The sequence below is a fragment of the Balearica regulorum genome, chromosome 10, assembly GCF_011004875.1.
Source record: "Balearica regulorum gibbericeps isolate bBalReg1 chromosome 10, bBalReg1.pri, whole genome shotgun sequence".
Taxonomy (NCBI): domain Eukaryota; kingdom Metazoa; phylum Chordata; class Aves; order Gruiformes; family Gruidae; genus Balearica; species Balearica regulorum.
In genome coordinates this window covers 23,803,487-24,070,313 of record NC_046193.1, presented here as the reverse complement: position 1 = coordinate 24,070,313, position 266,827 = coordinate 23,803,487, and the positions used below count along the sequence as shown (strand labels likewise).

The 266,827-nt window shown below is 49.6% G+C and overlaps 2 protein-coding genes and 1 long non-coding RNA gene across 6 annotated transcripts; all 3 read left to right on the top strand.

Annotated features, from left to right (window-relative positions):
- Window positions 1-24,744: 24,744 nt before the first annotated feature.
- SRGAP3 (SLIT-ROBO Rho GTPase activating protein 3) lies at window positions 24,745-148,300 on the top strand. 3 transcript variants are annotated; one of them, XM_075762506.1, is made up of 22 exons: window positions 24,745-25,061; window positions 84,908-85,100; window positions 89,809-89,971; window positions 99,189-99,251; window positions 104,899-105,084; window positions 106,554-106,682; window positions 118,287-118,508; window positions 119,029-119,130; window positions 119,384-119,581; window positions 120,967-121,051; window positions 123,576-123,603; window positions 129,312-129,342; window positions 130,009-130,069; window positions 130,474-130,551; window positions 131,295-131,429; window positions 134,979-135,084; window positions 135,361-135,588; window positions 137,037-137,116; window positions 140,083-140,263; window positions 140,855-141,004; window positions 141,372-141,699; window positions 144,118-148,300. In XM_075762506.1, the coding sequence occupies exons 1-22, from the start codon at window positions 24,995-24,997 to the stop codon at window positions 144,532-144,534; spliced, it is 3,231 nt and encodes a 1,076-aa protein (XP_075618621.1). In that variant the 5' UTR covers window positions 24,745-24,994; the 3' UTR covers window positions 144,535-148,300. The 3 variants fall into 3 exon arrangements, with proteins under 3 accessions (XP_075618621.1, XP_075618620.1, XP_075618622.1); XM_075762505.1 differs by lacking the exon at window positions 129,312-129,342 and adding an exon at window positions 127,191-127,293; XM_075762507.1 differs by lacking the exons at window positions 129,312-129,342; window positions 141,372-141,699 and adding an exon at window positions 127,191-127,293.
- Window positions 148,301-179,923: 31,623 nt separating this feature from the next.
- Window positions 179,924-237,800, top strand: RAD18 (RAD18 E3 ubiquitin protein ligase). Of its 2 annotated transcripts, none has more exons than XM_075762514.1 (13): window positions 179,924-180,115; window positions 180,657-180,738; window positions 184,810-184,871; window positions 186,346-186,416; window positions 194,886-195,241; window positions 197,362-197,461; window positions 200,179-200,363; window positions 204,113-204,189; window positions 204,882-204,942; window positions 211,918-212,052; window positions 215,544-215,697; window positions 225,859-225,921; window positions 237,142-237,800. In XM_075762514.1, exons 1-13 carry the CDS (start codon window positions 180,056-180,058, stop codon window positions 237,239-237,241), a joined length of 1,506 nt encoding a protein of 501 aa, XP_075618629.1. In that variant the 5' UTR covers window positions 179,924-180,055; the 3' UTR covers window positions 237,242-237,800. The 2 variants fall into 2 exon arrangements, with proteins under 2 accessions (XP_075618629.1, XP_075618628.1); XM_075762513.1 differs by having other exon boundaries at window positions 237,139-237,800.
- Window positions 237,801-251,627: 13,827 nt separating this feature from the next.
- Window positions 251,628-254,395, top strand: LOC142603194 (uncharacterized). Its single transcript, XR_012837080.1, has 3 exons — window positions 251,628-251,699; window positions 252,560-252,682; window positions 253,488-254,395. It is a non-coding gene; the product is annotated as an uncharacterized LOC142603194 (long non-coding RNA).
- Window positions 254,396-266,827: the final 12,432 nt, after the last annotated feature.

Genomic DNA, 266,827 nt, shown 5'->3' with positions numbered 1-266,827 from the left:
GTCTGGTCCTACGTGAAATTTCTGAATCTCTAAGCCACTGTAAACTGCTTCAGTGACCAGAATGGGGTGATTCTGGAGTAGGCCAGGAAACCTCACCGTTGTAACTAATTAGGTTGATTTCAGCCACGAAGCATGAAATTTAGTCTCTTTTTTAGCATCTACTTTTATTTTTTCTTCTGCTCTTTTTATTCTAACCAATTATCTTGCGTTTTGCTGAGTTTTTTCTCCTCTGATGTTCTTTGACATCAGTCTGATTACATATTAAGGGGATAGGGAGTGCATTTCCTAATGGCTGTTGAAATTTGCCACTATATTTATTTATTTATTTTTCTATTTATTTATTGTGGTTTTCATTGCTGCCAACATCATGAACTTCCATTTTGCCCATCTTTGTCTCTGGAGTGTTTTTTTAAAATATATTTTTATAATACACCTTCTTCATTTGCTGCTGAGGATAAACAGTTCCATTTTTGTCAGTTCTTCTAATCTCTCCTTGCCTTTTTCTGAGTCCCCCTGCTATTACAAGACTCCTCAAGAGACACGCTGCCCAGAGCACGCGTGTTGTACTAGGTTTGTGTTCCTGTGCCCCTCAGGCGCAATCTGAACTCCAGAACATGTTCTTTTGGCCTGAAGTCTGCTTGTGGCTCTCCCATCCCCAGGGCTTCTGCTGCTCAGTCACCCCAGAGTGGGCGTCCTGCGCCACGTGGTAAGATGTGTGAGTGCTGATCGTGCAACAGAGTGGGCTTTGTGCGTTGGTGTGGCTGTGCAACCTAATCCTGCGATGAGGGCACCGTCCCTGCCTGTCCCACGGTGTGGGCGTGTGGAAGTGGTGTGGCAGGGGATGGGTCGTGTTGCACGGGCACCCACTGCAGAGGCTACGTGACCCAGCATGGGTGCAGGGTGGGGATGCCTACACGAGGCTACTCATCCATTTGTGTAATGACCCAGCGTAGTCCGCGTCACCCTCTGTCCACGCTGCGAGGCAGCCCACAGCGACACCTGTTCAGTATTTTCATTAATGGTTTGGATGACAGACTGGAGAAAGGGCGTTATGAGGTTTGCAGATAACGCTGAGCTTGAAGGGACTCCAGGAGCATTGGAGGAGAGGATTAGGATTTGAAAGGAACCGAAAACCAGAATGCTGGTCAGCAGTGATGTGCGTGGGGCAGGCTTTTCTTGAGCAAGGAAATGCAGCTGCAGCAGGGCAGGCTGTAGTGGCAAGCTAGCACTGCACGGGAAGGAACCTGGGACTACAGCAGATCACAAGCTGGGTGTGAGCCAACAGTGCCGTGCTGTGAAAAAAGGCAATCCTCACGTTGGGACGATGAACAGGGGGGGCACAACCTGCGAGGGGACGATGCAGTCTGCCTGCTCGTACCGGCTCTAACGGGCCTCGGATGTTTCTGGTTTTGAGCATTGCACTTCCAAACAATGGAGAGTATTCAAAAGTTGACAGCAGCATAGTGTAAAAAGCATGACTTGTAAGAGAATTTGATCAATCTGGATCTGTCTATTCTTAAAAAAAAATGGGAGAAGGAAATAGTGTGTGCGTGGGTGGTGTATGTGCAAGGATAACACAATTTAAAAATACTATAAAGCTAAAAGCAAAGGAACAATCTTTTGCCTTTGTCCATGTTGGCACAAAGGTCAAAACATTACTTCCTTTAACCTGCATCTATAAATACTGAGATTAAATGCCAGAAGTTTGTTCCCCACTCTTCAGCGTAAGACTACCGGAGCAGGGATGGAGGAGACTTTCCGGACAGGTAGGTACCTAAACTCCTCTTGCTGATACAGGACCTGTGAAGCAGGAGGCTCCCTGCTAGTCCCATTCCTCATTCTTCATTCAGAATTCTTAATTCTTAGTCTTAATTCAGAATTTGGGAGGGGGGATAATCTCATTGTGCCCCCACAACGTGCATTGTTGTGTTTTCTGTTACACTTGACGTGTCTGATTCTGTTACACTTGACGTCTCCTAACTGAGAGCAAAAGAATACTCATGCTGCAAGAATACACAACTTCTGTGTGATGCCACGATACTGATGAACATCTTCATAGCTTGCATTTGTATTTTACTAATACCTTTCATGTGAAGCTTTGTTTTCCTAACAGCTAATTTATTAGCAATTATATCGAGGCTTGCATATTAAAAAACCTGCCAAATACCACTTAGGGCCCAGAATAGAATTATAAATAGAATTATAAAGTGTCTCTCTTTTTTTTTTTTTCCAGAAAAGTTATCTTATAAAATCTTTTTAATTCTTTTCTAGGAAAGAATCTTACAAGACCTTTAATGTATTGCAATATCAAAAGAGTTCTATTACTTTACCTGCCATTAAACTCTCTGTGACCCTGCTATGGGGATGCAAGGATTCATAAGACTCCTAGCTATTGTTCTAACGTCTGTCATGTTAAACCATACATTCAGAAGCTGTATTAGATGCTCAGCAGTCCTGCTCCCTCTGATATTTTGAGCTGAGAAAAATAGGTTTCAGCCTCTATTCTATAGAACCAGGCTGTTGTATTCAATGTGGTGGCACATATGTGCTTTGACCTCTTTCTTTCTCTGAAGTCATCGTAATAAGCACCTGTCAGTAAAACTGTCCGTACATAAAAGCTGTTGTTTCAGACCTTTGTTCATGGCTAGTCAATTGTTTCCAACTCATCGTTAGTCATTTCTATGGTAGAAAAAGCAAGCTTATTTTAGTGCATTTTGAATAGACTACACTGTGAGGTGTTGGATGTATTGGGAATTAATAAGTACAGTGCACTCCGTATGGCATGTGCATGGCACAGTGAGGCTCCGTTGACTTTACTGGGAAATTACGACTTCTTAAACAGCAGAAGCTGGCGAAAATTTGAGTGTCCTTTGTGACAATGACTCTGCTGAGAATTATCTTAGCCTGCATATAACCTGCGTGGGCATTGCAGCTGAATATGACTGCGAACAGTTTAGCTTAATTATAATCTGATTTCTTCAAATATGTCCTACATAGAAGAGTTAAATTATGTTACTAAATGGAAATCCTTCTGTTAGGAATATTTGATAGAAGACTGGCACACACTAACATACTTAAAAGACCTTTTGAGGATCCTGGGGTTTTGGGGTTTATTTTTAAAAATCTATTAAACTGATCTACTAGTAAAAATTCATTTCTCTTTTAAACATAACCACTTTTAAGTGGGAAGCCTGAACTGTCTTTTAACATGGAAGCAAACTGTTTGATCACCTGCTTGGATTCTGTTTTGCACAAAAACGTACCTTTGGAATCATATCCCTTGTGATTTTGCAGAGCAGAAGAGCTGCTCAGAAGAGCCTGTGACGGGAGTTTGTGTTGATGGAAGCTGGTCCTACTGTGAGTCACTCGGAAAGGGGTTTCCATGGATGAAGTGACTGAATCTTACTCTCTGTGAGTCTGTATAACTCACACAAAGAAACCAGACAGAACATTTGCAGTGCAAGGTCTATCCAAATTCATCTGTGCCTTTTAATGGGGTATGGCAAGTACTTCATTGGGTCTAGGAACTATGCTCGTTTACTAACAGAGTTCTTTTCAGCTCTAGGAGCGCTAGCATGTGCAAATCAGAAATCTCATTTAGAAAGGTGCATCTCAGGAGGAAATACCATCTGGACAGTGAGAGGTCTGAATGCTGCAGATGTATAAAACAGAGAACGTAACCAAGGTGAGAACCAGCGTGCGATGAAAAGGCTTGCCTGAGTGTCACATCGCATCTGCATTAACCTGGACCACAAAGTTCCTTTGTGCTTTGAGATTGCTGGATGAAAAAATGCATGTCTTTACAAGTAATTTTTCAGATTATTTGTACATGAAGAGTAGTGAAAGCTGTATCACGATTCAGGTGATGCTTCTATCTGTGTTTCACTCTTTCTTAAAAATAAATTATTATGTGGAGAGAATACTTGACTCCTGACATGGAAAGACCACTGGAAGAAAGTACGAAGTGGAAAACCATCTGTGTGCTTCCCCCTTCCTAGGGAACATGAGATGGAAGCAGAAAGGCATGTGGTGTTCTGAGGGTTCAAAATAGTGATGCTACAAGAAATCTCTGTTCTACATCTAGGCACAATAAAAAGAGGAGCCGATAAGAGATGTAGCTGACTGCTGCCAGACTTCTGAACAATTCTGAAAACATTCTTTAACAAAATCTTCAGTACCATCACCCCCACTTTAAAGATAAAAAGAACAGGGGAAATGGCCATTTTAAATTAAAAAAAAAAGTGTGATATCTTTCTTGCTTTTTTTAAAAAGAACACCACCCACACATGTGACTGGTTTTGGAGCCTGCCTGCGTTCGTTCTGAGTTTGAATATGTCTGTTACAGTGGGATTCCTGTTCCCGACATTGCTTCTACAGCGACACAGGGAGTTTGCAACGTGCTCTCTGCTTGCGTTTTATGTGAACAGCTTTGAGTTGCTGCTGTGTAAATGCTGGCTTAAACCAAGTAAAAAACCCAAACAAAGTGTGCAGACCTCGGTTATCTCCTCTTGAGCACTTGACAGTAAGCGGAACAGACAGCACGTCCGAGTGCAGGGCACCCAGGACGGTTGCTGTTTAACCTCCTTGGGGCGGCCAGGGAGGAGGGAGGACGCAGCCCCCGCTGCAGCGCGGGCTCAGGATCTGCCCGCCAGATGGGAGCTGCCTGCGAGGCCCAGCTGGAAAGCTTTTGGAGCGGTTGAGGAAAATCTGTGACTTTTTTCCCCCTCCCATTCCCTCTCCGCTGTGTTTATTCTATGTGCTGGCAGTTGCTGCTCGAATCTGTGGCTTGAGTCGTTGCACGTGCCTTGCCACTGGACTCTCCTCTCCCTCCCCTGCAGGCGGAGTGACCGTTTTATCAATCTCGCCTGTGTTTAATATTGCTCTCGGGAAGGTGCCTGCTCACAATGCGGTCCCCTTCTCTTTTAGAAGTGCGGTGCAGGGAGCATCGTGATGAGAAATAGCAATGTGTAAACTCTGCGTGTTCTACTATTTGTTCTTCTGCCAAGCACAGCAGCTCCTTCGGTCCTCAGTACTTGCAGAGTTCACGTGGTGACTTGCAGGGAGTTATACATGCTTCATGTTTCTGTGGGTGGACAGACCTTCCTTCTCTAGGGAAAGAAGTAATCCTGAATGACACATACACTTACTACTACACCTTCATCCTAAATAATTTTAAAAAGATGATGTAAATAAGAAAGATGAAAACTCAGATTTGGTAAGTTTCCATCCCAAACCTATGGTCACTGTCAGGGTCTCATGAAGCACCACTGATCTGTATGAATTCTTCACACATTTATGTGCTCTTTTGGGCGAGAAACAAACCCCTTGCATGTTCTGGTTTACATAGGAACTTTTCAGTATTACTGTGCTGGGGTGAATGTTCTTTCTAAGCAAATATCTGACTGATTACTTAGCAGATTCTACAGCACTGCATTTTTAAGAGTCTAAGGGGAGATGCCTTCTGAGTTAGATGTTGTTGAACTCAGTCTGTGAAATCAACTGCGGGCAATCCAGACTTCGCTTGAGCCCCAGCTATTTGGCATTAAATTCTGAACGTATTTTAAAGTGAAACTGGGAAAGTTGTGCAACTCCACGAGGAGCAGAGTCTAGAACAAACTCCAGGTTTAAATTTTCTCACCATTTTTGTGCAATTTAATGATTTGTTTGTTCTATATCCATGACTACATAGCTGTTAGAAGCAGACTTTTTTCATCAAATGTGGCTCATGCGAAATGCTTGCAGTCGTCACAGTAATTCCTATTTCGTTAGTCTCCTGGGCTGTGGATCCCAATCCAAGGCTGTCTCGCTTTCTAATGGTGCCCCACCAGTGTGCCTCGCCCCGTGCTTGAAGGAATCTCTTCAGCCCAAGACAGTGATTTGTCTTAGCTGCAAAACAATGAAGCCAGAGAATCGAGACATGTTATTTTGGAATTCTGGCACATGACGGATCATCAAATTTGTTTCATAGGGCCAGAGGACGACCCTTTTGGAGTAATGAATCCGATTTACTGCTGGTACGGGTCATTCACCCAAATTCCTCTCTGTAAGGTTTTGGTCTGGAGGGCGTTAAAATCCCTCTGAAAAGGGATTTTCATTCCTTTGCAGTTTGCATTGGTAGAAGCTATACTTGTGATGTGTTACGTGTGTTTAATGTAATGTATGTGCGATACTGTTTCCAGGGGACCAAATTCCCTGCATTTTGGTGAAGACTGCAGTGAAAAACGACCTGCGTTCTTACACTCCTTCATGTCAGATGTGGTGCCCGAGTGGGAATGAAAGGTGTTGTTCGATTAGTTGTGTGTCATTGTGTGCGGTAAATCAGCACGGGGAAGTGAACGTTAGGAAGGCGCCAGTCTTCCCGAATTTGTGGCTTTGCTTGCCCGGCGATTCCCTAGTGCTTTCACGTCGTAGGAGACTATGGAGGTGTCAGTCACTATGTCTGCTGACCAGGTTCTTCTTTTTTAACCTGGATACTCTGTGAACTGGAGCTGGTTTGGATGAGAAGTGACGGCTGAGGGAGCAGGGAGCAACAACCCTTCCCCGTGCTCAGACCTGAGCCGCACTTACACAGCAAGCCATTTGTGGATTAGCGGTATTTAATTTTGTGCAGAATATGTTAGAGCAAAACTCTTGCAGTGTTGATGCAGAGCTTTTGTAGCATTTTTAAAACATTTGCAGCTGAAGGGCTGCAGCATTTTGCATGCTGTTCTTCTATGGCCTGGCTCAAGTTTGCTGGTTATGAAACGAGTGACATTGCTGGGTGATTTTCTCAGGAAATAGCGCTCCCTCTGCTCTGGCCTGGGTCTGTGCGCATACAGCATATTCTCTATTAGGCTGCAGCAGGCTCTGGTGCTGGTGTCAGCTCAATTTCCTCCTCTTAAGTGCATGCCAAGGGCTAGATGCCAAAAGCTGGCAATGAAGGAGCTCTGGGAAGAACCTAGACCAGGAGCGAAAGGGGATGCGGGAAGGATGCCAAGGCTTGCAGAAACAAGAGACAGCAGCTGCCAGGATGGTGACTGAGAGAGGACCGCATCTCCCAGCACAGTTTTCCTTAGTCCAATAGAAGGGAAAGGAGCTGGTAATGCTAGAGACAACTTTTAGTCTTTTTCTGTAAATATTTCTGGGCTATCTGCGTATCTGCCTGGGGAAAAAAACTAACCAAAATCCCAGGCAAAACCTCCGTGAAAACACCCTGTTCCACACCTACTTTGGGGTGAAGAGAGAATGAGAAGATGAGCAAATACGAGATGGGAGGGTTGGTAGTGTGTCCAGTGACTATAGGAGGGGCTGCCGTGAGACCCCGCAGCGCTCGGGTCGTGCTGCCTGGGCACGGGAGGCTGGAAACTTGTTCATAAAGAAAGAAGGGGGTTGAACATGTCCTTCAGCCTGTGACATGAGAAGAGCTATATAAATAGCTCTGAGTTGTTTAAGAGAGAGAGAGAAAGTAGTGAGTGTGAGAGAGGATGGAAAAATAATATCCTGAGTGCAGGTAAATCAGCATCTTGTGACAAGAATAAAGTGTGGGCTTACACGTACGACTTGGTTGACATTTGATGTCTCATACAGAAAGTCAGACTGCAAGCATGAGAAAATCATGAGTTAGTCCTTGAAAACCATGGTGCTTCCTTTAGAATAACGAAATTACAACACCAGCAGCTCAGGATATTGCTTGTCTTTGACATTTGAGCCTTCACTATGCTCTTGGATTATATTTTTCAGGATTTTTCTCTGCAGCTTTGAGGCAGGAGAACTTAATTAAAAACTGAAATGAAAGATTAATTTTTTTATCACTGACCGCCAAGCTCCGCCTCAGCCTTGGTCCCGGGGCCGCCCGGCTCGAGCCCGGTGTGCCGCCCGATGTCTGCTCTGCGCAGCCAGCAGCACCGCGCTTTCTGCTGGCCGGTTGCTGGGTCTCGCTCCGTTTGCTGGGCGGTGCGAGGTACGACCCACTCCCTGGCCGGCCCGGTGCACCAAGAGGCTTGGCGTTAGCCGCCGGTGAGGCCACGGCGGGAGGCAGACTGGCCTGGCATTGTAGCTAGGTGCAGATAAATCAGCATATATCCCTTGGTCGATGCTGTGCAGTGACTCGGTTGGCAAGCGCACGCCAAGTGCTGCTTGCCCCGGGCAGCCTGAAGCGAGCGATGCGAGCTGAGGAGCAGGGGGTCTGGGACCGGTTTTGGGCTCTGCTGGCGATGCACGGTGTGATTTCTAGTGAGTTTTGTGCCTTTGTTTCTTCTCACCTCATCCTGTCTGTTCTGATTTTCATTTTGTCAGGACAGGATTATCAGGATTATCTCTTTCTCAAGAGCTAAATGCCTCTTTGAAGTATTCTAAATTAAAAAAGGAAAGAGCTCTTCTCTCTTCACCCCAGCCTTTATTTTAAATTAAAATCTCCCCCCAAAATGGTGCCTCTCATAGAAATGATAATACTGGCCTTGAATCCCTGTGAGCAAGCTGTGTTGTCGCTTGTATTGCTGTTGAGGGTGCCAGTTAGATCTGACAGCACCATCACACCGATTCTGGGCGTGTGGACAGCTGGCAGAGCGCTGGCGAATTCCTGCTTTACACGTGTGTTTTACTCCACTCCTCAAATTTTGGAGCTGTTGCATCCAGTGTACATCCCTGAGACGCCAGCGCTTTGGAACAGTTGCCCCACAACGCGGGGTTGTGTCCTCACCAAAGAGATGTGTTTTTATGGGCAGGGCTAATGGTATCAGGCCTCAGCGCTGCGGAATTCCGGTGCGACAGAACAGAGATCCTTCTCACACCTGGTGCAGGTAGGCAAGGTTGCTGCCGTGTTTTCTAGGGGCAAAATGAAACAAAAAGCCTGTCTGGCTGTTTGAGGAGTTGAAACCCACAGTATACAGGCTGCGTCTCCACTTCGCCTGTGGAGATCGCTAACTCTTGATTTTCAGAGAGGTCAGCGCCTTGATTTCTGGGCTGTGTTTTTGGAGAGCCCTCAGTAAACGAAATCTTCCGTTTTGGAGCAGCGTAGTCCTGAGGGGTCTTCTGTGCCTCGGGAACACTGCCGCTGGCTGACAGGCCCAGTCGCTTCCCGTTCCGCTGGCCCACGTACCCCGTCACTTTCCGTTTCAGAGGTTCTTCAACTTGGGTGGATTCAAAAGTCGCAGCGCACTTTTGGTAGGCTCAGTCCTCAGCCCGTGCGGCACGGTGAGCTGGGTCAGTGCGCGGCGGTGGTGCCAGCTGGAGGAAGAGGATGGAGAGGAGGGGTGAGGAGGTAGCGCGCCCCTCGGCAGCGGCGTGGCGGTAGGCTGCTGCAGCCCGGCGTGAAGCCGTGCTGAGGGTCCGCTGGCTCTCGCCGCTCGGCCCCAGCAGGGACTCGCTCGGGCGCGTCTCTCCTTAACAGCAGCACCTTGGTTCTGCCAGGGCAGCAAGGACCGACGGTGTTCTGATCCCGGGGCTCCTGCACCCCGCTGCTTATCCCGGCCGGTCTGGCTCAGCTTTTCATTCCTTTAGGACTGCCTCTCTGAGCATCGTTCTGCTTGCTTTGGGAGGGTGGTCTTTTTCCTTAAGATTGAAAAACACAGATATTGAAAGTCCACAATATTTTAAAAAAATTTTTTTAGCATTGTTTAACCAGTAGCTTTTCTTATACCGTGTACTTTTTATTATCTTGTGACAAAATATCTTTTGTCCTCTTTTCCTCCTCGAGGCATTTGAATCTAAGTACATTTAAGCATCTGTGACTCTGTATACATTTAAATAATAGCTAATGGATATGCCACTGTCACTATAAACATGATTTTTCTTATTGCAGTGATGAGGGGGAGGGTAGGAAAAGGAAACATATCATAATGATTGGCACATGAGAAACGTGCCAAATCAGTGCCAACACAAATTAGTGCAGCTTTTTCTCTGGAAAGCAATCATGGCTATACTTAGAACGTGCCAGGACATTCCTGATCTTGTCTAGAAGGCGGGATTCACACGCACCTCATCAGGTGGCATCACAAGAGGAACTGGCCCAGTCTGGGTTGATGCACAGCTCTGCCGGGGCAGACCCACAGCACGTGCCAGAGCACTGCCGGAACAGACCACCGGCGACAGATGAGCTGTTTCTCTCCTCACCTTCATGTTTCAGAGAGCTGCAAAAGCAGCACAGTCAGCCAACGCATGGCGAGTTTAAAAAAGGGGAAAGGAGAAACCAAACATCAGGGTGTAACTGAACAGCAGCAGGGCTGCTGTTTTTGTCAGCGCTCTCGGAGCCTTCCTGACACAGCCCCACACGGTCGCTGCAGCTCTGGCGAACACAGCGCTTCCTCGGTGCGGCTCCCCAACCAGAAGAACCTGCTCAAATACAAGAGGTTTTACTGCTGTTGTTGAAAATCCCTGCTCTCCTGGGTCTCCCTGTTGTGAAACCTTCCCCAGCTTATCAATAGCATATCTATTATGTGACACCGGGCTTTCCTCCGAAGCTCTGCCAGCCACTGCTAGGTAGTATCTCATCACACAGTAAATCTGCCTTTAACTGCATTGGAACAAAAGCCTAATGTAGTGTAAAATAGAAAGAAGGAGACAAAAGTGATAAAAATCAAATTAGATTCACTATGCGCACAAATTTTCAAACCAAAGCGCAGTGATGCTGGGAAGAGACGGCAGAAAACAGAGCTTTAAAAGCATGGCATAAAAGCAGATTGCTGTCCTTGCTTCACTTCTGGAGTCACTTCGCATTCTGCAGGCACAACCAGGGGAGACCACATAGGCGGATGTGCCCGCAGCTTGTTACTGTGGCCATTCACAATACTGCTCCCTTTCTTCACCAGCCGGCCGTTCCCATCCCCGTGGCAGAAGCAGCGTCCCCGTGGCGGTGAGCAGCGTGGGCTCTGCGAGCCCTTACTCTGGGCTTGGCCCGAGCCGCAGCGTGCGTGAAGGTGCCAGGGCTGACAGTGAGCTGCGAGGAGGATCACAGCTGGGACGGGGCGCAGTGACCCTCGTCTGAGGGTGGTAGCACACGCCTCGGGCACGGTGACACCTTACTGCTGCGGACATCTGTCCAAAGCCGTTCTGCAGACCCAGGAAGGGCACTTGCCCAGTTCCAGGCGTGCTGACATAGCATATATTGGCAAAGTGCTCATGTTGCTTCTGCTGTTCCAGGAAAGCTTGATTTATGCTGCTATGGTCAATAGCCTTTCTTCTCGATGGGAAGGTACGTCTCTATCGCACGAGTCCGTTGGGTTCGGGTTTTCCATCGGCAGGGCTGTGCTTCCAGGATGCAGGGGCAGAGCTAGCTGGCAGTAACAGCGACTCTGCTTAAAGAGGGAGGATCAGCTGCTCTAGTCCCAAAGCAGCAGCTTTATTAGGACAAGGGAAAAGCCCCTGTGCTTTCTCAGGCCCCGGTGCTTGTGGTGCAGCTGGGCTGTAGCACCGTGGCAGCGCCGCTTGCAGCAGAGGCTGCGACTTGCATTAGGGAGGCATGCCAGCAATACCTGCAGGGGTTGTACACGCTGGAAGGGAGCCTCGCTTTTCTTCAGCCAGATCCAATACTTCTGGGCCGCAGGAGTCTTTTCGATTCTCAGATGCCCCCCCCCAAATACATCGGAAACTGACCCAAAACCAACTGGAATCCGTGGGAGATGATCTATTGACTTCAGTGGCTTTCAATCCAGACTCCAATGGTGCCCTGGATGTGCTTGTCTTTGTAGTCCCACCCTGCTGCGGTTCCTGTGGAAGCACGGCGTACGCAGCCTGCTGCTGGTTGCAGGTCCAGGCTCTCCCTGTGCTTTCGTCCACTCATCCTCGAGTATTTTCCAAACCGTTTTTTTCAGCTGCTGACCCAGCAGCGGGGAGCTCGACGGGACACAGCGAAGCTCCCCCAGGACTCATGCAGGTTTGGTTTTGGGATAATCAATCAATGGCTGCTGTTGATCGAGCAATACAATTAATATTGTCCAACCTTTGCTGGTAATCATGTTTCCTTCACTAGTGCTGGGGGGAGTTTCACCCTCCTTGCAGCTTGTTTTTGAAAGCAGCTGCCTTATCTGGGCAGAACAGCAACTTTAATTTTGTTTAAAATTGTGAAGACAACACTGCGGAGGGGAGGGCAGAGGGAACACCACCGAGGACAGCACTGTCCCGGGGGCGCTGGATTGTGCCCAGCCCTGGTGCAGGCTTGCATGGACGCAGTTGTGCCACAGTGGCATTTTCTGGTGGGGCAGAAGCTCTCAGTAGCTGTTACCTGTCCATGCTGTTTATTACGAATGAAGAGAGAGTGCAAAGAAGTTTGCAGCTCAGTGTTGTGCTCAGAAAACATCCCCGGTCTCAATTTCGTGTTCTGCCCTTGCAGATTCGTCAGGCTGGCCGTCGGTCCCAGCTCCCGGCTGCGCCTTCAGGATGTGAAGGTGCCGATGTGTTAATGTGGGTCTGGTTTTGCCCCAGGGACGGAGTTGCAGCCCAGTAGAAGAATTTGCAAAACGTGTTAAATGGGCCCTGTGTGGAGCTCATAGCGAAATGCAAAGTGAAGGCTCTGGTACACCCCTGGTTCACTCCTGTTGCACGTGGGTGTGCTTGTTCGTGAACCTTGTGTGACTAGTTGTGCCAATGCAAGTGTGTTTACCCAACCCGCTACGGTCTTTAGGTGGACAATAACACTGAAATTTCTCATTTTGATCTCTTTCTTCTCTTTGCTGCTCTTCTCGTCCTCATGTTTTCCCCTTTATCAATGCTTTTCACTGTCCTAAGCAGCAAGGAAACTGTAACAAGAACATGGTCTGCTCTGTTTTAAGAGATAAAATTGTAATAATAATTAAAGAGGCGAGCAAGATCATTCTTTCTCAAAAGAAAAAAAAAAGCACTGACGGCTTTCCTTCCCTCCCTGTGCGGGTTTGGAGAGCTGCACGGCTGAGCCATGGAGGAGAGGAAGGGCTTCCTCCTCAGCCGGGTGGTACTGAGAAGGGGTGCTTGGAAAAAAAAACCCCAAACTTTCCACCCTGTTTCAGGAAATGCCACCGTCGTGCTGGAATTTACAATGAAGTCGTGAATGTGGCTGGAGCCCGGGGCTTCTCCAGGAGGAGGCCCCTTGGCCAGCTGTATTCAGCTTTAATGAGAGGGCTAAATTCTCCCTGAAAGGCGTGTTTTCCATTTGGCCCCTTTTCCTTCATCAATCGCTGTCACTTTAGACAGAAGGCCCCGCACGCAGCTTCCCCTCGGCTTGTGTGCTGCTCCGGGGCTGCGCTCCGCAGAGGACAGGCTGCCCTACAAAAATGCATCTCTGCGCCCCCGAACAATAGTGCTTTGTGCGAGCGGCACAGAGCAGGCTCAGTTTCCCAGGCTTTTCCTTCTCTCCCCTCTCCTGCTGGAAGCCCCGGCGATGTGGGAGCGGGCAGAGGCTGCCGCTGGCCACTGAAGGAGGGGGCGAGGGGCTGGGAGCCCCGGGCGGTGAGGTCTGGTGTCCCCCTCCCCAGCGCCCCGGCCCGACTGCAGGTACCGGCCGATTGTTTGCTGAGGTACAACAGACCTGAGTCACTTCAGCACGAAACGCAACACAGGGTGCGAGCAGGGCTCCAGCTGCCGCTCCTACAACCACACGGGCAGGTGGGCGCTGCACCCCTGGGGACAGGGGACGAAGGCAGCCGGGTCTCGCTCCGGCGAGGGCGGTGTGCCGCGGTGTGCTGACGGGCTGTGCCGGGGAGCTGCAGCGTGCCGATGCCCCTCAGCCTGCCAGCTTGTGAGAGGCCTCCATGGCTGCCACAGCTCTCCTGACGCCGGGACTTGCGACTCCGCAGCACTGCTCAGGGCAGGCAGAGGTACTGGAGTGAGCAGCAACAGGGTGAAGTTCAAAAAGAATATAAAACCAGGCTGAATCTCTGCAGCAAGTCGGTGGTGCTCGTTAGTGCAGGCAGGACAGCGGTGACACTGAGCCTGCACACAAGCTTTGCACCCACAGACACGCGAGTACCCCCCAGGAGAAAGCAGGAATGCTAACTCCATTTACAGGCGAGGAAGCAGGGGCATGCCCGAGACCTCGGCGTCCCAGATCAGACCCATTTCTGTCCCAGTGGGCCCCGTGCCCACCCGCACGCTCCTCCTGCCTCGTGCCCCTCGCTGCTGCCAAAGGACAGAGGCTGCTGTCGGAAACGCGCCGGCTGTGAAGGGGGGGGTTATCAACCCTTATTTCTGTGTGTTGTTTGCAAATAAAATGAAGCATCGGGTAAGGTGGATGTGCTGTGATGTGCAGGGACTCTGTTTTGTTGCAGGGATGTTCGGAGACCATCCTGCCCAGGCTGGGAGGGTGCTGGTCCTGCCAGGCTGGTGGGGGTGGCCAGGGGGCTGTTTCGCAGGGGCACACAGGCAAGCTCCCGCGCTGCTGCCCTCTGACCGTGCCTGAAGCAGGTCCAGGTTTCTCGTAAGCCATCCTGCGCTTACGAGTTCTGGATCCCACAGTGCCTAAAAATGCCATTGGTGGGTTCCATATCGCAGGTGGAGAACCAGGGACCATCGAATCGCAGAATCGTTTTGATTGGAAAAGACCGTTAAGATCATCAGGTGACTAAATTAATTGCAAGCGAGGAATGGCAGTGACCCAAATGTCAGAAAGCAAGTCAGTGCCCGACAGCCGCCGCTGTGCCGGAGTGTTTGTTTGGCTTCAGCTGGACCCGATGCCGGCGGCTCTGGGAGGTCGGTCTGCCTCATGGAACCAGCCCCCAGGCTGCTGCGGTGCTGCCCCTGCGCCCGTCACGGGGGCTGCATCGTCCGGAAAGAAAGTGGTGGGAAAAGCTGTTTCTTATTTCTAGGATGTACAGTCACAAGCAGTCCTAATCTGCGAGGTGTGGAGCCGCTGGTGATGTAAATGGATGGAGGAGTAGCTGCATCGTGCATGTGACAAAAATGGGCTCAGTCCTACAAAAGAAAATTGCCATCGTGTAACCTAGAGAGAGGAGCTGAAAACACAGTTCTTTGTGTGATAGACTTAATATCTGCAGGATCTGGCCTTGTATCTGTAGTCATTGATACTGCTGGATGTGACTGACTGTTCATAAACAGTAATTCAGGGATGATAAAAAGACGTTGTTAAAAGAGCAGCAAGCTCCTCCTCCAGTGCAAGTTCTTTTTTTGGTCTGTTGCTACAGCAACTCTCTACTAAGAACAAAGATGACAGCAAGATATTAAATTTTGCAGCAACTCAATTGACTCTTGATTTGCCTTCTTTTTTGCCTTCAGTAACTGAATCCTACTCCACTAATTGTGTTAGATTTCAGATAGAAATCATGCCTTCCTGTGACAAGAATTCCTGCGTTGCTTTTTCCTCCTTCCCCTTAGAAACCAATTAAATCAAATTAACTTATTTAAATCCAGTGGGTGATTATAAACACTAGATTTCTTGGCTTTATTTCTTCTGCATGTGGACATCGTGTATTTTAAGCCACAACTCATATTCTGAACCAAAATCCCCAAAGCCTTAATATTCTTTAAAAAGAAACACACAGTTCTTGGCAAGTTCGGTTTTGGCAAAGTTCAATTTACGCCAATGGCGTAGATCAGAAATGTACAGTTAAACTACTGTAACGGAGGTCGCCTGAATTTATGAATGTTAAAATTGTTTTTAAAGCAGTACTGCATTCCAGTTCCTTTTCCCGCGCCCCACAGCCTTTATTTCTTTATTTCTATAGGGCAGACCCTGAGAAGACCACTGCACCTGAACCTGGGGGTTCATTCTGCACGTGCAAAATCACCCCGTTACGGTAGAACACGGTTTGACAACGACCCACATCGTCTTTGGCGGGACCATCTCCCTCAGAGCCCCAACCCTCGGCTGCTGGAGGTGAACACCTTCTGCACGGAGACGGCTGCAGCTGAACCCTCGGAGCGAACGCGCTGTCGCTCTGCGTTCGGCTGTCGTCTGCGTGCGCCGCTGCTGCGGACGGGGTTACGAGGTCGTCACTGCGAAAGCGGCTGCAAGGGCGAGAACGGCCAGTGAGGTTTGTCTCAGCGGACACAAAGCGCGGGCTGCTGCTAAAACTGCGATGGACTCCTGGGAGCAGGTAACGGGGGGAGAACAGCACCATCCCACGGGAGCAAAGCACAGGTGAAATCACAGCCAAGCTACAGCCGCGGCACATGGCAGAGGTCGGTCCCGAAGCCGGGAAGCCGAGGGGAAGCCGGGCCGGCGGGTGGCACAGCACGGGGTGGGCTGGGGGACCCTCGTCCCTGGGGAGGGAGAGGATGGGGAAACGGAGACGGAGAGGAACGGTGGCGTACGGGGAAAGGGGCTCGGCTGTCACACAGGAAACATTACACGTTTAGCTTTACTCCTAATTAGTGGGAGTATAAATACCAGTGTCGCTCTGGCAGCTTCAGGTTCAGCCCGGTGTGTGCAGGAGGCACCAGCCCAAGCAGAAGTCTGGGCCACCGTGGCTTTAGTACAAGATTAAATCTAAGGAAGTAGAGCAACGGAGTGAACCAGAAACAAGGTTCCTGCTGCTTTTCCCGGAAAGCTGTTGTGAAAATGCACATTTTTGTGGGCTTAAGTAGTACCGGGCAAAGGACTCCACCCTGTCCTATGGGGAGGACTCAAACCGCCGCTTGGATTTCGAATGCACACCTTGGGTGCTAACGTGCAAATGAGAGCGTTGTGCAGGGGATGTCCTTCCCAAAGAGCCTGGGACAACAGACCTCCCTCCTTTCCTTTCACAGGGCCAGCTGCGAATACGCCTCTCAGGGGCAGGCTGTGGGTGGGTTTGGGGGGTCCTGTGCCGAGGAAGGGTGTCTTCAGCCACCTTCCACCACCGCCTGTCTCCCTGCGCTGTGCCATCGGAGCGGGCGCTGGGTGCCCCTTCCCCGAAGCACCAGCAGGATCTGCAGGTCGCAGCAGAGAAACGAAAGCGCAGCTTTGACCACGCGGTCTGGGTAATCTCCCCGAGGAAATCAGAGGTGACAGATCTTTAGCAGGAAGCTGTTGGCAAGAGACCTTTCACAACTGCTTAAGCAACGTGCGGTGCAACTTTGGCCTTGCATAGCCACACCGAATTCTGAGTAGATTGTGTCTGAAATGCCTTTTACAGGAGAGTTATGGAAGAATTGCTGTTGCCAAGTTGTTTATCATAATACCTTGCTCTTTTAGTCACAAGTAAATATTCCCATTGCTTGCAGTGACTTGAATTATTGACCAGCATAATGCTAAATTCTACCGCTACTACAAAGGCTTAAAAAGGGTAACAGTGAAAAAGACAGGTATCCAGCTGGCCTCATATTTTTAGAGTGCTCTTTTACTTCTCTGAATATGAATGTCTTCAAAGATACTACACTCGTATTTTTTAAGAAGACATCCTTGTACTTACTGAGCTGTTGGAAGCCCAAATAAAATAAAAAAAAAAACTTCTGGGCTGCTCTACCTGAAAAGGAACATGTTGGCTCCCAAATTACATGCTCCTACGTGAACTGTTTGGGAGGCAAAGCAGCCCTCTCTGCTCAGAGTTCCCAGGAAAAGCAGGCTTGTTACCAGTGGGCATTAGTGCAGGTAAACTGCAAGTAACCTGCGGAATAGATGGTGGAAGCTCCTTGCAGTAAATTTGCTGCACCGAGTCTTGTTTGGTACTGATCACTTTTCCAAAATATTCCCGAGGCTGCGGTGTTGGCCTGAGGCTGTCGTCACAGGACACACGGAGAAGTCCAGCACAGACGTGCCCCTGACGCTGCCACCAGCTCTTCCACCATGGCCCGTGCTGAGCACCGCTCCCAGGGCTGCTAAAGGAGGGAGTCCGGGTCGGTCACGGTACCTTACACGTCTGCGTTGGAAAACCTGCCCGATGTGAGAAGGGCTACGGATGGAAGCCAGTACAATTGCTTCTGGTTCCCTTTTTGCCCCACTGACAACCGCAGCTTCTCTTCGTTCATCACCCCACGGAGACAGCTCTCTCCTGTGCCGTTTGACGGGTGCCCTGCCTCGCAAGGACCGTAATGACGCAGTTACCATCACCCAGACAGGTTTTGGGTATTTTGCTGCTTACTGTGGGGCTGCTGGGAAGGGCTGTTTCCAGTCCAGGTGGGACTGGGCAAAGGAAGGAATCTGCAGGTTGTGGCTGGGAGTCAGAGCTTTAGTCAGCGACGCAGGTCCTGAGGGCAGTAGGCAGGCTATCGAGATCCTGCTGTGCTTGCAAGATGAAACTTGGGCAGGAAGGGGCTGCTTTCTCCTAGATCTGCTCCCTAGTTTGTTCTTCCAGCTCTGTGTCTGGTGAAGAAACCACACCAGTACTGTCTTAGAGAACAGCAACGCATTTTTCATCTGGGCATCTCAAATGGCTCAAGAATGTCTTAAGCCTTGCAGTCTCCCATGGAGACTGTCCCAGAGTTCTCACACGGAAAACCTAAGGCATCACGAACTCCGGACTCATCTTTGGATGCAGTTACTTTGGGTGCAAAGGCAGGATACGTCGATACAGCTATGGCAGTGCCAAGTTACAGTGGCACTTCAGTACACAGATGAAAAGGGCGCAGAAGGAGAACTACTTCTCTTACTTGTTAGTATGACAAGATAACAGCACTTGGCTGGCAGGAAAGAGTACGTAACATTCAAAAAACCAAAGGTGATGTAGTGCAGCGCAAACAGCTCCCATATTACATGTCTCCAACCAGTTTATTCTTACATTGGGAAACATGTATGTGGAAGTCTTTTTTCCAGCAGTTCAGTTACACTAGTGCCCTGAATACCCGCAGAGCAGACAAGCCATCAGGGCTGGGATTCTGGTTCCCCAGTTCGTATTTCACAGATTTTATCCCACAGATAAAACTATCCCCACTGAAGTTGAGCGCTCTCCTGCGTGAGCAATCTCTCCGAGTCTGGCTGCTCTCAGCAGTTTGCTGCAGGCACGAGCCCGAGGAAGAGCTCACATCTCCTGGTGACTCCTCAGCATAAACTGGAATAGTCTGTCACCAAATGGGTCTACGGCAACTTCCCAGGTAGGTTGCAAAGCGTCCTGAAGATCATCCCCTTCCCCAACTCCATCAAACCAAGGTATGGCACAGGGCGTTCCACCTCTCAAAGGTCTCAGGAAGGCAGAGAGACCAAGGAGGATTTGGGGTCAGGTAGCCTGAGCTGCCTTACCCTGGGCTGGGTAACCGGCACCGATGCTGCAGCTCTTAACGCTTGCATAAAGCTGTGCACGGTTCCAACAAAAGCCCAGTGTCCGTATGCGCTGGGGCTGCGTGCCCATCCAGCCTGCCTCCAGCCTACCTTTCCAAAGGCTCCCCAAGGTGAGAGCTGGGGTGACCCGAGCGATGGTAGGTGAGGACCTCTGGTATTTGCCTGCCCTGCTCAGGCAGCTGCGTGTGGTAAGCGCGTCATGAAACACTTACAGTCTGGAGCTGGAAACAAAGAGTGCAAGACAGCTTCTGCCTAGAGAATATTCCTTAATTTAGGAATTGCTTTAAGCAAACATTACCTCTGCTTCCTGAGCACACACAAGGCTACTGCCCTGGAAATAATCTGCATTAGCCTTACTGGAGTGACCACGTTGCCATAGTTACTGTTGGTTTCTCTATACCTCAAGCTTGAAGTATTTATTGCGATTAAATCCCATCCCATCCCATTCTTTCTGTAAAAACTCTGTGCTGAAAGTGTCACAAAGTGAATTATAATGTAATCCTTCCTTTTTAAAAGCTGTTTTAAGTAAAAATTCTGCAAATGATCTTAGACATTGATAGTTATTAAAGATCATTATTTTGTGATTGGATTATTTTTCTTCAGACATTGCTGCTTCTTTATTCTTAGTGATATCTGAATAGCAGAAAATGCTGATGTTATTATATAATTTCACGATTGTTTGGGGCTTTTTGGTATTGCAGACCATTCTGATAGAAGATGTTTAACATCCTCAGATACTCAACTTTGACCTCAGAGGCAGTCACACACGTTTGAACCAATCGAGCAAGAAAATCAAAATCTGTCTGTGACACAGCTTGTTATTAGAAAATTTTGGTACGTGCTCTCCTGTGAATGTTACAAGGAAAAGTAACTGCCGCTGGGATTAATCGATTATAAAACGGCCTGTGCTTCTCTTCTTCTGTTTGATTTCTTTTCTTTTTTTTTTTTTTTTTGGCAGAGAGCGAGCTCTGGACGATAAGGTCCCAACCGTACTGGTCTTTGCTGCAGAGGAACACAACATTGTTATCCCCGTTACGTAAGTTTGCCTTCCTTGCTTTGGGAAATTATATGCCGCAGTTGTGTAGGATAGATCCCTTCCCGCCCGTTCTGCCCGCCCGTGGGGAGCGGCAGCAGCAGCCCTCCACCCCGCACGGGTCTGGGGTGCCAGCAGCATCGCCGTTGGGTCCCACCAAGCCCGACAGCTCCAGGGCTGTCGCTTGGCGTGCAGAATGCTTGTTATTCTTTCCCACTTGAGTAGTTCTGCCAAAAACTGTGCTTTTATGCAGAGCAAGATTTACTACCAAACTCGTGCTTTTGGAGCAGCAGATAAACATTTAGTGTGAATGGTGCAGAGGAGCAGCGCGTTAATGGAGAGGATTGTGTGGATTCTCTGTAGCAGACTGAGGTTTATCTCCTGAACCTTTTGTTTGATAGGTGATTTATTACGGCCAGTAAAAAGCCTGAGACACTCCCATTTTCTCCTTTCTTCAGTTACAATGTCCTACTATTTTCTTGTTTTCGTGCCTGCACCCGAACACCCTGGAGTCGGCTCCAAGCCCTGCTCAGCCTGCTCCTCTCCTCAGGTCTGTGCACATCTGATTTGCTGGACGGAATCCCTCTCAAGTGAAAATCTTGCCATGTTCCCGTTTTGTACGAATTTGTGTTATTTTCCTGTTTTCCTGTATCACAGCTGCTAGGAGCTTACTAGATCTCAGATCTCTCTTCAGTTCGCCATGTCAGCTGTCAGATTGCCCACCACCAAAAACTCCTCACCCAACCTAAGCAAAATTTTGGAGATAAGTTGATCTCCCAGCCACCGCCCTGCACACGGCATTTTACTCGTTCTTGTCTGCCTTCTGCATCGTCCATCCTGCTAAACGATAACGTGCCGTACTGCCAGCCGGCTCATTTGTCCCATCCCGCCATTCTCAGCGCTGTGAAACTGCTCAGCCCAAGTGAAATTGTGTTTCAAAGATAGGTTGGCACAAAACGTTAAGGGCATGGGTGAGTGATGCAAAGCCGGAGAGGCAAGGCCAGCGTGCTCCGGGCACGGCTGAGGGGTACAGCTGGCGGATGGACACCTCTTTGGGCACAACTTCTGGCTTCCCATCCCAAATTAATAGCTTTCCCCCTCTCGTCCCTTTTCTTTATCTCAGCTCAGCAACTGCTATTTTTTCTTGCAGGCTTCCTAGCTGTCCTTGACTGAGGTGTCGACACCCCTTTGCTGATGTTTCCCTAATCCCGCCCTGCCGTCCTCACACCCGGGTCCCTCGTGCATCCTTTCAGCCCACGCCAGGGCTACTCACAGCATCTTTCTTTCCCCACTTGTTCCTCCTGCCTCTCTCGTGCTGGCTGCACCCAACCCGCCCCCATCAGCTCCTTCATTTTTACCCTTTCTCCCCTCTTGGCTTCCTCCATCCATCTGTGCCTGGCTCCGCTGGATTGGGGGTTCACAGACCGCACCGCTGCTTTACCGGGCTGTGCCTGGGGCTGCCCTGCGCCTTGCACCTCCCGCCTTGCCCCTCTACTTCTGCAGCCGCCGATTTGGGGACCCTGGTTGCTCTGTGGGTCTGCACGCTGGCACAAAGCGAATCCCACAGAGCAGCCCCACCGAATCGCTTGCTGCTGTCCCTGTCACTTCACGCCTGCCATCCCTGCCTGCTCACCTCCAGAGAGGTTTGCTCCTCCAAGCCCTGGGCCGTTGGAGCCGTGCGTTGCCCTGCTTCATCCATGCAGCACAACTAGTCCTGGAGACCGTCACTGGCTCTCCGGCTGCTTCTGCCCCTGCCACAAAGAGCTGACCCACGCTCACAGCCGCGGCTGCAGTGCCCTTTCCTTCCCCCCGGTCCCTGTGCCCGGCGGGTGTCCAAAGCAGCTTGCTGTCCTCCCTCTGCAAAAGGCTCTGAGCTGCTCAGCCCTCAGGGAGTCGGGGAGCGATGGCTGCTCAGCCCTGCAGCCCTGAGCCTCGCGCTCTGCAGAGCCGGCAGCTTCCCCCAGCAGCGCTTGCTTTGTCTCCCTCCTCTCTGGGTCTTTTTATGGCTGCTGGAAATGCAGAATGCTCTTCTGTGTTGCCTGCTAGGGCTAGGTAAATTATTTGTTTAATAGGCTTGGTTTATTTTTTGTAAGCTGGCAGAATAACTGTGAATCATCAAATCTCCCCGAATTCCCTCTGCACAAGATACCAACAAAAGGATTCATTGTGCAGAGCAGTAATCGGAGCGTAGCTGGGGCTGGACAGAGGAACCATACAGTGGGTCTGGCTTCCCAAGCGCCTGGATACGCAGGCATTGCCAGCGCAAGGACTAGTACGTGCTGCTTTGAAAACTCAATGCTGACAAAGGCGTGTGGGTTTTTTCATGACGCTGGGTCCCAACTACTCTTTCTTACTCAGCCAGAAAACCCCTGGAAAAAAGCTTTAAATAGTATTGCTGCTTCTGCTAGAATGAACAGTTTTCCCTCCCTTTCCTAATTGTTAACAAAAAATGGCAAATCTGTTCAAGTGCAGTCCCTCTCTCAAAACAGCTTCCGGATGAAATCGGGGAACTCATTGGGATCAGGCCCTTAGTTTGCAAGGGGGGTTTCTCTCCCGTCTGCCTGTTCCCTGGTCGCCCGTCCATCACACCCTGACCTGGCAAGGGGCTCTGCAGTGAGCGTTTGCGTTGCCATCACGTGCGAGGCGCTGTTTCTGCAGAAGTGGTGCCCACACAGAAGAGATTTTCCAATTTTATGCCCCTAATTTAGTTGTCGTGGAGGTGAGCTGTTGGCTCCCAGCCCAGCGGGAGGGGAGGCTGCTCCAGCCGGTGCCTGCCTGGAGCGAGCATCGCTGCCGGCTCCCGCAGCATCGCCTCTGCTCACCCAGCCGAGGGCAGCGAGGGACGGGGCTGCACGGGCACCCCCTCGAGCTGCAGCGTGTCTTCGCTTGGAAATCTCTGCCTTCAGACAGCGGTTTGGTTGGATCCCACTTTGGTGTGCTTTGCCCCCTGGACCCCCACACTTCCAAACTCGGGGGGAACGCAGTGCCAGAAAACAAGGTGTCCAGGGCAGGGTTTGAGCAAAGCCGAAGCGGTGCAGCGGTGCTTGGGGGGGCTGGGCCGCACAGGGGCATTCACAGACCCCAGCCGTGTGCGTCATATGTTTCAAAACATGGTTTTCCTAAAATACATGTATTTTGGTGACTGAGCAAGGAGCCAGGGTCAATGTAACGATGGATTAACAGAGGGGAGAACGAACCGCTACCTCCGCAAGGTAACCTACAGACACACCACGTGGTGATGCTCTGTAAGGATTACCCAAAGCAGGAGTTTCTCTCCTCAGAATGGCCTTTTATGTGTGTGCTGGGCCTGGGGCTGGAAAAGCAAAAGCAAACTTTTGTGTGCTGCTCTGAACAATGGGGTTTGCCGTGTTTTGGGACCTGGAGCTTTCCCGATGCAGTTTTAAAAGACTGTCCTGGTCAGAAGTAATTCTGGCTGGAGCTGAACAGCCTTTGGGTTAAACGTGCACCATAAACCTCTCATGCCGCCGTGCTCACGTTTGTTATTGCTTTTATGTTGGTAAATCCATTGGGGCTGAATTTTGGTGGGTGGGTCTGGCTCGGACGTGCCTTTACGGCGGCGAGGGGGAGCTGCGCGGGGTGGTGAGGAGACGGGTGCCCTGGCCACACTGCGGTCCTGGGGACACGGCGCGGGGAGCTCGGAGCGGCTCATCACCCGGGTACCCCAGCCGCCAGCTCCGTCCCGTGACATTTAACACGTTCCCCCCGAGGAGCAGCCCCGTGCCCCAGACCTCTGCAGTACGGGAAGCGTGCTGGTTGAGCCGGCCGAGGCCTTCAGCCGTGCAGGTGCAGCCCCGGGAGGCTGGAGGACGCGGGAAGAGCCCTGGGGACCGGCCGTGTGGAGGCCCACGGCACCCATCCCCGCGAGTGCCAGGGCTGAGCAGCGCCGGGCGGGGGACACGGCATCTGCGGTGCAGGAACCGCACTTGGGGTGCACCACAGCGTGGCCGGGGCAGCAGGGGCACCGACCAGCCCGGGCTCTGCCGAACGGGGGCTGTGCCCAGCCGGCGGCTCCTTCCCCCCCTCCCCCGGTGGGCCTTCAGCGTCCCCCGCTCCCAGCCGTACCCAGCCGTACCCAGCCGTACCCCCGTACCCCGTACCCCCATACCCAGCCGTACCCCCGTACCCCGTACCCAGCCATACCCGTACCCCCGTACCTAGCCGTACCCCGTACCCAGCCGTACCCCCGTACCCCGTACCCCCGTACCCAGCCGTACCCCCGTACCCCCGTACCCAGCCATACCCCGTACCCCCGTACCCAGCCGTACCCCCGTACCCCCGTACCCCCGTACCCAGCCATACCCCGTACCCCCGTACCCAGCCGTACCCCCGTACCCCGTACCCCCGTACCCAGCCGTACCCCCGTACCCCCGTACCCAGCCATACCCCGTACCCCCATACCCAGCCGTACCCCCGTACCCCCGTACCCAGCCGTACCCAGCCGTACCCCCGTACCCAGCCGTACCCCGTACCCCCGTACCCCGCCGCCCCCGCAGGGCCCGGACCCCCCGTCGGGTGGCGGAGGGGGAGGAGCAGGGGCGCGAGGACGCCCGCCCCGCCCCGCCCCTCACGGCGGCCCCGCCCCGCCCCGCGCGCAACCTGAGCGCGGGAGGGGCGCCAGGGCCCCGCCTCGGCTGGCGGCGCGCGGGCTGGGCGGGGCTCGGCTCCTGAGGCCGGTGCTGCTGCCGCTGCGGCTCCCGCCGAGGTCGGGGCGGTGCGCGGTGTCCCCGGCGCCGCCAATGAAGGCAGCCGCGGGCGGCGGCGGGGCCGCGGCCGGGTGAGGCGGCGGCGGTGCGGTGAGCGGAGCGGCGGGTGTCCCGGCGGAGCCCGCGCCCCCCCCCCGCAAGATGTCATCGCAGGGCAAGTTCAAGAAGGACAAAGAGATCATCGCCGACTACGAGGCGCAGGTCAAAGGTGCGCAGCGGGGCCGCCGCATCGCGGGGCGGGCGGCGGGGCACGGCTGCGGTGCCCGCCTTTGTGTGCGGGGCGGGGCGCGGCGGCCGGGCCGGCCCTGGCTGCGGGAGCCCCCCGCCGCCGTTCCGCGCTCTGCGCCCCCCTCCCCGGCGCCTTCCCCCTCCCCGCGCCTCCTCCGCGGGCGCTGCGGCACCGCCGGGTGCGGGCACCTCCCGCCCCACAGGCCGCGGTCGCGGCGTGCGGCGCCGCGGGGCGGGGAGCGGCCCCGGGGCCGAGGCGGCGGCTCCGCGGAGGTACCGGCCGCGGGAGCCCCGGCCCTGCCCGCCCGGGCGCTGCCGGCCCCGGGGTGGGCACCGGTGCCGCCGCCGAGCGGGAAACTTGGGGTGCGGACTGGCTGCGGGCGTTAATTCCGAGCGACACCCCCCCCTCCCCGAGAGCGCTGGCGATGGGGCCGCCTTTTAACGGGGAGTGCGCGGCCGTGAGCGGCTCCCCGGCCTGGCCCTGCGCCCACCTGGGCAGCGCCGCCGGACGCGCAGCCACGGGCTCCGGAGCAGGCTGCCTGCGGAGGGGGAGCCGCGGGGGTGCGGTTCGCTGCCCGGCGCTGCCCGGGCCAGGAGGCACACCGATCTTGCGGGTCTTATGTAAGGAACTTCGCGGACATCGGGCCCAGCGATTTCAGGGGACGTAACCATTGTTGTGCAAGTCCCGGTGTGGCAGGATGAAGACCTTTGAAGCTGACTGCTCTATTTCTAAATATTAGGGAAGCATATAATTAAAGGTTGCGTCTGTTGAGACCGCTAAGCATCAAATACCAGGCTCCAAATTAATTTTTATTACAGTTAGGCTTATTATGGAAAAGTTGGCACCCTCTGAAACATCACAAATGTCTGCAGCCCGGTGAAAGACCGTGTACGTTAGAGTGTGTGCGGTCAGACAGAAAAAGATTAGTGTCTGTAACCTCCTCTGCATTACAAAATTTGGATTTTTAGTGTCAGTGGCAAACTGTATTAACTGATATTTTTGCATAACTTCCATTTGTAAATCTATTCATTATTGTAACAATTCCTACTTCTGTTAGTTGATGGCAATTCCTTTTCCCACTTTCAGCTTGAGGATGTTTAACTGCTTACTTAACGCCTTCTCGTTAAGTCGCCTCCTTCGAGTCCCCCTGCTATTATGTAAAATTGGCTCCCATCTCCTTTTCGTTGTTTGTTTTATGTAGGTATCTGTTCACCATTTTGTTATGTTTAAGTTTCTGGTTAAGACAGAATTAAATAAAAATACAGCTTTTCTGCAAATTAACCCGCAAATGTACAAACTGAACACCTTTCCTGTTTTCTCTAGAGGTCGCTTAGTGTGTTGGGTCTTGAGCTGAGCTGAGTGATGTCTTATCTGCACGTACAGCGCTTTGAAAAAGTAGCTGCTGAAATGCTGCGGTGCAGTGCCAGATGGAAGGATTTTGGGGAAGGGGCTGTCTGTTGATTTCGTGCCATTGTTTACTTTCTTGCATTTCAGTCTTTTGTAGTTGGCTTTGAAGAGTGATGTAACAGTCACAACACGCTCTGCTCAGTGCCAATTACCTTTCTGCTTGTGTGTAATTTGGGCAAATTGATGTTATTGCACCCTGCAGTTAAGCGGATGAAATATTCTTTTAGCCTGTGGTATTGTTCTGTTTCACGGGAGGGGATTTGCATTTGTTGGTGGAGACTGCCCCATGTTCCCGTGGTGTTCTCGAAGGCGTCCTGGGCCGGGTGGTTCCCGCTTCTTGGGCGCTCGGGGCTGCGGAGGGGTTGATCTGTTCCAGATCTGTTCCAATCTGTTGATATGGGTCTGATCTGTTCCAAAGGCTTCGCTGCAGACATCTCCAGTATTTTTTATTGTTGTTGTTTGTAACTGGAATACTCATTTGCCGTGATCATTCTTGGCCCGACTTCTGTAGCCTCATGGTTTCCATATGTTAGACAGTTAACGCTGGGCTTGTGTTTATTGCACCACAGCGATCACGTTTTCGGCTGCTTTTCTGGGCAGCTGTAACGCAGACCAGCTGATGGGCTGGTAATAACTTCCTTGATACTATTCTGTGCCTAATTATACCTCCAGAAATACCCCTTTTCTAGTTTAGGGTACTCGGTCTGTATTTTCATCTGAATAAAGGTTAATTTGGGTGTGGTCGGGTTTACCTGAAGCTGGGGCGAGGTGGGAACAGTCAGACCCCAGTGCCTGCGCGTGCTTCCCACCCGCTGCTTTCCAGGCGGTGGCAGCTCCATCCCCGAGAGGCCGCAGGTCTGTGGCAGGGCCAAGGTGGTCTCAGGGTGATCTCGGTCCGGTGAAGGGGCTCCAGTGCCTGAGGGTCCTCCTGACAGCCGTCACCTCCCTGCGGGGACCGGGCCGGCTCTGATCTTCCCGTGTTGCTAAACTGTCGGAGGAGGATGAACATCCACCTCGAGAGGAGCTGGCGTGCAGGTCTGTCGTAGCCTGTGTTTGTCACTGAATAGGGGCAGGGGGAGAAGATGTGGCCGGCAGACAGGTTTAGCAAAAGGTCCCTGGTGAGCAGGGACCCGAGGAGGTCAGGCTGCCGAGGATGCTCCGTGGAGGGAATGGGGCTGCTGCTGCCATTAGTCGTGTACCGCGTGTGCAGACGCGACAGGTCTGCATATGGTTGGCGTCGGCAAAACCCAACATGGGGCAGGGTTTGTCGTCATCTAAACCTTCTTCTGAGGCTGTGACAGGGACCATAAACGCCCCCCTCCACCTCTGCTCCCCTTCTGCAAGGCCTGATCTCTTGGCTCAACCTGGGGATTTCATCTGGACCGCCTCATTATCCAGATACCCTGTTTGTTTCCTGTAGGGATTTAGGCGTTATTCTATTCATATCTAAACCCCTGCTACCCTGGCGAACCAGGATACCCAAATCTCCAGAGAAAGACTAAAATGGAAAAGGAACAGTGAGGGAGAAAGAAAGAGAAAGGGGAGTGGCGGTGAGGAGACTAATGGAAACAAAGCGTTGGCACAGAAGAGGTGACGTATGAAGATGATAAAAGATGAAATTTTGAAGAAGTGATGTCTTGTTATGGAGGATGGGGCTGAAACCTGAGCACAGCACTGTGGTGATCCCCATGGTGTGGTCAAGAAAATGGCAGGGAGAGAGGTGAAAGCCGTGCACGTGAGCTCTAGGGAATACGTCGGCATGGGGGGAGGCGGAAGTGGTTTGCAGAGGAGGTGTGTTTAAAATGCGTTTGGAAGATAGATGTTGGAGAGGATTGAAAGGGTGAGGGTGCTGGCCAGCGTGGTCGGCCAGCGCAGCCGGGAAGGTGTAAGGTGTCAGCCAGCGCCTGGGGCTCGGGCACGGCAATGACCGTCCAGAGTGCCTGAAGGGCAGAAAATCCCCAAGTTGCCCAAGTATTACTAGAGGAGCCTGACCGGCAACTGGGAATAACGTGGTGGGGAAAAAAAGGCTATTGATTAGACTGATTTTTAGGAAAGTTTTGCTGAAAGCCCTCTTGCTCAGGCTGTTGGGAAGTAGAGCAAAGGCCTCCAATGGTTCAGTGACAGCCCGTCAATAACTGCAGCGTGGGAGCCGAGCCCTGCCCCGACCTCCTGTGCTCTGGGGTGCTGCGGCCTCGGTTAAAAAAATCGATGAGCCCACACTTTGTGTGGGGAGCTTGATTGGCGTAAGTCGAGTTTGACTGGTGAATAATCTCTGTGCACAGGGGTGATTTATCAGCCATAATGACTCTGTATCTCCTTTCCCTCCCTGGAGAATTGTGTCTGCTTTTCTCATGGTGGGAAGGAGTTGTCTGACAGTGCTGTGAAAAGATAGAGGGTGTGTGTGGGGTGTGTGTCCGTGTGTGCACGCAGGTCTGTGAGTGCTGGCTGCTGCACACATTCCTGCTGGGCATTAGAGAGGGCTGGGGGTGATAGCTGGGGCACGGTTCCGCGGTGTCAGTAGTGATGCAGGGTGCCTGAGGCTTTGGGTGGGTGCTGCTCTGTTTTTGGGAGTGGAGATACCTGATGGTTGCTGTCTGTGGCTGCTGCAGGCTGCCTGTCCTGCAGCCCTCCGCAGCGTTTGCCATCTGCCCATGCACGGGGACCTGTCTGCGTGACCTCTGCTGAACACACGCACCGCTGACAGGCGCCTTCCCGTGCTGCGGTCTCTGCTGTCAGGTATCGCGCTGTGGATCCGTCCTCTTCTGCTGCTGATCTGCCTTCTGCTGCTGATCTGCCTCCTTCAGCTGTCAGGGAGGAGAGAGCTGGCCCTGGCATGGCAGCAGATGCTCGCTTGATGGTACCAGAAAGAAAATATTAAGGGTACATTTTAGGGGGCAGGGTTTCTTATTTGTCTGTCTTAGATTTGCAGACAGGAGTGGTTGCATTAAAAATAAATGCCAGTAAAGATATGGCCATGTATTTACAACCACCACATTAAAACTACTTGCAGAATACAGAACACAGTAGATTCTTAGATGCACAATTTAAAGCGAGTGTTTTCAGAAGTACAATTTTAATTGGTCTATCTGGCCAGAATGATAAATAAATGTCTCTTCCTCATTAGTGTTGAATGCGTGATTTGTTGCTTTAATGCAGCAAAACTAACCAGTTTTAATTATGTAGATGCAACCGTCTATGGCGCAGCATTGTAAATCTTGCAGAAAATTGGGCATCCTGTTGATTGGCTGTTTAATTTCATATTGCTTCCTGAAGCTTTTCTTTAACCCTGGCAAAATTCAGGTCGTTGTATGATCTATTTGGTTATTCTTGGCAGGAAGACTGCTGTGAGTCAATAGCATCATCTTCTGTCATATGGCTGGCAGGTGAAAAGCATCCCTGGTGATCTTAAAGACGGTAGTCTTTAAACGGTGCATCTGGCTGCATACTGGTAAAGGGATGATTTCTTGTGCTTCTAGGACTCTTAGTTGCTGTGTGAAATGATAATAGAACTAGAATTTTGATAGATTTAGCATATAAAAACATTAAAAAGGCTTGCAAACCTGGGGCCAAAGAAAGCCAATGTGTTTTTTCCCATTGTCATAGGAGAACTGCAGCGTAGGTTAATTTATCGTTGCCTGTTAGCTTCATTTTACTTTTTCTATCACGGTAGCTGTATCCTTTCCTTTATGTATTTTCTCATTTCCTTCCTATTGCTCTCTTTCCACTTTACTCAGAAAATTTTGGGAAAATTCCCATACCAAATTATTTTCATAGAACCCCAGCCTGGTTTGGGTCCTCCCAGCCCATCCAGTGCCACCCCTGCCATGGGCAGGGACACCCTCCACCAGCCCAGGTTGCCCAAAGCCCCATCCAACCTGGCCTTGACCACTGCCAGGGAGCCAGGGGCAGCCACAGCTTCTCTGGGCACCCTGGGCCAGGGCCTCAGCACCCTCCCAGGGAAGGATTTCTGCCTCCCATCCCATCTCCATCTCCCCTCCTGCAGCTTCAGGCCATTCCCCTTGGCCTGTCCCTCCCTGCCCTTGGCACCAGCCCCTCTCCAGCTTTCCTGGAGCCCCTGCAGGGACTGGAAGGGGCTCTAAGGTCTCCCCGCAGCCTTCTCTTCTCCAGGCTGGACAACCCCAACTCTCTCAGCTTCTCTCCATAGCAGAGGTGCTCCAGCCCTTGGATCATCTCCGTGGCCTCCTCTGGACTCACTCCAACTGGGATTATGGCTTGCTCAGGAGGAAAGCTTGGTTCCCAGTTGGAGGAGGCATCGAGGCTTGAAACTTGACAGCCCATTTAATAAAATGGTTCTGTGCAAAAGAGAAGAAAGTTCCATCCCTTTGGGTGGGCTGGTAGGAAACTGCTAAATATTAATCACAGAAACAGGTGATAAGATTTGCATTGGCTTAATTGTCTTGCTTAACAAAATGTGGGGAAGTGTGACCTGAGGGCCAGCTGGCATGCCTTGGCGTAGCTCTGTCTGCTGTGGTGGAGTCATCTGCAACAGATAGCAGGTCCCAATGAATCTGATCTAGTTTCTACTGTGAGACGCCAGAATAACTGCTCAGCGTTGCTCCTTATTCGGTTGATTCCCATATAGATTGATTTGTTGTTATCTTCCACTTATCCTTTGTGTCTCCTCAGTGGGGTCTGACAGCGTGGTCCTGGCAGATGGGTTTTACATGAGACCCCCGTGCGTGGGGACTGGGAGGGCCATGTGCAGAGAATAGCAGAGAAGTATATACGTGATTCATAATAAAGATTAATTGGCAGTCTCTAATGGAAACAAATTGAATCTATCGGAGATGTTTTCCTGCTAAGATGAAGTCCTGAGCGCTTTGGCAGAGGCTGGGATTGTTGGACTGAATCAGCAGGCTTCTGCACGCAACTGACCGTCAATGGCTCCGTACGGCTGCTGGTGGATGGACCTTCCCCACATACCTTGGATTTGGGCCGCCTCTGTGGTCAGCAGAGGGAAGGAGCCGCCAGCTCGTGGTAACAGGTCAGAAACGTGCCTATGTGGAGCTTGGGCGCCTTGCTCCATGTCAGACGCAGCTGGTATGGTGTCCAACGCTCTTGCTGCCAGCTCTGCATGCCCGCTGGGCAGGAGCATGGGTACGGCACCGGGAGCTGCCTGCCGGGGCCAGGCGGTCGGCCTCGCAGCGCTGGTGCAGACAATGGAAGTGGAGTCCGCTGAAGCACCATGGCTGCTGTGTGTTGTCCAGCCATCACTAAACCCGGCGACTCTCTAGGGGCACGGCTCAGTTTAAATGGGGAGCTGGGGGTCTGAAAGCCTGTGTGCTGGCCTTCTAGTGGCATGTGGGGTGATACTTAGGAAGAAGACAGGTGACATCATTAAAGTGTTTTTGCCTCCTAACAGGCCGCTCTTTGGCCCCAGCTGAAGCTGTTGAAGCAAACAGCACAGGGTGGAGGTGCCCCTGGCAGGGTCAGCAGGAAAGCACTGCTTGCTTTCTAATGGCCGAGGGACCAACAACAAACCTTTTGCTGGACTCCTTTCTGCCAAGGCCAGATCCCCGGCTTCTGCTCCCAGGCTGGGCTTCGTCACCCAGCACCGCATGGCGCATTCACATGGCTGGGTTGGGGTGTGGGAGGTTGTGCTTCTCCTGCTGCCTGGGGAGGGATGGGGAAGCTGAAGCTCTGGGTTAAAGCTTGTTAGTATGGCTGGACCCCCAGAACAGGGCTGAGGTTGCATTTAGCAGCTGTGCCTGTTAAACCCTTGGGTTCGCATGGGAGCATCTGTATAAAGCGGAAGCTGCTCCTGCAGCCGACGGCCTGGGGCAGAGCCTGTGCTTCCCATGGGGCAGCTGTGGGCACAGCCGTCACACTTCGGTTCAGATTTCTTTCATTAAGGTGACTTTCTTCTAATGTGTTACAAAAATGAAATCCATGTTTGTAAGCACGTGGCGGTGAAGAGGGCTCCTTTGGGCTTTGCTCTGCTTTGGTGGCCTGTTGTGTCCCTGCCCTGGGCTGAGTGTGACCAGGAGGAGCGAGTGTGTGTCGTGCAGGAGGCCGAGGCACACTGCCCTGAGCGGGTCCCTGCACCCTCGGCAGCTCCAGCCTGCAGCGGGGATGGCCGCCCTCCGGCCTCCCCGTGCCCTGTGTGCCATCTCGCTGCGGCCGTGGCCAGGGGCGCCGGGCGATGAGTCCAGCCCAGAGGTCGTGGCTTGTCATCGGGAAGGGGTCTGGTGGTGTGAGGAACTGGGGTCCTGCGGCGCTCCGCGCCTGTGCTGGCAGCTGGTTTCAGCAGAAAAGCAGGGGTTTTGATCCTTGTAAGCCTGGCTATTTTCTTTTCTGATAGCTGGCAGGTACCTGGGTGCAGCAGGTGTTATTTATCAATATATCCTTCTTCCTTGTAACGGTAAAAACCTCTTACAACACTTATTCATGGCCTGTAGCTAGTCCTGGTTCCAGGTGAAGAGTTTTAAGGGCTGTAAGAGTGCAGCACCAAATGCGCTTCAGGTGCTTAACAGATATTTATAAGCCTCTGCAAGGTGTAATATTTTAAGTTCTGTGTGCACAGTTTCAGCATCTGTCAGGAGGAGGATTTACTCTCCCCTTCTGCTGGCCCATCGAAGCTGGGGGGAGGAACCCTCCCCCTTGAGCTCTTAAATTTTCTCTTGCCTGAATTTGGCTTTGTTTCAGTAGCTGTTTGTCAAGCTACCACCCACGGCCGCAGCAGCAATCACCCCCTGAAATGCATTTACCGACTCAGAGGCATTTGTACTCCTGGCTGGTGATGGAGCGGTCCGAGCAGGTAACGCCTGGCCTCGGGGCTGGAGAGGGCGCAGCGGCGTGTGCCCTCATGTCCCTCGTGCTGCTCGCCAGCAAAACTGGCGTGAAGTAATCTCCCCGCTCTGACAGCCTGGGTGACTACATAATCCCGAGTGTTGGTTTAATCCCAGGAGGCTTTTGCTGAGCTGCCAGCAAATCTTCCTCTTTAAAAAACACGAGTATTTCTTACTAATAACCATTGTGTAGTGTGTGCCCCACCTCTGTGTATTGTATTGGTATGTATCATAGCAGCAAGGGAGGACGCAGAAACGAGTGAACAGCGCGAGCCCACGCAGCACTGGTAATAGTGCTTTGTACCTGTCGCTGATGGCCTCCTCGGGGCTCCGGTCCCCAGCCAGTGCTCCCACTCTGTGCCTGTGGTTCTTGGATGCGCTTTAAGCTGTTCATGTCTCCAAGAGCTTGATTCATAAACTTTTCTCTGAAAAACTGGCCCGGGATGACTTATTTTGGTGTCCCTTTCTCACCTCTAGAAGACATCTGCAGGGGTTTGGGAAGAGGCCGCTGCTGAACAGCGTGTTGCGACAGGCAGTGTTGGGAGAGAAAGGGAAGAGGAGGATCGAAATAACGTTGCTGAGGGAGTTTATGTAGTTGTAGAATGATTCCCTGGGCTGGGACCGAGTCGGTGTGATGGGGTGGTGTGTTTCTCGCCACCACAGTGTTGTGGGATCGTTCAAGGGCCGAGAGTGGTCAGCAACCGGTTTTAGAGTTCATGTGAAAAATGGCACCATCAACAGCACGGCAGCCTTCGCGTGCCAGCCTGGGGAATATACAGCCTTGTTGTTTGTCCCGGTGTTGTCGTTACTCATCAATGAGGAGGCAGCTGTTAGGATCCATGGCAGGGAGGGAGAGGTTTTAAATCGTCTTCTTTGTTTTAAATCATTCCCTTTGTATTAAATCATCCTCTTTATTTTAAATCTTCCCCTTTGTTTTAAAAACAAAGATATGTGAAAAGATGTGGTGCTATAACTCCCATGCGGAAATCGGTGCTTCTGTCCTAGCCTCTTCTAGGAGGGGGGTCCCCAGGTTTCGCTCTGTGCCTCGCAAGAGGGGAGCAGCAGCAATGCCCCTGGTGCTCACGTGTGTGTGTCTGTACGGGCGTGAGTTCCCCGGTTCGGGAACCCCTGGCCTGGCAGGGCCTGGGGGGACCAGGGAGCTGGGAACTGGGAGAAAGCTATGGCTGCGAGGTTCTCTTGCTTACACATTTTGTGCTGCTGAGCTGCCCTAGAACAACGTGCCTCCCTGGACGACAGAACTGTTTCCGCTAGCTCCACCGATGTCCTCTCCTGACTGCTGGAGCCAAGCTGATGTTCAGGGGAGGTTCTCCATGAAGACATTGGGTGCTGCAGGCCGTTAGTCTGGGATCTGGAGAGTGTGGGAAAACTGCGCAGCCTCTCTGTGTCCAGCATCTTCAGAAAAGAGTTTGCATTGGTGTCTATCACTTTTCTTTCCTTCGGAGAGAAGAATAGCTTTGCAAAAAACCCAAGGGTTTTACTTTCCTTTTTCACCTAGGCCTTTGGGAGGAACAGTCACACACGTGGCAAGGGATTGCAGTCACTCGAATACATCTGGCTTCTCAAAGTAGCTCTACGAAACACAGCTCCATCTTGTAGCAATGGCGGGTGCGCGGGGAGGGTCAGTAGTTTTCTGTTAGAAAGGCTACAGTTTTAGGGAGGAGGTTGCTCCTTAGGTGAGCATCCTCTGAGCCTCAGCGGCTGGTCTGTAAAACACATGGAGAAGAAGGGACGCAGCTCTTTGGGTGGTGCTAGCCCTGCTGCTCTTGGGAACGTGCGGGGCTGCCGCTCTTGGGGGCGAGCGTTTTATCCATATGGCTCTTGTTTTGGTTATTATCTGGATAGCAAAGCTAACTGTAGCGACTAGTTGAGACTCAGTGTTGGTTTACTGTCTTGCTTGTATTGTAAGAGTAAATGTTTAAAGAGACAACAGGGTACAAACCCATGAAATGACCAGAGATCAGGAGATGGAGGTCTGGCTGTAATGATTCCCATTCAGGGAAGAGGGAGCATGGTTTTCCACCGCCTTTCTAGTCTGTTGGTCCAACTTTGTGGAACAGTGTCACATGTTGGAGGACCACATGAGTCCCTGCCATGGACTTCATGAAACAGTTGCTTCCCCTTTACCATGAAAGAGCCCCAAAGATTAGTTATCTTTCAGATGACGTAGTGTTGATTAGCTTTGTTTGAGGAGTTATTTGTGGTGTTGAGGCTGTTCTTTGGTGTGGTTAGAGCCTGGGGTGATGTTCTGCTACTTGAAATGCTCGTTTAGAGGAGGTGAGCTGAAGAACAGATTTCTTAGCTCAAGATCACCAGTTAGATAATTTTGGCCTTGTGTGCGTGCAACGCTTTTCTCTCTGTCAAATGCACTGATTAATCAAAAATTGTTTCATGGGAATAAAACCCCTTGCTATGGAATGAAGATGCTTCCCCCCCGCCCAAGGTGACTAGAATTCCGCCTTACCATATGGTGAAGCTGACATACCAGATCGACTAAATTCCTTTCAGAAAAGCTTCTGCAGTGTGAGCTTGCAGTCTGCCAGCAGCTGAGATCTGAGGGAACTCATGGCAATGAGTTACTTTTTATATTGATGGTGATGTTTAAAGCTTCTGGCCCAGACAAGGTCCTACTGCAGTAGGTAGGACTTGCTATCCAATGTTAGTGACCTAATGGATTTAAATGGACTGGGTTTTGGGAAGAAATCCGCATTTGAATCTCCTCCTGCCCCCCCCCTTTTTTTTTTTACTTCATGGAAATTTAACTCTGACGCTATAATTTAATCACTGAGATTACAGAAGACCTCATAAAAGAGTAAGAACTAGAGATCAAACTGTTGGTGTGGCAGTCTAAAGCTTTTGTGCTGGCAAAGGCTCTAGAGAGAATTCAAGATTTTGTCTGTGTTAAAAAAAAAGAAAGGTTAATTGATATTTGGGAAGAGCCTAAATGATGTTTTATTCAAGACAGCTTGTTAGTGTTTGAAATTTGAAAGATACCAACTTTGATCTGATCTGGAGACAAAAAAATCCAGCTGCCATTTTACAGTGTTGGCAGTGTCGCAGGATTAAAGCTGCAAGAGAGCGTGGAGTTGCTTTGCTAGACAGTGGTGATGAGGAGGCGAAGCCTGGTGCGGACGAGTCCTGTTCGGGAGCGTAGCCTGGAGTGGGAATGTGGCGGGAACCAGCAGGGTGTAGCTCAGGACGACATGGAAACCACTGCTGACCTGTTTGCGGACGGCTTTGTGTCCTTGATGGGAAGTGGTACATTAACGCTGTGTGAGAGTATCGAAAGAGACTGTTTAGCTGGTCAGTTAGTGAAGGAAGAAGTACTGTCTGCAAGATTATCCTGCCAAGAGCACAGGGTATATTTAGCTTTTGCTTAAACTCCCCGACTTCTGTTCTTGTTTGCCCTTGAAAGCTGATTAGTTACTCCAGATTTATGCTGGTGTTGCAGCACGTGACCTGTAGTCATGGTGGAGTTGTGTCTCCAGTCCTTGTAAGCTGGATGGGGATGTCTGCTCAACGGCGTCTGTGGAAGGATGCTGGGCAGCACTTATCAGCAGTGACCTCCACTGGAAGGAGATAGGCTGTTAGTTGATGAAGACGTATTGGGCCTTCTAGGAAAATGTTATTGTAGGCAGCTGTTTTCGCCTCTGTCTTATTTGGGAGGATGTGCTGACTCCTCCGGAGGGACAGCATGCCCTAAATGAGTGTTAAGGGGTGGGAAAGTCCTGCTCTGGCCAAAAGATTAGAGAGTTTTGTCTGAAAATATGGCTGGGCTGCTGTCGAACGTGGTGCTGTGGGTTGGACGCGAGTCCTCTGGAATGGGTGGGCGATCTCCCAACAACTTTGGCGTGCGGTGCTTCATGTCCCAAAATCCCTGCCTGTATGAGGGGTCAGGCAATGTACGTTGCAAGGTTGGAAAGGTTGCAGTGCATCCTTCGCCTTGCTTTTCGTACCGCGGTGGCAGAAGCCTGTCTGCGTCTACCCCCCCCGCCCCCTCTAATGGGCAGTGGTGGGAAGTCTGGCGAAGGTCGTCTCCTTCATATGTCTCTTCTGTAGGTAAAAGACCTTGTTGGTTGTCATAGTGAGTACTTCAGCAGTAATGTACAGTACAAGAGGGTGCTAATTGTTTCCTGGGAAGTTATTTGTGTGTGGCTGCTCAATGGAGTTAAACTTACCAAGTATAGGCAGGAATATAGTGATGTGTTTTTATTTTGCAGTGTTGCCTCATGACTGTTTGGTTTTGGAGACAGGCATATTTTCAAAAGGACTGAGTACTTTTACACTCAATATTATGTACTGTTAAGCATGCTGAGGTCAGCACAATCAAATATCATGCTTCAGGGTGCAAAGTGATTGCTAGAGATCAGAAAACCATTTCTATCCCTGTGTAGAGCATTACACAATTGGCTGGATACATTATAGTTTCCCCTGCAGCATCAAAGCAATGCTCTGAGAGAGGCTACTGGATTAAATAACACTGGCATTTCTGTAAATACGCATGTAATAGTTTCAAAATGTTTAAGAGTATTAATGATTTTATTTTCCCAGTGCTTCCGAGAGGCAGGCAGGAGCGTTCTGCCTGTTTGGCTGATGGAGATGCAGAGGCACGGAGACTCGGGCAGGAGGGTGGTAGTCAGGAGCAGAAGTCAGGTCCTTGAACTCTGCATCTTGCGCAAGGACCAGAAACTGCCTGTGCACCGGCCGTTTGCTTCCGTCGGACGTGTCTTCTGTGCTGCCGCAGCAGCTGGGTAGTGTGTGTGCTGTGTGATTCTCCTTTAACCATCTCTTTGAAACTTGCTTGTTTTATGAGGTCTAAAAAACCGTCTGATCGGCTGATCTGTGGCGATAAGTCGCGCTGAGGTCCCTGGCCGCCTCTCGCCTGTTTGCTTGACTCAGCTGCCGCTTCCTGTTTTCGAGTGAGGTTGTCAGCTCCTCGGGGCAGGGGCGAAGTGTTCCTCTGCCTGTGGTGCACAAATAGATGGATCTGCACCACCACGGTGCGAGTGATGCTTAACTTCTTGTTTTAGAGATGCACTGCAGCTCCGGGAGACAGCAAGCTGCAGTCTGAGGTTACATCCATCTTGAGTAGGAAAATGTGAGTTGTTTAGGTGCTGTACAGAAACACTGATAACTTGGGACAGCAAGCCTTGCTCTGTGATGGAAACCAGTTCGTTTCACACCTCGGGGGAACAGAACTGTGTTTTGTGGCGAGGGCTCTGTACGTACACCAGCCAGAGAGAGATGGAGAGGAGGACTCATTGCACAGGTCACTCTGCAGCAAACGGCGCCGTGAAGGTCTGTGTACGTTCAGCGTTGCACCTAGAGGAAGCTGGAAGAGTGTTGACATCCCAGGTGGAGCTCTTTGAAATGACTGTAACAGTCATCTACGGAAACTCTGCAAGGTTAACCTGTTATTTTGCCAGATTTTTCTGTAACCGTTCTTTATTTTACTTTCCACTGGATACAGCCAGTGTTTTGTAGGGACTGTTGTATTGCCCTATTCTTTTTTACTGCTAAGGTGAATGAGACTTCTATTGTGGTAATAAATGAAACTGGAAATCAGACTCTCCACTGTAACTGTATCTTTTGGGTAGTTCAAGGACAAACTTGAGGAGGTGTGGCAAAAACTGAACAAAATTAAATAGCAGCATTGAACCAGTTTTAACTTTGGTGTATCGAGTGGATTGGGAAGCAGGCTCTCAGCAGCAGCTTCTTCTGAAGCGTTTTGTGTTTCTCTTAACATCCTTGCTTGATGGTTCTGAGTGATTGACACTTCTAAAAGCAGTTTTTCCTGCGCAGTGCTTCTATGCTCTTGACCTACTCTTGCTAAAATCCCTAAAGAAACAATAAGCAAACATACTGTCAGTGAAAATGGCGTATTATAAACTCCTGAAAGTGAAACCATAACAAAAAGAGTACTCATGTAGTCATTGTTCTTGTGGGATGGCAGTTGGAGATACATTGTTGGAATAACAATAACTGTTTCATGTAAGGGGTCAGCTCAAAACTTAAGGGTGAGTGGGAAGAGGAGGAAAAGAAATGCACATTGTTTGCCTCTCCTCCCAGTCATACGGCATGTTGTCGTACATCTCATGGATTGTGCTGTTGATGTAGCTCCCTACCACTGTACAAACGCTTTTCAAGTGCGGTGAGATGGCATCCGTGTCAGATGGGAGAGGAACGTGTAGCAGATGGCGTACCTCTCCCAAGGCACTGGGCGGAAGGAAATAATTTTGCAGGTCACAAAACCAGAGAATAACTTCTTCAGAATTAAATGTTCATTGGGGATTTTAAAAAAACTTTCAAGAGCCTTTCTTGGAAACTGCTTCACACGGATACGAACATTTGTTTGCCATTTTCCATGTCCAGACCGAAAGGTATTCTGTCGCCACAGAACACATGATGCCAGGGCTCTGACAGCTCGTGGCAAATGTCCTTTTTTACTCTAGATCCGAGGTAACGCGTCCAGCTGGCTGGGCATCTTACTGCACCCAAGCACATCGTACCTCTGGGCGCTGTGGCACTGTGGAAACGGGAGCAGCGGACATGCCTGGGGCATCTCCTTGATGTTGGAGGGTGTGACAGGGACCCAGGTCTGCACCCCTGACTCCTGTGCCAGGCCTGAGAGCAGGCTCGTGCTGTGGCTTTGAGCGGGGAGGCTTCTTCACACCAAAGCTTCTTCACCTGGAGAATGGGATTAATGATGTTTTCTCTTGGAGTGGGTGACACCTGAGAGATTTCATAAGGTGGGATAGTGTTTTGGGGGTTTAAGGCACTGTACTAAAGATGAGGCACGCCAGCAGAACTGGTTCTTTGGTTTGAATGTGGTGAAATGTCATCAGCATGCCAAGAGCTTACGTGGAGGCTGGTCACGTTGTCACTAGTGAGTGTTTGCTGCGGTGTCCTTGTACATGGTGTACCTCACAATGACAAAAAAGATGTTTATGGCCACCAAGCTAACTCCTGAGCCTGCAGAAATTCATGGTGGCAATATGCCTTTGAAAGAAAGAAAAAATCTTCAGTGACCTCTTCCTTAACTTTTTTGGGGTCTCTACCAGAGTGCACGTGTCCAGAGCTCACTGGGAAGAACTCCCTGTCCCCAATAGCACCTTTGTGTGAAGACTCTCAAGTTTCCCAGAAGTTTTGCAGTAGCTTAGCTGTTCCTTCTAAGCGTGCCATCCAGATGACTTGCCAAGATGGAAGGACAGCTGATCTTCGTGGGTTCTGAATTGCTAAAGTGTTCGCTGTGGCTCCAGTTGCAGGGTGAACGGGCACCAGACATCTAGGTGGTGGAAGAGGCTCTGCTTCCTTCTGGGGTCACCCTGAGAGTGCTGCCGGGTTTTCCCGTGCTGCAGGGTGGCATCGTTAGGCCTGTCTCGGGATGAAACAGTCTGTGTGGCGTTGGTATCGCTTCTGTTGCTCCTCTGCTTTTGTCCCTCTCGTAAAACCCGCTCAGTGTTGCACGCAGTGGGAGCTCTGTGCTCTTTAATTGTTGTTTGTCATTGTGGGAATTGCTTGTTCTAAAACCAATTACAACCTGACAAAACTGATCTGCCTTATTTACAAATACATCCATCTGGTTGTGGACTGTCTGATATCACTGCCAGAATAGTATCATGCCTTTATTGCTGCTGCTGAGTTACTGAAGGGTTCTCGTGCTGGCATCGCCCGGAGCTGCGCGATGGCTTGCTGCATGCGTGTTCTTTGTAGGACAGAGGGAATTAATGTTTAAACTAACAAATCCTATATAAACCAAAGAGATAAAACATTAGAGTACTGTCTCTTGGCATCAGCCAGCGTGGAGCCTCGCGGCACGTTTGAGTGTGCAACACGATGGAGGGTGCTGGCGCAGTGGCTGCAGAGCAGCCCCGCTGGGTGCTGACACCCGGTGCATTCGGCACCACGCAAGTGGGTGGGTGAGCTCTCGGCCACGCTCCGGCGGCAGCGAAGTGCAGTTGTAGCTGTTGGTGTTAGGAGGAGCGTGCACACGCATGTGCAAGGGCTGGGAAGCTGAGAAGCCTGAACTGTTTGGAACAGGCGGCGGCAGATAGCACTCAGGTATCCGTTCTGTGCCTCTTGGCTGCCGCAGCAGCTGCGGGAACCAGGATTGCTGGGCACCTGGGAAGAGTCCGACTGATTCCTAATCTTCCCGAAACTCACTTGGTGAGGTAGGACTGGATTCCTCCTTGGCAGCTGCAGTTTTCCCGACAGGTTTCATGTAGAAAACAGGCAAGAGAAGTAGGAGGGCGCCTCGGGTGCAAGACTCCTATTTCTCTGTGTGTTCCTGGAAACCTATTTTGAAAAGGCTCAAAAAAGGAGAAAAATGCATTACTGGTGTCAGGACATTGGAACTTAAAAATCATCACAGCTGGTAGCCAAGACTGTTTCAGACTATCCTCGTTTTTCTGTGAATGTTCAGTTGCAGCTTAAAAAAAAGATCTGAGACGTTATGAATCAGTACTGATTTCACCCTCAGGCCAGCAGACCAAAGCTGAGTAGAGTGGATTTTAGCAGCGTTCACCAAAAGCATCTATTCCTTGTTTACTATGTGTGTTATCCACAAAGGGTAGAAAACAGACATATACGTATGTAAACAAATTTATCGTGAGGGAAACAGGGAAGAGTTACTCCCTAAATTAAGTAATTAAAATTAGCTTGACTAGGTTTGAACATATAAGTGGAGGTGAGTGAATTAGTCATTGTGACTAATATATATGATAAATTCAGGCCTGCTTTTGTTTGTGATTTATCTAGGAATGAACTTTAACTTTTATTTTTATGAGTAATCACTCAGTTTTTGCTGGCTGACTAAATAACTGAGAATTCATAAATCAGTATCAACTGGAAGTACAGAATACTGCAATCTGCATATGAAAACCTGTGTTTACATGAATCTAAGTGGTTTTTTTCTGTTCTCCATCACCATAGTAACTGAACATTTTCTATAATGGTGAACTAGCCTTGCCATGTGAGTGTGAGATAGGACACTTTCATTTTACCTCCAGGGGCTGCAATGGTGGACCAGAACGTCGGGGTGCGGGTCCCTTGGCAGGGGCTGTGAAAACGGGGGGTGTGGAGTCAGAGGGGGGCCTGGGTAGCACCGCAGTGAGTTGAACCCAAATCCTCCTCGGCAAGGGCTGGTGCCTGGCTCTGTCAGTGCAAGGAAGTGATCTCCAACTCTTTGGCCAGTTAAAGGTCTGGTTGCAAAAAGACATTCCTGCCATCAGTTTGCGGCAGAAGCGCAGGGTAACGTGGCCCATGCTGGGCAGGGGCACGTGTAGGGTGGATGGATGGCTGGGCAGCCCCACGGTGCCACTGACTCCTCTCCCGGCACAGCGGTCCTGGTCCGCTCCGCGCTGCCTGACTGGCTTTTAAGTAACGTGGAGTGACTCCGTGGTCCTTGGTGGCTGTGTGACCGAAATGGCGGAGAACAGCCGCGAGCGTCGTGGGACTGCCCAGCAGTAGTCTGCAGCTCGAGGTGACCGTGTCGGCCGTTTTGGTGGCAAATGTTCCCCAAACGGGTCGAAGCCGCTGGTGCAGGACGGGAACGGCTGCTGTGCTGCCCCGTGCCAGCAGTAACGGTGGTCATCTCTGAACCCTCTGGTTTGGCTCAGATTTTTAGTGTCATACGAACGTGGGCTTTTGATGTTGGGCTTTTTAAAATTGGTAACTGCTGTTGTGGCAAAACTAGCGTTCGTGCTATAGCCCATGGCTTCCCCAGCGTTCTCGAGCAGTGCCTGTTTCCTGTGCTGGCTGGGTTGTTAACAGATTTTTAATAAGAAATTTTCTGAAACTCATTAGAGACAAATAACAGCCCTTTGATTTCTTCCCCTCTCCCCTTTTTTCTCCTGTTTAACAGGCTGTAGTTTATTGCTGAAAAATGCAGATACGATGCTTCATGGGGAAAACTGTTTTTTGACAAAATAATTAATGTGAAGACACGTAGCGTACAGTTCAGAGTGACAGTTTGCTGGTAATCTGTCGGCAGGGGTACATTCTGCAGCCCCCCGCCTCTCTTTCGGTCCTTTAAATATCAATCAAATTAGGACATACCACCGAGTGCAGCGGACAGCTAAAAGCAGGAGGAGGAAATGCAGAGAGAAAGCAGAATAGCAATTCAAAAAGAGAACTCGCATGGTCTCTGGTAACACGAGCTTTCAGAATGCATCAGGGCTCGGCTCTTTGGGCCGCTGCAGCCGTGAAATAACACCGTATTTTCTGTTCCTTCTCTCTTACGAGAATCGGTGCCGAAAGCGGCTGTGTCCCGCGGGCAGGGCGGACCAGGCTGCGAGGAGGTTGTGGAGATTTCGGCTGACATCCTGTTTCTCGGTAGCTGATCAGCACGCGGTGGCTTCGGCTGGATCCCCGCTGCCCCGCCAACGAGTGTGTCTGCTCGCACGCTAAAGCAGGGCAGGAATATGGAGATGCTCAGAGGGAGACGGAGCTTGCACGTGGTTATTAGCATGGGGAGTTGATTTTGTTCACTAGCTGTAAATTCGAATAGAAAACCAGCCTCCCATGATGGTGATCTTTTCCTTAAAACATAATTCTGTCTCTGTATAATACAGGTGTTCTCCATCCAGCAGTTAATAAAATATCCTAGCTGGAGGAAACTTATTGGGCATAATTTATTTGTGAAGAGATCTTGTGACATTTTTTTGGTGGGAGAGAAAATAATCCATTAATATTTACAGTAAAATTGTTAGGATAAAACCCATGCATTTGAAAAAGTGCACTTGCTCATAGTTATTAATAACATATATGGCTAAATTTACTTTAGTACTTGCATCTCAGTTTGGGCAATAAAACAGGGCTGGACAACTTCCCTACCTTGTTTTTATTCAGTTTCAGTGTTGGTTTGAGTCAAAAGCTCCTAAGTTAAAGGGAGACTTTTCACTGAATTCAAGAGTTTGGAATTAATCCCTAATAAGATACAGTCACATGACATACAGGCTGACATTATTTCAGGGAAGTGTTACTATGTAACATTCCACCTTTTCACTGAAGTGATAATATTTTTATTCATAATTTGCCTTTTAAAAACTTTCTGGAAAAGTATAAATAGCAATTTTGATCTTAAAATTACTTTACCAGTGTTGTTAGAAAAATAAGATTACTTGTCAGGGTCTCAGATGTTTTCTTTCATGCACTCTGCCTCCCCTGGCTGATCTGTCCCTAGCCCGCTGCTGGCCTCAGCTTCAGCATATTTTACTTAATTAGTTCCCTAAAGGCCATTATGTGTGATTTTTCCCCAAAAGGGAATGAGCACAAGGCCATCAAAATGAGAAAGGCCCCGAGAGCTCTGGCTGCTGCTCGGTATGCTCAGAGCAAGGGCAGCCCCGCTCAGAGGCACCACGTGCAGCTCCGGGGGAACATCCACGGGTGTCTCACTGAAATACCGTTACCCGTACGTACCTGTTTTGCACCAACAGCTGTGCTTTTCAGGTGTGTGCAGCACCCCAGTTAGCTGAGCGTGCGCTGCGGCTGGCGCCAGGGGCCCGGGAGCCCCGGGGAGCCCCGATGTCCTGGGCAGGTCTGGCCAGCCCTGCGCCGGAGGCATGGAGCACGCCTCCGCCGTCCCCGGCCCCGTGGAACGGGGTGCTTAGCCAGGAAGGTTTTTCAACCCTCCCTCCTTCAAACTGGTGTTTTATCCATTGGCTTATTGAACTGTGTATTATTTCCCTGGAAAAAGGTCTCTCTTCTGTATCCTTAGATCTTTCCGGCAGCATAGATATGTCTGACAGATGCTCATCTAATCTGTTGATAAAAACCTGCAGTGATGGGAGATCTGACATCCTCCCTGGTTACTCTGTTAACTGTTTCTGATTAGACTGCATTTTTCCCCAGTATTTAAACTACATTTTGTTTTGTGAAAGGAAGCTGACTTGTGTTTCCCTCGGTGCTTATGAAGACCAGTTGATAACTATCCTTGCACAACTCCTCGTGCAGTGGAAGGCTGCTGGTGCGTCTCCCTCCAGACCTGCCTTTCCCAGGCTGAGCAAAACTTCCCTCTTGAAAGGCAGCCGTGGCACCAGAGCTGTGTTTCCACCATACTTCACTTCTACTGGTTAGGTACACCATGGATCCAAGCTAAACCTGGTTTAATTATCTTGTAAATCAGATTAACATCTGTACTACCGTGTGCTAAACCAAGTAGACATCCTTTGTAAAAGCGAATAGTTACATGGGCTAAAGTGTTATTACTTTGCTTAGCAAAGAATTAGAAGGTGGCGTAAATCTCCTCTTATACCCATTATTGCTCTGTGAATGAGAGGGAAATGTGAATTGCTTTTTCTGGACCTGGTGAGTAGGTTTCAGTGTGATGGATGATGGGTGACGCTTTCACAACTCATCACTCATCATTCATGGAGGTGCACAAATGGAAGAGCAGTGGTGCCGTGGCTCATCAGTGTGTGCGTTCATCATGTTGTTTAAGGCAGGCTTATTAGCTGCATTGACTGGTGTGCTCTGTGTGCTGTGGTGATTTGGCAATGAGCGATGTGTGGCCTGGCCTCAGCAACTGGAAATCACGTTATCAGCTCTTAGACTAAGCCTGAGCCTGAGGAGAAGGGGCAGCACAGGGGAGCACCAAGACTCTAAGGGGAAAATAGCTTCAGACAAACCATAAAACTTTTCTTAGAGTCCAGTTGTATCCTAGGTGAAGAAAGCAATCATTGTCGCAATCTTCCACCTGAAATATTTGACTGACACTTTCAAGGAAGTTGCTGTGCATTCTGAAGTGGGAACAGTTGATAGACCCGATGGTTGTGCTGCCATCAGAGGGACCTCGACAGGCTGGAGAGATGGGCAACGGGAGTCTCGTGAAGTTCAGCAAAGGCAAGTGCCACGTCCTACACGTGGGGAGGAGCAACCCCAGGCTGGGAAACAGCTCTGCAGAGACGGACCTGGGGGTCCTGCTGGACGCGGGCTTGAACCTGAGCCAGCAATGCACCCTTGCGACAGAGCATGCCAACAGCATCCTGGCTGCGTGAAGAAGGCCTTGTCCAGCAGGTCGAGGGATGCGATAGTGATCCTTCCCCTCTGCTCAGCCCTCGGACACGTCTGGAGTGCGGGGGCCAGCGCTGGGCTCCCCAGGGCAAGAGACGTGGACACCCAGGAGCCATGGGGCCATGAAGATGACCAAGGGACTGGAGCATCTGTCACATGAGGAGAGACTGGGAGGGCTGGCACCGTTCAGGCTGGGGAGGAAGAGGCTCGGGGAGGGCCATCTGAGTGTTTCAGCCTCTAGTAAACTTAGTAAGTACTGTCTGATTAAAAAAACCAACAACCAACCTTGAATCTTTTTCTCCATCCTTCTTGCTAATTAGACTGTGCTATGTTCATAATTCTCCTTGGCAAGGAGAGGTGCGTAACCAGTGCAAACGTGAAGGTTTTTTGTGCAGCTTTGAATTTGTCTTTTTTCAAGAGATGGGGAAACAGCCCTTTTAGATTCGTGATACTGTTACATGTTAAATTTCTCAGTGCACTAATAAAATAATGATGGGCTGGGGCCAACTGGATTTAAAATGTTTCACGTAATTCATTAACATCTTTCCTGTCATGATGCCAGAACATCTGTCATGACTTTGAGGAGGTAGCACATGCAATTTGGAGAAAATACTGAACCTCTATTTATTTTAAGTGGGATCCGTGGAATGACATCTTCTTATTTGTGGAGCTCCCTATGATTGCGAAGGCGGCACTTGAATGTTTCTTCTGGTTCTTGTGGGCCGTTTCATCCAATTAGTGTGCTGGAGGTCCCTCTAAATAGTGCGCTGTGGAGCTATTCAGTTTAATGAAGTTTAATGGGAATTACAAATGTTAAATGCTTACTCGGGGCACTGTGCAGGTGGTAATGGAACGGTGTGCTGTTGAGCGCAGCCTGCGGTGTCACGTTTGGTGGCAGTGCCAGAGTCGATGCATGCGGTTCCTGCTCCTGGCCACTTGCCCTGCCGGGCCCTGGGGCTCGCTGGCACCAAGCTCTGCGTGGCCACGTGCGGAGCAGGGCGGTGAGAGTTAATGACAAATGTCTATATGAGTACAGCCTTCCGTCTTCCTGTTCTTGGCCATATCTTCATTTTCTTCATAGTATCTTTGTCTTTCTCTTCTTGGTAATATCTTCTTCCTCTTTTTGGTAGTGTCATGTATCTTTAATAACAGGGATTCCTATAGGCTTTTGCTAAGAGAAAACCCAACGTTCTTTGGCCATGGTAAGATCCCGCTTTAGACAAAAAGCAGGAGCCGTGCTTCGGTCATTTGCTGTACAGAGTAGCTCCTTGCTCCTGCAGTAAGGATGCAGCTATCCTCCCTGGTCCTTTGTCAGCGTTCAGTCGGTGCCCTTTCACTGGGGCCGGCGTCACGAACAAGAGCTGTCAGCTCTGGTAAAACTTAGTGTTTTGTCCTATTTTGCATTTATTAGCATGCACTAATTAGTCATAGGGATAATTACCCTTTACCAATTCACATTAATTTAGATCACTTTTGAAAAGCAATCAAGAGGAGTGGGGAATGATAATGCATCAAAGTGAATTCGGATATGGCACAAAGGAGATGTGGTGCAGTTTTATGTAAGAGACATGTCAAGTCACTGTCAGCTTTTTCCTGCAAACTGCGATTATTTGAACTCGGTTTGATGGTTGGTGCTAAAGGCCATCCGTTAAACGTGCTCCCCACCTCAAAAGTCCATTCATGCTCTTCACCTCACTCGCGTATCTCTTCAGCAAGGGAAAACATCTTTGTATGGGGCAAGGGTATGAAAGTGGACAGAAAGACACGCTACGTTGTTCTGCCATTAAAAGCTGCTTGCCGGTCCCTGAACGGGTAGGTTTAAATTCTCAAGTGCTTTTAATATCAGGGAACATCTGCAGCTTCGAAATACGACACATTCTTGCCCGCCTTTGGCCACGGGGATGTGCACTGAAGCTTGCTCTTCACCCAAACCCGTGTGTTCCTCCTCCTGTAGGGGTGCGGATGGGGATGCTGTGACAGTATGGTCGGATCCGGGTGTGTGTTTGGAGGGTCACACATCTCTGTGTGTTAAGTGTTACTGCCTCTACATCACCATTGGTCTTTCCTGACTTTGAACTAGGCAGTGGAGAAGAAAACCCTTGTGTCACACGAAACACGTGGCCTAAAAATACTTACTGAGTTTTTTTGCTCTGGGTTACAGTGGGTAGCTGCTGCTGCGAAAGCCAAATGTGATGTGATGAAATGAGAGTGCCCTGGCAGGCAAAGATATTGGGTGAGTAATCCTTAGAGAAGGGCAAGAAACAGCGAGATTATGTTTAGGTCAGAGGACAGAGTGAGCAGTGGAGTGTGGATGGAGGCTTCAATGGTTGTGTGCGTATTGGAAGAGAAGAATAATGACCTTATATTGGCTTAGTGCTCGCTATGCTTCAGCAGTTAAAACCTTGTTTTCTCAATTCGGTGAGATAAATCTCTTCTGTTTCTCTAGTGAGGCTGAACCCGCTGCTGTGCGTGATTGCTGCCGGTGTTTGATCAGCTGTGCTCTTTGCAGGAGCAGCCCGACAGCTTTGGGCCATACTGGTCAATAGTGGCTGCTCGTACCCAGCACAAATCATCTTCTGTTGTGAGTGTCTGAGAAAAGGAATGGCTCTTGCACAAAACCCAAATGCAGTGAGTTGTATCAGATGTAGTTCCTGGATTGTTGTGCTGACGTTGACCAACTTGTAGTAACTGAGAAGGGATCTCCGTTCGGGGTGTTGGTTACATGCTCTGCGCTGGGTGTCAGTTGGATTAGTCTCAGGTGACACGCTCTGCCAGTAGATCCGGAGCTGGGATGCTGCTCAGGCTGGTTTCGTGTATTCTGCTGCAAATCATTAATACTCTGTAGCACATTCTGCATTCATTATTGACAGCTAAATCAGCAAGTCCACTAAGTTTATTTGTTCACCACTTCATCTTTGTGCTGTCATATTCAAAGAAGGATGCTTTCTGAGTCTGTGCACTGTGTCTGACTTCTTCCACCAGAGAGGCTTGTGTTCCAGCAGTCCCACAGTTACTGTCTGGTTATAGGCTTTTGTTTATTCCTAGCACTGATGGCAGGATTTAATCATAAAATCAGGAACGCATGTGAGGAACAGTCACAATATGTTGCCACCTTTATTTATTTAAAATTTTATATTTAAAAAAGTCTGTATACGGCATAAGGATATGAGGAAAATACAGCTTTCTATCAAAAGTGCTTAAATATTTAATTTGATTTATAAATTATTTGCTAAGCAAACACGTGCAATAGCAAAGAATGGATTGAAACAAAAAGATTGTGAATGTTTTCCTCTACTTTGGGGTCCAAACACATGAGATCAGCTGTCTGGGGCCTCAGGAATTCCTCCGGCCATGCCACGTTTCCCCCTTTCCAGCAGCAGCAGCAATTCCAGGGGGGATTTCAGTCCATGAAGTGCTATTGAACGTTGATGGTGAGCTGTTCATGCTGGCGGGTTTTGTCTGGCCCTGCCAATGAGGAGCTACAACGCTCTTTGAAATAAATCTCGCATCAGGCAGGGAAGGGCCTGTCATCATTGCTCGGTGGCTTTGGGTTTTGACCACGCTTCTGCAGCAGCAGCCGAAGTAAGCCCAGGACCCCCGCCGGGACGTGCTCCGGCTCAGGCTGCCTGCGGAGCCGCGGCAGGACCCTCCTCGCCCTGCCAGCCTGGAACGCTGTCCTTGGGCACGCTTTTGAGCCCCTTGCACTGCGGAAATCGCAGCGGTACCTTTAATCTCATTCAGAGATGAGATGTGGACAAACCCCAGTCCTGCGAGCTGCCTGCTCTGCCGGGGTTTGATTTACCACGGAAGAGACTTTGGTAGCGACGGGACAGGAGGATGGACGGTACCTTTCGGAGATGGTGTGGGGGGGCGTGTGGCACAGAGCCAGGGCTGTAGGGGCAGGGGCTCAGAACAGTGAAGAGTCATTTTGGGTGCTGTGCTGCTGCTGTTAGGTGCGTGTGTTGGACCCCAAGGTGTCGGTGTCTCTGCGTGATGTGTGATGGAGGCTGACAGCCCGCGGTGCAGCGTGCCGATCTCGGGCTGACAGTGGTGCTCCTGCCTTACTCTGCCTGGTGCAGGGAAGGGACGGGATGGGATTGCTGCCTTGCCGGGGATGCTGTGTGGCTCGTGTTTCTGGCCCTCTTGCCAATTGCCTTGTAGTACACTGCTCAACTGGGAGGAACATTGGATTAACAGAAACAAGTACGATGCGATTGGGTCTAAAAGAGCACGTGGCTGCTGCTGGTTCGGGGAGGAACTCCCAGACTTGGTAATTTTGATGTTCAGTCCTGATCCTGGAGTCTGTGGTGCCTGCTTTTATAGTAAGGCTGTAGTACAGCCACAGAGTAATTTAAAATACAGATTTTTCTTTTCAGTATCCTTGAGATCCCATGACATTTAGGGATAAGAATATGCAGGGCTGAGTTCTAAAAACAGTGCTGATTAGGGATTTATTTTTTTTTAATTGTTGATTTAGCATTACCAGGTCGATGGCTGTTGCAGGGTGAGCTGGGTAAGGTGCTCTGTGGACAGGTCTCGCTGCCCCGAGACTTCAAGGAGCCTGCTCTTCCCTGCTGCTGGTCTGACGGGTACTGCTCAGTGCAGAAGCAGCCCTTGCTGTTCCCATGTGCTCTCTTGTCCATCTTGTCTCGATGATACTGAAAATACTTGGGATCTGTCAGCAGTGACTTGCGTGGGAAGTGCTCTGCCGAGTAGGTGGGGAAGCAGCAAGAGGACTGCTGAACCGCACAAAGCCCTGAAAGCAGAGGACTGGGGGCACTGGGGTTTTGTGATGTTTAAAAGATGGTGCAAAGCACCAGAAGAATAGTGCAGTGGGGAAGGGAGAACGTGCTCCCTGCAACGGGAGCTCCAGGCTTATGCTGGGATGGACAAGAGACAGTTTAGGGGCAGGGTGGAAGCATGTGTGTAAAAATACACACTGTGGATGGGGAGTCTGGTCTGAACCCCAAACCTGCCGGTGCTGTGTGAGGGGCTGCTCTGGGGTCCGAGTCCTGGCCCTGTGCCCAACAAGAGGACAGACCCACATCCACCCTCCCACGCTGCCTTTTGTCCGCCTACCGCGTGGTCCGGCTGTGGTGCTCGAGAGATCAGCAGAGGAGGCAGTTTATACAACAAAGGTATGTTGAGTGGGGAGATGATGAGATTTAGGCTTTAGTTTAGGTCTAGCTGCTAAACAAATTTTAGAGTCACATACATTTGGGCAAGTTGATGTATGGGAGAGAACGAGAATAACATATGGAGCAAAGCAAGGGAAGGACAGCCTTAGGAGGAGCCTGGAGGGTGCTCAGCTCTTAAGAGAGTTAATCCAAGCAAGTGGTGATTGGTATCTCAAGGGCAGAGGTTAAAGGTGCTACCGAGTGAGCTGATCCACTTGCCTTGAGAACTGGGACGACGTCCTTTGTACCGCTGTTCACCAGAATAAATGATGACACAGTGATGCACAAAGGGAAAGAGCGGAGGTGTCAGGAGGAGCCTGACGGTGGGCAGCTGCCGCTGCTCGGGGAGGAGCGCTCCCAAAGAAGCTCTGGTGCTGAATCCTGCTGTTTGAAGATGAGTAAAATTGTGGCTTATGCCTTCAAAACAAAGAGACCGGTTAAAGCAGAAAAGATAACACGTGTTTGGAATGCTGCCAACGTATAACATATTGTGCGTGTATTATATAGGCTTGGGGAATTATGTTTAAAATAGCTGAGCCTACAGGCTACTTGGACAAAGCAAATATTAAGAACATTAAGTTGTCGTCTTGCTAAGCTTGACTTGCTGCTGTTATTAAGGTAATTTAATCGCGTGCTTTGATAACCATGAGGTACTTGTCTAACAACTTTGTTCTTCAAAAAAATTTTTTACTTTAGAAGGAAAACATTTTGCCAGATTTCCGTCAGGCTGTCAGTGGGGGTGTCATACATGATGCAACGATGGATAAACACTTTCCAAAGTCATTTTACTTCTTTTTCACTCTTAGGCCGACAAATCAGAAGCAGCTTTTTCCTGCCATGCAGGTCAGGTAGAGGAGGAGAAGAACTGCAGATGGGCTGCTCTGGAGAGGAGGCGACAGCCTCTGATCAGTCACTGCTGGCAGCGGACAGGGGATGGTCGGTTCCTTGTGTTTTTAGAAGGCTGTTCCAGTGTCAAACCCTGTCCTAAAAAATTACCTGAGGGTATTGACCCCTGGAGACGGTCTTGTGGCCAAGGGAAGTTTATGATACTTGCCCAGAGAAGCTCAGTGTTTCAAAAAGAATTTTCTCTATGGAGCACAGACTCATACAATAATGCATTAAAAGATGATGATGATGCATGTGAGGCTGTGATGCTACCTGAAACCTCTATGTTTTATCTAAGTGTCAATATGCATCTGTTCTAAATTCTGAATTCCTAGCAGTTTCTTAATAGGTGCTGGTCTGTTGGGCAAAGGTCTTTTCCAAGGTTCGGGGTTGTGCTCCAGAAAAGGAGGGTGGGTGTTTCAGTCTGAGCGGGACTTGATTGTTGAAGAAACATCATTTCTGAACAGACCCCTTTTTGTTATCATGAATACATGGCAAATACAGATGAGAAAAAATGCCGTTTGTCAGTCAGTTCTAATTGGCCAACCTGTGGAAAATCCCTCATCTCTCTCTTTGTAACACAATTCCAGTTCTGATTGCTTTCTTTAGTCTCTTTCCAATTAGCCTAAGTTAGTGTTGGCAATATTAGCATCGTGTGAATAAGCATCCTAAGACCAGCTGAAGAGGTACACAGGGGAGAGGTTTGAGAAGAACCTGTCCGTTAGCTCAAAATAGGCAGCGGCAGCTTGGTGCCTTTTGGCATCTCTGCTCGTAAATGCCCCCTGAGTCGAATCAGGCGCGTTCCGAGCTGGCTGCCCTACGTGACTCGGGTCTGTGGCCAAGCCGGTACTGTTTGAATGGAGTTAGCCAGGTTCTGTTCCCTTGAACTTCTGAAGCGGGGAGGAGGAAAGAAAGCGCACCCACGGAAACACGTGATACCCCCAGCCCTCCACACAGAAAGAGGCAAAGGATGTCTCTTCTGAGTTGGTTTTGGAAGGGCAAAGTGTCAAAATTACATGTTTGAGTGATAAATGTGATACTGTCAAAACCAAATATAGTTAAAGCAGCATCTAAATCGGCAAGGGACAATAGTGAATCAGCAGAGGGGGGATATAAATACCGTAGCTGATGCAGCAGCTGCAGCAGGATGGTGGTTGGGAGAAGTGAGCTGGGAGGTTCTGGGATATACCGAGAGATCCGCAGGGTATTTAGAGAAGCTGTCGGATAGAAGAGAACCAGAACTGGTAATTACAAGGTGCTCTCATGATGCATGGTATGGAGTTAAATGGCTGATTTCCTTAGGTTGGATTAATGAAAAACCTGAAACAGTGACTCAGACTTGCACTTCAGCTCCACAGGAAGGGAGCTCGCATGGATTCGCTCTGGACTTCACGTGCACTGGTACAATGGTGCTGACGCTTTTACATCTGTATTTCCACTACTCTGGAGGGATAGTTCACAGCAGAAAATAAGCCCTTAATTTAACAGAGTTTTAAACCAGAATATCTACAGTAACTAGTTAGGTGTGCTGTTTTGAGGAGTGCAAAGCTTTGGGTCTGACCACACTCAGGATGCACTCGGCCGCACCCACGCTCATCCAGACGACTAACACCTAAGGAGCAAGGCAGCAGAGGTCCAGGTGACTGTGGAACTGAAGTGCCTACAGGGCAGTTTCCTACTGGAAGTCTAACCTGAGTAAATAAAATGGAGTGTGGAATCTTTTAATTATTCCAGACAAACATATGAGGATGGGATAGATGTCAGTGAAGACTCTGCTGGGCTCCAACAGATTCTTGGCTCAGCAGGGACTCACGCCGCAGCAGCAGCACTTGCAGCAGAAGAGCTGGACATTGGGAAATCGAGGAGAATGCAGGAGGGAATGCCAAAGGGGTACGGAGAAGAAAAGGAGCAGGGAAGGCTGAACTCCGTTCCCAGTTAGCTGAAAGGGGAGGAACAGATGGGTTAAAGGCTTGACTGCTCAGCGTTGCCGTGCAGAGAGCACCGACAAGGCTGTCCATGCAAATCAAGGTGGCGGGATAGAGAGCGACTGTTCTCCACATCCCTGCTGCGAGGCTCCCGTGTGGAGCTGCGCTTCGGCATGTCACCGGTGCGCTGTAGCTGGGGCAGCAGTGACGGGAAAGCAAGCAGAAACCTTGAAAAAGGTGTACTTAAGTAGGGGAGAGGCTTGGGAGATCTGTGAAGGTGATGTTTCCAGTAAACACAGAGCAAAATGAGGAAGTGTAGGGAACATGAAATAGATGGGAATATTTTTGGGTATTCCTTAAGGCTTGGGATTTGTGTTTGCAGCAAGAAAGAGTGGGGGAGAAAGGAAGGGAGCTGTCTGGTCCCCCCCGAAAAACAAATGGGGGGAGGCTGGAGGCTGGGGCTGAGGCATGGCATGGCTGGGCTGTGTTGTGCAGCTCTCTTCCCGGGGCTGGAGCCCTGCCCTGGGCAACAGCCCCGATTTCTGCTGTAGCAGGCTGGGGAGGCATGTGAATGCTGAAATGCTTTGGGGTTTTTTGTTTGTTTGTTTGGGAGCATTGCATGGTCTTAAAAACAGTAATGCATAGGGTCCAAACAGCAATAGGCTTCCTAATACCTGCCAGGATTGGGGCAGGAGTGGTTTTAATGTCAAGTGTTCTCCCAGGGAGTCTGTGCTGGGGGAGGTCAGTGGTGTGGGGAGCACACCTAACGCAGAGCTAGACAGCATCTTCCTCCCTTGTGTACTGAGTAGTTTTATTTCTAAGAACTGATCTGGAGGAGACACTTGCTTTTCTGTTAAGCCTGCTTTGCTGTAGGGCTTTTCTTTATGGGGAAAGCATCGGGTTTGTTTATTCTTTTATTGTGTGTTCACGAACTCAAATGTTTAAGAATTGACAGTAAAGATGCCTTGTCCTTGCGTGTGGGCAGGCAGAGAGGAAATCCATGCAGTGACAGAGGGCAGGGCGAGCGGTGCTGGCTGTCCGGGTAAGGCGAGCCAGCCCTGCCGTGGCGTTGCCCCGCGGCTGTACGGGTGCCTGAGGTCAGCGTGGTATTTGTCAGCTCTGCCGTGCACCTGAGGTGTGTTTGTCCCCTGTGTGCCCACTTATGCACGCATCATGTGCGTTTGCCGTGGCTGTGCAGCGATGAGGATATTTAAGTGTGGGACTTGATTTATGTGTACAGCTGCTCTGTGCTCACCGAAGGCTTTCTGTATAGATATGACTGTGCATGCTTTTTGTGTGGCAGGTGATTTGGAAATAAAAGGCTTACAGACTTCACGTGTGAGTTTCCCCTACCTTGACATGGCAGCGAGTCTCCGGTCCATGGGAGCGTCACAGAGTTCAATGAGTGTGAAACACTTTGATCCTCCCGCAGAGCGCGAATGGAGGAGTTGGTGGTGGTCCTGTGCTTGAAAGCAGAGTCACAGCAGCGGTGGCTGGCAGAGCGTCTGGAGCAGTGTGCCCTGGTGCTGGGCGGTGGGGTGCGCTGACGTCGTCACCATCACAGCTGACAAGTCTGAAAGATTAAATGGAATATAATGTTTCAGTGTGCTTTTGCTATTGAAGATTATCTGGTGATAGTGATGAAATGTGTTATGTGAGATGTTTATTTGCAGGGAGATTTGTTTACGTAATTGCTTCCTTTTGCTCCTTGGAGTGGACATCTGCAGCCATATTTATTTTTTTTTTTTTAAATGAATGGTAGAAACCAGGGGCTGCCAGGTTTAATTCACCCCCCACTTGCCCCACTACTGCAGGTTGTGCCCACCAACACACTTCCCTGTGCTTTCCCCACGCTTGCTTGAGTGATGGAGCGATGTGGTTTCTCACACTTCCTTTTAGTCTTACTCTTCAGTACTTAGTTTAGGTAAAAATCCATTGCTTTATTTGAATCAGTCCTCACGCATCCCCTGCTCGCCTTGTCTCATGCGAGCGCCCGGAGAGCTGCCGCGGCCGGGGGCCCGGGGCTTGCCCCTGGCCGGGGGTCCGAGCCCTGGCCCAGCAGTCACAGGGAATCGGCTCTGCCACCGCGGCTGCTGCCAGCCAGGCTGGAGGAAATCCACTGGCAGCTGCCTGGGTGCTCTGACACAAACAGGGTGTTCTGCTGATGTGCCGAAATGGGTGAATTTTGGTGTCCGTATGGAGTTCCTGCCTTTGCTGCGTGTGGTGGCGTTGAGTCCTTGAGGTTTCTCTGGATCTCTGAGCTGGGATCGTGTCTGAAGGCCGAGGGGTGCCCAGGCGGGTGGCAGCAGCGTGGTGAGGGCTGCTGGCGCCGGTTTCACGTCTGCCTTCTCCTCTGCGTTTTGCTAAAGTTTGAATTTCAGGGGGGTGGGCAATTCATTAGTCTTTCTGCAACATCTATGCAGATTGCAGTCTAAGCTTATTTTAGAAGAGCAAAAATCGGGAGCAATTAGCAATCTGCTTCAGGAGGAATCTATTAAAAAACCAGCCACCAGCTCTGTCGCATGCAAAGGACTGGGCTCCTCGCTAACTCGCAGCCAGCATATCCCCACGCCTGTGGGGCTGCGTGGACGAACCTCAGTGATGTGAGATGCAAGCATCTCTGCTGACAGCCCGCAGCTGGGATAAATAACGTGGGGCTTCCTGGGCTTGTTTTTTTCTGCTGTATTTCGGAGGGACGGTGCCATGTCAGTCTCGGATAAGGGAAGGGAGACGTGACAGCACTGCTGTACAGCAGCGGCAGACGTGTCCAGGCTGAGGTTCGGACAAGGCCATGCAACCCCACGGAGGGCAGGGGCTGCCGGAGCCTGTCCTGCGGGGCCCGGTGGGAACGCCGGCTCACGGCAGGGGGGTTCGGGCGGTGGCACGCTCCAGTTGACACGGTGTGGGAGTTTTGAACAAAGGTTGGGTCTGCTTCTAGGTAGTTAGCAGTTTGAATAAACAAACACATGAAAATCTTTATTTGCTTCACGCTGCTGGAACAGCTTTACTTTTTTTAAGTGAATGTCATTATCTGATTGGTACATCAACCTGAAAGCCCCATATTTTTGCCTTGTGTGAAGGGATATAAATTCAAAAAATCAGAGAATTCTGCACATCTGAATGTGAGCAGAAAAGAAGGAAGGTATTTTCTTTTTTAAACAGTGCCTTAACAGAAGGAATGCTTGCATCCAGATCTTGTCTTCCTTGCACGTGTGACAAAAGGCAAGCACGGCAGGAGAGTCCTCCAGAGAGAGCACTGCAGAAATGCTGGCTATGTGCATACCACGGGAATAAAGGAGAATATTTGAGGGGTTGTTTCTAGAAGTGACGGACACCTGCAGAGACAGCTGATTTTAGCCAGAGCTGTGGCTGCTGGGGGGCACTTTCTGTTCAGATGGTGCTTCAGGAAGAAGCCACGTACATTGTGCACATCAATTGTGTTTGCCTGCTGACTTGCTTCGTCTCGTGAGCTGCCCAAGTACCTTTGTAGCACTAACGCCCTTTCCTATCTTCTGGGCAGGAAGTTAGCACTCTTGTACTACAACAGGCTACTTTTGTGTTTTCATTTGTATTGTTTATCTATAACCATCTGGTTCTGTGCCCACTAATAAATAAAGCCTGGGATGCTGAGAGGGTGGTGAGAGGAGACAATATGCTTTATGCTGATTTTCCCTCCTTTGGAAGGGAGTAATGTGATCGCTTCATACCAGAGGATGTGATGACTCTCACAGAAATGAAGCAACCGAGGGCGATTATCTCTGCTTTGTGGGTGGCAGCTGCACAATCCAGCGATCCCAACACGATGCATGTTATTAGCCTCAAGTTGAGCTGTCTACAGCCTGAAACATGCTCCAGGTCTGTAGTAGATGATGAATTCATGATGAGGTTGTGAAGCATTTGGCTGGATCCTGTCTGGTACGGAAAGCCCTTTGGAGACTGTCTCCCCACAGCTGTTGGTTTCTCTATCCATGTTCTTTATCTTCTCAATCTCCACACAATCCTTCTGCCGTGCAACAGTAAGATAGAGCAGGTCTGTCTTCACCCTAAAACTGAATTCAGTTAAAAATAGACCAGCGTATGAGAATGGGCACCCAAACCTGGCCCAATTTTGAGAGCAAACGTGTCTCATCAAGTACGAAGCTACTCCAGAGTGCAGTGCTGCGGTGAGTGTTGCCTGCCTGTTCTGGAGGAAATTTTCCCTTCGTTTAAAGTGTCTGCTGAATTGGATCAAGAAAACCCATTGGTTTTCTATTAACTGCATCTCTGTGATAACAATAGTGATCTGCAGGCCTGCAGGCTGTATTTGGCGTGTGAAATGTCCTTTGGCTGCCCGGAGCTGCAGTCAGGGGCACGAGGGGTCTCTGCTCTCGGGTGGCTCGACTCTGCTCCGGCAGGGAGCAGGCACTGCCGTCCTCCCTGCACATGAATGTGTGATGTCCCTACCCCGGGGTGAGGGTTTGAAGAGATTGGGGCCCTGTCAAAACCACATGTCACTCGGTTTTCCAAACCCCAAAGCAGGTCTCTCCCGTGCCAGAGCTGCCTGTGCTCACAGTCTGAGGCTGGGTTTGCGGGTGTCGGGGAGGGCTGTGCTGGTTCTTGCCTCTCAGAGGCACCGAAAGGTGAAATTCCTTCCTATCTTTATGTTATGCTTCCTTTCTGCAGCTTCCAATCTGGCTGGATCTGAGGACAGATAATGTACTTTCATTGGTCCTGCAAGAGTTTTCCCTTGCTATTCCAATATTATGCTTTTTCTGGGAAAGGAGGAGGAGTGAAGAGGAGTGTCAGCCTTGGGCTGACGTTTGGCTGCTTATTCTGAGGCAGAGACTTTGGAGGAAGCAGCACCAGTCGTTCCCTGGCAGCAGATGAGGTTTCCTCGGTTGTGCGCTGATGAAGGCAGCAGGCAGAGCACCCTGCGCTTGCCCTCAACCTGTCTCTTCCGTGCCGGAATTGCAAATGCACAGTGGGGATAATTAACCAAGAGGACGTGGAAGAGCAATGTTTCTAGGTGATGAGGACATGCTTCGAGTGAAGCACAGTCAGCCCCTGGAAATGCACAGGGCATTTTCGACCGGAGGCGTAATATTCTTAAATGTGTCACTTGGTACCATCCCATCCCTGGCTTTCCCTCTGCAAGGGTCTGTGTGCAGCAGTTACACTGCTAGGTGATTTGGTTCAACCCTTCTCCTGAAAGATACGCTCATTACCTTCATGTCTAATGAGTCTGTGTTACAAAGCCACTGATTCAGGTGTTTCGGTGGGAGTTTTCAAATTTTAATTGCGATTCCTGCGTAGCAGAGTCTGGGTGGGACAACCACAGCCACCTCCTTCAGCTGAAGGAGGAGAGCATGGCTTTGTATTCAGAGTTACTGCTCTCACCCCTGCTTTTCCTCCAGCCTCACAGCACAGGCCCATAGCTGGAGACCCTCGGGGCGATCTGGGGAGCTGCTGAGGACGGTCCGGTCCCATCCGTGGCACTGCTCCTGCTGGTCTCTCCTCCCAGGTGCACGCAGCCAGGGTCCCCACACGCCGGCGGGCTCGGGACATGACCTCAGCTGGTCCCACACCTTGTCTTCAGCCCTTCACCAGTCATGGATGGCGAAACGTTAAATGGGGAAACACTTCAGTGCCCTGAGGAAAAGTTGTAACAGTCCTTGGGATCCGGATGAGCTGTGAGCTAATGCGCAAGACATCTGTGCTGGCCGCAGACTGGAAAACAATTGGTCTCTTGTGCAATTTGGTTAGTGTTTAGAGAGTGTGCATGCGGGGTGTTCGTGTGCACCCTCATTCATTCTTCTACTTGTAATGGGAAGCGTTGGGCAGCCTGAAGTATATGGGGTGCTCCACCTGCCAGGAGCAAGGGATTGTATGGAGAGGCAAGTATATAGGATATATAAGTCATCTTCTCAAGGATTTCTCGTAGCAGGAGTCTGGAGTGCTCTGGTGGTGGGTTATGCAGTCTGACAGCTAACCTTCTCCTGGGCAGCCCTTCACAGACTTCTCTACACTTCAAGGTTGCTTGAACCCTCCCTCTGACATGTTGGCGTTCCCTGTGTTTTATCTCCCCCTTTTGTAGCGCTGTACGAGTGGCTCAGCCTCTACAACGTCCACGCAGAGCAGTGGGACCAGAGCGCGGCTTTGTTCCGCTGCTGCGCTCTCTCCTCACACACAGCTTTGAGGCTATTGTCTCTGACTGTTTTTCTTTAAAAGTAATAAGCCTCTGCTGATGCCCTGGCCACCGATCAAACTGTGTGTGGGCTGCTTTCTTGCCCGGGGATGCCTGCGGAGGGACTGGTGTGTGCCTTGCCCGGTGCTCCTGCTGTGCCCGCGGCCGCTGACCCTCCCGGGGGTAAGCTTGCTCTGCAGTTGGAGGAGCTGAGCTGATTTGGGAGCTGAGGGTCCTGTCAGCAGAGACCAGCTTGTTGGCTGTGGTGGGCATTAGCTGTGGCACACTCGCCGTGACCACGTCCACCCGTGGGCCTGAACTCATGAAACCTCCCAAGCCTTTCTTAGCGAGGATTGTCCTCTTCCTGACCGGCTGATCTTGCTTTGGTGGGGGCAGCAGAAGAGGTAAGGTGGGCAGTCACCCCAAGTTGGGAGGGAGGTCTCCCTCCACGGCTGTAGGAAGGGATGTGGATAGGGTGCTGCTGGCATCGAGCTGACCATGTTGGTGCTGCTGGGGAGTGCTGGGCACGTCTCTAGGCAGCCTGATGCCCATGATATTTTTAGGAACATTAAATCAAGCAAATACAAGAAATTGGGCAACTGCTGTTGTCAGACATGCCGATTTCTACATGCTCCTAAATTTGAGTCTACTGTTTTGCAATTGGTTTTTACTTGTCATTCTTTGTGTCCTTCATAGATTGTAAGCAGTTCGGCCTTAGAGCGAAGTTCAAGCTTGTTTCCACTACAAAATGGCACAGTGGGGGACAGAACAGGGGCAGAGAACCACAAGGAGAGGCTTGTTATCTGTATAATTAGTGTAGTAATCCTTCCCTCTTTCTCAGAGATTTTGAGGCTTAGATGATTACAATTTATAGGATGCTTTGAGATGTTAGATGAGAAGTTCTGTAAGGAATTATTATGTATTTTTAATGCATGTAGAGGTGCAAAGTATTAGCCTGGAAGAGAATTGGTTCAGTGGATCCATGAATGCACCGATTTTTCAGGCCAGGAGGTGCTGCTGGATAATCTGATCTGACTTGTGCATAATATTTTATCCTGTTACTGCTGTGTAAGAAGTTGGGTAGCTTGTATCTATGCAGATACCCACGGCTAACTCTAGTAACTGTAAAGCTCCGCTCTCTTAATGATCTGTGAAATCTTTCCATGTCTGGATTAAGGAATGTGAGGTGCTGGAGTGAACCATTTAATGATCTTCTCTTTTATTCCGTTTCAGTGACTCAGAGCGTCATTCACATTCCTGTACAACTCTCTTTCTTTCTCCAAGTTTGAATACATTCTCTTTTGCATCTTAATAGCCCCAAAGCACAGAGCTCTGGTGATGTCATTTAGGGGCATTCAGTGCATAAAAGACTTTCTCCATCTGATCCCACAGAGACAAAGCCCGGTGAACCGCTGTGGTGTTCATGCTGGACCGGGTGGGCAGCCCCAGCCCCTGGAGCCTGCACAGCCTGCGCCAGGAGGGCAGCCAGAGCATCTCTTCTCTGGGGGAAAAACACCATCTGGTTTTGTGAGGCTTCCTTTTGTTCTTCTTAAGCCTTGAACAAACACAACAACAGATCTGTTTGTCTCTTTCTTGTTAATACTTTAACCAGTTCTTACGGATTTCCTGCATCTTCCTTTTATTCCCAGCAAGAAAAATAAGAGGAGGAATGAACCCAGTGAAGCCAGCTGTTTCACTTTCCCTCTTTCTTGGCATGTTCCTGCTTAGGAAGCAGTTGGGGACAGAGTTCACTTGGGCAGTGTTCCTGGCTGTGGTGCATGAGGTGCTGGTGGAGGCTGGGATCCCCCAAAAGACACGGGCAGCCAAGGATTGCTGGGAGTGTCCGGATGCTGGAGGCTTGGAACAGACCTCTTCCCCCAGAGCCAGCGTTGTTGGCCTGGTAGAAGTTTGGCTTGTTTAAAAAAAACCAAACCACACCAGAGTCCTGTGTTGCTAAGTATTTCCTTGGGTTTGTTCCACCTTCAGTCCTATAAATTGTCTCTCCCAGGCTATTGGTGTAATCAATACAGGGCCGCGTAGCCCAGACAACGGGGTGTATCGGGGAGTAAATGAGATTTACTTCCTTGGTGTTGCTGATGGCCAGACAAAAGTGGAGACAGATGCGGCCAATTCAGCCTGTGCGTAACTTCGCCGTAATGCACAGGGGACCCTTGGCTGCTGATACATGAACGCACGCTGTGCACCTGCAGGTTCTAATGCAGAGTATCCCTTGGTGTCAGAGAATGCTTGTTCTCCTTCACGTAGAAAAAACAATTCCTTTTGCGGTGGTCTACGTGGATTTCTCCTTAGAGCTGCGTGCCCAGCCCTCACAAAATCCAGGAAGAGGAGGACTAAAGGAAAGAAAATATGATTAAGTAAAGGAAAGATGTATAGAGGTCAAGCAGGGACATCAAGAAAGGGTGTGATTGGAATGGGTCGTTAAAGATCTTGTAGATGACAGCAGTAGGGGGTGTGCTGACTGTTCTGTCTGCGTTCAAAATTTAATTAATTTGCTGTGGTAGCCCATATTCTTGTCATAGACTTGGTCTTTATTTTATTGCCTGTGCTTACAGGTTGCCTTACGGTGCAGCTCCGCTGCCCTTGCGGGCCATGCGGGGCGGCATGCCCTGTGCCTCTCTGTGCCTGGATGAGGCCAGCGGTTCCTGCGCGGGGCAGCGGGGACCTCTCGCCACCTCGCTGCTCCCCGGAGGGGGCTCGTGGGACAGACAGCATAATGGGCACAGGCACCCACGCGTGCGGGTAGGTTTGCAAAGGCTTCAGCGTGACCCAGGATCAGAGTCTCCTGCTGCGTTGGGGTGAGTGGCCGCTCTTCATCGCAGAGGAAATCCTGTGGTGTGTGGGCTTTGCCTTGGTGCTTCATTTTGAGAGCCGCTGACTCTCACTGAACAATTTCTTCTATGCAATTGCACCATTTTAACCTTATTTTTGCAGTTACTGTCAGTTGCAAAGCCAGTGGTATCTATGTTTTGTGAAGAGTATGACCCCTCTGGGCTGCCGGAGACTGATGCTTCTCCAAAGAGTTTCCTTATTTTGTGTTCAGATATGAATTTTGGGTTGAAAATGGATAAAGTAAGCACAGGAGTTTTCTGTTTATTTCTGTGCTATAGCATTTTAAGTATCTCTTTCTATTTTGGGTGTTGTGGCCAGTGATGCTGTTGGAGCTGGTGAGTCCCTGCGGTGGTGGCATGTCAAGTTGTGGTAGTAGAACTGTGGAAGCCCTTCTCCTCAGGGCTGCTCTCCATCCATTCCTCGCCCAGCCTGTAGCTGTGCTTGGGATTGCCCTGACCCACGTGCAGCACCTTGCACTTGGCCTTGTTGACCTTTATGCAGTTCGTGCGGTCCCATCTCTCCAGCCTGTCCAGGTCCCCCTGGATGGCATCCCTTCCCTCCAACGTGTCAACCCACTACACAGCTTGGTGTTGTCGGCAAACTCGGTAAGGTATAAAAATACGGTACTGAGTGAAGAGACCAGTCAAACTTGGCAGTCTGACAAACATTCCATGTCCCATTTATTTTTCCAAGAGGCTGCAGCCTGTCCGGGGGTGTGCATCCGATTCTGGTCTTTTTCAGAGTGGTCCCAGCCTGGCCAGGATGGGGAGGTGCCGCGCCTGGTGGCCTGGCCTTAGGGGGTTTTCCCGTTGTTTTGTCCTGTAGACCAGAGTAAAACAGACCAGGACGCAGTGGAAGCTTCCACATTTGCTCCTCCTCTGGCATGCCTGGCCCTGCTGGTTTTCCCATTTATCTAGTGTTTTTTCATTTTGTGCTTTCTTAAGAGATCCTATGAAAGACTCCATGAAAAGAAAATGTATTCTTTTTAATGGTAAGGGGAAAACTTAGGCTAGTTAACTGCAACTATAAATAACTTCAAGAAAAAGAGTAATGCTAGAATTTCAGATTAATGATGGCAACTTTTGTCTCAGCTTTAATCAGTGATGCCTACATACTGCTAGCATAGAAGAAACAGCAGTGAAGGTTCTGATGTTTGACAGCAGCGTTTTGTACAACAGGAGTGGCCGAAGGGAAAGTCAGCAGCAAACACAACGCGGTTACATTTTTCTGTGCCTGTTCCCCTCGTTACAGCGCTTCTGGTGATGCCAGTGGTTTTTCTTTGATCTGTTGTCCACAGTCCTGACCCCGGAATTGCTTCTTTAGCTTGTTCACTCATTTATTGCAGCTTTTCACGGCTGCTGTGTTTAGCCGTGCATCCGTGCCGCCTGGCCGCGGGCGGTGCTCCCGCGGGAGGACACATGGAGGGTGCCTGAGGTGTTCCCATGCGGCACCTCAAGCGTGGCCGTGCCTCGGGGGTTCTGCTCCGTCTCCTCTTTTGTATAGAGCCCGGAGATGGAAGAGACCTCTGTGTTTGGCAGGCGTGGGGGTGCAGGTTGCGCGGCTCTAACTCGACCGAGAGCCGTGCTTCTCCTTCTCTGAGCACGTTAGGGTGGTATCGATAAAGGCTGACATTTGTCTGTCTGTCCTGCACGCAGTGTCTGGCTAACCCATCTGCTGACAGGGCAGAACCTCCTGTGACCAGACAGCTTCTGCAGTTTTCTCCTGGAGTCTTGTGGTACTTACCCCCTCTACGGAGAGGGGCAGAAGTCAGTCAGCACATCCTGCATTTTTCGGGTGCCTTTCTGAGAAGAGGAGACTGAACACGTCAGCGCGTGGTGTGTGTTTGTGGGTTTGGGGCAATTTTATTTTCCCCCCCCGCTTCTTCAGATGTGCCAGTTTGTGCTGATTTCCTGCTGAGCATCCTCGCTGAGGGGCCCACGCAGCTCGGGCACTCTGCAAGGTGCGGTTTGACCGCAGGGCACGAGCTTCCTGGTGAGCCTGCGGGGAAAGGCAGGGGAGGACGGGACAGCTCGGCAGAGCTCTCCTGGCCACGTCCCGTGCAGCAGCATTCGTGTCCAGCTCTTCCCTGATGGGGCTGTGAATCACAGCTGGCCACGGCCCTGCTCGCAAGCAAACGGGAGGGTGCCGGGGGCTTGCGGGGGGGAGAGTAGCCGGAGGATGCCCGCTGCCGAGGCACGGCTGGTGGTTTTCCTTCATCGCACGGCCGCTCTTGCTGGGGTCGGTGTTGGTGTCCCCGTGTGTTACGTGGGCTTTACCAGGAGGAAAGCCTCGAGGCTGCGGACCCTGTTCAGCTGGTCGGCAGAGGCGGGACGGGCGAGGACCAGAATGTTGACGTGATCTTTCCTGCAGCTGAAGCAGCAGGAGTTAAGAGAAGCAGTGAGAGGGCTGGGGCGGCCATCGAGCTGCCGGTGCTCCCGGGAGGGGACCACGGAGGAGCAGCGCGTTGCGCCTGTGCTTGCCGTGCTTTCCATTGCCCTGCGCCTCGCAGGCAGGCGTTTTTACTGCAGCCGTGCGAGAGATCTGGGCTGAAGCCCACGGCGAGGCACCGCAGTGGAGCCGTGTCTGGTTATAACCTGCCTTGCTGCTCTCCGAGGAATGCTAATTCTGCTTCTGGCTGGTTTCCTCACAAAGTGGGAGAAAACATGAAAATATGCATTTTTTGCTGCCTAAATTTGGCCCCCGGAGCTTGTCTGGTCCCAGCAGCAACTCGTGGTAAACCACAGCTTGAAAGTGAGGGTCAGCCACATCTCCAACATCTCTCTGACAAGACGTGGGTAAATAAGTACCCGCTGCAGGGACTCTGGCTGCGCCCATGCTTCCCCCCCGGAGAGAGGAAGGGAACAGAAACAGTTTGGGTTCATGTGCTTAGTTTCTGTGGGACAGAGTGAAATAAAACTGACCCTGTGCTGAGGGCCAGGCAGTGCCGGGAGGTACCCCAGGCTGGGTCTGAGAAAGCTAGCTCGGATACTGCTGCTGAACAGCGCAAAGCTCTGCTGAACAACTGCTCTGTGGAAATAGGTTCTCCTCTGTTGCTGCAGAGATATATTTTTTAAATTTATTTATTTTTTTAATTTTTGGCCCGTGCAGGCTCCCCAGACCTGGTCCACTCTGACTGCAAACCGGGGCTGGCCAGGTGCCTCCTGGCCACGCAGCCACCTGAGCTGGGCAGGGCATCGTTTCCAGCAGAGCTGCCATCTGCACAGAGCCCGTGGGTTTGCTCCAGCTTTTGCATCCTGGGGCTGATTTTACTTCTCGCTCAGTTCCTCCTTGCCTTTGCCCGTTTTGGTTTAACCAGTCACATCTCTGCTAACGTATGTTCCATACTGCTCAGAGGCGGCTATAAAAAGTAGGTGTATTTATAGAGACTGATTAAATGTGTTCTTTCTGCAATTCCTTTGGGCTGGATTCTACCTTCACCAGCACTGGAGTAATCCTGGAGTAACTCCTTGTGCTGGTTTTAGGTGGACTATATCGCGTTTTTCCTGACTCTAAATGTTAGAGCCTAGCTAGTTGAAGTGGTGAGCAAGGGACTCGGGGCACTGAATTACTTACAGTGTGATTTTTGCCTTAATTTCTATTTTAATGCTTTCTGTCAAAACTAGTACTGATGGTGGCTGTCAAGTTTATTACCCAGGTCCTGTGCTTTCCTTGCTTCAAATGTGTGTCCCTGGCTTCTTCACCCACTATCATCATGCTGCCCCTTGCTCTGCTGTGAATCTCATCTGTTTGGAAGCATGGCCTCCGGAGGAGCGGGCTCTCGGGCAGCGGTCCCTGCCTGCCCCTGCCTTTGCTGGGGCATCTCGGACGGTGCTCCCATGTGTCCGCAGCGTGCTGCTGGCCATCAGATGTGGCTGTCCCACAGTGTTGCAAGCGGACACCCGTCGCTGACCCACCTGCCAGTGCACCGCCTGTGCTTACGCTGTAAATCCGGTCCGTGTGCTCCGTAGGGGTTGGATGTTCCGGCTCCTTATTCCCACCACTGGAGGAAGGGACACACACACTTGGTCGCACTCACACGTGAACGCGCACCGACTCTCTCTTGCTCCTACTTGCTGCGTTACAGTCTGGTTTCGAGGCGTACTTTTTGTGCCAGAGTTTTGTTGCAAAATCCTGAGTCATCTCTGGTTGACTGACATGGCAATTCTTGTTAAGAAAGAAGGAAAATTATTATTCTCCAAAAAGAATTACTTGCTCTGAAAAGGAGGAAAATTATTCTACTTGGATAATTCAGTGTCCTGACCTGTTTTTCAAGGTATCACGTGGTTGGGTTTTCCATACTGTTCACAAAACCTTTGGCCAAAGCTTGTTAGAGACTGAAATTGGAGACCTTGCGGTGCAGGAAAACTCCTGTGTCCGTACAGATTTCAAGTGCTCAGTTGCTGAAGATTGCTCTTGGAAGACCTGATCTGCAGCTGGACCAGGAAGCAGAGGTTCTGTCCATCAGCCCCAATCTGTAGGTGAGACTAAGCATGGTGGGACCTAAATCCAGAGCTGGGCTCTGTGCTGAAGTCCACGTCTGTCCCCATTTTCACTCCTGGGGCTCTGACAGAGATCTGGTCAGAGCAGACGTGACTGCAGTGGATTTCCCGAGAATCGTGTGCTGAGGAGGGAGCAGTGGGGCCGAGGATGAGAAGCGATGGCGTTCACAGTGAAGGTGTGCGCCATGGCTGAGCTGGGCAGCAATGCTGCGACAACCCGCAGAGCAGAGCGGAGCCCCTCAGGTGGCCAAGGGAGGCTGGAGACCCCGTTTCCATGAAAGGGAATAAAACGTGAAAGCACGCTGGCAGTTTGGCCGTCTCTGCGTACGAAGCTGTATGGCTTGACGGGATGGTGTTACTGGCCGGTGGAAGCTGACGGCGATGGAAGCGGGATGCTGCTGCTGTGGCTGCTCTCCGGGCTGGAAGTTCACCCCTTCCAGCAAGTGACTGGGCAGATTAATGAAAAAATAAGGTATCAAGAGTTACTGAACCAATACAGGTCTGTGCCAAAGACACCCCAAGAGGGAGGAGTCGGGAAGGTGGGATCCATGACCCCTCATTTTGTGTGAGGTCGTTGTCCAGCCTGCACGTGGCCCTCAGCACGGCTGCTAACCTGGGATCGCTTGATCCTGGCATGAAGCTCTGCGAAACGCATCCCTGCTGGGGCAGGACAAAAATGCCTTGGTCTTGAGGGACTAGTGAAAACTGCAGGATCCTGCGTGTGTCTCAGAACAACTCTAACCCCAAACATTCCTGGCGGGAAGTTTGGATTCAAATGCGTGGACTTGGCCATTCTTCCCATCAGTCCTTCCTGTGTCATCATCATCCTGCCTCTGATGAAGTGTCCGTAGTTATCTCGGCGGGACTGGGATGTTTCTTCAGTTATTGGAAGATAGGGTATTAAATGACTGAGTTCTGCTCTGTTTTTCCTCTCTTCTCTAATAATGCTGAATATTTTGCCAAGTCCTTTAGAAAACAGTGTAGTCATCGGCGCATTGAATTCATTAGGGGTTGGCATTTAGACAGTGCGCGAGAACTGCTGACGCCCCATGGAAAAATTTTCAATACATTCACTTGAGGACCCAGTTTTGCTTATGGACTTATCTGGGTGGTTTTTGTCCACACTTGAATTTGTTTTTCTTATTAGGAAAAGATATTTTGACTCTGGAGTTCAGCTTTTTAATTTTTTTATTTTTTTATTTTTTTTTTTTTTAGAACTAATTTCCCTTTGCTAAGTCTTACAGTCAGTAGGCAATATCAGAAAAGCTTTTTGTCTGTGATGAAGTGTAGCATCCAGGTAGCATGAGCTGTGCTGCTCCTGGTACCTCACCTGCTGCTCTCCAGCCTGCTTCCACAGCATGGCAGCCTTCCCTCCTCTAAGCGAGGCTTTCTCCTGGAAGCGGGTTTGCCTTCTCCTTGGTCTCGGGAAGGAAGGACCGACCATGCATCTCTTGACGACACCTTGTTTCCCGCCGAGAGCACCTGGGGGGCAGCCACGCTCTGCTGCGGAGGCTCTTCCCAAGGCGTGGGGAAGCTGCGGCCGACGGCAGAAATGCCTGTCGGTGTCTGGTCCGGGAGCTCCCGTCGGCCGGCTCTTGGACGGCGGGCTTACACTTTCCATCTGGTGCGCGTGTGTGTGGTTTGAAGTTCTGTTTCTGTTTTTAAATTTAGCTTAATTGCAACACACCATTATATTTGTTGTCAGACAGTCTTTATCCATGGAAAGTTTTGGTCTTGAGGCTCGGCTGAAGTTAAGAATAAACACTGTTTGGGTTTTTTTGTTTGGTTGGTTTTTGGTTTTCTTCCCTTTCCTGTCCAAGGAACACAGGCTGTCCTACAGGACAGAGTTGTCTGAGCGTGGCAATGCTGCATGCAAATGGAGGAAATCGGTGCTTTGCTTCACCCAAAACTCTGCTTTTTCCCTCCTGCTGCTGCTTCATGAGCCAGGCTGGCCATTCCCGGATCTGCATCCCGGGGCAGTTTGTACGGGAAATACGCTCTCGGTAACTTCTGTAGGTTTGGATCACAAAGGCTTATGATGAATACCACCACCTTGCCAGCTGAAGCAGCTGCCATCGTGTGCGTGGGTCAGGAGAAGAAATGGGAGTGCGTGAAGACCAACATGCGAGACCTGCTGCCGCAGCAGCTCTCAGTGGGGAGCCGTGGCTCCTTTGTTCTTAAGTGCTTGCCCAGCTTATTTTTAATTATTTCAAGACTTCATTGTCGCCACTTTATCTTTGATCTTTATTCCCAGACATTGAGAAGCTGCCCTCATCTTCCTTTGCTCTCTGCATAAAACGAGGGGCTGCACTGTGTCTGGTGTGAGGAGGATCTCCCCAGGTAACGGGGGGGGGGCTGAGCATCTCCAGCGCGTTTCGGACAGGCCTAAAAAGAAGCATCGCTCTTGCTGCTGCTACTGTTAGAGTGCTGTCCTGTGGGGAGGAGAGGCTGGTGGAAATAATTGTTGGTTTTGAAGACTTCTTTCATCCTACGAGCTGGCATGTGGAAGAGCCTGGGCAGACCACCTCCAGGGACTTGGGGGGGTCTGCTGCAGCATCTGGTGAACACTGAGCAAAGTGGTTCAACCTTGGCCGTGCTGCAGCTCGGTGCCAGTATGCTGCTTTGAGTAAAACCTTGGTTTTTCAGGAGTGTTTCTACTTCCAAAGTGATAATGCTCTGGGTACATGAACTGGGCCAGTTCTGCTGTCAGGTGTTGCTGTGTCTGGTGAGAGGGCTTGCGGCCGGCAGGCATCGCGGTGGGATCGTGGTTGAAGCCGTTGTGTTGCAGCAGGCAGGACATGCTGTGTGGGACCCTCCCTGCTCCGTCGGAGCTGGGATCACCATGTGCTGCTCAGCCTGGTGCCGTGCATGGGGCGAGGAGCTGTGGGACAGGACAGTGCTGCAGGGACCGCTCCCCTGGCCACCTGCCTCGTGCCCGCTTGAAATGTTCCCACGGGATTATCTAAACACCTTTTGGCCATAGGAAGTGGACATTACATAGGTCGTAAGCCAAACTCAGTGCTCTCGTAAGCGTGGTATCTGCTTAAACCAGGACTAACTAACTTGATTTGAGAGGTTTCTTGGGGAAAAGTTGATGCCGTGAAATTTTGAATACAGAAAATACAGGTCAGAGAAGAGTCGTCATTGCATTAGTGTTGTGGGTTTTTTTCGCCCTTTTGTTCACTGCTCTGCTGGCTGCTTTACAAGCCACTGATGATTTTGATTATAGGTCCTGCATCACAGCAAACGTCTGGGTGAGACAGACCTTGTGCACGTACCGTCTCCTGCAGTGGGAGCCTGTGCTGTCTTAGCAATTGCGTTTTGTCTTTAATTATTTTGTGGTAGTAGGCTTGTTTGTCATCTGGGAAGATATCTTATGACCTAGAAAGATACGTGAATTCTTGTGTATCATTTCTAGTGAGATGGAATTCCCCTCTCTGAAGTGCCGGTGAACAGTAAAATGGAAATAGCTATGTTAGCTCTGACCAGAGAGTATTGGAAGATCATCACCTATTTCTGATCGGCCTTACTCTACATCTGCTTTTCTCATGAAGGATGCCATCCTAATTCGTGTTCTTAAAGTGAAAAAACAAAAAATGATTGTTTGGTTTTGAAATTTTATGGCTTTTTTCATTCACGCTTTGAATATCACTGTGAAAAATTAAAAAAAACCTCAGAAATTACCGATGTTTTCTTAAATCTGGCCTAACCTGCTGCGCTTGCTACAGTGGTTTCCTGAGCAGAGTGCTGGGTGCTGTAGGGTGCCTTGTCTATGCTCCATTTAAAAAGAGGAGGTGGTGAGGAGGAAGAGCGTTTCACAGCTGATGCGAGGCTGCAGCATTGCTGTCCGAGCAGAGTTGGGAGCTGCCCCTTTGAAATGAGGCCGTGAATCTCCACATTAGGTGGTTCAAACACATCTCAGTGGAAGGTTTCTTCTCCATTAGGTCCCATTTACGTGCTGTGTTAAGGCCTTGAGTAGCTGCACATCATTGTGTTGTGTTGTGTGGCTTGAATCCTCGCTGCAGGGGGGTTGCACACTGTGCTGGTGGAGGAAAGGAGGTGGGACAACTCTTCTGCTCTGGCGTCCACCTCCCCGTCTCTCCTCTGACCACAGAGTTGCTTTCTACCATGAGCCCCAGCATGGACCCTGTGGCCTGGAGAGGAGTGGGGAGCGAGGTGGCCATGAGCAAAGACTCTGGTGCTTCCTCTGGCTCTTGATGTTTCTCCAGACCACTGTGCTGGTATTTGCTCTGGTCTCTCCAGGTTCTTGGTCTGGTTTCTGCAGACTGTTGGGGAGGGGTGTGGGAAGACGAGGCTGACTTGGCTGGCAGCTCTTTCTCCACTGGTGGTGGTTCATGTTACGGTGCCTCTGCTTGGGAGACCGTGAGCGTCTTTGGTTGCGTCGCTTTGCAGAAAGCTGCTGCTTGTTGTCCCTGTGCAAAGGCATTGGCTTACCTGCCAGGGAAGGCACAAATGCCTGGCTGAACCCTTCCGACCAGTAGCTGCTTACGGTGGTGTAAAGCTTCTTCATATTGCTCCTTTGGAGCAAACCGATTTCACAAGAAGGGTAACACTGGCTGCCTTTGCCTCAGCTTCCGCATGTTGGCCGAGTTCCTGTGGGGTCAGGAGGCCCCAGCCCACAGGGATTGCACCAGGACGCTGTTTCGGGAATGCAGTGCAGTAGACGGGATTTACGCTCCATGGAGATGGCTAGAAAGCCATTATAAACCCATTTTTACCCACACTCCACTTGGGCCTCTCAAAGGTGATGCACGCAGAGATAATTCTTGTAGCCACTGATACGATGGCCTGACCACGGTATTAAAACGTTAATGGAAAAAGCCTAATGAAGGACAGTAAAACACTAGAGAGCGCACCCTGGTTTGCACCCGCCCGCCCTACAGTCCGTGGGTGCCTGTCTTGGCCAGGGCTGCTGCGCCCAGGAAATAGGCCAGCAGAGAAGGGCTGAGTCTGTTATTTACCTGTTTGTTTTTCTGTTGGTGAGTTGGGTTTTCAGGGGAGTCTTGTTAGAAACAAAATGTGTAGGTAACTGGAGAGAGCAGGAGGGAGAAAACTGAGCTGTGAGCTAGCGTGTTCCAGTTGCGTGGCTGCCAAAGTCAGCAGGAGAAGGCAGTAACCTCCTGCCTGGCTGGGGCATTGCCGGGAGGAGAAGCTGTGAGGGTTTCACCTTCCCCTCCCCACGCTGCGGTGGCACGGCTGCTCGCGAAACTTTCGGGGCTATAGGTTTTTTAGGTGTTAAAACATGGGCCTGGAGGGGCGTGCAAGTGTGAGCGCCTGCCCTCTCGTGTAACCTGCCCTGCTCCTGAGGGTACCAGCACCACCGCTTCGTTTCTATCGAGCTGTTTCAGTTGGAGTTAATTTGAAGGGAAGGATTGCTTGTTTAAAACAGTTTATGCAAATAACCCTATAGAAATGGAGTTTTTCTTCCTGGCTTGGCCGCTTTCTTCCGGCAGGCGTGGTCGGGAGCCCGGGTGCGCCGGGATGCTTGGTCTGGGCTTGCAGGAAACCCCAGGACCTGGCCATGCCCTCCCACTCTGGGAGCGAGGGGCAAGCATGCAGTGGCTTGGGCAGGGTCCAGGCACCGGCTTGGCTAGCAGCAAAACGAAGGTGGCATTTTCCTAACCCAGGCTGCCCCAAACTGCTAGTTGGGCTGCCAAACCCGGCGTTTCGTCCTGGGGGGCACTGCCCCCAGCCCCCCCCGGGCTCCCTCCAGGCCAGGGGTTTCCCAGGAGTGAAGAAGTCACTCTGTTCAAGATCTAATGTCTCACACTTTCACTTCCTTTTTCAGTAGTCAGAAATGGAGAGGTTGCCTTACAGCCCAGTGAGTAATGGCGTAAGGGCTCATCACAAAACTGGGGCAGTTTGGTGGAAGTGCCTTTGGTTTGAGGTGAGACGGGCGGGTGAAAAGCACCGTGCTGGAGGCGCAGGGGAGCACGGGCATCCCGCGGGCACCTCGTACCGCATGAGCATCCTGTGGGCACCTGGTACTGTGCGGGCTGTCGGGGCTCTGCCGTCCCCATGCGCACCTAGCTGTCCGTGGAGGCTGAGCCCAGCTCTCCGAGCATCGTGCCGCAGGGAGTTCTGGCCTGGGGCTGGTGGGTTTGGTTGGTGTCACGGCCTGCTTGGCGTTTTAATAATTAATCCAGGCTAGCGGTGCATTAGATGTGTGTGCGAGGGCTCTCCCAAGGGAGATGGTGCGTACCGTTGAAAAACAGGATGACAAAGCACTAGAAAATACACAAGAGGTAATTCTGCGCTGAAGAGGGCTGGGCGTTTAGTGAAGACGGTGAAGAATAGTCTGAAGGGGGAAATAAAAGAAACCGGGACTCAGATGTCCTTCTTAGTGTATGCCATATTTGTAGAAGAATTGGATTTTCCTCTGAGTCCAACTTGCCATGCTATATTTGCAATAAACTATTGGGTCTAATCCCAGTTGTGAGGAAAATAATGGCTTTTGTTGCCAAGCATATTTTCTCACTTGTCACAAATCAGTGGGGTGAAACATATGTTAGAGGAGCGGCTGTCCTAGGCTGCCCGTCTGGAAGATCAGCCAACGACGCAGTTCTGGATGGGTACCTCGGCATCCCCCGAGCAGCCGCTCTGGGCCCACCCGGGGTGGGCTGCGCCCGAAACCGGGGCTGGCAGCAGTGGGGCTTGGTCCTGCTCGCCCAGCTGTGCCTGGCCCGTGGGAGTGTGTGGTACTGCTGGGCGACGAGGAGGAGGAGGTCTCCGAAAGCTTTCAGCTCAGCCCGTTGCTAGAGCAACCCCCGCTTTTGTCTGTCCCTGTCTGAGCAGCCGGAGCCTGGCCTGGGCCCTGTGGCGGGGGGCTGGGGCAGGGGCGGCGTGCCAAAACCCTCGTCTCCCTGAGGAGGGGGGGTCTTGCCCTCCTGGCTGGCCAGGATGCTTGCAGGGGCCTGGCCGTGGGCCGCACGTGGTGGGGCTGGGCTGTGCGGGGCTCCCAGCTGGACGGCTCTGCGGGATGGAGCATCACCATGTCCCCGCGGCCACGGCTTCAGGCTTTCCCGCTCGCTGCTCACGCTCGGCTCCTGTGGCGTTTCGATTCAGGCTATGCGCCTTCGGGAGACTTAGCTATCTAGGTTTTCCCACCGCCTGGTGTTCACCACTTTTTGCACATATAGAACTAGTTTATTTTATAAGCCCATCCGAAGCTTGTCATGCATTGCCCGCACGTGAACTTTGTGACAGGTCCAGGGGCTGGTCTTGGGTCCTGCACACGGTCTCACCTCTTCTGGCAATGGGCTCTGCCTGGACCTATCTGAATTTTTGCTCCTGGAGTAGGTGTGCAAGCTGTAAAGCCACGGTGTTGGGCCGTGTCACATTGAAGGTACAGCAGCAAAAAGTGCCACTGTTTGTCTCGTGCGGTGCTTGGACCTACAACAAGCGAAAGTAAACGTGGCTGTGAACCATTGCACCTTCTGCCACTTAGCTCGTGGTTGCTTCGCTCAAACATTTTGTTTAAGATGTTTTACTGTTTATGAAGCAAGTAACTTCTATGTACACCACTAATCAGCGCTGTACTTCTGCTGGTGTTGGTTTCCACTGTGGTTGATGCCACCCTTGTCAGCATTTGGGGTAAGGAGTATCGGAGCCAGGGGTTATTGGAACAGGGGGAGACTTGCAAAATAACTGCTGGAGCACAAGATTGTCTCACTCCATGTGCTGCCAAAGGATGAAATCCTAACTCCATTGAAGCTGGTGGGAGTCTTGCTGCTGTCTCAGCTGGGGCCAGGATTTCAACATGGTATTTGTAAATGCCTGAAATTCAGAGATTCTCCTGCCCAGGAGAATATGTGAACTGTATGAGGACACAAGGAATAAGTGAATAATAATAATAATAATGAATACCACTGATAAAAGCTGCATTGATCTAGTGGCATTCATCTGGAGTTTAATTGTTATATTTAAAAAATGAGACCATATGGAAAATATCCTTCAGCAAGCTGAGGGTGGGACCGGTTGAAGTAGCGGCGTGTTAATAATGAACTGGAGCTGTCTTCATCTTGACCTTTCCACATAAGCATGTAACTTCTAATATGAGTGCTCAAATTGGCCATGGTTTGTCCCAAATAATTTTGTTCTTTGTAAAGCTCTGCATCATCCATGTTGTCAGACGTATGCTATTTGGATGCGTGTAATCACTCTCGGGTCTGCGCGTGCCTGCCAGCATTGTCCTCACTGGAGAATGGAGGAGGTGAACAGCCTGGGAGAGGAAAAAATGAGACTTACCCTGATCTACTGGCAAAGATGTCAAGATCAACCCAAACAACACTCCTCTGAAGTCTTGGAAAGGTTTGGGGAAGTGCCTTCACTGTACTGTCACTGCAACACCAGGGAGTAGCAGTTTCCAACCCAAATGTGGACCTCCCTCAAGGCATGAGAATTGGTCTTGCTGTGGTGGTGAGCATTTCTGGAGGTCTGTGTTTCCAGAAGTCCAACAGAAGCACCCCTGAGATTCAGCTTGTCTCGGCACGCCACGTGAGCCGCTGTCGGTGACGTGCTGTGTGCCATAAGCCTGGGCTTGCTGATGGCTCTGCTGAGCCCCCGTGCAGGTGGGAGCCGGGCGGGCAGGGTGGTGGGCACACTGGACTGGGCACTGTGTTGCCGTCTCCTGCTGCACAGAGCTGTGGGTGTCCAGTGCTGGTGACGATCGGACTGTGTGGAGATTAAGAACCAAAAAATACCTTTCCCTGGAGATCTTTCTGGCATCGTGTGCGACAGGCTTCTCCGTTGACGTGGAGCACTGCCTTCGTGCGCTGACACCACAGAGGCTGATGTCTGATAGAAAACACCATCTGAGGGGCCGTAAATCTAGTTGTACGGGAGGGGTGGCAGCGCCTAATGTTACAAAACCCGTATGAAAGGATTGGTTTCTCCATGTAGCTCTCTGCAGTTGTCTGCAGAAGCATGGTGTCTTGCTGCAAACCACGTGCAGAATTTCTGCCAGGCTCAGCGGTGTAGTTGGGTTGTAGTAACCACAATGTCACAACGTGCACCATAACGTCACAACGTGCCACCTCTGAGCACCTGGCCGTAGGCTCGTCGAGCTGTGAGGGACTAGTCATCCCAGGCAGCCGTTGGCCATGCCAGCACCGTGTTACCATGCTCACGGTGTTACCGACTGCCAGAGTGGCTGTGTGTTCTTCCATGCCTCTAGCTGGCTGACCCAGAATCTTACCGGTTTTTCCAATTTCTCAATTTTCTTCATGGTAAGTTTACATCGCTTTACCTTATGCTAATACTCTTTCTTCAGTTTTAAATTGCCCCTTTCTTGGGTCTGCTCCCCATAGACAGCAGCTGTGTATGCTCTCAGCTGTAGTTTTCCTGAGCTTGCTTTTGAATAGCTCTGTCAAGTCTTTGGGTGTGGGCTTGGGGTTTTTTTGCCTTTTTTTTTAGTGTTGCCATTCATTTACAAACATGCCAAAGGCTGAATGTGACCGTTTTTCTCATCTCTCTGTAGCACTCCTGTACCCCTTGGCTGTTGGCGGCTGTTTGCAGCGGGTGTATCCCCGCTCAGGTGTGCGAGCCCGTGCCCGGTGCTCTGTCGCGGGACTGGCTGTGACAATCGCCCTTGCTTCCCTTCTGCGTTTGACTGCCGAGGATCTTCTGCCGCATCTGGCATCTTGGTAGTCTGGACTGGTGGGGGGACCCATCACTGGGGGGTCCCAGAGGCCACGGTCCCCCGTGTTGGGCCACGTTAAACGTGGTCATGGAGGCTGTGGTGGTTGTCACCCTGCCTGCTGCCCCGGGGAGGCTGCTGGGCCCCAGGGCTGGAGAGCATCTCTTCGGGAAGCCTGATCGCTGCTGACATCTCATGTGGTTATGTGCATGGCCTAAGAATAACGAACAGTCATCGGCCGCGATATGGGCTAATTGATTTGAAAATATTTACAAAGCCAAATCCCCAGCCCTTCTGATTACAGATGTTCCCTCTCCCGCCTGGATTAGCAATCCCGCAGCCCATCTTGAGCATCGTTGCTCTCCTTAGTTTGCCAAGGAATTTTGTTTTCTCCGACGTCTCTGCCGCTGCGTTTCAGAAGAGCTGAGGAAATCATATTTCTTGCATTTTCTATCTCTGATTCTGCATTTTAAATAACAGGACTGCTCACACTGGAAACTACCTCCTTATGAACAGAACCAAACAAACGGGGGGGGGAAAAGCAGCAAGTCTTGGCAGCCAGCTGTCCAGCAGACAAGGGGACTCGAGGAGCTTTTTGCACCCTTGTTTGCAGAACGGCTGACTTGCTCTCCTTTGGCACTGTCTGCGGTTTCACATATTGTGAATTAAATCATGGCAGCATTTTAGACAAACTATTGTGGAAACTCGACCAGCAACACAACATTATTTAATGTTTTGCTTTCTGGCAAACACTTTCAGCTCTTCCTAAGCAGTTTAGTAGGTTTTTTTGTTTATTGATCTCTGCTAGAAGTTCCTATAAATTTCAAGTTCAGAAACACGAATTGCAAGGTGGCTTTGGGGAAGAGAAGTGCAAATTAGCGTTTTCTTTGTAGACTTTATTGTAGCCCAAGAAAATGTGAACTTTCCTGTTCCCAATTGCCTTTGCTTTGGGCTTGTCTCACTCGAGCCATTTGGAAAAGCCAGTTCTCTGTGAGGCACGTCACAGAGTGCCTGGAGATCAGCCCCCTCCCTCCAATTACAGAAACACAATTAGCGATCTCTTCCTGTGAGCGTCTAGCTAGCTTTCTAGCTCTTTCTTCTAGAATGTAAAGTTTTGGGGTCAGGTGCTGAAGAGTTTTTTGTCTAACGTGGAAAAAACATAATTGGCACTGGGTTGAAGGCTATAATTAAAGGTCTGTTAATCCCCCCATGTCAGACAGGACTGATGCAGCTCTTGCTGATGCTGCTGGGCAGAAAATGGCTCACCAAAAGCGCTGGTGAAGACGGACAGGCTTCGGGCTGGATTGTCGAGGTGGCACCCTGGATGGCAGGAGATGCCTGTTGGGTTTGGGCATCTGGGGATCTGCCCTTTATGTCTCCGGTGCGTGAACGGGCTGGGTTAGAGGGAGGAGGAGGATGGAGGGTGTCAGGATCAAACAGCAAATGGTGGCTGCTCTGTTGGCGGGGCTGGTCTCCAGCTCCACTGTGCAGGCGAGAGAAAATGGATGTCCTCCAAGTGCTCCTGCCTGTTCCCTAGGCAGCAGGCACGAAGGGCGGAAAAAGGCTTTTCTGCCTGCCTGTATTTTTTCATGATTATCTGAAAAGGCTACTTAAGAGCAAGTTCATTTTAATTGAAAGGAGGGTGCCTCTTAAATGCAGCAGCAAAGTAATGATGGAAGCGGGGGAGCGACAATGCAGGCGCTGTCGGGGGCTGTGTTTGTGAGTGGCTGAGTCACGGAGACCTTCGGAGCGCTGAAGAATGTCGTTTTCTCTGTTATTGCTTTTGTCTTTGCATTAATGATGCCAGCAGCCCTTAATTTTGTTTTCTACCACAAACCTTTTCCATTTAACATGCAGCAACAGCTCCTGGGGTCAGTGGCCATCTCCATTTGTTTGTGTGACTGCTTATAGCTGCGTGGCTTTAGGGTCACGGCTGGTAAGCTCTCCGTGTGCAGGGAGACTGCCCTTTGCCTCTGCACACTTAGTTGGTGCTGCCCTGGCAGAACTTCTGCAGGGAAGCTTGAAAGCATCAAAGCAACGTGTTATGGACCAGGGGGGAACAAAGAAATTCTGTTGACAAGGGTCAAAATGTGCCTTTCTGAAGCCTGGATGCCCGAGAGCGTCCTCACCCTCCGGTGGGACTGAGCTGCCACTGCTGACTCCTTGGTACCAGGACCGTGGGGTGAGCCAGCGCACGAGGGATGGTGCGGGACAGGGAGCCGGTCCTGCCTGCCTGGGGCCGGCGCTGAGCTCGCCAGTGCCCAGCGAGTGCAGGGGGTGATGACCCTCGCCGGGCTTGTGGTGTGGGCTTGCTGACCGATGGGCGCAGCCTCCAAATTCCTGGTACTCTGAGCAGGGGGTGGCAAAGCTACTGGAGCCTCGGTGAGTCTCTGCGTTGGCTGCTGTGTGAACTGCCTCGAAAGACCCCTGTAAGAGGCGAGGCGAAATCTTTGTGCCAGATACAAAGATCAGATGAGCAGCAGTTGCTCAGATCTGTAAAAAAAATAGAAGTAGGAAACTGAAAAGATTGGAGAAACGTTATTGATATTCTTTGTATTTCTGTGCATTGTCAGGGTTATTAAGAGCTGTTCTGGAGACCACCTCAGGTTGTAATCCACTATCAAAAGAGAACTAGAGACCAAATCAGTGTGCTTTTAAACAAAATTTATATCAAACTTGCTCAGGAAAGCAAAGCTCTATAAAACAAGTCCTGTGTTGGCACCAGCAGGAGTGGGAATGTAAAATCCATATGGGATGTAATGCAATTTCCACTGACCTTGTGTGGGAAGGAAACTCTTGTCAGCAGGGGAATGTGAAGGTTTTAAAAATGTTTTGTTATGAAACTGATACCTTTGTATCCTGTAGGAACGTAGCAGTGGGGTTTTAGGAGGCTCACTTTGAAGGCGGTTACCCCTTGCCACCCTCGGCTCCGGTGAATGCCATCGTTAACCGCAGATGTTGTGTAACGGGGAAAGTGCTTGTCTTCAAAAGGGGCGCGCCTGACGCGCGCTGTAAGGTAGCAGGCATGCCGTACCCCGGGAAGCCGTTCTGACGAGCTCGGTGGATGACAGCACCAGCTTGCCATCTCGCATCCTGGCTCTGCTAGGGTGGAAAGCAAGGGAGCTGTCGGAAGCCATGACTGCGTAGGTGGTTGTCTCCTGTTGATCCCATAAGGCACCGCAGCTCTCGCCCCACGCGGAGCCCCTGAAGAGCAGTCTTCCTGATGAAATCAGAGCCGCAGTGCTGCGGGCACGTGATCGTTCTGTAAAGCCTAGGCTATTTTTCAGCAAATGCTGGAGTCCCAGCTACAAGGACTGGACCAGCTTTCAGGTGTGATGACCAAGCACTGCTTTCTGGAAGTCCACTCAGCTTCTCCAGGCGTTCCCGCACATCCCTGCAGCACAACCAGGGTAAATATTGCTGTGTGGCATTAAAGTGTTCTTCCCCTCCCGCCGCAGAAAGTGCCACTGCAAGTGGAGCAAATCTGTTTTCTGCGTGTGAGTGCAAATATGAAGAGGAGGGATGGAGAAGCAGCGCTGTTTGTGTGCAGCTCTGTTCTGGCATGGTGCTGGACGCCACAGGGATAACGTACTGCGTGTTTTGATGCAGGAGTAAAGACCAAGACACTCTGACACCAGTCATTTTCAGACCTCATTTGCAATGAGAATTTAATTTCTTCTCCGTTCTTTTAGCAGCCATAATGTGTTGTTTGTTTGGTTTTTCTTAAAAGGGTATTTCTAGCATTGCTTATATCGTGGAATTGTCTTTCATTGCGGGGTGTTCTGCAGCTCAGCCGTGAATGGGGGCTGACGCCTGTGTGCAGCAGATGCCCAGAGTCATGGGGGAGCCCTGACCGCGCAGCACCGCCGGGGCCGAGGCAGCAGCTGCGCTGAGCATCCCTGCTGCGCATTGCCTTCCTCCGCTGCCCCCAGCGTCCTCGTGTCTGCAGATGGGATGGGCGTGGGTCAGAAGCGGGGTAGAGTGCTTTGGCTACCGCAGGGTGCTTACACGGCTATCCAGGCAGACTTCGGGAGTGGAAAATGGCTTTGCTATGGCCAAGTGCAGCATGTAGAGTCCCTCGCCAAGACTGTCTGTGAGCCTCAGATGCATTTTTATGAACAATTGTGCTATCCTCTCATAAAGTGTCAAGAACATAAAGGAAGTGCTGTAAAAGCAGTGCCCATGGAGGATCCCACATAAGGTGACTGATTAACTTTGGAGCTTTCAGCATTTGTTATTTCCAAGGAGCTTTCGGTTTTTAGGTGACCTTCACGCAGCCTGCAGCCTCCAGTCCCATTACTGCCATCCTTAAATTACCCAGTAATGAGATTGCTGCAGGTGTCCTCATTCCTGCAGCTCTCTGAGTTCACCTGGCAGGCAGAAAGTGGCTCAGTCTCACATGATACTCATTATACAAAGAAATTTTGAAAAATACCAGATCGATGGATTCTTATAATGGCAATTTTAACCTCCTCCACGTGGGATCCTCACAAATTTAAAGAGCTTGAAATTGTCCATAAATATTTTGTGATTTCAGTCAGTGCTTTGCATCATCATCACTTAATAACTTGTTTGTTCAGCATCCAGTATGGAGTATATAGTTGTTTGGATAGGACCTTGCTGTAGCTATGAAGTTGTGGGACAGCCTGATTCTGGCAGGGCACTGGTAGGGCCAGCCTGCCGTGTGTGTGTGTATATATATATGCATACTGAAGACCATTTCATGCATCAGAATGACACCACTGTATTGTCTTGGTTCAGGTCATTGAGCTTCCCAATTAGGATGCAGCAATTTACAGTCCATCTGCTCAGGTATTTTTAGTTTGCTGTGGCTCTTGTGGGTAAGTTACTGTTTGTTCTCTTACCATGCTGGATTTGCAAAAGGAACCAAGGATGAGGTATAACCCTCTTGCCAAAGTGATTTACCAATTTTAGGACTTCCTTATTAATACAGACTGAGTCCTTTTATCACGTAGGCAGCAACAGTTGGACGTGCTACAGCCTTTCACCAGAAGTTTAAGAAAGTACAGTTCCTGTTATTGCAGAAAATCCAGGCAGAAAGTCACCCACGAGCTTGCGTTTGCAGTCCCCTCCTGGTCATCTGTGCAGGCGGCCGAGCACCCCCTCGCAGCGCGGAGGGCGGGCGAGGGCTCTGCACCTCTCGCAGAAGGTACCCACAGTCTGGCGGGGCTAGGCTGGCACGGGCTGGCTGGGAGCACGCTGGAGCCTGCTGTCCTGCGACACGGTGAAATCCCAGAGCTGCACGGAGAAGCATCTGAACTAGACAAGCACCCGCAAATCCCCGTCATCTTCCTTCCTCCTGTCCTGTCCTTGGGCCTCTTGGCTGATAGTCAAGCCTGAGAGATGTGCTGGGGAAAGGAAACTGGGCTGCCCATTTCAGCAAGCCCCGAGGCACAGCTGCTCCAATAACCAAACACAAGTTGTGTTTTCCTGCGTGCGTGTGCGTGTACGTGGTGGTGTGCACATGCTTCATCTCGTTTGGCGATGCGCTCAGTTGGGGAGCTGACTGTCAATACGTTGTAAGCTCGTAAGGTGATGGGGGAAGAGCTGTGACTTGTGGCCTGGGCACTGTCCCAGCTGGGATGTGATGCTAGTTGAGCAAAGTGAGAAAAATATACTTAATCATAAAAACCTTAGGAAAAGATGAAGAATATGTTGTTTATTATGGATTGTTTATAGAAATGTTCATAGCGCTAAAAAGGCTATTTCTGAGGATGGACTAAAATGGCTGCAAGCACCTCGTCGGCACAGAGTGCGTTTCTGTGTGCGGGTTTTATTGCAAGGGGGGGAGAAAGCTAAGTTCCTCAAGGTGAGCACGTGAGGCAGTAGGCTGTTGCTGGAGCCAAGCCACTCAGCTGAGGAGTCTGTGTAGCTGCGTTCTGGGGGTGCTCTGTCCTCTCCTTGGGGTCTGGGAACAGGCGGTCATCGCACAGACCTTTCATCATCCGACCTCTCTGATTCTGGCTTGTCTGATGCCTTCGCTGCAGAGCTGTCTCCTCTGGAAGCCTGTGCTGCTCAGCCCGATCGTTGTCACTCTGAATATCTTTTTTTCTACTGTCTAGTCTAATTTTTTCCTCCCATTTCCAGCTCTGCATGCCTCCTCCCCGCGGGCCAGAGCTCCTGCAAGAGAGGCAGTCCCTGTGCAGGCTTCCTTGCTGCGCAGCGCTTCAAGAGCTGCTAAAAACCTTCCCTGTGTTTGGGAAGCGGTTTGGAAGGTATATTTCCATCACACCCCATGCCACGGGTGCTGCGCTGCTCCTCTTGCATAGAGGGCGAAGGGTCTGACTGCGCTTCGTGAGCAGCATTTCTGTCTCCGGTGCTTGCCTGTCTTCCCGGGATACAACCCCGTGTCAGGGATTTGCAGCCTCGGCTGCGTTACCTGAGAAGGGAGAGCTGGAAAAAGTGCAATTGGTCTTCTACCATGGCAGAGAAGTATCCTCAAAATGAGGCTGGTCAAGGCAAAAAATACAACTCTGACATACGAAGGGGAAAACATTAAACCAGTCTTCCAGTAATTTGCGTATGCTGAACAGAATTAGCGTGCCTGAGGTTACGGGCAGCGCTAGATGAGGGTCAGCACTGGAGAACAGGCCTGTCTGCTGCCTCTGGGACACTTGTTCGATGTAGGACGCAGCGGGCGCCCTGGTGATGCCGCAGCAGGGACACGGGCTGCCCGAGGCTCCCGGCCCCTCTTCCTTCTGCACGGGCACCCTTGGGCACCGCAGAGCCCCTGGTCGGCAGAGGTTGCGGAGGGTTGTGCTGTATCTGTCGCAGTGTCTGAAGGTCCTTATGAGGAAGCAAACAAACCTGGAACAGATAATGTCTGTAGTGTTTGTGAGCTGCAGTTTGGAGGGTCTGAAGGACTTTTTAAACCAAAGGGCCAAAGACAAGTTTGATTTGCCAGTTAACGTGGCAGCACTGTGGGCTGTGGGCAAGAGCAGCATGGATTTACAGTGCCATCTTCCTTCAGGTCTCTGTCGGCCGTTCCGTAGGCATTCAGGTGATCAGTTATCAAGAAATAGTATGTTAGTTTATATGTAGAGAACACAGGATTTCAGGTAGTGCTAGATAAATTGAAGTATCATTTTCTAGTTTCAGAAAAGCAATTGAAAACCTCTCAGGGTTGGTCTCTGTGTACTTAATGCAGCTGTTGTTTATTTTGACAAAGAACAAGGTTTTAATGTGAGACTGGTGAATGAAATTCTTCAGCTCTCACTTCGGAAGGAAAAAAAAAAAAAAAATCTGTTTGCTTTAGCAAGCCTTGAATTAAACCTGTGGCTCGCGGGGGAGCCTGCTCTAGCAGTGCCAGTGCAATTTGCTCTGAGACACGGAAAGACAGCCCTCCCGGCCAGTGTTTGTTGCTGATGTTGTTTTCTTCTTCTCCTCTCCTGTGTGCATGCAGAAATCCGAACTCAGCTGGTCGAGCAGTTCAAATGTCTGGAGCAGCAGTCGGAGTCGCGCCTGCAGCTGCTGCAGGACCTGCAGGAGTTCTTCCGCAGGAAGGCTGAGATCGAGCTGGAGTACTCCAGGAGCCTGGAGAAACTGGCTGAACGATTCTCCTCCAAGATACGCAGCTCCAGAGAGCACCAGTTCAAGTAAGCAAGCGTTTACAGGGGCAAAGTGGTGCAAAATGACGGGCCAGAGCCTGCCTCGAACACTGGATGTTCGTTTGCAGCAGCTGCACCAGCGTGAAAGTGGAGTGAACTAAACAGCGTCAGTGGTGACCTTGTCTGTCGTGTGTCTCTGCAGGGATCACCAAAAGAGCCAGAAACGGCTTTTTCCAAGACTTTCACCATAGTGTTACTGACCTGTGCTGCCTGAATTAGACTTACTATGCGCTGTTTTGAGCAATACAATAAAAATATGAATTGGGGATTATGAAGGAGTCAAGCCTCTTGATTTTTTTAAGAGGCTTGAATTCAGACACCGATTTAATTGTGCAAATAACGGTAGGCCTGTGTTATAACCCTTGGTTTCTGTAGGTAGTCCAATTCTTAGATGTCAGGGTGCTTCACGTTGCACACAGACCTGCTTACAGCTCCAACTTGGAAGCAGTTTCTGGAAGTCTTATTCATTGCAGTTTTTAAAATGAAGTATATCTGTTTTCTGTGTACACACCCGTACAATGTTGAAGCTAGGCACATCCGTAGTGGAAATATTTTGAAACAAAGCTTTGAAATAGGAAGTATGAATTGGATGCTGGAATTGTGTGAAACTCAAACTGATGATGAAAATTGTAAAATCCGTGAATGTGTGAATATGCGCAAGTTTTCAAAAGCAGCCTCCTTTCAGTTTAACCAAGCTTGGCTAAAACAAAAAAGATAACAAACAAACGAAAAAAAAGCCAAACAACCTCGAGGCAGAATTTAAGTCTGGAGGTCACTGTGTTTTGTGGTGAGGATACGTTGGCTGTGCCATTATGCTGGCTAGTTGGTGGCCATGGCTTCAAGGCTCCTGTGAACGCCTGTCCCGTCGCTGCTGGGGGAGCCGGTCCCTGCTCCCCGGGTGCACGCAGTGTGCCTGGCTGGAGGCGTGGGGCTGGGCTCTGCAGGACGGCGCTCAGCGTTCACATGTGTGTGTCAGTAGCTGCCAGGGTTTTCCTCTGTGCCGCTCGTTGTGTTCCTTGCCAGGACCGGCTCTCCCAGCTGGTTTCTCGGGGCGCGGGGTCTCGCTGGGCGGGCAAGTGGTGCGGGCAGGGTCTGCGCCCCAGGGGCCATGCAGCGGCGCCTGCAGCACGGAGGCAGATGCTCGTCCTGGCTGCTTCCCCTGCAGCACGCCAGCTGAAGTTCCCTACCTTTGCCTCCCATGGCCATACCGTTTGTCTCTCTCTTCTTTTGACAGCGGTGTCCATGAAATATTCTCTCAACTGGGATTACACCCTTTACTCAGGATGAAACTAGTGTCACTCAATTCAATGGCCAAAGACTGCAGCCACTGTTTGGTTCCTTTCCCAGAAAGCGGAGGTTTTTCCCTGTCCAATGCACTTTACCTTGCTAGCCCCTGGCTCTTCACAGCCTCTTTCTCTCTCTAACCCCTTGTGATTTTTTTTTTTTTGCAGGAGCAGCAATTTCTGCAGTTACATTACTAAATCCTATTTATTCCATATTACTAAATCCCATTTATTCTGTTTACTTGGTTTTCTAGTTGTCTTATGCAAAAGTCTGCTCAGAATGAATTGCCATTTGAATGCTACCTGTTTATTTTTGCAACTGGCTGTTGCTCGTCGGTTGTGGGGCCGGGCTGGCGCTGCTGTGTTGAGCATCAGGGATACCCGAAGGAGCTGGCCGGTCTGGGCTGGGGAAGGTGCTCCTGTTCAGAGATGGAGCCCACAAAGGCTTGTTGCGTGCGTGTGCCTGTCCCATCAGCTGCAGGCCGTATCTGCTCTCCTGTTGCTTATTGTGCGTACAGCATTGGAAGGATGCTGTGTTGTGTGTGCATTATCTACAGGTGACAATGATTCTCTGCCGCAATAAAATGCCCAGGCACAAGTGCGCGGTGGTGTGTGATGGTATTGATAGTACTAATAGGGTCAGCTTGATTTCAGTGCACACTTCTGCCGAGTCCTCACTGTCTCATTCCGTCTTGAGCGAGAATCCCTTAATATGTTTTTCTTCCAGAGTGCTTTGTGCCTGCCCTTTGTTAGGTTCATCTGCACTATGTTTCCCCAGCTCGCTCCTGAACATCATTATTCTGATGAGGCTTTTGACACTTAAGGCGTACGGTATCTTCAGCCCTTCCTTTGTCGCTGTGCAGCCACGTGCAGCAGGCTGTGCCCAGCCCGTAATGGTGGTAATTGCCGCGGTGCTGCTGCTGGGCTGGTCGTGCCCGTTCCGGGTTGGCAGACTCCTTCGTACTTTTACATGTGGTGATTTTGTCTGCACGTGCACGCAGAGATTTTCTGGAGTCACCGTGCCTTCCTCTGCGTGGGTTCAGTGGTGAGGTGGGCTGCCCCAGGACCACGGGCGAGAACGTCTTGGATGAGGAGGAGTACATGTGTGAAGGCTTTGGCCACACAGCGTAGCTGCAGTGAGCGTGGGCTAACTTCCTCGTTGCAGGACTTCTCGGGAAGGTCAGTCTGGTTTGAGCACAGGGGGTCTGAGGCCCGTCTCCATCTCGGCCGCGTTGCCAGCGCTGTCGGTGTGTGCAGGCTGTCGAGCCTCGGTCGGTGCGCAGCAGACCTGGCTCCCATGTGGGCGAAGTGGCGGGCAGTCGCTGGGCAGCCGGCGGGTGTCTTTAGGTGCTGGGAGGAGAGAAGCCTCTGGGGCTTGAATGCATCCGTCAGGCACGGCTGTTGGCACGAGGGGAGACCTGCCCAGGTGGGATGGTGGCAGGGGAGGGCTCTGCCGAAAGGGGCCGGCTCTCTGGAACCAGCACGTCTTGTAGGAAAGCGTTGGTTTGACCAGAGAACAGGGCGTAGGTGAAATGTTTGGAACAGATCACTTGGCTGCCTCATTTTAGAGGATCTGTCTTAGCTGGACAACATGAAATGTTTTGTTTCAGTTGTATCATTTCTTGATTCACTTTTGATTAATTTGCTTTGGTACTAAAAGCAGTACGTGCAGAGCAGGGCAGGTTTCTCTCTGTGTTGAGATGGAATATATCAAAATTAGTTAAGCTCTAATCAAGTGTGAAATGTTCCCTGAAATTTCCCTCAAAAGAGAGTTTTTACCACAGGCTTCCAGGTGAGTCAGGGTCTCGGGATGCCCCTCGGGAGGGTCTCGCTTGCTCTGGGGATGCTGCCTGGCTCCCGGAGATGCTTCAGGTCAGCCGCCCCGATGCTGCTCACGGCAATCTCTTTGTTATCTGCAGTGCGCGTTGGATAAGACCATTGTAAATATTCAGCATACATGAATGTATTCATGTTGTGCACAGACACTTTGTGTTAACGCTGGATGCAAAACATTTTCTCCAGCCCTGTTTAGTGGACTAAATGTGGTACAACAGATTGCGTGGCAAATGGGCTCTTTCTGAAACGAAAGTGACAGCTGTATTAATAGCACAAAGAGGAAAAAAGAAGCAGAACTCTCTCCCTTGCAGAGCGTTGAAGGGCTTGCCAGAGATGTCTCTTCTGTACCATCCCCCAGAGCACCTGGTTTGGGAAGGGTCTGGTTTGGTGCGTGTGCATCTCTGTGGGGAAGCGCTCGAATGGCTGAAAGAAACGGAGAGGTTCCTGGAAGCCAGAGCAGGGTGTAGATGGGTTCCCAGCCCGGCTGGAGCAGGGGACCAGCTCTTGTGTTGCCTCCATCTCACTTGCACGTTTTCAGGTCCTTCAGAGCCATTGCACGGAGTATCTGCACTGTATTACTGTAATATTGCTAACTGCCCTTTGCAGACCACTCCTCTGTAAGGTGTAAGCACAGAGCAGTGGTCCGGAAAGCTCAGTGGGTGCCCCAAGAAGTTGAGGTAGAGCAGAAAAATAAGGCTGTGTAGGGCAGGTTGCGTGCAAAGATCCATAGATATGTATGTGTGTGTTGAGTGGAGCACAGGGCTGTTTCCAGGGTCAGCATCAGAGCATCCATCTCCCCTGCACAGAAAACCTCTGTCCTGCCACCGGCAGCTGTGGGAGGCTGGTAAATAAGGACGAAGCTGCGGGAGAGAGCAGCTTGGGGCAAAGAATGTGAGTTCCTTGGCTTGATTGAAACCCTTGCGTATAATATTTAGACTGGGAGCTTCTGTGTTGGCAGAGATATTTAAGCACCTTTCCTGTACTGAAGAGGAAGTGCCGCTGTGGTCGGCCCTTGGGCAGCTGGCCGTGGGGTGTCTGCCAGGTCGCACCACCATCCCGCTCAGGGCAGCCGCTCTGCGCCAGCACCGCTGAGCTGTGGTGTCTGCCAAAAGGACGCGGCTCTGAGCTGGTGGAGAGTCCATGGTGTGCCGGTCGCCTCCATCGCAGAGCTGTGCCGCTGCCCACGGTGACTGCGGCCCTGGGGAGGAGGCGAGGGGTGGCAGCAGCAGGAGATGCTGTGGCCGGGTGTCGTCCCTGCAGGTTGGTGGGGACTGTGCTGTGTGCCCTGTGAGCTGTGCTGTCGGGAGCCGTTGGCAGGAAGGGGCCGTCGTGCCGGGCCGGCCCTCCAGCAGCTGGGCTGAGGGGCCGTCAGGTTTTGGCCAGACGCTGCAGCGGTTTCTGGGGTGGGGGGCAGCCAAGAGGAGCTCACGCACTTTTCTCTGGGGGCATGACGGATTCTAGCAATGCATATGGTGGAGGAGGGCATCGTTGATATGCTGACAGCACTCGCTTGAAAATTGCCTGCCGTTTTGACTTGTTCAATTGACCTTTTGGATTTTGTTTTCCCAATTCCCTAGGAAAGATCAGCACCTACTTTCCCCTGTGAACTGCTGGTACCTGGTTCTGACGCAGACCCGGCGAGAGAGCAGAGATCACGCCACCCTGAATGACATCTTCATGAACAATGTCATCGTCCGGCTGTCGCAGATCAGTGAGGATGTCATCAGGCTCTTTAAAAAGGTAACCAAAGCAGAGAGTTCTGCTCAGCGAGGATCCGTCCTTGCATTTTAGTCTAAAATAGCAGCTTACCATGGATTTGTACACAAACTGGAGATGCTTTTTTCATTATCTTGGTACTCATTATGGAAAAGCTTAGACCAGAGGTTTTCTTAGTGTTACCAGCCTGAGGAATCTTACCCAACTGAATTGTCGTTAGATGTTGCAGAGCAAATCTGTACAAGGGACTATCACTTGTAAGTCTTTCCAGGTAATATTTATGCAAGAATTTCAAAGAAACTGAGATATAAAACTGTCAAGTGACTAGCAGTGAGGTGTGACCTAATGCTTAAACTGGCGTCAGTGCCAGCAAAATGAAAGGTGGAAAACATGATGACTTTTTTAGAGACTCCTGGAGGGCTTCAGAGAACAGGTCAGCAATCTGACTTTAAAACCAGACTTGTTGGTTGGAACTTTACTAAAGAGCAGAGTGATGGGCATGTAGGCAGATACAAGAGAGGAGTCGGCGTGGCTTTCTGAAGAGAAGATTCATGCCTCAGAAATCCAGTGGAGGGATTTCTGTGAGCCAGTGACTGTGTGAATAAGGTGGCTTCAGGCTTTGGAAAAGGTCCCTCGCTGAAGTGCTTGAAGGAAAGAAGCTGTTCAAGAATAAGGAGTGGTTGTTTTCTGGGTGAATGGCTGGTTAAAAGGGAACAAAAGGAAGGAGAATTGCAGTGGAGTTCCTAATAAATTATTTGGAAACAGGATGAATAGTAAGATGACAAAATCTGCTGATGATACAGAGTTATTAATGATAACCATATTAAAAATGAGCATCAAAGGCTTGCAGGGATCTCACAGTCAGGTGGACTAGGACTCTTCAGTTGAAAATGAAGGGGAAGTGCGTGATGTGGTAAGAGCACGAAGGGTCACAGGCAGTTTGTAGGAAGCAAACAGGAGTGAGGACCTTGTTGTGTCTGCTAAGGTAAGCCACGGGCAGTCAGCAGGCACTGGGCAGGAAGAGGCGGTAAAAAAAGAAGACTTTTTAGCATCATTAGTACTATATCTACTATATTACATTTGCAGTACTATGGATAATGCTACATTTGCTGCCTCGTACTGTGTTTTTGAAAGCCAGACGTTTAACCTGGGCCTGCAGGCAGTCAGACGGACGTGAAGCAGTGTTCCCTACCGGCAGCTGCCCGGCCCCGCTGCCAGCACAGCTTCGGGCTTCAGAGTCACGGTCCTGCAGCTCATCACACCGCAGATGTGCTCAGTGGCATCGCTGGCCCTTTTCTTCCACTTCTGGGCATTTGCTACTGGCTGCCCTCAGGGATACTGTGCTGGGCTAGGTGGACCCTTCGTCTGCCTTTATGGCTCTTACGTTTTTCTTAATTTTTGTTGCTTGTTTTCAACAGGGGTAGCTGGAGAACTGCACTTAGTGAGCAGGCGAGCCCGCTGGGATGCCTGCCTCTCCAAACAGGAATAGGGCTCTCAAATCAGTGGTTATCTTGAAATTTTAGCCCAGCTGGAGAGTAAATTTAATGTGATATTTTTATGGCCAGCTTCCTGTAGTTTACAGGTCTGACCTAGAAATTAAACCGTCAAGGGCAAGTTTGGATTTGCTGATGTGATAAGGCACACCATCGCTTTTCCTGTCCTTCTGGCCTCCAGAAATTGGAAAGATTTGGGATATATTGGTTAGTTCAGTCCTAAATCTGTCTCAAAATCTCCCTCCCGTTTGCATTTTACTCTGATACCGTTTTTGAGATGTACACTAAGACTGTCCTTCTGCTTACCCTTCCTAGGTCTGTGAATGGTATACCTCACTTTGAACCATAGGACAAATCCAGTCAACGTTCAAACAAGGGCATAAATACAGTGTTTGAAGTGTTTTTCTTGTAGTGGGTCAATCCTCAGCCAGGACAAGATGATTGTGTTTGCTTTTCCTCCGTCTCTCCTTCCCTCCTCTTTTTTGAATTTCAGCATTTAGGGCACAACACATACTCTGTAGAAATTGCTGCTCCATGTTTCTCCTCCCTGATCCGCTGCCGGGGAGGTGCAGCAGCAGTGCCTCCATCTGCAGCCTGCCAAGCCAGCACCTGCCTTTCCTCCAAAGGAGGTTTACAGCGGAGCTGGGATTTCACTCGCATTTGTCCCTTAGAGGTTTACATTGCAGCAGGACTCGCGGGTCCCTGGGAACAATGCTCAGCTAAATCATGGAAAAGGCTTATTTTGTGTTGTCGTTTGCCCTTAATGTGGGTGGGGACACGGACACTTTTGGGGCTATTCAGGTTATTTATTTTTCTTAACCTATTGCACGCTGTGCCCGAAAGGGGATCTGGGGCTATGCTTCCCCCTTGGCAGCAGGTTTGGTGAGAAGCCTTTGGCACGTGTGTGGGAATAAGAGCATCCTGGTAAAAGGCTTTCTGAGACGTCCGGTCCAGCCCTGCAGCTGGTACGGGTTTGCTCAGAGGAGGTGTCTTTCACTAGTTCATCCGCTCTGGTTTTGAGTATGATAAGTGCTTGAAGCACTCCTCCTGGGGACACTGTACCCTACATGGCTGTTGGACAAATAAACCGGCTCCAGAAGGGTTAAAGGCATCTGCAGTTGTGGTTCAGCTGTTGGTTTTGTTGTAAATTGCTCTTTGATGGTAAATTAGGGGAACGTTTTTTCCAGAGATGTCACTTTTAATTCCTCCCATCTAGAATTTATTAATGGGTTGTGACACGCTGCGGGTACACGGAGGGGCTGGAAGGTTTTGCGTGTTTGCTTTCATTATGTAGATGTAAACAATCTCAGCAAAGCAGCAGAGACGTAATATCTGGGGTATGAGGATGCTCACAATGGAGAAGCAATTGATCAGCGCGGTGGGAATCTGCCAAGAAAGATGCTGGGTGCTGAGCTGCTTCTCCCCTCGGATCCCCTCAGTGTGCTTGCCAGCAGCGGGGGTCGATCATCGGGAAATTGGGGCATTGCCTTTTGTTCACCTCCACCGAAGTGTTTTGCCCTCCCGGTGACCGGCAGCGTACGGTCCCTGCCGTTTGGCCGTGCGTCGCTCTGGCATGCCTCTCGCCGGGGCCGGCCAGAGAGCCTTTCGGTTTTACCCAAATCCAAGAGAGAGGGAGGACTAGGATTAGGGCTAGGACTAGGGAGGACTCATGGGGATTGAGTTTTTAGTGTTTGGGTTGGAGACGTTTCACTGAGCCAACTCCAGGTCTGGCCTCACCTCAGCTGAGCTCAGCAACGGCTTGCACCAGCCTCAGCAGGGCTTACGGAGGTGTGAGTTGGTTGTCAAAGGTAGCGGAGAGGAAGCTCAGTTACATTTCTCGAGCCATTAGCATGTCGGTTCTTGCAGGCTGTGGGCCAAGCGGGGGTCCGTGCCGCGGCTGCGTTTGTGGCAGGACAGCTTGCAGGGTGTTTGCGAGCCGCGGTCGCTCTGAGTTGCAGCAGTGCCTGGGGGGTGGCGGTTCTGCTCCCGGAGAGGCCGTGCTCTCTCTAGAGCCAAGGAGCTATTGTCTGACGGCTGCGGGGTGAGCTCAGCTAAGGCTGGTGACGCTGGGGTCAGAAGCCATCTTCTGCTTGTGGATCACTTCCTTTTTGGCTTCATAGTGGCACCTTTGACAGCGAGGAGGAGGCCCTGTCGGGAGAGTTGCAACCCCTCCTCTCGTTGTCAGGCACAATGTCACCGGGAGACCAGGAGCCGTGTATCCAGGCTGAAAGAGAAACGCAGATGTTTGCCACAGAAATGCCACGGTGTTGCTGGTTAAATGGTGGCAGGTGCCTTTGGGGTGCACGGTCAGCATGGTTAAAAACAGGCCAAGAAATACTTGTGTCTCCTGCTTTGAATCTGTCAGTACAAGACGTGAAAGATGGGGCGCATCTTCACCTTCAGACTTCTGCCATGTATTTGAGTCGGTTCTCTGGACTCGTGGAGCGATGGCATGTCCCAAGTGCTCTCCGGTCTGTGTAATGCCCACCCTGGGACAGGGTTTCAGCTGTCCTGCTCCTCTCTGCAGCACGCACGGGTGGCTCAGCTGCAGGCACAACGTTGCAGATGCCAGACTGGGGCCAGGGAAGCCCATGAAAACCTTTGCCATTTCTCTCATTTTGTTTACCTCTGGCATGCCGGGTCTCGCAGTTGTTTTCCATCAGAAAAGCGTTCACCAGTGCTGGGAGGGGCAGACCAAGCCGGAGGATGCTGTCTGAGCTGGGACTGCTTGGAAGAGCCCTGGGGCTGAGGGCACTTCAGAGCAGCTCTGGGTGGCTTCGTTTTGGTGGTGGCTCAGCCTGCAGCTCCTCCTCGCAGTCTGCCTGGTGTCACACGTGGCTTGAAAGGCGGGTGGTTTGGGCGGAAGGCACAGAGCTGCAGGAAATCAAGAGGGGATAGGCGGTTTGAGTCTCCAGCTCTTCCTGGTTCTTCAGCGTGGCTGCCACCAGGACTGGCTCTGGAGGTGGGCTGGGCTTTGGGGGATTGCCCCTGCTCGCTGCCGGCCCTTGGCACTGAGGCCAAGGTAGACGTGGTCAGGTGAGCTTGGGTTGCAAATGCAAAACACAGGGAGCGTGTGGCCTCTCTGCTATTGTCTCCTTTCCCAGCAGAAACCTTCCTGGGAAGTGCAGGACCTGGAGCTGGAGTGCTGGTGGCTTGTGTTGAGTGGTGTCCCGTCAGCGAGTCCTGCGGAGCTGCACAGATACTGACGGGCATCACAGAGCTCCTGCAAAGGGTGCTGCAGGGGAGCTGCGAGCGGGGTGGGGAGCTGCGCCGCAGCACGGAGGACCAGCATCCCCTGTCCGAGCATCCCTGGCCTGCAGCTTAGCCCGTGCAGTTGAAAGGAACAGCCAGCCTCCCTGCCTGCTCCAGCAGACAGGCAAGCCCTGCTAATGAGGAAAGTGGAGGAAGAAAACTCAATTGGGCAAATTTCCCTGGAGCTTCCAGTGTGAGTCATGTTCCTGGCACAGGAGGAAATTATCAAGGCAAGTGTTAGTGTTGCTAATAGGCAGGCAATAAATGGAGATGCTAAGATATGTCGCTGCAGAGATCTGACTTGATCTGTTGTCGGAGTGAGTCTCCGTCACCATGAAATCTCACAGCGTGTCCTCCTGGCAGAGGCAAACCCTGGGCGAGGGACGTGCCGCTGGGCAGGCGTTGTCTCCCCTTTTACCTCCTGCTGTGGCAGGAGGAAAGAAGTTTGCTGCTTCTTCCAAGTACGGAATACAGGAAATTATACATTTGAGACAGAGCATTGCCATGTCCGAAATAACCGTGCTGCGTTATTCCCCAGTGTGAGATTTAATTACGTTCCATGACAGTGAATTTAATTATGCCCCATACTGCAGTGCCCTGGATGGAGATTTAATGAAGAAGGGGTGTCTGTGTGGAAGGGAGTTCTTTGTCTCTAAAATAAGCATTCTTCGTTGCCAGTAGTCCATGTTGCTTCTTCCCCTTACTTTGTCTGCAGCAGCAGGAATTTTAATAAACCTGCTAAACTGAAGCCATTGCTATCCCAGCAAGCAACTGTGGTTTTTAGTAGGAATGGAAGGCATAAAGCATGTGGCTAAATTGGAGCTTGGCTTTTGCAGGTGGTGCCAGGGAATTGAATGGCGTTTTGGTGTTGTCTCCCATAAACACAGAAATGTAATTTCTCTGTTATAAAAGCGGGAGGCAGCACACTCAGAGCAGAGCTTCTTCAAATGCAGGCCGGCGGGAAGCTGGAAGAGGCTCCGGCATCACGAGGTTGGACATTGCCCTCTTGGACGCCAGGAGACAATGGCAGAGACCACTTTGGTCTCCAGCAACAGGACAGGGCGTTTGGTGGATCATGTCTATAAGCAAATGGGTCTTTAAATGTAGCACCCACCTGTGGTCCCCCCGTCAGCATGACTCATGGGAACAGCACACTGCTGACAACTCAGCCGTTTCGTGTTGCTCTATTTAGGAGTCTAAAATTAAGTTTGAAAATTATAGCTTTGTGGACTCTCCCTCCACCAGACAGGAAATGTGGGGCAGAGGCAAGAGCTGCAGCGGAGCCTGGGCCGTTGCTCCTACCATGAGTCCATTCTCCTCCGTTCGCTTTGGGCAGGCTCAGTTCGGGGCCCGGGCTCCAACTCGTGACAGCAGGGTCAGGGGGAGGGTTACGTGCGACTCTCAACTCCGGCAGGGTGGCGGCCCCGCGGCTCTGACACCCCTCTTTGTAGACCCTGACTTAAATAACTCATGTTCTGGATGTTCCCCTTTTTTCTGGGAGGGATGTGTTCTTTTAATAGCTCTGTTACTCGTTAGTGAGCCACAGTGAGGTTTTCGAGAGCCGGTAGTGACTGCCGGTGTCGGCGGGGAGGGGAGAGGGACTGGGGTTTCCAGCAGACGAGGTTTCCAGATGGCTGGGGGTACTTAGCACCTTCCGGTAATTGGCATCTTCTTGGCACCTCGCGCACGTGAGAATGGGAGCAGCGTGCATCATCGTGCTTCTGAAGATGGGGCTTTTCCAAATGCCCTGACACTCATTCACAGATGAACTATAATTACTGGCTAGTCACTGATTGCAGAGTGCTTTTACTCCTTAGATTCCTTGCTTCTCTCTTTGCGTTCAATTCTAACTTTTAATAATCTAAGGTTAAACTCTTCAAGTATGTAGGTTGTCCAGTTAGCTTTAATTAAAAGACCTTTGTGTCATGGGCTTCTTTAGCTACCTAGCCAGGAAGCTGTTTGGTTGTTGTTTTCCCTGACTGCGTGCACAAAAATGCATGGAGTTATTTGAGGAAATCTGAAAGAAACTGCTTGTTTTTTTGGTTTGGGTTTTTTTTTGGTGGGGAGAGGGGGCTGTCTGTACTTATTATAGCTTGAAGATGTGTTTAAACTGTTTCCTGGCCAAGAAGATTCTGCAGAAAGATGACTGTAATTACAAGGGAGGCAGGAAAGCAGTGCATGCACATCTGCAGTAGCATCCAACCGCTGGATTTCTGAGTAGGAGTTGGCTTGGTCTGCAGCCAAGCTTAAACGTTCAGCAAGCTCCCCAAGTCGTGGCCTCTCCCGTGAAACGCTGTGCCCGTGCTGTAGGAGGAAGGCGACTGGATCACTGCATCCTGCTTGGCAGGAGAAGTGAAAAGACAAACTGCTAACAGGATTTCAGCAGACAGGGGGTGGAGGGCGGAAGATGCCATGAGTTTTTACACCCGCAGTGAGCTTTCTCCTAAGCTTGCTGAACTTCGGCTGTTGCGGTTGTGAAATTGGAAACGTTATTATATAACTGTGGTGTAGCTATTTCGTAATGTATTGTCCTTTTTCAGAGAGGCTTTGGTTCACTCGGGTCAGAATGAGCTACTGAAGAGAAATCAGGGAGCGTGGGTCATGGTCAGGGTGAACCTACACTTTAAATACTCAGGCTGGGAAGCCCTGATAATCTGTGTTCTGAAACAGTTGATTGGAAATTGCAAGTGCAGCAGCAGTATCTTTAATAAATCTATCAAATCCAGATAAATTGACAGGTGATAGGGCATGACTGGAGAATGCAAATAGAAGCGATTCATGTACCCACAAGTATTTATTGTATAATTTAAGTAATGCAAGGAGTTAATGTAGCACTAACACACAGCCAGCCCTGTGTGGAGAATGCAACAGCCGCTCAACTCACATCCAGTAATGCAGGTTTTGTTAAACACAGGAGAAGGGCTGCAACAGACTCTTCTGGCCAGAGCAGGCCCGGTTTTCACACGCTCTGCTAGTCTTAACGTGAAGCAGGTCTCCAAAACGGGGCAGGGCGTTGTGTGTTAGATCCACACGTGGGTTGAGTGTGGGCTGGAGATAAGTTCTGCCAGTGGAAGGGCAAAGTGATATTGTCTGTAATTCCAGAGTCATCCCTGTGTGTTTGCAGGATAAATAAATTGTGTGATGTTCTGCATCATGGTCTCTGAAACCCAGGTTGGGTGATCCATGGACAAACATTGACCTCCAATAAAAATGCAGCAATTCTGAAATAGCGTGAGGATTTGCCGTCCTGTATGTGTTCATGTTTATAATCACACATTTTATTTTGTTAAGGATTTGTAGAAAATTAAAGGAAAGCAAAATGCCAGTTTACTTTTAAACTTCACTGTCACAAGCAGATTGGAAGAGGGAGCCATCTGTATTTTGGTTGTAATGTTTAGAAATGGAGAGCACGGAGCCCAGATGTGGATTGGCAGCCCTGTTGATGTCTTTCAGCTCCCGGAGCAGGAAAGATAGGCAGGATTTCTGAAGTGGTGTAAATACGGCCTCTGGGGCATTTCTCGTGCTGCGGGGCTGTTTTGTTTTTTAAAATAATATCTAGAATTAAAACGTACATGCTTTTGTTAATGCCACTGCAGAGCAAAGAGTGGCGTGTCTCGTGTTTGGCAGGGGAGCCAGGAGAGGCAGATCTCTGAGGGGCAGAAGGTATTCAGGAAGGGCATTATAAGAGCCTGTCATGCTGCCAAGGTCCACCTACATTGCTGTCAGCTGAAAGGAGGACAGAAAATCCCCACGGGCACCAGAGAGGTTGCTGTGGTTTTGTTTGCTGTGGGATGGGTGTGGAAGCCTTTGTGGGAGATTAACAGGATCCGCTTGGGCACAGGGGTGGTGGGGCTGGGAACAAGTACTTCTGCCTTTGTCAGGATCAGGGTGGTAGCTTGGTTTAAGAAAAGAGGAGAACAACAACTCACTGCTTCCCTGTCCTACCAGCTCACCAGTGTCCCCAGACTCTCTTCCTTCTGCTGGTGCCATGCTGTCCCGTACCACCACTCTGCCAGCATTGCAGACCTTCTGTGTGCCTTTGATCAGCTAGTTGGGAAGAAACCTGTCTCCTCAGTTCTTCTTCCCAAGTTTGAACTGGGCATCTGCAGGGACCCCTTTCCCCTTTCCACACCTCCTGTCTGTCTCTGGAGTTTGATGCCCATCAAGTGGCGTGAGGTCCTCCGGAGCCATGGTGTGCTGGGGGTGTTTGGAGCGTCGGTGTGCTGCTGCCAGTGCTCGACCTGCACAGGGCCATGATGGCAACGCACTGCTGCCGACCGGACGTGCTGCTGGTAGGGTCGTGCAATCGCAGTGCTGTCCACAGCATGTGCAGACCACTCTTGTAAATGCAGCTTGGGCAAAAGGATTAAGGTGCATATGCATGGAGCATTTGGAAGTCATACAGTCTTACTCTTCCCTCCAAAATGTATTTTCCTTTCAGAAATGCATGCTGTGAGCATAACGGAGTCTCAACTCTTCTTCTTTTTGTCTTCCAGAGCAAGGAGATTGGCTTACAGATGCATGAAGAACTCCTGAAAGTCACCAACGAGCTTTACACAGTGAGTAATGAGCTGATCCTACCCATGCCTAGCCTGTGCAGAGAGGGGAACGTAGGCAATGTCATTTGTTAGAACAAAATGTCTGTTCAACGTTTCAGTGACTTGAGGAGGCTCTCTCTCCCTCCTGCCATCCCACGGTACAGCCCATTTGTTCCTCTCATGGTTGTTAGAAACGTTTCACTCTTCACTGGTTTTGACGGCAGCAGAGAGGGATTTCCCAGTGGTCCTGCCGTGCAGGGCTGCTGTGGCCGCATCAGGCAGCGGATCGTGCCACATAACCGTTTCACTTAAGCGTAAATGGGGATGTCTGGGCATGATCCGGTGCGATGCCTGGTGTCCGTAATGCTCTCACCTGCTGGGCTTTCTGCACCGTGTTGCCTTTAGGCCCCTTTCGGTTTTCAGTTGGTGATTTCTACCGGCCCAGCAGTTGTGCTCTGGGCTGGCAGTGCTAACTTGTGGCTGAAACCTGCCCTGCTCACGTGAGCCTGGTGGCCTGGGGGTGATGGCTGAACGTGACCTTCTGCTGAGGAAGGCATAAAACTTTTAGCTCCTGTGTGCTCAGCTTCATCTCCCTGCTCCAGGGAGCACTTTGGTTGCAGAGCCGTCTCTGCCTCCAGGTGAAATCATACGCTGTTATTCAAGACATCGCTCTACAAGCAGGTTTTCATAGTAGGGCAGTAAAAGCCTTTGTGTTGCTTCTGTCTCTTGCCCCGTAGCAATTGTCTTTTTTTCTTTTAGGTGGTGTAGGATCAAGAAAGCAATATAAAGTCTGTCTTGTGTTGGAAAATTGAGATGATATATTTGCTTTCTTTGGTTGTATCTGTTACTGGTACATAAATAACACTGCAGTAGGTTTATTCCTAAACAATCATTTATTCCATCTTCTTTAAAAATAGGCCTAAACAACAGACCATGAATGATATTCTTTGAAATTCCTGCCATAAATCTTCTCTCAACAGGTTTGTTATTGGTCGTTGAAGGATTCCGTTTCTGTGAGACGTGCAGTGTGGGTGGACAGCCAGATTGGATTAAAAAGCTTGCATGAGATTTGAGAATGCGTTGTTGATGGTCAAATGTTCACAAGCTGTGTTAGTGGTGGTGTCTAATTAAGATTAATTACAACAGCAGCATGACAGATGCAAAACAAGGGAAGACTAACAAGGGCTGGGCTGACCCTAATACCTGTGGACCAAAGCACTCAGAACCCAAACGTGGGACAGCCTGAGGGACATGGTTACGTCAACTGGAGGATCAGAAGTGGGCTGAGGTCCAAAGTGCCTGCAGTTGGCCAAAGAAGAGCATAGAGAGCAATTTTGCCCCTGCTGAGTCTGTGGCAAAACTCATCTTCACGGAGTTGAGATTCCCCCCCCGTTCACTGGAGCTGAGATTTCCCCCCATTCACTGCTTTGCTCCCACATGCTGAGCAGAATGTGTTTGAATGGTGAAACAGACTGGAACGGCTGGAAGAGCTTTGTGTTTTCTTTGAACTGACCTTTCTGCTAAGATAGCAAACTAACTGTGTCATCTGGCTGGGAAGAGACACGCTTGTTTCAGAAACGGCGATGAAACAGGAAGAAAAAGCAGGCCCTGTTGGGCAAACAAGATCCTCTTAAATCTGTTCAGTGCACGCCAGCTCCCCTCCAGTCAGTAGTTTTCTGTCCTTGAGACATCGGGTCAAACGGGCTTAATTGCATACTTGGCTTGCAGGTTGATCCAGCATGCTGGCGTTGTTCTGGGACATCTTCAGGACTGACCTGTAGTTGGCGTGTTCATTGCAACGTGTTGGGTACCCAGAGCAGCACATTCAATGACCATGGCTGCTGGCAGAATCCAATAGAGAATAAGGACCCCTGGCTCAAAAGACATCAAGCTGCTCCTTGTAAAATGTCATTTGGCTGCTGTCAACGCAAGGGAGTTGTTTATCTTGCCTGCGGCCAAGCCTTGTATCCATAGTATGTCTGTGCCCTGGCTAGGCAGCTTTTTAAGCCTTTCAGAGGGGAATTCTGTGCACTGTGTGGAAACTATATAATTTTTTACAGGCTTCTCAGTCATTCACTGTCTCAAACTTAAGCCAAAATAACCAAATTGATTTTAATTCAGCCTTGTTGCTGTTCTGATCCAAGTCACCCTGTGGACTCTCTGTGTGGAAAGAACTAAACCCCAAAACCATGCTGATTTTAGTTAAAAAGGAAGTAGATTACTTTCGTTCTGAAGTAGGAGTTGTTTGTGAGCAGTTTTGCACAGAAATAATTTAGCTGTGAATTAAAGCCAGCTTCATTCTTTTCATTCCTGCTTACAGGCTCCAGCAGGCAGATATCAAGTTGGGGTCCATAAAGATTGGAGGTTCTTTGTTCCTCTGCTCACAGGTCCCTCTCTGTACTGAATGCATTCCAGTCAGAGGAGGTCAGGCCAAAACTGGGGTAAGAAAACCAGTAACCCCAGAGCAGCATTCTGGTAGAGTTTTCTGTAAGCTCTGGCAGTGATGTGCAATTTGGTGTCCAGCACTAACGACGTGCTATTAGGTATATGGGCTTTGTTTGCCATAACGCAGGGACACGGCCATAGGTGAAGGCAGCTTGAAGTCCTATCGTAGAAGCACTGTGATGTGAGCTGGTGTGCTTCTTTGTCACAAGGTATTATGGAACAGGATTGATAACTGTGGAATGAATTGTATTAATTAGAATAATACCTACAGATAAAGTACCCAGGTTAGAACCAATAGTAACAGTCACCATTCCCTGTGTGGCAGGGCGTGAATTGTCTGGAGCAAATCTTCCCTTTCCATCAGGAGCGCTGCGGTGACGGACGCCATACCTCCGTGGTTAGTGGGTGTTTTCTGTGAGTGCGCTGTAGAAATCCTTGACCGCATCACATGGTAGCAACACGGTGATATGTTGCTCCACATCACGCCGTAGAAATCCTCTGAAAAGAACATGTTTGCTTTCGTGCTTTCTTAAAAGACCGGGGAGGTGGAGGTCGGCGTCTGTCGTCTGATGGGTTTGTCCCTTTCTCAGGCCACGGGCGTCCCTCAGCTCGTGCCATAAGCTCCATTCAGAGAGGAGGGGGCCGGCGCCTTCGGCCGTGCTGGTCTCTGCCCCTCCCCGGGTGCTGGGCTTTGTTTTGGTCTCCTCGACTTCAGGAGTGCCTAAGCCTGTGCTTAGCACCGGTCACCCAGTTTCTGGTCTGGCTCCTCTGCGGGGTCAGAGCCTTAACGACGAGCTGGTTAGAAATGGGAAACCCTTCTGGCTGAGGACAGCAAACAGGGCCATTGATGGCCAGTATTTTGGCAATGGCCTTTATCCAGAAGGATATTGTTAATGTTGGAAAACACAATTTGTGTTGTTAAATAACTAATGAACATCGGAACATATTTTTTTCCCCTCCACTGCCACTAATTAACTTATTTGCAGAAAAGATCTTGGGGACGCAGCTGTGGCAGTTTTTCTTTGTGACACAATAGCGTAAGACGGGGACAGCGTGACTCGATGGCAAGCGCCGAGAAGGCACGAGGGAATTGCGGATCAAAGTGCCAATTGCTGCAGCGCAGGTAGTCGCCATTCAAAATTAAGGCAGGTATTAAACCAAACAGAAATATCCCCTGAATTTCCAAGCATGAGCTGAGGAGGAACACGGTTGGTACAGCAAGCTGTTTACTGCATTTATTTCAGCAGCATGGATGCTGAAGTCTGGGGAAAATATTTTAATGGATATTAGATCCTTTGCACTTTGTTAAAGAGACTTCCAGAGGACTTGTAAATCTGATTCCTGTGTTACCTTCTTAGGTTCAAGCAGGGAGAAAATATGGAGGAGGAAAAAGGGCCTTTGTTCAGGAAGGTTTCTCATGTAATTAGCAGATAAGTCAGAGCCTGTGCAAAGCCCTGATTGATCGATCACAGTGGGGCTGGGAGCCCCCGCAGCTCTCTGTGCCGTGGAGTCCTGCCTCACGCTCCGGGCAGCTGCGGGACCGCTGGCATCCAAGGGAAAAGGGGTGACAGCAGCGTGTCCCTGACCTGCGGCAGAGTGGCATACCCGTGTGTGAACAGAGACAATGGGTGAATTGTGCTGAAGTTTTTCTGGTTAGGTAGCTGTTTTGGAACGGATAGATTTCACAAAAATCATGCAATTTGGACCACTGTTGTTGGGCTTTTCTGTTGCATTGTGTTAGGGCCTCTCTGGGTGCTGTGGAAACCTCTTGTGACTGCCGACTGCACTGAAGTGCAGGACTTCTCTTTTTCACTTTCCTCTCCGTTTTTCACAAAAAGATGGAGACAGTGAAGATGAGGAGGGCTCTAGTCTTTCTCCTTAGGAAAAACCCAGAAATTGTCTGCTTTGTGCGTGTCCTGTGATGTTCGCTGCAGAAACTGCAGTTTGAAATACGTGGCTCGAATCTGTGTTAGAATTTGCAGGATTTTGAAATAAAGCAGCTCAGAAACAAGGCACAAGCCTTTGCTTGCTATCCCTTGCCGCTGCCTAGAATTGTAACTCCCAGCGATGGCGCATTTGTGCAGGCTTCCATGCGGCGTTTGGAGCTCGTTTGCAGCTGACGTTTGTGCTTGGCAAGAGGAGAGATCATATGTTTCAGCCTAACCTCGTCCAAGTTAAACACTCCTGGTTCCTGCTGACAACCGCAGCTGAGGAAAACTGTATTTTCTTCATTAAGGCTTGTGCAAAGTTACTCTGTTTTTGTGGGTTCCTGCTCCTTTTTAACTCATGGGCCTTGAGGCGAGCCTGTCCCGTTACCATTGCCGGCGGTGCCCGGGCACTTTGCTGAGACTGATCTTCAGCGAGAAGTCAGGCATCTCCAGCCTTGTCAAGGCAATGCGAGATAAACCATCCAGATCCTGAGGGGAGATGATAGAAGGCGACAACGTGACTAAAGGCATAAAGGGAGAAGAGCAGATGTGTTCCTCTTGCCAGCTCCATTAAAATGATCACAATGTGCCCTTTGGGCTTTTGTATCTGAAAGGAAGGGCTGTGGTAGAAGTTTTGCCTGCAGGAGTCAGCTACAGCTACCGGAGTCGCTGATGGCGATCTTGAACTTAAAGGACTAGGTGTTGCTGCAGTCCACCCTGGGACTGACTGTGCTTACCAGCGGCAGCAAGAGGACAATGAAGTGGTGATAGGAGACAAGCTCCATTTCAGCTTGGAAAATTTCTCCTTCAGGGTGGGATCTGCTGTCAGGATGGTACAACAGCGGTTACATTGGGTTGGCTTAGCCAGTTCCAGTGTACGGACAGAGAGCTTGGGTCAAAAGTGACTTCAGGTTGGTTTTGGCCTCCTCAGCACCTCTTGCCATGGAGACCCTTATCCCAGCCACGATGCACTGGAAGTTATTTCCCATTTCCCTGTAGGAATTTCCGCAGCGCTCTTGGGACGCAGGTGTGCGCTGGAGGCACATCTCAGCCTGGTCCCATGGCGGGGGCCGAGCAGGGAAGACAGTTCTTGCACCAGCTCTGTGTCATTTTGAAATAGGGCTAGTGATGGTGTTAATTTTAGGGGCTTTTCCTTGCCACCTTGTTCCTGGGTGCCATAGTGGTCTCCAACAGCCCCGGCACAGCTGAGACTGCTCCATGCGGCCCACAGCTGCCATCTCCTCGTGCTTTGGGTGGCTGCGGGGCAGGTGACTCACAGACTTCTGTTTCCTCAGGTGATGAAGACCTACCACATGTACCATGCAGAAAGCATCAGCGCTGAGAGCAAGCTGAAGGAGGCAGAGAAGCAGGAGGAAAAGCAGTTCAACAAGTCAGGGGACATCAGCGTGAACCTGCTGCGGCACGAGGACAGGCCTCAGCGGCGCAGCTCTGTCAAGAAGATCGAGAAGATGAAGGAGAAGGTGAGTGAGAGGAAGGATAAGGAGCGGGGCCGGGGCTCCCCGCGGGCGGAGGGTTTGGCTCCGGCCCTTTTGTTTCTGTGTAGCCGTTCCTGTGTCCCGGGGAGGGCGTTAGGGAGGGTGTCAACTGGTGCATGTGCTTGGCTGAAGGGTGCTCTAAGGAGGCCATGATGAGTCTCTTCACTGCTTCCTGGCTGTGGAGACGTGCCAACACCAGCCGGTACTGAGGATTTGACCCAAAGTCAGGCTGGCACTGCTCAGCAAGAGACGGGGACTCAGGACATCGGGCAGTGTGGCCTCAGATGGGGTGGCAGACCTGCATGGGAGCCGTGTGGCAACCCGTGCCATCTTCCAGGCTGGTCTGGAGGGAGGGCTGGGAAGTGGGGCAGGGTGGCCGCTCTGGGAGCGTACGGCAGAGATGGGTGGTGGGACGTGCTCCTGCACTGGCTGCTGAGGCTGCGGCCTGGGGGTCTCGCTGGGGGCTTGCCGTGCCCTGGCCAGGACCCGAGAGGCCATGCTGCCCCCGAGAAGAGCAGTGCACCGGCGTGCCTGGCTGGGCACAGCAACGCCTCAGATCCAGACACAGGAGGCTGCCACGGGGGCTGTGGTTTGTTCACGTCTTATTTTAAAAAACAACGCTTTAAACAAAGAACAATAGCTGTCCCAAGGTTCCTTCAGTCAGAGGCCTGGGGAGCAAAAAAAGGGTCGAGTATATAAAATAACCGTGTGTCTTCCTCCACAGACTGTTGGAAGTTAAAACGCAGCATTCAGTTGGCTTTGCTAGTCAAAACACGTAACTCCATTCCAGCTTCAGCAAATCCACGCAGATCTGAGCATCTCCAAAACTGTTTAAATTTTCTGTTAATTTCTGAGAATAAGCAGTAGTTGCCCTAGGCAGGAAGCTTTTGCATGCATGTTGACCCAGCACCAGGATATCGTCTAGTGACAAGTCTCTTTGAAGGGTTAATCTTTTGTGCTAAACCTTTAGACCAGGATCTGCCTGAGCAAATGCCCCAGGTTGAGCACATCTGCTTTCCTACAGAGTTTTGAATTCTGGGTCCTGTTCTAAATTTTGTAGCTTGGGCCTCTGGGCCAGATTCCATTTTGATACAGCTGCATAAATCTGGAGCAAGTCCAAATGTATGTCATCGTATCTGGGAGGAAAATTGGGCCCTCTAATTTTGATTGATGCCAAAACCTCAACGAATGCACAGATAAAGGCGGAGCAGCTGTGCTTGGGATGCACTGGGTACATCTGAGCAGCAAGGGCTCGTTGTGCGTTGGCTGACAGTACCAGGGATGTTCAGATGTGATCTCCATCCTGGCAAGGGTGTCTGTTTTCATACCTGATACCAAATTTTATTAATGAACACATCACACCCAGGCTGCAGGGTGCTGCGAGGCCCTGCGGCAAGAGAAGCTGTGGAAGTAGCATCCTATTTGTGCTCTGACGCTCCATTTTGCTTTTTCAGAGACAAGCCAAGTATTCTGAAAACAAGCTGAAGTGTACTAAAGCCAGGAACGACTACCTGCTGAACCTGGCAGCCACCAACGCAGCTGTCAGTAAATACTACATCCACGACGTCTCTGACCTCATTGATGTAAGTGCTTCCTCCTCCTGCCTGCATCCTGCCTGTTTTCCACCGATAAGTGCACAGCTAAATCTTAGGCATGGTTTGGTCCTTAAGTGCACTCTCATGTGGTGGTAATGAAGGGGTATTTGTTGGGGCTTTAACATCTGCTTAACTGGGGCCTGAAAATGTGCTGTAAATTTGGATCTTTTTTTCATGTAGTGGTTTTTTTCCTCCATGCTGCATGCAGACGTTTGACTTTCCCCCAATGGATGAAGGCATATATGAGCAGAACTAGAGGTGCTGTTATACGGGAGTCACAGAATCCCAGCCTGGTTTGGGTGGGCAGGGACCTCCCAGCCCATCCAGTGCCACCCCTGCATGGGCAGGGACACCCTCCACTAGCCCAGGTTGCCCAAAGCCCCATCCAACCTGGCCTTGAACACTGCCAGGGAGCCAGGGGCAGCCACAGCTTCTCTGGGCAATGCTCGGAGTCAGTCGCCTCTGAGCTTTATGGTGGCCACATGACGAAGTAATTGATCATATTTAAGCTACATAAAAAACTTGTTTCATCAGTGCTGGAAAAAAAGATGAAGCTTTTCGTTATAACTGCAGGGTATGAACCAGCCTGAACCAAACACTTTCCTGAGCGCATAAGCATTGCGCATTGAACTGTGTGGTTCAGGCAGGTCTAATACACAGTCACAAAGTAGAAATTGCTTGGGTGTGTTCTGCCCCTTCCACGCTGCGTCACCGGCACACACAGGTCTGGCTGTCAGTGTGTGCGGGCTCTGCCTTCGGAACCGCGCAGACGGGCGCTTTCCTTCACGTTACAGCGACGGCCTCGTCTGCTGTGGCTCCCACACAGCAGGATGTCCTGCAGCGGGAGCTTCTCAAAGTCCACAGCCTCTGGAGGAGAACTTGCCTTGGGGCATGCCTGAGGTTCCTCTGGCCCATCGGGTAGGCTGCGTTCCATGCCTCTGCAGTTTCTATCCGTATGAGCAGGCCCGTCGCTGTCCTCAACTTTGGTGGCAGAGAAGCATGTGTGGAAGTGCTTTCCCGGCTAGGAAAAGCTGTACCCAAAGTGCTCATGGCATGAAGTAGCCTCAGGGCAGGAGCTGCTGGAAGCAGGTTTCATAGTGATGGTAGGAATTGGAACTCGTGTGTATCAGCCACTCCTACGAACTGCTTTTAAATGATTCAAGGGAAGGGATTCCCAGTTCGTCCTTTAATAGGCATCTTCACAGTGGTATAGACTGCGCTGTGCAGTTTCTTCCTGCTAGAGTTGCTTCAATGAGCGCATAAATAACTGGTCTAGAAGTACCGAGTTTTCTGGCTGCATCATTACCTAAATGTGTAATTTAAAAATGTGCTGGAGTGTTTATCTCCTTTACTAACCCACTAACGTATATTTATTCTTCTAAGCACTAATTAAAGTAAGTCTGATGCAAAACTCCTGATGATTTCAAGATTTTGAGATATGATAAAATATTCTCAGTGTGTCCTTTTTGTTTTCTGTATTATTTAAGGTGTATTTAGCCATACTAAAAAAAGCTATTAACTTGATCGTGGAGACATTTGAGTAGCAAAGTATGATAACACCTTGCTTTATCTGTGGGGTTTCTGCTTTTTGTTGTGTATATTCTCTCTGTCTCATTTATTTTTTTAAGCAAGAATGGGGACTTTGATTTCCTGGAGAGTTGCCGAGTTCCATTGTAGTTCTGGATGTTTATATTATTCCTCCCAACTTTATTTCCTTGCTGACACTTGCACTGGAGTCAGCAGATGGCTTTTCTTCCGCACTCCAGGAATCCCTTCAGGGGACTTTAACTAAAGCATACTCAACTCTGTGCATCTAAATTCCCCTAATTATATATTCTCTTCACCAAAGAAAACAAAGTATCAGATGTGTGAGCTGCACAGGGATGTCCTCATTTGAAATCCCCAAAAGAAGAGCAGTTTATTTGAACAGACTTTTGTACAAATTCAGTATATTTTGCAAGTGCATGGCAAGAAGGGTTTCGGCACGCCCCGAAGAAGGGGATCCCAGTCATGTGTCCCACTGGTACTGAAAGTGGCCAAAAGAAGAGACAGCCATCGGATCCAGCAGCGCTGGGCTTTCTCTAGGTCTGTAATCCACGTAAAGGAAAATGAAGAAAACGGGTATTTTTAGATGTAGTTGTAAGGTTAGTGTTTTAATCTCAGTGCGTTTAACAGTGACCAGATGACAGTGCCCTTCTCTCTCAGGAACACCGGTGCTGTTTGTGAACACGGGCTCTGTGCCGGGGCAGGACGCGGTGTCCCCTTCCCCCAGGCAGCCCTGCCAGCACGGGAGGCAGCAGAGGGGCTCGAAGCAGAGAAGGTGAATTGTGCCCTTGATGGAGAGCCAGCAGAGCCCTTGGCTGCCGCAGTGTGCGCGGAATAGGGCGATGTGGGGCCCCGGGCGGGCGCCTGTGCTGGGGACCTGTGCCTGGCGGGAGCAGCAGGTCTGCAGGAAGAGACCAAGCGCGGAGGGGCTTTGTGGTAGGAACAGAGTTTTGGTTTAGCTCAAAACCTGGCTGGCTGTGTTTTACTAGGATCCTAGCAGTGCCTGTGTATTGCAGTTAGGCAAATTCTCCTGGCTCCTCCGCCCTGCATCACCAAGGGGGATGATTAATGATGTACCAGGCTGTCTCTCTGGGGCAGAGGAGGGGTGATGGGGGGCTCTCGCACACCCTGCCTATCAAGCACAAATTGCCATGTGCAGGTTTTTGATTTGTACGCAAATCTGAACCGTCAGGACGCTGGAGCAGCTAATTTAACAGCGTTTCCCCCAGCTCCCAGATGGCTCAGTGTCAGCTATTAGGCACAGCCTTGACATTTCTTGTGCCCTCAGCATCACTGCAGAACGGTGACTTTTATAACAAAGCCGTTCTGCTAATCTCCCGCTCTGGCGAGAAAGAAGGTCCCAGCTGCTCTGGGAGAGGGCAGAGTCCTCCCAGGGCTGCGGTTTTAATGAGAAATGTAAAACTCGATCAGAGGAGCCGTGAAGTGGCACAGAGCACGTCTGTCCCTCCCTCTGTCTCCAGTGGCCTTTTTGTTTTGTGCTTTAGAAAGGAAGAGAAGAATATATAGAGAGATCAAATTAGACTTGGATTTAAAGCACACCGTTGTGCCTCTTCCCTAAAAAGAAGCATGTGTTTATATTAAAACGCCTGGGCTCGTCTCTCATTTCTGTCATTAACTATGTGACCAAGTTAATCTCTTTGGCCACGTATGTGAAGTGGAGATAAAGCTGCTTATCCGTCCCTCTGGAGTTCTGTGGGAAATGGCTGCAAAATATTTTGAAGTGGTCACATGAAAGATATCGCCAGATTTAGCAGAGTAAAATGTAGCAGTTGGTGTCAATACGTACTGATCCACCAAAACTTGTTCAGCCTCCTGTAAATCCTTTTGAAACAGCGGCTTGCTTCTCTATGGATCTGTGTGTTTGCCGTGTCTGAGGCAAGCCAGCAAGTAAAGGAAGGGAATTCTGAGGAATTTAATATTACACGTTACTGCCAAATTGTTCAGTCCCCAGAAAACTTAGCTGATGGCATTGTCATCTTTCGTACGGTCAAGTGATGCTTAGTCAAGTTAGGAAACAGAAAAAGCAGTCAAAATTGTTATGCCCAAAATCTTCAGTTAGCTTTACTTAACTCACAGTAAAGCTCTAGGTTTTGCAGCAATGTCAAGAGAGTAGAGGCCAGGAAATATATGTATAAATGCAGAATACATATTTAAAGAAAGAATAAAGAAAAAATGAGGAAAAAAGGGACCAGAGCAGAGCAAATAAGGAGAACTGTTTCCAGCTAGCGGTGGGTGCTGTGGAGAACTAGGAGTTAGGCTGCTGTTACCTGGGATGCTCAGGGTTTACTCCAGGGTTTGCCACTTGCCCAGGTCAGCCTGGCTGCCCCATCACCAGCCTGGCTGAGCCGGGCTGTGGGACACCACGGCTGAACTTTGTGTGCGTGGCTCCCTCCTGAGTAAGAGGGAGACTCGAAGGTGCTGGAGCCCTGGGCCGCTTTACTGGGCTCTGGTTTCAGGCATGTCCTGCAGCTCGTGTCACGGCTGTTCCATCCGTGGCTCGTGGCTGGTGCACGCCTGTGCCTGCAGGGCCAGCGCCCGCGGCAGCTTGGCTTTGTGTGGAGCTTTCCCCGAGCGATTGCACGGGGAGCTTCCCCCGGCCTGGGCAGCTCTGCGGGATGCCACTGGCTTTAATGAAGAGATACTGATTTATAAAATGGGAGGGTCTCTTTTGGGGGTTTGCTCCATTGTTTGAAGCAATTTTCCCAGCATAAAGAGCATTTCAGTTCCACAAAGGCACAGAGGTTCCTCCCACGCTGTCCTTTGAGTGGGCTTTCTGCCAGACACCAGGTTCCTGCCAGCCCTAGGAGCCAGGTATGTTTTATCATGGAAACTCCATGCAAAGCACTGCCGTCACTGCGCTGTCACGCGGAGCAGCATCAGTAACTCAAAACCTGGGGAGCTGTGCCTGTGCTTCAGCGTACTGTGCAGTGCCTCTGCAGCTAGGAGATCTGGCTTCAGGGTATTTCAAATAAAGCCAACAGTGCAGCAATAAAAAGAATAAACAGCTTCCATGAGGATGAATTAGGTGTCTCACGAGGCTCAGTGCTCTTCACTGCACGGCCGCTGTGTCCCTCCTACCCGGTTTCCCCCAGAGGCAGCAGTTAGGGAATGCCACCGGCAGCCCCGCAGCACCCCAGCCGGTCAGCTCTCCCTGCCGCCGGGGAGGAGACTCTGGGAACTAGAAAATACGTGGGTTTAGGAGGTGCTGTCCCTACCTAACTTTGCAGGGAGCTGTGAGCTGAGGGACTAGAGGTGCCACGCAGCCACCGGAGTGCCAGTGCTTTGCAGTGGGAGGCTGCCGGGATGCTGGTGAGCGCCGTGGTGCACGGTGGCACTGCTGCACAGGTGCAGGAGAGCTGGGGCTGGCTGGGTGCCCTGAGTCGCTGAAGAGCAGAAATCTCAGCTGCGGAGTTAACCCTCGAGCTTTAAGGTGGGTGCAACAAAACGTGCCTGAGCTTGCCGAGAGCCCTGGGCAGTAGTCCTGGCCTGTGAATTGCCCAGGCAGGGCAGAGATGGTCAGTGGAAATGGGTGATAAAACCACAAATACCCATATGCTGCTAAAAGCTTCATGCATTTTAAGAAAATAAATGGAAGAAAAAGGATTAGATTTGTACGATGTTTTTCAACACAGAGCTTCTGTGGATGAAGAGAGGAAAGCATGGAGGTGCATTTGCTTGATTTCCTTTCAGAAGTTTGACTTTTTTTTTTTCTTCGTATACCAGTACCCTGATTTAGTAAACTTATATTACTCTTCTTCTATGTGCATGTTATTAATAGTAGCTACCTGTTTGTAAGGAGCAACCATAAATCATGATACTCTAATAACAATAATTTTTACTAAGCTGTTCTTAGAGTGCTATATTAAACTGAAAGAGTCCAACCAATACACATTTCTTAAATTTTGCTGGTCCTGGCTTTAATAATATGGCAAAACTTCATTTTTTGCCAAAGTTTGTGCGTCGTAAATGATTTATTCTTCATGTGGATACCACAGACATTGGAGTTGGCTTGCTAAATTAATTAAGCACATGTGCTGATTGTTTTATGATTTAGAAGTGTCATGCAGTCTGTAAATTTTACTGCCTGAAGACTATGATTGGTCTTTGCCTTATAGACCTTGTTTGCTTGGTACAAAAAAGCAACAGTACTTTCCTTTAGAGAAAAGAATTTCTTCTTGACACTTTGGGCTGCTTTTCCCAGTAGCTTGAAAGAATAGCCTCTAGGTCTTAATGTCCTTTAAAAGATTAACTTACCAATGCACTCATCTTAAAAACAAAACAAAACCAGACCACCCCCCCAAGCAAACAAACCCCCTGACCACCAAACAACCAAAAACCCATTAAAAAGCCCCAAGAAAAAGCACATGGGAGAGGGAGTTGCTAGAGAGAGACTAAGGAGCAAAATAAAACGTCGGTTAAAAATCCTCTAGAAAGAAACTTGTTCTGGGGACCATAGAGTTAATTAACTATAGGTAAATTCAAAAAGGACATCATAATATTTGACTCTGTAATACTTAGAGTTAAGGAACCTTTGATTAGAAATAATCAAATCTCATACTTCAGGGCACGAGTTGATGACTGCAGGGGTCGGGGAGGATCCTGTCCTTCCCCTGCCATATCCACACACCGTTCCCTGTTTAGCTAAAAATAAATCTGTTGTTCAGGAGTTTCCATGTTTTGGTGCTGCCTCAGGCAAAACGCTGAACTTGATGGGCCAAGGCTGTCCTTTGGAAGAGATGTACGGTAACTGTCGAGCACTGCGAGCTGGGCCATGGTGTGCGTGGGGGACCCCTCACTCAGTTCAGGGAACGCTTCAGAAACGTGCTTGGCAATGGGGGTTGCGCTTGGCAATGCGTGTAGGAGAAAGCCAGCCCGATAGCGTACATCGCATCACCTGGCGTTACGGCATGGGCTTCTTGATTCCTGGCCTCAGACCACAAAAACCTGGTAGTCCATTGTTTAACATGTTAGGGCAGCTTACGTACGCTGTTGTAATAACAGGCACAGTTTTGCTGTGAGTCAGAAACACGGGAGCTCACGGAGGGCATCCAGGGTGGTCTGGTCCTGCGGCGGCAGCCTCGCTCAATGCAGCCGTTCCCTCTCAGTGCCGACATCTGCAGCCTGAGCTGCGGCTGAACCCCCTTGACATCGTTGGTGTCCCTGGGGTGATGCCAGCGTTGGCATTTTGTGGGCAGAGGAGGGATTTTCCCGGGTGGTGCTGGGCTGTGGCGAGGGGCCCTGCACTCTGGTTGGTTTCCAGGTCCCTCAGCACCCTCTTCGTTTGGCAGAGGAGTTGCTCATAAGGTGTGGATAGACCTCAAATTGCTGGAGCTTGAAAGGTGGGGTCAGTCCAGGGGCTATTGCCTTTATATTTAAAATGCTGCCCTTTCTAGGGCTGCACCCACTTCCCAGTGCTGAAGAGTTCAGCAGCCCTTGACCCCCTGAGCAGGACGCAGTGGGTGTCTCCACCGCTGTGCACCTCAGCACCCCGATAGCCGGCTCCCGCCCAGCATCAAACATGCTGGGGAATATTGGGGGTAGTATTCATCAAAGGGAGACAGCCCTTGCATTTATTTGCTGCTTCCCATCTTTTCTGAGCAATTATTTGTGGCTGCTGATGTGTGTCAGGCTTTTCTGCCTTCTCCTGGTGTGGTTGAATTTCCTTTGCTGCCTGGATCCCTCGTGCAGCATGCAGAGCCTGTTTGTTGAGATGAAGTGTTGCTTTTTTACAAGCATTTGTCGTACCTTGGCTGGAATACCTTTTGTTTTGATGCCGTTTTGCTTTGAGGGAAGTGCAGGGACTGCAGGCTGCAAAGGTGTGACTGTTTTGTTTTCTGCATATTTAATACTTAGCAAATAAATGTTCTCCATAAAAATGAATGAGAACAGAAGCAGTTAGTATTCTCTTTGAATGTTCTTCCTAAGATCAGAAGATACTTTCAAGTATGAGTTAGGCTTTCACACAGTACCCAGCATTGTCATTGCCAAGTGCAAACATGGTCCTGCTGAAACATTATTTTATGCTGTGTGGCAGATACATCAAATATCTTTTAACTATTTAACCACTGAGGAAGAGACAGATGCATCACTACTTTGGAAAGCATTTCATTCTCTCTGGAGCCCAGTACTGTCACAGCCTCAGCTATGTAAAAACCCGCAGTGTTTCTGCAGAGCTTCGCCATTCGTATTAAACCCCGTCAGGTTTCTCCAGACCTGCCACTCGCCGTCCTCACTGCCGTCACCTCTCTTGTGAAGGCAGAGTCTAACTTGTGGGGCTTGGAGCAGCTGGCCTGGTGCGTTGGGGGGAGCTGCTCTTGACCTGCCCAAATACACGAGGAGGGTGAACGGAGCAGCAGAGCTGTCCCGTGGGGAACATCTGCCCATCCTGCAGGAACGGGGCAGCTCTCTGCCCACCACTGAGCAATGACTGAAGGTCACTGCTGCAGTGCAAAGTGGTTCAGGCTCCTGTGTTTTCCACCTGCTGATGTTGCTTTGTTCTTAAGATGTTGCTTGTTTTCCTGTGCTGGTGCAGTTTGGTGCCTTGGTTGTGATCAGTGGCACAACTTGCTTATCGCCCCGTCGCTTTGGACCATCCCAGGCCTGATTTTCCCGAGTTCACCCTCGGCACGGCGGCGGGACCAAGCCCTGGGGGAGAACTGCCTGCTTGCAGTTGCTGAGGGAAGATGCTGAGATGCTTGTGCAGGGTTGGAGACTTGCCGGCTTTTCCCTGGCTTTGGGCGAACCTTTTAACATCTCTGTTTCCATTCCTGTGTCTAAAATGGGATTGTGGGCCCTGGGGTGAATGGCCAGCGGTGGTCTTCTGCAGCCCCCAGCCCCTCCTTGGGTGGGGTGGTGGGAGACACACACACACAGATTTGGCTGCTTCTGTGGCGTTTTGGCCAAAACCAACTTGCTTAAGCTCTGGGATGTCGGGTTGTTTCTCAAGTTGAACACCGTAATATTTCCACCCTTGTAGGGGTGTTGCCAGACTTAATGAATTAATATATGAAGAGCTTTGAGCTCTCCAGATGAAAGGCGCTGCAGAAGGGCTAAGGATTATTATTTGTGGTTCTAATTTATTTGCCATCAAAGGGATGAGAGGGGTGAGAAAATGCCATTTGTTCTGGAGCTGGGAGCAGGAGTTTGAAGTCTTTTTTTTTTTTTTTTTTTCTTTCTGTTTCTTTTCCCCTCCCCTTTGTGTGTTTCTCTGAGAATGTTGTGGAAGTCCCTGCTCTGTCTTTTCTTCTCTGGGCACCAGTGTGTGAAGCCGCTGGCATGGTGCTAATCATCAGAGACTTCAAGGGCGGTAGCATGTTAGGAAAGTGCCTGCCCTGGTTTGCAGTAGCAACCGATTTCTGGGCATTGCAAATACCTGCTAGCTTCTGCCTGAGTTCAGCATTCAAAGTAACGGGAAAATTTCACGTGGAATTTTTTCTCAAAGGCATCTGGCAGTAACTCGAGCCCTGTCTCCTTGTATTCTGTGGCATTCAGTGATTTTCCTTTGTAATAGCTCAGTTTTGGATGCTTTGGGAATTCCCGCCCTTGAACAGTGGCAGATATTTTCTCCTGGTATTACTTTTTTGTGGTCAAGTAGCACTAATTTCCAAGGGGGTGAGAGAACGATAGTGGTGGGTTGGGAGGTGCTCTGGGAACCACGTGCACTCCTGTTTTCAGGGCGCAGAACAGCAGTCGGCTTGTCGTGGTGGGAGAGCAGGTCCTCCTCCAGCATCGGCAGGGGGGTCTTGGCCCTGGACCCTTCTCCACGCGTGTGGCAGCCCCCTCGGTGATGGCTTACCAGCTGCCCGTGCCGAACCGGGCGGGTCGTGGGGTCAGATCCCCGCTGATGGTCCCAGCGCAGGGCTCGGCTCTCTTTCCCTGCAGCTGCCGGGGATGCTGTGCACCGCTGCTCCCGTGGCCAGCCCTGCCTGTGGGGTGCTCGGGGTGCAACGAAATACAGCTGAGAAGAGCAGGGCAGCTGCAGGGCTGCATCGTCTCGACTCATTGGTTTCTGTGTGCAACCCTGGCGCAGTCGTACAGGCGTGTTGTCTCGTGGGAGAGACTCACAGCACTATAACAAAGTTTCGCCCCAAGCAGGGAACAGAAATTCACCCTGATTCCTCGGGTTTTTTGTGTTGCTTGCTGACCTATGAAGGCAGAGCTATACCAGTCCTTAACTGCCCGTATTTTCAACTAATAAGATTAGAAGCTAAACAGAGGCAGGATAAATGGTGGATTATGACCTTTCGATAGTTCCTGCAAAAATCCTCATTATTGCCTGTGTGGTTTCACTGCCTTAGAGGACTAGATGGGGATGGATAGGCAGGCTGCGCTTGCGTATCCGTGACCGGGAGTCAGCCCGTTGTGGTTTTACTGCTGCTTTCAGCACAGACTAAACCAGCTACAGCTCTGCCTGTGGCTTGAGCTGAGCTGAGGGTTGTCTCTTCAGATCGGCAGAAAGCACGAGATGACTTCTTTGGTTGGAGCTGCTTGTGGCACCAGCTGAGTTTTCATATTTCACTTTATCAATACTGATGTTCTGATGCAGAGTCACTTTTTGTGCCTTTCTGCGTCGGTTCAGTAATGCCTGCAGATGCTGCAGAGCTGGAGAAGGTGCCTCTGAAATGCCAGCTCCCAACAGGGACTTTGGCTGCTGTGGAAGGGTCGGTTTCGTTTTGGGTCATTGACATTACACTAGCAGTCCTTCTCTTTTTGTGCTGTGCTGATCCTTCTGGCAGCGGTTTTGGTGGGGCTGCACTGGGGTGGAGGCCGGCTCACCGCGCGCTTGCCCGTGCCGGGGGTGGTTTTGGTTATAGCTCAGACAGTGAGGACTTCCTACTCATTCTTTAATCTGTGTAGCAGCAAAGCATCTTAACTTTTGTAATAGAAATCCTCCTGTGGTAGTTTTCAAGAGTAATTTGCTGGCAATGGTTAGTTTGATGCTGCAGCCCCATGCGCGTGGCTTAGGCAGATGCGTTGCACTCCTGCTTCCAGCATCCTCTCTGTCTTGCCTTTCCGCGCAGAACAACCTCTGTTGACCTCCAAATTTTGGGTGCTGCTTCGGTGCCCGTCCTTGCCACCTGCTCACAGCAGGGCCAGCCGGTCGGAGTGGAGCCCTGCGGAGGTTTGTGCTGTGTCAGGGCTCCCGGTGGGGACTGGGAGGAGGGCTGCTAAGAGTTGCTTTTTGCTCAGCTGTGATTAAGCGTTCGTAGCAGCAAATCCCTATGCTGTTGCTATACTTAACATGCCAAACTCAATTATATTGAGAAGAGAGTTTAAAAACAGGCTTTTGTCTAATGTACAGTATTTTGGCAGCAATTAGCTCTGAGTTTTATCATTTTCCCCAAGGTGAACATGAGAACGATCAGTTATGCATGAGAAGCTGCTCCATCGTGAGAGGCAGGCGGCTTCCTAGCGAGGATAAAAGGGTTTGCACATACTGCAGGGCATGTTTTTCAGTGCCACCTTGCTTGAACGTCCGTCTGTATTTGATAACTTTGCAAAGTGGTTTCTTTGTGTAAAAACTGCTTTGCAGGGCAGTTCACAAGGCGAGAAGGAAAGCGCTGAGGACGAGCAGTGGCACAGGCCCCATGGCCACTTCTTTCCTGGGGGCCTCTGCAGGGCACAAGTTTTGCCATCGGTGGGGTCCCTGCAGTCACGCTGGCCCTGGGGCTGTGCAGGTAGCCACGGAGAACTGTGCTTTTGGATGATTTTTTTCCTCTGTCCTGTCTGAGAAGATCATGTGCCCTTCCCAGTGAAACAGAGGGTATTAAACCCTGGTGCCGTGGTGGGGTCCAGCACAGGGTCACTGCTGGCTGTTTGTTCCCTGCTACCTCTTTTCCTTCAGTCCTCTTTCCTTCTTGCCTTTGCATACGGTATTGCAGTACGCTGTTCAATATATCCCAGTACGACAGGGCTGGTGTTTCTCTGGACATAGAGTGCTTTTTTGGGGCGTTTGATATACACATGACACTCCAGAACAAGGGTGGGAATGTTTGTATAACCAGACCCTTCCTCGGTGTTTGTCAGTGCTGTGATCTGGGATTCCACGCCAGCCTCGCTCGGACCTTCAGGACGTACCTGTCTGCTGAGTACAACCTGGAGACCTCCCGCCACGAGGGCCTGGACATCATCGAGAACGCTGTGGACAATCTGGATGCACGGAGCGACAAGCACACCATCATGGACATGTGCAACCAGGTCTTCTGCCCTCCGCTGAAGTTCGAGTTCCAGCCTCACATGGGGGATGAGGTAGTGTACTCGCCCGAGGGGCTGTTGAGGTGCCTCACAGCCTGGCCTGGGCTGGCTTCCTCCTCTTCTTAACCATCACTGTTAAATGATTTCTGACTCCCCATCCTTCTATTCTGTCTTCACATGCTGCTATTCGTGTTTCCTTTCTTAATGAGACTCTTGCCTCATTAGGGCTCCTCCTTTCAGTCTGCCTCTTGCTCCATATCTGTCCCAATTAGGAAGCCTGTGGTTTGATTCTCAGCTGAACTGCCCAACAGATTTGTAAAGTGGAGCTTTGATTTACCTGCTGTAATTGGAAGACTTCAGAGTGCAGCTTTCAAATGCTGGGTAGAACATGCCTTGTGCTGGCCTGGGTCCAGGGCACTGCTGATTAGAAACTGGGCGACGCAGCCTCTCTGGAGGCTGCAAGGAGCTTGTGAGTCCTGGAGAGAATCATTTAGGTATTTAAATGTGTATGTCTGGTCAATGCATGACCCACTGAATGCTCTCCTGTCTCTTTCTGGCACCGCTCCTGTCCCAGGTGTGTCAGGTCAGCGCCCAGCAGCCTGTGCAGACTGAGCTGCTGATGCGGTACCACCAGCTGCAGTCGCGACTAGCCACCCTCAAGATAGAGAATGAAGAGGTAAGAAGTTGTCTGGGTCTGGTGTTTGGCCTCGTGGGCAGCACTGCTCAGCCTTTTGCCTGGTACTCAGGGGGTTGCTGGTGTGCTCGGGTGTAGAGCCCTTCCAGCGGCAGTGCGGGGAGCTCCTGCTGCCTGCAGCTAGCGCAAGAGCAAGCCCAGTGCTTAGGAACTGCCTGTTGGCCACTTGTTTTTGCTCAAGATGCGTCACTTTGCCAGTCTGCTTCAAAACCATGCCGTCTTCTATTTCCGATAGGTACGAAAAACTCTGGATGCCACAATGCAGACTTTGCAGGACATGCTGACGGTGGAAGATTTTGATGTTTCAGATGCCTTCCAGCATAGTCGCTCCACTGAGTCGGTCAAATCAGCTGCATCAGAGACCTACATGAGTAAAATAAACATCGCCAAGAGGAGAGCCAACCAGCAGGAAACCGAAATGTTCTATTTTACAGTGAGTCTTATCTCATGCGATACAGGGCACAAAGCATTAATTGCTGGGGCTGAGTCCCATTTTAAGTGCTCATTAGTGAAGAGCAAGAACCAATTCAGTCTCTTAAAGTATTTGTCTTCTGTCTGATTTGGGGTTGGAATGCATTTCTCAGTGGCAGGGCAGTGCATCGGGACTGACAGTCCAGTGTCTGCCTTGTTCTTCTTTGTGAAGGAACAACTGGAGCACCCAGTTGTGACCAGAACCTTAGAGAGCTCAGTAGGAGCGGCTCGGAGCAGGGCAGCAGACTCTGGCCAGCCTCACAGCATGTCGCCATGCAACGGCTGTTCTGGAGGCCTTCGCGGGTTTGAACCATCGGCCAAGCCTCCCTTCTCTGCCCTACCCAGCTAACGTCTGCCCTTGGCCCGCGGATGAGCCAACCGGGCGATGGTGTCTGGTGCAGGGCGTTGGAGGAGGCTGGCAGCCTGGCTCTGCAGTGCCTCGCTGGCGGGTGTGTGCCGGGTAGAGGCGGCTGTGCCGTGTCTCCCCTGCAGCCTTGCTCCGGTCCTTGGCTTCCAGGCAGATCTGCTGGTTCTCTGTTACAGCACTGGAAATATAAGCAGTAAGCCATCAGTTCAGCAGAAGTAGCCCTCATTTAAACATAGTTAACAGGCTAAAGTTAATAGAATCTTGTGATATGTTGCATATGTATAGAAAAGCTTCTGCTTTCTCTTAACAGTATTATTATTCCAATTCGGGGGGAAAAAATTGCAGTTTTTGTTGAGAGTTGTGCCTGGATTTTCTTTAATGCTTTTTGCAAGAATTTGATCTATTCCATTGTCTGTCTTTCATTTTCCATTTCTTTCTCCTTTGCTCCTCTTATCTGTAAAATTACTCGCTCTTGAGCGTTAGCGGGTGTCAGACAGCCTCACAATGAAATGAGAAGTTGTGCTGCACAGTTAGCGTCGCCCAGCGCATAAAGCGCGTGATGGTCCCTGACCTGGGAAGGTCTCATGCACTGGGAGTTCTCGCTCTGCATCACTTGTTTGCACAAAAGCAAAGTGCCTGTCAGTGGAGGGAAAGCCTCTTTGATTTTCCAGGCCATTCCCAGAAGCCTGACAAAAGAAAGCTTGCTTTGAACTCTTTTCTTTGGAGCTCCTTGCATTCCCAGGCAGGAGGTGCAGCACCAAGGAGACCGGGCTAATAAGATCATCAGGACCGTGGCTGGAGCAGTGAGAAGTGATTAGACCGTGCTCAGCCCTGCGGCGCATCTGACGTCTGGTTTGTTAGAGCCTGTCAGCCTCACCGAGCACCCCTCCAGCAGCGCCCCGGGCAAAAGCGTACGTCAATTATAGACTGTTCTTGCCAAAAGTCTTAACCTACCTTGTTTGTTTTATTTTTCATTCCAGAAATTTAAAGAGTATTTGAATGGCAGTAACCTTATCACAAAGCTCCAGGCTAAACATGACTTGCTGAAGCAGACTCTGGGAGAAGGTGAGTGGTGGGGTCAGGTCCAGGGAGGATCCTCCCACCGGGAGACGAGTTTAAACCGGCTTCATCTTTCGATCTTACCTGCTCTCTCTTTCCCTGAGTGACTGATGGCTTCTGTGGTTGGCAGCTACTGCTAAGTTTATCCAGCGACATGCAAAATCGTTATTCCCCTGGAATATTACTCTCTTCCCACCTCCCTTTGGGAGCACACATAGAGTAATTTGTTTGAAACTTACACTGTGTGCCAAAGTGCTGCGTTGCTTCTCCAGCAGCAAAGAGATTCCCACCCACTCCAGCCCCTGGCTTTTTCCTTTCTCTCCCCTCCTAGTGTGGCCCTGAGCACATGCATTTTCTTGTCCTTGATGCTGTGCTTCTGTGTTACAGGTTTGCCAGCAGCCTTGTTGATTTTACAGGCCCCTTGCCCTGCGGCCGTAGGTTTTTGACTTGCTCTAAACCAGGACTGCAAAATCATCCTTGTTTTTTATACTAGCTTTTCTGTAGCAGGCTTTTACTACTCCAGATAATTTCACGAGATTGGTTTAGAGCACATACAGCCAAACAGGCTTCATACAACAGAGCGGGCAGTAGCTTCTGAGGGAGGCAGGAGTGCGGGGCTCCAGGTGGGATCCGCCACTGCTGGGTAGTGATGTGCAACCATGTCCCTGGGAGGAGATTTTAGTTCTTGTAAAGGGTTTTAAAAAATTGCATTATTTCCAGTGTAAAGAGGATGGAAATGAGTTAGTGTCCTGATTTTCCAACTGGAGAGAATATATTTAAATTAAAATACACAAATGGCTCACGGTTGTATTTTAACAATACAAAAATTGGACTCCTCATCTCAGAGTAAAAAAAAAAAAGAATAGCTCTTTCCTGGCTATTTCACCAAACATTTTCTCTGCCAAATTTATTTAGCTCTAAAATCCACCTTCTACTTAGGTCCTGCGGTACATTCCACTCAGTGAACACTGACCCCAGTCAAGGCACAAATGTAAGCCCAAGGAAGGCTGCACGGGTAGATGCGTAGGGTTCCATTAACATATTTCTTTTCCCAGGAGTTTCTGTGCTCCCTGTAGCTGCCTTAACCCCTTATCACCCTGCAGAGCAGGTCAGTGACAGCCCTCCTGCGTCCTTGCCGAGGCAGCCTGTTCCGCAGCGGCTGTGCGAGGCCAGGTGGGTGCTGCGTGCAGGCAGGGCTGCCAGCTCCGGGCTCCTGGCTGCTGGGTCTGAATTCAGGCTCTGACAGAGGCAAGGGGGACGGAGCGTGCGCTTCACAGAAATTGGACCCATCTAGGCTCGTCCCAGAGATCGCAGATTGTGATACAGAAAAGAGCTCTGTGTATTGGGTACGGTGCTAAGGCTCCTATGGATTGGTGCAAGGAGTGATGAGTCTGTTGAAGATTAATTTGATCACTGGCCTCGTCTCACCCAAGAGCTGACTATTACCATAGTTAGGAGGAAGAGTGCAGGGTCAAGCATTTTAGTTCTCTAGAGTTGTACGAAAGCAGCCATGGAAGATGCTCACATGAAAACATTCAGAATTTCTCCCAGGCCACGGGATCATCCTGCTATGTAGGCGTTCAGCAAATATTTAGCCCAGAAATGCCAAATACTGCATTTCAGCATGAGCTGATTCTCATTAGGAAGAAGTCTGGGTATGCAAAACACTCATGTGGAATTCTTTTCTTTTTCAGTGAGGAATTGGCTGCTAGCTTGCTTTCCGCAGGTGCCAAGGGAGAGCAGGAAGGAGGCATGTGCAGCCAAATGCTTCCTTTTATGTGTCTTAGAAAAAGGAAGAATAAATCAGCTTTCCTGGCCTTGGGAGAAAGGCACAAACAGCATGTGAAATTAGTTTAGGTTTTTTTCAGTGGATTGACAAATACTTTAAAAAATGAACAGATCTTATCAGAGGTGATATGCTGCTGTTTATATGAAATCCCAGCACTCAAAATACAGGAAGGGAATGAAAATACTGACAGCCAGAATAGAGTCTGCCTGCGGGTGATTAGATGGGCTGTTATCTCGCAGGAAAAGCCGGGGAACCGAATACTCCGCTGCATTCAGGTGCTGTTAGTGGTCCTCCACAAGGCATGGGATAATCTCAGAGGCCTCCCTGGGGGCTTCAGCCCTTGTCAGACTGTGCCTTTCCTGCGAGGGCTCGGCCAGTCCCCAGCTAGCGCAAAGGAGCCCTTCCTGCAGAGGACCTGTGGTGCGTCTGGTTATTTACAAGATGGGCCTCCTATGGCAAATCAGTTCCCACTGATATTAAAAGTTTAAGATGCTTTCCCTCTGTTCTGGCTGAGCCTTGGATTTCTAATACATCTTTTAGTGGTGGGGGCTTGTATAGCAACAAGCTCGGCACCTCCCCAACCTGCGGGGCCCTTGGGCGTGTTCAGCTTCCTTTTACCAGGAGCCGTTAACTCAGGGCTTACAGAACCAGGAGCGTGTGCGTGCCTGTGCGAATGTGCTTTAACAGTCGTTTGGCGGTGACTAACGTGGAGAGATGATGGAAACTTGTGTTTCTTTATAGGTGAAAGAGCCGAATGCGGAACAACCAGGTGAGCAGTTTCTTCCACTTCCTCTGCTTTCGGGAAGCGCTCGCTCTGGCAGGAGGGTGGCTGTGGGGAGGTGGTTTGCTTTGCTACTGGTGCAGCTTGGTGGGGTTCAGATTCAACCCTCTCCCAGCTGCCCTGTGCTGGCAGGCTGGAGGGCAGGCAGTCCCACATCACTGCCCTGCTTCTCAGCTGCATTGCCTAAAGTGGATTAATTAGGGTGATGACAAACAGGCCCTTGGTTTTGCCGCAGTTTAATTTCTGACTGACTGGCCCTGAAGTGCCTGGAAGTGCTGTGTCAGCACGGTGCAGTGCCTTGTAGCATAGCTGAGGTTGGGCTGTGTTCAGACAGTGCAACACAAGGGTGTCCACCCGCTCCCTACCATCCCCGTTCATTTGAGGACTTTGGTATGTCCCCAAAAGCCTCTCCCAGCTCTGGCTTCTTTGCCTAGGAGTGCAGAGCATGCCTGTATTCACCGACTTTCATCCCTCTGCAGCAGGAGATAGTGCTAGGGGGGAATGTAATGGGGAGGAGGCTTTGATCTGTGTCCAGTCCACACAGCACCTCCACAGAGCTCTGGTGGCTTGCTACAAGTGTGCTGGTCTTCTAGCAGTAAGCTGCGGGCCAGCAGAGCCTCCAAACTCCTCCCCAGAAGAGGTGCAATGCTCTGTGTTATCTTTTTGCAACCCTGTCTCTGTGTTTACTAAAATGTGCAATAGCAGCAAATCCCTCCGCCCCATGTCAGAAATGCCGGAGCAGATGGCGAAGCCTGGGCTGCCTTTCCAGGCAGGGAAGAGGCCGCCTTAGCAGAGGGCAGCGGGGCGCAGGCTGCCTGGCCTCGCCTTCTGGCAGGAGGGAACCGTGCTGCCGGCGCCAGGCTGAGTGGCATCAGGCCTGGGCACCCGCTGGGGCCACAGCGCAGGGCAGCGAGGTGCCATCCGGACAGAGGGGCCTTCCCTCACACAGGCCGGGGCGCGGGGGCTGCACAGCCTGTCGCTGCGCTGATGTGGCTCCAGGAGCTGCCTCTGACCGTGCTCCCAGCTGCCCTTCAGATCGGCTGTCCTGGCAGCCGCTCCCCCGCTGCAATCGCTGCCTGTCCCTGCGGGTCCCGGGAGAGCTGCGCCTCGGCACCCCGACACCCTGGGTGCCCGGGTGTGTTTGCAAGCACCCGGCTGGGGGGGGTGCGGGCAGCCAGGTGAGCCGCAGGCGGCCAGGTGAGCTGTGGCCCTCTGCGCCTGCCGGGCAGGGCTGTCTGCTCAGCTGGCTGGGAAAGCCCACCCAAAGGGCTAGGGGAAATCGGGGAGAATTTGCACTTGAGCGCTTTGTTTATCGGGGTGGGTGCCCTGGGATGGTGGTGGCGCAGGCCAACCATCAAAGGAATGAAGAACAACCTCCTCGTGAGGGATGATGGCACAGCTCCCTGCTGCTTCTGTTTGCTTTTGTTTCAGCAGTGCCTTTTACTTCCCAAAGGAAAACAAACAAAAGACAATCTCCTCCTTGTGTGAGGCAGGGCAGAAAACACAGGCAGAGCAACCGTCCCAGCGGATCCTGCACAGGCCAGGCTGCCAGGGCCCGGCCCCAGGAGAGCAGATTACGCGGCAGCAAACAGCACTGGGTCTCTAGCCCGCAGCACAGGCTGCTCAGCGGAGGGTCAGGCAGGTGCTCGACGGGCCAGCAGTCATTTCTGCTCCTCGGTTACTGGTTGAAGGAGTGGTTAGAAGCTGTAGGAGGGTAGAGTCAAATTGCTTAATTAAAGGCATCTGGTTAAGGAACCAGTGGATCACAACTGTCACCTTTGCATCATAGCTCTGTGTAAATTGTACGTGTCCATTCAACTCTGTGAGAACTTTTGCATGAAGGTTCCTAGCACTCATTTTTGTTTACAGTCTCGATCTCTCCTCTACAGACATATAGCCTAGGGGTAGAGGACAGATCAGAAATCGGTTAGAGATTTTATGCTATTTTTCTCCCTTTTCTAGATCTAGGCACTTGGGTCTTAATGTCCTTCCTTATCAGAAGAAATCAAAATGTGAATAGCACTAACGAAAGCAGCCCTCCAAAGTCCTGATCACTGCACTAAATAAGTCACACACTTCCATGGCCTCATTTCCAGAAGTAACGGGTGTCGTTACCCTTGCTGAAGTCAACAGGGTCTTCCAGGTCTGTTCCCCGTGACCGATGAGGACCCTCGGTCACTAGCTAGTAGGGGTAGGGTCACGCCACTTCCAAATGCATGTGCCCACCTTTTCTGTTCTTGAAGAGGTGCTTGTGGGTTTGCTCCTGTGTGTTGACTGGGCTCACCTTTTTTGTGTGGTGGTTTGAATCTTGGGAATGCCTGTCAGAAAGGTTAAAGACCAGTCATGTCCCTGTAAGTGTCTCCCAGCAGAAGTTAGCTACAGAGAGGTGAAGGTGTTCCTGCTTTCCTCTTCCTGGCCCTCTGAGCAGAATGAGGTCCATGTAGGAACACACCGGAATGCCCCAGGGGTAGCTGTGGTTGATTTGGGCTATATCAAGGAATCAGTTGAGCTCTTCAGCTGCTCTTGGTGCTTTTTCAGGCCAATGGAGTGCTGAGCTGGTGGAGGTAGGAGGCAGGTATTAAAAGTCTTGCTGAGCAGCAACTCCTTTGTTTTACTTCTAAAATGTCATCCCTGGTACTAGCACAAACACTGAGCAGCAATTCTGATACTTGGCATCTCAGAGAGGGAGAATTGTATCTGCAGGTTGTGGGTACCAAAGCCAGTTGTGACTGGCTGTGTTTAGGAGCTTTATTACTCTCTGGCACGAATGCAGCAAGTTCTGCGTGAAGAGCATTGCCACATTCAAGCCAGGGTGGTTGGTGTAGTTACTGCTCTGTCACCGTCTGAGTTCTGGAGTCAGCTGGTTTTTACAGTAGAAACGAGGACTCTTCAGGAAGCCTGTAGCAACAGCTTGTTAGATTGCTGTACGCAGCTGCAGCGGAGGTTAGAGCCTGGCTGATAGGGAAATACTGCAAGATTATGGGGATGGAAAGTAATGAGTAAGTTGGCTTATTGCTGCTAAATGTTTCTATTATCCACATTAATTTGAATTTATTATTTAAATAGAGGCTGCATTCTTGACCTTGACTTGAAATTATGTGTGCAGCATATAGCAAACCGCTCTGAATTTGCTCCGGGCTGCCTACAGGTTAGCTCTGCTGCCCGTCCGGGCTCCTGCCCGCTGCACGCGGACTCAGCCCAGCCTTCAGCATCTGCAGGGCGAGGCCATTGCCACACGGCTCCACAATGAGTTAGCCAAGTTAGTGCTAGGGTGGTCCGCCCCAGTCTGCTGGAAAGGGCTTTGGAGTAAGCAGACAGCACGTCCCAGGAGCCGTGGGTGCTGTGCACAATGTGGATGTGTGGGGTGCCCACGGGGGGGGGGGGGGGATATGCAGCGGGGGGGATGCTGAAGCGTGAGCGGCTGCAGAGTGCGTAGAGCCATGTGTTGAGTCCTCACAGAGAGATTTTTCTGTTTCGTTTACATTTTTATTCTTGGTCATAACCTTTGAGATCTCACCCTGTCATTGCATTTATGTTGGTGTTTTGTTGATTTATTTTGTTCCATTTTCTCCCAGGCCCCCATGTCTTCCCCCTAAGCCACAGAAAATGAGGAGACCTAGGCCTCTCTCAGTCTATAATCATAAACTCTTTAACGGCAATATGGAAACGTTCATTAAGGTACTCGCTGGCTGACAGTAAGAGTTTATGAACGCTGTGAATGTAATGGTGGCTTTCCTGTCCTAACTGCTGCCTGCTTTCCTTCCTGCGCGGGGTCTCTCCATCCGCCCTGCACCCAGTTGACGTGGCCAGCACGCACTTTGCCTCAGTGACGATTTCTCTCCATAGCTGTCCTCACCCCTCATGCATTCCTTGCGTTACCCGCCCCATCACCGCCTGCGTGCCCCGGGGCGAGGGTGGCAGTGAGGACCCTCACGACTGGTGGCCGTTGGCCGTGCTGGCCGGCTGTGTGGCACGAGATGCTCTTGGCTGAGGGTTGCTGTCGTCCAGCGCCACTTCCACCCATCCTGGGAAGGGAGATGAGACAGCAAGGGCAACGCAGCCCAACACCCTCAAAGGATCAACAGATCCCCCACCTTCCCTTTTTCCACACATTTTTGGTGGTCGTCTTCCCCTGTGGCTGAGGAAGATAAAATGACTCATAAGCTCCAGAAAGTGTCTCCCAGCTGTAAGGACTGGCAGCCTTGAATTGAAATACCGTGCATACGGGTGGCTGCATGGGAGGGTAGACGTGCTATCTTCATCCTTGAACAAAATGTATTAATGATAGCCAGCCCGGCTGGCTCATCTCAGTGCCAGCTGTGATAGGTGGCCAATGCCATCTCGTGCAGCTTGGCACTTGCTGGGAGTCTGGAGGCCCCTTCCCACAGCCCACAGAGGAGCGTTAACCTGCAGGGAGGATGGGCGAGAGCCGTGTTGGTGTGGAGCCGTGAGCCTCTCCCACGGGGGGCTGTCACCTCCGAACGCTCCAGGAGAGGAGGCGCTGCAGCTTGCACGCTGACTGCAATCCACGCCAGTGCCTGGCCAGGACCGTGGGCTTCGCTTCCAGCGTTGGAGCAAAGCGATTCCTAATGGGCTGCTGAGTGGTTTCCTCCAAACCATCAGTGGTAGCGTGTGGCCTTCATAAATGTGGGCCAAAGTATTTTCTTCACTTACGCTGGGGTGACCTCAGATGAACTCAGTTAATACCGGTGCGGTCCCCATCGAAGGGGGCGTTTGGCCCTACTTATCCCAGGAAATTACCCAGAAGGAGAGACTTGAGAAAAGTGAAGAGATGTGGATGTGGGATTTGTCCCAAAGGATATCTCCAGCTATCTAGCTGCTGATCCTCTGAAATCCAGCACTTTGCTATTGCCTGGCTGCTGGAAGGATTTCCAAAGGAAGCGATGCTGCTCTGGTTGCTCAGAGTGTTTAATCCTGCACTGAAGAAAGCTTTAGTGAAAATACTGTAGGAAGCAGTAATGACTAACTGTTGGATTAGGTAAACTAATAGGCATTGTCCAGCTCCCATTTATTCTCTTAGGCTCTTCTAGTGCAACCGTAAGCCTAAGGGCAGTGTTTATAAACAGTGTGCTGTCACAAGTAATGTACAGGCCTGACTGACAAAGTTGGTAATCCCTTTAATACTTGTAATTATTCCTTACTTAAACTGATTTTTAAAAAAGTAATGCTCATTAAAGCCCAGCGTGTTCAGCACTGTGGAGGAGGAATTATCTGCAGCGGAAACCTGTCTGAGCGGAGGGCTGTCCTGTGCCTGCAGAGACTCCCGGGGCATGGTGCTGTGCTGCTGGAGCGGTGCTCGGGGCCACGTGCTGCCCTGGGAGACGCAGGGTCCGGCAGGGCGCGGGGCTGTGGCAGCTACCTGGTGCCTCCGCGGCTCTGCCCGGAGCTTTGCCTGCGCCCGGGCAGGGGCTGGCGTTGGCCTCGGGCTCCTGCGAGGTTCAGAGAGGGAAGAAATCCGAGAGGCTGTTCCTGCAGGTCGCCGAGGCTCGGGTGCAGCGTGCCAGACGGGGTTTGGGAGGAAGGGTGGACAGCCTGAAGGCCTGGGTTGGACCTTGCTAAGCTGCCATTGCATTTGAGCGTTCATGGCCTCCGAAAGAGATGCTTACCTCTAACTGAACTTACCCTTGCTTAATCTTTTCTTTTTTCCCTGCTCTGCTGCTTTTTTGTGTTCTCAGAGGAAGGAGGAATGCGCGAACGAGAAACCAGGTATTTACTGGAGGCCCGTCTACGAGACGGAGTAAATTAACCAGAGAGATGCAACTGTACTCTGCTGGAAAAATCAACCAAAGACCCTAAGGAAAATAAATGCCCACTTAGGCAGTCAGGCACGGCTCACATTCCCCCTTGAGCTCCTTCAGCAGGGGGCCTGGAGAGAAGCAGCTTTGAAACAAAAGCCAAAGCTCATTGCAGGTTCAGATACAGGCAGTTAATTTCATACACTGTGGTGTTTTGGGGTTTTTTTTAGCATCTGTTGACAACGGCTCTTTCTCTAGGTGGAAATGTTGTTGTAAGCTCTGTTACTGGAAGCTTATTTCATCAGACAGGTGTAGCACAAGTTCTATTTCGGCTCAGCATTACACCTTTGAAATGGAATAGCTTTGATCCTGTTGCATCAGTCCCTGTCTCAACCAGATAGTGAGCACCAGTCTTTCACACACCTTGGTGAAAGCTTTTTTAGTGCATCATTTTTGTGCACATAGTATACTCAGCACTTTTTGATGGCTTGACGTAACGCTTCCTTTTCTTCCCTGTCCTCTTACTAAACTAAATCGCACTGATTTTCCAATCTATTTTTGCAATCATTAATGCATTTGCCATGCTTTGTTATTGATAAACCGGTAATTTTTTATTTATTCTTTTCCTTTCATGAAGGATTCAGGACAGGCTATTCCACTTGTAGTAGAAAGCTGCATTCGTTACATCAATTTGTACGGTAAGTTGATTTAGTAATGTCAACAGAAACTTTCTGCAAAGGAAATTAAGTACTTGTAGTTAGCAGTGAAGTGTAATAGAGATGCCCGCAGCCCTTGCTACGTGGGCTCAGGTTATAATTACATGGCACTGACTGTGATGTAGCACTGGACAACTGGCACGTATTCAGGTCTCGTTAGCACTTATTCAGGTGAAACGTGCGTTCAGGCCCCAGGCCAACGGGAGCCCTTTCAGCGCTTTGGTCTGGGGGGCCTTGATTGGAGACTGTGAGCAGAAACACATGGTAGCAGGCTGTCCCCTTCTGGCTCTGCGCCTTCCCGGGTGCATCCACTCCTAGTTTCTGCTGTTCTTTACCAGAAAGTACTGCGTAACAGAAATCTTTTCCAAAACGTCATTCTCTTCCAGGCCTCCAGCAGCAGGGCATTTTCAGAGTCCCCGGCTCCCAGGTGGAAGTCAACGACATCAAGAACTCGTTTGAGAGAGGTGAGTTGCAGGGTGTGCAGCTACAGCTGGGACGCCGTGTCTGAGCAGAGGCCCTTGGTGGGAGCTTGTGTGTGCTGGGTGCGTTGGACTTGGTGTAAAGCCTGTGCTAAAGGCCTTTCTGCTCGAGACACGAGGAGCCTTTATCCCCTTCTAGGAATCTCAGTGTTGTATCTCCAGCAACAGCGGAGAGTCGCTTAGGGAAAGAGTATGAGAAGTAGGGGTGGGTGCAGAGATCTCTTCCACTGTCATTAATTAAGAGCGTGAAAGCCTCAGGTGAGCGCCATACAATAGTTTGTTGGGGATCCATTTTCCTCCTTCCTGCAGCAGTTTGTCAGCATTGCCGTGTTACCTGCTGGCAGTGCTGGTCATGGAGCTGCCAGTGAGTCTGTTGAGAAAACCACATAGAAGATGTAAGGCTGGCAAGACGGGGCAGAGCAATCCTGCTGTCACCGAGTGAAGGCAAAGCTGTGAAAGGGACGGTCTAAACAGGGGTAATGGCCACCACCTTGGTGGCATCGATCCTTGGGCAGCTTCGCAAGGAAAAGGGCTCAGCATGATGCTGTGTAACGGAACCTTATTAAACTCTCCTCTTGTTGGCAAAGTGCATAGCATTACCATTGCGCACACAGGAGGGTTTTCTGAACTGTGGGAAATTTTGGTGTTCCGCTGAGTCAGGAAAACACACTTGCTGTGTTAGTCCAACTTGACAGTAATGCTGGAAATAATAACTCTTCTCTGGGCAGGTGAAGATCCCCTGGCTGATGATCAAAATGAACGTGACATTAATTCAGTGGCTGGAGTCTTGAAGCTGTATTTCCGAGGACTGGAAAACCCCCTCTTTCCTAAGGAAAGGTTTCAAGATTTGATATCTACTATAAGTAAGTATATGTGACAGCTCTTCTCAGAGAATAGGGTGGGACAGGAGAAGCAATAAATAGGGGGCAAGTACACCCAAGTTTTGCAAATAGCAGCTTATGCTGTAAGAAGGGCCATAGGTCTGTAATGGAAGTTGTTAAGAAAAGACACTAAGAGTGCACATTGGCAACACTGGAGGCGAGGGAGAGCTAAAGCATCTTGCTATGCCCCTTTTGGCTCTTTTAAATTCTTCCTAGCATCATGAGGATCACCAGAGTCATCTCCAAGCTCAGGCCAGCAGGCTGCACATGCAGCAAGCCCGTAGAGACATTTGCTGGTCACATGAGGGTCATTAGTTGCGTGAACAGGGTCGGCCGCTGTCTTGCCCGCACAGATCTCTGTGGATAACGACGGTTCCCGTACCTGCCTATCAGTGCCACGCAGCCATGGCTCCTGGGACCCAGAGGGGTTTTGCTGCTTTAGCTCAGTGCCTTCTGCTAAGTGTAGTGAAGGCCAATAACTCTTCGCTGCTTGGAAAGCTTCTCCGACCCTTGAGTCTGCAGACTTGGTTTCAGCCTCGCTCGATCAGCTGTTCTCCAATGTTTGCTGTGTGCATTTCCCGTCCCAAAGAAAACCAGAAAGTGCTTTGGGATGTGAACAGAGGTAGAGGCTGAGGGTTTTTAATCACGAAGGTCTGGGATTGATGTCAGGGAGAGCCTGGTTGCTTCTTGTTCTGTCCTGAATTCTCCTCCCAGCTCCATTTGTTCCTCTGCAACTGAAAAAACTGATACCCCAGCTGGGGTTTATTTCTCTCAGTACCTTGTAGCGATGACATTTAGTTGTTGGCAAGTCGTGGAGATTACTCCCTTGGGGGAAAGGAAGAAGGCAGAATGAATTCAATGTTTCAGAGATGATGGAGGAGTGTGTTGTGCACTTTGGCTGCGGGATGACTTTGTTTTACAGGAGAGGCGTCGGGGTTCTTTGGGGGTTCCAGTGTCTCGGTACGTGTGTAGCTTTGGGGGGGGAGACTGGTGAACGTGTGCTAAAGTTCTTCATTTGGCTTTCACTGCTCAGGGCTCCTTCCCTGCTCCTTAATCTTAATGTGCATAACTGCTAGAGATTTAGTGGTGTCCAGACAGACAGATGATATCTAGAGGGGAATGACGCAGGGATGGGCTCGTTCCAGAAGGAGAAGAATGTGGATTTATTTTTCAAGAATGGTTGTTTTCTATAGTTGCTTTAGGAAATTCACTGCTGCCTTTCAGTTCTGATGCGTAAAACAGTGCAGTGCACCTGTAACACAGCAGACAAAGGAAGCTGTTTCCGCACCAGTTTCGTGCCCTTGACAGGGATTTTCAGCCTGGCTGGCAGTGCTCGCTCCGGCTGCCGTCCCCGGGGGGCTGGCAGCAGGCAGAGCAGGCAGCGCGGGTGGGCGCAGCCCACAGGGAAGGGGACGCGTCCCTTGGGTGCCAGGGGATGTGCTGTGTGCTTGCAGATAGGCTTGTGCTTTGTGCCCATCTCTAATTAATGCCAATTTGCACAATTTATTAAGCTTTTGGAAGCTTTTTGTGGCAAACATAATCTGTTAATTTTCTAGTACTCTCTTCTCTCTTTTTTTTCTCATTTTAGCAAGAATCTTCCTTTACCTCATCTTTCCTTCCCTTTCCTGCTGCTGTTGCTACCTTTCAATTAAGGATAGATTTTAAATGAATTAAAGTGCCTTGTTCCCATTAAAAATCTGACCTTAAATGCATCTGACTTTCTGCCACATAAATATAAGCTGTGTAATAGGTGTCCTAACCTAAACAGATTGAAGAAACCTTCCTTTGAGAACCGCCACTCAGTAAAATGCCACCCTTGCTGCAGGATGCTCTGTCTCATTTTGCAATTACGGCGGAAAGGTTAAACGCAGCTGAGCAGTTTGGGCTCTCCACTGCAGTGCCTCACAAAGCCACCTTCATTTCCCTTGGCTCCTGGTGAGGTATTCTGAGCCAGTTTTTTGCGGCAGGTGCTGCAGCGCACGTCACAGGGCCTCCTCGTGCCCCTGGAAGCTGCAGAGCCGCATCGTTCCCTGCCGATGTGACGGGGAGGCCAGGCTTGCTGGGGGCAGATGGACGGCTGGCTTTGCCTTTTGCTCATGGGGGACAGGGAGTTCTCAAATGCGCATGAGAAATAGATGGATAGAAAAGGCACTTTGTTTGCAAGGGTTCATTCAGGGGTGTGCCTGTATTGTCAAGTGATTGATGATTAGTCCATGAATTCATCTGAATTACAGCCAGTTGAAACATTTTGCTAAGTGAAAAAGGCAAGTGTTGCAAGACAACTGGTTCCTCTGGGTTTTAGAACAGATATCTGTTGTTGTAGGGTTTTATCTAGTTTTTATTTATTTGGTGTTTTTTTAAAACATCCTCTTAAGTACGTAAAACCAAACTGAGGAAGCAGTAACAGGGGATAAATACATTCCTCAAAAGGAAAAATTTCCAAAATGAAATATTATAAAGATTTCCATCTTTATACTGAAGCCAAATTTTGCTCAGAATTTTGAACAAATGGCAGCCCAGCTACATGTCGTCAGTGGATTTTATTATGATTAGCAAGTGTCAGAGTTTGAGCCAGCATAGTAAAGTAAGCATCTCTTCCATGCATCTGAGGCTGACTGCTCTCAGGAAAGCTTTGGTGCTCTTTGTCTGCTTTCTGTAAAATAAAAGCCACAGGATTAACTATCTCCATAATGCATTGAGCAGATACTAGCTTAAAAACCCAGAAGCCTTGGGGGCGGGACGTGGCACAGCTGCTGCAGGAGCAGCGCTGAGCCCCCCGGCTCGGGTCGGTGCTGGAGCGGGTTGGTGCCCCCCTGTCTCGGGGCTTCTGCAGCTCTGCGGGTGAGGCGGCTGCTCCGCAGGGGCTTCAGCCCCCTCTTGCTGCAGGAGGGCGGGGGGCAGCGCGGGGTCCCCAGGGTGGGTGAGCTGGCACGGAAGGCAGGATGGCTCTGTCACCCTCCTTCCCGCACAACGGAGCTAGTTTCTGGTGGCAGCTGTGGGTGTTTTTTGTGCTGCCATGGAGAGAAGTGAATCTTAAAGTGCTGACTCAGGACCGGTTCAGACTAAATTCCCATTAGCACCAGTGGGAGACTGGAGCAGAAGGGCTGAGGAGGACCTGATGGTTAACCTGTAAGAGTAACGTGAATAAAAACCTCATTTAAAAATCTGCACTAGAAAACCAAGCAGTGCTCCATTTTCCAGTGCCAGATTGACTAAAGCTTTTGAGAAATAGAGTAGTTGTTGAGGAATGAACTAAATAATGCATAAACAGTTATTTTAAAAATAAAACCATGGAAATGTCTTTATTTGCTGTTTACACTGTATCTGAACATATGTATGCATTCACCCGTGGAAGAGCACTGTGCCCAATTCTCTGCTTGCACCTTAGAGCCAAACCAGTTGATCAAATCTGGAAACGGGCTGTTGTTTTCCTTGCTTAGCAGACTGCTAGATCTAGAACAAGTCCCTCTGGTGCCGTGTTGTCTGGTCCTGAGAAGGTTTAAAGATCTGCTTTCTATCCATGTGTTCCAGAAATTGAGAACCCCACCGAGAGAGTGCACCAGATCCAGCAAATCATCGTCACTCTGCCTCGGGCTGTCATCGTCGTCATGAGATACCTTTTTGCTTTCCTTAATCAGTGAGTCTTTTTTTTTTTTAATTCTTTCACTGAGTTTCTCCTTGACCTCCTTTTTTCCAGGGTTTCCCTGTCTCTGTGGCATGAGTCCTTTTTGATATTGCCATGGAGAATTGTGTTTTGCTCCTTCCTCAGCCTTGCCTAGCCATGGCTGTGTGTTCAGGGAAGGTGTACAGCTCACATCGCTGCTTTTTTGGGCGACGGGGGTTTGTTGTGGGAGACTGTTGTGAGCAAACGGGGAAAGTCGACACCGCATCTCCCTAACACTTGTGCTTGCAGCTTGTCGCAGTACAGCGATGAGAACATGATGGATCCCTACAACCTGGCCATCTGCTTCGGGCCCACTCTGATGCACATTCCAGATGGGCAGGATCCGGTGTCCTGCCAAGCCCATGTCAATGAGGTCATCAAAACCATCATCATTAACCACGAGGGCATCTTCCCCAGCCACAGAGAGCTGGAAGGACCTGTCTACGAGAAGTGCATGACTGGAGGGGAAGAGTACTGGTAAGGAGCAGGGACAGGACTTCATTGTTTGCAGAACTTCAAGCCAGATCCCCTCGTTAGGGTTGTCCTCTGGCACTCTGAAGAGTTGAACCTGTGACAAAATGCAGAGCTTTGGCTTGATTCCTGGTAGACAGAGAATTGACTCCAGCTCCCACGAGTGTAGGAGAAGGGCTGTGGGGAGCAGATCCCCGAGAGGGAGGGTGTGAGGAGAGCTTGGGGGAGGTTCAGGCTTAATGTTCGGGGCAGCCGGGCCTAGGCTGAGCACAGTGCTGGGGTGAATTTGCGCCTGTGCAGAAGGGGCATGCCTTTTTACATTTATTCCTGTTAAACGTTATGAAGTAGGTGTGCAAGTGATATGTATTTGATATGCTTGTGCTGGTTTACGCTGGTTAAGACTCTTACTCTGTACCTGGCTGTCTGCGTCGTTCTTGGTTATAAATGCCTTCATAAAACGAGGAGGATTTTGCACACCTAACCAATTAGTCTCCACTTACATACATCAGTTTTGCTTCGGATTTTAGCCTTGCCAGACCAAGCATTTCTCTCTGACTCAGCATTATACACCTCAGTAACAACTTCAGGAGAAACTTTGTTCCAGAATGAATGTTGATATTTATGAAAATTATTTTACCTGCAGATTCACAGAAGTGTGTTCAGAGTGAAACAGAATTTTAGATCAATTCTAACCAAACTCCTCCTGGGCTGGAATTTTTGAGTAGAGTCCCATAGTTCCATCATAATTTGCTAGTTGGATGAACTCCATGAGGCCAAAGTTAACCTGAACCTTCCAGTTCCTTTTGTTTGGTCAGTGTTAGAAGACAGATGAGTTTGCGTTAGCCATGGATGGGATCAGCCGTGTGCAATTGCATCACATCGCATCTTTCTGGTGCACAATTCACCCTACTTGGTATACCCAGGATAGGAAAACTCCGTAAACAAACACTGACATTGGCAGAGTAAGTGATGTTACGCATTTGTCTGGAGAATACTGGAATTCTAAACCGACGTTCAGATCTGAGTTTTAACAAACCAGGATTTATAACAGACTTGAACTGATTTGTGTGCAAGTTTTACACATTTCTGAGACCTAATCTTGCCTGACACTGATCACCTGCCACCACCCTGACTGATGCTAAAATTCATTGTGAATGAGTGGAACGTTTTAACTTGGTATCCGTTTATATTTGTTTTGCCAAATATGAGTAAGATACACGAGCGCCAGAATGTGACGTTCTGGGCCTGAAGATCATTGGTGCGAGTGTCTGCTCTTCTCAAAGCAAGTTCAGAGAACTTGATTTAAAATTACCATCTCAGTTCTGTAAAAACTAAAACCATAACTCTTTCAAGTGTCAGTGGGGCCAGAATTTCCCTCAAGAACATACTTTTGCTCAGTGCCTTGGGAACAGAATCTCTTTCTTTCTTTTAAAGTGTGGTGTATTTTATTTCAGTGACAGCCCGCACAGCGAGCCAGGCACCATCGATGAAGTTGACCATGACAACGGCACGGAGCCACACACCAGCGATGACGGTGAGCGCAGACGTGAGCAGACGAAAATCGGGTCTGTGTTAGAAGAGCCGTGCACGCAGGAAAGCAGTGTGCCCTTCACTCCTCATCAGATATGGGGCTGGACTAGTGTCTGGCACTTTCGTGGGGGACGATGTTTTTCTGTGCTTAGCAATGAATATGCGTATTAATGAATGCTGTGTATAGGTTTTCATCATAGGATGTGCCTGCACCTTTGCAGTGGTCTGACTCCATGGCAGGATAGAGGGGTTGGTTTTTTGGAGCTCTTCTGTGAGAGTCCATTAATCCCACATGCGATTTTCTTTTTCCCTTCTCCTTGTCATCTGTGCTTCTGTGCAGCCGTGCGACGGTGAGGATGCGCTCTGTGAAATGGCTCACGAGAACAGGAGGGGAGATGGGAGGCTGACATGGGGGGACCAGCTCTGTTTGCTGTGGGCCCTTGGATACGTTGGGGGGAAAGCAGTGACCGTCGGTGGCCACATCGGGGGCCCTCTGCAGTGAGGGGGTCTTCCAGCTCATTTCATTAGGCTGTGCATCATCCACTGCCCAGCAGCCATCTCCTTGGCAGAAACTAAATGCCTCTGTGTTCAAGCAAGCTGCAGCCTGCTTTTCCCCGCAGCTAGTTCTGTTTCCTTGGTTGACAAAGTACCCGCCTGCTCATTTTTGCTCGTGTCAGGCCCGTGGAGCTGCCTGGCTTCGGAGGGCGAAGCAGGACGTGTTGTGAGCCAGGACCGTGCGGACGGGTGCAGCCGGGTGTGAATCCCGTGCAATGGGGTGTGTCATCAGTGTTTCATAACCCTCTGGAGGAGGCTCAGGTCCAGCTTTCCATGAGCGTGTGTCTGCCTGCCCTTCTCTGCAAACCAGCTCACAGTTTCACGTACACGCTCTCAGTAGAGGCTCTGAGGCTCACAAAGGTGAGCGTGGAAACGGGGCTGGCAGAGCTGGGCAAGAAGCACGTTCACTCCAGGGCGCAGTACCGAAGCAGGAGGAAGCGCTGTGCTCCCCACGGCCCGGAGGCACCGGCAGCTCAGCCCGGGGCGGGTGCGGGAGACCCCACTGGCACTGCTGGGGGGCTGTGAGCGTGCAACCTGCCACAACCCGCCTAATGGCAGGACTATGCTGTGTGGAAGGGCACTGGGCAGCTGAATGCCTCAGCTTTCCTGATGGCCGCTGTTTCCTCGGATGCGTCCTGCCTGACAGAACGCCACTGCCTTCTGAGGAGAGCTCGCCTGGCTGGTGGGCACCACGGGGAGGAGGGGAAGGGCACAGCTGGGCCGGACAGCTCAGGACCTGCTTTCGGCTACAAACAGGAGCCGACAGGACTGGAAGATGAAGGAGAGCAAGCTGCCATTTAGCTAATTTTATGCTTGGGTGGTCACATTAATAGCTGTGATTGGAGTTTCTGGGTGATTAACTGTGGTGCAAGTGTAGAGGAGAGGAGCAGCTTTATTTTGTGAATTTACATATTCCTTATTCCCCTCTCCCTCACGCCGTGCACCCTCCCTGCTGGGAAACTCGATATTTTATCAGGGCTGTGAAACCCTCTGGGTAGCCTCCCCCAGTGCAATCCCCGTTGACCCTGCGGTAGGATCTCAAACACCCTGCCGCTCGTTTTGGTGCAGATGTGTATTTTAAGCTGGGGAAAACCAGTTCTGCTGAAGTGACCTGTCCCGTCCCACATGAGGCGAGAAAGGGGGCAGGGCTCTGATTCAGCATCTCCCTCATCTTCCTCCGGAGTCTCCTCCTCTGTGTGGATTTTGTCCCCGAGCAGAGCAATGGGTCACATCCTGATGTCTGCTGATGCCAAGCCTGCGGTTAGTGATGAGGCAGACAGAGCAGAGCAAGTTTCCATGTTTTAATGAAAACGTGACAGATCTAGAGGAACTGGGTGCACTCGCCCTGTTTAGCTTTGTCATCGCTCGTCTGCCCGTCTCCAGGTGGGGTTTAAAATGATCGGGTGTTTCAAATAATCAAGGTACGTTAACTGCTGGCTGGCTCCAACAGTGGCCAGAGGTGGTTGAGTGGTGGCAGCCTGCTTTTTCACCCCAGTCTTGGAGTGAGGTGAGGTGGAGTGCAGTTTGCTCCTGCCAGCGTGGAGAGAAATGCTGTTGCTGGCTTGCAATCGCTGCAGCGCTTCCTCTGGGATTCAGTGCTCCCAGCTGGGAACAGACTTGCAGAAGAGCTGGGCTCCTCCATGCGCTCCTCAGTGTCAGCCAGGCTCCCCTTTGGGTGCACCAGCCGCTCGCGCTGTCGTGCCCTTGGCCAGGGGCTCAAAGGCTCCTGGTGTGCTCCCGACCGCCCAAAGAGAAGTCCTTCCTCAGCCCTCTTGAATTTCAGGCCCTGAGCTCCCAATTTGTGAATCCCTGGTGTTTGGTAGAGCTTAAATTAGAAAAAGCAGAGAAGTGGGGAGATTGAGTGCTGGAAGGTCTGCAGATATGGGGGGGTGATGTAAGCAGCTGCCTGCCCAGGGCTGCTAGCATCGTTTCTATGGGGATCCCCAAAGGGGGTTCATTACTCATCAATAATTCAGGCCAAACTGTCTCCAGGATAAGGAAAGGAAGGGAAGGGAAGTGGGACTTTGATCACAGTATCTGACACAGCTTAACAAGATCCCAGTCTGGAGGATAATGGGGTTCTGTAACCGAAGAAATCACTTATGGGTAGAAAATGGGAGTGTAGGTGCCGATGCCATATGCACACGGGGAAATTTCAACTACTCCCCATCTGGCTTGTAGCTTTTTGTAATTACTGGTAGTTTGTGAGTCTGAGAGAGATTCCAGGAAGGCTGGAAGAACAAAAAGAATTGATCAGTCTGAAAGTAAGATGGTTCGTACTCGGTGTAAGATGCTCTGGGGAAGCTGGGGCAGCAGCATTACTGTGTTCTGGTGAGATGTCTCTTTCTAGCGTTTATTGTGCCCTTGTGACTGTTGAACTAAGCTTTTCTCTGTCTGTGCTTCTCTCCTTTGCAGAAGTGGAGCAGATTGAAGCCATAGCAAAGTTTGACTACATTGGACGATCTCCACGAGAGCTCTCCTTTAAGAAAGGGGCCTCGCTCCTCCTGTACCATCGGGCATCAGAAGACTGGTGGGAAGGGAGACATAATGGTGTGGATGGCCTCATACCCCACCAGTACATTGTGGTGCAGGACATGTGAGTAAAGTGGTGTGTGTTGATCCGGGATGTTAAAAATCACATCATTACATGAGGTTCATCTTTAGCCACCTAAAATAGGTGGCCAGATTTTCCCTGATTTAATGACTTTGGTGAGAAATCTGGACCTGTTCACATCTGCCTCTCCATGTATTGGCTCAGATGGTTTCTTGTTCAAGCTGATAAAGCCAAGCACTAAATACTGTACTTCAGGGTGCCCAAACCCCATCTATCATTGACTCCTCAAAGTGGTGTGACCCAGGCTTAATATTGGCCTCGTCCCCTCTGTTTGCTGACCTGGCATTGTTCGGTGCCCGCCTGGCCTGGAGGCAGGTCCTGGGTCCTTCGCAGATGCTATTTCTGATACAAGTACCATGGCCGGATTCATTAAAATGGCAAGTACAGCGCAGGGGGATATGGTGACGCTTTTTCCAAGCCCCAGGTACTGTCTGAAGTGGTGGCCTTGGTCCAGCCTTCTGTTAACAATGTCTGGAGCTGCTGGAGTGGGGATGTCCAGACCCGCGTTGTGGCTGGGCCCTAGCCTCTCTGCTGGGGCACAGCCCTCTTACTGACGGGGTCTCCTTTTCCTAGGGATGATGCATTCTCTGACAGCCTGAGTCAGAAGGCGGACAGCGAGGCAAGCAGCGGACCGCTGCTGGACGATAAAGCCTCCTCCAAGAACGACATCCAGTCTCCGACGGATCACATTGTGGACTATGGCTTTGGAGGAGTAATGGGCCGGTAGGGAAACTCTCATTTTCCTGTGAGCACAGAGGTGGTCGTGTCACGTGTGGGGAGAGTCAGTGTGTGGTGCAGGGCAAGACAGAAGGGAAGGCTCCAGTGAGCACTGCAGAATAATGTGAGCATGGAGGGGGTTTTCACATGCGTTGCTAATGTAGATCTTAACACGTAAAGAAGGTACAATGCTGTCCCTTTCTTGGCACTGGCTAAAATGTCTGTCTTCCCTCTTGCCTTAGTCTTCTGGAGCTGAAAGGCTCGAGTTTGGTTTGATCCGAACTCGCAGAGCTGAGCAATTGTCTTACAGCATGCAACCAGATGCTTTCGATCTGACGGACGGTGACCTAGTCTTGTGATGGATTCTTTGCAGAGTGAGATTGAGGTCTGACGGTGCAGCTATCCCTCGCCGTCGAAGCGGGGGGGACACCCACAGCCCACCCCGAGGGATGGGTCCTGGCATAGACACTCCTCCTCGAGCAGCGGCCTGCCCTAGCAGCCCCCACAAAATACCTCTTAACAGGGGCAGGATTGAGAGTCCTGAAAAGCGCAGAATGGCGACATTCGGCAGTGCAGGCAGCATCAATTTCCCAGACAGAAAGGCCTTGTCTGATGGCCACCCGCTGAGATCGACCTGTGGATCGACTAGACACAGTAGTCTCGGAGATCAGAAATCTCTAGAAGCAGAAGCGCTTGCTGAGGTAAGAGGGTTGTGAAGTGGCTCTCGGTCCCCAGGGATCAAGAGGCTAAAATAAAAGTCACTGGGGTAGCGCTGCAGAGCCCCTTCCATCGCCACACGCTTCAGAATTACAGTGCTGTTGTAGCTGCGACAGTTTAAAGATAAAAATGAGCAGCCAACAGCTTCCCTGCTTTTCCAACTGTATTGGTTGGTCCAATAAAAGCTACTGCCTCCTTCCATAAACCTTCTTTCACTGAAACAGTAGACAGAAGCGTTCGATCCACCACCGAAATGCGCTGGCAGCTCTTAGCTCCCGCAGGGAGGGAAGCGCGTTATCTTTATCTGATGCTCTGTAAGGAGCTTAGGAGGAGAAAACTGGATTTGCCAAATCAGAATTTGACTGATGCTCAGTGTTGGGAGAAAAGTGCTTCAGGTTTGTTACAGGCTGTTGTAGCTAGGACCTGCAGCCATGCAACATCGTCAGCATCACACTAGGCCATTGGTTCCACAGTGCTCGTTAAATTCATGTTGCGTCCAGCATAGCCTGCAGGTCTCCTCTCCCTACTGCTGGCAGGAGGCCCCCAGCCAGGTGTCTGTCAGGTTATACCAAACCTCTTAACATCTCGGAGAACGCTCCCTTCGTGGAGCACGCTGTGGAATTCTCCAGCCTCTTGGGGACCACCTAGTTCAAGCACAGTCCCCGCAGATCTGTCTGAACGGCCGCAGGTCGGGCTGTTTTGGGGCCTGGGGGCCAGGAGCGCCATGGATGGGCTGTTCACCGTCCCCTATTTCAGCAGTTTCCAGGCAGTTTGCTTCGTGCCACCTCTGGTGGGAGCAGCAGCTATGGGACGGTTGGTGATGCCCCTGCAGAGGGGTGCAGCTGCTGGGGAGCCCGCTGCCCACCGCCTGGCAGAAGCTCGTGTGCCGCAGGGTTCGGCAGGCTGTTGTATGTCGAATCAGCTGCTTGCAGGGGGATAATGAATGATGATTGCAGAAAGGAGGAACTCTCACTGTCCTGTTTGCTTTTCCACCAGCCACGCTCCTTGTTCTCTTGCTCTGCAGCACGCTACCCAGCTTCTCTGTCCATCAAGAGCTTGTGTTTGGTGTGATCAGTTTACGAAGTCATAGCGCAGCGTGTGCCCTGAGCGACATCTCGAGCCGGGGCACCGCGTCCGCCTTGGGCCGGGACAGCAGCACGCACCACGTCCCCGGGCTCGGCTGATGGGCAGCAGCGTGGCACCCCGCAGCGGTGCCCGGGGCCGCGTTCCCCAGGGGCAGTGCAGGGCCCTGGGCTCCAGGAGCCTCCGGAGGGACAGGTCGATGCTGAGGATGGAGCACAACATGCACGGTTTTCTTGGCTTTTGGGTTGTTTTTTAAACCTTGGAAAAGATTCTCACTCAGCTGATGTAAATAAATACTTACCTTGAAGTCCGTCGGACTGTTGGACTTGGTAGTCCTGAGGCTTAGCTCTGGGAGAATATTTTCACTCATTATCTGAACAGCTTAACAGAATTAATTGGAGCTAACTTGATAATTATTTCCCTTCTGCTGATCCTCTGAACATTATCTGGGGCCCACTGAGCATTTTGCACGCATTATAAAATCATACACCAGGACAGTGAGGAGAGTTAACTAGAGCCACTTTTGAAATGATTGGTTCAGTTCCCTCAAATCACTTTTCAGACAGTCTCTTTCTGAGGTAGTGCCCTTAATTCAGTTAAGGCGGATTTAAGTGACGCCAAACTAGGGCCTCCCTATTTCTGAACGAGACAGTGAGCACTACAGTTGTAAGCAGGTTGGCTAACTTCCTTTAAATGGCCACTTCTGTTTGAGCTGGGTTCACCTTCCGGAGGCTCTCCTTGGACGGACCCATGGAGGCCGTGCGACCCGGGGCGGGCGGACAGTGAGGGGCTGGGGCCGGTCCCACCTCGGCCGCCTCCCTGCGCAGGGAGAGCCCTGGTCACTGCCTCTGTCATTTATGGCGAGCTGCCATCGTGCTGCTCCCTCCGAATATGTCCCTGTGCGTTTCTGTCCCCACAGGTGCCATTGCCCTGTAGGCAGGGGACAGCAGAGGTCCCGTACCTCCAGGCAGCTGCTTTTGGGAAGAACCAGCCTGGGGGAGGGTCCAGAGGTGCCCTGTCTCGTTGGAGATGTGGGCAGGCTGGTGTTCGCCCCATTGCCCATGGCACTCAGGGTTTGCTGCCTTTGGAGCTGGCAACCAAACTCCTGCTGAGTTGGGAGGTGCGGGGTGCCTTTGTGCGGCCAGAGTTTGGGCTTTGTATCTTCTCCTAAAGCTCTTGCTTTGCCTCGAGGCCCCATCTTAGATCAGACACCCCCCCAACACCCAAACCCGTGCCAGGGTGGGGGGCAGGTGGGGTGCAGGAGAGCGGGGCGATGCTGTGGCACAGTGCTGACGTCCCTTTGTCGGTGGTGTTCACAGGACATTGAGAAGACCATGAGCACGGCGCTGAACGAGCTGCGGGAGCTGGAGAGGCAGAACACGGCCAAGCAGGCCCCCGACGTAGTCCTGGACACACTGGAGCCCATGAAGAACCCCCCGATGGGTGCTGCCAACTCGGAGCCCGCCAGCCCCCTCCACACCATCCTGATCCGGGACCCGGACGCTGCCATGCGCCGCAGCAGCAGCTCCACCACGGAGATGATGACCACCTTCAAGCCGGCCCTGTCAGCCCGGCTGGCCGGGGCTCAGCTGCGGCCCCCGCCGATGCGGCCGGTGCGGCCGGTGGTGCAGCACCGCTCCAGCAGCAGCAGCAGCTCGGGGGTGGGCAGCCCCGCCGTCACCCCCACTGAGAAGCTCTTCCCCAGCAGCTCGGCGGATAAATCGGGCACCATGTAGGCTGGGACTGCGGCAGGAGAGCCAGCGCCTGGACGGCGGGAGTGGGGCCGGCAGCTTGGCAAAGCCTTGCTCGGCCAAGGGAAGGCACAACCGCGCTCAAGAGGAAACTCTCCAAAAGGGGAACAAATGCGTAGTCTAGGCCTGATGGTTGATTGTACATACGTGTGTGTGTGTATGTACGTGTGTGTGCACACACACCCCCATCCATGCAGAAACACTTCCCAAGCTTGCAGTCCTACGGCAGGAGGAGACGGCGGGTCTACGTGTTGGCACTGGAGAATACACACTATATCTAGAAGTATATATTAAAAAAAAAAAGTGTACAGAATTCGATGACTTTTTTAAAAAGTAGATTTACCTCAGAAACTGGCTCTGAAATGTCCTCTCTAGAGATGTTGGGTTGATTTGGGTTTTTTTCCAGGCTATCTGTGTGCGTGTGTGTGCGTGGAGGTATGTAGCAGCTGTGCATCGAGCAATACAAGGCCAACCCTGGAATTTGTTTTCTGCATCTCTAGGCATTTACAAAATAAGGGGGGTGGGGTAGATCCGGTGGGGTTTGTTCACTGCTGCCCTATGGAGAAGAGCTGAGATTCACCACTGACAGTGTGTCAGGCCGGCCGGAGAGTCTTTTCAAGCTGAATCCCGAGATGCCTTGGCGTGCGCCGTGACGCCCTGGAGGAGCAGGGCCAGGCAGCAAGGCGAGCTCCGTCGGCTTCTGGCAGCGAGGAGGACGTGGCTGCTGCACCAGCGCTGCCCTGCCTGCACCGCGAGGTCCACACAACTGATTTCCCTGGATTTCAGAACGAACAAGGACTAGTGACAAACCCGTGGTAAAGCATAAATAGAATAACTTACACAGTTTTGAGATGCTTCATTCCCCTTTTCCCACACATTTCTTTTTCTTTTTCTTTTCAAAAAAACACCTAATGGTGTCTCGACAGATGGGACTAAACAGGCGAGGAGGCTTGGGTACAACAGCGTTCCTTTATTTGAAGTTGCACAGCAGTACATGAGGGTCTTGATTCAGATTGCATCTTCTTGCATGAAAAGCATGAGCCATATTTGACCATATCAGATGCGGAACCCATCTGATGGGGTGATATTTTGCACTTTCTGTACTGTACTATATAATACAACAGTTTGAGTTTATGCAAAAGAACCTACGTTTTGTTTTTCCTCTGAACATTTAACCCAGAGAAAAAATACGCAGAAAGAGCAGGGGATTGCATGGTACTTTGTCTGATAATCAAGTCTCTTCTGTGATCGCTGAATTCAAGACACTCTGTGCTTCTCCTGCAGTTTTTTTTTTCTTGTACAGTTTTCCATGCAGTGACCCGTGCTTTAATTTGGTCACTTCCACATGATCACGTACAACCCCAGCGTGAAACGGGCCATGGTGAGTCTCAGCTGCGTAGAAAAGCCGCACTAATGGCTCCTAAATGTTCATCCTTTCTTCCCGCTCGCTCTGATTTCTGCTGTTCTGTCTGTGCCTGGGCAGGGAAGCCAGCCAGCCCTCCTGCCTCGCCCAGTGGTCACCAGCCCCTGCCTGGGGCTTTGGGGTTTTTTTTGTTTCCCCCCCTTCATCTTCCTCTTCCCTCCAGCACCGCTGCGGCCCCCAGCTCGCCCCTGGCCGGAGGAGCAGCCTGACTTCAGAAGGCAGCGGAGGTGCCGGCTGGGGCGGCTGAACCCCCTCTCCTGCCGCAGCCCGCTCGTCCCCGTGCGTGTGCGAGGCAGCGCGTACCTCCACGCCGGGGTTTGTTCCCGTGCCTGGTGCACGAGCATGTGTCCCTTCCGCACCCCACTCCGCCTCTGCCGGTCTGTGTATATATCGCTGTACTTGCTTAAATGCTGGAAAATAACTGTTAACATGTAAACTGTACAAAAATAGGCTAAGATTAGATGAAAGCCAATGCCACTCACCGAATCTTTGCACTTAGTAGGTAGCTCAATGTAAAAATAAACCCCAATAATAATAATAAAAAAAAGAAATAAAAAAGCCGCAAAGCTAACCTTTCAGTGTACAGTGGGGGAGAAGTACTGTATGTAGTGATTCTGTCATTGTTCCTCCGTATAATGCTGTAAGGGGAAGTGGTGTTTACGTACTTGTCTATTAACATTGTTGACATTTGTAATTACCACAATTAGTTCATATTGATGTTTATTTTTCTTCATAATTTCCCCCCCTTTCCTAACTTAGGCTAACCCTGAGGTCAGTGCCTCTGTCGGTACGGGCAGCAGATGTTCAAACAGTCTGTCGGTCTGGTCTAGTAATGAACCAGCAAATGTGCTTTTCGGGGAGGGAAGCAGCCCATTTGGCACGAGAGCTGTCTATTCGTTGCCAGTAATTATTATTTTTTTTCCATTTAGTTCCTGGAGAACATTCACTTTGCCAGTCTTCTGGTTTTTTTTATATACTTTCAAAGATGATTTGATAGCAAAACCATGTTTATTAGGGTGGGGTTTTTTTTCTCCCTTCTTACTTTTGAAGATACGGTACAAGTTCCAGTGTCTTTCTATTAAATTATTGCCTTTTGTTTTCCTTTGTTTTGTTGTGAGTTTTTAATGCAATTGGGTTTTTTTTATCTTTAAGTGCCTTTTTGAGCACCAGAACAAATGCTTGGAGTTAACGTCCTAGGAGCTGTACCCATCATGGTTTCCTTTGTACAGTTGCGTTGTGCTGGGGGTGATTGCTTTTAAAGTCCTTTTTCTTCTTTTTTCTATTTTTTTTTTTAAAGAAAAGAAAACAGAGACATTTTGTTGAAGAATAAACTACCCCTTTTTAATACGGTATTCAAATTGTAGTTTTAACTACTGTAAATTTAAGGGAAGAAATGTATTTTTCTGTAAGCTAACTTGGCACAAAATTGAAACACGTGCATTGTAGGAGTGTCGTAACTGGAACCTGCTCGTGTTTCACGAGTGACTCTACCCTGACCCTCGATACCTCTCCAGAGGCATGAAGACTGTAGGCTTCAGAGAGCTCGCAGAGCTTTCACTGTGAAAACCGGTGGTCGAGTCGCGGGGGCGGGCGGGCGGTGGGAGCGCTCTCCCCGAGGCGCCGCAGGGACTGGCGCGACCAAGAGCAGGCGTCTTCCCGGAGCAGCTGCTTCTCTGCCGTGCAGAGCGAGGGCCGACCTCCGGCTCCCGCAGACCCCGCCGGGTCCCCATGGACCTGCCCCATCCTGCCCCATCCCGTCCGGTCCTGCGGTGCTGTGGCTGCCTCGGGGAGGGGCAGCTTGGCGCTCGCCCACCCTCCCGGGGCTTGGCATCGCCTCCGATGGTGCTGACCTGAAAGCAGTGGCACCCGCGCCAATCTCTTCTCTGTACAGACTCTTCAGCATCGCGTGCAAGTGTGTTGGTCCCCGGGGCGGTGATGACAGTGCACTTTCGTCCTGAGGCTGAAGTACCCCTGGTAGGTCATTTTTGTAAACCCTGGACTGTGTTATTTCACTAGCAGTGTTGTGGTTTTCACGGTGCGGCAGTAGGTGTCCCGCGCCTGATCTGCTTCCGAGCGGCTGGGCTGCGTGGTCTGGCGGGGACGGGTTTGGTTACGCCGGGAAGCCGTAGGAAACCGCGGGCTGGCTGCCCTTTGTAACGGTCGTCCTCCTCCTCTGGTGTTGTCTCTGTAACGTATGGTGAGATGCCGTTCAGCTAGAGTGTCTGAGTGGGTCCTCTGTCATGTATGCTGATGATGCCATGTAGATGAAGCCACTGGTTGAGTGTGGACTCATCCTGTTGAATAAAACTGCTTAACTTTTCTCAAAAACGCCGGTGTGCTTTCAGAATATTTGCTGCCTCTGGGAGCCGTGTGGGCCGGCACCCCTGCCTGCACCCCTGCCTGCACCAGCGACTTCCCCATCCCTCGTCTCCCGCAGCCCCGGTCAGAGGTGGTGGCCAGGGTGCTCGGCCAGAGCCGCCGTGCAGCAGCTCCGCAGCACCTTCCCGTGCCGTTGGCCGCGTCTCCTGGCTGCAGCTCCCCCGTAACCGTGAGCCTGGCACACGGTTGCTCACCACGGCTGACCTCGTGTCTTCTGCTGTGTTTGTTTAGATGAACTGCTGAGAGTACAGATGGGCTCTTTCCTCTCAGCCCTGGGCACATGGTGAAAATACGCAGGGAAGAGAGATGTAGGCCACTAAAAACATGGCTCCCTGGCCCAGCAGCTTCTGTGCCCCCGTCCTCTGCCCACGGCTGTTACCAACAAACATCTGCCCCCTCCCTGCAAACACCCGCTGTCAGCGGCCGAGCAGCCAGAGCTGCTTCCCCTGCTCCATGGCAGACTCGCTGGAAAACCGAATCCAAGTGTCCCCCCCCCGCCAGGCCCCTGTGTGGGATCCCCCAGCCCTGCCACGGAGGACGTGTCGCGCTCGGCTCCAGGAAGGGGATGCGTGCCTGCAATGCACAAGTGATGTCAGACAAAAGCAGATGCCAAAATGAGCTTAAACCAAAGATGATTTAGTGCTCGCTCTGTGGCAAGCAGGACAGGAGCGATTATCTCCTTCCAAAGGGAAGGAGCGAGGGGGCTCAGGGGGCCGCGTGAGCCAAGGAGACGAACAAAGGCCCTTCCTGGGGCGGCTCCCTGGCACCATGGCCTTCGGGACTGGCCCGGCCTTTGCTTTTAAAGAATTAACTAGAGCCAGCTAAGCGGATATGAAAACCGTGGCGAGTGCAGGAGGCCGTGGCCCGTGGCAGCCCACTACATGCTCGGCTCAGCCCCGCGACGCAGCCGGCATCCTGCCGTGGAGGTGCCCGGGCACCACAGCCCTGCCCAGCCCCACCATCTCCCAGCATCGGTCACCGCCTCGTCGGCAGCCCCAGCCACGCTGGGTCACTCCTCACCCGGGGCTCTGCGCTTAATGTGCAGCACCTCGCGGCACGGCGGCTTTAACCCATGAGATTTATTACCAGGTAAAGTAAAGCAACGCAATTAAACAGTTTCCCTAATGCACGCGCACTGCCGGTTTCATCAAAGTCTGTCCTGCGTCCAAATCGTTCTGCTGGGCTCTCTGGGTGGGGAAGGTCCCCACGGTAATGCTGGTACTTAATGAGCCAAATGAAGCCTTTGTCTGGGAGCAAATGTCAATGTTATCAGTAAATTGGTAATTGATTTCCAATTAGATGTCCCTGTTCCCCAGCACTTCTAATACAGGCTTGTGTTAAGCTATTTATCCTTTCTTCTCCTGATGAGGCTTTTAGTGCCATAACTGGGATGTTAAATGGGCACTGGGAGCTGTGGCCTTCATCACTTGACTCCGTGGCATGATCTCCAAGGCGGGATGCGTTCGGCACCAAACAACATGTTTCATGCTGGGGAACAACGTATTTGTAATGAAAAATAACGGGTAACATCCCCAAAGACAGCTCAGGAGAGAATCAGTAGGACAGGATATAGCTCTGTCTCATTGCCCCTAGGGCAACCACCACCTCAACCCAACTCTGGCTAAACTTTGAATAGAAAAGGTTATAAATTTGAGGGAAGGGGAGAGAGGCAATGCTCGGCACTGGCAGCCACAGGACATTGCATCTGCAGCCTGGGAGAGGCTTCACACCTCATTTTGTGTCTCCCTTTGGAAACCTACAGGAACCAGACTAAATACATGGAAGAAACTGGCTTTGCAGAGAGTGGAATGAGAACAACATAAAGAAGAAAAAAACCCCCACAAACCAGCAACTGCAGGGGCTGCTTGTTTGCAGCGTGCCGGGCTGGAGGGGAGGCTGGGTCCCGCTGCGGCTGTCCAGGGCCCGCTGGCCGTTTCGTGTGCTTGTCCCTGGGGGGCAGGGCAGGGGACACCCTGGTTTCCTGCTACCAGGAAATCACACCCTTGGATACGATGCTTTGGAAGAGGGAACCGAGGCACTTTCTGCACAACGTGGATTATATGAGAACTGGGGCATTGCCCAGTTGCCACACCAGGCTGCTCCTGCTGCCTGCTCTGCGCAGCGGCACCGCCAACCCGCACCGTTTGCCTTTTTGGAGCTGTTCCGAGTTCGTGTTTGTTCACTGCCGTTTGCATACCCTGCCGCCGTGGCTCCGGGTTTAAGGGTGGACTCGAGTTCCTGGGCTGAGGATATACAAGTTTTATAACTTTATAAACTTAGTTAAGGCTGGTTGGGAGTAACAAACGTGCCGCTGCGGTGGGGCTCACCCCAGGCTGAGCTACCCGGAGCTGCTGGTGCAGCGCTGGCAGCTGGGGTTCGCTCCCGGGGGCCGCTGTCTCTCGGGGCAGCCTCCCGGTGCAGTTCCTGCAAGGCCGGGCGGCAGCGGGTGCTGCTCAGCAGCCATCGGCCCGGCCGCGATCCCTCAGCCGCGATCCCTCAGCCGCGTGCTGTTGTGAGGAGCGCCCGGCTGTGACGGCATTACACCGCGATGGGGAGAGCCGGGAGTCGTTTATTTAGCCAGGGGATTGCCTTGCACTTACGCCTTGTGTGGCCTCGCGCAGTCATGCTGCTGAAGAGAGATGAGCTTGAGTGATGAGTGGCTATTAATGTTTAATTTCATCCCATCCGTGTACATTCTTAGTTCAGTCCTTGTTACAATTCTTCCTGATTGATTGCCACTTTGCTGACCGCTGCAGCGCATGGTGATGCAGACATTACGTTTCACCCTTCATCAGCGACCTCCGTGAGGCAGAGACCGTCCCACCGCCTGGCTGGGGGAGCTGGAAGGTGGGGAAGAGTCACCCCAAAGCAGGTGCTGCTGCAGCCTGGGGAGACGGGGGACCCTTGGCCCCTGCCACCAGACTCTGCCCTCCCCACAGCCCCTCCTGGGCTCCCGGCACAGACTGTTGAGGTGCAAAACGCCCCTGCGTGGCCAGAGCACCCTTCCCTGTCCCGCGCAGTAACAAACACTGTCTCCTGCCCCGGGAGAGCAGAGGCTCTGGGTAGTGTTTCTAGCTGCTGAGTGGATGAAAAGCTCCGTATCTAAACAAACAGCTCCAGTGAAGTCAGAGTGCACTTCACACCCGAGCTGATGAGAGGCTGCGGCCGGCAGTTTATTCAGAGGCTGTATTACATTTCTCTCCATTGTTTTTTCTGCCGCTGGTTCGTGGCTTCACTTTCCTCCCCGTCCTGGCAGTGCAGAGGAGCAGAGACCTCCCCGGTTTCTCCAGGGCGGCAGCTGCTGAAACCGAGCGGGCGATGCTTTAGGACTGGTTTGCCCGGGACCTTAACGGGGCGAGGGCTGCCTCAGCCACGGGTGGGACTCGCCCGGCATCTCCGGAGGGCAGAGACCCCCGGGCTCCTCGCAGTCAGGCAGCACGGCTTTGGGCACAGCCCCAGCGCAGGGTCGGGCCAGGCGCCAGCGTTACCCTGCTCTGGGGCTGCCCTGGCTGCCCACGCACCCACCCTCGCCCACGCACCAGTAAGCGGCTGGTTCCAGCGCCGGGGCAGTCTCACCCTCGCCCCACCCGAGGGCGCGGGGTGCCGGGGCAGGCTCGGGGTACCCGCCCTGGGGGGAAGGCCGCTGGCCGCTGTGTGCGGGGCACCGGGCCCCGCACTCCAGCGCGTGCAAAGGTGCAACGCGTGCAAGGCGGGCGCGCGGCTCGGGCGCTCCGCGGCACCGGTGGGTGCGAGAGGATCGGCCGTGCCCGAAGGCACACGCGAGACCGAGACCGAGACCGAGACCGAGACCGCCCCGCCGCTGCTGCCTTGCTGCTGCTCTGGGGCTCGCCCCGCGCCCGGAGCGGCCCCCGCGTGCCGTGGGCTGGCGTGTCCGCGCGCCCCGCTGCCGGCAGGTGGCAACAGCCCCCCGCGAGTCCGGCCCCGGGGAGCGCGCGGCTGCCGCGTGGGCGGGGGAACCCGCCGCGCGACACCTCCCCCCCCCCCCCCCCAAGTCCGCGGCCCCGCGGTCCCCCTTCTGCCCCCCGGCACCCGTGGGCATCCGGCGGGGGAGCACGCGTCGGCTCAGCGGAGGGTGCTGCGGGGGGCGGAAACTGCGGGGTGCGGAGCGGCCCCGGCAGCGGTCCGTAGCTCCCGGCATCCGTGTAAGCGCTACCCGGGCGATGCTCCTGAGCGGGAAGGTCCGTGTCCCCTCTGCGGCCGTGCTCTGTAGCAACGTGACGTGCTGCTCCGCGGCAGGAACGGGCCTTTTTCTGGCTGGGTGACAAGCACAGGCACCGTCTGTCCAGCTGCGGCGTGGGGCCCGGGTCTCAGGGCAGCGTGGGTTTGTGAGCACCTGGGGGGCCCCGGCCGGCGCTCGGTTTGCAGCAGGAGGGCTGACGCCGAGGCCGTGGGAGGAGACCCGCGCGTTCCTCGCCCGCAGCCAGCGGGTGCACGCGTGGCTGACGTGCTGACGGGGTGTTTGCGTGGGCCCCTCGCACGCCTGCCCCGGGTTTAGGCGTTAGATGCCCGTCTGAAGGGCCTGAGCACATTTCTGCTTAGCTGAAAATTAAGACCTGAGTCATTTCTCTCCAACGGGTCTAGTCACCTGGCTGAAGCAGTAATAATCATTAACTTTAAGCATCAACAATGAATTGAGTGTATTACTTAATTTCTATGGGGCAAATGCAGCATTTGCATTTAAATTAACTTTCCACAGTACTGCGCACTTACATGTGTGTTGATTTCCCCCTGAAGTTAAAAATACAGAGAAATACGTGTAAGTACTCCCCAGCCTGGTGTAGCAGATACTGCACGGAGCCCCTACGTTCCTCACCCCGCGCGAGCGTGCCAGGCCTGTGGCTGCCTCCCCGGCCGCGGTTCCTCCCCGTTGCAGGGTGGTCTGGGCGCAGGGCGAGCTCCGCAAAGGGATACGTGTGTGTGTGTGTGTGTGCGCACACGTGTGTGCACAGCCAGCTGCAGGGCGATGCTCCCCGCCGGGAGAGGGGATGGCAGAGAGCTGCCTGGGGAGGTTGGCGCATGGTGATGGCAGGGGCTGGCTGGTGGGCTTCCCCGTGCCCGTCTCCGTGCCGAACCTCGGGGCAGGTTCGCTCGCCCGGTCTCCGCGACCCGGCTGAGCCAGGGAAGGGGCTGCGCACCCTCAGCGGTGCCGGAGGTGGGGGCCGGCGATGGGAATGGGTGGGCCTGGGCCGCTCCATCCCGGCTGTGCCGGAGGAAAGCTCCCTGCACGCCTCAGAGTTCTGGCTGAAGATTAAATTAGCCCCAGGAAAGATTTATTAAAGCTCAGTGGCCCAGGTCAGGGGAAGTATCTGGATGTGGCTGTCAGCCCAAGCCCGTCCCCGGGGGGTGGGTGCCTTCCTGCGAGCTGCACGAGAGCCGCGGCTGCGGGCACACGGCTGCTGCTGCGGCGTCACCTGCGCGGATTTGTACGTGTGGGAGTTTATCCCCTGGGAACCACCGCGTTATTTTCAGATAGTATTTCCAGACTTGAAGTCGGTGGAATCAGCAGGGACCGTTAAGGAAGAATTCACTGTATTTTTGGGAACACATCCTTCAAGCTTACTCTTGACTGAAGCTGGTGACACTTTTCTGAGAGGGGCAAGGCTTTAGGTAAAGGTTTCAAAGGTTTTCAAAGCTGGTTTTTAAAAGATGGGTATTTTTGTCTGCGCTATATTGTAGGACCATTCAGAAGTTCCCATTACTGAGATCTGTACAGATGTGTTATAAGAGATCTTTTTCCACTAAGATTTCAGCCGGAAGAGAAAAGTGGGGAGGAAACTGGAGATGAACTGACCACTCGGGCATTAAACACCGCTGGACTCTTGGTATTTAGAGTCAAGTTGTGCCTTTAACTTGGTTTACTACCTTGCTAGTTACCAAAAAGGACATTAAAATGTGTATTTATGGCCTGTGCACTGCACTGTAATTATCTGCCAGGTCCCCTTGAGCACTGCCTCATGAATCTAACAGCATATGCAAATCAAGGGAGAGGTGATTTGCATGCTGATTTGCATGCACGTACACAGTTCTGTTTCTGGCTGCGAAGTGCTGGACACGCAGGTGGATGTGATCCAGTGACCGCACAGTGCCCTGGCTGCCGGGGGTACGGAGCAGTCGTGGCTGTTTGCTGCGCTGCCCCGGAGCCCCTCGGGGCTCGGTCTGCTGCCGGGGGCGGGGGGCAGAGACAGGGGGGCTCGGCTGCGACCACCCCGGGGTGGGGAACACACCGGGCCGAGTACCTCCCCCAAGACCACCGAGCAGCTCGGACGCTCCCCACGTCGCAGGCAGCCGGCCCCGCTTCGGTGCTGGTGCCTGGTGCTGCGGGGCGTGCTGGGGGGGCCGTGTCCCGGGGCAGGGCCCTGCCTTGTTGCTGCACCTGCCTGAGACTTTGCAGATCAAATAATGTTGTTTTAAAACAGTATCTAGTTTGGCTATTTCTGGGTGGTTTGCAGTGTGTTTTCATCCTGATGCCAGGGGCAGCTGTTGCATTGCTAAACTTTCTCCAGAACTTTTCTCTCAGCATTGCTTAATACTGAGATTTGGGTCTTTGATGAGAAGGGAAAATCAGCAAAGAAGAGACAAAGAACGTGATAGCGAACAAATGATTTCTAAATAATTTTTCCTCAAGCTTGACTCTAAATCTTATCCAAGACAGTTATTACAGCTGAAACTTGCTGTTCTTGTCCCCAGGATGGGAAATTTGATGCATTTTCAGTGGAACTAGCTCAAACAATGGTGCCAACAGAGGAATGAAGCTGATCTGTAATCTGGGAGGGGAACTTAATACATTTTTTCTTAATACATTTTCTTTTAAATAGGCTGCTCTAACTGAAGTAGCTTGTCCTTTGTGAAATATGTGCATCATAACATATCACCTCTGCTGTGATTTTTTTTTTTTCCATAGAAAATTTGATGACAACATTACTCTTGAGTGATAATGTAAAGAGGGGCCAGGGATTCTTGCGTGGCTGAGCAGGAACAAATGCAGTATTTCATGGAGCACATGCGGCAGCGCCTTTGACTTGCAGCGGGACCCATTTGTTTTTTAGACAATATTGGCGGGGAAAGCAGCTCCCATCGATTCCTCCTCGAGGGCTCCTTTGTTTTCTTCTTTTCAACAAATGGTGGTTCCTTGTAAAGCACCAACTTTTCCGAGCTAAAAGAGACCTGCCTGAGGTGGGAAATCGCAGGATGAATTCGGGTGTTTGCAGCTGAGAGAAGTGGTACACGGCCGTAGTGCCGGCTCCACGGGCCAGGGGCCAGCGGGGGGGTCCGGCATTGTCACCCCACGTGCTGCCCCCGCGCCCCTCTGTGCTGCGGAGCCCCCGGGCTGCCGGGGCTCCCTGCGCCCCAGAGCGCAGCAGCAGCAGCAGCAGCAGCTCCCGTACTGGTGCCGAGGGGCATTTCTCGTTACCATCAGGCACTTAGACACAGGCTCTGGCACAGCCCCCAGCACCCTCTGGCACAGCGTGGTTAGCCTGCGAGACAAATTACCAAATACCGGGGGGGAAACCTGTCGCACGGAATTAACAGCACCCCTGCAATAATAGTGCGAGAGTAATTTGTGGAGGGATGTGGATAATGTCTCGCCTATGAAGCAGTCAGGTCTACAGCGGGGTGAGGGCTCACAGCATCCGCAGTTGCCTGCTGAGCCCCTCAAAACCCAAAACTCGGGATTCTCGCTGCATTTAAAGTCTTTGGCTGGGGTGGGGGTGGGGGGCTGTGTGACTCCCCTCTGCCCATCGGCTCTGTGGTAATCCTCTGGGCTGCTTTCTGCCATTATTTCCGAGCCAATCTTTTCTTTGGGAAAACCAAGATAAAATTCTCTTTTTCACCTTCTGGGGCTGCTTTGGGCTTGACCTCTTGTTCAGTGTCCAAACCCGCCCCCCCATTCCTTCCCCTCCCTGCGCCCCACCTGTCTCCGTTGCTTTGTTTTCTTGTGCTGGCTCTGGTGCTGTTTGGAGCCCCGTGGTCCAGCACCCCCCAGCACCCCCCAGTACGATAAAAGGACAGGGAGCCGGGCAGGGAGCCACAGCAGCTCAGCGGAGGTGCCGGGGGGGGCAGAGCCCTCTCGGAGCAGGTTCTGGAAAGATCCTGCTGGTGCTGAGAGCGCGGCAGCGCCCGACGTTGTGTCTCAGCCTCACCGGGGACCTGGAAGTTCAACATGAGACAGCTCTGAAGTGCTGAAATGAAACCTTGGCCTCCGCCAATCATCTTTTGGGTAATTAATTGTCAAGAAATGCTCGGGGGTAATTTGCCTTTTATTTAGGAGGATCCAGTAATTCAATACTTAGGTGGATCCAACAACCAGTCACTGAATGTGCTTTAAAGATGCACCTAAGGGCAGTCTGTCACTTCTCATGCCTATAGCTAATGAATGAAAAAAATGACATAGAAATGAAATGGAAAGGAAATGGTGGCAGAATTTAGAGTTATTAATGCTTTGAACCTGGACTTGAAGTGCAGCAAGTGCTTTCAGTCTTGCTGACTGAATTAAATAACGCAAATTAGTAATACATTTTAATATTTTTTTTTTTCCTGTGTAAAGTCATTAAAGTGCTTTTAGCAAATGAGGTCAAGATTTTCCACCCGTGCTTAAAACAAAAACGGAGCCACGGCATGCCCAAAGCCTGCAGCCAGGTCGTGGCGTGGGGCCGCATGTGGCCGTCCCGTCCCCCGTCCCCCCCCGCAGCCTCTCCTGTAGCGCCCGTCAGTCCGACCACCCTGAAATGGCTGTCGGTGCTGGCGGTCACCTGCGGAGAGCCACGGGCCACGCTGTGAGAGATCGGGGTGGGCGCCTGTCCCTCGGCGAGAGGAGCATCCCCTCCCCGTGAGCCAGCGCTCGGTGGGATGGTCTGGGGCCACCAGGGTGTGGGGGCTCACCCCGGACACCCCAGTTCAGAGGGGTTTTACAGACCCTGCTGCTGCCGACAGCCCGGGCACGCTGCGGGTCCCCGCGGGCAGTGGCGAGCTGCTGGTCTCTGCTCCGACCTGCCTGGCGCTGCCCGGAGTGGCCCACAGCTGGCAGCTGCTCGGCTGCCTTGGCTTTGTTGATAAGGGAACGTGTTAATTACACCCTCATCATTTCTGGTTGGACCACATCCACCCTGGGCCACTCAGTGAGGGGTTTTTTTTTCCTCCCTGATGCCCTCTGTCCGTGGCACACTCAGCGTTCAGGGCTGCCCAGCAGCTCTGGCCTCCGCGCGGCTCGCTGCTGCCGGCCAGCGCAGCAGGAGCAAACACGGCCCGAGTCACGCTGGAGATTTTCCTGAGTGGACGCGCGTGTGTTTTGGAGGCATTCCCTGCGAGCATCTCTTTAATTTCCTGTGGAGAGGGGAAAGGATTTGCCAGATGAGATCCGCTCCTGAAACGGGTGAAGCAATTTTTAAAAAGTAAACTCCCCTGGCTCTGCCTGCCGACGGCTAGCCAGCGTGGGGGCAACTGGCACCAGTTAGCACCGCTGCGGTACGTGCTGGGTTTTGGCGCATTCTGGTTGTAGTTTTAATTGTAATCTTTTTCTTTGAATGTCTCCCTCCCTGCTCCAGCACGTAACCAGGACAATATCCCCCATCTCCCCGGCGCTGCAGCCCTCCCCTCAGCTCTCCAGTGCTGACGTGCGGCGGCTGCATCTCGCAGGTTGCGCTGGGGAGTCCGTGGGCACGGTGGTGCTCCTGGTGCTGCCGGCAGAGCCCCCCTGGCCGCCTCCACCCTCCCTGCCCACCGGCTGGGCTCCAGCAGGACGTGGCAGCGGTGCAGGGCCAGCGCTGCGATGCCCGCTCGGGTGGGTTAGCTGTCCGCCCTCCCGGCCGGAGCAATACAGCTCTGGCAGCCATGAAACCCTCCTCCGTGGGGACGTCTGCAGGGCAGGAGGGGGTTTGGCAGAGCCCCCGTGCCCCAGATGCCTACAGGACACTGCTGGAGTGGCTGGGGTGCATCTGCTGAAGCTCTTGCAGCCAGGGCCGGGCTTGCCTGCTCCGGGGGAGTTGTACTGTATCCTGTGCCTAAGCTGGCCGCTGTAGCAGAGGGAAAAATAGGAGTATTTCCCCAAGTTTTGTTAACTTCCCCCCTCCCCTTAATACACACCTACAGACTCACTCTATAGAAACCAGATTTCAGCAGGCCTTAGGGACTGCAGCATTATCCATCTTCTGTAAATACTGCAGAGCTGTGTGGAGTCGGAAACCTTTTTATGATTGCATCTCAGCTGAAAAACAGCGCTGCGCTTCAGGATCACTTCACTTGTCAGCCGGGTGGAAGGCAACAGCTGTGGAAGAAGCGTTCTGGTTTAAGTGTTTCATGAGAGCAAAGTGCAGGAAATGGAATTTGCTGAATTTTGAATACATCTCACACCCTGAGATCAGAGTAAGCGTTGCAGGTAAGCCGGTATTGCGCTATACCATCCAGACACTTCTTCCCTCCCCAGAAATCTTTCTGAGACTTAGGCTTGGAGTATTTGATGCTACAAAATCAATGGAGGTTTGTGTCTTGGAAATGAAGCTCCAGCACTGGAGCAAAACTTATCCCAGCCCTTTAAATCTAATCATGCGCGTTGTCAGCATCCAAAGGCCAGACACCCCCCTGACAGCTCCTAATTCCACCCCGAGTGGCCATCAGTATGAATAAGACACATCTCTGTGGACATGCAAATGCCTTCGGTTCTATTTAACAAAGATAAATATCTTAATTAAAATGCCCAACTGCCCGGGGGATTTTGAAAATCAGATGAGCAGGAGCTGCACAGTGAGAGCTTGGCGCAGATGCTTTGGCTGCTCTTCCAGAAGCCTTGAGCAGTCTCTGACGACCGTGGTGGGATGCGGTTCTGCAGCTCTTGCAGGGCCCCGCGCTACCCGGGAGGCGAAGGGTCCCGCTGCCGCTGGCCACCAGCCCCAGCCCGCCTACGCTGGCTCGGAGCAAACATCCTCGTTTCCCACCCTGAGGTGTCTGAGCCGGCAGGCAATAAATGTTCTTGACAGAGCAGCTGTAACCGTCCCCTCACGTGCTGCCGGTGAAGACTGATGAAACCTGGGATGAATTTCTGCCTTTGTTGTCATATCCATTTGGTTCTTTTTCATCCCACCTTTTTCATCATCGTGAAAGCTTTCTAAAAGCGACATTTGCAACGGTGACCCAAGAAGCGCTGAAGCCCGCTGGAGCCCTGCGCGGAGCTGGGGACGCGCTGAGCAGGAGCCAAGAGCGGCTCTGGAGCGGGGCAGCGGCCGAACCCCGCACAGCCTGCGGCTGCGTCGGGGGGCCTGTCCGGGGGAGCGGCACGGCTGCAGGCCGGGGACACACCGACGAAACCAAAGGGCTGCAGAGCCACTGCTAGCGGGCTCGACACCCTCTGCTTTGTCGCTTGGCTTTCAGGTGCTCCGCAGGTTGCAGAGTGCTGTGCCGGGCGGTCCTGGGCGGTCAGGAGAGAGGCACGGGGGGTGCCAGGGTGGCAGGCGCCTCCTTTTCGCTCGCATCACCACTTTGAAACGAGAACGTGTTTTGTGCAACGAGGCTGGGGCACACTTGCGGGGAGCCCCGTCGGGGTGCCCTGTGCCTCTGAACGTGCCCATCACCTCCCGAACCCAAACCCGGGGCGGGCATCTCTGCAGAGCGTGCCGCAGCGGGGAGAGGCTCACGCGGGTCCCCGGAGCCAAGTGCGCTCGGTCACTGAAACACGGGCTGGAATTCCGCGGCTGTGGTTCAGAAAGCTCTGCACCTTCCCTCTGAGGCCGCTCGCTGTGCTACACGGCAAAGGGAACGGAATTACTCCTTGCAGGAGCAGAGCTCCAGTTCAGCAGCTTTCTCTGCAATCCCGAGCCCTCCTGACCGCCCCACCACTGGAATGACCGAGGGTGAGGGGGTCTCAGGAAGCCTCCAGGGTGAGATGCAGCCTTTTTTTTTTAAAAGAAAGAAAAAAAAAAAAAAGGTCTTACATAAGTCAAAACATCTGCTAGCGCATGACTTAATGGACCAGCCTTCTCCCTCCTCCCCTGGCGCGGCAACAGAAATTCATGGCAATTATATAAATGATTGTTTCCTGTCAAAAGTTATACATTGTTCATAGGTCTTCTGGGGACAGACCTCGCGTTCAGCAGTCCATTACCGCACAGCGTTTACTAATAGCTTTGGATCCAGCTGACGAAGGCGCTCTGCTGCCGTGCCGCATTTCTGGAATGAGCCGGTAGCAACAAAGCCCAAACCTCTTGTTCCTGGCCCGGCTGGGCACCACTTCATGATGCTGAGAGCGTGGCTTTATCCTGCCAAAGTCACCTGCCGGGCTCCCTCCCTCTGTCCCCTCCTGCATCCCAGCCAGAGCACTGCTGCTGCTGCCGGTCTGCCTGGGACCACCCGGCGGGGAGCTGGGCTGAATCACTTTTATGTTCGGTTTTTAATGATATATCTTGCTTGAGTTTTGTTCTTGTTTTCCTGCATGGATCTCTCTATTCTGGACATTTTGGGTCTGTATCTCTGTTTAGTGTGAGTTCATGTGGCTGCGGCAGAAAGGCTCGAGGTGCCAGCAGGGATTGCTCAGCCTGAGGATTTCAGGGTCGTTTCTGAAGACAAGCTTTTTGGCATGGAGTGACAGGCCAAGGGGAATGGCCTGAAGCTGCAGGAGGGGAGCTGGAGATGGGATGTGAGGCAGAAATCCTTCCCTGGGAGGGTGCTGAGGCCCTGGCACAGGGTGCCCAGAGAAGCTGTGGCTGCCCCTGGCTCCCTGGCAGTGTTCAAGGCCAGGTTGGATGGGGCTTTGGGCAACCTGGGCTGGTGGAGGGTGTCCCTGCCCATGGCAGGGGTGGCACTGGATGGGCTGGGAGGTCCCTGCCCACCCAAACCAGGCTGGGATGCTGGGATCCTATGCTGCTTCTATGATCCGACCTTTCCATCTGACCCCAGCATGAGGCACACCAGTGCCATGGGCCACGGTGCCGCCGCCTCCCGCTGCTCCGTGCTGCTGGCCATGGCGCTGCCCGGGAGGAGCGGTGCTGCCGGGTCCGGCAGAGACCGGAGCTCCTGGTGAAGGAGCCGGTGCCTGAGCGCCCGGAGCTCCAGCCGTCCTGGGGGGCTGGAGCGGGGACCCCGCTGCGGCCAGGCACGGGCAGGGCTGGGCACCGGGGTTGGCTTGTCTCCTGCAGCCGATGCCTTTCCCAGCGCTCGTCTTCCCTCGGCCGTGGCTGAAGCAGCTGAATGGACGCAGCATGTCTCTCTGGTTTCCACACACTGCGTTGCCACGGGGCGCGCTCCCGGTGTCTGCTGTCCTGTGGTCTGGGAAGTAAACCGCTGCTGGCGTTACTAATGGACTTCTGCTTTTAGCCTGAGTGCTGCAGGCTTCTCTACCAAGGTAGGAATCATGGGGTCAATTAAGTAATTACCTGGTGTTTCAGTGGTCAACATACGAGGCATTTTGGTTTTTACTGCCAGCATGTCATGTTTTCTTAGAGCTTTGCATGAATTCCTCTGATTTCAGCCAGAGTGTTTGTACTGAAAACATGTCTCACTGAATCACTGGTATTTCTTTGTGAGGAATGACATCTGCCTTTTTTTCTCTCTCTTCCCCACCCCCCCGACAGTTTGGTCCAAATATAATTTTCCATTATCTGTCTCCAGCTGTCTGTTCCACATCCTTGAATATCGATCTTTGGGGATATTGCTCATCAGAACACGACAGTATTTCTGTGGTTTAATGTATAGCTTTTCCGTTGCAAAGCAGCTTCACTGGAAAAAAGTTTGGATCATGGAGACCCGAGAACTAATGTTGCTCTGTTTAATTAAGATAGGTCTGATTAGTTTACCTTTGCAGCATCCCTGTGGTGCAGTCAGGTACCGTCATCCTACAGAGAGAGACGGGTGTCACGGCAAGACGACATCCTTGGCACAGAGTTACCCGAGATGTAGCGGAGCTGGGGACAGAAAGTATTATCTTGTGAATCCCAGGTGAGTGCCCCAGAAAGCCTTTCTCCTTTGGAAGTAGAGCTTTAAAACGACATCCATTGTTTTCTTTTTATAATTTATTTCTGCTCTACATATTTCTGCAAATGTGATGTTTTGATCTTTTTTTAAATCTGCTTTATGTTCTGGGATTATTTCTAATTTACTGTGTAATCAGATTTTTAAATTGTTTTTATTACATTAGCTGACAAATACAGATGAACTACAAGGTTTGAGTTTTTTGAGAGTCTTAATTTTTGTAATTGTTTCGTGAAAGCTCTAGACTAATGTTCAATTTTTCTGGAGAATGAAATAAATGTAATTTTACAGGAATAACATTTGAAGGGGGATTAGAAGACTGAAGATAATCGAGAAAATGTTTTCAAATGACAACATACAGTCTCTGCACAAAGCGCTATCGAATGGCTGGGTCATACAGCTTTGATTACCTTCAGGAGCATTTTCCTGCTGGGGAAGGAGAAGAAAAGTGAAGCCTTTGCGGCTGCGGCGGGCACCGCCGGCAGAAAGGGCAGCGGCTCGGCGCGGGGCGGCAGCAGGGTCCCGTCTGCTGCGGGTGCCGGTTGGCAGCGGGGTCTGGGTCTGGGGGCTGGGGGGCTGCGGCGATGTCTGTGCCCCGGCGGTGCTGCCGCCCGCGGAGGGGAGCCAGGCGTCGTTTCGGGGCGGGGAGCGGCGTTTGTGCTGTGCCCGCGGGAAAATCATGCCGCGTTTGGTTGGCACGGGCTGCGAGGTGGGACCCTGGAGAAATAGGTCCCTTTGCTCAGTAAGATGTACCGTAAATGAATAAAAGTCACACTGTCCTTTTTTTCTCTGTTTCTTACCAGAATGGGCTCTTGAGATGCATCACTGCAAGCCGAAGCGTGCGGGATCTCACTAAACTGTCTCCGTTCGACTGGCGTGCCTGTGAAAACCAGGAGGCACACCGATGGCAGGGCAGAAAGCACCAGCCTGTGTGCAGGCGATGCAATTCTGAGAGCCCTCCCGTGTCAGAAAAGGGGCCCGGGGTGTATCCTGCCGTCCAGCAGTGTAAATCCGTCCGTATGGAAGGGGGTCCACCTTCCCCCACCTCCTAAGTGCGAATAGCGAGGCTCTTTCCATTTTTTACAGCAGCTGCTGCCTGCCGTCCCTCTGCCTTTATCCCATTATCGTTTGCCAGAGAATCGTGATTTACTCCCAATGAAATTTCAGTAGTAGAAAGAATAGAGTTACTCTCACTGTTTTCCCCTTTGAAAGCGGGGCAGTGAGCAATATTGTTCACCAGGCTGCAGTTAACGTGGATTTTACTCTATTTTGCATTTCTTCACCTGCATTTCTTCACTGAGTTGTTCACCATAGGCGTGGATAGATCTCGCTGCATACTATTAAGCTAAGGAAACCCCCGTGAATCGGCGGTGTTGGCAGGACGATCCGAAGCGTTCGCTGATGTTCCCCCACCCCAGGTCCCCACCGCCCCGGTTCCCCGGCACGTGCTGGTCCTTGCTGAGTGCCATTGCTGAGCCGAGGGGCTGAAATCGCAGTAGCGTTGGGGGGGGGGACACCTTTCCCTGATATTGGGAGTGGGACGGGAAGGAGACTTGCAGCATTTTATGGAACAGCTTTAAGAGATGAGGTTCCCACAACATCGGTGAAATGCACCGTTTCCTCCTTGAAGTGCTATGGAAAAAGAAAACATCGGTAAGCATTGCTAAGGAGGAGGAACCTGCTTTCCCATTTCTTTTGTCTTAGTAGCTCGCTTCTCCAGAAGACGCTTTCAGTACGATAACAAAGTGCTTTATAGCAAAGGGCATTTTCCGATTACTACCAGTGAGCTGATGTATGAAGAAAGAAGCGCCAGTAGTGAGGTTGATTAGCCCCAATAAATTTTGCAATCTAGAAAAGACGTCAGCCACTGAGCGTGCAGGATGTCTGACGGGCGGAAAATCTCATTACTGAGCGGGGGAGAGCGGCCAGGCACCGGTTTCTTCAAAATACAAATGTGCAAATTAGCCACGATGAAAGGCCAAGCTGTCGGAAACACGAGCTGTTTGCATCTCGTTGCAAATATGAAAGTAGAGCCCATTTCATTATAAAAGATGTCACAGGCTGGAGATTTGTACTTGAAGACGGTCTTACCTTCCCAATGGGCAATTCAGGCTTGTGACAGGCGGCGGCGCAGGGCTCGGGTCTGCGCCCCTCCGAGCGCCCCCAGCCCTCTGCAGAGCCGGGCTGAGCCCCGGCAGCACAAACGGGTTTGCTGCAAAAGGTGACGCAGAAATTTTCCCTATTGAGACGATAATTCCTCTCCTCTAGAGCTGGGGCGAATGGACTGGCTGAAACCACTGGATTTGTCCTCACTTCTGTGGACTCCGGCATCTGCAGTGACCCCGGTATGTTTAGAACCAGAGTTTCCAGTTCTCACTGGAGAAGCGTTACAAAAACATACACGTGGGTTTTCTGGGCTCGGGTCTTTTCAGCAAATAACAGCTTCACCCAGAAACAGCTTTTATCAACCTCGAATTACTTGTGAATTCATTGCAAATGACCCAGACGGCATTGGTTGGGGAAAAAATTATGAAACGGTCTGTGGGGATGGTCTCCGCTGATGCGCTGACGCCCTGCCCCAGGGCTGCTGCGTCCTCCTCCTCCGGGTGCCGGCTGGTTTGTGCACAGCGAAGCAACCCCCCCCGAACCTTTTCCCACTCCTGGTTTAAGGCAGCTCTGCGCCTCTCGCTGCTTTTCGTGTGTGCGGCTGTTGGCAGTTGACCAGAGAGGAGCTTTGCGAATCCCCGTCGTCGCCTCTCTTCCCGCGCATCCCAAGCTATGAAATACTCGTACACCATTTTTAAGCAGCTACTCTATTCCTCCCCAGAGTCAGCTGAATTGCAGAGCCGGGAGAAGGATGACTCCTATGTAAAGTTTCCATATCCAGTTAAATTCGGCAAGGAAGCCTCTACACGAACGATATCCAGCAGGAGTTACGTGCCTTCAGGTCTGCTCTGCAGGAAGGAACCGAATGGTTTCTTGGAGGCTGGTGCAGTTTGTTGTGGAGCAGCCACAGGAATAGCTTTTCCTTTTAGTGAGAAGCTCTGAGCAATGTGGAGAAAACTGGCTTAAGTAAAAAAAATGCAATTTTTTTTGCCCCTGTTCATGCAGAGAAGGAAACACAGTTTAGCAGGTGCAAATTTATGGTGAAATTATTTAACGAACAAGAAAACTTGGGCACGACATCTGTGACCATCTGCCACGCTGACCTTCCACTGATTTACGCTTCCAACAGGCTTTTAATTAATACCATTATCTTCTCTCTTTTTTTCCCCCAGTAATTATAAGCAGAGCATCAGCTGGCAGTGAGTATTGCCGAGTGCCACGGCTGCGGGAGGGGCTGCGCAGCCCCGCGAGGACAGCTCTGGGGTGGGGAACGACCGTGCCGTTCAGGGTTTACGGATGAGGAAGGTAATAATGCAGAAGGGTAATAATGAGAAAAAAATAACGTGAGAGCTAGCTGTGCTTAACGGCTGGCAGCGATGACGACAAGCTCTTTTTGCCTGTTAAATGATTTCTGGGAGTCCCAGACAACATGAGACCAGACGATTCTGGGCCTGTATTGGAATTGTACTGGAGACTTCATTTCACAGAGGATCTGGCTCGGGTTCGGGTGGGAAAAGTGGTGACAAAGGCTCTTGCTCATCCAGCTGCCCAGCAGATGCACAAATAAGCAGGGAGCGAGCGCCCGTTCATGGTGCCATTCAAAGTTCACAGTCTCTTTGGCAACGCCGCCGAGGGACGACGCAATTCTCTCGGCTTGTGCCTCTGACAGGACGGGCGTCACGCAACGAGCTGGGACGGGAAGCCGGCCTGAGGAACAGCTTCCAAGGACAGCGACGTTTTGACCCTGTACAGCCGTGTCAATGCTGGACACCCACGGCGTGCCGTGTCCCGCCTCGCACGGGTCTGTGTCGCACGGGTCTGTGTCACACGGGTCTGTCTGTGTCACACGGGTCTGTCTGTGTCGCACGGGTCTGTGTCACACGGGTCTGTCTGTGTCACACGGGTCTGTCTGTGTCGCATGGGTCTGTCCGTGTGCTGGGAAAGGGCATGGAAGGTGCCGTGTTGGGGTGTGCGACGGGAGGTGTGACGGGGGAGATCGCAGCCCTCTGCACATCCGCACGGCGGGGTCACCATTTCCACGTCACCTGCAGCAGCTGCTGTAAAGACTACGTAAAAATTGGGTTTGTCCCATTCACCTTCTCTGTTTATAACACTTCCGAAGGCTCAGAAATGTAAACTTCCTACAACTGCTCTTTTCTTTTTTTTTTTTTTAACGCTCTTTCTCCCAGGAGGGCCAGCGGGACCCGGCCATGGGTGCCCTTGCCAGGGCAGAGCAGAAATAGCAGGAGCACCCAGGGCCTCTGGCTAATCGATCCAACGACGCGGGGAAGAGGGGTTCCCTGCAATTAGAAAGCAGCACGTAAAAGCCAGGGGACGTCGACATCAGTTATAGCACTTCACAATTAGCTCATATGTTAGTGTATGAATATATTTGCTGCTGCTTGTTCATTCATAGATGATTAATTAGCGGGGATGTCTGATTAAATTGCAAATTAAAGAAGGGCAAATATCATACAAGTTCATGTATCCTGATTTTGCAGGTAAGGCTGACTGAAAATTTTCAGTGAAGTTTTTGGTGGGGAAGCGAGTATTAAACATCTATTGTGTTTTATAGGAAGGGGACTCACTCTCATTGGACACCAAATTAGAAAACCACTTTATTTTGAGTATATCACAATGAAATGTTCTCGCTTTTTCTTGCAAGAATCAGTACTTGGAAGACTCAATTACAGGAAGGGAAAAAGCCAAACCAGAAGCAGCAATGGTAGAAGTTCTTTATCGTGGCAATGTCTGGTTAATCCGAACTAACCATGTTTAAAAACTGTAGATTTTTTTCCCCCTAGTTGTACATTTCAGTCCCACTGAATCTGGGTCTGGAAACAGTCTTGGAATCTCAGCTTCACCCTAGGCAGGAAAAGAGTTTTCTTTGCAGGTTGAGTTATTGATACCTATTTATCACCATCCAGAAAGCAGACTGGCGTCTGCACTGCAAGTACCACAAAGTGGCGGGAGCTGTTTGTTCTGCAGGTGCTCTGGTTATAAATTGCTCTTTTTTCCCTGTTTAGTTTCACTGCTAATACATAAATCCAGGCATAAAAAGGCTAAGTTGACCGGGAGCCAAAATTGCCTGTTCATAGTTCTCTTGTTCTAGCTATTTTACAACCCGTTTATTTGATGAGCAGCAGTTAACCCAGCAAAATGAAGAGATAAATGCATCGTAGGTGACAGCTACAGCAGCACGAGGAGCAGCGAGAGCCTTTGCTGAGGCACAGCGAGCAAAGCCGTGGTTCAGGGAAATGTATCTTCGGCGGCTGCTGGAGCCCCATCGGCATCTTGGCGAGACGATGCTGGAAGCGCTGGGCACCGCCGGCGGTGCCGAACAAGCAGCCTGGCTGGGGCAGGGGGTCCCGCGGGCAGTGGGCTGGGGAGCTCCAGGCAGAATGGCCACAGTTGGCTGTAGGGCTTGGTGGCAAAAATTGTATTCCTGAAGAAACCAAAGTTGGAAAGTGCTTGAGGGGACCAGAGCCCAGTGAAAAGATACTCACCCCCTCTTGCACTTCCTAGGAAGGCCGCAGACACACAACTCACGACCCTCAGCGAGTCAGTGAAATGGAAACGAGCCTTGCCCCAAGCCCCTCTCCCGTTCTGCATCCCAGGAGCAATGCAGCCTTGCTCCCGGCGCGGTGGCTCAGGGATGATTTCTGTGCTGAGCGTGTCCTCTGCGTCGCTGAAGCGTGGGGTCCCGTGAGCCTTCAGTAGTTTTGGCTCATGGAAAAGGGGGTGGTGGGAAGGCAAGAGCCCACCCGAGGCTCCGCAGTCCCAGCGCAGGGACCCACCTTACCCCTCTGTGTGCTAATCGAGGGCATTTTCAATTATCCAAATTGTTCTTTCTTCCTAGATAAGCTCTTTTTCAGCAGGCGCTGGTGATGCCGCTGCACCTGCATCACTGGGCGTGAGCTCTGCAGCCCTTTGGCTTCTCCCTTCAGCTCCGCACAGAATGAGCCAAAGCCCATCCTGGCTACAGCCGGCACCTTCTGTGGAGCAGAAATCCCAGCTCTTGCTGAGGTCAAGTGCAGGAAGTAAGATTCTCTCCCCTTTGGTATGTTCACCCAATACAGCATTGTAGACGTTGTCTTGTCTGCCTCCAGAGCATCTTTCTGATTTTGGCTACTGTAAGACTGAGCTGGATGAAATGCTGCTCTGCTCTGGTACAACGCTCGCCGTGTTTCCCAGGCAGAGGGGATGTTCTTGTGGTTGCAGTAAGTATTTGAAGCATAGCTGCATGGTGGAGATGGATTTCCATGGATCTTACCTTAGGGATTTACAGGTATCACTGGGCACAGTGCTCCCCTCCCGGTCACACCGTAACACACCGCTGCCGTTGTTGCTGGCTCCTGCCCGGTGCTGCCCTTGGTGTCTGCACAGGAACCCCTGCCCCGGCCGGGGAGCAGCCCCCCGGCACTGGGGATGGAGCCGAGGGAGCTGGGCTACCCCAGCACTGCAACGGCTGACAACCGCTTAATAGCCAGCAACAGGGGAAGGTGTCAATGCAACGATAAATACAGCAGCAGAATAAACCAGACACAATCTTTAGCAAAAGAAGAAAGTCCCAGCGATGAGCATTTTGGTGGCAAATCAGCAGATGTGTGGCACGAGGTTAGGAGCAATTTGTATCCAAACTCTGCTCTCAAGTCCTTCAGCTGAAAAAGGCTGAATCTGTGCAGGAGAGCTGAAATACCACCTGAGAAACACTTCAATTCATGTATTGACATTTGCGCCTTTGTACTTCACCTATTTTACCCATTTTCGCTCTGCATGGGAATGCAAAATGTTGTTTCCTACTTGACAGCTTCTGTCTCTTACCTTCATTGCCGCTCCCGCTGGGGTGAGTACAGAGCACGGAACGTTGTGCACACCCAGAGACGCCGAGTAACTGCACGGGAAATCACTGACAGAAATTTAGCGCTGGAAAGTAAAGTCATCTCATGCTGAGAAACAACGGGGCTGAGTGCTGCCTTTCCTGGTGCTTGGATGCTAATTATGGGGTCTTTTTGCTGGTGCTGTTTCTCAAAAGCATGCAGCATCCTTGCTTTTCTTTAAGTAGCTGAATTAATTTTGTTCAGCTTTTTGGGGGGAAAAAGAAAAGGAATTGCACCCAGTCTGAGAACCAAGCAGCCAAACAGAGACTCTAAAACAAAAAGCTGGCAAAAAAGTAAGCTGTTGGAGATGACCAAATAGGATGGAAAATATTACAGACCTACCAATGCATCTAACTGTGCACAGCTTATCAGTTTGATAGGTTTTATATTGGAATAACTCAGAGCTAGTGAGATTACTCATGATTTTCATAACATTTATTGGATCAGCATCAGTGCCCAAATGGGAGGTATCCGCATGTGCTACAACAACGGCTCTCTAACATCAACAAGCATCTGCTGTGGCGGAAGACCAAAATCAGCAAAGGCTAATTCACCGATGGCTTAGGATCTGAATTTGTGTCCCTGCCCGGAGCTGGGGCTGCGGCGGGTTGGTCTGCTGCCTCCTCTGCCCGAGCTGCCCGTCAAGCGCTCGCTGGCATTTCATGCTGCCCTGGGGTCAGCTCCAACTCGGTCGGCATCGGTTTATTATGAAATGCCCAGAGTGATTTTATTCATCGTGTCTGTCACAAAACAGTTCGAGAGAAAGTTTAAATATTATTTCTGGCTCCTTCAGCCGCTAACTCTGACAGCTTTTTCATGGGAGTTTCCATGCTGCTCTGTAAAACTGTAATTTTTTTCCACTGATTTACATTGGCCTAAAAACATTGAAGTAGACTAAAAGAAAAGAAGAAAGGATTTGGTTTGTGCTTTCAAGGCATTTCTGCGTGAAACTCAGACGCTCCCGGGCCTGCGGCACAGATAACAGCGGCAGAAGGGAGCCGACTGCAGTTCGGCGCAGCGTTACCTGCCAGCAGAACCTCGGCCGGGGGTGGGAAATACGTTTCAGCACACGGGCTGTGAACATTTTGACTAACGAAAGGTTATTAGCATTTCTCTGTTGACTTTTGTGCTTGGAAGGCAGCGAGCGAAGCTCTGGGTATCGCTGGCTGCTGCTGCACTGCGCTCGCCAAGAAAACGGTGGTGGGGTGGTGGGACTGCGATTAACTGGAGGCTGGTAGCCAACAACTAATGACATGGGGAGAAAAACAGCCCCTCGGAACCAGCCTGTGCTGTCTGCTGTCTTTGAATCTCACGGTGATTTACACACGTCCAAACAACCCCACAGACGTTGCAGGGCTGACCCTGCGCCCCCTTACAGACACCCCGATACTCCGCCCCTGTGAAATCCTCCTCTGGCTGCTTGGATCCGGGGCCGGATTTTTCCCTGGCAGAGGAGCGGCAGCAGCAGCCGGGACGAGCCGAGGCTCCAGCTCCTTCTGCCCGCGCCCGGTGCTGCTCCCGTCTCCTCCGCTGCTGAGCGCGTCTGCATCATCCCTGATGGCACCAGGACTCTAACTGCAGAGATTGGTTAAGACATAAAAGTTAAGCCCAGGCTTTGAGCGGAAGGTACGGTTTGCCTCATGAAAGCTTCTTTCATGGCTGATGAGGTCTGTTTTTGTAACGGCTCTTCAAATAGTTCCTGGTTTCCCTGTTCAGCAGACCCAGGCTTCCCTGTTGCATCAAAGCAAAGGTGAGAGTGGGCTGCAAACACCAGAGCCTAATTAACAAACACCAGAGCCTAATTAACAGTGCATTTAAATCCCATTTGGTAATAGATGCTTGGCCTTATGAAGCTCAGGGAGGTGTGATGCTGTGCTGAGGTGAGCAGGATGTGATCACCTGGTTGGAGGAGGAATAGGAATGAGCCAGAGGGTCTGGTGGGGGTGGAGGCTCTGCTGAGCGAGGAGGGAGCCAGAGGGCACCGCTGGAGGGAAAGCCCAGGGTGCAAACAGGGGCTGTCAGGGGATTGTGGCTGCTGTCACTTGGCACCCACATCTCAGCCCCTGCACACACTTCTCCCGTGTGCAAGGGACGTTCTCACCAGTGCATTTGCTCCAGGGAAGATCCTGGGGGTATTTACGGCAGCTGAGCAGCCTGCCTGAGTTCTGCTGTGGGCAGATCCATTCCCCACAGCAGCTAAAGGAAAAGCAGCCGTGGAAGGAGGAGTGAGCCTGGCAAGGTGTGTGGGTCGCTCCAGCTCCTGGCCCGTTCAAAGCCCTGCTGCAGACGGCTGCTCCCCCGATCTCCCAAGCTAGCTTGGTGAGGACAGCCTGAACACGCTGCCTGCTCCTGCTCGGCGTGGGCTGGAAAAGAGAGAATTTGTCACTGCATTATGATTTAAATTGTCCTGCAAAGAAAAGGCGAGGTATAATTAAAAAGAACTTTGCTAGATTTTGAGCCTTTGTGTCCTATGCAGGGAATGGATTCACTGATTTGCGATTGGTGTGAGTAGCCTATGAGATGGATCACAATCCAAATATATGACTGGCTCCTTACCTCAATTTTAAAGATCTTATTTTTGACCTCTCAAAGAGATGTTAGAGCAGTACAACAAATTTTATTCCTTTTGAAATTGAAAAATACACATCAGGAGAACTTGTCATGGGAGGGCGATGTATGAAATATTGTATAATGCAATGGTTTTGTTCTGGTTGTGTGTCCAGGCATGGCAAAAATGACAATATAAATTGTAAATGTTGAAGCAGTCATTCACGTTCTCAGCTGCAGATGTTAAAAGCTTTCCAGCAGTCCTGTGAGGCCCCTGATCAGCCTAACTGGTAAGGCACAGGGGTGATCCTTCTCTGAAGTTACGTGAGTGGGTTTTAGAGCTGGGAATAGACCCAAACTCTCCAGAGAGCCGCTGCTGAACAGAGCCAGTGCCTGCCAAGGAACCAGGAGCTGAGCACCGAACAGCAGCGATGCTTCAGCGGCAGCCGATGGGGTGTGTGCTTCGGGCTGAGCGTCGGTGGGGAGCGGGACGTCCTGGCATTGGCGGACGGAGCTGTGCCGGTGCGTGCGCAGGATGCCCCGTGCCGCTGGGGAGGGCCAGGAGGTGCCCGGGCACCGGCACCACGGTCGCTGCGCCATTGGCAGCTGGCGCGGCAGAGGGGGTCGTTGCTGCCGAGGGCTGCGCGGAAGCCCGGAGGGAGGGAAAGAGGCTGTAAAGTGCACGAGTGTCTTGTAGGGCCCCCGTGTCAGCTGGAAATGCCGATCATCGATTTGTAAACTGACGCTAAAGATGAATTGTGGTTTAAATTGGATTCTGTGAAAGCAGCTATAAACCGTCTTGCCACACAATGCCATCTCCTTTTTATAAAGTGCCTTATTGTGCAAAATACCCTCGCCACTGTGTGCTTCAGACAGAGGTGCGGGTCGTTGCTATCGGGTGATTCTGCTTGCAATGGGCTGACTTGCCGAGTTCACAGCTCTCCGAGGAAATGATGGGAACACAGAACGAACACCCCAGTGCCAGGAGTGCCCAGCTCTGCCTGTGCGACTCTCCGAGGGTGAAGCACAGAGAACACAGGGATTTTTCGGTCAGGGTAGCATACTGAACCAAACAGCATCAAAGATGTCGGGTAGAAGTATTTCCTGACAGCCAATGCAAGGAAACAAATAAGTAGTATTCACAAAGTTTAACTTTCCGTTCTGCCCCATTACTTTCAAGCATAATTGCACTATTTAGAGGACATCAGATCGATGGTAGGAGCAGATGGCAGCATTAGCTTACCCAGCAGAACAGCCCCTTCTCTGTCTGCCGCACTAAATAGCTTGTTTGGTCAATGCCCCTTTGCCAAGCGGGTGGTGTAGGAAGAACTAAACTATTTAATCAAAGGCTAGAGGCTGTAAACATTTAGTGAAAAGGCTTGCAATTTTTGGTCTAATATATTATCTCACTACAGGTCATCTATTAATTTCAGGAGGCATTTCATATACTGCTTGTTTAAAAAACAGGAGGTCCACTTTTGAGAAATAAATGCCTGCGGAGCTGGAGCCCTCTCTGTTTCAGGCAGTTCATTCCCTTGCCCTTTGCTGGGCTGCCAGAAATGCTGTTAATGGGGAATGTTCCTGGCTCTCTCCTCTCCAGCACAACTGGCTCTTCTGGGATGAACTTCCACTGCCGCAGGTCCGGCTCCTGCTCGCTGCTCAGTCGGTCCCGGATTTGGCTGCTTGTGCCACCGTCCTGCTACAAAGTGGAGTTCTTTCCCAGGTGAGAAGCACCACATGAGCTCATCTCCCGTTTCCTAAGGACAAAGCACCTCAAATTCACAGCAATATACAGCCACCTCTGTTTTGCTATTTATGTATTTCTTTTTTTTTTTTTTTTTGCCTTTGCTCTCTATAATTGAAAAAGATTGAGCAGGGTCTTTCATACCAACGTAGGCACATCTTAGTCCATGCTGTTCTTCACTACACGCTGTTCTCAGCTAAACCACTCGACGATTAAACGGTATGCACACTGGACAGCGAGCCCTTTTCTTACAGCGCTGGTGAGCCCTGTGCTGCGGCGGTGCCTGCCCGCCCACCCTGACCCGTTTCAGGCGGGTTCTGTTCTTTGATCCTGCGAGCCGTTAACGGCCAAGCCGAGCTTAGCATCTCTGGTTGACTGACAACGTCTGGTCCAAGTACTAAAACTGCATCGTCTCGCTGCCATGAAAAATCCTTGAAGCAGAAATGTTAAATTTCTTCAGTGCCTCCTGTCTCTGAAAAGGATAGGAGAGAAAACAATTCTGTATAATCTCTTAGAGTAATGCTATTATTTTTAAGGAACCGTTTCAGATTGTGCCTTGAAGTAAGAAGGGGAAAAAGGATAAAATTGCCTGCTTCTGATAGCTCTTTCTGTCTCAGAAAAGAGAACTTTGGCACAAGTACTAGACATTTGCTAGGAATTAGATGCTGACAGTGAGCATCGGAATGTCCCAGTTTTCCTGTCTGTGAAAACGGAAAATGCTGTCTCTGTTGTAGGAATATTAAGAGGATAAATACGGTGATATTGGCGCAGTACTTCAAATATTTACATCCTGGTCTTGCAAGGTGTTAATGCGCTGTGGTCTGCACCAGGTCCTGGGAAGGTCACAGAAAAGCGTTTGTACCCCTCGGGGACGTGCGAAGGAAGAACCAAGCGTGGCCGCGCCTGTGGGAGCTGCGATCTTACCCTGTCCCAGGCCAGTCCTGCCGCTGAGCACCCTGCTGTGCACCCTGCTGTGGCATGTGAAAGAAGAGAGATTTAGTTCTGTAAAGTAATACCATACTTCCAGAGTGAACTTTTCTCTAAAGTGATTTATATGTCTCACTTAAACTGTTCTCTTCAGCTTCGTGCCTGAGAAGCCTGTCTGCATTTTTTTCTAGTAGTCAATAGAAGGTCTTAAATGACAATCTGGGTAATAGTGGCTATTAGTAGAAGATTAAGGCAGCCAAATTGAGTGCACTCTAGAGAGCCTTTTGATCCCAGCTTTACGTACTTCTTTCCACATAAAACTCTAACAGTACACCTTTTAAGAATCCCTGGTAGTGTGCTTTGGGAGAGGGGGGTCTGAAATTCCACTGCGGCTCTTGGCTACCTGCTGACTCCTGCCTCTGATGCTGTACCATCAAATATCATCAAAACCGAGAAGACGAGCAGCGAGTCCCTCTCGTGCTTGGCTCACCCTGAGCTTGCTCCCGGGAGCTTTCCTGCGGGTTGGGGGGACGGACCCTGCTCCCCACCTGGACCCCACCTCAGCAGGCTCTCGGCGGCCTGCTTGGAAATGCTGCACGGAGCAGTTGGTGGAGGAGGGGGAAACGGTGCGATTTTGTTCACTTCTGTCGTCCTGACAGGTCTGATTCAGAGGGAAACAGGCTGCGAACAGATTCCTGAAGGGGAAAAAAGTGTTTAGTGCTACCAGTTACTAGTGCAATAAATGTCATGGCTAGATTACGTTTCACTTGAGGCATAAAACTAGGGTAGAAACGTCTCACTGGACACTGAAAATACCCCCTCTGCCTCCAGCAATGACTCCATTTACCCCCCTGTGTTTGAACCTTTGTGACTTGCTAAATGACAATGGTTGCGTGTATTGACTAAACTATCTATGTATATATTTGTAGGTCATAATCTTGACTGCTTGCAAAACTTTGGAAGTAGAAACAAGGCAAAACGTAAATTACTGGTATGTTCAGGTGGTATTGGTTTTTAGCTACAACTATTTATTACAAAAAGATGATGCCAATGGGTGTGCTAGCTGTCACGTAAGTAACCTTGGACACTAAACACTAAGCTCGCGCTGCAGTGCTAAGCCTTCTCGCACGCCCACGACTTGCCCGAAGGCTGTTACGGGCTGCCTTTGCCGCGTTGCTCCAGGCTTTTGATTGGTGCTGTGCGTTCGGCTCAGTCCAGGAAAGAATGAGTAAAGCTCTTTGGACGAGAGCTGGGCCGTAGCTCTAGTCCTGGGCCAAACCTCGTCTTGGTTAACTTGCGTTGGTCTGACGGGCTGTTCAGCTATCTGCGCTGGCAGATGCTGGGTCGGAAGGCTGCTGTTTTGGTTGGCATATTTAATTCTGATCGCTATTGAAAGGGTTGCTTGGACGGGGACTTTGTGCAGTCCCAGCTCAAGAGTTAGTACTTCATGGTGGGATTTTTCTGTTCTAAAATTCTCAACATCAGACTGAATTTACTTGGGTAGAAATCAATAAATTACCGCCAACTTTAACATAAGGGCAGAGTTAGGTCAATGTTAAATGTTTTTTGAACAATCTTACTCATGGTATTCAGGCTCTTCCCTTTAGTTGGGAATGACATGATGAGAAACTTTCCACTGCTTTAAATGTTAAGGAATCTCTGAAACTATTTAGTAAGAATCAATTCAAAATGTTCTATGGTTTGGGTTTTGGTATTTTTATTTTTTTGAAGTACATGCTGTTCTTCTGTAGATTTTCATCCAATCTACATGCTTGTGCCCCAGAGGCTTGTTTCCATGGTGCATTTGTATTTCTATCACAAAGTGTCCAGTGACACACACACACACGAGGCAGATCTTGGTGGAGTACTAGTTTTAAGAACAGTCTGCTATGGGCAGCTGAAGACCAGCTGCTCGTCTGTCGGAGCACGGGAAAAGCAGCAGTTCTGTGAGCGGCGCTGGAGCACCATTTGGGAACAAGATCTTTTTACATTATTAAGTTGTGCACAACCAGCTGGGAACTATGTAAAATTCCACTTAAATATTTTTGTCTCAACAGTTCGTATGTAACTAAGTAGCTTTTGGAGATTTTTTTTGTCAGGCTGCTCCACCTCCCACTAAGCTTTTCCATACATTCCCCTCTGCTAACAGAACAGAGCAATAAGCTTAGAGAAGTGCAGACCGATACCTACTGGTATTTTAACTTAAATGAATATTTCAGGGGGTTGGGAGGAGAGTATATGTTTGCTGTTTTGGTGTTCTGTGTATAATAACAAGTTGTAACTCGGTAGTTGAGCAAAATGAACCAGTTTAGTACTGCTACACCAAAGTCCAAAGTGCCAATAAAACAGCGGGAAGCACTCTTACAGATAAGGATAACTGTCCTCGCTCGGCAGGAGTCCTCGGGTTTAAATCTGCTCCCTGGGACCCGTCGTGCCCAGGCAGGGTCCATCCGAGCAGGCGGGAGCGTTTTGCCTGACCACATTCTCCGGGCAGCCCGGTACGGCTGGAGGGGGTGAGAGATTTCCCAGCGCCTCTCCCTGCGGTGGGAGAGCTGTGCAGGGAGCCTGCAGGCTGCACCCTGCGGGAAAATGCTCCCAAATAACGTTCTTCTAGCCGCCAAGGCTGGGTGGGCATCCACAGCTCTGCCGGACAGAGCAAGCTTCCACAGGCTTCTGAACAACAACTGCCCCTCCATGGGGTGAGAGCCCCTGGCTCCGTCCTTGCCGCCCCCCTCGTGTCTCTCCAGATCCCCCAGCACAGAGGCACCGGGAGCCAGAGGCGCTGCGGGATGGCTCTGCGAAATGCTGCCCGTCAGACGGAGCAGCCCCCGGCCCCGAGCTCAGCCCCTCCCTGCCGGCTAAGGGGATGACTTGGCCATGCTGCCTAACGAGGCGGATGCTCTCCAACCTCTGAGTCTACAGGATTCAGGTGAAAGCACGGGTTTTTCCAGGGCTTTTTCATGTAGTGCTTTTACCATGGAATAGCGTAAGTTGTTTTTTTATTCAGCAGCAGCCTCTGTGGAAGGCGCTTGACTATAAACTCATTGCCCTTTACTATTCATCAGTTGACCAAAGTACAAAATAAACATGTTGCTGAGTGATGAAACCCTTGTGTCCGTTCCTGGGGAGGATGAGTTAGTTGCCAACCAATAAGCTCATGTACGAAAGGGTGTGAACCTGGAATGAGCTCTGCAGAGTGTGTGACGGAAGAGAAAGAACAGAGAATTGAAAGAGAACTCTAAGAGATCGATACATTAATTTTTCACAACTGACAGAGAAAGCAGAGGAAATGGATTCCTTAGGGTGAAAAGAATGGGCACTTGAATGGCAATAAAATTATTCTGTAAATTCTAGCACTTTTGGCCAGTGTCAGAAAGTAATGAGATCCATTCAAATATATAAATTCAGAGATTCATAACGCATAAGGCCAGCAGAGACCATTATGATGGTTTGTTCTGACCTTCTCCATGTGGGTCATGGAGTACCTCTTATATGTACATATAAGAATTATTGAGTGCTGGTTCATGGAGCTTGACTTTATTTTATCCGATTCAAAAATCAGAGTAGCACAAATCAGGAGTAAGACCATGGAAATTACACTGCTACAAAACCTCATCTTGTAAGAAAAATCAGGCATGTGTGTGCACGGTTTTTGGACAACAGCACATTTGAGTCACCAGCGGCTACAAAAATGGAGTGCTTGAAACAAACCTGTGAAATGAAGGAAGCAAAGTGAGGTGTTATTGTTATGCAGGTTAACATATAAAGTAGTTAAGTATGCATTGTGTGTAAAAACCTCTGCTACAAGAAGTTTAATCCACAGGAAAATCCCTAACAGTGTGCAGTGAAATAGGAAAAATATTTTCCCTGTGAGGGTGCTGAGGCCCTGGCACAGGGTGCCCAGAGAAGCTGTGGCTGCCCCTGGCTCCCTGGCAGTGGTCAAGGCCAGGTTGGATGGGGCTTTGGGCAACCTGGGCTAGTGGAGGGTGTCCCTGCCCATGGCAGGGGTGGCACTGGATGGGCTGGGAGGTCCCTGCCCACCCAAACCAGGCTGGGATGCTGTGATGCTATGGCTGACGTCCTTCCCTTCAGTGAGTACCATGAGCACCATGCGCGATGGGCAGTACGTGAGCAGCACCGGCAGAGCCTCGGTGCACGGCTGGCTTCCGAGATTTGAACTGCACCCAGACGGCGCAATTTGTTTTGCAGTGTTTTCCTACGTGATGCTGGCCATGTGCTAAGTTCCCCCAAACTCCCAGGCAATTATTAAACCTTCTGAAACCACATCGGCAGTACTCAGCCATGGTCATCGCTACCTGCTATATTTTTGTTTTTCATCCATAAGGCTTTTAGCCTGGGTTTTGCGATGTCCCCTCTGTGGAAATCAAAGAGCCAGATCTGGCCATGCCTGGGCCAGAGGTGATGGTGCCGATGCCGTTTCCATGGCAACCCAGCACAGCCCTGTGCAGGAGGTCGTTCCCATGGCAAAGGGCTGACGTACACCTGTATGGAGAAACGTCAACAGAAAACGGGACGGATGGGGAGGCGGCAGAGCAGGTTAGCTGCCGAAGGGAGGTTAGGTAGGGGATCGTTTTTCCAAATGTCATTAACACAGTGCCTGAGATGTTTTTTTGCATGAACATCTCCTGGAAGACACAGGTGAATACTCTCACATTTTGCTCATGGGACCACTCAATGACACATCTCCTTTGTCATAAATAAACAACTTATCACAGCGGTTGAGAATTATATTGCATCTATAAGGTGTCCGTGGGAGTTCAATGAACGTGATGAATGCATAGAAATCAGTGCTGTTATTTCAGCTCCTCTGGGGTGTCTGTGTTACCAGGTAACTTCTGCAGGTGCATTACAAGGGGGAGAGGAAGGTACTGAGAATGCCCAGTACATGATGCATTTGGTGCTGAAAAATTACTGCACTTAATAGTCATCCGTAGGATTTCAAAATTTCCCAAGTAGGTGTTTAATTAAAAATGGAATCCATTGTAGCTGGGGCATGAGAAGTTTAAGGTTTGAAAGGTTACTCGGAGGCTCGGTACGCGTCCTGCCATGCCAGCGGTGCGGGCAGGGACACGGGCTCAGCCACGGCTGGCAGCGGCACCGGCCCGGCTGGTGCCCGGAGCAGGTTCCGTGTCCGCACGCCCGCGTCCTGCCCTGGCGGCCCCGGGCCCGTCGGGCGGCAGGGAGGGAGGCAGGCAGGCAGGGAGGGAGGCAGGCAGGGAGGCAGGGCGGTAGGGAGGGAGGCAGGCAGGCAGGGAGGCAGGGCGGCAGGCAGGGAGGCAGGCAGGCAGGGAGGCAGGCAGGGAGGCAGGGAGGGAGGCAGGGCGGTGCCGGTCCCCGCCGCCCGGACTACAGCTCCCGGCAGCCGTGGCGCCGCCGGAAGCGCGGCTCGGTGGCGGCGCGCAGGGCTCAGCGCGGGGGATTTGGACTCGCTGCCGGCCGGCCCCGGAGGGCGTGAGGCGAGGGCCGGGCGGGGTCGGGCGTGAGCGAGGGCCGGGCCGCGCCGCCATGGCCCTGGAGCTGCCGGTGCTCGAGCCGCCGTGGCCGCCGAACCTGTCCCCGCTGAAGGTGCGTGAGGCGCGGCCGGGCCTGCTGCCGGCGCGGCGGGCGGGAGGGCGGGTGAGCGAGATGGCGGCCGGGGTGTCAGCGGGGCTGGCCGGGGAGCGTCCCGCGGGTGGCCCGGCCTCAGGCGGAGCCGCGCCGGCACCGCGCCCCGCTCTGCACCGCGAGGTGCGCGGCTGGCGAGCGGCAGCGGGGCGGGGTGCCGCCCTCCGTGGCTCTGCTGGCGGCGGGGCGGGGGCCTGCTCCGCTCCGCTCCTCCGGGCCTCGGCGTGTCCCCGCGCGGGGCCGGGCACCGGCTGTCCGCGGCCCCGGGCTCAGTGCGGTCCAGCCGAGGGGCGGCCCGCCGCCGGTTCGGCCGTAACGCCCCGACGTGGAATCCCGCCCCGGCCTGGTGCAGGCGATTTACCTTAACCCGTGTTGTGTGAGAACGTACAGCAAAAAACGTACAGCAAAAGACTACGTGGCTGGAGGCGCGCGCTCGCCAGCGTGCTGTTCGTGTACGACGTCCCACCGCGAGCTATTCGGTGACCTCGGCTTTTCATTGCAGGCAGTGGACGACTTGTTGCGGTGCGGGATATGCTTCGATTACTTCAGCATTGCGATGATCATTCCGCAGTGTTCGCATAACTGTAAGTACGGCGTAGGAGCGCGGTCACTCCTCGCACCGAAAGGGTGGCCTGTGAATTTCTTGCTCTTGCGGGACTCATCGCGTCCTACTGCCCTGTGTACTAATGGCAGGAGAACTAACTAAGTTCATATGGGTCAACACAAAACCGTTACTTCCTTTTCATTGTAAATCTGTGCCTCCTGTCCTGTGACGAACATGTTTATGGAGAGTCAATTAATACATTGCTATTGACTTGGTGGCTGCAGTTTAAATTTAGTTGAGTTTTAATAAAAATCGCACAGAAACAGCAGTTTTAATAACAATTGCTTGAGTGAGTAGGAGCCAAGGTAAATGGGACATTTATGGCAAGTCAACAAAGGGGCGTGAGGTCGTTCTTCCATCTGTCCTGTGGTTTTGTGGAATTTAGAGTTGACGTATTTCATGTAAGTGCACCTTGCCATACCTTCCAGAGAGTACCGGGGTGGCTTGATGGGAGTGTGTCTTGGCCCCGTGACTCTTTTTAAGCCTGACTTGCTGTTCAGTTGACAGATTAAGGCAGACAGGTATGGCTGAAGAAGGGGTACTCAAAGAAATTTTGAGTGAATGGTTTGGGCTTCATACATCTTTCCCGGGAAATGCAGAACTGGAGAATGGGCCCTATGGGCTGGCAAAATCCTCTTGCACCTTAGCTGAGTGGCAGAAAACTGTTACAAATGTCCTCAAAAAAGAGTTTTCTCCTTTAGAGCTTCAGACACAAGTCATCATTAGAGTATTTATTATTTACTGGCATGTAGAGCAAAGATTACTGATCCTTTATTTCCTTTAGAAAACATGTAGGTCTTCTACTTGTGGCTTAGCCAGCAAGGACGTTTGCCTCTGAGGAGCTCTTTTGGATGAAAGCTGTGACGCAGCCAGCAGCCTTTCCCTGTGCAGTTATGGTTGTAACCTTCTGACCACGCAAACACATGTCATCTGGATTAATGCGCTTAAACACCAACTATTACTACAATTCTTCATTTAAATATTTTTCATAACATCTTGAGGGTGGATCAAGTGCAAAACTGTATGGCAGAGAGTATTAAGTGTTATGAGCTAAAATTTTCTGTGCTGCTCTGTCTGCCTCAGGCTGAAATCTGCTGGAACAGGCTAGCAAAGTGGTTTGGTGAAAGTCAGATTAGGGGAAAGTTCATTGCCTTTTCTCACGTTAAAATAAGTGCTTATAATTGTTTTGTTCAGAAACTGTAGCACTTCTTCCTTACATGAAGGAGGAGGTTGTAGTTTGGCAATTAAATTCGGTTTAGCTTGGCAAAACTCTCACCATTGAGAACAGCATGTGTATGGTGGGAGCACTGGAAATTCTCTACGGTAGCTGGTGTTACAGCCTGTCTGTGACACAGCTGGGTTCAGAGGCCCTTAACGTCAACAAGAATCTGTCTCCCTTTTTTCACAGATTACACATCGAATTTCCCCCTGTAAATTGCAGCAAGCCTAAGATTTCCTGAAGTATTTTCTACTCAGTTGTCTCTGTGTAATCTCTTCAGTCCACTGAGATTGTACAATTGGAGCAAAAAGCCGTCAGCTTCTTTGAGTAATTATTTGTGAATAGATGAAAACATTTGTGAACAGATGAAAATGAAATACATTTGCTTACAAAATTGTTTTGTTTCTCTTTTTCTTAATGATCTATTACAGGGCTTCTAGACATCTCTATAATCTGTTTCTACCTATAGCCACTTAAAATTCCTCCTCTGCTTGTTCTTGGGTGACTTGAGAGCATTCAGTAGCTCTCTTGACAGTAGTTGTTTAACTTCCGCAGCACTTTGGATTGTATCTTTAGTGACAGAAAAGATGTGCCATTCATATTTCTTTCACATAATAAAAGTGTCTGAAGACGGACATCTTCTGTAATACGGACATCTCACCAAGGGCAGAGTAAATTGTGCCCCTGAGATTTCTTAAGCTTTCAGTCCAAGATGACCAACTGAGTCTATTCAAGCCGAGGTGGTGTAAGAGGTTATCGCTGCCAGCGCCGTTTCTTGCTGCCCAGCGGGTGTGAGCGCTGGCACCGGGTTGTTAGAACGTGCTGCTCTCCTGGGGAGTCTGGGCAGCTGGAACCAGCCAGGGGCTGGTGGCTGGCCGTGGTTGAGGGTTTCTCAGCTCTGCGTTCTGCCACGTCGGGGTGCTGCCCCCCAGCAAGGGATGGAGCTGGTGCTGGGACCAGCCGCTGGCCCCAGTGAATCGGCAGCGTGCCGAAGTTGGAGCCTTTATCCCCAGCAGAGCTCGGTTGCAGTGTGGCCGTGCAGCCCTGGCCTGGGGCCAGCGTAGCTTGGAAGGTGAGCAGGGGAACTATAAGCTGTTGGAGGGAGCTCTTTCTTGTAATCCAGTATTTTCCTTTCTTTAAATTTGTATTGAAATTACTGCTGTACTTCCAGCTAAGCAGACTTCAGAATTGCTTGCTCACTTAAAAAACACCTATGGTCTTCGATGTGTGGTGTGTAAATTGTGGCATTACTGACTCTTCTCCTGCCAGGCTTGTTTTATTCCTCTTTTTTCTCACAACCTCGCTACTTCCAGTTTAAACTTGGAGACTGTTTTTTGCTGGCAGTAACTTGCACACTTCCACTCTGTCATTGCCATTAAGCATCCCGTGATGGTTGTCAGATTAAATTCATACATTAGGATTCTCCTCTGTATGCTGAAATACAGTGCTGTGGCTGAATCTTATAATGAGTTTGGTAGATGTGGTTTTACAGGCAGGTTTGGTCTGTCGGTGCAGATGGAAGTGACCATTGCGGCACCATTTAATTCTCGGTGTATGTGCCACGTACAGTAGATGGAGACTTGCTTTGTTACCCCAGGAGTGGCAGGCTGAGACCTGGGCCGTGGCTATTTCTCCCGTAGGAAGAGGAGGCGAGTGGGAGAGAAGGGACTGGGCACAGAGAATTGTGAGGCCGTTGTCTTCTGTGCATGTACCCAGAGCCAGCCCTAGGCACAGGTGTTAAGACTAAGAGTTAATGTCGTTTGCTGTCCTCAGACGTGCTCAGCTCCCCTGGCTGTGAGCAGTGATGGTTGCAATAGGTCAGTCCCATTGCTCGCTGGAGGTGACTGGTTGTGGGATGTTGGCAAGCTAGATCTATAAGCTGATTCATATCCATTCAGCTAAAGTTTATTTCTTTTTTATATGGATTCCTCCCCCCCATATCACATCTTAGCATATAATGTAATTTTGGAGTGTTTAGATGGATGTGCGGTTTTAAGTGTTGAATTAGAGCATTAATGCTCCTGCTACTTTTCAGACTCCTTCTGAGAGGATCTGAATACGTCTGCTTAGGTAGCTGTCGCTAAGTGTGCAAAGTGCTGAGACTCCGACCAGCAGTGATCCAGTAAGTGAATGTCTGTTTTGCTGGAGAGTGGTGAAACTTTTTACAGCCTGAAGTGGCTGTGAAAGCTCATAGATAAGTAGAGAAAGTAGAATAATTTCAGGAATTTACTGCAACAAAATGAAGCTTACACCATATTTCTCCAGTCTGTTGACACATCCTGTGATGGTGATACGACTTGCTTTTCCTGGGAAACATTTATGCCATCTCTCAGTGTTCCGGTGCTGTTTCCCATCCTTTTTAGCCTTTCCTCTCAACAACAGCTTGGTATTGTTTTGGAAAGGAGAAGAAACAGCTGGGAAAAAGAGAGGATAGAGAGTTTGTCTGGGGCTCTGCAGGAAGATGAATGTGATCCAACATTAGTCGTGTAAAAAAAAATAAAAAATAAAGTGGTGATGGAGGAGTAAGCAGTGCAGACACTGCTTTTAGTGATGGTAGCAGACTAAAGTTTCCTTGTCTTGTGTTAAAGAAACAAAAGTAAACATCTGCTTTTGACAGAGGGACTGAGATTAAATGTTGAAAGATACTTGCATAAAATATGTATTTTTTGCTACAATGGTAATCTTAATTCTGTGGAAACATGGTGCATTTTCAATATTGGTGTATCATGGAATAGTTTGCATATATTGTACAAAAAGAAAATATACTAGTAAGGATGCTGAACTGCATTTGGAAGAACGCCTGTTTACAAACTATGTATTTCCTTTCTCCAGATTGTTCCCTTTGTATACGCAAGTTTTTGTCCTACAAAACTCAGTGTCCGGCATGCTGTGTGGTAAGTGGTTTAGTTTTCCTCAGCTTGTTTTTTATTTATTTTTTGGCAAATCTCTGGAGCTTTTCCCTTTGGACTATGCTAGGTAATTAATCATGGCCAAGTCTTACCACCTTTCCTTTAGGTGAGCAGCTCTGTGGGCAACGTGTGGTGCTTTTCGAAGTGGAATTCTCCTGTTTCAGAGCTACTCGTCTGCCAACATAGGCAGAAGTAGATGGAACATCAAACCCGGGTTTTGGCTCACATCTGTGTATACAATCTGTCGTGAAACATTTAATGTTGTCTCCTAATTTGTTAAAATACACTGTCATTTCAAATATGAGTGCTGAAATTGAAGCACTTAAATTTTCTGTGATTGAGTGGCCTTAGTCCATCTTTTGAGGACGTTAGAAGTGTCTACAGAGCACCTAGACCTAAACCTCACTGACTTGGCTGTGTAGCCTTTCCGGGGATGAGAGGACTATGTTATGCACCAGGGAGAGGAGGTATTTGCCATGAGAATTAGGTTAAATGTGAAAAGCACTAGAGGCAGGTTCAGCCTGCTCTGCAGGTGGGTGATTATTATGATCTGACTTGAAGGCCTTTTTTGATTAAAGAACACAGAATGCAATTTATTCTAGGCCTTAATCTAACTTTTCATCTTAAGCCAATTGGACTTTATTGAACTCCTAAAAATGGTAGGCTGCCTAAAAACAATGAATGGCGCTTCAGGAATATTGGCAAAATAGAAGTAATTTTCTTCTGTATTTCTAAAGCATGAACCAGACTCAACTTTTCAAGTCTGGAAAACAGATCTATTTGTAGCTTTGCCAGTTTTTAAACACTCAAAAAGTGCAGGCTATTTGATGGAGTATATTTTACTACCACCTTGAAAATCACAGGTATCAATATGAGCAAGATTAATAAAAGCTTTGTAAAAAAAAAAAAAAAAAAAAAAAAAAGAAGAGCAGAGACAGACAGCCGGAGAGATAAAATCAGAAATCGTTTAAAAAGAATTAATTGAATGCACAAAGCCATATCATAATTCATATTTTTCATTTCATAATCAGAAGATTAACACTTCCCTTCATCGGTTTTCATGCCTTGTTTTTCAAGGTTCTTATCACATTCATGGGATCCTTGGTTTGGTTTTCAAAATAATTAGAACTGGGCTACAACAAAGCATTGTTGGAGACTGGGTACACTGGATTTTGTTGCTTTAACTTTATGCTTCATTTTTACCTATTACCTGTCATTTTCCAGACTTAAGTTCTCAGGCAGCTATTTTCGTTTGAGATATTTTTCAGGAAATAAATGTTAACACGTTATGCATCTGCATTCACATAGCAATTTAGCGGGGGGGGGGGGTAGTTGAGGCATTGATCCAAGAAACAAATTATTGATCACTTCAACATTTTCTAGGTACTTGTTGTTTTCACTGCATTTGAATGTCTGTTGTTTTTTTTTTTCCCTTTTCTTTCTTTCTTTTTTTTAATAGGCTGTCTCAGAATCTGACCTGAAAAATAACCGGACATTAGATGAACTAGTGAAGAGCTTTAATTCTGCAAGGTATTCTGTAATTTTATGACTACTCTTTCTGGTTTGGCAGCTGGAAAGGCGGGTGTGACTTACGTTGTGTGACCAAACTAGGGGTCCTTGTAGAGGAGCAGGGTGAGGAGCAGTGTGAGGACTGAGTGAAAAAATTGTGGTATCGCAGAAGTGTTGTCAAAGATGAATGTTTATGCTTTTGGAAGAATCCTACAGGTTTTTTTGGCTGAAGGTTACTGTCCACTCAGGTGATATGTGGAGGTTGTGTAAGCTTATTCTGGTTTTGCTTCTGGTTAGCTGCTGTGCAGGTTAGAGTCTCTTCCAATATGTAGGAAGTCAAGCAGAAGTGTCAGGATTCTACAGGGAAAATAATGGTAATAAAGATTTTCTTCTAAGATCTTTTCTATGTGTGCAGGGGAAATTCTGAACAGAAAGACTTTGTCCAGTGGTAATGGTCAACTTGCAAGAGAATTCTCTTGGTGAAGTCATTAGATGGGAAAAATGTAGGTATTGAGGGGCTGCAAATATGAGTTTTCCTGGATAAGAGTAGTAGTGGAGTGTTGTGCTTTCACCTAGATTTCTTACTGACTTTTTGGTTTTAATATTTTTTTCTTTGATCTCCTCACCCCTGTGAAAGACAGGAACAACAGAATAAGCATGACTTGGTAAACACTTACCACAGTAGATATATGAGACTTCTTGTATTATCTTTCTGTTTTCTTTTGATTTGAACTAGTTCAGTGATTTCTAGGTATTTTGTAGGTATTCCAATGTCTCTAGGAGACAAATACACTATCATCTTTTTCTCTGAAATGAAGTTGGAGCTTGAAGTCAATGAGAAACTTGGCTTCATAAGTGCTAGGAAGCATAGTTCAGTTTATGGCTTTGTCTCTTGAGAGAGTTTCTCTGTGATGAAGATCTAATCTTCAGCATGTCTGCTGTTAGATTGAACTGATTATTTGAAGAATTGAAATTCTACAGTTCCATTATTATAGCTTGAACTCTGTCTTTGGTGTTTCCTAGTGATAAATGGATTACTTTTTTTTTTTTTTTTTTTTTGGTAATGCCTAATTTTGTAGAGAACAAGTAGTGCTGACCTGGATCCATTATGATATTGAATCTTAAATGTTAATTTTTGGACTACTTTAATGGATCAGTATAAATTTTGCCAGTCAGAATAGTTTAATAATTTTTCCTTTTGTGACTTGGAGTTCAATCAATTTCTCAACATAAAGTCAGATCAATAAGACAAAAAATGTAGTCCCCTGCTCTGCACCAGCCAGGGGGTGCAGTGGGAGGGAGCCAGTGCAGGATTCTTTCTGGATCTGATAAGAACGGCCCAACAACAAATGGCTTGCTAAGATAACTGCTTTAATAAGACAGACTCGTAAGAGGAATATAGATATTGAATAAATCCGAAGCATATCGGTTCAGATGCTGGGCACACCGTGTTCGTGCTTCTCTCAGCCTGGGATTGCATTTGCTCTGCAGTTGGCCCTGAGTTCGAGGGGAACGTTACTTGCTTGGAGAGTGTTATGTGATACAAGTATTGTGAAATCATAAGAGCATTGTTGGTTTCTGCGCTGGCGATGTTGGTACAGGACAAATCTTCTCTCTCCTCACCTCCTTCCCCATCTGCTTTGTTTCCTTTTGGCCCTCCCCAAAACAAATCCCAAGACCAGGCGTTGATTTTTGAAATGTGCTGAGCTCTTCAAGTCCATCCTGACTTGACTTAGAGCCTCAGGTAGTTTAGCGCTTATGAAAATTAGGCCTTAAATCTTTTCAGTATTTCACAAAATGCAAACACATTTCTTAAGTCAGGCCTGTAGGGAAAGAAAATGTTAATGTTGGTAGTACTTAGCAAAGTGAAAGCTGCACTCCAAGGTCAGTGTGTGCATGGAATGGAAATCATTGTAAATAGACCTGAGTGCTGATCCCATTTATATGTCTGCTCAACATTTAGCTGGTGCACAAGTGTTTGCAGAATTAGGGCCTTTGTGAGCATTTGTGCTCGGTGAGCGTCGTCTTGGGAGTCCTGCTTTCTCCCTGTAGAAGTGGTGGACTCTGTTTCCCAGTAAAAGTGAAGATGTGTCATTCATTATGGCTCATTAGCATTATATTCTGTGTGAAAAGGTAGAGGAGCTTGAGGAGCCTTTAATAGGTGTGAATTCACGTTGCCTGCCCTGGTGTTCAGGTGCACACAAAGACCCTGAGCAGCGAGTGAGTAAGGGAGTGCATTGCTCTGATCCGCTACGCCACAGGCTGCTGTCAGGGCGAGAGCAACCCTTGCTCAGCTTGCTCGCTGCTGCTTGTGCTGTGCTTGGCGGGCAGAATTCATCACTGACCAGGCCAGGAGAGCTGTGTGTGCCATCTTTCCTTTATGAACAATATTTATATCAGTTGCAGTGAGGCTAGTGTCTTCAAAAATAATGCGTAAAGTTTTGGGGTTCGCTTCCAATCCCAGACTGGTTTGGGTTGGAAGGGACCTTAAAGCCCATCTAGTTCCACCCCTCCTGCCATGGGCAGGGACACTCTCCGCTAGCCCAGGGTGCCCAAAGCCCCATCCAACCTGGCCTTGTTTTGACATTAATTTCATTGTCCTCTAATAAAGAGATTTTTTTGGTGAAAACGGTCAGTTTCTGCATCACCTAGTTAGAAAATTCAGTAACAGAAATTAGAAATATACTTGCATAAGTAGAAAACTAGTCCTTACTGAAAATGATCTGTGCTTTTTTTCATACATAGGGAAGAAAAATACATTTTTGCTTTCAAGTTTATATCTTACTTTCCTAATCAGGGTTACTTGACAGCTAGTGAGTCAGAGGAATAAACACATCCACTCCGAGTGCTTGAGAGAGCAGGTACTGTCATTTCTAATACACTGATTAAACTTCCAGGAGGAGCGCAGAAGGAATTTCAAGGAGAGAAACTGTCCTTTAGTACAGTTAGCACTGTCCTGTGTGAGCTGTTCCTAGGAAGATTCACAAGCCCATCTCTTGCCCGGAATTTATTTCTGTGGAAGCACTAGATTTCCCACCTACTTTCTCTGCTTCATAGCTGCTTCGGCAAGGGAGAAGTAAATGGACCATAAAATGGGAACCAGGATCTTGATGGAGGACAACACTGAATTTTTTTTTTTTTTTTTGCGGGTCTTGCAGATCTGAAGAAAAAAAAAAATCCCAAGATGTTTATGCTGTTGTTAAAGCATGCCTGGCAGAGAGTATGCTGAATACAGCGCATTAAGATGACAGTCTGTTTTTAGTAAAACTAAGAGGTGTAACTCCCCGTCCTAACCCTCACCAGCGATGAAAGTGGATGGGTCTCAGGGGAGGATTTGGGTGGTGGCTATAACAGCGCAGATTAGGACTCACTAGCATCTTGTTGATTGATCTTTCAGCATTTAATGGGCTGTGCTCCTCAGCTGAGGTTTGTTAGCTGTGACACGTTTACTGCTTGTGTGCCAGGAAGGTAAAACTGTATCTGCTAAAACCTTTCAGAACTGATAGTAGTCTGAGTTCAGTTTGTAAGAGTATAATAGATAAAGTTAAAAGCTGCATGCAAAACGCAGAGCTGCTTGAAAATGGTGTTGTCCTGAGGTTTACCACGAGAATCAGTCGGTTTGCGGGTGAGCTGGGCAGGAGGTAGTGGGTAGCTGGTAGTGGACAGTAGAGGCTGGACTTCTCCATCAACGGCATGCTTTCTCTCGACTCCACTGTCCATCTCTGAATGATGGATGAGTCTTCCAGTCTAGTCGTGCTTGTCCGGATCACTGCAGTAACAACTATCAGAATTTCTGTGAATAATGAGGAATTTGAGTAATTAGCTCTGGCGTTGAGGGAGGGGAATGGCAGCTGATAAAGGTGCTGTTGGAGAGCCCTGGGCAGTGCGAGGAGTGCCCACAGTGCTCCTTGGCTCTTCCATCCCTGGGGTGCCAGGGTTTGGGGTGCTGGGGCTTGGGGCGCAGGTCCGGCAGGGCCACTAGATGTCATTGCACGGCCGGCGAAGCTGGTCAGCATGCCCAAAATACCGCCGTCGGGGGAGAAACAGCCTGGGACTTTGCTCTCCTCTTTTGAATTTTTCTACTAGCATTTTCTGTGTTTTCCCACCAAAAAGTATACAGATATTTCACGTATGTTTTGGCAAACAAGTTTTCATATTCTCATCCTAGTCTTCTTTCCATTGATTATGTGCCAAAATCAGATCCCTTCGGAAAGTCTATCCATAAGTCTTTATCACTCAATATGAGGAAAACCTCTGTGTGTTTATTTGTAAACCAATGGTTTAATTACAGCAACTTTTATTATCAAGTTATTGTTAGGATAGATTTTGTATTATTTTTTTCCCAGTCTCTTTCTCTCTCTTGGTTTTATACCAGATCATATTTTATTGAGTTCAGAAGCCTATCCTTTCGTACAGGACACATTGCCAAAATGCCGCACTTTGCACTCTGAGCCTTTTGCTGGGTGTCTGCCACCTGCTTCTGCTGGCCACGGAGCTGCCTTCCTCCCTCCAGCCTTCGTCGGAATGGCCTCCCTGGGGTCTGCAGCCGACTCGGGTCCGGGCCCACCTCCAGCCAGGAGCTGTGGCCTTCCCGAGGGACGGATCAGACCGCTAAAGTCTCTGCTTCGCAGAATTCGAGGTACTATAGCTGTACTATTATGATATTTCCTGAGAAGGAAATGTTGAGAAAAAGACACGTGAATCGCTCTGAAGCCTGGTGAAAAGATAAACTGATGGGATGTTTGAATTTCAGAGGAGCGTTGTCAGCTAGCGTGAACACATTGGGAAATACATTTTAGCTAGTGAATGCATGTTAGGAAAAATAAACAGACGTAGTTGGTGGTTACAAATAGTGGAATGTGTTACTTTGGCAAGAGGAGGAGCTCTCAAAAGCAATAGAAAATACATGGGAAAGATGAGGGAGATGAGTTGTGTTCTCTAGATGAAGGCAATGAATGTAGGCAGCTGGCTAATTGTTCAGATATTTTTGCCTTTTGGGGCTGTATTGTTCTTTATTTTATGGGGAGACTAAACTGTGATGTGATGCTGAATGATTGTGTTTACGGCTCCATTTTGTGTTATCTGAACCATGCAGAATTTAGCTTGCTATAGCATAGGATGCCGGGCTTTTGTGTAAAAATGGTCGCTTAACAGCCAAAAGAAAACTGTGATAAGAGGTGTGTTGACTTTGATTAGCTACGTTAATGGTAGGCTGCCTCTATGAAAACCTGGGGGAGTCTGAAAAAATAGATGGGTTTTGCATGACCAAAAGATAAATACCTCGTTTGAAAAAGGGAGGGGGAAAAAAAAAACCTCAAACAAACAGTGCATAATTGGTAGAACACCCAGCTGCATCCTTTTGAGGATTAAACTTTGCCTGAGTATGTTAGGAATAAAAGGCAACTAATTTGTTTGCTTTGGAACCTGATTGTAGAATATAACCATCTGTGATGTGACAAGTCTCTGAGGTGATAGTTTGAAGTTGAAGAATACCGTGCATTTATCTGCAGTAAATTGAGATACTTTGTCTGCCAATTATTGCTGCTGATGGCGGTGTTGAGCAGCGATACGCTGATACTTCCGAATGAAAAATACCCCGTGTAACCAGCGAAGGTGAAGCAGGAGTGGGCTGGGGCTGCGTGAGGGCACTCGGTGTGTTCCCGTTCAGTAGCTCCTGAGCTCCCCGTGGAGTTGATCCTGCACCAACAGTAGCTAGACCGCTCTGTGTCTGTGTCAGCTGGGGAATTAACCTTCTTCAAAACTTCCAGTCCATATCTAGGCGTGAGGCGGACAGAAAAACATGGTTTTGCTGCCATGCTTAATTGCACTTGTTTGCACTGCAGAAGGTCTTGGGACAGATGTGAGTCGCCACGGGCAGATGTGGCCATTACACCCGGTAATCCAGGAAACTGAAACTCCAAATTGGGCTTCTGAATCCGCCTTGAATACAACCGTGGCAGAGCGTTGGGTGTGCCGAGCTGGTGGTGGTTCACCAGGAACTTCTCTTAAACTGGTATAATTGTGGGGCTACCTGGTAACTTGGATGAACTTGTTTTTAAATGGTATATGTACAGGCAGTTCTTATTTAGTTGTTCTCTTAGATATGAAAAATCTTCACCTTAAAAGACTGAAAAGTTTTCTAAGTAGTTAGCTGATACTGAAGTGTCTTCAACTCTAAAATCTGAGAGCATAGCTGCATTTCAGACTTCTTCTGGGCCTTGCGTCTTCTTGGAAGTGCTGTAAGAAATAATTTATTTTATTTAACTTTTTTTACAGAAAAGGAATAGAAATTCAAATTATTTCAACTGTTATTTATTCTTCCTGAGTTAAAAACTCTGTATGTTGAGGACCCACAGCTTTCACAGGCTTTGTCACCTCAGGTGTGGTGAACTGTGTCACAATCGAAGCTGTAAAGCCCTGGCGTTTCAGTAAAGAGCAGGCACTTGCAGAGCAATGGCAGCACTAAAAATCCTAGTGCTTGAAAAAGTTAATGTGTTACAGATGGGAAGGAGGAGGACTCTCAGGTGTTACAGATTGTTTGTGGTCTTTTGGGGCCATGCATTCCTGTCTGAGGGGTGTGGAGCATCTTGTGCAGCTGTAATTAGTGCACGGGGCTTGTCTCCGGGCAGAAGCTAACGCCATCCTTGTTGCGCTGTGCCCCCAGCGCAGAGCTCTGGGCCTGCGGCTCTGCGGTGGCTGCAGCGACGGCAAGTACTGCAGTGTGAATCGGAGAGGAGGAGGCACCGGGGCCTGGGAGGTGCAGCGTGCCCTTCTGTGTAGAGGCTCTTAGACTCCTCAGCATCCTCAAAAGCTGTTCCTGTCCATCCTGCTTGTGTTATCCTGCCATAAAGAGAGGTGAGAGGAAGGTCCTCCCTACCCCACTTAGCAAGTGGGGACAAAGAACCTCATTGAGGTGAACCCATCTCCTCCATTTGTTGTTAGAGAGATGCTGCCCTTCCTTTAAGATTTTCCATTTTTTGTAACTTGTCCCAGTTTCTCACAGCTTGTAGATGGTAAAAAATTTTTTTTGCAATTTCCCTATTATTTGGGTAGGACTTGTGACGATGCAGCAGGCTGGGGCTTGGCAGGTGGTTGTGAGCATGGCAGCTGGGAGAAAGCTAAGCAGCCCCTGGGCAGCTCTGGGGAGCTCGGCAGGGAGTGGCGTGCAGGCGGCCACGGGATGCTGGAGAGGCAGTCCGTTAAAGGTTAATGACTGCATGTGCACTTCTGGCTGCTTTTGGGTGTCAGGAGCTTTGTGACCCTCAGGATGTGGAGGACTCTTGTCAAAGTAGTGGTGGGCGAGAGCGGGACGTGTGGTTTGTGCATCGGTGACGTTAGTTGGGAAAGCCTTCCCTCTACCTGTGCTAATACAGGAGTGAAAGTGAACCACAAGGTATGCGGGCAGGCTAGACAGCTGCATTGCTACGCCGTCTCCCTGCCAAGAATGCAGTCTGTAGCTTAATTTATTTTATATCGATCTGTATAAAATACATGGTAAAATAAACAGGATTCTGCAGAAACCCCTGGGGCGGGGGTAGGAATAGAACGTGTCTTTAAGATCTTATGCAATTGCCTGAGTAGAACAACTGTGACTTTATAATTCTTCATATTAGCTCAAAGCTAGAAGTACTAATGAGACAGACAGGAGGATGAGCCTTCTGCTACTACTGTGTTCCTGCCAATAAAATTTATTTCTTTGAAAAGAGACTTTAACTTGCATCTTGACATTTGCTAGCCCTGAGGAGGGGAGGGAGTACAAGTGGGGAGTAAAGCATGCATAGATGGATGGTAGGTGTTCTGGTGGAGACTGAAGTGGGCTGTTCTTGACAGCAGCTGTGGTTTCCCCTTATTTTATACGAGAAAAGAATGGAGAGTTTGTGCTCTTTGGCCGGTCATCAATGAAATCTGACTGAAATAGTTCAGGTTACCTGACAGTACGTCTCAAGAGCTGACACGCATGCCGTTATCTCTTGGTGGGGTTCTGTTGCTGGGCTGGCGCTGAGCAGCTGTGCTAAGGAGATGCACAGCACGGGGGGACAGAAGGAATATGGCAGCGCTTTCGACTAAGCTCTCTGGTTTCAGGAGCCCCTGTCACAGCTATGTGACACAGTGCTTGAAGTACTCTGACTTGAAAATGGTCATCTACCATCTTCAAGTAATGGGGAAAACTTTTTTGTTCTTTACTGTGTTAGCTGTGATGTTTTGAGAGGCATTTTATTACATTTGCAAAATGTAATTTGTTTTGTTTGAAAACCGGGAAGATAATGCTTGGATTCTGTTGAGCACGGTGACGCTCAGCTGGCGTGCTCCTGCTCCTGGTTTGTGTGGGCTAGCCAATTCAAAGTGCTGTGTGTGAGCAAGGGGGAGAGGGAGGAAGGAAGGAAGCAATGGAGGAGAAGCTCCATCTGTTTTCCTTCTGGTTTCTTCTCAAAGAAAAAGCTAATGCTGTCCAATGCAGCTAACTGCATGTTGTCTTCTGGATGCTTCTAGACAACAGCTGTTCCGGTTGGTCTTGGATGCTCCAGTGATTTCATCGCCATTGGCCTGTAGCAGGTATTCAGCTGGCAAAAGCCACGTTACCAGTCCTGTTTCTTGGCCAGTTATAAAAGAAGAGGTGCCGGTGATTGACAGTTTCTTGAGAAAGGAAAAAGTTTGCACCTTGACAAAGGCAGACGGCCTGGCAGGAACAGATCAGAAGATTTTCAAAACTGAGGAAGACCATAACTTTTACAGCAGTTCTGCAGAGGTTGATGGTAAAGACAATGAAGGGGGATCACAAGAGACTCCTGACTGCACCGAAAGTCATGAAAAGCCTTCTACATCTGTGGTAAAAGTAGTCAAGAAAGGTGAGATGCTTAATTTCTGTTTTTTGTCTTGTTCTCTTCCCCAAGTCCATGGTGGTGGTTGGCTATATGTGATAGAGCACCTTCAGTAGGTGGCATCATCTCATTTCTCTGCATTGTTCTGATCTGCTTTGGCACGTTCAGATGCTTCCCGTTTAACTAGACTGTGCTTCATCCAGGTTACTGCTTATGTGGGACAGCTCTGCCGCAAGCATATTCTTGATGAGGAAGTTTGGGCTCATGCCAAGTGATTAAATGGAGTTCAATGCTTACAGATTCCTTTGCTTTGAGTAACAACTCTAAAAAACAATGGTTGCACAACAGACATACTCAGTAAAAAATTAAGTACTTTTCTCCTTCCCCTTAATGACTAGACAGACAACATTGACATTCATTCTGCTGTCATATCCTTAAGTAACCAGAAGCAAGGTATTTTATAATGTGTTTGTTATTTGAGGGGCGCACCCACAATCAAAATGACTGTGGTTTCAGTTTTGTTAATATTCCTATTCATACACTCTCCAGAAGAAAGTAATCTGCTTTATTTTTCTGTAATTCTACAGTTGTAAGATTAATTTATTTTGAAGCATGAAGTTGCCCATTTATACAAATCAGCTACAATCAAATGACAGAATCCTCTTAGTTTTGACATAATGGAAGGCATCCTATTGACCCAATTGTAAGCCTGAATTAAAATAAAGGACCATGTAGGAGTAAACCACTGATTCTTATTAGTTCATATTTACCTGTTCTTCTGTTTAAGAATTTATTCTGTTGGAACTCTGAAGATCATATTTATTCATTAGCTGGGTAAATACTGCTTAAAGACGTAATACAGCCGAAACATAGCCATGTGAAAATGGCATCAACTTAGCCAGAAGTTATGTTTCCCGGTTTTATGCATCAGGCTTGCCTGAGTTAGTAATTTAAATTTTACCTCTCATTTATTCTTGAGCAATTGAAATTTTCACTTGCTTACCATTTTATGACCTTATTAAATCCTCGAGCTTGCATTATATGGAGATTATTTCCACAAATGCAAAGTAGCTGGTCAAACAATATAAATGAAAGACTCGAAATGAGGCAACACTGAGATGGTTTCAGTAACTATTCTTTGTTTCTGTGGTACGAATTGAAATGTTAACTTCCACTACACTAACAGACTGCTCAGAGCTATGGTGTTAGTGTTACTGTCTCAACTTTTTTTTTTCTCTTTTCTTTTTTTTTAACCTTTGACTAGAATATGATGTCATGGGAGTCAGGAATTGCAAAGCAGTGTTACCAGATAACTCTCTCAGTTCCCACAACATTTCACAATGGTTTTCATAGGTTGTTTTTTGTTTCGTCTTTTAAATCAAACCCGACTTCCCTCATACTATTACAGAGGATGTCAGTTAAAGGATCTCTTTCTCATACCGTGCAGTTAAAGTTAGCCTTTTGTTCTTGATATAACATGCTTGCTAAAGTCTGTGGTTTTTTGACTGTCTTTGCAGGTAATGTTTATGGGTGCTTCTTGAAAATATGATGCAAGAAGAATTCCGAGTTGGGTGGGACTGTGCTATGGGGCATTTGCGGGCCCCTGAGCCCAAGTCACAAAATCTAGTTATCTGTCCTGAGAACTGAGTACAAGGCATGGTTGGGTGGCAGGGTTCCTGTGAGGATGAGTTAACTCGGGTGTTGACAGTCCTGGTGAGAGCCATGGACTGGGAGCATCATGTTGACAGGAATAAAGCCTGTGCTACACTTTTATCAAAATAAAGCAGCTTCCTTTCTTTGGGAGCAGAATACTGCAAAAGTGAAAGACATTACATGGAAATATGCTTATGTTTATGTTAGCCCCTAGGTTTCCGTGTAGTACGTATGCTATTCTGGATTTTTATTAGAGATTTCATTACATCTGACTGCAGGGAAGATGAGAGCCATTCTGATATTACGTAGAGAGAGAAATAAGTGTTATGGAGTGAACAATGAATATTCTGGATGGACATGCCAGATCTCTTAAAAAAGAAGTCTGAAGTTCTGGATTTTCATTTTCTTCAATCAACAGTTGGTTTCTCAGACAAAAAACATTTGCTCGTTGCTGTAATGTACACGCCAGTGAATTGCTTCTCCCTTGCTTTCAGTGGAATGTCCTGTTTGTGAGGTTACTATACCAGAGCAGTATATAAACAAACATCTGGACAGCTGCTTGACACGAGAGGAGAAGAAGGACAGCCTCAGAAGGTAAGAAACAACTTTAAGAACTTTTATATGCATGTAGCCGTGTTTCTGCACTGCTGAAGTAAGAAATATTAGTTGATGGGTTATAATACAGTGGATTGCGTTTGTTTCTTGGTTACCTGCTGTATAGAACTCTAAAATCACTATATAAATCTGATAGTGGTGATTTCCCCCTCTCAAGAAAGTCTGTGGATCGCCAGCAGAATTACTTTTTGGCTTTTAGTGGCAAGAAAATACTGGATAATGTTTTAAAGAATTCAACACAGGGAGTAAAACTTAGTGTGCACATTATTCTCATCACATTTCTGCTCAGTAGCATTAAAATTCTAATCAGGTAACACTTAGTTCCTTTTTTCACTTGGTGAACGAATTGCTTCCCTCAACTCAGATGGGCCCAAAGACAATTGCCTCACTAGCTGTCAAGTTAAAAAATAAAAATTGCACCTCACTCTGCTCATTGTGGTTCTTTTCAAGTTGCCCCAGTCAAGGTTGTTTCTTTAAGATCTCAATTTCCATAAGATTAATGCATGCCTTTGACTTTATGCCTCCGCCCTAGGATTTGTCACAGCTGCCACGTTCACATCAGAAGTGTAGACTTCGGTTTGTTTTACTTAGTAGCATAAATTCAGGCCGTTACTATTTCTAAGTGACCAGACTGAAGAACTGTAAGGCACTCTTACTGCATGTGCTTTTACTGCATGCTTGTATTTCCAATTCCTCTGAACCTTGAATTAGAAAGTAATTTTATGTTAAAGCTCTTATTTTGCCCAGTCATGCTTGGAATGCAATCAGTAAGCTAAAGGACTTTGAAGATGAATAAACGGTAAATTAATATTGAAATCTGATGTTACATTTAAATTTTCATTTGAGATGTTTTTAGTGTTTTCTCTGTTCTTAATGAATGAAAATAAAGGCCAGCTCTTTCTTTGGTGTCAAGCTGATATCCCTAACAGAATTTAAAATTTTGCTTATTTTATCTAGACTGCTTGGATCTTAAGGAAGTATCAGGCAAGACACTTCTCCTTAGGGGCTGGCTGTTGTGTGTTAAATGCTGACATTTTGGGAATGTGTTTGGTTTATGGCAGTGGTGGTCGGGTTTCAGTGACAGCACATCTCTAGTTCTTCTCTGCGGAATTTTAGCTCTGTTTATTCTCAAACTAGGAGCACATGGCATGCTCTGTTAGCAGTTGAGCAGTATTTCAGTGGAACTGATAATTTAGTCCCTCAAACCTGCCCAGGAGTAATTACCACAGGTAAGTGCATGTTCACAAAGAACACTGCGTTTCTCAAGGATGGGAAAATACCACCAACATTAAGATTCAAAACTGTTGTGAACTGGTTTTAGGTAGCTGTCTGCTTGCAAAGCTGTTGTCTCTCTTCTAGGTCACACTGCTGGTGATTTATAATACCGACAGAGCTTTTTCAGGACTTTGAAAAGATGTAATCATTCAATGAAATTTTTTTGTATTTCCCAAAAGAATCTGAAAAAAGTCTTTTCCTAAAGAGTGTGTTGCGGTAATGCATCTTCTTGTTGCCAGCTATGCTCAAGGGCTGTATGAGTAAATGAATTAATGACAATTTTTGCGTAAGCCTTTTTTTTTTTTCTCCTCCACTTTGATTTTATTTTCAACATAAGTTGAAAGTGCTGAATACAGTTTTCAAATAAGTCTCTTGCTTTCACAGTGGAAAGCTGTTAACTTCTCTTTGATTCAAAGCACTGCAGCTGAACTTTATTTTGCTGCAGGAAGAAAAATTTCTAACTAAATGGTGTTGTTCTGTAACTAATAAATTATTAAAGTTGAACGAGATGAGCGAGGCAGTAGGGGTATTTCAGTACCTTTGTTGGGTAGGTTGTTTCACCAGGAGGTGTAGGGAAGACTGAGCTAATTTGTGCAGAAGGAAACTGTTCTGCTAATTTTAGATGACAAAAGCTGTAGTAGGACTTGAATTTTCTATGGCAGTTTCCTGTAACTAAGATGTTTTCCCTAGCTATGCCAGGAATGTTGAGCTCTTCTGACATAAGGCAGTTGAAGGAGTAAACTTTGGGTTTCAATGCTGTTCATCTGAGAGCAGCACTATTAATTCTCTTTACTGTTACTTTCTGTGTTACCAAACTACCCTTCTGTTAGGTGGGAACTACAGATTTGCTTTCAGGTACATGACTGTCTTTCTCAAAGTCATTTTCCCAGAAGAATGTCCTAATTCAAGTTTTGGATTGCAGTTTTAATGCTTTTAAAACTTCACCAACTGGTTCAGGTAAGACATGGCCAGTATGTGGGCGGAAAACCCGTGTTTCAGCAGTCTGAATGCAGTACACTTCCTTTTGAATTCCGAGCGAGTGTAAGCCTTGATCCTAATGAAGATGAACCATACTGTGTTTGCTGATGTGATTTCGAAGCTTTTGCTGTAGATATTAAAACCTCAGCCGCAGTACTTGTCACATGAGTAGTGTTTGCATCATGTCCTAAAGAAAACCAGACTAGACCTATTGCTTTCTGCATGGTTGAAATTTTCTTTGTGGTAGATGGAAGAAGTGTTTCCAGGAGCTGTTACATCTGTGATACACTGTGTAACTGGTTTTGAGTCTGTCATGGCTGAAATGATTCTTTCCGGTGTTTCTTACCCAGTATGGGTGAAATACCCTGTAAAAATATGAGCCAGTATTTTGCTTTTCATAGGAGTATTAATTAAAAAAAGTTTGTTTCTTTTTCCTTTTGCAGTTCTACTCACAAAAGGAAGCCTATGTCTAAAGTTGTTTACAACTTGCTCTCGGAACGTGATTTGAAGAAGAAACTAAAGGAGCATGGTCTGTCTACCCACGGGACCCGACAACAGCTCATTAAGAGACACCAAGAATTTGTGCACATGTATAATGCTCAGTGTGATTCTCTAAATCCCAAATCAGGTAAATTAGAAATTCTGGGAAAGTTGTTACCATCGCCAACTATTTGTATGTGTTTCTCCTCTTCGTTCTTGGATAGGAATAAGACTGGTTTGAAAACTTGGGAAAACTGGAGCTCATTATAATGGAGTGCCTCCAAATTAGACTCCGAGGCTTTTAGTGAAAAAATATCGGAAATACCTGAGGTTCTTAGGAGTGAATGGATTATTAATTTGTCTTTTGTTCTGACTTTGTTCTCTTTCTTCTATACACTGAGACTTCTATATTTTTGTTGGATTTAATTTCAAAATGAGATTTCTTTTTGGAGATGATAGGAAAGGCTAGAATGAATTAATAAGAATGTGTTAGTGTTGCTGGAGTTTATATCAATTTAGGTGTTTGTTTGGCAGCAATTTAATACAATTAAACTCAGACTATATTTAGCATTAAACAGCTGTATGGGATAAGGAGAATGTGTTTTAGTCTCTCATGTGAGTGCAATATAAACTTCTTTTAAACAGCAGTCTGTTGTTTGCATGTGCTCAGGCTTAAGGCTTAGAAAATGCCTGGAAGAGGGAGGATGAGATCCAAGACGGTATTTGTGCTGCCTGGTTTTGTAGGCAGTGTGGCCACGTTTTAAATTTTTGATAGCATGTATGAGCTAGAGGGAGAATTGTCCCAGCTCATCTTGTTATATTCTATTTTCTACAAGATGAAAGCATACATCTTTTTTAAAGATGTGTCATTTGTCATGTCTCAATTCAGCTCTGCAAGTGATGCAAGTTAACAGCACAAATACACCAGCATGTGCGGGTGAGAGAGAGACATCAGATTTATAGTTACATTAATTTTTTATTTACTTAGAAGCTTATGGCAAACAGTCCTTTTAAAGGACTTTCTAACGTGATCATGTTCTGATATTACTCTCCTGGGAGCTGCACAGCCGTTAGTGTCCTGGAAATTCTCATATAGCTGGTATTTCATTTTCTACACTGGTTGCAGGATGCAGCTTGCTATCTGGTAGGACTGTAGCATAGGTCGGTCCTGCTGCTGGTTACTTCAAAGGCAGAGAGATGAGAAATACTGTTCCTCACGCTCAGTTTGATCTCTTTAATTTTCATATTTACAGAGAAACTTAAGTCCTGAAACACAAGTTCACCATTTCTCCCAGATGTTGTTAATGATTCTGAATGGTTTTGTGTGTATCGAAGGGCTCAGAAACTATTTGGAACAGATAAACTTTTGGTCTCGCTGGCAGTGGGACTGTTGGGAACCGAATGAGCAGGCAGGGCAGGGCAGCGCAGGCAGGGCAGCGCAGGCAGGGCAGCGCAGGCAGGGCAGCGCAGGCAGGGCAGCGCAGGCAGGGCAGCTGCTCGTGCAGAGCTGGGTCCGGCATCTCCGTGGGTCAGGCAGCGTGCCAGTGCGGTGTGCAGGTAAACTTTACGTTTGCTATTTGTTGCTTATCTGTAATGGCAATAACTTGGGGCCAGGTTGAGAGGTACCCTTGGAGAAGGCTGCCAAATTTAACCACAGTAAAACCCACTTCGTTTATTAGTTGTCATTTAACAGCTTTGACAGTATAGGGAGCTTTTATTTCAAGTGAAAATTAAAAGTTCATGTGTTAACTCCATGCACATGTGGCCTTCTATGTGATCAGGCAGTTGGAAATGCTGAATATCCACACTGCTACCGTGGTGTTTCAAAAATAAAGTATGGTTTTGGTGTTCCACTCTTTATTAAAGAGGCAGTACCACCATATGTACTTTGTGAAAAGTAAAGTCAGTCAGTGAGGGCTATAAATAGGAATTTAGCAGCCAGACTTTAGGCTTCTGCTTTTTGAAATCTTGATTTCACTTGCCAGCTCTTGGCTTGGATTGTGGGAGCAAGTGTATGAGAAAAGCGAGTTTGCAACCAAGGCTATTTGGTTTTTCATTTTGCTCCTTTAACCATTTTAAGAACCTGACTAAGAAGGTTAAGTGCCTAAGTGATTTAGGGGCCAAGTGTCACTGAGAAGTTTGTGCCTAAGCACTTCCGAAAATAAACATAAACGCTTTCAAAAATTGTTTCCTAGGACTTCAGGAAGTCTCTGGGATGAGAACCAGCACACACAGTTAAGATTGTATTTGACTTCAGCATCGGTGGAAGTTTAAGAAGTTTGTTGTTTAAGTCTGTGAGAATAGCACTTGTGTCAGAATTTCAATCACGCTATGATTTGTGTTAATCTTGGAAATTTAATTAAGCACTCTCAAAGCCCCTGTCCGAGTTCCCCCAGCCGCAGGAGCAGACGTAAAGCTGCCGTAGGCCACGGAGGTACGCTCGTGTCCATGGCTGAACAGGAGCGGAGCAGTTCTGAAGTCACGTGCGGAGCGGGCCGGTCGGGAGCTGCGCAGCTCGGGGTGAGGGCAAAGGAAGGGTCGTGGGGTTGCGCCGCTGCCGTCGTACTGCAGCAAGGTCGGCGGGAGAAGTGGAGGCTGGCTTGACCGGAGCCTCGCACCCGCTCCAGGCGTGCGAGAATCGACGCTGTGCAGAACAGGCGGTTCTCCGTCAGTCCTGGAACGTGCTGGAGGGACTCGGCTCTTGGGGCGATTCTTCACGTGATGCTGGTGGTGAAGTAGCGCTAGGTCTCTGTCGGCGTTGTTCACGCAGGCTAGCTCAGCGAAGGGTTTCGCTGTGTGTTACGATGTCCTTTAGCTGGTCTGCCATAAATAATGCAAAACTCCTACTGAGTTCTGGCTCAATACCTATTTATAAAGGGTGAATTATTAAACTCGCACTAAGGTGCAGACATGGATTTTCAGTGGTAACAGTGACCTGAAGGTCACTATATAATACAAATAGCTGAGCTTCTGAGGAAGCACAGGTGCCAAACTCCTGGATTTTGCTTAACCCAGTTTTCAACAGGTTTTATTCCTTCACAGCTTAATAAACTTTTGTTCTCTGGCTACTTTACTGTCTAGTGAAAGTGTTTGTTTTAATAAATACCCATAGCTACCTAGTAGCTCTGTGAAAATGATTAAGTGTAGAAACAGATTTGTAAAAGTAAATGTCAAAATAAACCATGCAGGGTCCTGCATAGCTGTGGTTTTAGTCAGAATGTAAACAACCACAGTTATGTCTGTTTATATGCTTTTGAGGTGTATGGCTTAATCTTTCGAGTAGGTTGTAATTCATCTTTGGACTATGGGTTTTGGACACAAGCCTGCAGACAGTTTTGTGTTGCCTTGGAAGGCAGTCCTTGGAGGTAAAAGTAAGATAAACAGGAGATGTCGTTATTTTATCTTCCATTGAAAGATACATTATGAAATGGAAACTTTTTATAAAAGGCATGCCTGTGCACCACAGAAACGCTATAGCATGCTAGAGTGAGATTCAAATAAGATTTGAAAAGACTGTATTTTCCCGTGGATTTAATACAAAGCAAATGAGAGCAGCGGCCCAGGAGGCGGCCGGGTGCCAGCTGCCGGCAAGTGCACCTCGGCCAAGGCCACAGCTCCCAGCCTTGCCTCCGGGTCCTGGGTCCTGGGCACTGCCTCTGCTGCTCAGCCTCTGCGGGTGGGAGCGGTTCCTCTGCGTGAGCAAACGCCCGCCGAGCAGCGTGTAAACCTGTGGTGTTTGGGTCTGCCTGTCACTGGAGTCCGGGTTTTTGCTCTTGGAGAGCTAATGCTGCTTTGTCTCCTTTTGATTTAAATTCATGGTAGTTTCATTCAGTGCTGTTACATCTTTTTATTTAACAGGTCCTGTTTTAGTGATCCCTTTCTTGTCTTTTCAAACAGTTGCAGAGGTTGTTAAAGAGCTGGAAAAGAATGAGAAGATTCGGGTTCAGCTTGAATTTAATAAATCCGGTGAAAATGTAAGCTAATTATCTTTGTTCTCAAAGAGGAGAAGTTGCAGAGTGGGCACTGAACATGTTTGCCTATTGCTTTATTATGGGAATTCCCAGATTCCTGGGTTGCACGTTGGAATTCATGTATATTATCTTAAAATCAACATTATTTTCTCATACTGCTCGTTTGTCGTGGGCAATTCTTCGTGTGCTGTTGATGTTTCTATGCCCAAGCCATTTAAGTAGGAGCATTGTTTTGATTGCAATAAAAATTCTTGAGAAATGTTCCCCTTGGTTGTATTGGAGGATTTTGACCCTCCATGGCAGTGTGGGGAATGTTTTGCTTCCTAGAATTCTCTAGGATTTAGCTAGCAAATTCCTTGTTTCCAATAGCACTTGTCTTTTCCCATGACATATGATACTTTTGTGACTTTCAGAGCATGTTTGTTGCATGGTGTTAGGAAGTATTTCATGGTCACACATGCTGGATGTGAGATGGGATGGCTTGGCTTAGTCCTGTTGACTCTGTGAAAGCAAAGCAAGACAGCCATGTGTGCGTACTTTAAATATATACTGCTGTCTGCAGGTGAGATGGTGAGAGCGGGTGGGGGAAAAAACAGACAGTTGATCCTTCTTCCAGTTTAAAGTGTCTAGTTTTAAAGTATGCAGCTTTATCATATTTGTGTTTCTGTAAATAAACATTTGTTTGATTTCTGTAGAGCTTGACATTCACAAAGAACCAGACAGAGGAAGAAATAGATGAGATCCACACTGATTATAGTAAGTAATGCACAAGTTTCACTTTATTTTGCTTTTAAATTCACCTCCTTTTCCTTTGTACTAAAATATACCAACAAAAGTGATGCTTTTCCTGTGTGTGTGCTTCCCCCAGCCCCTATTTAATAAATCAAAGTGGCAAGTTCTCTGTTTGGGCTGAAACTTCCTCTTTGGAACTCCGTCTCTGTTAAGTACTGACATTTGACAAAACTTGCTGCCAGGGCTGGATAAGATTGAGATGGAAGCTGATTGCTTCCTTAGCACCTCTCCGTTTATTAATGCTTACCTTCTTCACAGTCCTCCTATGCTTGTTGGACACAGAGCAGCAAAGCAGAGATTTTCTGTCTCCTGCACTGGATGTGTGATGCATAGCTGTGTGGTTTCACCAGGAGCCCTCAGGCAGGGATACGGAGCAGAACTGCTCTGAAAGGACTCCCGAGACCCAGCAGTGCTGGGCGCCATGCCGGCCGAATCCTGTCGAGCTGCCTGGGCTGTTGCGTGGAGGGGGGCTCTACTTCAGTGTCCTGCTCTGCGCAAGGCTCTCTGTGCAATTCTCTTGACGCTGGTTTTGAAGAACAGAGGAGCAGTCGTGAGTGCAGGGAAAGCTGATTGTGCTTTGCATGTGAGATTTCACCCTTCCTTGCCCCAGATTTTTTGGCACATGGTCTGAGAATAATCTGAATTACTCAAAGGGTCACATAAATTGGTTAATTATTTTGCCAGTTCTATACTTTGTTAGAACTTGGGCTTGCAACGTATGGACCTGTGTATGTATTAAGTCACTTGCTGATTGTACTGCTGCGTCACTGTGAACAATGGCATGCACTCCTGAGGGCTTTTATATATACAGAATTTTCTCAGCTTGAGGTTTGATATAATTTTCTCCCTTTTTTGAGGTTCCAGGCCCTGTATGACTTCTCTGCAGGCAGTTCTGCTGGCCGTGAGCCCTCCAGCCTCAGGCAAGCTGGGCTGCTCCGCAGGGAGGCATCTCTGCCAACAAGGAGTGTGCTGAGCTGGCAAGACGGGGTGAGTGCTGGCTGTCTTGGCCCTGCACTCACCAGCACACCCAGTAACACTGATAATGGATTTTCCCATTACTCAGGATACTCCCTCCTCCCCTACACTCTTAATGATCGGATATTGGCTTTATTTAAAATGCGCCTGAGTGGTGGTTGGTCTTCCCAAGTCCTCTAACTCATCCTGTAGCAGATTAAGTTTGTATAAATTTACTCTTTCTATTCCTTAGTTTTCTAGGTTTGCTGTCCAGTGCAGAGTGACATAAACTACTGTGGCTATGTTGCTTGTCAGTTAATATTTAATATGGCATTTCTAAAATACTTTATGGCTGCGTGTTTCCTCAACTGTGTGGTTTTTTTACACATCTACAGTTGTCAAAGTGGCCCTTACTTCTAAAAAAGCATGTTTTAACTGAGCCAAAAATGCTTTTTCCATATTTTGTTTCAATACTGTGATTCTGAAATCATCCAGGGTTTCCCAGTGCTCCTCACGTCCACTCCTTTCCTTCGTACCCCTCTCCACAAGCACTCACGTGTTCCTGTCTCCTCCCTGCATCCTTTTCTACGTTCCCCTCCTGGCCAGCCCTGTGATTTTGAAGCAATCTTTTAAAGGAATACTCTGCTTGTTGGGTTGACTCTTCCTCTCCATCTGTGCAGGCAACTGGGATTCAGTGCAAACCAGGTGATTTTGGTGGTGGTGTTTCACTTGTGCACAGAGGCCCCTCAGGTTGTGCAAGAGACCCGTGCCTGTGTTGGTTATTAACCTGCTTCTGCCCCGACAGAGTGACAGCAGTTGTTTCGGGAAGTGTAACTGCAATAAACAGTTAAGGAAATGAAGAGAAAAATGTCACAGGGAGACCTATAGTTCCATGATACAAATTTCTGGTGGGTTTTCTGGGGACGGGGGGAATTTGTTGGGTTTTTTTTTTTTTTTGTTTTGTTTTCAACAGAGAACTGATTCCTGCTGAACTTGACCCTGGGAAAGCACAGCGTGCTGTGTGCTTAAACTTGAGAACAGTGTTTTCTCTCTCTGTGGAACCATCTAACCGTCTTTACAGTTAGGGTAGAAGCAAACGTTCTTGTGAGAGTTAAAGATTGCAGGACTTGCATCCTGTTGTAGTAACTGAGTAGAGAAATTGCTAATGTAAACTGATTTTTACAGATGGTTTCCTGACCCTTCTTCGTGTGTTTGTGCACAGAAAGCCTTACTTCATATTTAGGTCCCTAGCAGTGTTTTATTATTCACAAACTCTTTCCTGTTGTCTCCCAGTCATTTCGCTTCACCTACACGCTGCTTGCACACTCAAACTGGTAGTTAGCCACGTAATGCTAAAACAATATTCAGTGAACGTTAAACTTCTCTGCATTCAGCCACAGCGGAGCAAAGCACGAAGGGACAACTTGTTCTGATGATACTTAAGGGTGTATTTAAATCTGCAATATGGTCGTATTTCCTGAATTTCCTTGTGTTGCTTCAGGCATATAAATTATTCCATTATGCAGCTAGATTTAGCCTTGTTGATTTTAGTTGGGTTTCTGTGAAGGCTAAATAAGGCCCTAAATCTTTACCAAATTTTTCCCTTGCTTTTTGTTGCTGTTCCTGAGAATGTATTTTTTTTTTTAAGTGCACATGCACTTTTTTTGTGGTTTTGAATCTTAAGCATTCTCTCCTAATTCCAAGTAACTAGTTAATAATTACTCTCTTGCCATGCAGAAATCTCTAGCAGTAAAATTAAAAAAAACCAAACCAAAAAGTAAAATAACATAAAACTGATTAGCTCCCAAATTGGGTAATTGCCCCCCCCCCCCCCAGGCTTGTAAAGATGAAATCCAAAGTTCAGTGACTGCAGGAGGGGCCCGGAGCAGAGCACAGGCCTGGTAACGAGCGTTAGTGCTGCGCTCGATAGCCTTCTGCTACGCGTGAAGGCAGCTCCGAACAAACGCCGTCCGAGGAAGGTACCTGGATTCAGCCGGCGGTGAGCACGGTCCCCCCGTCCCTGCGGACGGGGCACGTTGGGGCTGGCGCGCAGTGAGCCAGCAGCGCAGGAGCCGTGCCCGCACGGCTCTGTCACCAGAGAACCGATGCGGTGTGGGGAACCGCTGAACTCGCTTTCTGTGGGTTTTGGCTGGGCACAAGTTCCTTGTGGAGCTGGGTCGCAGCCCTGCGGGCAGCTGTGCTGCCTTGGGGGGGTGAAGCAGCGGCCCGCTCGGCACGGGGATGCTGCTGGCAGGGGCCGCAGGGCGCTGCCGCTGCCCGTCCTTCCTTTTGTTGTCTGGGGCTGTTGTACACGTTTTAGAATGTTAGATATCAAGTGCCATCTTAATTTTCCAAAACCAGGTATTTAATCTAGTTTACACTGTTAAAAGAATCTCCAAATGAATAAATTAGCCTCAGGCAGCTTAACTGAACATTTAAAAGCCTATTAAAAAAAAGGGGGGGGGGGAAGAGAAGATAGAAAAATATTCTAATGGGAACACATGGTTGTAAAATTAATAAAAAGTGTTGACCAAAGAGGTCAATGTTAACTAGTGTCAGCAAATTTTTTCTCATAAAAGCAATAAAGAAGAAATCATAAGCATCAAAAAAGAATTGTAGAGGACAGAGATTAAAAGAACTTTTATCAAATGCCTTTTTTTTCACTGTAGCACAGATGGACTTTAAAAAGCTTTATTATACAATGAAGGTTTTTTTTCCTTTTAATTTACAACATTTGCACCCTAGGTCCCTAATCCACAGCTGAGTTAACGAATGAATTAACTCTGGCATAAGTTCTGAATAAAAGCCCCCAACCATTTACTCTTCGTTCTGTATTTCCGTGTGAAACACACAGCACAGCGGAGCTATGTAACAACCTTGTTGAAAAGCGAGATAAACCAGCTGTGATAACCCCCTTTTATTTCTTCTTCTCTCCTTTGCAATTTCTCAGGCTCTCGGCAAATTGTAAATTACACTGTTGGTATTTTTTTGCTTTTTTTGTGTGTGAAGTGCTTTTGCAATAGCAATGAATATTTTGGCTGGATGAACCTTAGCATGGTTTATTTGTTAGCTGGAAGCTCTGCTTGAGCAGCCGCCGGCGTCTGTGCCTGGAAGGTCCGGTTGAATCCACTGCCCCTGCAGCCTGGGCTCCTTGGGAGCTCAGCGACACCCTCGTTCTGCTGTTGTGTGGGCAGGCTGCTATCCAAAGAGTTAAAAATCTGTAGGGGGAAAAAAAAAATTTGCTCAAAAAAAATTACTCTGTAGCTCTTTTGTAAATCTTTTAATTTGCAACGTTATTCAGAGGCTTACTGATTTATCTGTTGTGTTTAAAATATTTGTAATTATATCTGTGGTTGTTTTATTATTGAAATGCCTGTTGTTTTATGAAATGCGCGTGGTATGTCCTTTCAGCACAGTGGTGATTTACAGTGTATCTGAATAGTGCCTTGCTTTGCCAGGACATTTCTTTTTCACTTGAAAAGCTTTGTAGTTACACCATAAAACAAAACAACAAAAAATAGTAATACTGGAAAAACTGAAGCGCCAAAGCAATGACGTAATGAATGTGCAGCGGCTCAAACACAAGTATCTGGGAGAAGAACTTTCTTTTTACGAAAGGAGTCGTTGACCTTATGTGGCGTTTTCAGCTATGCAGTGAGAGGGAGTCGGTTTTAAATCCGGGGGGCAGAACTTGGTTCGATCTTACCTTGGCTTTTCCCCCTCCTGTCACTGCAGCAGGACGTAGATCCGGGTTAGGTGCAGCCATTATTTAAACCTGCCGTACCCCCGGCAGCGCTCGGCAAGGGGGATCCGCTCCTCGAGGCGCTGACCACCCCGTCTCGGCACGCGCCCTGGGCCGGTGTCGGGCGCCCTGGCCGTGCCGAGCAGGATGCTGAGGCCGGGCGGTGCTGCGAGAAGACGTCGTGGTCGAGGAGGAGGTCAGGGCTGTTCGCGGGGGAAGCCAGACCCCACCGGGAGGGATGGGGGAGCGTGGGGAGCAGGAAGGGAAGAAGACGGAGAACTGCTGGCGCACGCAGAGGAGCGCAGGGTGATGGGGAGATGTGGGTTGGAAACTCGGGGACCGCCTGCGCTGCGGCTGTGGGGAAGGTCGGGGTTGTTCCTGCCTCTCCCTGCCCTGCGAGACTGATGTGAAAAAGGAAAAACCAAAGCAAACAAACAAAATGGAACAGTTAGGAGGGAGTTCTTTGTTTCAGCTGGGCTCGAAGTTGATTTCTAAGTACCCTGATTCAGCAGGATGTTTGCTTTGCTGCCATGAGTTAGACATTGCTCTCGGCACTCGTGTGTGGAGTTGTGCGCACGGGGGTGCCCAAGCAAGCCGGCCACACGCGGCGGGACAGGCCAGGCCTGCAGCGCCAGCGGGCTGGGCAGTGGGTGGCCCAGTTTGCCCATCGCTAGCCCTCGGTGCCCTGTGTCCTGAGGATGCCCGTTCACTTTTCTGCCCATCCTCTCTGCAGGGGTTTATCTCTGTCTTCCCTGCAAGTGTAACTCGGGCAGCGTGTGTGTGGCTTGTACAGAGCAGAGACTTTAAACAGCATTCAATTCCGTGTGTGCAAGGAAAGGACAGACTGTGCGTGCGCAGTGGTGTACGAGGCAAGGTGTACTCTTTTTTCGGGAGCTGTGTTATTTAGTGCCTCGCTGTGTGGCGATCACTGCGAAGCTGTCCTTGCAGACGGCATGCGTGCTGCCAGCCTTCCGTCGGCGGGGGGGAGCCCGGGGGTCCCTGCCGCTGCGCAGTCCTGCTCCCTGCAAGGATGGATCCGCAAACGCTCCTCCTGGGAGCGGGGGTTTACTGCGCGTCGGCCCTCTGAGGTCCCCAGGCACCGCTGGGAGGGCAGTTCGGAGCCAGAGGAAGGGTTCTGTGTGCTTCACTGTCCCGTGCCGTCACAAACAGTGACGTTTTGGATGTGCATCGGGCCTTCCTGCCTTGGACATGGAAAACATTTTGAATATTTTTTCCGTAGGCTAAAAACTAGGCCAAAGGTTTTAGCTGAAATGCTTTTTGTCTCAAAAGGACAAATCTGTTTCTCAGAGTTACTTTTTGTTGAAAGCCCTTCCAAATAAAGGAAATCCATATTTGCTGCCTTCACAGTAAGGTGGCAATATAAAGCTGTGCGTATGGACGGGTGGGCTTTCATGCTGTACTAGCTGTGGGTACCTACCTTCACATATGCTGTTTCAGTAGAAGTCGGTGTGTTCTGCAGGGAAAATAACGTGTTCCCTTCGTGCCTGGCGAGGGTTAGGTAATCTGCGTGTTTTCCCAGCCAGAATTTCCCAGTAAAGAATTTGAAGTATCTAGATTAAAAACCAACATTGCTTCGACTGAGTACCAGAGGATTGCTTAAAACATACTAAGTGATTGAAAGCGCAAAGAGTATGCCAGAGAAGAATTAACTGTGATTTAGATGATCTGAATCACAACAGTATAGCAAGCATGGCACAAAGGCTTTCGACGTCGCTTTAGTGCAGAAATGGGGGAAAGACCCAAAGCCACTCTAAAGCACTTTGCAGAGCAGTCAGGAGATTTTACTTGTTTTCTCTAGCAGAGTGCTCCTCGCAGGGCTGCCTAGAACTAAACCGTACGACTAAGAGCGTCATCTTTGAGCTATGACAGGCTTGGTGACGTGACTACAATATTAAATGTTCTCACAGTGGTAACTGCAATAGTTAACAAGTACGGGGGGGAAAAAAGATAATATAAAGAAGAAACAAACAACAGTTGTTGTGTGCAAAAGTTAAGTTTTCATGTGTGCAAATGTTCCTGACTACTGGGTAACTGTAAAAGCATAGACACAGATTTGGATCGTTAATAGAATATGGACATATTGCAGCGATGAGTTGGTTTTTGTTTGCTGTAACAAAAATGTTTTTAATTCAGTATTTTGTGTGTATTTCTGTTCACGTCCTTTTTATGGTATACCTTAAGGATCCTGTGGCAATGATCAGTAATGCACTGTTATGTTTCAGGAAACAAGCACAGAACCGAATTTCAATTTTTGGTGGATCAAGTAAATTCTCGGTGGAAGAAAAATGGGAAGAGGAAAACAGAAAGTGCTCAAAACAAAGATGACGTCACTGTCAAAGAATTGCCAGTGGCCACAGGTTAGTGGTGGTATTTAATATAATCCCCTCTTCAATCCACACTACTAAGGCGGGAGGGGTTCCCAAAGAAATCTTCTTTCTTCCTATTGTTCTTCTCCTACAGTCCTGAAGGAGGAAAAAAAAACCTGTAAAAATCAAACGGACCCTAAAAAGATTGACTGCCATTGATTTTAGTGGGATACATAAGCACAACCCATAATGAACATATGATTTGTTTGATTTTAGTGAGATTGTGCCTAGGTGTGCTTTATTTAGGTGCATGTTTTAATTAGCTGGTTGAAATAGGATCTTCGGTTCCGATCCAGATCTGCTGAGGTTGCTGAGAGTGGACATGTGGCAGTCTGTGTCTTTGAAACGAAGGTGATGGTGGGTGTCGTTGGCTGAGTTTTGGTTCTCTGTATCGTTAACGTGATAAGGAGTTGGTCACTGGCAGCTGCAAAGATGTTTGTGTGGATTGGAACAATTATTTATTTGTCCTGAGGTTGAAGCAATAAAATACTTTGGCTTCTTTTAGACTGTTTATACAGTATGTTGCCTCTCTTTTTGTAACTCACTTCATTTTGTGTTTATATACTTCAAGGCAGTGAAAAGCGCTGATGCACAACTGCAGTTACTCAGTTCTTTATGAGTTAGGAACAACATCCAGCATATGTTTGTTATCCTCACTCCCCACAGCATCAAGGAGATACCCAGGCGTGCTTTTAGTTCGTTCCCTCGAGGCTGGTTCAGTCTTGTTTGGTTTATGTTCCTGGTTGCTTTGGCAGTGCATATTTATCTTTGAATGTGTGATTTAGAAGAGCGTTCCTCAACCTAATGTAACTTGTGGAGTTATAATCTATTTGGGATACTGAATTTTGGAGAGAATTCCATTGCCCAGAATTGGATACACTGTTGTCCATATCCTTGGGAAAATACAGCAGTTTATTTGGCGTCAGCTCTCACAAATCCCTGCTCTTCCTCAGTTGAACGGAATTAATCTTTGACTGTCTCCTGCGCTGTCTCCTCTAGCAGAGCTCTCAAGAATAAAAATAAATGAAGATACCAATATAATAGTATGAATTTATCCTTATCGTTTTGTGCAGACCTTAATGCAATGCATAATCCTTTCCGTGTGAAGGGTAAAAATTAAGGCAACTCAAGGATAAAGTTTATCTTGTTTGACATAGTTTACAGTGATGTTCCTCTTCTATAGCAGAGACAGAAGCAATGTGTTATTAGATAATGGGATCAGAGACTTTGAAATATTAATTTCTAGCTATGCTCTGTGACGAGATCGGCTACTGTGAATTACTGGGTTACTGTCTTCTACGTAAGCTTTTTCTTTGTAAAGCCATATAATTTTTCCAAAAGAGTGCTCAGGTAGAAAATAACTTCTATCAGGTGTATCAACCTGTGTCATGTTGACTTAAGTACACGATGCCACCTTGTCTGGTTCTGACAAATCTGCAAAACATTCATTATGGTTTTTGTGAACTGAGAGTTCAATGATCTTTGAAATTTCAGTTTCTAGTTTTATGCCAAACTGCAGCTGGTTAACTGTTTGAAAACCATTAACAACAAAAACAAAATGAAAAGCAGACTTGTGGGTGAAGGAACAAATGCCTAAAGCCTGTTTCCTCAGTGTACCTTATTAACAGCAATTACCTCTTTATTAAACTGGAAATTATAATGTGTGAACAGAAGAAAACCAGCAGTGGTCCGATGACTTGCCATTTGAAAGCATGACTGCTGAGAAGAGCAAAGGCTTACCTTGCGTTCCTTACCCGCTTTATTTGGATTCTCGTGGAAGTAGTGGAACTGCACAGAATTAAAGCATAATTTTTATTTATTTATTTATATGTTTTTAAACCCTTTATATCTCCCATTGCCCTCTTCTGTGTATTGGTAGATGTGACATAAACCTCTCTGGAAATACCACTCTGGTTTTGATGATGTTTTAATCATCCCTTCCTGATTTATATTACCTTGTTTTGTGTCTTTAACCTTAAAATGTTTTATTTCCAGTCTTTATATTTTATAACTTTTAAACATAAGTTTTGCTTTGCCCAAGGGGAAGCACCATAAGAGTTTGATAAATGTTTGTGATGCACCTCTTCTGGGATGGTTATTGCACAGGACCTTTGCTATTTTTAACCTGTTTGTTTTGGAGTTCTGTTTCATTAACTGGACAACTGACTCACTGTAATCTGCTGGTTGTTTTCAACAGACAAAAATATGCTCCTGATATTTAATTAGACATTTTAGCAGAAGGGAAAGGGCAAACTGCAGCAAAACTCAAGGACTGTATAGCTCTTCCCTACTGTAATGACAGCTCTGTTTGGCCATTTCTGTCAAAAGCATTTCTGGAGGGGTAGAAAAGTCCAAGTGGTTTGAGCAGGAAGAGGGGGGACAGACCAGCCATGGTAAGGGTTATTAATGAGATCGGTCTCAGTATGATTCTAACGTCCCGTGCAACTTTCTAGTTAAATAACGCATTTGAAAATATTTGTGGCTATGGCATAAGAGTAGTTTATCTTTACATACCATACTTTCTAGTCTATATGTGCTTTCTCTTCAGAGAGATAGAAGGTATCTTTTCAGAGAACTTTTCATTTTTTATAGATAAAAACATTTGACACAAAAATAATGGAATGGTTTTACAATTTGTCTACAAATGATTTTTTCCTATTTAAAAAAAAATGGAAATGTCAATTATCCAGACTAACATTGTCTTTCTTAATGCTTCTCTTATTGAAAACAAACCTATTGACTTGATCTGTAAAACTTCAAAGCTATCCCAGCGTCCCAGCCTGGTTTGGGTGGGCAGGGACCTCCCAGCCCATCCAGTGCCACCCCTGCCATGGGCAGGGACACCCTCCACTAGCCCAGGTTGCCCAAAGCCCCATCCAACCTGGCCTTTGAACACTGCCAGGGAGCCAGGGGCAGCCCCAGCTTCTCTGGGCAACCTGGGCCAGGGCCTCAGCACCCTCACAGGGAAGGATTTCTGCCTCCCATCCCATCTCTATCTCCCCTCCTGCAGCTTCAGGCCATTCCCCTTGGCCTGTCACTCCCTGCCCTTGGCACCAGCCCCTCTCCAGCTGTCTCGTGCAGTGGATGAAGTGAATTGATAGCAAGAAGCAGAGAACAGCTCTTCCTCATTAAGTGTTTGCTAATTTCTGAAATAAAGTTTCATCTTATGAAATGTGACAAATATCCTTACCCTTTATTTCTCTCCTTCTTTGTGTTTGAAACTCATAACAACAAAATGTTCCTTTTTCAGTCTCTCCTTCTTAGAGGGTGGAGTTTTATTTTTATACTGTGCAGGAAAAGAAATTAAACCTTTGAAACCGTGAGAGTTTTGGGAAGCAAATAAGTGTGAATGTGGCATTGGTATTTAAATATTTTAAAACTTCATTTTTTTTTTTCTTAAAATCTATCTTTAAGCTGCAAAAATTTGAACAATAGTATTTTGCTTTGTCATTCTTGCTAATCTGTGTCTGTCTTCTTGGTAGAACATGCAGAAGAGCATCGCTTAGCTCTCGTCCTTGGAAAAGCCCAGACAATCAAAACAGAAACTCCTGATGGCAGAAGTGAATCTCCTCCCATGGTGGAAGGCCAGAGATCGGTCTCTCCTGCGTTCTCACTGTCATCTGGGTCAACAAGCAGGTTAGTGAAGAAGAGCCTGGTCTCCCTTGTTTGTGCCGGATGAGACCAAACATTTGCGGAAAAACCCCTAACTTTGCCAGTAACCTTGAGCAATGTGTGTGCATATATATATGTATATACATATCTCTCTCTATCTCCATCTTCACAGGAGATGACTCATGAAGAGACCTGTTGTAATACCCGATATTTGAGTATCTTATTTTCAGGTCTGTGTTCTTCAGAGCAGGATCTGGCGATCTGGGTAGGACACACTGAATCGCAGAGGCTGAGCGATCCTCCGGAGATCGTCTGGTCCAGCCCTACACAGAGCAGGGCCCGCTGGAGCAGGCAGCTTGGGGTGGCCACTGTCTTCTAGCACCCCTGGAGACAGGGGCTCAGTTCCCTCTTGGGGCAGCCTGCTGCGATGTTTGCTCACCCCCCGCCAGTACAAAGGCTTTTTCTTGCATTTCAAGGGAGTTTCCTGTGTTTCAGGTTGTCCCCGTTGTCTCTTGTTCTGTCCCTGGATACCACTGAGAATAGACTGTCGTCTTCACTCCCTCCTGTTGAGCATTGCTGCATGTTGATAAGATTCCCTTGAGCCTTCTCTTCTGAAGGCTAAACAGTCCCAGCTCCCTCAGCTGCTCCTCTTAAATCTTAGAAGAATGAAGAGTTAAGAAGAATTGAGATTTCAGAATTAGCTTTGTGTGAAGCCACGTGCCAAGTGGCGAGTTGTACGGGCTTAGTGGACACCACAGATCAGAGTGTCTCTGAAGTCCGCCCTTGGCAGCGTGCAGTGCCTGGCTCAGCAGTGTTGCCTTGTGATTGTGGCCAGAGCCCTTCTGATTTTAAGCCCTGAAGCCTTTTAGAAATGGACTGAGAACTAAGCCTGAAACCGGAGGGGGAGATGCACCTCCTGGAGGGCTCTTGTAGGCTTGTGCTCTTCTGGGTTGTGACCGTCTCTTTTTGAAGCTGCTCCACCCAGGATCTGTACTGAAAGATGAAATGGGCTGGGGAAAACAACTCTTCAGTGACCACTTAGAAGGGAAGAAACTGGCCCTGTGGCTTTGTTCCAGAGACTGGTTTTACATGCCTGAAGGCTCAGCTTCCCAGTTTGCAGCTTGGGCCACGGCCGCCCTGCAGCTGTCGGGCAATTCTGGGGAAGCGCGCGGCAGCAGGAACCTGGCGTCTGGTTTGTGTAGCAGTGGCGGCAGGAGTGCAGGCAGGAGCTCTCCCCAGGGCTAGGGCAAGGCCAGCGCTCACCGATTTGTACACGGTGTCACGTCTGACAGGTGTGCAGGTGATAGATGGAGCTGCTTCATCCTCACCCCACCTGCTGTTGTGGTTGCCCTACAGCTCTGGTTGTTATTTCAGTTCCACAAAATAAATGCCTTGAGCTTGGCTCTTCATCCAGAATTTAAACGAGGTGTTCCTGTTCTTCCCTATTTTGCTTAATTTATTTTTTTTATTTCAAATTAACGTTTTGGCATTAAAGACCTTGGAAAATTTGGGATTTTAATCTTACAGAGTGAGTTCTTGGGAGGTAGAAAGGGCTTGTATTAGCTCATCCAAAGTATCATTAAATCTCTGTTTTGCTGCCAATTTGCTGTGTGAATGACATTATGAATGATTCTCCCCGTAGTCTTTAACATCAAAGTTAAACGTTTATTCTTTACCTTTCTCTGCAGGCTTGTGTATATAAACCTAAAGTCTGGATGAAAGTGGGTCTGAGAGACCGTAAGCAAGTTTGCTAACGGATACTTGCACGTGGCAGTTACTAATGAGCTGAATGTGCTTTCATGAACCAAGCTGGCAGATTTTGTTGGAAAGTGTGCATTTGTTTGCGTTATGTCTGGCTCAAGGCGGAGTTGTTTATTCCTTCTTTTTATGCGTTCACTCTCTCCAAATGAAATATTTTCATAGACTGCTTGAATCAAACACAGAATCTCTTGGTTGCACAAACCAGTGGCTATGCATTGCAGATATTTGGACCTTCTTTTTAAAAAAACATGCTTAATAGCTCCCTGTGGTTTACTCTTAAATTCAGCTCCTGTGGAACAGGAACAGAATTACTAGAGTCTGCACAGAATTGTTTTTTCAGAATCTCTCTGGGATTTCCTCTTTGCTTTCCTACTTTGTGCATATCGCCTGGCTTATGTGTGTGGTGTGTTTTTTATTTATTTTTATTTAAATATAGGGCAGTTTGCTTAACCTTAAAAGCTAGCTACTGCACTGGCCAAGAAGGTCAATAAAGTGGTGGGGGGTTGGGGGGGTTTTATTTTGGTTTTTTTTTCCCCTGTTGTATTTGATATTAAACTCAGCTGATTGGCAGTTGGGCTCTGCAGTGTGCCTTGGGGCATCGCACACTGTAGATTCTCACCCTTTACATCCTAACCCTGGGTTTATTCTCTGCTCAAAAAGAGATGAAAGCAGCAATGACAATACAGTGAACGTTTAGCTAAAGTGACACACTGCCTTGTGATGCGCGGAAGGCCCCTCTTGTTTGACGTGACGTTCCTCGTGCCAAACCGTACCTTTTTGAAGAACACTCTGGTGCATTTTTCTGTTTTCTGGGAAACAAAGGTTACAGGGATGATCCCGTCTCCAAATGCTGATGTGGGGGAACTCTTATGAAAGAGAGTTAAATGAGCTTTTTGTCTTGGCTGGTCCATTCCTGGTCGGTGCTGTGCGAAACCAGCGGGTCTGGTGTCCCAGTGCAGTGGCCGGGCCGTTGCTGGGTTCTGCCACATCTGCAGACCAGCTTGGGGCTGCGCGAGGCTCCTGCTCCCGGCGCGCTGCTTATGCCTTTGTGTGTAATCAAACTGGAGCTGAACGATGGCAAGACTTCAGGGACCGTAAAAAGTAGGTGTAGTCCTATCAACTGCATGGAAGAGTGTGAGGTGTTTGGTCACTCTCTGGTTACCATGGAGTTAATGTTTTGTTAAGTGCAGTGAAATAAATAGAGCACAAATCAAAAAAGAATGATTTAGATGTTGAGGGTTCAAGTAGCATTGTGCTATTGTACGAAGTAATGATTTTTTGAGGCTTGCATTTTATTTCTGATAATAAGAGGATATCCTTTGACAAGGGCAAATGTTTTTCACATTGAAATGTCAAAACTTGAAATATATTTGGAAGTCCAAATCTGTGTGCTGTGGTTTATGAAGAGAGCACTTCTAAATGGAGGGCTGATGTTATGACGGATTAAAATAATACTAGGATTTTGAACAGCATGTAGGATATAACAAAACAGTTATGAAGTCAGAGAATTGAAATGTTTGCTCTGTAAAAAGATGCTGCGAGTAAAATTAATGATTCTTATGTTTTCTCCTTCATAAGACTTTCTGCCCATTGTCAATCTCGTATCAGTATTTGCTAAGGGAGCAGTTGGTCAATATTAGAAATTCATACATTGTACAATAATCACTGAGGTACTGATACTATTCAAACGTTGATACTTTAATTGAGAAAATGAAAATTTTACACCTGCTGGAGCAAAGATAGAGGCCATGCATGGAGGTTATAGCATTTACCCAAGCACGGTTGGTCTTTTCATAAATTGGTGATCCCAGCAAGGGAGCAAAATCTGTAAAACAGATAAACACCAAACAAAGCCATGACTCTTAAAGGATATTTTTTCAAAGCCATGAAGTCATACATAAAGCTTTCATAGGACTTTAGTGCTTCATATAAATAGTCCCATTGCGTTCTTTGACTTTCTGGGACTGAAGCCAAATTTTATGCAACTACTTAAACAACAGGAAAATTGGAAAAGAAACTAGGTGGGACAATGATAAGCCAGTTAATGAACTATGTAGAGGAAATATTCTATTAAAAGTATTTTATATAATGGGGATAATACTCAGTTTTTTAAACAAATTATTTCTCTTTAAAATTTGTGTTGGAAGGGAATGTCAGTTCTTGATGACTAGAGTAAAAGACTTACAACAGTAGACAATATATGTTGTTGGCCTTGTCTGAGATATTAAGGTGTACTCTGAAACACAGTGACTTAATTTTGAAATCCTGGTGGAAAAGTGCTATATCCACAGCTTGTGTAAATCTCTCTGCCATTGGAATACGCGGAGTGACTGCTGCATCTGCCAGGTGAGAATGGTGCCCAGGCAAGGGGCCTCATTTGCAGTAAGTGGGGCTTTTTGGCATTCGGTTTGGGAGCTATTGATCAGGACCTAAGATCTGGATTTAGCTAGTTGTTTATTCTTGGATTTATGTGCTTTGCAGAATTTGGGCTTGAGTTCATCAGTTGAAGAAGAGTAGAAACAGGGAGCTGTGCTTCAGTTGGTCTAGAGTTCACGGGATGGCAGTGATCCTCTGAAAACCTCTTGGTTTGTCAAAAAGACAGGATGGAACGGCCAAAAAAGCTGCTGAGCTTTTTTGAAAGCTGAGCTCTTCCCTGGCCCTTGCTTCAGTCTGAGTTTAAAGAAAGTGTTGTCCTGATCACTAGGCTGGCCATTGCTGTCACATGAGAAGTATATGAAAATGTGTTGATCAGGGGAATAACTGCCTTTTTCAATTATTTAGTACATTTTTGACTTAATAAATCTTGAACTACTGTGGCTTAGAGATGGTGTCTATTACAGTGTTAGATAGGAGCATTTTATCTTTGATTTTTGACCTCAAATATAGGCTTGTTGTGGAAGGATGATGATACTTCTCTGCTGTGTTGTTGATTCACACTTTTCTTCCAAAAACTGTGAGCCATAACAGATGGGCAAGAACTGTGAGGCATGGTGAACAGAGTCCTGGAGAAGTTATTTCCAACAGCAACAGCTGAAGATCCAAGATGTGTTTGCGGGGAAGGGATTATGTATGGTACGTATCCAGAAGGACACCAGTCCCTAGTCTAGAGCCATGGGGTTTGGACATGTTTGACCCTGAAAACACCAGTGCTCTCCAGTGCTTTAGCCTAGATGACCCAACTGATGCCAGACTCTCCTAAGGAAAGCAGTTGAAAAGATCTGCTGGATCTCTCTTTGGAAGGCAGAGCTTCAAAGGCATGCTCTCGAGCTGCAGAGGAGGCCACTGCAAGCCAAGAAACCCTGGAAAAAGTCAAGAAAAGCAGTGCAAGAGTGGAAGCTGTGTAAAGTTTAGACGAGAGCCCTCCCTGGGGAGTCCTGGGGACTGAGAAGCCAAGAAGACTTTGTGGTAACCAGTTTAGCTCAGATGTTACGCAAGAGTTATGGCCACTCCAGCAGCGAGCTCGTACTATTGATCACAGGCAGGTTAAAGCGAAAGCAGGATCACAAGGTGGAGGACAACATTTTCCCTTGCTTCTTGCGACCGGGCATTCACCTTCAAATGACATTGGTAAAATGAGACAGCCTGTAGCTCCCTTCTCATGCCAGCTCTGAGGAAAAATATGCACAATACACGTGCCAGCACTAAGTACATAATACATGGCAAGAAGGACTGATTTAAGGACACTGGCTATTCACCGTGAAGCCAAGAAGGAGCTTAATCTGCCTTAACATAAACAAATTCAAAGAGACATTTGCTCCTTTCATTTTTAGAACAAGACATGTTATTCACACTTGCGTCAGCTTTTTTCTTGCTATTTTTGAGGTGGTGTGTTTATCTTAAAAAAAAAAAAAAAAAAAAAAGAAATAGGCTGGAGGGGAGTCAGATCCAAATGATGGTCAAGAAAGGAAGAGTTTACTCATGGTTAAAGGAATAGTTTACTGTTGGTTGGTTATCTGTAAGTGCTCAGAAGAAGCCGACCCTGCAGACCGGTGAGGCAGAGCTGGGGATTTGCCCAGGTCACTGCGCTTTTCTCAAGCTGGAGACACGAGTCCAGGAGACGGAACCTCTTCACGCCCCATCACCTTGTCAGTCAGCATGTTGCACCTTGAGTTAAGTTTCAGAATGTTAATGGTTTTGCTATAAAAAATTACTCATCTGGAACAGATATGTAAAATCTTAGGATTGAATAATGATCTTTATTAAAGACAAGGACAGAAAACCTGTTGTGGGAAATTGTCTTGGGTTTGGAGTCTGAATGACGTCTGAAGATGCGTTTTCCTTTGTCTGGCCCCAGTGCAGGTAGATGTCTGTGGGGTGTTGGAAAGGCAGAAAACACTGTAGAAATGAACCAAACTATTCTAAATTCTGTGATTTCTTTGGGACCCCTAGGCTAAAATTTATAGAAAAACATACATAATGAAGTAGCTGTTTCTTTTTTATTTAATTAATTTTCTCCAGTTTAGGCAAATTTATTCAATGATAAGAAGTGCTTAGGAGTTTTCTTCAGGGGGAAACAAAAGAATTATTTTAAAATATGAATTCAGTTGGCGGTCAAAATTTCTTTTGCATAGTCGAAAATGTTTTTTGATAGTTTTTTTCAACTGCCTGGCATATTTAAGGAGTTTTTTTAATTTGTAAACTTTTTTTCCCCCTGCATGTAGAAAAAAGGTATGTAATGACTTCAACTCAAAATCAAGCAAAAGCTCAGTCTTTGATGTTTGAGAGAGACTGGATGCAGAGAGCTTATTTCATTGAGTGACTGGCTTGGAACGATGGATCGTCTGAGGAAATTCTGAAACAAAGGGCTTTTTATCTACAGCTGGAAAGTTTGTAACCCTGCAGCTTGGTTTTGTATGTTACGTGCGTAAATCCTTGGTGTCTCAATGCAATTACGGCGTCGGGTTGATTTGGGTCGCTGGGGGACTGATGGCTCCGGAGCTGCTAGCCCAGTTGCTTCCGTACGTATGGCTGAGGTGGGCACTCGCTCTAGGACGTTTTGTGCTCAGTTTGAAAAGAATTTGGTAGGCACAGACTGAATTACAGATGCAAATTATGAACTTGCATTATTGTTCTGAGTGTTAGCCAAATTTTTTCACTTATATTGTTTTGCTTGTGACAAACACAGTTGGTGATAAATGATAATAACGCTACATTTTTCAAGGCAAGGAAGTACATCGTGTTCAGGCATCAAACCTGTCTTTCTCTATTTTAGGGGACTAAAAGCACACAAATAGCCCCGTGTCGTCCTCCCCCCACCCTCCCCCTTTTTTTTAATGGAACTGGAACATTGGGGTAGGACTTAGAAGTATGATAACAACTCATTCCTTGGCCATCCAGTTTGTGTACCAAAAATGGGGTTTTGATGGACTTATAATCTTGAGAGTAAAAATAAAATGCTGGACTTCAAAACATTCCCCATCCACCGTTGTTTTTACAGCATGTTTTACCATGTTTTTCATTTGAACATACTAGATTTGGTGCTGAAATAAGAAATGTAAGCGGTTGCCTGAGCCCAGGCTATGGGAAGAGGCAAGCTGGGTAACGGAGGCGTGCAGGTGATTGCAGTGGGTCCGGCAGACAGTTGCATTTCCAAGATGTAGCCCAATGTGGCTCATGCTTTGAGGAGCAGTTGGGAAGATTCATGACCCTCTTCCTCCGGTCGCTGTGTCCCGGGGCTTCCTCACCTCCACCCCAGCCCTTGCGCATGGGGTTGGGCTCGGTGCCCTCCCTGCTCCTCTTCCAGTTATTGTAAGCGGTGATACTAATAATTTCTGCGGGGATAAAATGTTCTTCCCTATACGTGCGGTCACTGCTTTTAATTTCGGGCGACTTTGTTTCCATGTTAAACCTGCTCTGTTGGGTAATGTCTGTAATTTGACAGATTTATTCAGCAGTTCAGGAAAGTTCCTGGGGAACCATTGAAGAGTTGCTAAAATTGCATCAAAACTTTTTAATCCATTTTGTTTCAAAATAATTTTCTCCATATGGCACCAGTGCTTTGTGCATATTTTTGGTATCTTTTTCCTTTTTATCTTTATGAATAAATGTGTGTGTGTGTTTAAGGATTCTCTAATGTGGTGGTGGTTTTCTCCCCTGAAATCCTGTTGGTGGTTCTATAGTTATTGCCACGGTAATGCCTGATGAGTCTGACTTCAGAGGGGAGAACAGGCAACAGGAGACAAAATGGTAATGGAGAAAACAAAGTCCTGCCACCTTATAAAAGTTGCATGCCATTTATTATCTTAAGAAAAGCTAAAAAAAAAAAAAAAAAAAAGGAAAAGTACGTTTGCATGTGATTGCCAGTCTTCTAGGAGCTGGTGTTTTCTAATGCATCACAGTGAGGGTTGGAGATCTCTGCGGCTGAACCCCAGCTCGACTTAGGGCACGTTCAGATCCTGGAGCCACCGAAAGCACGTGCGTGGTCAGGAGGACCCAGGGTGACGGCGGGAGCAGCCCAGCCACGCGCTCCTCCAGCTGCCCCCTGCCCCAGGGTGCCTGGGCGCTCTCTGAACGTCGGGGTGAGCCCAAAGCATTCTTAGCGTACCCTGAGCCTTGTAGCTGCCCAATGACATCATTTGGGTTTAAATCCCTTCTCCTGTTTGAGTGATTATCTTCTCTCTAATGATGCAATATGTTATGAATATTAAGTGTTTCAGTTAACTTCCCACTCCTGTTCTTGAAAATCCGTGAAATACCATTTGTAAACTTCAGCAATTGACCGTATTCTCAGGACTCTGCTTTGCCATGCTGGAATCTCTCCTGTGGGAATGAGTATTTTTGGGCTGCTTTCCTTAATATGTGCTTTGAACAAACAGAACTGCACTGATATCTGTGTATAAAGTTATGGCTTTGGGGATGTATTTCTACAGTTTGTGTCTGCTGTCTTCTAAAAACGGGATTTTTTTCTCGTAATTTTGTTGTAAAACCTTTAAAGTAAATTCAAGAGAACTGGTATCCAACTGCTGTCCCATGGTTTACACTGCGATCTCCCAGCTGTTTGTGTAACAGAGTTTGTTATGTAATTTCTGCAATAAGGTGCAGACTGTTTAAGCCACCAGGCATCTTTTTGAAAAATAGTTTCTAGAACACAACTTGTTAGTTGGAAAACTGCAAATTTCTGCAACCCTGCAATTTGGCATGTACTTGAGAACGTTTATATTACGGAGCCTGAACGTGCAATAGAAATGATTTATCAATAATTCACCAGGGTATTGTGTTCACCTAATTCAGATTTTATTGAAATTTGACAAAGTTTTCCTCTTATTTAACATACAGGCTGAAAACATCTGTGTAGTGAGTTTTTTTTAACTTTGAGCATGGGAAGAGGTCTGACTGACATCACCGAGCTCACGCTTGTAGTTAAATATGTGTGTATGTATATGTGTGCATATCCCTGCACATGCCTGGATTCTTCCAATGGTGATGCAGTAGTGATAGTTGAATTTAAAAATGCCCTGATTTAAGTAGCCTCTGTGACTACTGCAAAGCACATACAAATGGAGCGAGCAAACCTCTGCTCCATCGTCGTTTCAGGCACGCCTGGTAAGCTCCTGCTTTCTGCAGCGGGAGCAGGAGCTCAGGCAGCCGCTCTTCAGCTTTAGCCTCTAGTCCTGTGAACATTAGGTAACTCTTCACTGCTAGAGGGGCCTTAAAACCACATTTACATCTTAGATAGGCCTAAGTGTTTAAAAGAAACAAATTAACCATAAAGACTTTATGCATTTATATGCTTGCTCTTACAAAAGCAGCCTGGGGTGACGTTTTGGGCTCTCATTACTGCGACGGCTGGAAGGCTTGCTGGGCACTGACACGAGCTGCTTGATTCCCGTGTTAGCCAGGTTGGTAGAGTTAAGCTTATTGCCATAAAACTCACGATGTAGGGTGGTTGTTCTGCTTGCTTTATTTATTTTGAGTTACCATCTTAAATCCTCTACATTGAAGCTTCTCACCTGCCCAGCAGGTTAAGGTTTTTTTTCTTTGATATTGGTTCATCTTTTTTGTTCTGGTCAAAATGTGAGCTTATGCCTAAGCATCAAGTTTTGAGGTTGAGAGCGCCTTTACTCTTTGAAATGTTGTACTTTACCCATTGAAGTGTCTTACAAATCCTCTCCAGGAAAATGGTCTAGGGTCTGTGAGTATAAAGGTGTTGTAGTGACCAACAAGCAGACATGAACAGAGAGAATTGTCTTGTATGAATGAAAACGAGACCCAGCAATAACTCTGAAAACTACGTGATACGGAGCCAGAACTGTCTGGACTGTCCTGTTGGTTGAAATTATTTCTCCTTGGTTGAAATTACTTGTTGCCAGTGCTGTGTGGAGGGGTCCGTCTCATCTACGGACTCTACTGCCTTTGCTAAGTAGACCCCTCCTTTGCTGTAGGTTTTGCTAAAATAATTTACATCTCTTTTATTTTCTCCTTCAGCTCCAGTTCAGACATTTTGAGAGATCTGCAAGGGCCTGAGACATGTGCAGCATCTTCTGACAAGTAAGTAGAATGTATGGGTGGAAAAGTCCTTGCGACTGATGTAGGTCAGTAGTTTGTGGAATCCTGTGCGCTTCCCGCGGGAGAGGCAAATGTCTCTGAAAAGTCAGGTTTGCGGTGAATCCCCACCGCTGTGGGAGATACAGTTTGGTCAGGGGGTTTGGATCCTCGGAAAATCATACCTGGGTGCTCCAAGGATCTGTAGATGACTAGTTGAAAATTGTTGTTCTAAGGTATATTTGAGTATGACTATATATTTTAAAAAAGAAAAAAATAATGAACTGATTTTTATGGAAAATTAAGAGAATCTGATCTTCCATTGTATTTAAAGTTACATAGTGGTAAGTCTCACATACATCTTTGTCAAGTGGAACATGCTGGAATTGCAGCATCTTTTTTGACTTCTGTTTGAGGAGAGAAGAGCATTTTCTTGTTTTTAAAATCTTAACATCTTATTTCTTAAAGCCTCAAATCCTCTTCTGTTATACAGCAGTAATATTTAAAATTTGGGTCTAGCTGTGCAAGGTGTTGTACAAAGAAATACTGAGAAACCATCCAAGGATTCTTGAGGTAACGCAATGAAATACATGGAAATGGAGAGGAAATCCAGGGATCAATGGGGGCGTTGAAGGTGTGCAGTTGTAGGGACATGTGGAATAGCGTAGACTTCAGCTTTTTAGCTGAAAAGCTCTGTAGTTGTTATACAAAAAAACAGGAATGAAGAGCGGCGGGGTCTGCGAAAGTAGTGCAGTCTACCCTTGAGCTGAAACTGGCTTGATCGGGGATCTCTCTTCAAATATCCTGTCCACTTTGGTAGCTGATCTTAGGGGCATGATGAGAACCATATTGCATTTCATTCTTAGTCCGCTCTTTAAAGAGTATTTATGACACAGTTTTCTGTATGATCCATTACATATGTGTGTGGTCAATAGATTGTGACAGCTCTTAAAATTCATGATTAATGACAGAAGTAACATTTGAAACTCTCTTAAAATGTGTGTTTAGATAATCTAATGGATTTTAAGGAGCTTTAATGGAAGCCCTGATAAGGCCTTTGGTTACAGTGGGGCCAGAGGTCAGTGTTAGAGTACACCACTGGAAGAACTGGAGAAAGTAATTGTAGAGCCTTTCCGGTGGAGAGAGGCATCGCTTTGGGCGGGTGAGTGGTGTTTACTGGAAGGATGCTCACAAATGCACTTTATTTGTAGTACCTGCTAGTGACTCACTGAGACGGGCACCGCAGTACAAAATACATGGTGGCACATGTTGCAGATGCTCCTCTCATTTTGTTAAAATCAATTGGGGACAAAATACCGCATCATTATTGTAGAATTAATACACCTGCTTCATTTTTGGAGGAGATTAGATTTAGGAAGAGCAATAGTCAACTCAAACTGTAATGGAACTTAGAGGTGCTTCCTTTGCCAGGACAAGGGTGTTTGCCCAAGAGGGCTGGAAGCCCTGGGTGTAGAGGAGAAGGCTTTTGGGAAAAGGTCTGTGGAAGGGCTTGATTCCTGTGTGCTCGTGGGGGGGTCAAGGCCGCATTCTTCTGGTTATGTGGAAGAATGGCATGTGGCGCACGCTGCCAGAACAGGCCTGCTGGCTAGCCTTACCCTTAGGAGAAGGAGCCTGGCACGGAGAACTTGGCTGTCCCGCAGTGGTCGGCTGCGTGGAGGGGCAGTTCCCAGGGCTGGCAGCAGAGCTCCACACGAATGTCTGTGTTCCCGGGGCTGGCATAGCAAGCATCCTGCTTTATCTGTGACAAACCAGGACTTCACGGCAGCCTAAAAACCTCTGGTTGGAACTGCTTCCAGTTCTTCAGACTGTACCTGTTAGAATTACTTCACCTGATGAGAGTGAAGATGCAAGGGTGTCTGATGTTGGGTGGTGCGATGAGCGTGTGTGCTCTTGCTCTTAAAGGCAGTGACCTTTACCAGGATGCAAACATTGGCATAAAATCGTACCCGATCAGTTCAGCTTTTGAGCATGAAAAGTGACTGCTCTGCGTGGTGGTGGAGGATGGGGCTGGAAGTGGTACCCCGTGGGTGTTGTGGGGCTCGCCTGGCTGTGCGGGGGCTCAGGAGCAGGCTGGGAGATAACGGCCATGGAGTGAATTGTTCTGCAACAGCACCAGCGTGAAGAGCGCTAAAAACAGGTATATATTTTTAATTCAAACGCGCGCTTGGAGGGAGGTCTGTAATTAATTACCATAGGGAACTGTGTACTTCCTCAGTATTTTCTATAAGAATTTATTGCAGCCTCTTTTATTGAGGGAAAACAGGGTTTGATGATTCTGTGCTTCCTGTGGGAGGGTATTTAACGTGCTTCTGATGATGTTTTAATTGCCCATGTAATATCTGGAGTATATGGCTTCTATTTATTACTTCTAGCTTTAATTTTGCAGGTAATAGCTAGTCTACCATACATGTTAAAAACACCCAGTTTGAAAGTATCTTTAAGAAAATTTTTAAAAGCGAATGGCAAGGCTAACAGTCTTCACCTTCCCAGTCGTATTTGCCATATCTTTGGAGACTGCCTGCCGTCTCCAGACTCGCAGATGGTGGACTGTAGTTTCTTTATCAGCAGACAGTGACTTGCAATTCATTTTGGTGATGGCACAATCAAATTATTGTCTATTCTTTTTTTGTGCTCCCTGAACTCCATTCTGGAGATGCCAACTGGCAGAACTGTTTTCTGCAGTACAGGAGATGATACGCTGTGGCTTAAGGGTTTGGCATCTTCTTGCATGAGTTGGAAGAATGTGTTGCTTAGTGGAAGAAGAAATGGGAATGTCAATAATAAAACGGTACTGGTGTTGTTGATGGAGTGTTTCTACCTAGCAGAAATGGACGTTAACGTTGGTTGTGATATGTATCCATAGCGAAATGATTTGTCCCTCTGATAATTTCCTTCACCCAGGAAACTTCTCAGTCACTTGGTTTAAGTTGAGTGGTAATAGAGTTTGGCCAGGTAGATAAGTGCAGAAGAACAGTAAGTAAGTTACTCTTTCCGTTCATTGCAGAACGGTATCCTGCCGGGTGCTGAGTGGCACGGTGGTGACGTGAGTGAGGGCTTTGCTTTGCCAAACTTGCCATGGGAAGGCACAGGCCAGCATAACCAAAGAACAGATGGCCTGCTTCATAACCAGCCCAGATTTTATAAAAGTTGAGTTATGCCAGAAAGGTATCATCTAGCTTACTTTATAAGAGTTAATAATCAGATATTTGCAAGAGAACCAAGTGATATAGAAGCTCCAATTTTTTGGCTTTCTGTTGGAATATACTTTTGAACATAAGGTAATTACCATTCTGCTGTGCAAAAGCGTAGGCATCAAAGCTAGGAAGGGGCAGAATGTAAAACAGTAAAGCTAGCCTTAAAGTAAATGAGATTTCTTCTTCATTCTGTGTCCTAAGTGATTTGTTCTTGCAAGGGTAGCTGTATTTTGCAAATTCTCAAAAACAAACAGAAAACAAAAATGGGGAGGAGGTGTAACTGCTGGTGCATGCTCTGTGTGAAGTGACACACTGGCAAAGTCCTGAACCAGGAGATTGTGCCTTTTTCAGTGGAACAGTGATTTGTTGAGCATTTTAATTTGCATGACAAATCTAATAAAGGAGCAATAAGCATTCATATTCTGCATTTAGAATAAATTGTCTATTTTTTCAAGCTTTTAATGTAAATTGAGACATTACATAAATTCCCTAGAGTCTTCTTTCATTTCTACTAATTGTTTCATTTTGACACACAGAGATTAGAAGTTAGTGCTCAAAAGTAAACCCAAGTATTTGCATATGACATCCTTGCTGTTGGTTTGTAAAAGTGCACAAATGGAGCAGTTCAGGGATATTTTAGTGGCAGTTTGGAGCATATTTTTAGCAAAACGTCATTCCTTTCCTGAAACTTGCTTAAGCATAATTTCAGTGTTCTCTGAGCTTGCAAAATGAATTTTTTTTCTTGCTTTTCTCATCTTCTGTTGAGTAACAAATCCACTTGCAGTGGAGTGATGTTATTGGGATGATGTAAGTTCATACTATTCTGTATCTGATGGAGTTGAAGCAGCATTTCAGGCTGTCGGTAACTGCTTGGTGAACACGTATGGAAAGTCTCGCGGTTCTCTGTGGATGTCAAACAGGTCGGTGGTGCCGCCGACTTGACGGCAGGTTTGGGTCAGTTCCTTGGGCAGTATCAGGTCTGAATGTCTAAAAATTAACGTGGGGTTTGATGCAAGGCTTTTATAGTGACTTTGCCATTCAGTCACAGCTCAGTTTCACTGCTAAATACAGTCGCAGCTTTTCTGTAGAGCTTTCAATGAAATTCCAAAAGTGATAGCTGGTGGATATATTTCCTATGTGACTTTGTTGTGTGGAGAAAATAAAATTCAAAAGAGCCCAATTAGTCATTAATTGCGCAGTATTGCAATTCGAGATCCCTGCCTACCTCAAAGTGTACCTTGATATTGTGAGAAACAATTTCACCTCATCCCTGAGGTGAGGTGGGTGCTAGAAATGTCATTGCAACGTATCTGTGCCTGACTGGACCGGAGATGGGGATAAATGACTGTGTGGTGTGTAGTCAGGATCTGCTTGTCCCTAGACAAGCAAACCTCATCGTTACAAAATGCACCACAAGATACGGGAAGGGATTTGACTTACCAAAGTACTAACATTTGCACATTTCTCTAGAAGGTCAGGTACGTTTGCTTTGCGTTTTTAATATTGGTGGCACTGTGCCGTGTGACCAGTGGCTCAAAGTCTAAGAGTACAAAAATATTCTTACCCTAATTAAAATGAATGTAAACCAAAGTTGAATGTGCTGGACCACCTCTGCAGCGATCAGCCCTATGTCCTTACCGCACAGGGAGATGTGCGTGGAGAGGCCGTGGGGCTCCCGGACCTTCCCCCTCGCCGGGCACCGCGCTGCGGTGGCTCCTTGCCGTGCAGCCCTGCAGCCGGTGCCTTCCCCTCCCACAGGAGCGTCCTGGTGCCAGGATCAGCAGCTGTACCGAGTGCCACCGAGCATCTTCCTCCGCTTGTAGGTGCTCAGACCTTCTGAAATGCCTAACTGCTGTGCAGAGCTTGGAAGACTTCTGAATACTGCCTTAATTCTTAAAAAGAAAGCTCTCTGATATGGAAAGCGTATCAAAGATCAGAACGCATTCGGCTTTGTCCTACTTCGGTGTGTCTTTTCAGGCATGCAGTGGAGACACGTTTTTCCACATGCTTTTAAAATATTCCACTGTGAGACAGCTCGGAGTTAAATGCTCCTTTGCTCTTCTGTGTGTATTAAAATAGTTGACTTCCTTTTTCTTTGGGCAAAGAACATGCCTAACTCAATCAAAATCACTTTTAACTTTCTGGAGACTATTTAAGCAGCAGTCCCCCATTAACAAGATGCCCTGTACTAACCGGGCTCATGTTAGGACAGCTGGCTCACCGCTTTCAGAAGAATGCGGTTACTGCAGCCTGTGTGGCTCCACAAACCAAGTCCTTTACCCGTTTCTACCAGGTTTTTTTCCTATGGTCTCTGCCTCCCGTTCCCTGAGGTGAAGATACCCTAATCATTGCCTGTTTTTCCCCATGAACCACACTTATTTGTTAGTCTGTGCTGTTGGTGACTTTATGTTTATTGGCAGACAAGTGGTTTTAAATTCAAGTTCAGAAACAGAGTAAGGTTTTAATCCTTCAGATGTAAATTAAGTTTCCAATCCTGAGCAAGCGTCTTTGTGCAGTTAAGTGTTCATAGGTGAGGCATAAAAATTTGAATCCCATGCGACCTGCTCCTGGAAGCAGCTATATATTGAATAGCTCCGTGTGCTGCTGGCGTGTAGGATTGTACAAATGCCGAACACTTAGCAGGTTCATTGCTTGATGAGCATTTAGCGTTATGCTGACATGGGCCCTGCCTTCAGAAATTGCTTTATTAAACAAAACCTCCAGGCAACAGTCACTTGTTTAACCCATTTTTGTGTCTGCAGACAACAGTACCAGTCTGCTTAGTGATGTTTGGGAAGAAATGCAAATCTCTGAATCATATTTTTGTGAATGTGATTACATATTTTGTAATCAAAAGAGATTTTTTTTTTTTTAGTGAATTTTGTATTTTCTCTTCTACCCTTTACACTTGAGAGTGAGTTGAGTCACGGGGTTCCGAAAGTCGCTGCTGCCTGGAAGGGCCCTCTGCTCCATGGGGAGGGGGGGGCTGCCTGCCAAGGAGGGAGCTCTGCAGGTGCTGCCATCCTTCTCCACTCTGCTAGAGAAAGCTGGGGAAAGCTAGCTGGAGACTCACTTGAGAAGACAAGGAATTGATTTTCTATGTCACTTTGCTTTCTAGAGTAGTTGGGATTGGCAATACTATGTGTTTTTTCCCAGACTGTCAGGATATGTGTGTTCCTGTCTGGAGCTGAGAGCTGACATCAGGGACGCTCAAGTTCAGGTCAAGACAAACCCACAGAGGTGTCAGATGAATAAGAAAATATTTTGCTCTCTAAAGTTTTGCAGGTGCAGTCATCTGTATTCCTTGTAACTATAGTTAAAATACTATCAGATGGAGTTTGGAACTCAAATGGGCTTTGTTGAATTACTAGGCGTCCAGTCACTTGTCTGGTGTCTTCATAAATCCTGTACCTGTGATGGTGGGAAAGGGGCTGCAGTGTCGTATTTAATGGGTTCATGTTGATGTCCAGTGGGGAGGATTCCACAGTCTCCTGGTGTTAATTTGCTAAGCTATTGCCATCATTAAAAGGGTGGTTATTTCTTTGCTGAAGAGCGAGTGACACGTACAAACCTCGTAAGGAGACAAATGGAAATTTTACACTTTGGAAGACTATTCCCATTTCTCCTCGGTCTTTTCAGAGGAAACAAAACCAGTTTCTGTAACCTTCCCGTGTAAGACATGTTCCCTGCTCATGTCATGTTCTAGGTGTTTTTCTTTTCTAGCCTCCTTGGGAGGAGGAGGGGATGATGGGGAAAAGCACCGTGCCATACACACGCTGTTCTGGTGGTGCAGCTGAGACCTCGCTCCAGCTGACCCTGCTGGGGGGATTCTGTGGGAAACAAGCGCTGCGGTCCGGTTTGTGCCCCTCTGTCCCAGCTGCTGTATTTCCCCTTTCCAGCCCTTCGAGTGTCTTGCATCCTCCACGAGTTCCCCATAATCCAGCAGAACCTCATTAACCAGCACGGTTTTGGACACGATTACCTTGCTCTAGTGAAATGTCACACTTCTTCGGTGGAGTGGTTCCCGTGCAGGCGTGTGTTTTCTCAGATACGTTACTGGTTGGGTTTCGTGCACGTTCTATATTGGCATTTGAGGTGCAAATTGGTTCGAGACTCCTCAGGAGTCACCAGCGCTGGTGCTGGGTGCAGATTCTGCCTCTTTGGCCAACTTAAAATATTACTGACTGACAATTAGTTATTAGTTTATTTCTGAAATGCTCAATAAGCGTGAAAACCGTAACGAAGATACGTAGCGACACTGACACCGGGGTGTGCCGATGGGACCTAGCTGGAGTGGTGTGATGCTCGGGTGGTGCGGCGGTGTGGTGTTGGTACCCCGCAGCCGCCTCGGGCTCCAGTGTTACACAGCAGCTTATTTAAGTGCTCTCCAGACTTACCCAAGCAGCTATAAATCATGTGAGCAGTCCCAGTTAAGACAAAGGGCATAGTATTTGCAGGGTGGGTCTTTAGACTGATTCTAATCAGTTATTTCTTGGAATAGATTTCTGAGACCAATGTCTTTTCTGGCTTAGTGGTAGTTACAAAGCCTTAGATTACTAAAAATTGTAATTAACTTCCTCATTTTTTCAGTTTCCTTTTTTAAATTATTTTTTATTTGCATGGAAAATAAATTATTAATTCCTCATTTAATTTAATGGTTTTTTTTCTAATGTTTATCTTAATACTATCTATCTTGAATTCAGCAAAAAAGAGGCAGAAAATGTGAGATATTTCATTATAGAACAAATCTGGATATAGTAAAAGGACAGTAGAAAGTGATATCTGTAAGGTCATCTATAAAGTGGATGAAATACTTATAAATAGAGCCAGGATTATAGAAGTATTTATGGAAGTAAAAATAAAATTCCGTTGTCCTCAAGTGCTTTAAACTCAAATAAATATAATTATTTTGTCAGTGGGATATTTGGTAGGAGATGAAGGCTGCCACAGAGAGTTTACTTTGCCATCACAAGCTACAAGGACATTTGGAAATCCTTTGAGATAATACCCTCTGTATTCAATAGGTAATCCAGTTCAGGTTTTTATTTACTGGAGGAGGGAGAATCCTGATCTAAGACAGAGAACGGTCTGTGCCAAAGCAAATGTAAAACAGTACAAACAAATGCAACTCTGGTTTTCGTTCTGCGGCTTCAGAACGCGCCCTGCAAACCCAGCTGGGTTTCGGATCCTTGGCTGCGAGTGCCCGGGGCTGTCGCCCGCCTCTGCTGCACGCCCCGGCACCAGCGTTGCCTGCGAGCGCTCGCTGCCGTGCGGCTCCTTCCTGGCGCGGGGCAGTGAGGGCATCGCGGTGTTACTGGCTGCTGAGCGTGCTGCCCGAGCTCCGCAGCCCCGAGCTCCGTGTGCTTTTCTGCGGCGTAACCCAGTCCCCGTGCGGTGCGGCACAGCAGGGAGTCACCATCGAGCCTGTCCTCTGGAGTGCGCACAGCACCCTGTGGACAAAATGCCAGACAATCCCGAGAGGCTTGAAGGGTAATAATGAATAGTAAATTAGACGAGCCCCTAAACATTCTTTTTCTATATTCATTATATAATCATACTTGAAATAATTTACCGCATCTCAAGAATTACTTCTTACCAGTTTTCTGTCAGCCTATAAACAGGTTATTTCAAGCTAGACCTCAACAATTCATTAGTAAGCAAGCAATGCAATTCTTCCCAAACTGCGCCAGTGTGCCAGTTGTGTCTGACAAGGAGATCTTAAAAATTGGTAAGAACCCCCCCTTTTTCCACAGCCTTGTCTATGTATATATTTCTGCTCTTTATAGCAAATAATGTCTCTGGGAAAGTGAAGCAATTAATTTTAGGGAAAGAAACCTTAAGTGTTTAATGTATTTTTAGCTTTATTTAATGCAGTTAGTTTTTGGAGAAAAACCCTTACGCTGTTTTGTCGGGCTGGTCTCACCATCGAGAAGTGCTTTGCAGACCATCAGGAGTTAATTTTATTCACCCGTTCATCCGCTAGCTGAGGTCGCAGGGAGGTGGTCTTGGTGGGGGGATCTCCGTGTCAAGGCCACGGCCGGCCGGTACCCAACATGTGCAGCTGCAGGGCTCCACCTGGCCTGCAGGACCAAGGCCGCTCTGCCCGTGAGCTAGCAAAGCGCCCGGAGGGGGCAAGCAAAGGTGACTCATGGACGATACGCTGCATCGGACAAGTTGTCCATCTGGCTCGGGATCCTTGGTCCATCAGTGGCCAAGCCTTGTGCTCTGCAGAAGGGTTCCTGTGTCACTTCCAGATCTTACCGGTCCCTAAGGTGCGTGTTGCTCCAGTGTCGTTCGTCAGAGGCTCATAACGACGTAAACGCCAAGTCAGTTATCCTGTGCTCTGTCATTCAGTGGCGGAGTTGGATGGGGAGAGGCAAATTCTCCTTGACCTAGAGCAGAGATACGACCCCCATACAAGAGTTAGGTATGATGGATACAAAGAGCAACAGCTCCCTTGGGTTTGATTGAAGATAGCTACTTTAAATCTTAATTTAAAGGGAAAAAGTAGTTTGTATGCACTCTTAAGACATCTGTGTATCCGTGTACGAATACTTTCCTCGGTTAGCCTGCGTGTTTTTGTTCGGCGTGGGGCTGCCCTTGGCAGTGCGTTACTGTACTGAGAGACTTCACAAACCTAGGCCTTAGCATTTGCATTGAATTTAAATAATAAAAAATTGTGAACTGCAGTGGAGAAAAAGGTGGTGTTTATAACTGTTAATGTCTAATTTCACTAACATTTAAAACCATAGCTGCTTCTAGGTTACCACGAGTGATCCTCTCCACTAAATGGAGATGGATGGACTCGGGGACTGGAGGGTACAGCTGGGAGGGAAAGGCCTTTGCCTTCGTGCGTGACAGAGCTCACGCTCGTAAGGTGTGTGGGGTTGAGGATCGGGGAGGGTTGGATGGGGTTGTGTGGCTGCATCATCGCTCCTTTCTGCGCCCTGCAGGTATGTCTGGGCAGTTAATCGCTGCTGTCTCTAGAAGCACAGACGGAATCCCATTGCGTTGGCATTCCCGCTGGAATTCCTCCTGGACGTGGTTAATGCTCTCAGGTGCAGGAGTTCTGCTTCCGTCGTGGTGCTGAGCTGAGCTCTGACATATGGGTTGTTCCTGTTAATCGCTTTTAGTATATCTCTTCCGAAAGTCAACAGAGATGCAGAGTTTGGCATTTGAGAGCTTTCCATTGTTATTTTCAGTTGCGAATTCCCGGCTTAAGCCAAATGAATAGTCCCTGCAGGATGGATTCATCCTAGCAAATGGTAAAAAAAGAGTGCATATAAGGAATGTTTAATTAGTAAAAGCTATTGATAGATGAGCAATATCTTTCATGTCAACACTATGTGGAATTTTAAGCTCTGAGGCTGAATGATGGAAATTAGCTGCTTAATTTAAATATGGCTAATTTAACTTTTTTTTCTTTAAAATTAACTCTGTGACTAAAAAGAAAACACTTCTTTGAGTTTCCAGTGGAAAATTCTTTGTCCATAAATGAGAAGAGCATCTGGCAAAGAGAGCCTGTTTAAAGATGGGAGTCCCATGCGCTTGCCTTCTTGGGTAACCGTGACCAAAACCACGTCTTGTTCCTCAGTGCCTGTGCCGCTGAGGATGACTCTGGTTCAAGTCAACCTTTTCTGATATAACGTAATCGTGGCTTTGTAAGCGCCAAGGGCTCTTCTCATTTATGGACAAGGAATTCGAAAGGTTGCTGCAGTGCCTTCCTGTTCCGAACTGGTGCCTGGTGACGGCGGAGAGGGACCGTGACTGCCCTGTCCCCACAGGCTCAGGGTGAATGGGATGGTTCCTGAGAGCCGGCATCTTCTTCGAACAAGAAGACAGAGCAGTATTTCTCTGCACCATCACCAGTAACACACACACACACACACACGTGTGTGTGCCCACATACCGCTTACAGCGTGTTAATACAGCCCTTGGTACTTGCCGTGTTTTTAGAGCATCTTCAAAACTGTATTTTTTTCTTTTTTTTTTTTTTTTTTTTCCCCAGCAGCTACTTTCTGGGTCTGCAAGTTAACAAAAGAAAGTCACATCGGCCCCGAATGCCAGAAAATGATCAACTGCCTCCCAAGAGTAAGCGGAAGAAGAGCTAGTGCTGCAGTGGTGCGACACTTAAAACCGTGCAGAAGGCTTAACGCTGAGAAATACTTCTTAGCTTTTCCCAGTTTTCGGCGTATCTGGGTACTTATTAAAATGCTGAATTTTCACATAACTGTCATTCAGACTGCCTTAAAATAACCAGATTGGGGTGCTGATGTTTCTGTTCCCAGCACTGTGGGCCATCTAACTCTGAGATGGGGCATAAATGACCGGGGTGCCGCTGCAGCCTTGAGCTGGGTTCTCGGCAGCGTGGCTCTGCGTGGCCGCTGACGGACGTGGCTCTGCGTGGCCGCTGTCCCCGCTCCCATCCCACAGGAGCTTGCCCTGCCCCCCTGGAAGCGCTCGCGGGGCAGCATTTTTCTTGGGGGATGCTGATGCTCCAGTGACCTGGCTGAGGTGGTGGGGAGTCGTGGGGGGACCTGAGGGACAGAGCCGACTTCTTCTGTTCTACACGAATATGCTTGGCTTTATGGAATATGTCTGTGTAAACTTACTCATGAGTATGTGTCATTATTTCAGCTTAAAATCATTAAATTTGAAAGAAATTGCAAAGTTGCTCAACATTAAGTATTCTAGCTTTAAAATAAGTATTAGTGTTAAAAGGTCTTGACTTCCTTAGAAGATGATGGAGTTTTGTAATGAAATAAAGCAATGCAAAAATAATAAATCTGAGCAACAAGGTGGGTTTGTAAAAATACATCTTGTAAGTAAAATACATACCATGCAAAATACTCAAAGATGTTCTCACTGAGCGCTGAAGCTTTGGGCATAGCCTTTCGTTGGGATCTCTGCAAAGAAAGCACAAAATCTGTTTGAGGGCCATGTCTCTTGACTCTAGACTATAGCTGTAATTGGGACTGGACATTTTACTTTCAAAATATTCCTCCTCAAACCGTGGTAGCAGGCAGTATTTTTGTTTAAAACAGACTAAACCTGTGGTGAGTATAACCTGTAGTAAATCCATTGAGGTAAGTAGATGCAGAGGGAAAATGGGAAGTTGGCTGGTTGGTTGGTTTTCACTGCAAGCAAACCTTCTGACAGAGTAATTATTGACTCCTGCTTTTAGGTCTGCCTTTTAATCACAGAATCGTTTTGATTGGAAAAGACCCTTAAGATCCCCAAGTCCCACCGTTACCCCAGCACTGCCCAGCCCACCACTAACCCCTGTCCCCAAGCACCACATCTCCACGGCTTTTAAATCCCTCCAGGGACGGGGACTGCACCACTGCCCTGGGCAGCCTGTTCCAGGGACTGACAGCCCTTTGGGGGAAGGAATCGTTCCTAAGCTCCAATCTAAACCTCTCGTGGTGCAAACTGAGGCCCCAGTACTGAGCCCTGGGGAACACCACTTGTGACTGGCCGCCAACTGGATTTAAGGTCCATTCACTACAACTCTTTGGGCCTGGCCATCCAGCCAGTTTTTCACCCAGCGAAGAGTACGCCCGTCCAAGCCATGAGCAGCCAGTTTCTCCATAAGAATGCTGTGGGAAACGGCATCAAAGGCTTTACTAAAGTCCAGATAGACGCATCCACGGTCTTTCCCTCATCCACTGTCATAGGAGGAGATCAGGTTAGTCAAGCAGGACCTGCCTTTCATGAACGCATGCTGACTGGGCCTCATCACTTGGTTGTTCTGTACGTGTTGTGTGATGGCACTCTAGATGATCTGCTCCATCACCTTCCCCAGCACCGAGGTCAGACTGACAGGCCTGTAGTTCCCCAGATCGTCCTTCCGGCCCTTCTTGTGGATGGGCGCCATGTTGGCCAACCTCCACTCAACGGGGACCTCCCTGGTCAGTCAGGAGTGCTGACAAATGATGGAGAGTGGCTTGGTGAGCACTGCTGCCAGGTCCCTCAGTGCCCTTGGGGGGTCCTGTCCAGCCCCACAGACGTGTGTGTCATAGCAATTAATACAAGACACTTACATTTTGTGCAGTTGGCCAGAGGAGAATAAAAATGCTTGAGTGCGTAATGGTCAATGTGTTTGACATTCGTGGCATGTACATCAGTTTACATCAGCATCCCTTAGAGGTTTTTATTGTTGTTTTAATGATATTTGAGTAAGCAGCACTTAATTTTCTTTAATATGGCAATGATATCCACTGTCATACATAGAAAATAGCTGTCACGGTTTGATCGAATGAATGGAAGGAAAACAGTTACTTCCAAAGCTTACGGCATTTTATACATTAAAGAGTATACCTTCAATGGCAACACCTTTTCTTGTGTCCTTTAAGTGTTGGGGCCAGACTCTGTGAGAGGCAGGACCCTGTCGCTGCTGCCCGTGACCTGCACGGCTCCGGCAGCAGTCCCTGGTCCCGCTCCGCAGGTCACTAAACCTCTCACCAGCCCCGGGGCACCCGGCACAACGCGCACGGGGCCTCTTTCTCCGAGCAGAAAGCCAGAGCTCGGTCCCTCGCGTGCGTGTCCACGGGTTCCCTTCCTGTCAGCCTGGGCAGATGTGAGGAGACATTAACCTTCCGAATGATGTTTTAGTCTTTTGCAAATGTTTTGAATTTAAACCCTTCTGTTGTTATTTGCAGTGAACCACAGTGTGACCTGCTCTCTTGGATCTGTGGCGGGTTTTCCCCAAAGAGCTCTTTTCAGTTAAAATAAAACCCAAAATGTTTATTTCTTATGTGCATCTACTATGTTCTCTGCAAATGCAAGTCTTGGCTGTTTGGGTTTTTTATTTTGGTTTTGGCATTTAAGGCTGCCCTTGCGGGTGTCCCCAGCGTGGCCGTGCGGCTGGTGCCGGTGGTGTGCTCTACGATGCTGGATGCCAGATCTGAAAACCGGGGAGCCACAGAGGGGACGGAGCAAATCCCCCCGCCCTTGGTTTGGCTGCCGTAGGTCACGTTGGCTTCAGCAGGGGCTAAGGCAGCGGCCGAGCCGGGCAGCCCTGTCGGTAGCCACTTCTCCGGGGTGGGAACGTGTGCTGGGCTGTTGAACAGATGTGTGGACATCGAAGAACGGGGAATCTGGAAATCATTCTCAAGGCTGTGTTGGCAATACTGTTCTTATAATTTGTTTTTCTTGTTATATGTGTTTTCTTGTTATTGAGTCACATGTAACACTCCTGCCCCTTCCTCCGGCGAGGTGCAGGGGTTCTCCCTGGTGCTACGCCTTGACAAGGACACGTTGAAGGAGGAATTCAGAGGATGCACCCTCCCCTTTGTCAGAAGAGCAAAATCTTGAGGGGACAAATAACACCAAGCACGAATCGTGGCCCTTTCATCCCCACAAGTGTCCTGGAAGAGCAAGCCGAGGGGCCAAGGCAGGGAGGCTTTTGGAAAGGGGTCAACTGTTCATCGGGAGCAGCGTGGGAGCAGAGGTGTTTGAGATCCCATGCTCTGCCGTCTGCAGAAGCTGCAGCAGCGTCTGGTGATCCTGGAAACGCCGTGAGCCCGAGCCCTCTGCCCCTGCACGGCGAGGGATGCCCGGCTGGGATTTCCATCCTGCCTTCCAGAGCTGCGTGGTCATAAATGGAATGAAACTCATCCACCCCATCTCCTGCTTGAAATCTTCATTAAATTCTGCTCATTACACTTTCTTTAAGCATTTTATTTGTCATAACTCATTATTTAGGGAGAGCACTGGAATGCAATATTCCTTTCCCTAAGAAAACTTAACTTTCCAGTGTAGGCAGCTTTAAATTGAGTAATTTAATGACCAGATAAAATACAATATCATATATAAATTCCAGGATGTTAACTCTAATATGTGAAAAACTCCATTATGAGATGTTCATCCTGCAAGACTGATGTTATTTTTTTTCCTCTGTGAATTCTGTTATTTTAGGTGTGCGTTTGGATCATAAAGGAACGAGAACCCTTTCTGGGCTCCTGTTGACCCATCCACTGCAAAACCAAACCATTTTTTGGCCATGAGATAACGCGCCCTGGTTCACATTCACAGCTGACATCTGCTAATAGCCCGTGACGCTTCCCGCTCCTTCTGGTAAGGAGGATCTGGGTGGCAACGCGGCCGCGACGCCAGCTTGCCAACACTGATAGCGAGACTGGAGCGCGCTGCCAGCCTTTCCGAGGGGCTGCGCTGCTTTTTGGGGGGGGATCAGCGTTTGAACAGCTGCGGAGCCGTTTCAGAGCCGTTGCTTCACATGCACAACGGCCGCGGAGGGCGGCTGCAGCCCGATGCCGCCGGTCCCGGCTGCTGTAGCTGCGTTGGCCGGTTTGACATCCGCGACGTCCAGCTGCTCACACAGCCGCGTGTCCGGGATCACGGTGGGTAACTGGGCACTGAGGTGCATTAACCTGATTATTGTTTGGGTTTAGCGAGCTCCCAAATACTCCCTCGTTGGTGTATTTGCTGTTCTGTTTGCAAAAGTAGCCAGTATTCATTTCAGCCCAGGTTTAGTAAATTAGAGGCTGTGTTTGCACTGTGTCTTTGGACTGATGTAGAACCAAATTTGGCTACATCGTTTCCTCCGAAAGGTGACCTTTCCCTGCATCTGTTAGAAAATGCCTGGGATTTTTTGTGCCTGCTAGAATATAGCTCAGAAAAAGGAAACCCTGTAACCCAGCCTCCTTCCAAACCAGTTTAAAACGTGCATTTAAGGAAAAGGGAAAAAAAAAAAAATGCCTGAAGTATTTCTTAAAGTTTGACCCTTTGGGTAATGCCCTGGAAGGTTTGGAGCCTGAATGCTAGCCACAATACCAGACCGTGGAGGCAGAAACACCCTTAAACATCCCCGCGCTCAGGCATGTGCCCCAGCACCGCTGGCAGCCGCCTGCTGCCTTTGGCTGCCGGCAGAGACCGTCAGCGCCGGGGCTGCGCCAGGAGGGCGGCTGCGTTTGGCGGCTGCGTTTGCCGCCCTGTCTCGCCCGTGCACATCGCTCTGCAAGGCGTCACGCCCGTGCCCTGCGGTGAGCGGCGAGCAGCCCTGCTCCTCGCGTGGAAACGCCGAGTCTCCTCCGGCTCTGGGGACCCCCCCGATGCCAGCAGCTTCTCTGACACGTCTGGGAGCATCCTTTATCATTTCCAGCCTCTGGCACAGCACCTGTGACACCGAGCGACGTCTCAACTACACACCCGCAGACGCTGAATAAACCTTGTTTGAAAAGTGTTTGCAATTCTGCATTTAAACCCAAATGCACAGACAGGAGCTCTCTGATGTGTTTGGTACATGAGCAATTGCTTGGTGAGTCTGAGAGGGCAAGTGCTGCCCAAATACGACGTTGTGCCGCAATCAGCTGCACGGGCATCAGGTTTTCTACCAACCTTGTAATTTCTCTCAGAAAAGTACAGATTTATGCAGTGGGATGGATGAGCAGAAAGCTGCCATCTTTTTAGGGAGAAGATCAAAGTGTAAGAGTTGTGGTTGATTTATCCCCAAAGGAATGTATTTGTTTTCCTCCATTACTTGTTCTGTCTGTTCCTCTCTGCATGTGTCGCATGGGGAATGGGGCTCCTGCTGCTGAAGCGATCAGCTCTTGGGTGCTGGCTTAATTCATTAAATCATTGCAGTGATACGTTTAGGTGAATATTTGGATACCTGCTCATCTCTGCTGCCATTGGGTTTGAAATGTTTTACTGTTCGTTTCCCTTTATCCCCCATCAAACAGGCTTTACGCAAAGCACAATGTTGCCCGATGCCGTTGGGTCCGTAGCTCAGCCGAGGTCTGGGTATAGCGAAACGCTTTGCTAACGAGCACATCGTGTCCAGCCAGGAGCTCCTGGAACTTCCTCGCCTGTTGTGCGAGGTCTCCATCGACAGCTCCTCCGGTTCAGGACGGGTCTGTCTTACTACCAGTTTGCCTGGCCTATTCAGACAGAGAATTACAGCTTGAGTTGATCCTGCAGCTCAAAGACCGTACCAGGGGTCACTGCCGCTCCCTTTCCAGAGCATTTGCACAGCCGTAAGTCGCTGCAGGCGCGTGCGTGTGTGTGCGTGTGCAGGGACCCTGCCCATGGACAGGCTGCTGTAACTCGTCCAGCCAGGCTTACTTGATTGTTTGACTGCAAATGCTTCAAATGACTTTGAAATCTTTCTTTTTAGGGTGTCTCTTGATATAAGATTTAGATTTGAGTCTTCCTGGAAAAATCTCCGCATCCTTCATCGTGCCACCGTTTTATCGCTGGCAATTTTAAAAGTTGAAATTTGCACGAAATAGTAGTGTGTCAGTAGCAACACTGCTAACAAGAAAAATTCTTCGCATAAAATTGTGTGAAGGTAGATACATGAGAAAAGCTAAACTACAAACCAAAAAACATCAGGAAGTTTTTAACTGAAATTAAATTTTCAGACTGTAGGAAGAAAGTGATAGTCAAGATTAGCCACGGATAAAAGCACAGCCCGCTTGCTTTACTATAAAGATAAATAACTGAAGCCACCATTGCTACGTAACACTATTTACAGGCACATACGAGCACGCACACCCAGACAGGCCCCGAGGAATCTTCTCTTTCAAGTCAGAGTGTGAGATTAAATGAGCTCCTAATTGACAATTGGTTTCTTAATTTTACCTTAGGATTTCCCCTCGCTGCCAACTGTGTGTGCACATGTGCTGGCTTCGGGTGAGCAGCTGGGTAACGCTCTCCGCTTCTCAGGAATTATAAATCACTTGTACGGTTCTGCGCTAAGCCCGAGGCAGCATTTCAGGATTCAGCCTGGGTTGTAGGACCGAACCGGAGTTTTGCGTTCAGGCACACGGAGCTCGGGATGGCGCCCGCGGCCTCGTGTCCTGCCAAGTGTCTGCGTAGCTGTTGCGTCGTACAGGGGAGCGCTGGCTGCCCGTCTGCAGGCTGCTGGAGGAAAGCCTCTGCCAGCGAATGAGCCGTTTGGAAACGTGCTGTAAATCGCTATTTTGATATTTGCAGCCAGTTGGAGACCGCTTCTAAAAGGCAAATAGGCAGGCTGTGCATCTAAACAACCCGTTGCCATTTTCACCAAATCTCGAGTACGGCTCCTCCCCAGCATCCACTCTGCCCCGTCGCTTGTTTAAAGGACGAGGTTTGATAGCAGTCTGAAGATGGGTAACTGCAGGGCAGGTTTATTTGAGTAAACATCGACACTTCCTGTCACGATGTTATGCAGCTGAAGTGCACCAGAAGCAGGGCATGGCAAAGCTTCTCCTCCCCGGGTAACCCCGTACGTGTGCAAGCACAGACCGACATCTGGGGCCGTTTGCTCGCAGGGAGTCGCGTTGTTGGCAACGTCGTTTCTAACCGCCTCCTGCTCCGGCACTGCCGAGGAGGTGTGGGAACGAGTCATCCTGGGGTGACCTGGCAGGTTGCACCCAGGGGTGAGTGTGCCCAGCGTCTCCCTGCCTGCGGGGGTGGCTGTGCACAGCGGCTGCGGCAGCTCGGTCCTGTCCAAAGCGCCCCGGGACCACCCAGCTGCCCCGTCCGCGGTCCCGTCCGCTCTCACACGGCAAGGCAACCCGCGGTATCTCCGCTGCAGTCACAGGTGCTTGGGAAGTCATTGCACAATGTTCAGAAATAAAATAAAATATTTCACTTTCCTAGGAGGTTTGTTCGCTGGCACGGGCTGCGTGGGAAGCCCTTCTTCCTACACTAACGGAGAGCGCTGCAGTCATAAAGCAACTTCATTACCAATAACATTTCCCCCAGACGGCGCAGCACTGCCTGGCCACCCTCCTCCCTGACTGCTGGAATCCCTGCTAGCGCGGTAAAGCTTTACAAAGGCCTTTTAAAATATTTTTCAAATAATTGCATTGTTAAATACTTAATACATCTCCTGATTACGGCTGAGCAAATAATTCACTTGAGACCATTTCACTGTGATATTGAAATGTGAGCTCTGCTTCTGTGCTCCACGAGAGGCACTTCTGCCTGTAAATACTATCTACAGTGAATTTATAATTTATCTGCTGGAAATGTTTGTTTGCTCGCTCTGACTGGTATCAGCTGTTCTCCCTCTTGTGCTCTCCAGAAATAAGAGTGAAAGACCCTGATTGCAGCTGAAGGGATTTCAGAGGAGCCTGAAATGTGGGAGGGATGCTGCAGAACGACCCGCGGGATCTTCCAGCTCCTCTGCCACAGGTGAGCGTCGCTGGTGGAGCAGCAGGTACGGGTACTGAGGCTTCCCCTGCCCACCCGCAGCAGCGTCTGCTCAGCAGGAGGGGGAAAACACGGGGGGGGGGGCCAAAATACATGCCAACGCTTCCAAGGATCTGCATTTTAGAGGGTGTTGAGCGGTGATAATTACTGCTTTTACATGTCAGACATCCTCCCAGGCATCAGAATAGCTGCATTGGGCTTTTGCTGCCACAGACAGTGCAACTTGTAATACAAATTACTGAAAATTACAGAAAAAAAGGCCAATTTACAGTAGCTGGGCATGGATCAGAGTTGAAACCATAGCAGGTTGTTTTTACCACAAATAATTTAAACCCTTCAAAGCTGCCAGGGCCTTGGGTGTCATCCTGGTGGGCGCTGCTGTCGGGGCACCCGGGTGTTGCAAGACCAAACGGAGCAGGAGCGGCTGGTCCCAGCCCTCTCATTCTGCACTCGGGTAAGGGGCACTCGGAGCGTGTGGCTCTGGGGACGCCGTCTGCTAGCGGAGGTCATTGTCCGCTTCCCCAACCTGCACCTGCACTGCTGGCTCCTGCCAAAATCCGGTGCTTTGGTGCTCGTGCGGAAGCCGGGGGGATGCTGTCGCACTGCAGTAGTAACAGAGAATGTGGAGTTGGGGCAAACCCCCGGTCCATTTTCTGCACTCTCTGGGCCCCTGGGTGACATCACACGACGGGAAGGAAACTGGTCTGAGCAGTGGGTATGTCGTCACCTCTGGGGTCAAAGTTATGAACGCGTACAGGTTATTTTCTCACCCGTATGGCAAACATCAGTGCTGTAACATTGCATAGATTTGATTTTTCCCCCAGCCAACTGGGTACGATCTGTTTTTCACACCCTGTCTGGTCCCCGTAAGAGAGCGAACGCACCAGGAATCTGGTGCGCGACGAGACCGGGCGCTCAGGAGGGCGCAGGAGCTGCCGGGGGTCCGGCCCTGGGCTGTGCCCACCAGCAACGCGAGAGGCGAGCCCAGCCCTGGCCGGGTGGCTAGCTGGACCCGGGCACGACACAAAGAGGGGACTGACAACGTTGGGGTTCATCACCGCCTTCTTTGGGAAGCTCCTTTGAACTGTCTGGATGCTGGTCCAAGAAGTCTGTTTTCTCTTGGACTACATAAAGCACATTCTCGCCAGTCCCCTTTTCACCAGCCTCTTCAGAAGAACCCATCCTCGCTCTGGTACCCAGCACGCTGCTGAGGAAATGACTCACAGGGTTATTGCTCTGAAAATCCCTCTGAGCCCCCTCCCTCGCCACGCCTGTCCCCTCCAGCAAGTGTGTGATATACGTTGTCCCCACGCAGTGCTCGGTGGCTTGTCTTCTCCTGGCCACCATCCCTGAAATGGTACCAGAACGGCCAGTCAAAACACCGCAGGAGAGTCAGCAGCACGAGCGTGAGAGTGCTGCTGTTAGGTTATGGTTCGAAGTAACCGAGTTGGCTGTTTTGCTTCCCCTGGGTGAAGGGAACTTCCACAGAGGGAGCGGCGACCCCCTGGAGCCCCTCGGAGAGCAGAGCTGGGACAACGGTCCGACAGACAAACTGCTCCCAGCGCCTCTGCGGGGAGGTCTGTCCCCACGAGGACAGCGGGAACTGGAGCAGAAGGGCGGCCGGCAGCGGGGGACAGGCCAGACACCAACCACGAAACCAAGGCGCGCCCCGCCAACGCCCGCGGCCGCAGCGAAGGGTTCGGTGGGAGCAGCGAGGCAACGCCTGCGGTGGGTGCTGGGGAGCTGAGGGGCTGCTCCCGGGGAGCTGCGGTCCCTACGCCTGCCGCTTGCAGAGCTCCGGCAATTGTCACCAGGATTTCAGCAATAGCATCGCCCTGCGCAGGGTTGGGATATATTTGTTTGTTGCTTTTATTTTTCTAGTGCTGCTGGAAGAAATGCCGAGCTGCTTTATTTGGTGCCATTCATCGCAGCAGCTGAATGAAGGGTGTTTATTTCAGCAGAGCTCTGAATGACTGGAAAGGAAATGACTGGCAAGTAATTATAAATAGCTGTAAAGATAAAGACATTTCATAGATTCATTCACTGCTGAGACATGAGAGTTTTTCTTGTGAAAATGTCATCTTGTCCCTCAGAAAGGTTCCTTAAAATCCTCGCTCCTGTTGGAGAGAGTCCAGAGGAGGCCACGGAGATGATCCGAGGGCTGGAGCACCTCTGCTATGGAGACAGGCTGAGAGAGTTGGGGTTGTCCAGCCTGGAGAAGAGAAGGCTGCGGGGAGACCTTAGAGCCCCTTCCAGCCCCTGCAGGGGCTCCAGGAAAGCTGGAGAGGGGCTGGTGCCAAGGGCAGGGAGTGACAGGCCAAGGGGAATGGCCTGAAGCTGCAGGAGGGGAGATGGAGATGGGATGTGAGGCAGAAATCCTTCCCTGGGAGGGTGCTGAGGCCCTGGCAGAGGGTGCCCAGAGAAGCTGTGGCTGCCCCTGGCTCCCTGGCAGCGTTCAAGGCCAGGCTGGATGGGGCTTTGGGCAACCTGGGCTAGTGGAGGGTGTCCCTGCCCATGGCAGGGGTGGCACTGGATGGGCTGGGAGGTCCCTGCCCACCCAAACCCGGCTGGGGTTCTATGAAAACCCCTCGTCAGTCAGAAACCCGCGTGGTGCCCAGGTTTCCTCATGATGAACCCTGGTGAGGCACATGGTGTTACAGAGGTTCAAGAGGATCTGAGAGCATCACCACTGCTGCGGCTTCACAGCGGTTCACTGCAGCCTTGGCCCTATTTTGACTTCGGTGGGAGCCCAAGGCCAAGCTGTCGCTGGCAGGAGGAGCCGGGTCCTGGGTGTCTGTGGGGACGGCTACCACAAAGGAAATAATTTATTAGCAAACGAGCTCGTAAAGAAGCCACATTGCCAAACCAGACAAGTCTTATTTTCAGCTGAGGAGCAGCCACGTGGCAGTGACTCACTAGCGCTTGGTGGTAGATACGAGCCACCGAGAGCTCGTAAAATCATCACTGAGCGGTTTAATGGCATCGCAGTGCTGCCTGCTGCATCTCTGCCTCCCGGCGCTGCTGGTGTGGCCACCCCATGCCGTGGCTGCCTGGAGCTGCCGGCAGAGCCAGGCCGCAGGCGACAGCCCGGGGCCGGTCCTGCATCGGGGAGATGCTGCAGCAGCGAGGAGCCTTTTTGTCCTTCTTGCAGTGCCCGCGGTTGTTTTTCCGTAGGGAACTGCAGCTTTTGAGGCCTGACTCCAGCCTTGCAGACCGAACCAAATCAGGCTGTTTTTATTTTGTTCAGCACTTTGTAGTGTTTGCAGCAGAGCAGCGAATGCTGCGTGCTGAGACCCTCGGCAGCCGAGCGCAGACGTGCCCGGAGCTCTGCCGAGCCGGTCCCACCCTGGCTGGTTGGGTGCCGAGGGGCCGGTGCCGCCTCGTGCTGGGTAAGGTGCCGGTGTGATCCAGCCCATCCTGCCTGAGCCACCGCGCTGACACCGCTGCTCCTGGGGGGAGAGCAGGAAATCCGTTTCTGAGTGAGAGGCGAGTGGAGCAGCGAGGAATTCATGTTCTTTCTCAGAGTGGTGGTTTCTGCCACCAAACGCCAGCCCGCGGTGGGCCGGCACAACCCACGGACTCCGCATGGGCAGTCCTTCCGCGGCACTGCGATCCCTCTGCTCAGAGCCTCCAGCTCAGTGTTCGTGATCGGAAACAGAGGATCTGCCATGGAAAAGGATTTCTTAGAAATGTTTTTTTACAAAATCTAATGTATATAAACCGAAACAAGGCTGTTTTGAATGGCTTTTGCGGGCTTAAATGAAGTTTTAGCATACCAGTGAAATCAGAAAAATATGTCTGAACATATTTATAGATCCAGCATACCTCTGGGGTGATCTTTGGGTCTATGAAACACTAATTGTTAGTGAGAAATATTATCTTATTCAAAAGGGAGACTGCCACATTATGTTTAGCTTAAGATTTTAACTGACTAAAATTCATAAACATCAAGATGCCTTGCTTTTAATCCATACGCTTCCAAAATAAATACTTGAGCAACAGGATTTCTGGTTGAAAACCTTTGAATGTGGGAACCGTTTTTTCCTCAACCCTTGTGCACAATCTGACCACTCAGAGTGTGAAGTAGAAAGTAAGTTTGATTACTAAAATTCTTTGGCATCCAATGATCTGTCTTTCTTACCTACGATAAGTCACCCTGGCTGTGTGCTTGGCAAGAAGCTGTTTTTTCAATGCTGGTGGTTCTCCGTCATTGCTAGTTGCGTGCACTGTTGTGGAACATTCTTTGCTCAGAGGTTACTAAACCCCGTTGTATTAAATCAAGAATATGATGTGGTGACTGGCAAAACACACCCATAAACCAGGTTTCCAAGAGAGGGACACCGACATTATTTTTAAGACTAGACGGTGCTAAGTAATCTGAATGCTCAAAATCCCACAAAATGTCCTCACAATTTGGATAATATTTTTTACATCCACATCTGACATTTCATTTAGCGTTTTCCCTTTCACCATTCAACTTCTTCCCCTTCGCGTTGCCCAGACAGGCTGCTGGTTGGTTGGTGAGGGCACAGCTGGTATCACGCTGCTCAGGTCAGGCTGCCGAGGGGGACAGAAGTGCTGCAGAGCCACCCGCTGCGGCCGCGTGATGAGAAGGATGGGTCCGGCTCCTCCTGAGACATCTGGAGCATCTTCCCGTGCCTTCCCAGACTGGATATGGCGACGGTGGCTGGAAATGTTGCGATGAGCACGGGAAGCGGGGATGTCAGCAATGATGGTCATCGTCATTATCGTGAGATGATCTGAGTCACTTCACTGCCGCACTCCGGCCAGGTTCTGTCGCTGCAGGAGTGAGTCCGGGCAGTGCGGGGGCACGTGGCGGGCACTCGTGCTGCGCTGCTTTCACCCGGAATTGTGCGGAGCCGGGCCGTGCTGGCGGCAGAGCCCGATGGTGAGGAGAGCAGGACGTGCCGGGGTGGATGTGGCAGACAGCGTCCAGTCTGGGGGAAGGCAGCTGCCCAGGCTGGAATTTGGCAAGGACAGCCGGGGTCACATCCGCAAGCGGGGCCGTGGGAACCGCAGAGGTGGCCACAGCAGGTCAGGACCTCGTCTTTGTGTCCTCTCCGAAAGTAGGGGGAGCGGAGAAAATTAGAGGCAGCAGTAGGGTGTGCGATGTGCACAACTGCCTGCTTTCAAGAACAAGAGCAAGTGTCTTGTGAGACAAAAGAGATGAGAGCAAATGTGCAAGTGAAATGAATGAAAGGGAGCAAGAGAAGGGGATGAAAGCCCAAATAAATGGGTTTTAAAAGAATATTGAAAAGGATGAAAATAGGGGTGAGATGGCTGAAAGGCGCACAACAAACGTATCTGATGGCCCTTACGAGGCAGGGACGGAGGTGGTTTCCCTGCGCATGGCAAGAGGTTTCCTTTGTCCTTCTCTTGGCCGCTGGAGGAGGGGGCAGCGCCCAGAGCCACCTTTCCCTCTCCATGCCCTCTGCTGTCACTGCGCCTCACGGAAGCTCCAGAAAATCTGGTTTTCGGCCGCACTCCTTGCCCCGCATCAGGTCTCAGTTGGAATAACAAACAGCGTTTAATTTGAGCACACAGAGCAGAGGCTCGCTAGGCCTGTGGTTTGCTATTCTGGGCAGGGCTTGGTATTTTGGCTCCAAAGAGACAAACCGGAGGATTACCGTGGGAAGCGGCTTGTAAAACTGAGGAAGTGTTTTCTGTCTCAGGCCGCATGGCTGCACCTTGAGGACCTGCCATGGCAGGGCTGCGGGGCTCTCGGGGAGCGCGCCATGGCTTCCCAGGGGCTCTGCGGCAAGAGGCCCGGCCCTGCTGCAGTGACCAGAGGTGCCGTCGGGGTCGGGCAGCTGCCGGCACACGGCCACAGCCAGGGATGCTGCTCCCACCGCGCTCCCAGGGTGCTGCTGCACCACGCAGCAGGCGCAGGAGGGCTGCAGGCACCGCCGTACCCCCTCGCCAAGGTGACTCTGGTTTCAAAATGAAACACGAAGGCATGTTTCTAGGTGGTTTGCAATGAGCTGAGGGCTGGTGGGAGGTCAGGCCCGCTGGAGAGGCTGAGATGTGGTCCTTCTCAGGTGTCTCCAGCCCCGGTGTGTTTTCCCGGAGCCGCAGTGCTGCTCTGTCCCAGGAGCGTGCGGGCTGAGCCCCGGCACCCACCCAGGGAGGGCGATGGGAGCCGGCGCAGGGACCCTGGTCGGGCTGACAGCGGGAGGTGATGCTGCGGGATGCATCCCATCCTGCCGGGGGTCCTGAGAGGCAGGGGACGAAACGGGGGGGTGGGGGTGTGTGGGCCGGAAAGGTTGTGGCAGTTCTGACTTGCAAGGGACTGATAGTATTTCTTCTCTTCTGCTAAGGCCCCTTGGCCATTACCAATTTTCAGCATGCTGTTGATTTCCAGTGAGGACATCATCCCTGCCTCTCCAGGTATAATCAAAATCAATTTAACTACCCCTTTGTGTTCTCTGGGAAAAGCCTTTCTTTTTAAATCCCTTGCTGGAGTAGCCCTGCAGACAACGATTTATTTGTACCTCACATTGGATCTTGGCTCACAAATGCAGATGATTTAGCTAACGCACAGTTTCTGCATGGTGCTAATCTCACTAAACGCAGAAGTCTCACCGCAGTGTGTTTGATCTGAGCTGCAGCTACCGAAAGTAAACCCATCTGCATTCTAGGAGTGTCCCCCAGAAGAGCAAATTATTTCTCTGTGGTATGTTGCGTAGGCGACTCATAGATATTGGCTGCGCTTTGAACAAAATTTTGCATTTCCATCCCAACTTATAAACTCCCCGATCTCCAGTCTGGAAGCTGCTGCATCAAAGCACCTGTGTGCCACAGCGGCAGCCCTGCCATCAGGCCAGGCTTCGCAGACCAGGCCAGGAGCCATTTCTGATTTTCTCCGCGGGTACGGCTGCTTCCCTTCAGGGTTTGCCGTGTGCCCTGGAGGTTCCAGGCCGGGAGCCCCTGCAGCGCCTGTGCCGGCCCGGCCGCTCTGCTGGCGCCTGCGACAGCTCGTGGCTCCGGCTGCGGCGGCTTCGGGCCCCGCGGTTCCAGCTGACATTGCCAGGCTTTGCCGTCGGGGAAGGTGCGGTGGGTGGCCCAGGAGAAGGCGCAGCCTCGGCGGGTGGGATGCTCCCACCTGGCTTCCTCGGCTTCTGGCCGCCGGCCGCTCCCAGGGTGGCGGATGGGACCCCGGGGAGGTGGGAAACCCCGGCTCTGCCTGCCCCGACCCCGCAGCCAGCGCTGGTCAGGCTGGTTCCTCCCCTCTCCTCCTTTTTCCTTAGGTGAGGAACGGAGCATGGCTGTCCGGCTCTTCTGCAAGCTGAAGGAGGTGGTGGCATGTTTGAAGTGGCCAGGGCTGTCTTTGGTGCCCCAAAACCGCATCCCACGACTGGGAGGCCCAAAAGGTGAGCTGGACTCCGTACGGGTGGTTAGCTGCTTGCAGCCTCCGTTCACGTTCCCGGTAAATGCGGACGGAAAGCTTGGCAGGCCAGATCGGGCCCCTCGAACTTCTGCAGCTGGCGCGTGTCTTGTTAGAAGCCTGAGGGCGCAGGTTGGTGAAGCAGCCCAGCACGCTGTGTGCCGGACCAGCAGCGCTCCAGGGCACTGCTCGGCGCGGGGGGCTGTGCCTCCCACCCCCCCATCCAACGGTGCGGGACGCTCACCTGCTCTGCTCAGCCCTCCGACGGCAGCTCGGAAACAGGGCTCGGCACGGTTTTGTCAGTTGCGGGTGCTGGTTATTGTTATCGCCCTGTTATGCTGAGGCAGGTGTTATATCCACGTTTAAACTTGCCCTGACTCTCTGTGCCCCATGTTTAATTTTTATGCCCACACACGCAGCCTTCTCTAGCGAGGACTTTGCGCAGAAGAGCTGGTCAGCCGGCCTTCTCCAGAAGCAGAATCCCCACGTGGGAGGTTTCAGCTCTGCCCCCCAGGTCCCCGAGTACTGGGGGGGTCAGCAGGGAGGGGGAAATCAGCTCTGCCGTCAGCTGTCATTCCTGCCTTGCAGCCACCCGGCCCTGAACTGCTTTGGGCTTTAAAACAATTCAGCAGACGTTAACATAAATAACTCTTTGTGCTTCCTGCTGTAGTCTTGACTCAAAGCAGAGATCCCAGGAACACGAGTGCATCTCATGTGCCTCAGTCAGTGCCAGCATCAGGCAATTAAACAAGCCTGCAAATGGAGATGCAAATCAGATGCATTTGTTTCAGGATGAGATGACGGGCCTGGATAGTTACGGCAGCTCATTGGAAGTTTGATGGTGTGCTGGTGAGCCGCAGCGTTAGGATGACATCCGGCCGGCTGGGCCATCCCCGGGACGTGCACGCACCCGCTGCCAACCACCGGTGCTACCGGGTAAAGTGGGTCCCAGCAGGCAAAGCTCGGAGCAAGCCCCACGGGGAGGAGCAAGCGGCTCTGCCTTGCTCTGCCAGTAACTGCTGCCCCGGAAAGACGAGTTTCCTCCTCGGGAGTTTTTCCACTCTGCAGGAGCATCTAGCAAAACCTGGACCTGCAGGCTTCAGATGCTGGTATGGCAGTCGTGATCCTTTCACGCAAATTCAGATGTTACTGACTCCCCGCCGTGCATCATTGGGTGAACTGTTAAACCTTTTGTGTTAGAGGAGCAGTAATACTGCAAAGAGCTTTCTCCGAGCAATGGCAAGTCAGGTCGCTGCTGGGTGGTGACTCGGAAAGATATTTGTATGCAGCGATGAAGCAGCTCATCATTCTGTAACGTCTTTGATCAGTGAACTGGTGTGGCTGCAGATAATTACATTGCCATTGAAAATAAGCTAAAGAGCCATGCTACCACAATAATTTGAGCGTTAAGATAATGAAGCAATTACTTGGTGTAACAGAAGAGAGGCAGAGCAGCTATGACACATTAAATACAGACATAAATCAAACTGGTTTGCTGACAACCTGTTGAGATTCTTTTTTTATGTCACTTGTTGTTGAAGTCATCATTTAAACTCTAATGTGGGTACCTTTGCTGAAGATGAAGATTGTATTCACTTCATGTACCTGTTGTAAGCATCTGCACTGTCGTACTTAGAGATTTCTGCGTTAAGAAACCACTTTGGAAGCTTTTGCGGGCAATTGGTGCGTCACCTCCTCCCCATGCCCTGTCACCTCCTCCCGTGGGGCTCGGTCCTGCCGGAGGATGCTGCCCGTGTGGCAGGGACAGCCACGCTACGGAGCCGCGGTCCCACGCTCCTGTGCAACGACGAGCCCGACGAACAGGGACAAGCGGAACATCAGCGTGGGGCCTGCGACCGGGTTCTTCTCCCTTTCGTAATGAGTTGTGAGCCAGTGCCAAAGGCGGGTGGTTTTCACCTGTGCACGTGACGAAGCTGAGCGGGGTGTTTGGACGTGTGAAGCGGCTGTGGGGGTGCGGGTGGAGGCTGCACGGAGCAGACATCCCTGGAAATGCGGAGGCTTAGGAACAACATGTGGATCTGATGGCCCGGTGCCTCTCGTTGCCATCCGGACGGAGCGGGGTGGCGGGGCAGGACCTGAGGCCACCGGCAGGGGCTGTGGCAGCCCACGCTGCCGGGCACAGCGCCGGGGCCAGCTCCGGCCACGGGTGAGCGCTGCCGGGTATGGCCTTGGCCGTGGGTGTCTGCCGGTCCCTGGGGCGTCATAAACGACTCCTCCAGGGCTGTTTGCTGCACATCTCTCACCAGCCTGAAATTCACATAAATTGGATAACGTAAGGGAAAAAACAACAATGCCGAAGGACACGCAGTGTCCTCACCACACTGTCCTGTCCCCTCGCTCCCTTGGGCAGCTCCACTCCTTCGTCACCGAGTCAAGGGGCAACTCGGGAGCAGTCAGGGACTTGCGAACAACTGGGCTGGGGACACAAGTCACAGCGGAGAGGAGCAAAGGCAGCGCTTAAACGTGGTGACGTGCAGCAAGATGTGGATACGTGTCCTGCCTGAGCAGCGCTCGCTGAGCATCGCCTTCGCTTCGGCAGAGCCGACCTGTGTCCCAGCCCTCAGCCCGAACAAGGGTGGGAAAGGCAGAAAACCCCACAATTATGTTTTCGAAGCGAGTAATCACAGAGTGGGTTACTTCTTTCTCTTTTCACCTTTTCACCGGGTTGATTTTGAACGGCGTTAGTCACGTTTTACAGTCAACCACAACAAATGCCTTGTGCTGGGCTCGTCGGCAGAGGGGACGCAGGGTGCTGGGGACCCTCCGCTCCCCGCTCTGCGCCGCTGCAGACCCAGCCCCTCTTCAGACATCCGCGGGTCAGGGGGTCCCGAACCTGAGCCCCGGCTGCTGCGGCTCGCTGGGGCGACGGGGGAACGGCAAGCGGGGCAGAAACTCCTGGTGAGCCTGTATTGCTGGTGGCAGCTGGGGCTGGGGGAGGTGCTGGGCTCTGCAGGGGGGTCACGGCCCGAAAGCTTTGGGAGCGGCTGGTTTGGGCAGAAAATCCGTCCAGGAGAAAATTAATTTAGTCATGGAGCTGTCCCTCAGGCCAGGGCAGGAGGGCCAAACTTGAAACCAAATAATCACAGACAGAGTAGAAATGTCCCCCCTGGCCCCAGACCGTCACAGGAGGCGTGTGAAAAGGCAGCGATTCCCGGGACGGTGGAGCAGCAATGTCGGAGGTCGCCTCTGCCGGGGCACGGGCTCCCGCCTTGCTCCCACTGCACGTCCCTCTCCCAAACGCGGTAGCCGGGGGGTAAGCAGGGCTTTGGAGGGTGGGGGTTATCTGGTTTGGCTCTGCTCTGCAGATGGCAGGGAGCCTCTGTCAGGTTGTTCTTCTCAGCGGGAACATCTTTGGCAACAAAAGGAATTGCCACAGACCGTGGCACCCGTAGCTCTTGTCGACAGCCACTTCCATGCCCCTGTGAGCGGCCGGTGGGAAAGCGGGACCGGGCATCCCGGGAAAGCGCTGACAGTGCTCCAGCGCCGGCTGACCTGGGCAAAACGCAGATGTGGCAGCCGATCTACTTTACGTGCTGAAAAGAGCGCTGGGGTTATTCTAATATTGCTCTTGGCCCCCAGGAACGTTGGCGCTTTGGAGGAAATAATAAGGAATTCGCTTCTCTCACCGCGGCTCGCTCTCTCCAGAGCGGACCATGTGCCTGCAGCTGGATGGATGTGCTGCCCTTGCAATTGTTTTCCTAAAAGGTCTGATTCCGAGAGAGGACTACGCTGACGCTCCAATTGTTCCTCTCTTTGTTTTGATGGTTTCTGTCAGAAATAATAGAATAGCAGCTGTGCTTCGTGGATACTTTAGAGTCTGAACAAGATGAAAAATGGTTTAGTTTTCTGAAAATTGGTACAGGATGGGGTGAGTTTTCTGCAAATTGGTATAGGATGGAGTGAATTGAAAATTTTCCATCTCAACTTTTATCACAGGGGAAAATTTGTTTTCCCAGTTAACGAAAGCTTTTATGGAAAGTATTTGCTTTCTTTAACTAAAGCTGACCTTTTTTTTTTTTTCATTGACTTTCCAGCTCTAATGTCTGGTTGAATTTTTTACATTTTGGTGGTTCACATTTTTTAAGACAAGAAGGCAACATTTTCTGTGGCAGAAGCATATTTATTCACGAGGATTATAGTGGGTCTATTAGCAAAGGTCTGAAATGCTTTAGTTAAGTGTTAAAGCAGCGGATGTTTTTCCTGTTTCTTGTGATCGGCTCATGGTGAAAGCCTGCGTTAAATGCAGGTTCCTCTTTAACTGAATCATCAGACTGCAAAATCCAAAACATTCATTTAAAAAAAAAAAAAAGTGCAACTGAAGCAGAAGCAGTTTACCTGCAGGGAAGGGTTCTGGCAGCACGTTCCGAAGAGAAGAGGAACTGCAAAGAGGCAAATGTGCGTCTGTGTGTGGATACGGCTCCTTTCTCCCTTCTCAGCTGAAATAGCTGAAAGCAATAGGATTACATTAAAATGCTAATGAAGGGACCAGTTGAATAAATTATAACATTCAATACAACATAGTTTGCATTACATAAAAATTCAGCAAACAAACCAAACTCTCATATAAAGAGCGGGGAAGGCGAGGGGACGGCAGATGCGATGGGAAAAGCACCGGTTTGGGTGGGGGGAGGCCAGGTGTGACGGCAGGGCTCTGCTCTGGGGGAGGGAATCTCTGTCACCTCGGGGAAACTCTCTTAATTGCTCTATAAAATACCGTAACTCCCGGAAAACAACTTCTTCATCTCAGTGGCAGGAAGGGTGTGCAGAAATCGCGAGGCTGCGGGTGGGAGGGCAGGAGAGCCTGCTGCGAAAGGGAATTATTTCACAATAATTTCTGTAAATGGAAGCCCTAAAACTGCCGGTATGTCTGTGAACCCTGAAAGCAAATCCCCCTGATCCCTCAGGTTTCCTAGTCCCGCTGCCGTCTTTCGGTGAGTCGTCACCCTCCAGAATCAATACTTTGTTTTCCTCACCACTTGTTCCTGCAGCAAGCCCTGCCATCGCTCGCGAGCGCTGGCTCAAGGGAAATGGGTCCCCCCGCAGCAAAGGGCAGTTTGCCCCAGCCTGCGGGGGATTTGCCCCGGGAGCGCAGGGATTTGCCCCAGCCCATGGGGGTTTGCCCCAGCCCGTGGAGATTATGCCCCAGCCCGTGGGGATTTGCCCCAGCCTGCGGGGATTTGCCCCAGCCTGCGGGGATTTGCCCCAGCCTGCGGGGATTTGCCCCGGGAGCGTGGGCACGTGCTGCTTTGCTCAGCTCCCATCCCGTGGCTGCGTCCTTTCGCCAGGCAGGCAGCGAAGAGGCTTTCTGCGCGGAGCAATGGCCGTGTAGGAAGCCGATGAAGCCAAGAGGGAAGCTTTCGATGCTGGCAGCAGAAGGGAACGTTCCCGCAGAGCACTTCACAGTCCAGCGTGTCGCTGACGGACGCAGCTCATCCTCACCGGGGTGAAGCTGCCGCAGCCCATCCTCCTGCCTTCCCCGCAGAGCAGGGCTGGACGCGGAGCCACCGGCGCTGCTCCTGAGGCGATTCCACCTTTGAGAGGTAACATTAATTCTAATTACACGCTCTGCCCTGACATTCGACAGGTTTCTAATCACGATTAGGCTAACCGTTTAAAACCGGCACCTGATTTCTCACTTTGCCCTCGTTTGCTTTGGAATATTTGATTCACAGCCAGTGAAGCTGTGCGCGTAGGAAGGATTTGGGGCGAAACCTTTGGTTCCCCCAGCCCTGTGACCGGGGAAAAAGGCGGTAGCTGGGCAGCGTTGAGGGTCTGCTCCTGGGATTTAAACCCACGCCGTCTTTTTGTCCCTGGTTCACCTCGTTGTTCCGGGAGACTCCCCTTTGGCTGTGCGTGCCAGGCAGTTACTTTTATGCGTATGAAGTGGCTTGATGAAATGCCAGTGAAGCATCTTTATTAGTAAGCAATTTTCCATTAAAAGTGATAGCAAGAAAGATCTTTTTTGATTCTTTGCCAGCTGTGGGGCAGGCGGCTCGCAGGTACGTCCCCCTGGGGCAGCGGAGGCAGAGGCGCTTCGAGGCGGTCGGTGGACCCGGCGTCCCTGAACCAGATCGTGATCCCGATTGATCCGCCCAGGCACGGGCAGGCGTGGGTGCGCCAGGGTCTCCAGGTGTGGAATTCGACTGCCCCATGCGAGGCTGTTGGTGTCCCTGGGGAGTGCCGGGCTGGGTTTTGGTGACTTGTGAGCCAGGGATCAGCCGCCTGGCAGGTCAGGCTGGCACGCCGGCCCCCTCTCGTCTCATCACCGGGGGGATCCAGACATACCCTGGCAGCGCTGTGAGCTCAGGAGTGAGCTGTGTCTGACTGTGTCTGACTTTTTTTTTTTTGTTAGTTTGGTATCTGAATCATGTCTCTTTTTATAGCCAGGCGGTCGCACTGCTGCGATTGCAGCTCCCAGCCCAGCGCCTGCTTGGGTTAACGACCATCGTCACGCAGGGCACAAGAGAACATATTTTGCTCGTTTCCCAGAAAAGCGAGTCCCTCTCTGGGGATGCTCTCTGTGCGCTGGCTCTGCTCTCCCAACGGGAGAAAATGAGAAAAGGCAGCAAGGACGGCGTATTGCACAGTTGCATCTTCTAGGACGCTACATCCCCACCGCTTGCAACAGCCTTTGAGCTCGGGAGAATCGGGCTGGGGCTGTGATCGGGTCCCGAAGGCCTGCCGCCCCTGTGGGCGAGGGTTTCTGCGGATGGCTCTGTGTGGGAAACCCACGTGTGGCTCCCCCCAGGGTCTGTCACTGCTGATCAAGCTCCCAGTTTCCATGTTCCATGGTGGATCGGCCGTTCCTCATCCCCTGTGCTCTGGGAAGCCTTCGGCAGGGGACCGCAACGTGCTGGGCTCCTGTTTGCACTTAGTGACAATTAATTACGAGCCAGCTGATTTCCCTCCACCTTGGCAATGGAGCTTGGGTTTCTGATTTGCTCATTAATTCCTACGTTGGTTTGTTTGCTTCGTTTTCGTTCCTGCCTGTTAAGACATCTTTGGCTGCTAGCTCCTTTTACCGGTGACGGGCTGGATTCACCTGAGGACAGCCCCACCACTGACCCTGATGGAAAAGGCCTGATTGAAAAGCCAGCTGAATATGTCTAGATGCATAAGGAATAATCAGTATATATATATATATATAAAAATACATCATTTGGACTTAGTTTGCATAAGTGAAAATTGCCGTATGTGTACCAGCTCCTCTGCAGAGGGGTTTTTAGAAAAATTGCTGCTATCTTGTACTCCATTGTGTTGACTTTTATAGCGATGGTCATTCATGAGAAAATTGAATTTGAGGTTTAAAAAAACCCCAACCAACACAAAAAAATAGACTGAAAAAATTATGATTCCTTCTGTTGGAAGAACCACTGTGACTGGACCCCTCTGCCCGTACAAGCTGTCGTGGCTCTCTGGGAATCCACATGAGGAGAGTCCCCCTTGCCACAGATTTGGGGCACTGTGCTCCAGCGCGTAACTCTTGCCCAGCGTCAACACATGTTTTAAATGGAAATGTTCAATCAGGAGAAGTATTAACTGTGACATCAGGAATTTTTCCAGTTAAAGCCTTTCCTTGCAAAGCAACTATTTAACTTCTGATGTTAAAACACGTCTAGGTGAAAGCAGTCCATGGCGGTCGGCATTTCAGTGGGATCTGTCCGTTTTGCCATACTCCGAGCAATCGGTTGAATGCAGAACTGGCTGCGGGTGCGGATATTTTAGTACTGATATATGCGTACAGCCTGGCGAAGCAGGATCAACCCTGCTGATGGGGGCAGAGACCTAGCACGAGGTAACCAATGTGTGAGATGAGAAACGGAGTGTAAAACTGTGCAAACACACAGAGCATGAGGCGTGCCATGGCTGGGGGGAAATCCGTGTCTTCTGGAAAGTTTATTGCCATAATCCTGAAAAATGCCTCTAAATCTGTGTTCAGTGCATGCTGTGGTTTTGGGTGGTTTTTTGTGGTTTTGTGTAAGCGGTTTACACAGTTCTTCATGCAAGGTTTCAGCTGAGAATAAGTTTAATAATAAATTATTCTGTCCTGATGAGTTTATACATAGCAGAAGTATTGAATAGTACCTGGCTGGAGTAATAAAGCCTAAGTAAAGGTAGCCCACAATTCTGTGATCACTCCAGGAGGTTTGAGCTGTATCTGTTCAAGTCCTGCAGGCACTGCCCGCAGCTTTGTGGGGTTTCCCTGGAGCTGCCGAGCATCGAGCTGGTGCTGGGTGCAGATGTGCAAAGTAGCTGCAGAGCTGCTTCCACCAGCTGGCCACAAAGCATCCCGCATCCCACACCCTGCATCCCGCATCCTGCATCATCCCGCATCCCACACCCTGCATCCCGCATCCCGCATCATCCCGCATCCCACACCCTGCATCCCACATCCCGCATCATCCCGCATCCCACATCCTGCATCCAGCAGCCAAGTCTGGGGCACCTGGAGCACGTGCACGGAGCAGGGCCGTGCATGCGTGTGTGCACGCGTGTGTGCATGTGTGGCCGTGCGTGTGTGCACAGTGCTGGCCCGTGAGCAGCAGGCTTCCCATCTCCGCCTGGGCGGTGGGGGCCGGGGGCACACACAACCGCTGTGTGTTTTTCTCCCAGGTGGTTTTGTAAGAGACTGTTGTAAAACGGACAGCCAAGAACAAGGCGTCAGGGAGCTTTTCTGCTTAAATAAAGCAGATGTTGATTTGTTTCTTAAAAGCTGTCTGCAGTAATTGAGCGTAGCCGAGCCTTGTGGGACGCTGACCGTCGCGTCGGTGGGTAGGGCAGCCCGGGCTGGCTGCGGGCTGCGTTGCGGTTCTGCTCTGAGTCGGAGACGTCTCCATCGCAGCCAGGCCCGGAGCCGCGGCCGGTGGGTGCTGTGCCCCTGCCATGGACCCGTAGGGGGCAGGGGACAGCCAGGCTCCGGGGTGCCTCGAGGCCACGTCCCCAGGGGTGGTGTGTTAGCTGGCAGGAGTAATTAATAAATGATCCTTTGGGAGAGTGTGTTTTGATAGAAAACAGGTATTTTGGAATGCCTTACCCAGGTGCGGGAACTTAAACTAAATCATCACCGTTGCCTGTTGGGCAAGCCTAACAGCAGTCATCTTCTGTTCAGCACAAAGTAAATAATCATGTTTTTTCACAGCCCAGCGGTGGAGGAGTCGCTGCGAGCGCTCTGAAGGAGAGGACCTGCATTCAAAATGATTTGAACAAATTGGTGAGTTGGCTCAAAATCAACCACCTGAAATTAAATAAAGAGAAGGGCAAATTACTAACTTTGGGAAGGCGATGTAAACACATTACTGCAAATGGGGAATAATTAGTGAGGCAGAAAAGTTTGGATAAATGTAGCTGGGCTTCATTTTTAGAGTGAGAGCTGGCTGCCCTGGTTAATTATTTGGCCCCACAGTTGCATTCCTGGAGCCTGGGCTGGTGGTTGCACGGCATGTATGCGGTGTGAGAGAAACGGTGTGTGAGTCCTGGCAGGGGGGTGTATGTGAACACACACACTCGCACCCCTCTATGGACATTTCTAGACGTAGATCTACTTATATGCTCACACGCATGTATATACTTAATTATCCTGGGAAGGCCTGCAGTCCCTTTCGTGTCGCTCAGCACAGGTTTTGTTGCAGTAGTGATGAGCAGCAGCGTTGATTCACTTGCTTTTATATATATATTAATTGCATAATTTACACATGAATATGTATCAAAATAAGCAGATATATATATATTTCATTTTTGTTCTGGCCCCTCTATCTTTCCTGTAGCAAGGTAAGATGTTACGCTCAAATCGAAGTGCGCCCCATTTTAATGGACCAAGGCATTCTTCTGTAGCTCTTGTGCGCACGAATTGAAGCCTGCAGTACAGCGCCAGTCCTTGCGCATCAGGTACTTGGCGCTAAGTGAATAATTCATACCTATGTGTATGGAAATATTCAGTTAATATCTGAGGTGCTGGGAGGTGATGCTCAATAATATATCACTTTGTACCTTGGTTTTGCAGGTGCCATAAAGCACGTTATTGCTGCACGTGCATTTTTCTGATCGCTGTTCATCAGCGCCTCGGCCGGGTCAGGGACTGCGCTCACCCGCCCAGCGTAGCCGTGGGCAGCAGCCCTGTGCCCCCGGTACGGCCGTGCCCTCCCCAGCCGGAGCGGCCTCGGGGGGATGGAGGCAGGGTACCCGATCTCGCTGTATTTCTTTTGCTTTTTATTTTCCTGGCTGATGAGTGGGCATTCAGGGCAACTGAAATAAATAGCATGAAGTATACAGAAGTACAGTAAAAAACAAACAGAAAAAGTAGTAAAATTGCTATATAATCTCCTAAAAGCTTGAAGCTGAAGTCTCTTTGTTAAAAAACATACGTATATGTATTTCCACCATCCTGTATTAGGCCAGCTTGTTATTCCCAGGGTCTGTGCAGGCTCCACTGATTTTTATGGGCTTTGGGGCCATAATGGGATGAAGCGAGAAATATTTTAGCATGAACAATGTCATTATGGAGCCACGAACAAAACCCTCAGCCAGGCGGGCTCAGTTCCTGCAAGGAGGTGTGTGGGGAGAGCGTTTATTACCCTTTGCAGAGGTTACATACGTTGGGCATAACACGTGTAACCCTCGCCACCCTTCCCGTGTCCCCAGGCGAGCTGCCCTGCGGTCCCTGTGCCGGGCAGGAGCAGCCTGGCAGGGGAGGGGCCCCGGGGCAGTTTTGGCTGGGCTCTGATGCACGGCACCGCGCATCCCCGGCTCCGGAGCGCAGCAGCGCCGGAGCGACCCGGTGCAGCCGTTGCTCCTCGGTGCCCGTGGCTCCCGTCCCCTCCCGGGCTGCGACAGGCACCCTGAGCCTGCCTCTGATGGGCGAGGATGGGAGCCTGTGGGTTTCCCTGTGGAAACCACGACGTCTACCTTGTGAACGTCTACCTGCCGCAGCCTAAACGGGGCTGTCTGCGTTATAGGATCAGCCTGGATTATAGGATCAGCACGATCCATAGCCTGCTCCAGCTTAATAGGTTTGAGCTCATTGGTTTGAATGGAGCGTTGGTGCTGTATCCCTGGGGAGAACGGGGCCCTGGAGCAGGAGATGGCATCTTTCCACATTTCTTGGCACCGAGCAAAAGCTAGTGCATCTTCAGAGGCCCTGGTGGGGATTTGTACTTGTAGTGCTACAGTATTAATGGTAATGATTTTGGAAATGGGTGCTGGTTTAATGCCAGCAAATTCAGGCTCTTTTTCAAGACTTTATCTACAGAAGTTGAGCGAGCGTGACTTGGGCTTCTGCACGGCTAGAAGCAGGAGGCCACGGGAGCAGAGGCTGACGGTTTTCAGTAAGCAGAGGATTTCTTTGAAGGAAATGCTTTGAATCCCGTGAGCCTTACAGCAACACGATGTAAAAGGATTTTAACACTGAGTTCTTTGAGTAAGCCGAATGTTCCTAGATAAACAAAAAGAAGGGAAAAGAAGAAATGGTCTTGATATGTGGCATCAACTCATGTAAATTCTCTTTTCTACTGCAAATGCTTTCTAAAGCTTAAGACTGCAGGATCCAAGTTGTTCCTCCCTCCTTCGTTTGTCTGCATGCAAGCCAGAGTTTCTGGCTCTTCTTTCCCTCCCAGAAATGCTTTGATGATATAGTTTCCAAAACAAAACAACAGCTATCAGAACAGCTCTGTGCAGAGCCCGAGCCAGCCGGTTTGTGTGCTATCAGAGCAGGAATGCTTGAAGTGACAATGGGCTTCAGCTGTATTTTTCCATGAGTTTATTTACTACAATCAATCTGAGGACTAGATTTTGGGTTTGCTTTTTGTTTTTTTAACTGACGAAAATACCGTGGCCAAGAGCATGGTTTAGGCAGTCAGATGATGTAACTGGTGGTATGACATTACCTAAGAGTGTAACAGTGTTTTACCTGCATCTTAAGAGAGATGTGTAGCACTGTAGTATGTTACCAATAATCAGTAACCTCATTAACACAATGAATTTTGAATAAGTGTTCAGGACCAAATAATTTTGTGCATCTTTTGTATTTCCATGGTTTGTCTCCAAAGACTTGTTGACTTAAGTATGGTACGTTTTACAATATTTACTTTCATTGTGTATTCCTCTGATAATCAGTACACCAAATGGACAGCTCTGTGGGAATTTTATATCATACTTTGGGATTTACTCATGTGCACATTTAAGAAACACAGGGAAACATCATTCTTGCTACCCTTAGTATATTCCCAAGCCTTATCTAAAGCCCATGACATTCAGCAGCTTTTTACTGAAGCACTAATAGCCTTTTCCAGGGAGGTGTGTGCATGGGACTGCACATCTCTGTATTTTTAGTGAATATACCAAAGTTGGGCATCTTGCAGACTGAGTGCAGGGGATGAGGACTAGGAAAAAATTCTAGGATAAAGATAATTTCCCATGCAAAAGCAGCCAGATAAAATATCCTGACTTTCTAGCCTGCAATGCCTGCTATGGGCCCATCCATACACGAGAGTTCATGAGCGGCCACAACTCCATCTGCAAACCAGTGGCCTGGACTTGACGTTTTGCCAGACCTCTTGTATCATGGGGACTGTAAAGTTGGGATTCAAGATAGCTATTGGAAAAACAGCTATTTCAGATGCAGCAGTAAACTGCAATGCAATTAAATTTAGCTTTATGTAGTGTTTGTGCTTTTGATTATTCCACAGCATGTATTTTTAAAATAAAAATGTTTCCAACTCTATGGCATCATCAAATTTTTAAAGCTGGAACGAGCTGGGGGTGACTCAGAAAACCCTTTCATTCTCATAAGATTCTTTGCTTTAAAATCACGTGTGTTTGTTTTTTAATTGCGAGGCAGACACTGCTTTGCCTGAATAAGGACCGAGGGGCTGCGAGGGGCTGCGAGCATCTCGTGCTGCTGTGGGGCCAGCGCAGGGAGCGGCACCAGGCGCTGGCCGTTGGCCCGAGCCCCCAGCGGCGGGGATTCGGCGAAGGTGCGACTTTTTGCTACGGCAGTTCCCTTTGCTTTCTTCCTGCTACAGACAAAAGGAGTGGCAATTAAAACCTCATGGCCAGATCCTTCCATCCGACCGTGGCTAGTCCCTGGCCGTGAGGGAAAAGCCCGTGGAGAAGGTCCATGGGGCGCAGCTCCAGGCGTGGGGCTGCTTCCCCATCACTGCTCTGCCCAAGGGGCTGCCAGCGCAGCAGTGACCTTGTTTTCAGCCAGTGCCTCTTTACTGAGCCCTCATGGGATTTGATACTTGGTAATTTATGTGAGAAAACGGACGTATGAATAGGATGATGAAATCTTGTATCTGAGTCTCCTGTCCCTATGAAGGGAAACCCCCAACAGCGCTGTCTGCCAGTAATACAGTTTCCAGCTGCAGAACCAAAACTGTTCCTCCACTGCACAGACAAACAGCAGGCAACATCTCCACACAATTAACAGTAAAGCATTTTAATTTCACACAGTGACAGCATTATTGTCTTCACCGGTTGGGAGGCTGAACTTGCCGGCCAGCTCCGGGAGCCACCGCCACCCACGGCGGGACTGACCCAGGCACCCGGTGCAAGAGGACGCAGTCGTTACCGTCGTGGGCTGCATCCGCACGTACCGGCTGCGGGGCACAGAGCCGCTGTTTGGTGCCATCGTTATTTGCTCAAATTAAAGTTTATAGGCGCAATGAAGTGAACTCTTATGGCAGTTGGCAGTTGCAGGGTGAGTTTATTTTGACTGGACTTAGTGCTTTTGAGAACTGGTTGGAAATTTTTCTTTAACAGAAACTGGGAAAAAGAAAATAAGCAAGGGAAGGTTGAAAAGAAAAAAAAAAACACCTCCTGAGTTTTCTGCTTATTGCATCTTTTGCTCCCGGTGCCCCAAGTACAACTTGAAGATCACCCTGAGCAGCTGTGCTCATCACTCGTGCACCACGCAGGGCTGGGTGCCGCACGGGGCCAGTGGCACTGGGGAGCTCCGGGAAGGTCAGGAAGGGGGAAGGTTTCCTTGGTGGGAACCCCAGACAAGCTCCGGTGCCTCCTGTGCAGGCTTGGGCTGGAAGGGAAGGCTCAACGCCGGGCAGTTTCCGTGCAGGGTGTGGAAGCAGCAGCCCCGGAGAGCTCGGCTGCAGGCTGGAGC

What these genes read in the sequence shown, in the direction of transcription:
- RAD18 (XM_075762513.1), top strand. Translation starts at nt 180,056, where the DNA reads ATGGCCCTGGAGCTGCCGGTGCTCGAGCCGCCGTGGCCGCCGAACCTG. An exon ending in AAGAAGGACAGCCTCAGAAG is followed by an intron (nt 197,462 to 200,178) that starts GTAAGAAACAAC and finishes TTCCTTTTGCAG; the next exon opens with TTCTACTCACAAAAGGAAGC. An exon ending in TCATCTGGGTCAACAAGCAG is followed by an intron (nt 215,698 to 225,858) that starts GTTAGTGAAGAA and finishes TTTCTCCTTCAG; the next exon opens with CTCCAGTTCAGACATTTTGA.
- SRGAP3 (XM_075762505.1), top strand. Translation starts at nt 24,995, where the DNA reads ATGTCATCGCAGGGCAAGTTCAAGAAGGACAAAGAGATCATCGCCGAC. An exon ending in CTTTTTGCTTTCCTTAATCA is followed by an intron (nt 135,085 to 135,360) that starts GTGAGTCTTTTT and finishes TTGTGCTTGCAG; the next exon opens with CTTGTCGCAGTACAGCGATG. An exon ending in ACTGGAGGGGAAGAGTACTG is followed by an intron (nt 135,589 to 137,036) that starts GTAAGGAGCAGG and finishes ATTTTATTTCAG; the next exon opens with TGACAGCCCGCACAGCGAGC.